At 37.6% G+C, this 225,032-nt stretch overlaps 10 protein-coding genes and 1 non-coding gene across 24 annotated transcripts; 5 read left to right on the top strand and 6 right to left on the bottom strand.

Annotated features, from left to right (window-relative positions):
• Nucleotides 1–1,997: 1,997 nt before the first annotated feature.
• Nucleotides 1,998–47,317, bottom strand: LOC132797248 (midnolin homolog). The gene is made up of 4 exons (XM_060808876.1): nucleotides 45,607–47,317; nucleotides 26,520–26,607; nucleotides 7,741–9,813; nucleotides 1,998–5,926 (listed from the first exon to the last, which is right to left on the bottom strand). The coding sequence occupies exons 1-4, from the start codon at nucleotides 46,098–46,100 to the stop codon at nucleotides 5,126–5,128; spliced, it is 3,456 nt and encodes a 1,151-aa protein (XP_060664859.1). The 5' UTR covers nucleotides 46,101–47,317; the 3' UTR covers nucleotides 1,998–5,125.
• An 810-nt stretch (nucleotides 47,318–48,127) lies between these two features.
• On the top strand, nucleotides 48,128–49,341 carry LOC132797250 (large ribosomal subunit protein P2). Its single transcript, XM_060808879.1, has 3 exons — nucleotides 48,128–48,275; nucleotides 48,467–48,906; nucleotides 49,134–49,341. Exon 2 carries the CDS (start codon nucleotides 48,468–48,470, stop codon nucleotides 48,810–48,812), a length of 345 nt encoding a protein of 114 aa, XP_060664862.1. The 5' UTR covers nucleotides 48,128–48,275; nucleotide 48,467; the 3' UTR covers nucleotides 48,813–48,906; nucleotides 49,134–49,341.
• Nucleotides 48,964–49,045, top strand: LOC132797462 (small nucleolar RNA Me28S-Am982). The gene has a single exon (XR_009633666.1). It is a non-coding gene; the product is annotated as a small nucleolar RNA Me28S-Am982 (small nucleolar RNA).
• A 1,040-nt stretch (nucleotides 49,342–50,381) lies between the features above and the next one.
• Nucleotides 50,382–51,708, bottom strand: LOC132797249 (uncharacterized). The gene has a single exon (XM_060808877.1). It carries the CDS (start codon nucleotides 51,602–51,604, stop codon nucleotides 50,489–50,491), a length of 1,116 nt encoding a protein of 371 aa, XP_060664860.1. The 5' UTR covers nucleotides 51,605–51,708; the 3' UTR covers nucleotides 50,382–50,488.
• Nucleotides 51,709–52,731: 1,023 nt separating this feature from the next.
• Nucleotides 52,732–62,372, bottom strand: LOC132795768 (longitudinals lacking protein, isoforms H/M/V). 3 transcript variants are annotated; one of them, XM_060806648.1, is made up of 2 exons: nucleotides 61,849–62,372; nucleotides 52,732–57,391 (listed from the first exon to the last, which is right to left on the bottom strand). In XM_060806648.1, exon 2 carries the CDS (start codon nucleotides 57,207–57,209, stop codon nucleotides 55,404–55,406), a length of 1,806 nt encoding a protein of 601 aa, XP_060662631.1. In that variant the 5' UTR covers nucleotides 57,210–57,391; nucleotides 61,849–62,372; the 3' UTR covers nucleotides 52,732–55,403. The 3 variants fall into 3 exon arrangements, with proteins under 3 accessions (XP_060662631.1, XP_060662632.1, XP_060662633.1); XM_060806649.1 differs by lacking the exon at nucleotides 61,849–62,372 and adding an exon at nucleotides 58,174–58,536; XM_060806650.1 differs by lacking the exon at nucleotides 61,849–62,372 and adding an exon at nucleotides 57,969–58,066.
• An 802-nt stretch (nucleotides 62,373–63,174) lies between these two features.
• On the top strand, nucleotides 63,175–79,030 carry LOC132797230 (clathrin heavy chain). Its single transcript, XM_060808834.1, has 8 exons — nucleotides 63,175–63,291; nucleotides 64,670–65,121; nucleotides 70,695–70,902; nucleotides 70,972–75,273; nucleotides 75,350–75,516; nucleotides 77,232–77,318; nucleotides 77,378–78,046; nucleotides 78,337–79,030. The coding sequence occupies exons 2-7, from the start codon at nucleotides 65,080–65,082 to the stop codon at nucleotides 77,618–77,620; spliced, it is 5,049 nt and encodes a 1,682-aa protein (XP_060664817.1). The 5' UTR covers nucleotides 63,175–63,291; nucleotides 64,670–65,079; the 3' UTR covers nucleotides 77,621–78,046; nucleotides 78,337–79,030.
• Nucleotides 79,031–81,109: 2,079 nt separating this feature from the next.
• LOC132797327 (rho GTPase-activating protein Graf) lies at nucleotides 81,110–159,802 on the top strand. 3 transcript variants are annotated; one of them, XM_060809019.1, is made up of 13 exons: nucleotides 81,110–81,329; nucleotides 82,811–83,471; nucleotides 138,520–138,677; nucleotides 138,754–138,927; nucleotides 153,219–153,434; nucleotides 153,514–153,585; nucleotides 153,680–153,731; nucleotides 154,613–154,926; nucleotides 154,993–155,323; nucleotides 155,382–155,487; nucleotides 155,546–157,090; nucleotides 157,664–157,743; nucleotides 157,813–159,802. In XM_060809019.1, exons 2-13 carry the CDS (start codon nucleotides 83,294–83,296, stop codon nucleotides 157,911–157,913), a joined length of 3,327 nt encoding a protein of 1,108 aa, XP_060665002.1. In that variant the 5' UTR covers nucleotides 81,110–81,329; nucleotides 82,811–83,293; the 3' UTR covers nucleotides 157,914–159,802. The 3 variants fall into 3 exon arrangements, with proteins under 3 accessions (XP_060665002.1, XP_060665000.1, XP_060665001.1); XM_060809017.1 differs by having other exon boundaries at nucleotides 82,549–83,471; XM_060809018.1 differs by lacking the exon at nucleotides 81,110–81,329 and having other exon boundaries at nucleotides 82,821–83,471; nucleotides 154,640–154,926.
• A 954-nt stretch (nucleotides 159,803–160,756) lies between these two features.
• On the top strand, nucleotides 160,757–166,331 carry LOC132797329 (retinoblastoma family protein). Its single transcript, XM_060809021.1, has 9 exons — nucleotides 160,757–161,469; nucleotides 161,589–161,728; nucleotides 161,809–161,997; nucleotides 162,069–162,408; nucleotides 162,488–162,825; nucleotides 162,914–163,637; nucleotides 164,661–164,870; nucleotides 164,937–165,095; nucleotides 165,159–166,331. The coding sequence occupies exons 1-9, from the start codon at nucleotides 161,275–161,277 to the stop codon at nucleotides 165,279–165,281; spliced, it is 2,418 nt and encodes an 805-aa protein (XP_060665004.1). The 5' UTR covers nucleotides 160,757–161,274; the 3' UTR covers nucleotides 165,282–166,331.
• Nucleotides 166,332–167,661: 1,330 nt separating this feature from the next.
• On the bottom strand, nucleotides 167,662–171,335 carry LOC132795792 (HEAT repeat-containing protein 6). The gene has a single exon (XM_060806690.1). It carries the CDS (start codon nucleotides 171,225–171,227, stop codon nucleotides 167,763–167,765), a length of 3,465 nt encoding a protein of 1,154 aa, XP_060662673.1. The 5' UTR covers nucleotides 171,228–171,335; the 3' UTR covers nucleotides 167,662–167,762.
• Nucleotides 171,336–172,670: 1,335 nt separating this feature from the next.
• On the bottom strand, nucleotides 172,671–176,807 carry LOC132796790 (monocyte to macrophage differentiation factor). Of its 2 annotated transcripts, XM_060808084.1 has the most exons (6): nucleotides 176,646–176,807; nucleotides 174,381–174,589; nucleotides 174,134–174,324; nucleotides 173,828–174,047; nucleotides 173,471–173,763; nucleotides 172,671–173,318 (listed from the first exon to the last, which is right to left on the bottom strand). In XM_060808084.1, exons 2-5 carry the CDS (start codon nucleotides 174,549–174,551, stop codon nucleotides 173,476–173,478), a joined length of 870 nt encoding a protein of 289 aa, XP_060664067.1. In that variant the 5' UTR covers nucleotides 174,552–174,589; nucleotides 176,646–176,807; the 3' UTR covers nucleotides 172,671–173,318; nucleotides 173,471–173,475. The 2 variants fall into 2 exon arrangements, with proteins under 2 accessions (XP_060664067.1, XP_060664066.1); XM_060808083.1 differs by lacking the exon at nucleotides 176,646–176,807 and adding an exon at nucleotides 175,804–176,243 and having other exon boundaries at nucleotides 172,671–173,763.
• An 8,488-nt stretch (nucleotides 176,808–185,295) lies between these two features.
• Nucleotides 185,296–217,652, bottom strand: LOC132796788 (insulin-like growth factor 2 mRNA-binding protein 1). Of its 9 annotated transcripts, none has more exons than XM_060808077.1 (8): nucleotides 217,412–217,652; nucleotides 216,093–216,241; nucleotides 206,284–207,431; nucleotides 191,256–191,429; nucleotides 190,231–190,605; nucleotides 189,455–190,163; nucleotides 188,548–188,703; nucleotides 185,296–188,470 (listed from the first exon to the last, which is right to left on the bottom strand). In XM_060808077.1, exons 3-8 carry the CDS (start codon nucleotides 206,394–206,396, stop codon nucleotides 188,060–188,062), a joined length of 1,938 nt encoding a protein of 645 aa, XP_060664060.1. In that variant the 5' UTR covers nucleotides 206,397–207,431; nucleotides 216,093–216,241; nucleotides 217,412–217,652; the 3' UTR covers nucleotides 185,296–188,059. The 9 variants fall into 9 exon arrangements, with proteins under 9 accessions (XP_060664060.1, XP_060664061.1, XP_060664059.1 ...); XM_060808078.1 differs by having other exon boundaries at nucleotides 216,093–216,236; XM_060808076.1 differs by lacking the exon at nucleotides 217,412–217,652 and adding an exon at nucleotides 216,297–216,734 and having other exon boundaries at nucleotides 216,093–216,236.
• Between the last annotated feature and the right edge of the window lie 7,380 nt (nucleotides 217,653–225,032).

Genomic DNA, 225,032 nt, shown 5'->3' with positions numbered 1-225,032 from the left:
ACAAAAATTATCCTAGCTCAGCCAAATCCTGTCGCATTTTGACCGGACCGGTTGCATTCGATTCGTGGGATCGAAATCTACCGATTGGCATTAAAAAAATATGGGGTCATCTAAGAATCCAACACTTATAATTTTTCAGTCCGTGGGACGTAGGAAGATGAACAATATTGCAAATTACAGGATAACTCGAGAGCCACAAGGACGATTGGAATGTCCTTTGGCATGATGATAGGCCTTACTAAGATGCATTGTTTGACATAGAATTTGCAAGGATCCGACAGGATATGGCTGAGATAAACACTATTTTCTGTATATAAAAAGGACCTTTTATTTCGGCTCCTGTAAGGATTTTCGTCCTCGGACTTTTACCAATCAGCTTATATTGAATAGAGCTACCTTTGTGCCAAAGGACATCCGAATCGTCCTTGAAATGGCGGAGTTACTGCGGAAAATATGAATTTTTGGCAATTTTTGCATGGTACCCCCTTGCAAAAATTTTCGATAATTCTTTTTGGTTTTATCCTGCAAATCCTTGAATGTCCAACGATATTTTGGACATGTGAGAGCACAAAAATATAGGTCTTTTCAAAATCCGCTCAGATCCTGCCGATCCTTTAACAAAAACAAGCTTTAACTCGGCCATTTCTTTCAGCTTTTGTTCAAGAATTATTGCGTTCGGTTTGTAAAGTTGAATTTCATTGATTGGTGGTTATCTTAAAGATGCATATCTCAGTCGAATGATTGAATGAAATAACATACTTTTCAGCTGCCACCCATAAATATAATTTGTGGAACGTATTTGGAATAATAAAATGCAGTATACTTTCAAGTCTGAAAAAGTTGACAACAAAAGACCATTGTATTTTGTGTTTTGAATTAATGTTTATTGATGAATAGTTTTATTTGCATTGTTTGTTTTCTTTGGGGTTTTGCCTACTATTTTTTGAATGCCATTTGCCATTTTAGTTTTTACATGCAACCGAAGGACATTCTTTCATTTCGGCAATTATTTATGTCATCTTCTTTTTTATTTCCATTTTATTTTGGGTTTTTTTTTTTACACACAACAATCAAAATTCTATGCATTTTCGGCATTTTTTGGTTTACGTCAAAAAATGTATATTTTCATTTTGTTGAATATTCATAAAATTATGCAGCTAATTGAGTTGTATATATATATATATATGTGATTTTTGTTTATGGGGCATCGGTTTTGTGTTTTACATGAAATATAGATTGTGCATCAAGTGCCTACACTGACTGCTGTCTAGCATTGCACCAACATAACTTGCATGCTTTCGGGCTCGAACTGAAAATACAATTTCATGAATATTATTGCAAAATGTTCTTTGTTCGATTTCATTTGATGGCGATTGCTTCGAAATGTTTTTGCAGAGTTCAGAACACGCCAGGTTTGGAGTGTTTTTTTTTTTTTTATTTCAATGATGTATTTCAAGTATCTGATAGTGCATCAAATACTCTTGTGTGTTTTTTGTTATCGGTTCTTACATAAATACGCTTAGCTCTAAACAATATTTATTTATAATTATAAATATTCGCCTCGTCAATCAATTTTCAATCAACCAAATCAAAAAATCGCTGCAATTGTCGCTAATAGATCTGAATGCGTTTCATTGTCAGTTTTGGGATTACACTGTGGATAATTTGTATGTGTGTGTGTATATTTATGTGTATATCATATTCAGAATATATGTATAGAGCATGCATTTCCATTTCCGACTATATTATGTATGTATATGCCTCATAAAATTTTGCTAAGTTCCCAAATCTTGGCGAACCCCACTTAAATCTATTATTATTTTAGTATTTTATTATTTTTCATTTTCCATTTTCCATTTCTTCTTTTTTTACAATTTGCAAATTTCGTGGGTAAACTGGAAAAAATTGTATGTGTATTATTATATTATCTGTGACTATTCCAACATACACAATCTCATCTATTTCACACAATTATAAAAAAAAAACATATTCGTGTCGTAGAATTTGGTGAAACTGTTGCGAAAGTGAAATTCGAAACAGTCAACATTCTAATTCTTATTTTCATCAATATTATTTGTTGTTGTTTTTTTTATTTGTTGTTTGTAGCTTGGCCAAGTTGCTTGTTCAAGGGCATCTAATAATTTCGCTAATAATTTAGTGTTTTGTCAATTGTCAAGTTTTTTTTTGTTTTTGTTAAATTTGTATACTTAAATTTGTCAAATCTTTACATCGATTTCGATTGCGATTTCGATTTCAACGAAAAAGACTCCAAAATATCTCAATTCAAAAAATATGCATTGTTCTTCGTTATATACTTAATTTGTTTTTGGGCATTAATAAATTTCAACTATTAAAAATAAATGCAAACAATTTAATTTAATTTAAATATAATTAATTTCGATACGTTTGTTTGTTTTAGGTTTTTCTTTTTCCTTTTTTTTCGAGTGTAAATTTCAATTTGTTTTCATTTCGTATTCAGCAAATGTTGCGCATATGTGTTGGGAGAGGGTTTTCTTTTTGTTTTGTTTGTTTGTTTGTTTTGCAAAAATTGAGAAATTTAGTGTGTAAATATTTGAACTATATAGTAGTAAGTATATATATGTATATATGTATGTACGTATAATAATATAAATATCATTTGTGGTTTGTTTTTGTACTTTGTTAGAAATTCACGCAGATATGCTGAGAAATTATCCAACCGAGTCCTTGTCGCCTCTTTTAAACAAACCGCCCAATTGAGGAAACAAAATGCCAATCCAATTACCATTTACCCAAAAGCAATCAATCAATCAATCAATGAATCAATCAGCCCCAGCCTAACTATAGCCAATACTTTTGCACATCTCTATCTTATCGAATCGATTATCGATAGTCTTCTTATGGAACTTAAATGTATTTTTGTAACATTTTCTTAATCGTTTTTTGTTTTTCGTTTTTTTTTGTTTGTTCGTAATCCCGAAGAAAAATAAATAATAACTTTATATAAATTGCACATGATTTTTGTTGTTTGTTTGTTTTTGTTGTTAACTTACAATCTATAATAATAGTATGTATATTGTATGTATATGAGAATAACTAGGACCATGGATCATACTATCGGAGCTGTAATAATTGGTCAAGTTGTCGCCTTACGTGAGTATATTCGAGTGTGTGTGTGTGTGTGTTAAGATATTTTTTACAATGCTAAGTATTTGCAATTGGCACATAATTACCAACAAAGTCGAATCGAAAGAGATAAGAACACGTACAGATATCATTTCTTTACATTTCATGTTGTTGTTGTTCTAGTTGTAGTTTATTGCACAGACGATCGTGCGGTTAACAGCGCCTTAACAGCGCCTTAACAGTGCATTAACAGTGGCGAGAAGAAAACAAAAATGAAAAATGCAGCTTTTTTTTAACTAAACCATTAACTAAGTATTTGTTGGTGTTTTTTTTTATTGAAATCAAAACCAAGATAATTGCAAGCAATCAAATTAAATCAACATAATCGTAATGATAAAAATGTTAACTTTTAACTAAAGAACTAATTGCATTTTGTTGTTTCTAGTTGTTGTTGTTGTTGTTATTACAAATATTCATACTTAATTCATTAGATTATTTAAAAAAAAAAATTTTGGGTGAGAACACAAAGAGAACGAATTAAATGTTTATACGAGCGCTTTTCGCAGCTTAGAATTAATTTAATAGTGCGTTGAATTTCAGCCTAATTACGGCTTAAAACAAATTAAAAAAAAAAACACTCTGTATATAGAATAATTATTACAAATATTATGAATAAAGAAACACAATGTTGGTGATGGATGTTTTACAACTATAATTACAATTACAATAATTACGATCAATAGTAATAATAATAGTAGTTAAAGTAGTAGTAATTAGGTGTAATGACCACAAATAAAATATGTATATATATAAGAAAAAAAAAACGTTAGGCAAAAACAAATATATGTATATAAAAAGAGACGACGATTTTCTATTAAGGCAAATTAGAGGTTAACAGCGCGCAACGCTGCTCAAAAAAGAGTTAACATAACATAAAGCTGCTAAAGGTTGCAATTCAATTTCAATTTCCATTTCAATTTCAATGCAATCGACGCCAGTGCGCATGTGTGTGTGTGTGTGTGTGTGTGTTGGATGTGTGTGTGTGTCTAAATTTAAACTCTACTTCGCTAAACTTTTCTTCTTGCTTACAATCTTAATTCTTTCCTTCGATTTCTTCTTTCAATTGTTCATCATATTTTCATATTCAATTTCATCGCCGGTTTTTGGCTTACATAAAAATTACATGCGAAAAAAAATATTCATTAATTTATATATATATATAATGCTATTATAGTATTGGGTTACATCTTCTTTCATTTTGTTCAGCTTAAAATTAGCAATTAGCAGTTTTGCATAGAAATATTTTTGTTTTCTTTTCTTTTATAATGTAATATTTATAGTATTTTTTGCATTATTTGTTTTGTTTCATTGTTTTGTTTTTTTTTTTTTTTTTTTTTTTTGTTGTTTTCTTTTGTTTTCACTTGATTCCATCTTGGGGCTCTGCCTCGATTTTGTTGTGGCTGCCACAAAACAAAGAAAGTACAATAATAATAATAATAATAATTATGATAAGTAGTATAAGTAGTTAAAAAAAAATCAATTTCACTAAATTAAGTTTAGAAACATGAAATAATCTGACCACACAGTGGGGGAAAGGGGAAAGGAGGAGGAGGAGGAGGGGGTAGAGCTTAGCCGGCTGATTATTGTTGTGAATTGTGTTAATTATTGTTGTTGTTGTTGTTGCTTAAAATTAATTTAACAGCTCAACGGTTCTCGCTTTCTACCTCACGCTCGCTCTGTCTCTCTTTTTCTCCCCCGCACCCCCTTCGATCCTTCACTTATCTCTCCTTTAGCTCCACGCTGTTGTTTCAAACAATGCTGGGCGGAGGGAGGGATGGGGGGTTGCACACTGTGGGCGTGGCAGTTGCATGTTAAGTGGAAGCAAACAATTCGCATACAAAATATTTGTTAGAAGAAATACAAAATATATAAACAGATTTGTTGTTGTGGTTGCTGTTGTTGTTGTTGTTGTAGTAAATGCTGTCGATAGAAATGAGTGGGCGGAGGGGGGGCGTGACGCTTAGGCAGCTGTATCGACCTCCTCGACAATGTGGTTGGGCGACACTTCGCTGGGTGGTGCGGTGGTTGTTGTTGTGGTTGCTGTCGCTGTGGCTGCCGCTGTTGCTGCTGCTGCAGTCGTTGTTGCTGTTGCTGTTGTGGCTGCTGCTGCCGTGGCTGCGGCTGCTGCTGCTGTTGCAGTTGCTGCTGCAGCAGAGTTGTTGCTGCTGCTGCTACTGCTGTTGCTGCTTGTCGCCGTCGTCGTTGTTGTTGCCTTGACGCTGACTGCATTGAATTGCGGCGTCGCTGCTGCTGCAGTTGCAGTTGCAGCTGTTGCTGCCGCCTCGGGCGCAGTTGCATCGCCAGCTGCTGCTGCTGCCGTTGCATATGGCGAGCTCTTGAGCTTGCGTGCCTCACGCTTCTGCTTACGCTGTTGCATGACCAGACGCAGCTGGTCGAGCTTTGACTTTGTCTTCAGATTCGCCATCTCTGCCACACACTTCTGGCACATGTCGCCACCGTTGTTGCTGCTGTTGCTGTTGTTGCTACCATCGCTGCTGCGATAGCGGCACATGCAACCGTTGTTGGTGGCCAGCGTTGAGCTGGCATTGTTGCTTGCATCTGTGCAGCACTTGGATGCTGTCGCTGCCGTCGCCCCCTTTCCATTGCTAGCTGTTTGCGTGTAGTGTCCGTTGCATTCACCGTAGACGCAGCTTCCTCCGCCAGCGGCGGACAATGCTGCTGCTGCCGCTGCCTGTTGTTGTTGCTGCTGCTGCTGGGCGCGACTGTTGCACTTGGCACAGTTGTGGTGCTTGCTCGAGTACTGCAGCGACAGAGAGAGAGAGAGAAAGAAAAGAGATGTGTGTGTGAAAGAGAGTCTTAAAGAGCAACTTGAGTAACAAACAAACGGGGAAGAAACACCTGAAGTAGGATCAAGGTGAGAAGGTATTAGGAAAGGAAATCTGTTAAAAGTATGGCAACAATTAAGCAAGACAAAAGAGATCCTCAAAAGTAGAAACATGCAATATGTAAATGGGGAGCAAGATGAAGTTGGAGTGAGGTAAACGACACGTCAAAGGAGAAAGGTGTTCCTTAAGCAAAATGTAGTAAGGAACTAAGGTAGTAAGGGGTAAGGTAACAAGGTATTATGGTAGTAAGGTTCTAGGGTACTAAGAGGCTAAGTTACTAATGTACTAAGGTACTAAGAATCTAAGGTACTACGTAGTAAGATAGTGATGCAGTGAGGTAGTAAGGTAGTGAGGTACTAAGAGACTAAGGTACTAATGTACTAAGGAACTAAGGTACTACCCAGAAAGATAGTAAAGTACTGTGGTAGTAAGGTAGTAGGTGGTAGTATGGTAGTAAGGTAGAAAGGTACTAAGGGACCAAGAGACTAAAGTACTAAAGAACTAAGGTACTAAGGAACTAAGGTACTAAGGATCTAAGGTACTACGTAGTAAGGTAGTGAGGTAGTGAGGCAGTGAGGTAGTAAGGTAGTGAGGTACTAAGAGACTAAGGTACTCATTTTCTAAGGAACTAAGGTACTACCCAGAAAGACAGTAAAGTACTGTGATATTAAGGTAGTAGGTGGTTAGGTAGCGTGGTAGTATGGTAGAAAGGTACTAAGGAGCCAAAAGGCTAAGGTACTAAGGAACTAAGGTCCTACGTAGTAAGGTAGTAAGGTAGTAAGTAAGTAGTAAGGCGGTAATACATTTCTGTATAAAGGTAGAAAGATAGTGAAGTACTAAGGTAGTAGTAAAGTACTAAGGTCGTAAGGTTCTAATGGTAGTGAGGTACTAGAGTAGTAAGTATAAGGATACTAAGGTACTAAGTACTGTAGTAAGATATTAAGGAATTGAGGTTAGAAAGTAGTAAGATAGTAAGATACTAAAGTGGTAAGGAAGTAAGGTAGTAAGGAAGTAAGGTGGGAAGCAAGGTAGTAATGTAGTAAGTTACTAAGGTAGTAAAATTGTGAGGTACTAATAAGGGTAGGGTACCTAAAGCAGAAAGGTACTAAGGTAGTCAGAGTGTGAAATACTAAGGTAGTGAGATAATAGTGTAGTAAGGCACTAATGCCGTAAGGTACTATGGCAGTGTAGTACTAAAGTACTAAGTATACTACTATGAGTAGAAGGGTGTTCAGGTACTAAGGTAGTGAGGTAAGAAAGTAGTAAGGTAGGAAGATACCAAAGCAGTAAGACAGTGCGGTAGTAAAGTAGTAAGTAGTTGAGTATTAAGGTAGTAAGGTAGAAAAGTGATAGGGTAGCAAAGTACTAAATTAGTAAGTAAAATACTAAAGTAGTGAGGTAGTAGTGCAGTAAGGTACCAAGATGCTAAGGTAGCAAGGAAGGTAGTAAAGTACTAATGTACTGAACAAGTAAGACACTATGGCAATTAAACTAGGCGAAAAGTACTAAGAACGCAAGTCAGCAAGTAAGAAGGCAGGAAAACTTAAAACATAGAAGAACGGAAGACTGGAAGCAAGAAAAGAAGTATAGCAAGAAACATGGAAAAATTAGAGAACATATAATAGAAACAATAGCAAAAGCGGGAAGAGTAAGAAAAATGGGTAGCTAGCAACGATCTTTTTTCTAATAACTTGGCCCCTCGATTTGGGATTGCAATTGTTAAACTTACCAGCTTGTTGCGTGATGTGTGATGCATGCCACCAGCAGCTGCAGCTGACGATGCGCCCGCTGCCAAGGCAGCGAGGCCATTTCTGCTGCTGTTCGTCGAGGAATTCGCAGAGCTGCTCGACGAGTTGGAGACGCTGTTGCTACTGCTGCTGCTGCCGCTGCTCGACGAACCCGGCGCCTCGAAGCTGATGCGTGCACCGCGACTGTATTGCGGTGTGGCACTCAACAGATCGTTGAGTATGTGAATGACCGTGGAAATGTCGCGCTTGGGACGTCCAAAGCGATCCTGCAACGCGGGATTCAGAGTGCCCGAGAAGGTGCCCGAATAGATGCCCTTGCCGTGGTTCTTCATCGACTCAATCACGGCGCCAGAGCTGCTCTTGCGGGGCGCATCGTCGCCACCCGAGCTAGAGCCAACGCTGCCAGCGTTGCCGGCACCAACACCGACGCTGCCGCCGCCGGATAAATCGATCTTGTTGGTGAATACCTCCTTGGAGAGTTTGCGCAACGTTTGCGTTAAATTGCGTGACGCTTCGGCCAGCGTGCGTGTATCGGAGACAGCCAGAGAACCGGCATCATCCAGTTCCGACGACGACGACGAGGAGGATGAAGACGTTGACGTTGCGGAGGAGCTGCTTGTGTTTGAGGTGGAAGTGGTGGCGACTGATGTCAACTCTTGTGGCTTCCGAGCAGCAGCTGCAGCGGCGGCAGCGGCTGCAGCAGCAGCAGCTGCATGATGATAGTGATGGTGATGATGATGATGGTGGTGATGATGGCGATGCTTCGAGCGTGTCACCGTGATCGGGTTGTTGACCGTCTTGTGCAGCGAGCTGCTCCCCATCGACGACGACGACGACGACAAGTTCGAGGCGCGCGTCAAGACGCCCGAGTTATTGGCGAGTGGCGCCACAGTGTTGCTTGATGTTGGTGGCGTTGATGTGGCTGTTGCTGATGTTGTCGCTGGCGTCGAGTTGAGCAGTCGCTTGCAGAGGCATGAGGTAAGCTTGGCCGCAATCGGATCCTGTTGGCAGCTGCCACCGCTGCTGTTGCAACTGTTGCTGTGGTTTGTTGGCGCTGCTGCTGCGGCAGCTGTGGAGGAACTAGCTGTCGATGTTGTTGTTGCTGCTGCTGCTGTTGACCCATTTGCTGCTGCTGCTGTTGCTGTGCCCATGTGCAAGTTCTTGATGGCCGTCGTTTTGATGGGACTCGATACGAGATTCGAGAGCGATTTGATTGGGGACTGCTCCAACAGTGATTTAACGCCACCAACTGCAGGTGTCCCACTTGCGGCTGTCATTGCTGTTGCTGTTGTGGCTGCTGTTGTTGTTGTGCTGGCAGCTGCTGCAGCTGCGGCGGCGGCAGCGGCTGCGGCAGCAGCGGCACGGGGAGCCTGCGTCAACGCAATGCTCTTCACAATGTTTTGGAGGCTCTCGTAGTCGCGTTTGCTGAGGAACGAGCTCAGATCGGAGCTCTTGATGGCATGTCCATGGCCATGGCTACGACTCGAACTGGAGGAGCCAGAAGAGTTGGAGGAGCTAGAGCTGGAGCTGTTGCGTGTGGCGCTGCCAGAGCTGCCGGCGGCCACAGCCGAGGCGTTGTGGTGATGATGATGATGATGGTGGTGATGACTGTGACTGTGCTGCAAACTCGGATGCTGTTGGCTGTGCACATGTCCGTTGCCCAGACGCAACGATGATCCACTCGACGATGACGACGACGACGACGATCCGCGATGACTCGATGAGGAGCGTGTGCGCATGTGGGAGCCTGATGGCGCAACAGCAGACGCTGAGGCGGCGGAGGCAGAGGCGGAGGAGATGGAAGAGGCGCTGACATTAGTCAGGCTCGAGCACGCGTTGCCACTTGTGGCAGCCGGCGGCAGGGCAGCGGTGGCAGCTGCAGCTGTGCCGCCACCGGCGGGATTCACGGTGCTCAACTGCAGCTGGATGAGCATCATGTGATCGCCGAGACGCATGCTCAGATTGAGCGGCGTCTTACCGCTGAGGAAGTCGTTCACCTGCGAATCGTTGAGCGATTCCAACGCTTGCATCACCGTGTTCTCTGGTCGCTGGGCCTGCGAAGGAATAAGAGAGAAAGGAATGCGGTTAGATAGGGGAATTAATAACTAACAAGAGATCAATGTTATAGGTTAATAGAGAGCTCCCTTCTTTTTCGCTCTCTCACTTTTTCTCCTACCCTCTAAGAGAGAAAAGAATGTTATTAAATAGGAGAACTACTAGTGAGCAAGATATCAATGTAATAGGATAATCTGTAATATGGTTTAAGATTATTCATATTCTATTTCTCCCTCTCTCGCTACCACAAGTCACCTCATCTTATGCTTCAGACATCTTTCATCTATCTTCCCAACTATTTAGGTTTGCTTTGTTCATTCCCTACTCAGCTTATTCCCTGTTTTCCCCGCGCACTTTTCCCGGATACAATCCCTCCCCCTAGCTACCCCACTAGCCCCCTCGACCCAGTCTACAACTAATAACAAAAAAAAAAACCCGCCCAACGCCCAACCCAGCGATTTGTTGTCGGTACGTGATTCAATGCGTCGCCTTTGTGTTGTGATAAAAAAGCAGCTACTGTGGCGCAGCAGCAGCAGCAGTAGAGCCGCAACAATGTGGAAATTACGTCAGATGCAATTACTATCCAAAACAATGTACAGAGATAAAAGATAGTCAGCAAGACACGAGACAACAAAAGGGGGAAAACTAAAGCTACAGATATTGAACAGAAGAAAGTTGAGTGGGGCGAAGAATGTAGAGAAAAGTGTGTGGATAATAAAGAGTAAAGAGAAGGGTTTGGAGAGGAGAGGAGACAGTGGAGAGAAGAAAGTGGAGAGGAGAGAATGTAGAGAAGAAAGTGGAGAGAAGAGAGTGGAGACGTCAACAAAGGGTATATTATAGATAGTAGAGTGTGATAAGTGGAGAGATTTGAGTCGATAAGGATTGTAGAGAAGATGGTGAAGATCAGAGAATGTGCAGAGAAAAGTAGAATGTGAAAAGGAGAAAATCGGGAAAAGAGTATGAAGAAAAACAATGAAGGGAAAATAGTGCGGAGAAGAGAGTGGAGAGAAGCATTTGGAGAGATGTACTCGAAAGAAAATTAAAAATGAAGAGTGATTAATAGAGCGACAAAAGTGCAAATAAACTAAAAAAAAAAAATTTTTTTAAGATATCAAGAAGAGAGTGGAGAAAACATAATAGTGAAGTGATGTCTCCGAAAATCTGTTACAAACACTTGCATAAAGTGGTGCTACCCCCTTTGCGATTACACACACAGGGTATCGGAAGCAAACAATAACTGCCACTGAAGCTCGAATTGTATTTTAAAGGTCTGGGTTAATTAATCATTTTCATTGCAAGACGCGCACAAAGACGCAACTGCTCAATCGCTCTCCCTCGCTCCCTCTTCCGCACTCTCTCTCTCTCTCTCTCTCTCTGTCCCTCTCTTCCTTACACCCGTTTCCCCCCTGAGTGCCATGCAAGTGTTAATTTTTATTGCCCGCTGACACACTGACCCAATAATATTTTTCAAATTTTTCAGCGAGTTTATGCAACACAACAACAAAAGAGGGCGGGGGGACAGCAGGTGTCGCTTTCCCTTTGAGCCCGCTGGGGACAGAGGTGAGTGAGGAGAGATGAGAGGGGGGCGGGCGGTGTCAAACGTTATGCAACATGCCCCGACTCTTCTTCTTCTCCGTCGTCGTCGTCGACGTCGTTTTCTTTCTTTGCCTAGCAACAAATTCGTTTTCTTGTTTTGTTAATTTAACTTGGCTCTGAGGCCTATTGCTTGTCGTCTTTGTTGTGTTGTGTCTTCAATGTTGTCTGCGTTGCTGTTGCTGTCTTGTTGTTATTGTTGTTGCTGTTGTTGTTGTTGTTGTTAAGTGTACCAAGGTCAACTGACGTCGCTGCGATTTGTCGCCAGCGGCGCACGCAAATTACGTCATGCCACACTGCGTCAACTTCAGAGTCGAAATCGAAAATTTTTAATTTAAACGCAACAACAACGATGACAACAGCTGCTTCAACAACAACAACAACAATAACAGAAATGAAAACAAAGGCGGCCAATTCAGTAATTTATTAGCTGTGTGCAAAAAAATATTGTTTGGCTTTCGGCTTTAGTTGCATCTCTCTGTCTCTCTCTCGCCACTTGATCATCTGCTACTCTATCGTCTCTCGCTTCGCTTCCTTCTCACCTTCTCACCTTCTACTCTTCTCTCTACACACCATCTCAATTTTGTTAGTTGCTAACAGCATTTCTTCAGCTCTCTCTCCCTCTCTCCTTCACCTCCAACTAAACACGCGTGTTGTCTCGCTCGCACCGACACCGGTTTACAACGGAAAAGCCGCTGCGCGTCCCACTGAGCTCGTTACGCGTTTACAATAGCAACAACTGCAAACTGTTGCGATGGTGAAGAAGAAGCAGAACAGCAACAACAACAATAACTGCTAAACTTATTGCTAACAAAGTGCGAAACCGCAATGTCACGCTCTCTCTTTCTTTCTTTCTTTCATTTATTCTTCTCTTCTAAACTAATTCGTCTACACTTCATTTTAGTTCTTCAAAGCATCTTGAGATGTGTTTCCTTATCGACAAAACAAGCTGAGATATCATCTCAAACTTTACTCTTATATAATCAGCTCTTTATTTATAATTGCTCTACACTCTTTTCTACATATCTTTGCTCTCTCTCTCTCTCCCCTCGATATATGCATTATAGACTGCTAGTCAAAAAGGTCACAATATCGCTGTTAAGGTTAAGGCTGTGATTCATGAACAGCATGTTTTCATATGATAATTATCCATGATGTTGAATAGTGGTGTTGGAGACAAAAGATTAGATACGTTAGCGTAATCAGATACCAGATATTACTACCTACCTACATAGTTGCATATATTATTCGTATCTATAAGAAACTCTCCAGCGACAGTTTGACATTAATTGCAGCTAATTTAATGATTTCACAAACAGTGATAATTGCAATTGTTTTGTATTTTTTCACTATAAACGATTTATGCAAAACGGCATTTCATAAATAATTGCATTAGTAGATTTACACACACACAAAGACAATTTTAATGCATATTCAAATTGTTGTCACAGTTTGAAGCACAGTTGTGGAACCACTGCAAGTAGTTTAAGTAGTGCGTTCGCTTTACAAAGGCGGCGCCACTTCACGAAACGAAAAATCATATAACAAAGCACGACAAAAGTGTGTGCCCAATGTGCATATGAATGTGTGTATATGTGTGTGCGTGTGTTGACCATGAAAATATTATTTTTTATTGCGTAGCTTTTAAACAGTTTTGAAGCTAACACACACACACAGCACACACTTCAAGTCAGTGCACAACAACTAACGTTTTGTTGCGATCGTCGTCGTCAGTTGTGTTGAGCAAATTGAATTGGTACCACAAAACTGATAACAATACTCTCAGTTCCCCTCCCCACCCCTTTTAGGCTAGCGAGCCACCCACTCTTTAACTTATTAGTTGGCACTTTATAGTGCAAAAACAACAACAACAAGAACAACAACAGCGAAAAAAGGGGCAAGCACAACAAAGAAGAAGGCAGCTGGCGCCATCGATCGTCAGTCGCAGTGTTTTGTTTGCCTTCGTTATCTAAGCAGCGACGTCGCTGCCGCTGCTGGCGTCGCTGCTGTATCTCTCTCTCTCTCTGTTGCTTTTGTGGTGGACTGCCGTTAGCTTTGCACTTGCTCAAACATGCCAGCCACAGTTTGAGCAGCACTGGCCTGCCGGTAATGTGTGCTCGAATGCGTAACCGGTTTACTACTTGGCTTTGGCTTGGCGGCTTGTGTTGGCTTTCCACTCAGCCAAGTCAAGTCAAGTCAAGTCAGTCAGTCAATTGGCTTGGTGTCGTAGAAATGATTGTAATTATAAATTATAATTGCAATTGCAACATGCGCGGCATGTGCCGCATGCGGCAAGCGGTTGTCTCTTGTTGCATGTGAGGGGGGAAAAAACGCTATTTACAGCTGTTTCATTTCCAAGTGTTTCACGCAGCTCAATGCATCGGTTTATAGCTTTTGTGCTAGCAGGTTTCAGCTGCACATCTTTTTGTTCAATTTTATTATAATCCCGTTTCAAATTCCATCAAATATCAATTCTAAGTCTATTGGCTTAGCTGTGTTTCATGTTTCACTTCCATTTCGTACCAGTTTCTTTTGTTTCTGTTTTTCATGTTCAGTTCTATTTGCATCCCATTTCATTCCCATTTTGTTTCAGACTGCGAGTCCAAATAAAGTATATCAAATCTAAATACTATCATGTTTCACTTCCATTTCGTACCAGTTTCATGTTCAATTCTATTTGCATCCCATTTCATTCCCATTTTGTTTCAGGCTGCGAGTCCAAATAAAGTATATCAAATCTAAATCTTTTCATGTTTCACTTCCATTTCGTACCAGTTTCATGTTCAATTCTATTTGCATCCCATTTCATTCCCATTTTGTTTCAAGCTGAGAGTCTAAATAAAGTATATCAATTCTAAGTCTATTTATGTTTCATTTTCATTTCGTACCAATTTCATATGTTTCTGTTCTATTTAAATTTTATTTGCATTGCGTTTAATTTCCATTTCGTCTCCTTGCAAGAAAGCAAGTGTTAATTCTAAATCTAAGCAATTGGCTTGGCTGTGTGTCATGTTCCACTTCCATTTCGTATCACTTAGTCATCTCATTATCAACGGAGAGTAAACAAAAAATCACAGCAATTTGCTAGATAACTGTTTTGCATTAAAATGCAGCCCTTGAACGGAATTTCCAGTCGAAGGGGAATTTTTTTGTTGCTTATTTTTATTATTATTATTTTGTTTTTTTTTTTTGTACGAAAATAACTAAAACCTGCTTGGCGATTCGCTTAAAGTTTAAACAATAGCGCCGTGTCATTATATCGAACTTAAGTGCATAAGTACGACGTAACTTACAAAGGAAACTAGACTGGAAATAACTGCGCATTTGGCAAAGCCGAATAAGAAATGCTCTTCAGGTTAAATCATACAAATTTGCAACAAAACAAAAGCTAGAATATAATCAAGAAATTATGCAATTAAGTTAACTGAAAATGTTTTTTCATTTCTATTTCAAATTATAATTTATATTAATAAGTTGGACTCTAACTTTTGTAAAAAGAATTCTTTTATATGATTCTGATTTCTAATCAGAATAATGTATTTTATGATTTCATTAGCAATACAAAAAGTGCTCAAAATTCCATATTCAATTCTGTTACTCATGCCAAGAGCAATTAAACTGAAAAAAATAAAACTAATAATAGCAATTTGTAAAAGGCACAAGCCAAACACAAGTGACTTTGTCACATTCGAATTCAAGCGAAAAAGATACAACGACTAATCATAAACAAATATATATAAAGTGAAGTTATAGATTGCTGATTCATTTCGTTTGAAAGTGTGTATTCGACAACACTTAGCCAATGAACAAAAAAAGTAAAAGAGGTATGCAAATAGATTGCAAAAATAGATTTCAAAGTTCCAACACCAATAATGTTATCATCATCGATATTGTAAAGAATTTCTTGTGCTACCTTCAAGTGAAGAAAGTTCTTGCAGATAAAGCGTAATAAATATAATCAGTTGATGTCAAGTATTTTATGAGTCATGCGCTAAAAAATATCTCGTATAGAATTCCCAGTTATTTAACATAATATAAGTGTCGAAATGCGCGTGTTTAGTTAAGATTAGTTAAGCCAAAGCAATTTCCATTCATAAATGACAAAGTATTGCAGAAATCTAAAGTTGCAGTTAGTTATCTAGTAAAGCAACTCCCAAAGCAACCCCGTCATAATAATTATCAATGGAAGTCTCAAAGTATTTCTCATGCTATTTCACACACGAATGCTATAAAAAGAAACGTGTTTTATTTCCCTTTACACTCTATATAGTAGACGCAGTCAACCTCTATCGAGTAAACCCCCACACTCTATTCCATTCCATTCCATTCTATGAGTATAAAGTGAAGTAAGCTGCAGTGATAAACCGGATTCACGGAAATTGTTGGAACGTTGCGTTTCCGTTGCGGCGCATGCCATCATCTTCATCAAGTAGTTAACTTTGTTGACAACGAAGAGACCGAGAGACTGAGAGAGCGAGAGAGAGAGACAGTCAAGTGTGAGCGAGAGAGCAAGTTGTTCTTGTCGTGATGTTGATGATGATGATGTTCAGATGCTGAGTGTTTGTGTGTGGCCACCTCAAGCATTGATAACGTAAACGTATTGCGCAATTCAGCAAGCGTCAAGCTGACAAAAGTCATCAAGACATCAAGTTGTCAACCTGTCAATTTGTCATATTTCGCCGATAAGCATCAATTCACACATAAAGAATTCCGCTCAGGTAGCTGCAACAAGAATATACCCTACAACCTGCACTGGAAAAAAAAGACAAAATTCCAAGATCAAGAATATTCGTCTTAAAAATTGAGTTCTTGAAATCTTGAATCTAGAAATTTTGTTTTTCTTTTTTTTGAGAATTTGTTTCTTGAAGTGGTCTGAAAACAATTTCATAAAACTCAGTACATTAGTTTAAGAAACGCTAAAATAAAACCAAAAATTCTAAATTTTAGGTTTGAAAAATTCTGTAATCTGTTGAAAGATATCAAGATTTGAGTGTTTTCATAGCTCAGTTAGTCGTTCTCAATTGTACTCTAAGAAAGGAGATCCCGAGTTCAAATGCTTCTCGAATCGATGATAAATAATTCGTAAGAAAAGTGATCAACATAAAACTGAATGCTCAATCAAAAACTACAACATAATAAATAAGTAGTATACAAAAAAAAAACAATCTAATATAATATAATATATATAATATAATATAATATATTTGTGATCTTCTAATAAGATTTTTGGCTTATAAACTATAAGATTTCTTTTTTCCTATTAATAAGAATTTGGTGGTTATATTAAATGTTTCTTGAAATCAATATGTGTTTTCTAACATTAGGATTTTTAGGTTCTTGACGAACTTTTCAGACCAAAAGTCTTGATTTTAAAACTTCATTTTTTTTGTTGTGTAGTCTTAACACGATTTTTTTTTTAAATTTTAAGAATTTCAGGATTTTTTTTCTTCTTATTAAAAAGAACTTGGGGTTTACGTTAAATGTTCTTGAGATCAAGCTGTGATTTTGAACATTAGGATTCTAATTTTCACTAAGATCAAAATCTTGACTTTAGAACTTGTTTTTTCCTGAGTAGTAACATTTATCTATTTCTATTTCACGATTTTTGCTGCAATTTGTAGAATTTCAAGATTTTGTTCTTCTTATTAAATGTTCTTGAAATCTAAATTGGTTTTCTAACATAGGGATTTTAATTTTCGCTGTCTCAGTAGCCTTAACATTTATGTATTTCTATTTCACGATTTTTGCTGAAATGTTGAGAATTTCAAGCAGTTAATCCATTTTATATCTATAGCTGAAAAGAATCTGTTGTTGATGTCAATATTGTCATCGACTGCTCATCAGTTGTCGCTGTCGCCTCTAGGGTATTTTGCAACAAAGAACTAGCTTGGCCATTAACCTGTTTTGGATCTCTTGTCTTGAATAGCGTTTTTTTTTTTGTATTGGTTATAAAGCGGACTTCCTTGGCGCTTTCTTCATATGCCAATATTGTGTGTTTTTATAGTATTTTCTGCTGAAATGTGTTGTTGCGCTTTTTGGCCAACATACAAAGGACACATAAATTCGATTGGCCACACCTACGACCGACGTCGTCGTCGTCGTCGTCGTCGTTGTTGCTGTTGCCACTGCGTTGGTTTTTTGGCTTTTTATGAGTGCCGTTCGTCGACTGTTGACTGCTTGGTTGTTGCTGCTTGCTGCTTTGTCTGCAGTTGTATCTCTTTCTCTCTCCATCTCTGTCTCTCTGGAGCATCGTCATCACTTTCCTTCTGCAGCGCGCTCTCATCATTGTCATAATTATTATTATTATTATCATCATCATTGCTTGTGTGCTGATCATTGTCAAAAATTTGCCCTTTGTCTCAGCAGCAGCTGCTTTTGTCGTTGTTTTCCTTTTACTCCTTCTCTTCTTTTGTGAGATACAAAAATATAATTTGCATAAATCTATGCGTATTCCCACACACGCATAAATTACGCATACGCACAGTGCAACAGCAACAGGCAACAGGCAAAAGCAAAAGTAATTAATTTGACAAGCGATGCCAGCGCATCATTTAAAACACATAAATAATAAATGTGCATAAAAAGAGAGCAGAGGCGAAGGGGTAGCGAAACAGAGACAAAACACTTGCTTCAGTCGGTCATGGTGCATGCCACCAGCAATTTAAAGACAACACAACACACACCCCCTTTGATTGTTGCTTGATTGCACTTCAACAATATGCCAAAAATAAAATGCAAAATGCAAGATTCAAAACGAAATTGAAATTGAAATGATGATGACAAAACAAAGAACGAAGAACGAAGAAGCAAACGTTGTTCACACAGCGGGTGCGAAATTTCCATGCGGTCAAGTGAACTTGCTGAATCACCTGTTGTTTCAGGTGTTTCATTCCACACGTTTCACCTGTTATTCTTACTATTAATAGTGCTTCATTCAATTTGTTACTAACAGAAACAGTTGAAAATACAGTGGTAATAGAAAATATTCCACTAGTTCCAATTCCAATTGTTCTGTATTCCAATTCCATTTCGTTTCGTTGCACAGCCAACCACTACACTATAGTGTTCCATTCCATTCGATACTATCCGAAACAGTTGAAAATTCATTGGTAATAAAAATTACACCACTAGTTCCAATTCCACTTCGTTTCTTTGCACATCCAACCACTACACTAGTGTTCCATTCCATTCGATACTATCCAAAACACTTGAAATTTATTGGTAGTAGTAAATACTCCATTGGTTCCAATTCCATTTGTACCTTGTTCCAATTCCATTTCGTTTCTTTGCGCACCCAACCATTCCATTCCATTCGATACTATCCGAAACAGTTGAAAATTCATTGGTAGTAAATACTCCACTAGTTTCAATTCCAATCGTTCCGCGTTCCAATTCCATTTCGTTTCTTTGCTCACCCAACCACTACACTAGTCATCTAGTCATCAAAAAAGTCTACTATATCACGCCCACATCTCATCAAAACATGCCACCACAATATGACAAATATCTCGCCAACAATGCCATGTCGAGCGTTGCCAAAGTGTTTGCTTAAGCGTCTCGACTGCATTCACAATAAACTCTACAAAATATGATTATTTTTAATAGCGGCTGAAACAATTTTTTGACATTTTTTGGCCGCCGCCTCAGTCATCGTCATCGTCGTCGTCGTTGTCGGCGACATTTAAGTTGACAAGCAGAATGACTCGGAGACTGAGCATCTTGAGAGATAAAATTGGAACAATATGTAAATATATATCGCAGCAAACAAATTGAATATTTGTGTGTGTGTGTGTGTGTATGCAAATGGAATGAAATGAAATGGAATAGAATTGAATTAAGTGGATTGCGAGTGTATAAGTTGTGTTGTGTATTTATAAGACAAAAGAGTCATAAACACTTTTACTTTTTGCTTAGGCAACGATAACCACAAAAGCTGTCAGAATGCGAGAGAGCGGGATCAGAGATGCTTATGATGATGATGATGCTGACCCACAGCGGTCACCTTGTCATCGTTGTCGTTGTGTGTAATTACTCAGTTTGTCAATAAATCAAGTCAAGTTGTCAACCTGTCAGTTGTTAACACACATTTCAGTCGGTGGAAAACCGAGAGCGGAACGATGGAATCGGCACCTGTCCAATTTTTGCAAGCAGGCGGCAGCTACCGAAATCATTTCATTCCTTATTGGAGTAGCCGCAACATGGCGCTAATTAGGAGCAACAACATGACAGCCCCAAAAAAAATTACAAAGTGACTCAGCAGCAGTCGCACTTCAACCCCACTCGAAACAGTCAAATCGAAACAGAGAGAACACAACTCAGATCAGAACAGATCAACGATCACAGATGATGATCATCATACAACAAAACAAAAAGTGAATGTTCACATTAGGACAACGCACAGGTAAACGTAATGAGAAGCGAAAAGAAGAGCAGCAAAAAAGTTCTCTCCACACCCAAAAAACACAATGAATAAAGCGATCGGATTCTGACAGTCAACAAAACGAATATAATATCTTATAATAATATGCTAAAATAAAGTCAAAAATATATCATATAATAATTTGTTAAAGTAAAGTATTTTCTTTTACAATACAATTTTATTCCTTATATTTTTATTACCACAGAACACACGACATAAATGTGTGTAACAAAATAATCAACAAAATTCCTGTCGACTTCTCACCTTTCTGCAACATTGGCAATTGGCACCTGACATTGAACTCTCCTTCTCATTCTTCTTCTTCTCCCCCCACTCTCTGATGCATTATTCAATTATTTAATTGTTCAATACTCTACATATCGAATGACAACCTTAACTCATAATATTTTCTGATCTCCTGCTTTGCAGCAGAGTATTTTGTGTATCGCATATTTTATATACACAAAATTCTTGGTAATTGTTTTCAAATTTTTACATATTGCACAAAAGACGCAAATTGTTAATTGGCTATTTAAACATTTGTGCAAATGTGTGTATGCATCTCGTTTACGTATTTTTTTGTTGAGTCTCTCATTTTTTTTTGCATTTAATGATTAATGAGGAGACAAAGACAAAGAGATGCTTAATAGTAACAGATAGAGAAAAATGCAGGTGAACATCATTTAGGAAATTAGGAGATGAAGTTTAAGCTGAATTTTCGCAGGAATTAAAAAAAATAATGCATGAAAATTGAACCAGTTACTATCTAAGATATTGATCGTAGTTCAATAAAGAAATCGCTTAAGGTTAAGAGTAGGAAAGATGTAGAATGAATAGCAATAGCTCTTCACTATAATTTATGGTAAGAAGAACCCAGTCAAAGGAAAACTAAGGAAATTCCTATTGAAATGGTGTTAAAAAGCTTAAAGTAAAAGCAAAGGAAACTGTAATGAAAGGTATTGCATAAAGAAACCCCTTAAATTCAGAAAACAAAGTAAAAGCAAGACAAAGATAAAGTCAGTGTTGGAAATTTAATGAAGATGTAATGAAAAGATATTGAAAAGGAAATCGAAATCATAAGTAAACAATTATGCTACAAGGCATTAAAAACTAACCCAACTGAATAATACTCACAATAAAGATAAATCTATAAATCTAAATTCAGAAATCAAGTTAAAACGAAGACATAGACAGACGGAAACGTAATGAAGGGTAATGAATAGGTAATAAAAATGTATTCCAAAGTTAATCGAAAGCTTAAATGAAGAATTATGATACAATGGATTAAAAACTAAGCTAGCTGAATAATAATAAAAATAAAAAATAAAGAAAAGTCTACGAATCTAAATTCAGAAATCAAGTTAGAAGCAAGACAAAGATATAGACAGTGCTGGTAATGTAAGGAAAGGTAATGAAGAGTAAATGAAAATGTATTCCAAAACTAATCGAAATGACAAAATTAAGCTAGAAGACATTTGAAACTAACCCAGCTGAATAATCAAGAAAATAAAGAATAAAGCAAAACCTATGAATACAATTTCAGAAACAAAGTTGGATGTTAACTACCTGCAAGATAAAGATATAGTGAGATATAGTCAAGTGCTGGAAATATAGGACAGCAAGCAAACCCGAATTCTAAAGATTCTTGCGCTAATCTTTGTGGAGAATACAAAGAGAATTGTTTCGTAGTTGTTCGTTGTCGTTGTCGTTGTTTTGTTTTATCAACGCAAATTTGCAAATTGTTATTTTAACATTTTTGTCAGGGGCACAGCACATTTAACGGCAATTGAGTGAGTTGTTGTTGTCATGGTTGTTGTTCTTGTTGTTGCTGTTAATGTTATTGGTATTACTGTTCTTGTTGTTGTTGTTATTGTTGTGACAACAAAAAAGCTTTTGTTTGGTGATTCGAACAGCAGCCAGAAGCCAAATGCAAATAAAGACGAAAAACGTTTGAACCAAATAAAAACAATAATAATAATTATTACTGCACATTGTTGTCGTTGTTGTTGTTGCTGTTCTTCTTTGCTTTGCGTTGTTTTTATGGATTTTCGTGCACGCCAAAATATTTCTTTGTTCGCCTCACGAAAATTGCATGAAATTTTATACAACCAAGCAACACACACCTAAAACTGAACGCGAGAGAGAGAGAAAACGAGAGAGGGAGCGTGAGAGAGAGAGGCGGCAACATTGTTGCTGCATCGCAAAAACAGGCAAAACATGCCACACACAGTTGCAACTGGAGCTGCCAAACTTGTATACGAGCATGTGGAACGTTTGGAATTGGAACAGCTTTTCGAAACGCGAACGCAAAACACCAAACACACATTTTTCAACATGTTCAGCAAAAAAAAAAATTCCAATTCCCCAACAACTTTTGCGTAAATTTATTGCTCTCAACTGAACTTTAAACAAAAATTCTACTAAATTTATTGTCTTTCAGCAGTTTTTTTTTTAGTATTTATAAAGTTGCTGACTTTGGAGTTAATTTAGTATATTTGTGAAAGAGTTCAAAAGTTTTTTGTTTATTATTCATTAAGTTGCTGATTTTGGTATTTGAGTTCGGAAGATTATTTAGTATTTATCAAGCGGCTGACTTTTATATTTTTTTGTTATTTAGTCAGTTTAGTATATTTGTGAAAAAGTTCTGAAGTTTTTTTTTGTAGAATTCTTAGTTTCTGACTTTAGCATTTTTTTAACCAAATTTAGTATATTTGTGAAAACGTTCAAAAGTTTTTGAGTATTTATCAAGTTGGTATTTGTTTCGAGGACAAATTAGTATATTTTTGCAAGAATCAAGAAGTTTCTTAATATTCTTAAATTTGCTGACTGCTTTTTTTGTATAGTATGTAGTATATTTAGTATATTTGTGAAATATATCAGAAGTTATTTAGTATTATTAAAATATTGCTTGTAGTATATTCGGTATATTTGTGTATATTGTGTATTGATATACATTTTCTAGAATTTGCTGATTTTGGTATTTTTGTAGCAAATTTAGTAAATTTGTGAGATTATTCTTAGTATTTCTGTAGCAAAATTAGTATGTTTGTGCAAAAATTATGAAGTTGTTTACAAATATTTTTAAAGTTACTAACTTTGGTATTTTGTGTAGCCCATTTAGTATATTTGTCAAAGATATATTTATACCCAAATATAAATAAAAACAATTTATTTTTGTTGTTAAGCACATTTTTGACTCGAAGCTCAACGCAACGAAATTGAAATGCAGAAAAGACGCTCGATCAAAGTGCTGATCCTATCAATGATCATATTTGGAGCAAAGTCAAATTGCTTGACGAATCATTTCGCAACAAGTGTCCCTCACTTGTATTGTGTTGTGTTGTGTTGTGTCTAGACTCTCATGAGACGGCACGTTGAACCAATTTCAGATTCACAAGAAAACTGTCAACGCGACACATGAAGCATAAATGTTTAACAAAAAAACAGTTGAAAAACGACAGCAAAAAAAAAGTGTAGAAAAAAAAACAATAAGAAAGAGTAGAAATAACAGAGACAAGAAAAAAACAGAGAAGACAAAACATGTCTCGAAGAAATAGACAGCAAAAAATAAAACGAAACAGATCATGAGATATGGGGCAAATATTGATAAAACTCAGAAAGACAGAGACAGAGACAGAGGTGGCAACAACAGCAACAACAAATTGTGTCAACAGATAATGTGGCTAATAGCAAATGAACAATGCGGGGCGTGGCAACTTGTTGCGCATCTCTAACGCCGCTTCATCATCATCATCCAGTTTGTTGCGGGGCACATGTTGCAATGTTGCTAGCTGCCACACACACACACACACACAACGGTAAATGAAAACGGTGCGCGGCAACCAAAAGTGGAGCACAAAGCGCTAAAAAGAACGGCAAAATGGGAAAGAGGCCAATGGCAATAGCAACAGCAACAGCAGCAAAAGTCGATGGAAAATGCAAACAACGTTTGCCACAAAATGTGGCAGATACAACATACATATAATAGTGTTGCACATTACACAACACAACAGCACAGCACAGCACAGCAATAAACAGTTCTATGCACATTTAAATCGCCAATTAAATGCGCCTAATTACGCTTCATATTTTGTGCAATTACTCAGCCAATTAAATGGCAAATTTCAAAATTACTAAATAAATACATTTATCACATTTTGCATTGCTTACCTACATACTATATATTATTTTCATATTTTCAAATGCTGCTCATTAATGAAATTGCAAAGTTAAACAGCAATTCTGTATAGATTAAAATATATTGTGGGGAAAAGGATTTGTTGCAAAAGTTGCTGAAAATTTACTAATTGGAAAATTGCAAAATTAATAAACATCAACTTTTTGATATACATATTTTCAATTGCAATCGGGTTTAAGTTGATTTGGCTGATAATATAGTATATTTTTGGACTCTATAGTATATTTTGAAAGTACATTTTTAGAATATTTTATATTTGATTGAAAATTTCAATTGAAATCCGGTTTTAGTTGAATCTGTTATATTTTGTGCAAATAAATATAGTATATTTGAGTATCATTTGGTATATTCTTTAGTATATTTTAAGAATAAGCTAGCAAGTATCTCACAATCGAGCCTGAAGCTTTCTTACTTGTTGTTTATAGTTTTCAATTTTAGTAATAAAAGATTTTCTTCAAAAATAGCTAAAATTAACTGACTTAATTTTACATAAAATATATTTTCATATATTTTGAAAAGTTTCTATTGCGATTTGCTTACTATAAAATGAGGTTAAGCTACGTTGCAATTCATGAATAAACTACACAACGGGCTAAAGTTAATCATCAATTGAATATCGATTAAAAATCACTACAGATTTTTGAGAAAGATTTTACATTTTACTGGGCAAAGGTTTTCTTCAAAAATTACTGAAATTAAGTGGCTGACAAATTTCCAATTTACATAAAATATATTTTCATATTGGCTTACAATAAAATAAGGTTAGTCTTATTAATGAATTACCCAAAAGTGCGATTAATTTTTAGCAGTAATTGAATATCGATTGAAAATCTCTAGAGATCTTAGAGACTTGTTTAAATAGTTGCTGAAATTAAATTGTTGCTAAACTTAGTCTTAACTTTTTCTAAGTCTAAATTCTTTTTAAGAAAAATAAATTCTATTCATTTTAGAAGACTTGAAAATAGTTGTTTCCTTTTTAAGCTACCCTCGAAGCATATCTATTATTAAAGTGACACAATCTTTGTGCTACGAATATCGAATATCGAATATCGAATATTGATTGTGATTTTGATGTTGATTTCTTTCAACTGCGATTCTGTGATTTGTCTGATTGCTGTGGTTGTTATTGTTTTTTCTTGTTGTTGTCATTAATAATCGAAGTCGTTGTGTGTTTTTGGGGCTGACAAAGTTATTTGGCATTAATTAAATTTTAATTTATTTACATATTTATTTTATTACACACACAACTTTTTTTTGTCTTGGTTTTTGGTCATTTGGCAGTGCGAGATCTGAGAAACTGAAACTTAAACTGGTTGCCTCTCATCAAGACACTCGACTCGAATCTCGAGACTCTCTTCGCCACTTGGACAGCTCCTGCTACCTATACTTCTCTCTCTTTCACTCTCTGTCCACCCTCTCTACCTCTCTCTCTCTCTCTTGCTCTGGAACTGGAAATTTAAAATGCAGGCCGCTGCGTTGTTGTTGCTATTTATTTTATTTTTTTGTTTTGGTTTTTGTGGTGCTTTTTGGCATTTAATTTATGCAACATTTTTGAACAAAAATCGAAATGAAGCCAAAATGAAATCTGTATTTTTTTTTTTTTTTGTGGCCGCCGCTTTGGCATGACAATCAATCGTTTGTCTGATCAACTAACCCATCCCTGAAACCCCTCCTCCTTCTCCTACTCCACCACCTTCTCCTCACCAAACCGTTCCTCTTTACGCTCTGTATTACTTCTACGCATCTCTCTATCTCCCTCACACTCTTGGTTGTCTTCAACTCAATTGCGAGTTTTGCATTGAAAACATTTTTATTTTTTTCGGCTTTTCGCTTTTCTCTGCTGCCTTTTGAAGGTTTCTTCAGGCGTGTGTGTGCGTACATGTGTGTGTGTGTGTGTGTGTGTGTGTGCGTATGTTTTAATGAGAAAGTTTTGGTTGGCTTGAAATTCATACGAAGACGACGACGACGACAAACGTCAAATCTAAAGGTCAAGTTTGCATTTGTATGCGGGCAACTGCAAAGGAGACGAAGCAAGAGGTGAAGCAAAGAAAAAAAAAAACCAAAATGGGGCGTAGGCAATAAATGCGCTTAGCAACGCAATGTTTGAGTGTATTTAAAATATAGAGTTGATCGATTAATCGATAGCTAAACTGAAACTTGAAACTCATCTAATCGCATTATCGATTATTAACTAAATTACTAGTACTAGCAATTGTTTAATACACAATAATATTGCATCAGCTAACCAACTATATACTATAGACAGGTTAATCGAATAATCGAAACGCAATTGAAGGGCAAGTTTTTGTGGAGAGTGTTGTTTCGCCAGCCCTGACATTGAACCCCAATGAACTGAATACAACACATGCAAATGCGTTTGCACATATCGATATATATACTATATGAAATTGTATCGTGTCAGTCAGTCAGTCACTTATATAAATGTATAACATTTATTTAATCCGCATTGCGTATGAGTTAGGGAGGCGACTTACCAATAAACCAGTTTCCACATTTGGTATTAAAATGATCTTGGAACCATCCATTAAATTGTGATCTCTCAGCGTGCCATCCTGTAGTTCTCTGTAATAAATAAATGGAAGAGAGTGACAATGATTATTAGTAAGCATATTAGACAAAGAAAATATAAATATACTTGGAATATAAATAATTTCTCTTATTAAATTTCATTGTTCACAGTAAGAAGAATCATCGATACATCAACAAAAACAAGTAAGAAAGCTACAGTCGAGTGTACTCGACTGTGAGATACTCGATACCCATTTTGAATAAAAGAAATATATTTTGCGGTATTTTTCTCAAAATATACCGATTATACTGCAAAAATACTTAAAATATATTTTGGCGTATTATTATTAAAATATACCAAATATACTAAAATACTAAGAATATACCAAATGGTGTATTTGGTATATCGAAATGGTACCGCATTCAAAATATACCATAGACGGCACAATATACCAGATTATCAGCCAAATCAACTAAGAACCCTAGTTAGTAGGCGTTTTTTCCCATACAAAAGTATTTCTTTAATAACTTCGACAATTTTTATCTGATCGCAACCAAATTTTCAGCAATCATAAATACTATAGTTATTATTGTATATACCAATAGCTAGCTTTACAATTACGTTTGTTATTCGATTTTTTTGATTTGCGGGGGCGGAAGTGGGTTTGGCAAAAATTTTAAACAAACTTGATCTGCGTGCAAACATAAAAAATGCTGTCGAAAAAAAATTATAGCTCTATCTCTTATAGTCTCTGAGATCTAGGTGTTCATACGGACAGACGGACAGACACACAGACGGACATGGCTAGATCGTCTCGGCTGTTGACGCTGATCAAGAATATATATACTTTATGGGGTCGGAGAGGCCTTCTTCTACCTGTTACATACATTTCCTGTCGGCACAAAATTATAATACCCTTCTACCCTATGGGTAGCGAGTATAAAAAATACACACACTTTGCAGAACTATAATTTATACAATAAGAGTCATCATATAGATGTCTCAAATAGACTTATTGTTCCTTTTTGGTTTTTTTTATGTTTATTTTGCTTTAATTTGAATTTAAAATAAAAACCCCAAAAATAAATCAAGTTGAAGTGAACTGAAATTCGATGCACAGCGATCAACAAAAGGCGCACGCCGCATGTTCCCGTCTTTTTATTTGTTTCTCTACTTTTTTTTATTTTGTTTTGTTTTGTGGTTATATTGTACTCGAAAGAACAACAAACAAACACTTGACTTGTTGTACAGTCATCCAACAACAACAACATTATCATCATCATCATCATCAGCAACAGAAGCAGCAGCATTTCTCGATTTTTTTGTTTATTTCAATGGGTTATGGATAATACAATTAAAAATTTGATACAATATTGTGTTTTTGTTTCTCAGCTCAACAAATAAAATGCAAGCTAAAGAAATGCCGTTAAGCCATCTGTTGTATATTACCAGCATTTTAAGCATCGACAACAGTGGCCAGAGATCTTTTGATAAGTGAAACAAAGAAAATTTTGAGAACTGAGTAGAATATGATAGCTGAAAAATATAAATGTGGAATTTTCTGTTGTTTATATCGTTATTATTAACCGATTCGCTTAATCTTCAGAAATACTTTAGCTTGCTTTAGAAAATTTCAGAAAGCAATGATTAGGTGAACCCCCTCTTAATTATATCTGCTGTTTATTGGCTCCGATCAGCACTTTGCATGCGTAATGCAATTTTTGGCGACATTTCGAAAGAAATGAAGAAAACAACGAAGCAATCGAAATTTGCACGCGCATAAAAATCAAATCGATGCGTTTTTTGCCACTTCCAACAAAAAAAAGAAAACGAAGTTGTATTCTTTATTTTATAACGCTATACATATAGCAATATATGACGTATATATACATATGTATATATATTTACATATAGAAGACAATGACTCCAATTTGCATGAAAGTTGCGAAAACGTGGATGTGGCTAAAGGAGCTGCAACTCGAGATCGGGGCATTAGCCAGAGAGGCGTGCTCTCTGTTTTGCTTTTTTTTTCCTTTTTTTCTGCAAGTCTTGCTTCACTGTTATCGATAGTTATCGCGTGAAAGCTGCGCTTATCGTTTTAATTGCATCTGCTTCTAAGAAAATATGTTTATAAAGAAATTCTTGTAGTTTTCCCATTCTCATATTCTCCCCTTTCTTCTCTTTCTCTATTTCTTCAATATCTAGTTAATTTCTTGCAGTCTCTTCTTCAGCGTACAGTTCCGAATTCTTGCGCAAGAGTTTAGCTTGCTTTATGCTACATTCTTTTCGACCCGTCGTCTCTTTTGCCTTCTTCGTCGTATAATAAACGATCAAAAGATTTGCTGATCTGTACGAAAAACACAACACAGAAATTGTAAAGCGATGACAGCAGCACAAAAACCAACCCATAAGGGAGGGGTAAGAATTAATTGGCAATTTATACGCGCAATAAGTAAAATACAAAATTTAAAAGTTCAAGCACTTTACAGGTTTAGTCCAGAACTCTTCTCTCTCTCTCTCTCTCTGTCTCGCTCTTTGCCTTCGCCAACGAAAAGGGGAGTTTCAATTTCAATTTTTCGCTTTGGCTTTGGGTTTCTTTAGTGGAATTCGATTTACTAACTTCACCTGTCTCGACTGTTAATACCCTGTAGCTGAGCATAATAGAGAAAAAAAGATAAACACACAATAGGGTATTTACTCGTTTGTCATTCCATTTGTTTCACTTATTGTTGCTCTCTTTTTGTTTTTTTTTTTTTTTGGGTTTTGGGTTAACACGAGCAACAAAAAGTCAAAAGTTAAACGCTGTTGACACTTTTTCTGTTTAATTAAAATATTTCTTGTTGTAATTTTGTTGTTGTTTTTTTTTTTGGGCATTGCATTGTGCAGGTGTTAAATGCGACAACAACAGTAACAACGTCTGCTGCTCCTGTTGCTTTATTTATTTATTTCGCTTTGTTGTTGTTTCATTTGTTGACTCAGGCAGTGAGAGCAGAAGAACAACCATTGGCAGCAACAATAATAAGTTCTACATACGAAATTGTTGCTACAATTAACAATACGCCAAGATCAACAAACAATATAAAGAACAGACTAAATTTAACGACAGACGACGGTAAATAAACAGATGAACCACTGTGCACACTGGCCGAGTGCAATAGCATGCAGTTGCCTGTGAAATTTGGCAAGATTGAAAGCAATTTCTGGTTGTGAAGGTTGGCAACGCTGCAAAGAATAAACGATTCTAAGTTTTCTTTTTGAACTTTTTTGCATTGCAGTTAAAGTAAAATTTGGCAAGAGAAAACAATATTTCATTATAAAATTGCCCATTATAAAATAAAGCAAGAGCATTCTGCGAAGTTTGGCAACGCTGCAGAGAATAAATTGTTTCTCTATAGGAATTTCATATTTTTTTTGTATGTTTTAAGTAACCATTTGATTGCCTTTTAGTATCACAAAGTACAGTTGCCTCGCCCGCAAAAAAAAATAAAAAATAAAAATAAGAGTCAATTGTTTTCGCCCTCGAAAAGTTATAGACAGTGTTGTTGTTTCCGTGCATATAGCATATAATCAATTTTTTTGGGTAAGGGAAAGCGGGTCGCTGCATTTGTTTTGGCTAGCAACGTTTGCGGCCATTAAGAGGGAGCCATAACAAGAACTTATGTATAATTAATCGACAACGAACGAATGAAAAATCGTTAAGAACACACAAGAGCTGAAAATTTTAGAGCGTTACTTTGTAATTCCCATGCAACTACACACAGTGGAAAAAATGAGGAGAAAATTAAAATATAAAATATATACAAGAAAAACAACAACAACAACACACGCACGGAGCCAGTGCAGTGTGAAGGAAGTCATAAGGGGGAGTGAAGTTGAGAGTGGGAGTGGGGGGGTGAAGATGTAAATACGAACAAAGAGGCCAACAAAAGCTGCAGTAACGACAGCGACGTCGGCAGCGAAGCGTCGCAACATAAATTACTTAACTTTATGCTGCGGCCAGACAACAAAACGAAAGGGAGGCAGCAGGCAGGCAGGCAACAGCAGCACAAGCCGCGTGTGGCACGCACACAAGCACACACACACACATAGGCAGACAGACACGAAGCGAGTAAAAGGAAAAGCGTCGCTGTTGCAGTCGACGTCAACGCCGACGTCGCCGTCACTTTGATTGCATCAGTTGACTGCTTGCTTGCTGGTTATGCTGCGGTGAGAGAGTAAACGAGCGAAAGAAAGACAGACAGAGAGAGAGAGCGTCGAGAGAGTTGCGGCGAATTGCCGTCGATGCGGTAACCCAGACAACAACAACAACGATGACGACGAAACGAAACGAAGCGAAGCCAACGAATGAACGTTAAATGACTGCATGCATGATTGATGAATTGATAAGATTTTGGTGTGTTGCTTTTTTCATTTTTTTTGCTTTTTTTTGTTACGCGCACACGAAACCAACAAACCAAAAAAAAAAAAAAAATAATAATAAAAGAAAAAAGAAGCAGCAACAATATTTGGGTCAGCCCGCAGCCGCAAGAGGCGTGGCAAACGTAACACGCACACACACACAGACACAGAAACGCGCAGAGTGTAATTTTCATTCATTGGCACTTACGTAAATTGCTTGCGGCATGTTGCACAAGCGCAAGTAGCATGTTGCCGGCAGCAAGCAGCATGGCCAGCAATAATGTCGTCACGCTACGTAACGCATAACGTAATGGACAAAAGAAAGCTGACTGCTCTGGCATAGCAACAAAAACGAACACACACTACACACATAATATACACGCACTCAATACACATACAGAGATCCACACACTCACACACATACAGCGAGCAGCAGCAGGTGCCCAAAACTCACCACGCACAGTGGCGTCGTCGGCATCGCAGCAGCGCAGCCAGCGGCAGTCTGGACTTAAAGTTACTTAAGCTTTAAAAAGCTTAAAGGCAGCATAAAATACACACACATACAGCGAGGTGTGGCGTCTGCACGTGTGCATGTGTGTGTGTGTGTGTGCTTAGGCTTTGTCTGCGGGGGTGTCTGCGTGTGCGTCGTCTTCCTCAGCACACACCTCGCGCGCTGCTTTTACGCAATAGACAGACGATGCTAACACGAACGCCGACGTCGTTGTCGTCGTCGTTGCCAGCAGCGAGGCCCAGGTCCAGGGCCCGGCGAATCGCCCAGACAGTCAGACCGCCGCGCCTCCCCCTCCACCCAACAGTCTTGCACCACCATCAGCCCGCATTTAAAGTAAAATGTACGCCAGTGGCTGTGCAACTGTCAGTCAGCTGGCGATTTATGCTGGTCGAGCAGTGCTGCTCAAACTGCGCCATGTGGAGTGTGAAGTGCACACGCACATTTTGTGAGGTTATGTGCGACAGCAAACAACAGCAGCGACAGCAGCAACATGCAGCCAACTAAATAAATTGATCTCGCCACGCTCTCTCACTCACTCTTGCTCTCTCCTTTGCTACACCTTTTCTTTTTTTTTTGTCTGTTTCTTTTTTTTCTCCCTCTCTTTTCTTTAATGGCCTTTGGCTGGGTTTTTGTTTGTTGCGCTGTTTAAACATTTTCCAGCCAAAGGCGAAGCATAAAATTCCACCACCTTGCACACAGCGTGCGAAAGAGAACATGCATACATGTGTGTGTGAGTGTGTGTGTGTGGCGTAAATTATCATGTTAAGTGCGTTGTTGCCTCGGCCACAGGACGAGGGGACAATAACTGAAGGAAGGCAGTGCATAAGCAGGATACAAGCAATTGAAAGAAGAAGCAGTAGCAATATAAGAAAATCACACACACACACACTCGTAGACGTAGACATAGGCAATAAGTGAAGCTGCCAAGTGAGAAATTCCACCACCAGCAGCAGTAAAAAGGAAGCAACCACCAAAGGCCTCTAGTCTCTGGTTTGGTTGTCGTCGTCGTCATAAAAACCGGAAAAGCATCGCCCAACACAGTTCTGCTCAAACTGTAGCACATAAAAGCCCTCTGCGTTGACGTCGTCCAAATGTCTGGCTCAACCAGTGTCGGGGTGGGGGGAGTGTGGAAGCAAGAAGGGGTGGAGACAGAGGGGGGAGGGGGCTTGCCTAACATAACTGGGGAGAGAGCAACTGACTGTCAAACTCAAGGGCAACTGTACACACAGAGCGACATTGTTATGCCTCCCCCATCTTCCCCCTCATTCTCATCCAAATCCACAAACCCACCCACAGTAAGTGAAGTGCCAGCAGATGAAGACATCAAGAGCAAGACAGAGAGATGGTAGTAAGCGTGTACGAGACAGATAGAGAGAGAGCAATGGGGACAAAGTTGCAAAAGTAGGTCTGTAAATACCAGAGATTTAGGCATTATAGTTTAAAGGTTTGCAAAACGGAGAAAGAAGAGAGTGATGAAAATAGCAATAGTGACTGCAAAACTATATAAGAGATTAAAGATAGTGCTTACTGAATATTTAAATATAAATTATATTTAAAAGACGAAAGTTTCATAAAATATATTAATCAAATTTAATGAAAAACATTGCTGAATATTCCAACTATAAATAATATTTAAAATACTATAAAAGTTTTATAGAGCATCTTAAAAAAAAGTCAAAAAATAGTTTCTCTGCAAATGTAAATAATATCTAAAACACTACAAAAATTTCATAGATATCTTCAAAAAATGTTCGAATATTAGAAAATAAATAATCTTTAAAGTTCCATTGTTAATGAAATCTTTTAAAACATCAAGTAATAGTTTTTGCTGAATACCTAAAAGGAATGTTGAAAATATCATCAGAAATCTTAGAAAGTGTAAAATAAATCCCGAAATTCTAGTTAAACGTTTCCAACATTAAAAACTTAAACTCATAAAAAATTATATTACTGCGCAGTTGTTAATCAAGCCCAAAAGACTTGTAACTACGACATTAGATCAGCAATTTAATTCCAAAAATTCATGTGATAAACATAATATTACTATAACTTTGAAACTTTAGCCACTTAAATATGAAGTCAACTCTTTGTGTATAACAAAGACAAGACTATAAAGTTAGTTGATAAGATATATGTTATATGGGAAAGACTCGTAAGACTCTGTTGATAAGCAGACAACATGATGATGGAACACATGAATTTGCTGAGCATAGTTGAGAGTCTAAGAAAGATTTCTACATATATCTTTTCACCTTTGATATTATTATAAATTATACGTTATAATTATGAATTAGGAAGAACTTCTACATTATTTTTCATTTTATAATTTTCCTTTTGATATTATTTTCTATTATACTTTACTCAACTATATTTTGAAGTACATTCAATATCTTGAATGTGGAAAGGATTTCTATATTGTTGAAGTATATCATTTCACCTTTGATATTATTATAAATTATACTTTATAAATATTCAACTATATTTTGAAGTGTGAAGGATTCTACATTATTTTTATCTTTATCATTTTCCTTTTGATATTATTTTAAATTATACTTTATGAGTACTTAACTATATTTTGTAGTCCATTTAATATCTTGAATGTGGAAAGGATTTCTATATTGTTTAAATATATCATTTAAAATTATACTTTATAAATATTCAACTATATTTTGTAGTACATTGAATATCAGGAATGTATAAACCTTCTTATATGCATCTCTTATTTCTTTCTTTTATAAAACTATCAAGTGAACCTCTATTATTATTTATCGTACGATCTGTTCTTCTGTTCCCCACAGTTTTTTTTTTCTATTTGTTCAACTCTTTTTGCAATTTGTTTTCGCATTTTCGCTTGTTTTTCTTTCTTTGCTGTTGCTGTTGTTCTGTCGTCACGCGTTCTGCGATTGCATAATGAAAAGTTGTATCATTTTCGATTCGTCCACCCCACCGCAACACCACCACCTTCTTCTACACACACACACACACACACTCACGCACACTTTCGCAGCTCGCAATCAGAAACAAAATGTACACGGAAGTGTTAAGCGCATACACATAGTTCAAAATTTGTTTTCTAATCTGGTTTTTTTTTTATTGTATATATTTTTGATATCACACACACACACACACACACACACACACACACACGCAGAAAGATAGAGAAATCTGGTTTGATTTTTGTTGGTTAATTGAATTGTGTGTTTTATGTGTATTGATATTTGTTTTTTTTTTTTTGCGTTTTTTTGTCTACTTTTCACTTTTATTTTTGGCTCTATTTATTTTGTGCTTTTCCTTCTGTTTTTTATTTATATTTTGTTTTGCTGTTGTATTTTTATCAGTGCGAAGAGCACGCGTTCACACAACAACAACAACAAAAAAAGGCAGCAAAAAATTTGCGATTAGACCAAAAGGCATGTGTTATTTTTATACACACTTTAGATTATACACATAAAACATATGTTGAATAGTGAAGAGTAAAAAGAAGAAAACGAAAACAGCAAGTCGATAATCAAATACGCTAACCGAATCCAAATTGAAAGGAATTCAAATTATAATTATTCTTTTGTATAACTAAATAACACCTACAACATTTCATTCCATCTCTATTATCACATTTGCCATTGAAAAAGTTAAGAGGAGTGCAAGCAAAATACAACTCGAGTTATTTTTGTTCAATTGTTGAAAATTGAGTTGAGAGATCTCAGTTGGCAGGAAACAATTGAGCTTAAGTAAATATTTGTCACACAAAAAGTGCGGATAGCTGCTAAAAATAGATATACTTGGGATAGCTATTAAAACTAGAACTATTTTAATATAGTATTAAAAAATATATGATTAAAAAAATTCGAAATTAAACGAAATTTCTGCTAGACTAGAGACACTCTTGAGATAGTTATTATATAGTTATTAGAACTGAGATCTTTTCCAATATAAATGTTATGCAAGTATAATCGAGATACCCATTTTTAAAAAGGGAAAACAGATCGTTTTTATTCTTAAAATATAAAAAATTAATATATTGATATATTCAAAATATACACCAAATTAATATATGTACCTCAAAAATACAAAAATATTCCAAAGGCTATAATTGGTATATTGAGACCCTACTACATTCAAAATATACCACAGAGAGCAAAATATACCAGATTGTCAGGTAAAACAACTAAAAAAAAACCCGTAGTAAGTAGGTTTTTTTTCCATAGAAAAGAATTTCTTCAATAACTTCTACAACACCAAATCAGGAATCTTAAATACTATAGTTATTATTATTAAATTCACAAAATTCGCGACTCTAGCTTTAAAATTACGTTTGTTAATCGATTATACAAACATAACAATTGCTGTCGAAAATAAATAATATCTCTATCTCGTATAGTCTTTGAGATCTATGACGGATTACGGACGGACGGACAGACGGACATAGCTATATTGTCTGACAAAGAATATATATTCTTTAAAGGTTGGATATGCCTATTATACACATTTTCTGGAAGTTATAATAATCTTCTGCCCAATGGGTAAATAAATTCGAAATTAAATAAAATTCATGCTAGACAAACATATAGATTATCTGGCAAATAGCTAAAGCTATAGCTATAGATAGCTACACCATGATAAATACTACATATCTTTTGCTATATAGATTTGTGCATTTGTATCTTTGGCAATCATTCGGCAATTGAGGCTCGTCTGTATGCTGAGCATGTGTTTTTTAGATACACACACACACACACACACACACACACACACAGAGACGCATACAGTTTGCTTTTTTGGGGCTGTCGCACACCCTTAAGTTGCTTGCTGGTGGAATTAATAATTCATACCTATTGTTAGCCATGTGGTTGGGTAGATTAGTTAAGAGTTGTTGGCCAGCAAGCCTAGCTGAGAGCCGAAAGCAGATACACACAACTCAAAAGGCTGTGCAACCCTCTTTAAAGCCCAAAGAGCTGCCCACAACCACCGCACACACACACACACAGAGACACTTCTAAACACACCCACACACACACACACACATACTCACACATATATACACACACACATTCAACCACACTCGCAGGCTTATAAAAAAAAAGGCAGCAAACTGATGCAAGGGGCCATCTTAACTGGACAGCGCGCCCTTCTGGTGGGTGGCAACCCTGGCAGAGTTGCCAGAGGCCCCCAAAAGCAAGCTTTAATAGGCAGTGTCGAAACGGCGCAGCGTTGAAATTGAAGCCGCAGCAGAGAGTGCAAGTAATTGGGGATGGGGATGGGGATGGGGTGGGATGATTGGGGGGTTGCTTTTGGGGTAGGCAAGCTTAAGCTTAAGCTTTTCACTTGGGGTTGCTTCATGCAGTCGACTGCGGCAGCGACGTCGCTGTTATCGCTGATGACTTTCATTAATTTCCGGCAGCGTTAACTTTAGCCATATGGTCAGAGAACTTTGTGCAATTGTTGCTGCCTGTCAGTTTTTGGGGATGTTGCAACTTGCAGGAGAGGAGGAGAGAAGAAAGGGAAGGGCAGGGCTGGGCAACCACCACCCTGTGTAATGAAAAAGCTCGTGGTCGAAAAGGGTTGCATAGAAAATCGATGCGAAACAGCTGAAAAAACATCAACAGCAGCAAAAGCGATTTGCATATGCCTGTTGCCCCCCCTTCCCCACCCTTCGCTTCACCTCTCTACTCGTCACACACTGACGTCGACTAGCATCCACAACAAAGACAAATTAAACAAAGAAATCAACAGAGCTGCGGGTTGCGGGGGCGGGTGCGGAGAAGGGGAGAAACAGCAGCAACAGCAACAACAGCAATAGCAGCAGCAGCCAAGCAGCAACAAACAACAATGAGAAATCACAGCAAAAGCAACTAAAAATAGCAAACACCTACGTTGCCCCCCCTTCCACCCATCACTCTATACACTCTACGCTGCCCACAGCAGAGCAGCAGCAGCAGCAGAGGCAGAGGCAGCAGCTCACCATAGCGTGTACCCACCATAGGCAGGCATGCCCTCTATACATGGCCAACAAGGCGACCACCTAACAACGAAAATAAAAGCGACAACAACAACAACAACATCGAGAGCAGCGCAGCGACGCAGACTCTGCTTCTAATTTCGAGCTATTGATTCAGCGACGCGAGCAGCGCAGCCGCCGTCGCCGTCACCATATAATCAACAACATTGACAGGCAGCACTGGCGTTGGCACTGGCACTGGGCATCACTGGCGCAGCAGCCAGCCACCGGAAGGCGTTTCGCGAAAGGGCAAACATTGAAATGCAAATAGACAGACAGCAAAAGCAATAGCAATAGCAAAAGCAACAACAACAACTACAAGAGTTGTCATTTGTGCGCGCGCACACACACAAACGCAACAAAAGCCCCACAAAGGCACACACACACACCATGCCGACGCGTATTAGAGTCGTCACAGTGTTAGTATTAGTGGAGAGCATGCGTGCATACGTAAAGAGAGCGGTACTCTCTCGCTCTCACGCTCTCTATACACAAAGCAAACACAATTGCCGGCCGGCCCCGAGACGCAGATCGGCAGCGTAATATGCATGGGCAGCTTTACTGCGAGCGAGTGTGTGTGTGTGTGTGATATGTGGTGGGGGAATGCATAGGCCTGGCCTGTGCTGCTGGCGTCGCAATCGTTGTTGCTGGATGACGTTATTGATGTCGTAAGTTAGACATTTTAGCTTTTGCATTGAGAAGGCGTTAGGCGTCGGCGTCGGCGTCGGCGTCGCCATGCAGCGCTGTTTGCTTAATTTAGCCAAAGCTAAAAACACAAAAATAATTAAGAAACAACAACAGCAATAGCAGCAAAGTAAACATACGTATGTACATGTGTATGTATATGGGCAGCAATTGAAAATTAGAAGCAGACAAACTGCTGCTGCATAGCGTGAGCGTATGCATGTGTGTATAAGTTGGTTTACCCCCTTACCTTGCGTTGCACTGGAAATTGGCGCTGAATGAACGCCCCCATGCTGCAAGCAAACGAGTAAACACACACAGACTACACTAGATAGCGAGATCGACTTGCTGTTGCTCTACACCTCTACAAAGTTAATAAGCTGCTCTCTTTCTCTCTCTGACACACACATAGAGATGCAAACAAATGCAATTAGGAAATGCGAGGCGCTAGATGGCGCCACTGCTGCTCTTTACTTTGGTCACTTCGATCATACACAACACAACACAGGGTTAAATTGTGTCAACTCTATCATATACCCTGCTTCTTATTGGACAGCATGAATGCAATTTTCAATTGAAATGAATAAGTGAATGAATGCATGAATGAACGGCATCTTTCTAAACGAGTTCACACATGCAGTTATTCCATTTGCATTTGCATTTGCATTTTAATGCTATTGCTTTTGCCTTTGCCTTTGCATTTGCATAGCATTGAGTGTCCACCATCTTGGCTTCGTTGCTCTCTCTCGTTGCCTTTACCTATGCCTTTGCTCACTGTCTCTGTCTCTCTCTCTCTCTGTCTCTCTAACGGCACTAGTCTAGTATGCAAGTGTGTGTGCACTGCTTGCACACACATTGACTTTAAGCTGTTGGCAATTGTCGTCGCGCTCTTTGTTGCCGAAAATAACAAGACCAACAACAATAAAGAGGCATTTTTGCATGTTCAATTATCTCAACACTGTAAATATTTATTGAGCATGCGATGGTGGTGGTGGGGTGCACAGGGGGAGATCTGCACAGCTTAAATATCTGTGCGCTGTGGTGCATTGACACCTATGGGAAAGAAGAGAGACGCAACCACCACGCAGATGATAAAGAAGAAGAAGAAGAAGCAGCACCAACAACAGCAGCTGTCGTCGTCTCTCTACAGATGCAAGTTTATGCGTGTGTGTCCGTGTCTGTGTCTGTGTGCGTGTGTATAAATAGATAATGTTCGATATTTGTGTGCAATTTTGGGGGCATAATTAAGGCAAACTGTCTGTCTGCATAAATGTATCTCTCTGGCATACAGAGAAACACGCAAACGTGCCATTAGCATTCGATTTGCCAACAACTACTAGCCAGATTTATTTTTGTATCAGCCATCTGTCTGTATCTGTATCTTTGGGTTTAGCTGTCGACACGCTGAGTTTTGTTAGTTTGTTGTAGTTGCTACAAAATACAGACTACACATAGACCATGGGCTATTTTTGGCCGATTTTCGGCCAAACAACACACAAAGTTGCAAAGTTTGCAACAATTTCAATTCTAACTGCAGGCTGACGCTTCCTCTTCTTCGACTTCCACTACTTTAGCTGCTTCTTCATGTTCTTCATGTCTTCTTCAGCTGGCGCCATCGCAGCCAAGGGCCAAGCGAAAAGAGTGAAGAGCGCAAGCAACAAAATGGCAGCCAAGGGCCATAAGCTTTCCCTCTCCCTCTCTCGCTCTCTCTGTCCATCGCTCTGCAGCACACTTGTGGGGCTTGGAAATTGGCCAGGCGCATAGTTAAAAAGGGCTGGCGAGGTGAAGCACAGGTTGCTACTCTCTCTCTTCATGTCTCTTAAACTTTCCCAGCTGCAACTAAACGAGTTTTGCTCTCACACTATGTCCATTCATTCAAACGACTCTCTCACAAAAATTCACCTCTCTCTCGCTTGGTTGTGCAAGCAGCGCAGCGCACAAAGGGCAAGACAACGTCGGCGTCGCATCTTGTGTAACCTGATCTCTATACACACACATACACACGCGATGCGAGTGTGAGCGAGAGCGATAGATGCAAACAATAAGCCAGAACAAAGCGCTGTCCACAATATTTCAAACAAGATCTCTGAGACACCGGCCCAAGGGGAAGGGAGGGGGGTGTGCTGCCTAATCAACTACAGCAACAACAACAACTTCGACTACAACTACAATAGCTACAACAAGTAAAAACTGCGCAGCAAAAGCAACAAATTATTTTTATTTGTTTTTTTGTGTTCTATTGTGGCGACGTAGCGAAAACACATTTCGATCAAGCACTATCGAGCACTGTTATCGTTATCGTTATCGCTATTGGATATACCTCGACATTCTTCAACTAATGAAGAAGTGTTTATATTGTACAATTGATGCACAGTTTGAATAATCTTGGTAATAAAATGTTTCAGTGTAATTAATATTTAATAAAAATTCATAGTCAAAATATTCTAAACACATTTAACAAATTTTCGATTAAATTATTATTATTAATGCTGTTTGAGAAAGAGCATTTGAATATTCGCCTTAGCCCAATAAGATATTGCTGTGCAATTGTATTTTAAGCATTATTTGATTTTTTTTGTAAATTGGAGGTGCTGTGAGTATAAATTACAAGGTCTTACACTGTGTGGGGAAAACATCAACAACAACAAAACTATCACTACACGCTTCAACAAGCAGACAGAGTAAGCAGCGTTAGACAGCGAGAGACAGAGAGAGAGAGCGAAGGGAAGCCAGCAGCGACGGAGGCTGCGATTGAGCGGCAGACCCAAGGCCCAGGGCCTCCAAGCAACGTGACAAGCCCCAAAAAAGATGAAAAAAAAAAAAACAAAAACAAAAATGAAACGAACGAACGGAGACAGAAAAACAAAACTAAACTAAAACGCGGCAAAACTCAACACGGGCCCAAAGAGAAACTCAACACACACACACACACACCCAAAGAGACACGCGAGCAGCAAAACACAACACACTGGAAACTCAACACATGCAAACAAAGTTGATGACGTTGACGTCGACGACGACGACGTCGCTGCCGCTGTCGCTTGTATTGCGTTGCGTTGCCGTTAGCGTGTTGACCGTGACGACGACGACGACGACGCTGTCAAACTTTTTGTTTTTATTTTTTTCTATTTCAAATTAAAATAGAAATAGAAACGGCAATAAAAACAAAGCAAAGCAAAAAGTGCAACTAAAATTAATACGAAAAACTGTTGATGAACGCGCTGAAAAGAGCAAGAAGAAGAAATAGAAGACGGCGAAGCAACAGAGAAAGCATAAGTAGAAGATGAGACAACATGTGTCTTGGCTTTGGGCTTCGCTTTTAGCTTATGTCATAGCTGCTAATGCCGCTCTCGCAGTCGCAGTCGCTGTCGACGTCGCTGCTTGCGTCAGCATCGCTCTCATCGCCAAGCACACCTTAAAGCCACAGCAAAGGGATTGGAGATGGGGAGGGAGGGGGTTGGTGGTGTTGGCGAGTGGTTGCCATGCTACTGATATGCGCAATAATCTAAAGAATACACACACACACACACACACACACACACACACGTTGCGATGTGTGTGATCATGAGGTGAGGGGGAGTTGGCGTAAGCACAACAACACTTCCAATTGGAAGTGATGCAAAAGCAATGCGCAGATAAGCGTCAAACAGTTTTGACAAATTAAACATAAACACAGCGAACGACGTCACTCTGGCGCCTCAGCTGACAACTTGCTCGCCTATCAAATACCCTGTACCACAAAGTCGAGCTCTCTCTTTGCGTTTTATTTGGTCACTCTTTGTTTTTCTTTAAATTAGAATAACTTAAGGAAATACAATCAACTTTAATCAACTTTAAATACATATACATAAATCAAAATACTTTAACAAATATCTCCGAATACTGTTTTTTTATTTATTTCTAATACAAATCAGTATTTTATTAATTATAAATTAAATACATCTACATCAAAGTACTTTATTAAATATTTCCGTATACGGTTTTTTTTTATTTATTTATAATACAAATCAGTATCAGTAAATTAAATCAAAATACTTTACTAAACATCTTTGTATACTGTTTTTTTTATTTCTAATACAAATCAGTATTTTATAATGAATATCCAATCCTTTATTCGTATTTTGGATCTATAATTAAATTTGTTTATCTAGCTAAAAGATGCGTCATTGCGCTATAAATAAAATTACTCATCAATCAGCAATTTCATCATGATTTATAAAATTCATTTGCAAGCAAAAGAATAAACCAATTTACTCTTCATTTTAGCAGTTTGTTCTCAAGTTCATATTAGTAAACTTGCTAAAAAGATTATAATTATATAAACTTGCAATTATCTTGCAATCTATAAAACACATTCAGTTATGCAAAGTTGTGTTTGCACTTTTTCAATTAGCTGATGTTTGTGGCTTAGCGTGTGGCATTAACACTTGGCGAGGAAAGTTGCAACTTTCAAGTTGAATGAATTTAAGGGCAGCAAACTTTCTGCACTGGACAGCTCAATATAAAAAAAAGGGAAAAGGGTTGCACAGAGAGACAACTCGAGACGCGATTGTCGAGGAGGTTTTTGTGGTTTCATGCGGGAATGGTGTCAATAGAGTTGCTTCTTCTTTCCTCCACTTTTTGTTTTTTTTTGTTGGTGGTGGTGTCTTCTGCGGTGGTTGTTGCTTCCTCAGTTTTCTACTGCGTTTTTCTTGAGCATTCTCGCCTGCGACACACGGGTGGATGTTGGCTTTTCCTCAACCCGCGAACGCAAAAACGAAAAGTAATATTCATTTATGCAAGTTGCAAACGATTTTCATTCAACTCCCAAGCTTTTTAGACCCAAGGCGGCTTGGCTGCTGGTGGTTGCTTGGCCACGTTATCAGCAACCGTGTGTGTGTGTGTGTATGTGGGGGAGGTGAGTGTGTATATGTGTGTGTGGAGTGTGGGGGGATTGGCATCTGCGGGTTAAACAACATCTGACATTTGGGTGGTCGTAGAACTTTTAGCAAACAAAGGAGAGAGCGAGCTCGGCTCTGCCGCAAACGCAGCATCATCATCAGCAGCGGCGACGCCGATAAGCGCAACAACAACAACAATAACAACATCGAGAACAACATTTTTTGATTGCAGCAGCCGCCCCAAGAACAAAGAGCAAGCAGCACAGCAAGCAGTGCAACAACAGCAACAACTACAACAAAAATCTGCACATGGCGCAACACAGAACACAAAACAAAGCGCAGCCAACTTCAAGTGCAAAGGAGTGTACATGAGTGTGTGAATGACATTGCTGTTGTTGTTGTTCTTGTTGTTGTTGCTGTCACAAAACAGATGCAGAAAAAAGAGGAAACCGAATCCGAAACAACAACAACATCACGAGCAGCAGCAGCAGCAGCAAAGAGCATGCAAAATTCTTATCAGTCAAGTTTCGACTTGGTTCTGTTTTTTTATTTCTTCTTTGCTTTGCTCTCAGCTTCTTCCTCTTCTTTGGGCAAAGTGAAAGGCACGTCCCTGGAGCAGCAGCAACAACAAAGCAAATCCCACTGTCGCTGCCTCAGTCAACTGCGCTGCTTAGTACAGTTGGTCAAGCAGTGCAAAGAGTTGACGAGGCGAATGCACGCAGCAACAAAAAACACAAAAACCAAAAAAACAACAACACAATATTCACTTTAGTATGCACAGGGAAACCCTTCAACTGCATTTTCATTTTCCTCGCTGCAAAAATAAAACAAAAAAAACGACACCATGTGAGTGTGTTTCTCTGTGTGTTGTTTACTGTTAACCTGCAACACACACACACAAGCGCACTCTCTCAGAAACTGTTTGTGTGTGTGTGAGAGAGGGAGAGAGAGCGCGTGCAAAGGGCTAAATGAAGCCAAGCCAAGCCAGGCATTTTTTTTTGCTCTTTTGCTTTTTCTTTTACTTCTACTGCTACTTCATTATTTGCTTTGTGTTCATGTGTGTGTGTGTGTATTGCGCTCTCGCTCAGCCGCTTTTGTTTGTTTGCTGCTGCTGCACCGGCAATGCAACTAGTTGTATGTCGTCGCCAACGTCGCCCCGAGCAGCGCTGCCCGCTGCTTGTTGTTTTTTTTTTTTTTGCACGTTATAAAATGACATCAAAATAATGCTGTTCTTTTTCAGTTTTTGCTTTGATTTTTATTTTTTTGCATTTTGTGTTTTATATCCTGCTTACCTATTTTATTTTTTTGGAGGTTATCTTTGCAATAAACGAGAGCAAAGCATAGTGACAACATTAAAGCGCACACACTCACACACACAAACACACATGCAAGTAGCTGGCAACAAAGCCGCGTATAACAACAAAGGCAAAACGATAACATAAAACGATAATCAAAAGCATTTAACTAAACAAAGCTCTAAACGAAAAAAGCACAATAAATGCCACACATACACACAAACACATACGCATAGCAAGCGTGTGTGTGTGTGTGTGTTTTCAGTGCTGTAGATCGAGACACGTTTGAAATCTAGCAATTAGCATTAATCGAATGTTATCGAGTGCGTGCAAACTTTGCCTTTGGACCGCCATATTGTCTCTCTCTGTCTCTCTCCTTCAACTAGAGAGCACGTGTATTTTTCCCACTGACGCAATTGTTGCATATGCTAATCAGTTAACACTTGCCCCGCCCCCCTCCCTCCTCTAACCGGGCTCCTAAAGCATTTATCGCAAATCGGTGCAAACCATGTGAAAATGTGAAGCGACAAAATCAAAGGTTGTGTGTTGCATCACTTCGACGTTTGTGGTGGGCTGGTCACTCTAGTTGAGCAGTGTAATCAGCGGAAGCAATTAATACGGTCACTCTAATTGTTAAGTGCAACAGCAAACAGTTTCAATTGCGATGATCGCTCTAATTGCCAAACCAACAAACAAACTCACTCACAGCTAGCAAAAGTCATTAATACGGTCACTCTAATTATGGACAGCCTAAGAGAAGTCTCATTTTCTATTTTAATAGTTTTACCATCAATGAAGAACAGCGACTAGGCATTTAACAATGAATGTTTTGTAATTTTCTTATTGTTTTGTCAATAAATCCCACGATTACTTTTAATCCTAAGTTGGTCACTCTAAAATTTTTTTTGAATTTTCCAATTGTTTTGTTTATTAAAGTTTTTACTTATTTGGTCATCACATCAATATTCTTATTTGTTTGTGAATGTATAAAATTTACTGATTGCGAATTCTAGGAAATTAAATTCCATCCATTTTCTTGATTCCCTATTTTCTTTTATTCTAATTGAATTGAAATTATGAAATTATTTACTCTACTCCATTTCCTTTTCTTCCTCTAAAATACACTGTGCAAGCAGTGTACATGGTTGCAAGCAGTGCAATAAGCATATAGACTGCTTCTTGATCCTTGTTTTGCTTCTCCTATTGTTTCTTTTCTTATTCTTTTTTCTTCGATTCTTTGTAGTCTTGCTTATTGAATTATTTTCGAATAAAATGTTTTGTTTACTCACTTCTCACGATGCAGCAAACAAATGCGATCCTTGGCCACTTTCAGCTTCTTGGCGATGATCTTCTTCAGACTCTCAACAGTGATGTGCGGCTCAACGCTGACACCGAAGCTGCCGCCGGTTGTTGTGTTGATATTGAGGTTAATCATCGTGCTGTTGCTGTTGTTGTTGTTGTTCGCTGTGCCCAGCACAACGGTTGTGGAACTGTTGTTGTTAAGCAGCGCACTTGTTGTGGCCGCCACTCCAAAACGTTGCAAGATATTGGGCCGAGCATTGTTGTTGCTGCTGCCGCTGTTGCAGTTGTTGTTGTTGCCACCATTTGTGGCACTTGCAGCACTATTGTTGGTGTTGCCATTGGCAGTGGTGTTGTTGTTGCTGCTGCCATTGCCAGTTGTTGTTGTTGTAGTGCTGGTGTTGCTGCCACACCCAGTGGCAGCATTTGTTGCTGTTGTTGCCTCATTGTCGGCCGCAGCATTCGTTGTTGACTTATCCATCATTTGCAATAATTCCGTAGAGTATCCAGTAGTCGTATGTATTTATTTTTCGTTTAAATTTTAAGGTTGATTTGAATTTGACACAGAAAAAAAATATCACACGCTCTCAGCACATGAAAAAAATGCGTTTGAAAAATCGCGTAACGTTCGAACGCGTTGCAGCGACTGCGACTGCGACGTTAGCGGCGACTGCGGCGTTTGGTTCAATCGATTTTGTATACACACCACACCTTGTGCACACACAAACAGACTCAGCACATATGGCAATCAAATACACACGCACACGCACCGAATAAGCAGCGCTGCTTCTTAGAAGTTTTTGTCTACGCTGCTGCTGCTGCCAAAGTTCGACACACGCAAAGTCAGTCAGTCAGTCAGTCGAGACAGATACGACGACGACGCTGGCGCTGACGGTGACGCTGACGTCGACGATGGTGGATGATGATGTTAGTGGGGGGTGTGCGTGTTGGGGGTGGGGGGAGCACGGAGAGAGAGTAAAGTGCCGAACGCAATAACCGAACCGAAGCGCAACGAGCCGACGACGCGTGGTAGGTTTGCTTGCTTCTTTTATTTGTACGTTTTCTTCGTCTTCGCTTCGATTGCGAAACAGTTTACAGTTTCACACGCACTGCTTGATATTTATGCTCGCGCTCTCTCGCTCTCGCTCACTCCTTTCTGATCGCAAGTAACTGCTGCTTCGCCGTTTTCTTCTTGGTTATGTTTGGTGTGCCCCGACACTGTTGCTCCGCTTTTATTTGATTTGATGCTGCTGCTGCTTTGCCCAGGTACGCATGTATTATTGTTGTTGTATTTGTGTGTATTGATCTTAGGATTTTGGTTGTTTTTTATGCGTTTGTGCACGCAACACGCGGCAACAAAAAAAATTGATATAATAAAGTCCAAAAACAATTTCGGTTATTTATTTATGAATTTTGTTGTTTGTACTTGTTACACACACGCGCGAACACACACACACACACAGTTTGATGTTTGGTGGTGGACGAAGAGTCAAATTGTAAGCGGCAAAGACGTTGGTGACGACGACGACGACGACGGTGGCAGCGGCCAAACAAAAGTGTAAAAAAAAGAGTACCCAACACACACAGCAAAGCAAAGGCAGGCGACAACGCACACAACAGTTACAAATCTCAAAAATATCGCGCACCCGAGCGTCACACACGTCCGCCTCGTCCGGCTTTGGTTTTGCTTCTGACCTAGCGACAGACAGCGTGACCGCAAGTGGCGTTTCTCAAAATATACGTAATATGCTCTTTGAAGTACTCATAATATACTAAATATTCAAGCATAGTAATCTTTGGCCTGGCAACACTTCGCTAGGTGTTGAACAATTGTTGAAAAATCGCGTGTAAACAGGCGCATTTTTTTAAAATGGTTTTTACAAAGCGTCTTCAGTCGAAGGACTTTGCATCTAAAACTACCTTTATTTATTATTATTACTTATTTCAATAATTTCTTAGTACGAACACTTATTAATTAATGCGAAAGTGACTTAACTTCATTTAGATATTAGTAATTAAAACCGGTTTCAAAAACAACTTCATTTTATTTAATACATTTGATGAAATCAATATGAATGAAATTTTTTTGTATTATAATATGTAAAATAATAAAAAAAAAACACTATTCCATCTGCGTAGAGGCGTGATGAATTTGGATGTCAGCATCCAGATACCACAAGCAATATAAACTAATATTAAAGAATCGCAAAGATAGACAATTTTGATATATTAAAATTAATAAACTAATTTGTTCATACAAATGAAGACTACATTAATAGTTGTGTAATAAGCACTTTTATTATTTGTCAGTATTTTAATACCAAATACTATTGGAGGCACCATTGACTTCACATAGCGAATACCTACGATTTGAAAACGCGCGCTACAAACACAACAGAATCTGTGCGTTAACACAACAGCCGTGGAACAGTTTTGCTTAGTGTTGATAGCAGTCGCGTGAAAAATACAACACTGCGACTAAAGCGCCATCTACTTCAAACCACAGGGTTGCATGCGAGTCAACTGTCATTTTTGACACGCGGAAGTGACTTGCCTGTGTCAAAGCCGAGCAGCGTTCTTTTCGTTTAAAGGTCTCCTAGGCGAAAGTTGTGTTTTTCTGTGCATATTCACGTTTCGTGTCAAAAACTAAAGACTTAAAGTAAGTGTTTACCCGCAAAAAATATAATAAATTGTGCAGCAAATTAATGTGATATTATTGTGCAAGAAATTGAATGAAAAGCTACAGCGATGCCAATAATATTTGCAGATTATTGCTTGGCACGAACAACTTGTGAAGAATTGTTTTGATTAACTTGGTGTATTTTTTTTGTTTTGTGTTGATTATTTTAGCATGCGTTACGTGGCTGCATATCTGTTGGCTGTCCTCGGTGGACAAGAGAGCCCCGCCAATGCTGATTTGGAGAAGATCCTCAGCTCCGTCGGTATTGAGGCTGATGCCGAGCGTCTCACCCGCGTGATCAAGGAGCTCAAAGGCAAGAGCATCGATGATCTGATCAAGGAGGGTCGCGAGAAGCTCTCGTCCATGCCCGTTGGTGGCGGTGTTGCTGCTGCTGCTCCCGCTGGTGGCGCCCCAGCTGCTGCTGCCGGTGGCGACAAGAAGGAAGCCAAGAAGGAGGAGAAGAAGGAGGAATCCGAGTCTGAGGATGACGATATGGGTTTCGCTCTCTTCGAATAAGCTTCCTGCACACACAAAAGCAACAACAGAGCGTGTACTATATATATGCTAAACATATGCAGAGCAGCAACCAACATCAACAGCTAAAATCGTGGTACGTTAATAATACAAGTTCTTCTTCTCCCCCCAACAATGGAATCGATGGCAAATGTTCTTGTGATGAACCAAACTTTCACCATCTTTCGACTGAACACATTACGTTGATGCTTTACAAGTTTTCACTGATAATACCATTTGCCATCACACTTCCTCCTGTTGCATTTTGATTATCCCGCCAATCGACATTATACTAATGTATTTATCTCTTTTTCACCTTTGCAGGACAGCGGCCAGCGGAATCAACATCTTCATCTGCATTGCACAGTGGCGCCTATTGCTATGAGTTCCTGTTCAAAATTTCTTTTTTTTACCCTCCAACATTGACAAAATATACAAGAAAAAGGAAAAAACAACAAAAATGAAACATTTATTTCTATGAAATAAAAAATCTGCAGTGTTTACGCTTATATACGTAACAAAAAAAAAACAAGTGTAGTGTCTTTTTTTTTTATTTTTTTCCGTAAAACAAAAAAATATGTATTTATTTTTTTTTCTAGTTTTTCTAATAAAACTAACTGTGATTTCGTATTGAAAATGAGATTTTTAGAGGTGGAAATGGCGCAAAATTCTGATTCATTTTATTGGCTGAACAGTGTAGAAATATGACGCACGCTTTTCAATTAATCGCCACAGTGTAAACTGTGTTCAGTGCACACACACACATACAGACATTTCTATGTGTGTGTGTACTGCAGCGGAGCTTTTCCACGTGTTTTCAGCATTAGCGGCGTGTGAAAGAGATAGCTAGCTATACGCATGATATGCATTTGAATGCGTTAAGGAGCAAATGCAGCAGAAATATGGGAAAGACTTTGAAAACATCTTAAACTGATTAAGAATAATCTTGCTGTCAAAAGCGCTAAGAATCCAGCTTATCTGATGCTGCATATTGCTTGTTTTGATGACAAATAGTCAAAGCACAGATTGTTTACCTCAAGAAAGAGATAGACATAGTCGACAACAAGAACGAAAGCGAAAGAGACAGACGATCAATGATCTTTTTGTTGAATTTTGTTTTCGCCTCAACATTAAATTGAATCAAATCTGCTTGCTAATCATTAGCTCTTATTAATAAGCAATACTGTGAGAATCTATTATTATTAATTAATATTTCAATTGTTTAATTTTTTGTTAGATTAAGATTCAGAAGATCCAAGTTTCTGTGATATTTATAATAGAAATGCTGATAAGCAGGAAATTTCTGCTATTAATTTACTACCTTCAAAATAAAAGGATATTTAGTTGTAAAAACATTTGATAATGAGATAAGACTAATAAAATGTTGTCTTTGGATTTCAATCTAAGATATTTTTATTTAAGAAATAGAGATCTCAAATACTCAGGCACTGAAAAGTCGAAAGATAGGTACTTAAAACACAATATAGATTGTCTAGCAAATCATTTGGCAACAATGATAATACAACAATTGTTCAATTACGCTAAAATGTATCTCAAGAGGAAACAATGCAATTACGTAACTCTCAAGTTATCGAATACTTTCGATATGTATTATTAGCTAAACTAAACGTAGGCATTAACAATTAACAAACAGTTAACAAAACGAATTGTTTCTGAGACTAAGACTTCTTGTCGTCCTCGTCCACAATGTAATCCTCTTGCTGCTCGTACATCGTCCTCTCATCGTAATCCTGTAAAGACATCGTTGTCGCTGCCTGCGCATAATCCTCCTCCACTCGTTGATGCTTCTTGCGCTCCGGCGTCTGTTTGCGTTCACGTCTCTTGGCCAGAAACGCCTCGAACTTGTGCTGCGATGCTGCTGTTTCCGTCACGGCAATTTGACGCATCAGCTCGGTGGAGGTGGGCGGAGGCGTTGACGAAGCTGTGGTGGACTGATGTTGCTCCCAAGCCTGCTTCGATTTGCGCATTTTGCCGAGTATCTTGTCCATGATGAGACGATGATCCAGTCCAAGGACATCGTGCCGCATTTCTGGCGTCGTCGTGGTCGTTGCTGCTGCTTGGCCATAGAACTCTTGACGCGCCGTCTGCGCCACATCGTAATGGGGACTGTCCACTTGCTGCTGCGCTGCCGTCTCGTCCTCTTCCACGACGGGTTGCAAATTCAGCGTCCGCAAGATGCACTCCACTTGATTGATGTTGCTGCCACTGCGATCACGTACAAATTTAATACGCGGCACTTCGCCCATCAGACGCAGCTGCGACAATTCATGCCGCAACTGGCCGCTGCATCGTTGCAACTCCGTCTCCAGTGTGGCATCATTGCCCATCCAATAAACGTTGACGCAACTGAAGTCGCCAGTGATCTTGACGCGTGTCACCTGCAGGCCACGTCCTAGAATGTTTTCGGCTGCCTCTCCCGTGGCCAAGAGATCGGTGATGTGCGTCATAAACAGTTTGTTCAGGACGGCAATGCGACGTGTGTTTTGCTTGCTGCCGCTGCTGTTGCTCTTGCCAAACTGCGATGCCTGGAACACAACGCTGGGCGGCTGATAGCCCGTGGCGTGGGAGGAGGTGCCACCGCTGCTGTTTGCATCGTGGCTGGGATACCAACGTTTTTTGGTGCCCGAGACGCGACTGCCAAAGAGTTTGCCAAGGATTTTACTTTGGCGTGTGGCGTTCACGCTGCCGGTCGATGATTTGCTGCGTTGCCAGCTGAGTGCGGCTTGTTGCAGGGGCAGTGTCAGTGGCAGTGGCAGCAGGCGATTACGCAACATTTTGCATTTGCCACACTGTTTGTGTATTTGTTTTGTGTTTATATTATTATATTATATTTGTTATGCTTTTGCAAGAAGCAGATTCTTTGCTGGTTTGAAAATACCGAATTTTATTCGTACTTTTTAATATTTTATACCAAAGTTAGGGTCACATTGTGCTATCAATGGTGGGATGGAAATATCGATTAATTCCGAGATTTTAGTTAAATTTTGTTTTTGAATTCAATATTCCGTGCTCTCAAATAATATATTTTGTTTTGTTTTATTTACACATTTTAAATAATTTAGCACTGCTTAATAATTACGATTCGATTGCAGCGCTGTTAACAGTATTCGATAAAAATATACCAAGTTGTAGTAACAGCGCTGACCATCGAAATGTGGTTATCTGTTAAGCTGCTGTTGGCGCCAATGTTAAGAGTGCGGCAAGTGTTTGAAAATTTCAAATTTCAAAATACTGAAATAAAATGTTGTCAATTTTTATTTAAAATACCATTCGTTTAGTTTTGCATTTTATATTTTATACATAATTTTAACTGTTCTTTTTTTATTTGCATCATAACATAATTCGCGTTTGCTGGCTTATACGTGTTTTCTTTTTTTCTTTCTTATGCATTTGCTTAAATTATTATTTAATGTATACATTATATATATGTGTGTATATATATATATTTATGTAATTTAATTATAGTATGTATATAATATATATGATTTTTTACCATTTTTCAAATTTTGTGTTTGATACATAATACTTGCATTTGATTTTAATGTGTGATAACTGCTTTTTCGGAATTTGTTTTAAGTTTTTAGTAGATTTCAACGTATTTTCTTTTTTAAAGTTATTTTTTACAAGTCGCTGCCTAAAAAAAATTCTTCTGCTCTTTTGTTTGTTTTTTTTTTTGTTAATAAAAATAGATACATTTCTTTAATAGCAAGCTGCAGCACAACTTTTCTTTTTAATATTATTTTGTATTTTCTTTTCATTTCGTCGCATATCTTACAATTGGTTTTTAAAAAATATATATATGTATGTATATATTGATTTATTTATTTCGATTTGCTTGCTATGGGGCTTTGTTTTCTGTGACTATTGTAACAACGTTCGGTTTATAATAAATTACAATTCATTTGTTTTATTTGCGATTTGGTTTCTTTTGTTTTGTTTTTGTTTTTGTGTGTAAAATAAGCGTTATTCGCTTTTGTTTATTGCAATGCACTTTTTATGCTTCATTTACTTTCTCCTCCTTTCTCTGTGTTCTCTCTTTCTCTTTCTCTGTTTGTATGTGATTTGTGTTCTCTATGTATATATGGCTTACTATTTATTTATGCTCAATGTATACGAGGTATTTGTTTATTTAACTGTTTTGTTTTTTTTTTTGCTTTGAAAAAAATGTATGTTCATGTATATATATATATATATATTTCTATATATTCATGATGCAGGCTATATTTTACTGACGACTTTCCGAGAGATCATAACGAAAGTTAACTGCGCAATATCATGTTTCAAATTGAAATCCACCAAATACTTTACTTACTTACATATCTCAAATGAGGTTAGGATTTTTTCCAAAAAAAAAAAGAAAAAATTTATAGTTTATAATATATACTAAGAGTATGGCAAACATTTAATTGAGACTGAGTGTTTTTTGCTTGTATAAATTGTAAAAAAAAGAAACTACAAAAATGTATTCTTTTTTTAAATAAGTATAAAAAAAAACGTTTTGTTAAATTGCTTAAATAAATGAGTCTTAAATGTGAATATATATATATATATATTAAACGAACTTAGTTACAAATAAAAAAAAGTCTTTTCCAAGTCTTTACACAGCTTAAATGCACATTCTGAAGCTCCCAACAGCATAATTAATCATAATTCGTTTGCGAAACAAAAATTGTTTTGTGTAAATTATGAAAATGGAGACTTTCAAATCAATATCAAGATTGTGTGTGTGTGTGTGTGTATATGAGTGTCTCTCTTAAGCGCTAGTGATTGTTGTGTTCTGGTTTTCATTTTGTCGCATTTTTGTCGATTTCGTTCAGTGGTGTTCCCAATTACAAAAACGCCAAAAAAACCCAAAAAATTCGAGATAATATTACAATTTGTTAAGGTGACTAAATAAAATTTTGTTTGTTTTTACAATTGAATGAATTAATTTCTAAAATGGGAACACAACTTTTTGTTCGTTAGTAATTACAATTATGACTTTTTTTGTTCTTCTTGATGATTTGCAGACTTTGTTTAACAGTAAAATGATAAAGAGTGCGACGTAAAATATATATATAGAGTTTATTACAGGCGATTCTTTTGTGTGTTTTATTATTATTGTTATTGTACTGTCTGTTAACTGCACAAAATGTTATTTGTATGTTAAATTTTTGCTTTCTTTTATGATGTAATCAATTTAAAATACGTTTTAAATGAGCGTTATCCTCTCTCTTTCTTTTCAAGAGGAAAGGGGCTTGGGTAGGTAGGATTTTTGATGGGCACTACATGAAAAAAGCCATGTATTATAATACAAATGTAAAACTAATACTAAATCTTAGAAGCAAATACGTACAATTAGGGGAAGGTCTTTTTCTTGAGGGGCTTTGTTGTTGGAGTGGAGTGGAGTGGGCTTTTAGGTCTAAAGTTTTGCATAGAGCTGACTAAAGGCAAAACATTCAACTTACAAAATAATATATCTGTATATAATATATATATATATATACGGTTTATGTGTGTTTCCTTGATCTGTATAGCTTATAGTTGTATAGTTATTTTATTCATGTGTTTGTTTGTGTGTTTTGCGCTTCCACACGCAATTTGTTGCTTTTGAAGCATTGCAAAAGGAGACAGCGACGAACCGCATTGAAAATGTTTGCAAATGTGCTTTGAAATACATATATAGCGCATCATTTTTTAGTTTGAAACTCAAGTGACTAATTGGAAGAGCTTATTGAAAGGGGAAATTGATTAAAATTTTCTATAAACTCTGCTTTGAAAGCAACTAAAATTGCCAACGAAATTGAATACTCTAAATATTACAAAATATTTGAAATGTCTAATTGAAATGATTAATTTGCAGCGTGGCACTTGAAGCCTAACGTTAACATAGAAATAGTATGATGAAGAGATTCATTGAAATCCAAAGATCGAAAATAACATCGAAATAGAATAAAATCATTGAAGATAGTGGAAAACGCCAAGAAAAATGAAGCTGGCTTGAAATTTTAGCTTTTAAGCTTGTTTGTAATCCAGTTATGAGGCTTAAGGCTTTCAAGCTTTACATCTTGTTTCAACAACAGCTTTAAAGCTTGTTTAAAATCTAGCCTTAAAGCTGATTTTAAAACAAACCTCAAAACTAGTTTGAATGCAAGCTTTAAATCTAGTCTAAAATCAAGCTTTAAAGCAAAGTTATTTTACAATCAAGTTTTAAAGCATAAAAGCACGTTTTAAAGTACGTTTTAAAGATAACTTGTTTACAATCAAGCTTTAAAGCAAAGTTCGCTTCAAAGCACGTTTAAAAGAAATCAAGTTTAAAATCAAGCCTTAAAGCAAATGTTGGTTTACAATAAAGCTAGTTTACAATCAAGCTGTAAAGCACATTTTAAATTATGCTTAAAAGCTCGCTTCAAAGCTGGTTTACAAGAAAGCTAGTTTACAAGCTGGCTTAAAAACAAACTTAAAAGTAAGCTTAAAAGCGGCGCAAAGAATTTGTTCAACTTGTGTTGCCTCCGTGATGATTCACTCTCTCGTTTCGTTCGCTCTTGTCTCGTTTCACATATGCATTAGGTGGAAGCGAAGCCAACCTCGCGGTTAGATTATGTGCGCCTGCTGCTGCTGTTCGCTCAACTTGAAGGCGGCCGCATCGCTGAGCAAATGAAATGGCACGCCCGCCGCTGTTGCCACCTCAAGACCGGGCGGCGATGCTGCCACAGCTGCTGCCATCGCTGCTGCTGCTGCCGCCGCTGTTGGACTGCCACCAGCTGCTGCTGCTGCTGCCGCTGATGTGGCGCCACCGCCGGCTGCATTGCTTAAACGTTTCAATTGCATCACATCCAGCGGCATGTTGTGATGGAGTTGTTGTTGAGGCAAATGATGCGCTCCGGCTGTCGATAGACTGCCCAACGTGGTGGCTGCTGCCATTGTGGCTGCTGCTGCCGCTGCAGCTGCCGCCGCCGCCGCTGCTGATGACGAGTTGCCGCCCGAATTTGTGGTGGTTATGGTGCTGCCGGCATGGGAGGCGCCACGGCCACGTTTGCGCTTGGGCAGAATGCCCTTGCGGGCCATGTAGAAGCGTATGGTGGAGACGGGTATGTTGAACATGTTGCTGACCGTCTGAAAGGTTTCACCCTTCGAGACGCATTTGGCGGCCTGGGCCAACGATGCCTCCGAGCGTCGCACCCGCTTATACGATGTGTAGCCCTCGATGGAGCTGTGCAACAGCGATGATCCCGATGTGTTCGCCGATGTCTCCAGATCGGTGTCCATCGCTGACAGCGAGAGGGCATTCAGTTGCGATGAATTGTGGATGCCGGCAAAGCCGCTGCTATCGTTATCCTCATCGTGGGCGGCCACATAGTTGTGATCATCCTCGATGGTCGAGTCGAGATGATGTTGCAGCTGCAGTTGTTGCTGTTGCTGATGTTGTTGTTGCAGTTGTTGCTGCTGCTGGTGTTGTTGTTGCTGCAACAGTTGCACGCTCAGCTTGTTGTCCTCGTAGTGTTCACTGTACGCATTCCAATTGTTGCTCGCATCATCCGCTGAATCGTCTTCTGTGGGCGCATTTGAATTGTTTGACGCTGCCGCCGAGGAACCTGCATTTGTCTGTTGTTGTTGCTGCTGCTGCTGTTGTTGGTGTTGTTGCAACTGTTGTTGCTGTTGCAACAGTTGCAGCTGAAGCGCATCTTTGCCATTGGTTTGCTGTCGTTGCTGCTGCTGTTGTCGTTGCTGCTCCTTGAACAACTGTTGCTGCTGTTGCTTGGCTGTTGTGGTGCTTGTCGTCGTCGTCGATGTCGTTGAATTGGTTGCCGTATCCTCTGTCTCTGTGCTGTCCAACTGCAACTGTTGCACCGTCTGATGCTCTTGCTTGAGCGTTGTTGCCGTTATTGTTGCTGGTGCTCCTCCTCCTGCTGTGGCTGCCGCTGTTGCTGCTCCTCCTCCTGATGTTACGGATGATGTGGCGCCCGCCGTTGTCGTTGTCTCTGCCGTCGCCAGATCCTGTCGCATCTGCTGCAATTGCTTATAGTTGATGGCCGCCTCCGAGCCGTAGAGACCACGAATGCGCAACTGTTCGGCACAACGCAACAACTGTCCCAATCCCGCCTGCGTCACATTCACCTCGCCCTTGTACATGAAATCGACGAGCGCCTGAATCTCCCACAGCTTGATTTCGCTGGGCAATATGATCACCGGATGCTTGCATGGATTCTCCGCGAGTATGGCCTCAAAGTATGTGGAGCAGGCGGCCAGCACAAGGCGATGACAGTGCACCTGATGGCCCTCGCAGGCCAGCGTCACATCCACGAATCTCTGGCCGGCCAACAGCTGGGGAAACGCCGCTCCAATGCTGCCCAGGTGACTGTTCCATCTCACGCAAAACTCTTGTGTCGCGGCGCTCATTGTGAACGACGCCAAGCGAGTCGATGATCAATGATTCAATCGTTCGTTCAATCCTCGCCAGGCTGGGAAAACCAGGAAATACGAAATTGGAAATAGGATGCGTGACTCCAACCTTCAATTCGTAGTGTCAATGGAAGTCGCTGGAAGCTCGTGATGGAAGCACAAGATGGCAACTCGTCTAACTGGAAAGCAGAGAGTGTGAATATTAGTGAATGGATTTACGGAATGTTCAAGTTAATTGGGGAGTAAATGTTGAAACAAAAATGCAGTTCGTTAAATTAAATATGTATCTCTTTTTATTCACATGGCCTAAAAGAATTTATTCAAATTGTCGATCATTTAATGATTATAGAATGAATGTTTCAATTTGAATTATTTGTACATATTTTTTTATATCAAAATGGATTTCATTTGATCGAGCATCGATTCGATCATTCATCCTGTCTCAAGATCACTAAAATATTATTTTATTTACACTAACTAACACCGGAATAACTTTATTCATTTTCATGAGTATTAAATAAAACTTATTTAACTCATTTATTAACCTACTCCCATTATTCACCCAATTCTCAAAAATAAAATACTTTTTGAAACATTCACTCGATCATCAATTGGTTATTCATTCAACTCATTCACAAAAAACCCGACAAGGACATCGATCTATTAATTTGTATAATTAATTATTCAACTGCGTTATAGAAAAATGCCGTACAACAAAAAAAAATCCCTTCACACGCAAAAAAAGGGAACAATTACCACAAAAATTTCCTTTGTTGTTGTTCTTGTGATTTGTCGGCTGATTCCTTGGTTTTTGTTCCCAAATGCGAAACAACAACAAAGCGACCGCCAAATGCAAATATTGCAAATGGAGACTGACTCCAACTTTGTAATAAAGAAATGAGCTTTCACGATATTGCAATTACAATTAAAATTGATTTTCTTAAACAATAAATAAACTAACGTTTTATAGATGCTGCTGCGATTTGTATCACACTCACACACACACACATTGGCGCACATACACCGAAAATATAGTTAATAATTTGTTAACCGATAAGAGAATTTGGTTAAATATGCGAGATTCTCTTGCAACGCTTCGCTTCTTTTTTTTTGTGCAAATGTGACAGTCGCGCGTTGCGCAAAAATTTTATTTTGTACAGACTCCTGTCTGTGCTTAAAAATGTAGTTTGTGCTTCTTCCTTTTTGGTATCTCTGTTCGCTGTGCATGTGTGTGTGCCCCTCTGTGCATGTCGCTTGTCTGTGTGTCCCTGTACGTGTGTGTGTGTGTGTGTCGGTGTGCTTGCTTGTTCTTGTCTTGGGTCTTTTCGTTTTCTTATTTTTCTTATTTTTTTTGCATTAAACAAACGCCAAAAGACAAAGAATTATACTGAAAAAGTAAAGTAATAAAAATCAAGCATAACAACAACCGACGACGACGACGACGACGTCGACGACAGCAGCAACAGCAACAGCAACGACGACGACGACGACGATGGTGAAGACAGCCGAAGCGAGCCAGCCAGGAAAGCACACAGGCTGCCTGACGCTAATTGTTGTTGTTGTTGTTGCTGCTGTTGTTATTGTGCTGCTTCGGCTGCTGCGGTTAGCAGAAGCAGCAGCAGCAGTAGTCAGTGTGTTGGTGCGGGAGAGAGGAACAGAAATATGTTGCGGCTGCTGTTTGGCTGCAGAGCAGAGCAATTTTGAGCACTTTACTTTAGCATTTTGCAAAGGAAGCAGCGAGCAAAGCAGGAACAACAAAAAACAAGGGAGCATGTTACGCACACACACACAAAGCATAAAAGCAAAAGTCTTCGCGTTGTGTCTCTGTGTGTGTGTGTGTGTGAGAGAGCGAGAGCGCGCGTATGCGCAATAAGGCAAGGAAATGGAGCAAAGGAAGTTAAATAAAGCGGCATAGTGGGACGAACATAGACAAATACAAATAAATGCATAGTTATACTATATGATAAAAATTACTATTTAAATTCATGTCTTCGCATATTGAGCTATTCTTATATTTTATTTTAATGATTAATTTCCGTAATTTGTGATACACTTCCATTAATGGTCACGGTAGATTGCATAGTGGAACAAAATAGAAAAAAAAGTAAAAATAATAATTTACAATCAATTAGATCTGCAATTTTATGCGCGCTGCATAATTATTATTATTTTAATTGAATCATGGTAGCAACATAACCGGTTCAAAACGAGTTATCAAATGAACTACAACAACAAGAAATATGTTCACTGTAATTGCACCTGTTTGTTGTGCCATTTTCTACGCCGCGACAAGGGATATGAAATAGTATGCTAAACAACATAAAAATGCAGAACGCAGCAAGTCGCAGCAATCAAGAAGAAGCAGAGTGCATGGCGCAGCATGTGGCCACAAATATCCCAATTGGAAATTTGCACAACCAATAAAGCAACAAAAATTGTTCTAAGATCTTCAGCTAACATGAACTACAATTAAACAAAGTCGTTATTGTTTTCTATTACTGTTCCTTAATCCCTGTATTGTGTGAAAATTTGCAATTGTTGCAAGCCAAGTAAAAGAGCGAGCCTTCTCGACTATGGAATACCGGCTAAGCAACAGTACAAAATAGCATGTGGATCGAAATCCACTGAGCATTCGGATAAAATACCCTTCTACACCATTTGTTGTAGCGGGTATAAAAACAAACTCCTTGTTCTTGGCGGGCAAGAGCAAGAAGAGCGTGCGTTGAGCACAAAATATGAGAACAGCCCTCGTGAGTTGGTTCGCGCGCTCTTTCGCTCTCGCTGCGGCACAAGGAGACGACAAACCAAACAAGCCAACGCAATAAAAACAACAAATTTTCCAGTAAAAGGAAACAACAATAAAAAAAAAGAATTATATACACACATACATTCATACATATATTTTTGTATGCATGTGTGTGCTATTGAGAAGACGACGCCGATGCGGCAACACAAAGGAGACTGTAACACAAAAATAGCATTAAAAGCGTGAGCAAAACAACAACAATGCGCAAAAAGTTTGAAAGCAAAAACAAAAAAATAATAAATAACCGCAGAGCAGAAAACGAAGTTGTAATATTTGCAGCAGCACAATTTTAATAAATTTTTGGGGGTTGCAAAACTTGTTTTAATTTTGCCGTTTGTACAAACACGCACACACACACACACACCCATCCATACAGACATTTCTATAATTGTTCGTACATTGTTTTTGCTAAGGATTAGAAGTATCTACAAATGCCAGTTACAAATTTCAACAGTGTGACCACGGAACCGTTAAAATATACCAACCGGTTCAAATAGAAATATACTAAGGTTTAAATAAGCGGTTATATTATTGACTTCAAAACGTATTTAAAAACACAATTGAAGAAAATTTGAGTATAAAAGTAAACAATGAAATAAAAAAAAATTAAAAAATAAATGGCCTCGCCTCATTTTAATGTACAATTTGGCATCCTTTTCAGTTTCGCTTTTGTGATCTCTACACAGCTGTAAAAACAATCATCAATGGCAGCGACAGCAAACGAAAGCAAAAGCAATGCGCCATCAAAACTAGTGCAGCACACATACGCTCACTCACACACGCAAATGTATGTATGTATGTAAGTTGCTGGAACATGTGTTGTCGGCAAAAACAAATACAAAAAGCTGCCACTGCAGGAGACCAATGAAAAGTAAAACCAAAATCAAATTGTCTGGGACAAAAGCAAACTCTATCGATAACTTCTGATCTCGCATATAGCGAGCAGCTTTTAAGCGACGTTAACAAAGACGTTAAATTCAATTTTTGCAACTGTGAAATTTAGAAGCATATGTCGTTAATTAATTTTTTTGAAATTACTTATAAATTGTTAGTAATTGTGTACCATATGCAGTTAATTTAATATGTAATTGCACAGATCGATTATTTGTTTGCCAGGAACCCGATTCATGCTATTTATGCGACTGTATTTGTTGTTGCCACAAAACGAAAAGACAAAAAAAAAACAACAATAAAAAGAAGCATGCAAAAACGCTGCAGGAGACCTTAACGTGCGCGTGTGGAAAGAGAGCAATGCGACCGTTTGCGCGCGCTGTCTCACCTTCTCCCGCTCGCACTCACGTTACACTGCCGGGCTGTACTGCTGTGTGTCTGCGTTTGTTAAAGGAGCAGCGACCATGTCGAAATAACAAACAAAAAGCAGCAGCAGCAACAAAAAGGAAGCACGCACACAAACAGACAGCATGTGAGCTTGTGTGCGTATGTGTAAGCTGTGCGTGCTGTGTGGGCAAAATAAATCGCAAGAAAATAAAAAAAGAGACGAAACTAAATAAATAAGAAGCCGGGAGGACAGAAAGAGAGTGCGAGAGCGAGCGAGAGCGCGCTTCAGCAGCGTCGCGTCAGGCGAAAATTATGCATTATTTTCGCTTGTTGAAAATGAAGTTGGCAATTTTTTTTTTTTTTTTCGTTTCGTTTTGGAGACAAAGGCATCATCAATTAAACAACAAAATAAACCGACATGCACTGCAAAATATTTATGCGATTTATTTATTTGTGGCACCATCGACATTGTTTATATTTAGTTGCAAGGATGTACATACACACACATGCATACATACGTAATGGAGGCATATTTAATTACATTGTTATTACCTTGCGTCGTGTGTTGAATGCGTTGGGCGCGTGTTTCAGGTCCCCCTTCTTCACCTTCTCCTTCAAACAGACACCTTTTTCACGTTGTCCTTCCGCTCTCTTCGTTTTTATTTGATTGTTTAACAATAATCTTAGACTAAAGGCTTTACACACAAACACACACACGGACAAGGCTTACGAACACAATGTGTATTGATTTTTCGCAATGTTAATGTTTAATAAAGCCATCAGCACATATACACATTCACACACACACACACATAGGCAGCAAACAAAACTTTTTTGAATATGTTTTGTACGCGACGCGCAACGCGCGTGTTTTTTTTATTTGAAATATCAACGATTCTTTTGGAATATCGTTGAATATGCTAGGTTGTTCATTTGCATTGCCCATTAACATAAAATAATACGCCTTTTACGCGTTTACCGCGAGCACGGTTTACACATCTAAAATCGATGTTCAAATTGTGTGTTTAAATTGGATTTTTTTTAGTATAATTTACTTTGCGCACTGCCAACTTTATGCACAACTCGGCTTGACGTGCAATGTGACCACAAGTTCAATTTGAAAAAGTTCCTGTTTATGTCACAGAATATACCGAATAATACCATATTAACAATTCCTGACATGGGCTTATTTTCACAAATATGCGCACGAATAGCTCTTACTTTTTTTTTTGCCAAAAATTGCCTAGTCAAATCTAACAATTCAAACGCTCTTCTCAAACTAAAAAGTCAATGATGAGATTAAATGCGAATTGATAAACTGAATTTAAAATTATACCGGATGGTCACACTATTGTCGTGAGCGCGTTGATCCCTTCACCTTGGTGGCTGGTCTGTTAAATGAGGAGCAATAATACTCTTCTTGTTAAATATATAATTTTATAAAAAATATTGTAGTTTTCTATTAAATTATTGTACTAATACCTAAATTAAGAAGTTAGTGAATTATCAACCTACTACACGGACTAAACATAAGTAAATACTCAAGTTCTTCTCTGTTATGGCAACTAGATACATTCGATATTTGTATTGAGAACCGATACATTTTTAACAGCAAGCAACCAGTGTGCACATATCTGGTATATCTTCCATATTAATATTGTTTAATAACTGGGTATACTATTCGAAACAACTCAGAAAATATTTAACAAACTCTTGTTATTTTCCTAATACTTTTTACAAAAATAAGATATATTCATAGCTTGGATATTCAAGTGTTGCCATTCCAAGCAAAGGAGTATATTTCGGTATATGTGCAAGTTCAACTTGTGGTCACACTGCCGACGTCGTCTCATTCAATATTTTTTTTTCGATGTAATTTTTGCTCTTTCGTGTATTTTTTAACGAATAAGAATAATGTGTTAAGAGTTCAATGTGAATCGTATCGTCGTGTGTTCGTGCAGACGTGCAATTGTTTAAAACTACAGCAATAAACTGGTACGCTTCCGCCTCCCACAAAACTACAATCGAAAATTCTTAACTTTTTTGCCGTCTTTTTTGTATGGTTTTCAAATTGAAAATTACACTTTAATTGCAATAAGCAAAAAGCGCACAATGCGTATTGTCTACTAAAAACGAAACTGCAAAATACACGGCTAACTAACAAAGGGAAAGACAATAACTACAGTTATATTTTTTTTTACGCTTTTATAACAAAAGTCAAAAGTGTTTTAGTGGGCGGTGTTTTTCATGTTGAACATTTTTCTTTTTTGTTTATGTGGCATACGTGTTTAAAGCAATTGCCCAGTGCGGTTTTTTTTTTTGTTGATGGGGAGGGGGTCTTTTAAGATGAAATTTGGCACTCGAGTCATGTGTGTGTGATAGTAGTGCTGCGTGGCAAAAATCAATGCAAAAAGTGTTTTTTTCTTTCTTTTTTTTTGGTAAAATACATAAGTACAACGCAAAGCAATTTTTTCACTGCTACACGTACATATGTCATTGCAAGTGTGTGTGTGTGTTCAAGTATGAGTGTGTTGGAGCGCAACTCAACATGGCTGACAGTGTGGTGGGCTAGAGCCTATGTATGTATGATGAAGAAGCAGTGTTGACTCAAATTTATTAGTGAGGGGGGATCCAGTAAAAAAATGCAACAAATACGGATAAATTTGTAGACTAACAAAGTTTATTGTAATAAAGGCTCTGTATTAATTAATTTAGTTTCATGTGTGTGTGGTCACACTTGCACGGCGCGCATTTTGACATTTCGATATTTGACTTTGTCATGCACCAATACAATAGCACACACACCGATAGCAGCAATCTGTGGTGTGGTGTATTTCAGTTTGGAACAAACTCACCATAGGGGCTCTGTCACTGTCTCTCGCTATCGTCGTACTTATTGTTATTGTTGTTGGCTGCTGTCAGTGTTGTCGCCCGTGTCGATTCATTAATATATAGAAATCTTTTTTGTTTCTTTTTTTATTTGTTTGTATTTGCGGATTGTGAACAGTGCACAAGATGATGTGAAACATTCAAGTGACTACAAAATTGTATATAAGATAATATTAAATTAATAAAGAAAAAAAAAAAACACGAAATAAAAGTAGTTAACAAGGAAGTTTTCTGTGTGTGTATGAGAGTGTATGTGGATGTGTGACTTATGGGGGAAAAACATTAAGAGGCGGTGACGGTGGCTTTCTAGTATAATTAATAATAATAGAGGCAATGCTAGAAATATATAAATAATACACAATTTTGTTTCTTTGTATTATTTACAAAAATTATTATTTTAACCAAAAACAATACGTTAAAAAAGAAGGAAAAACAAAAACAAAATAAATACAACAACAAATTCTTGATTTTACTTTCTCTGCAGTTTTTGGTGTAAAATCTACAAGCAAAGCGCGTAACGAAAATTGCTAAATATCCGAACCGAAACAAATCTAACAAAACAGTAACCGCAACAACAACGAACCTACGATAAAAAAAACAAAAGTCGACGTAAACGTTGACGTAGAAATTAACAAAAAAAACAGTATTCGTTTATTCACTCTTCCGGTTTTACGTACGCTCTTATCAAACAACAATCAAATAAAAGTGCGTGTGTAATCCGACCAACAAGAAGCAGAAGAAGGAAAAGCAGCAGACTCCATCAGAAGAAGAAGCGGCAACAGCAGCAACAACTCCTCAACTTCAGCGAAAGAGTGAGAGAGAGAGAGAGAAAGCTTAGTTTGTGTTTGCGTGTGTGCGACAGAGTGAGAGAGTGCACCACAATAGCCAGTCAAGATGACGCAACCGCTGCCCATACGCTTTCAAGAGCATTTACAGGTGAGTTAAATGGGTGTGAAAGGGATGCACAGAATGCTGCGGAAGACGGGGGGACAATTATTTGTCTATTTAATTTGAGTGCGCGAGAACAGAACAGAAAAAAACATAAAGAAAATCCAATTCCAGTCCTCCTCATAGGCACTCTGTCAAACCAAACCACTTGTTGTTGTGCCTACCATATGGACAATGTACGCAATAAAAGAACAACAACAGCGAGAACTACAGAAATGCAGCCCATTCTTATAAGAAAACTCGCTGTGCACTGTGGGTCAAGAGTTCATGAAAAGTCGCGATTATTTGTTTCGTGTAAATCTGTTTCATTTCATTTCACACTCTAAAACTGTAAAATAAAGGATTCTTAATTTTTAATACAACAAGATCGAAATTACTTTAGAATATCTTGAACGTCTTAGTTTTTCCAATTTCGAAATATTTTTTCGTCCAAAATTAGGGGCTTTTATTTCTCACATGAAAAAATACAATTTCGTTCCCAAGTTTTTCTATTTTGACTTGTATTTATTTTAACTGAAAATGTATTGCAAAAATAAATTGACAAAAAATATGAGAAATTCTGGCATTAAATATGTGTCGTGCGGAAAATGATATTTAAACCACTGTAAGGTATGCGTAAATAACGATTCTTGGTAAAAAATTAAAAAAAAAACAAAAATGAAACTAGTCGAAACGAAGATACTCGGTTCGGTTTCGATTATTCAGGCTTACGAAAATGTCGAATGAGTCACTCGGAAACAAGCCGGCGGTAGACGCCTTCATTGCTGTCAGTATTTTTTTTCTTTTGTTTTTGTTTTTTTTTTTTTTTTGTTGTTTGCTCTCACGCTCTCTCCCCACTGTTTATCACTGTATATGAGAGTATGTGTGTTTGTTTGCTGGGTCTTGGATTTCGCTTTGGTATTTTTTTTTTGTGCGCTGATAAACAACATGTCGAACTGAAACGGCAGCAGAGTTGCTCCAATTGTCAGAAATTTGCTCTCTTTCTATCCCATACTTTGGTGCTATCTATTCATCTAGCTGTGTAATTACTGCATGCATATAAATATGCATATGTTTCGCTATGTGTGTGTGAGTGTGTGTGTTGAAAATCAAAGAGCATGCAAACGCTGCCGTCGCGGCTGCCGGTGACAAATGCCGGCTCATGCACACTTACATTCAAACAATACCCATGCACTTGCACACACACATACACCTGCACGTATTGAAGTTAACGTTTGCGTTTGTATGTGTGTGTGTGTTGCCAAACCGGTTTCACAGTAATGACGAAAGCTTTTGGGTTTTTTCCTTCTTTTTTCTTTTCTACTCGATTTTTTTGTTGTTGTGCAAAGGAAATGCAGCAATGTTTTTCTTAATGTATTCTATGCAAATTGTTTGTTATACATTTGTTTGCATACATATGTATATATGTACATATATAAATGTTTGTATGTATGCGTGATTTTGATGTGCAGCAGAGTGAGGCAGGTGGAAGTTCATTGGCTGAGCAACATGTTACGTTTATTCCCCACATCCACTCCCACTCTTACTATGCGCTGTGGTGAAATCACACGCACACACATACACAAGCTGGCGTGTATTCACCACGTTTTAGCATGTTGTAACTTAAGCTTAGCCGACTGCATGCTTTTGTTGTTGTCGCTTCGTTTTGATTGAATAAATCAAAGATGCTTCGTCTCCTTCTTTTCTTGCTTGCTTTTTATTTTAAACCGTTCTCGCTTTTTCCTCTGATTGGTGTAGGAGATGATCCACAAGCATTTACAGTTACTATGTGCGTGTACACACATACACATAAGTGAAGCTGCTACCCATATTATTATCGCCGTTCGTTGTAGTTGTCGTTGTCGCTGTCGTTGTTTTGCTCTTGCTGTTAATTTTACTTGTATCCATGTCAGCAAGTCAGTCGGCTGCAACGACGCGTTGGGGCGGTTCAAGTTTTATGAGGCGTCGCTTTATCTTATCTTTGGTCTCATTTCCACTATAGTATTTGTATGTGGGCACTAGAGAAATATTCCAGCTTGCCAATCGATATATCGAAAACAATTATTATTTTTCCTTTTATTGAAATAAAATAAAACATTTTAACATTTATTTATTTAAAAATTGAAAATTTAACTCTAAATTGTGTTTTTTTAAATTTTAAATTCAACATATTTCAATGTTCTATTTACTCTTTTTCATATTTAAAATACAACTACAAATTGTAGCTATGTACTTTCATTTATTATTATTTATTTGCTCGATCTATGTATGCGTTCTTTTTGAAGCTTTCACTTCTCCCTCACTCACAACACATTCCATCCATATGTTCAAGTTGTGAGACACCCTACTCCAAAATATGGTCCACTTAGCCGTACGGCCCAAGTGCCAAGCGGGGCGTATAGACTAAATTTGATTATGGATGGATGGATGGATGGAACACACAGTCCAACGTCTTTTATGTGTGTCGTCGACAGCGTCGTTGGACTAAGTGCGAAATGACCATATGTTAATTTGTAATTGACATAAATAAAATGTGAAAACATGAGAGAGCGAGAACGAGAAAGAGGAGAAGCATAAAATAAAATTGAAGAAAATCCCACCTTGAGTACACTTTGATACAAAAAGTTAGCCCAGTGTGTTTTTTTGTCGCCCTGCGTAAGGGCAATTTTGATCAATAATATCCCCCACTATTTGAATGCGTACAACAAATTTTGCGATGACACGCCAAAAAAAAAGTTGACAATAAATCGATAACTACTACAAATAGTACATATATCTAGGAAAACATTGCGCTCGGAGAAACGCCCCCTCAAAAGTTTTTTTTGTTCATTGATAATTGGGCGTATGTTTTTTTTTGTTTCCGAACTGAGTGATTATCGTTGTAGTAAATCAATGCAGTTGATAACTGCACGATATCTCGCTGACTTATCGCACTTATATAAAGCCTATATATTTATATAGTTTTGTATTTGTATGATGCATCGATTGTTTAGCCAAAAACCCCTTTTCCCTTTCTCTTTCTCTATGACTCTGGATATTGATGATTCATCGGTTTTTGCCTAGTAATTATATTTTACAGGCATGCCCATTTCAATAACAACACTTTCACTCACTCTTTTTAGTACACACATATACTTGAATAATTATAGAAATGTTTTCCATATTTGTTCTCTTATTTTGTATGGTTTTTTTTTTCATTCAGTGTTTTTTTTTTTATGGGGTGTATGTGCCAGGCACAGCATTTACTTAACTGATAACTGTCACATATTTCTTGCTCTCTTTTCTTATCATCCCCGGGAAGCAGAGAACTGTTAAAAAAATGAAAGAATGACAAATAGCGTCAAGTAATTTTTGACAAATTAAAAGGGAAAAGCATTTAACAATTTTATGAAATTAAATGTGTAGAAATTAAGTAAAATTTTCAAAAATTTTATGAAATTTAAACTTGATAAAGTTAGATTCAAAAAATGTTTATTATTTTTTTATGAAATATATAAGAAATAAAGTTAGATTAAAGAAAAAAATATTTAAAAATTTGTATGAAATTAAATATATAGAAATAAAGTTAAATTAAATGAAAGTTTTCTTTATTTATTTTTCGATTACTAACGAAAACGAATTGACTTCAAAATTAATGCGTAAATATGAATAAATACATAAATTGGCAAATTTATTCTACTATATTATGCATATAATACAAGTTGAACAAGCTGCAATTATTGCTCAATTTGTTCATTCATTTTTAGCTCTCTTATCGTTATCGTTGTTGCTTTCGTTGTCGTTGTCGTTGTCGCTCTTGTTGTTAATTTTAGTATAGCTTAATAATTAAATTTAAAATGGCAAAACGCCATTTTGGGCTTTTTATTTGCTGATGATGAAAAATTCCTCAAAATGTTTTTGTTGTTGTATTTATTTTTATGAACTTTTCTCTTTGTTTTCCTTCTTTGTGTTCATCAAGTGCAATGCATTGAAACAATTACAAACACACATATATGTACATTTGTATAATAGAAACACACAAGAAGAAAAAAAAAGGAATTCAAATTGAAGAGAGTGCCAAAGAGCAAGAGAGAAAGAGAGCGAGAGAGAGAGGGAGAGAATGTTTGTGCTTAATCGAATGTGAAACCTTGAACTTTTCTCATTTGTTTACCAAAAGCGATCACTCTTTGTGGGGGGAACAGACGCCTTGACAATTGCGTTTTATATTTGTTGAGGAAGATTGAGCGATGGTTGTGGGAGGGGGTGGTGAGGGAGGAGTGTAAAGTAGGGATGTTAAATTGATAATGCAACGACGCTAATCTGATCTTAAACAACTCGTCTAGACAGCCGACTAGACAACAAAAAAAGCGATCTAGAGATGTAAAGCGATCTAGAGATGTAAAATAAAAAACAATGCGGAATAAAATTGGAAAAGCATTTCAATATTTTTTTAACTGAAACAGTTTGAAAGTTAGCTTTATTTTTAAATGTTTTGTTGTATTGTTGTCAATAATTCATGCACCATAAAGTTCAGCAGATGTCTCCTGTGAACTTATGGAATTATTGTGAAAAAACTGATTAAATGGAGAAGCTTGGTAAACTCTTAAAAGTTTATTCAATGCTGAGCAAACTTCAGACTAGTTAATGAATTGAAAAACTGTTAACTCACTATTGCAATCCCACATTTAATCTCTATAATCTTGCCTTTTATTGTGAATTAATTATATGAAAACTGTTCAGTAAACCTTTTAGTTTCTTTTTATCCCCCAAACCAAAAGGTCTCGCATTTTCTGTATACGCTTTTAAACGTTGATATCTGCTAATATTAGCAGACTCTTTAAAAAACTTCAGACTTTTTCAACAATTTACTAGACTATTCCTTCCCCCAAGCCAAAGGGTCTCGTATATTACGTATACGTAACACAACTGTGATGTTAGAAGACTTTAAAGAAATGCAATCAAACTTGAGCTGTTCACCAACCTATTAGACCCTTTTTACCACACAAACCTAAGGGTCTCGCATATTACGTATACGTGACATAGCTTTGCTATAGCAGACTCTTTAAGGAAGTATTTCAAACTCTTTTCTAACTTACTAGACTCTTCTTGCCCCCCAACCGAAAGGGTCTCGTATATTACGTGGACCTTACAAAGCTTTAATACTGGCATACTCTTTAAATAGAGGACAATCAAACTCAAAAGACCTGTTCATTAACCTATTAGACTCTTTTTACACTCAAAACCAAAGGGTCTTGCATATTCTGTATACACTTCTTAGCGTTGACATCTTCTAATATAAGCAGACTCTTTCAAAAACACATTCAAACTTGAAAGACTTTTTCACCAACTTACTAGACTCTTGTCCCGCAAACTAAAGGGTCTCGCATAATTTTTACCAACGAGTTAGACTCTTTTTACCCCCAAAGCAAAGGGTCTCGTGACATAGCATAACATAACATACAAACAACACAATCAAACTTGAAAGACTTGCTGACCAACCTATTAGACTCTTTTAGCACTCAAAAGCAAAGGGTCTTGCATATTACGTATACGCAACGTAATTAATGAGGTACATTTTCTAATATGTTTGCAATTCTTGACAGCTCACAAATGTTGGCATCAATCCGAACTCGTTCTCGTTCAGCACGCTCACAATGGAGTCGGACAAGTTCATCTGTGTGCGGGAGAAGAGCAACGATACCGCCCAGGTGGTCATCATTGATATGAACGACTCATCGAATCCAACGCGACGTCCCATTTCCGCCGATTCGGCCATCATGAATCCGGCCAGCAAGGTGATTGCGCTCAAAGGTAAAAGAAAGCTTTAAAACTAAATGATAAAAGTATGCAAACTAATGGAAATTCCTTTACCTTTGACAGCGCAAAAGACGCTGCAGATCTTCAACATTGAGATGAAGTCGAAGATGAAGGCGCACACGATGAACGAGGATGTGGTGTTCTGGAAATGGATATCCCTCAATACGCTCGCTCTGGTGACCGAGACGAGCGTGTTCCATTGGTCGATGGAGGGTGATTCGATGCCACAGAAAATGTTCGATCGCCACTCATCGCTCAACGGCTGTCAGATCATCAACTATCGCTGCAATGCATCGCAACAATGGCTCCTTCTCGTTGGCATCTCGGCGCTGCCAAGTCGCGTCGCTGGCGCCATGCAACTGTATTCGGTGGAGCGTAAAGTGTCGCAAGCGATTGAGGGACATGCCGCTAGCTTTGCCACCTTCAAGATCGAGGGCAACAAGGAGCCGACGACGCTGTTCTGTTTCGCTGTGCGCACCGCCACCGGCGGCAAGTTGCACATCATTGAGGTGGGCACACCGCCAAATGGCAATCAACCGTTCCCGAAGAAGGCAGTCGATGTATTCTTTCCGCCGGAGGCTCAAAATGATTTCCCCGTGGCAATGCAAGTTTCCGCCAAGTACGATACAATCTATTTGATAACCAAATATGGATACATACATCTGTACGACATGGAGACGGCCACGTGCATCTACATGAATCGCATATCGGCCGATACGATTTTTGTGACGGCACCGCACGAGGCCAGCGGCGGCATCATTGGCGTCAATCGCAAGGGTCAGGTTCTGTCCGTAACCGTCGATGAGGAGCAAATCATCCCGTACATCAATACCGTGCTGCAAAATCCCGATTTGGCATTGCGTATGGCGGTGCGCAACAATCTCGCCGGCGCCGAGGATCTCTTTGTGCGCAAATTCAACAAACTCTTCACCGCCGGCCAATACGCCGAGGCGGCCAAAGTCGCAGCGTTGGCTCCGAAGGCCATTCTGCGCACCCCGCAAACGATTCAACGTTTCCAGCAGGTGCAAACGCCGGCGGGCTCGACGACGCCACCGTTGCTCCAATACTTTGGCATCCTTCTCGATCAGGGCAAACTGAACAAGTTCGAATCGCTCGAGTTGTGTCGTCCCGTCTTGTTGCAGGGCAAGAAGCAATTGTGCGAGAAATGGCTGAAGGAGGAGAAACTCGAGTGCAGCGAGGAGTTGGGTGATTTGGTCAAGACATCCGATTTGACGCTCGCCCTCTCGATCTATTTGCGCGCAAATGTGCCCAACAAGGTGATACAATGCTTTGCCGAGACCGGACAATTCCAGAAGATTGTGCTGTACGCCAAGAAGGTGAACTACACGCCCGATTACATTTTCCTGTTGCGCTCCGTGATGCGCAGCAATCCCGAACAGGGCGCCGGATTCGCTTCGATGCTCGTCGCCGAGGAGGAACCGCTGGCGGACATCAATCAGATTGTCGACATTTTCATGGAACACTCGATGGTGCAACAGTGCACCGCATTCCTCCTCGACGCCCTCAAGCACAATCGTCCCGCCGAGGGAGCGCTGCAGACGCGTCTGCTCGAAATGAACTTGATGTCGGCCCCACAAGTGGCGGATGCCATCTTGGGCAACGCCATGTTCACGCACTATGATCGGGCGCACATCGCTCAGCTGTGCGAGAAGGCTGGACTCTTGCAGCGTGCCCTCGAGCACTATACGGATCTGTATGACATTAAGCGGGCGGTGGTCCATACGCATATGCTCAATGCCGAGTGGTTGGTCAGTTTCTTTGGCACACTGTCGGTGGAGGATTCCCTTGAGTGTTTGAAGGCCATGTTGACGGCGAATTTGCGTCAGAATTTGCAGATTTGTGTGCAGATCGCCACCAAATATCACGAGCAATTGACCACAAAGGCGTTGATTGATTTGTTTGAGAGCTTCAAGAGCTACGACGGTTTGTTCTATTTCCTGAGCAGCATTGTCAACTTCTCCCAGGATCCCGAAGTGCATTTCAAGTACATTCAGGCCGCCTGCAAGACCAATCAAATCAAGGAGGTGGAACGCATCTGTCGCGAATCCAATTGCTATAACCCGGAGCGTGTCAAGAACTTCTTGAAGGAGGCCAAACTGACCGATCAGCTCCCCTTGATTATTGTCTGCGATCGCTTCGATTTCGTGCACGATTTAGTGCTCTATTTGTATCGCAACAATCTGCAGAAATACATTGAGATCTATGTCCAGAAGGTGAATCCATCCCGTTTGCCCGTCGTCGTTGGCGGTCTGCTCGATGTCGATTGCAGCGAGGACATTATCAAGAACCTCATCCTGGTGGTCAAGGGACAATTCTCCACAGACGAACTGGTCGAGGAGGTGGAGAAACGCAATCGCTTGAAATTGCTGCTGCCCTGGCTGGAGTCGCGTGTCCACGAGGGTTGCGTCGAACCCGCCACGCACAATGCGCTGGCCAAGATCTACATCGATTCGAACAACAATCCCGAGCGTTTCCTCAAGGAAAATCAATACTACGACAGCCGTGTTGTCGGTCGCTATTGCGAGAAGCGTGATCCCCACTTGGCGTGCGTTGCCTACGAGCGCGGTCAATGCGATCGCGAGTTGATTGCCGTCTGCAATGAGAATTCGCTGTTCAAGAGCGAGGCACGCTATCTGGTCGGACGTCGTGATGCCGAACTCTGGGCCGAGGTGCTATCGGAGGCCAATCCCTACAAGCGTCAGTTGATCGATCAGGTGGTGCAGACCGCACTCTCGGAGACTCAAGATCCCGATGACATTTCGGTCACTGTTAAGGCATTCATGACCGCCGATTTGCCCAACGAATTGATCGAGCTGCTGGAGAAGATCATCCTGGATTCGTCCGTTTTCAGTGATCATCGCAATCTACAGAATCTGCTGATCTTGACCGCCATCAAGGCGGATCGCACACGCGTCATGGACTACATTAATCGATTGGATAACTACGATGCACCGGATATTGCCAACATTGCTATCAGCAATCAGTTGTACGAAGAGGCTTTTGCCATTTTCAAGAAATTCGATGTAAACACTTCGGCCATCCAAGTGCTGATCGATCAGGTGAACAATTTGGAGCGTGCCAACGAGTTTGCCGAGCGTTGCAATGAGCCAGCCGTTTGGTCTCAGCTTGCCAAGGCGCAGCTGCAACAGGGTCTGGTCAAGGAGGCCATCGATTCGTACATCAAGGCCGATGATCCCAGCGCCTACATGGATGTCGTCGATGTTGCTAGCAAAGTGGAGTCATGGGATGATCTGGTGCGTTATCTGCAGATGGCACGCAAGAAGGCCCGCGAATCGTACATTGAGAGTGAGTTGATCTATGCGTATGCACGCACCGGACGTCTGGCCGATCTTGAGGAGTTCATCTCGGGACCGAATCATGCGGACATCCAGAAGATCGGTGATCGTTGCTTCAGCGATGGAATGTACGATGCCGCCAAGCTGTTGTACAACAATGTCAGCAATTTCGCCCGACTCGCCATCACGTTGGTCTATCTGAAGGAGTTCCAAGGCGCCGTCGATTCCGCCCGCAAGGCCAACTCGACGCGCACCTGGAAGGAAGTGTGCTTCGCCTGTGTCGATGCCGAGGAATTCCGTTTGGCGCAAATGTGTGGACTGCACATTGTGGTGCATGCCGATGAGCTCGAGGATTTGATCAATTACTATCAGAATCGTGGATACTTTGAGGAGTTGATCGCGTTGCTCGAGTCCGCCTTGGGATTGGAGCGTGCTCACATGGGCATGTTCAGTGAGCTGGCAATATTGTATTCGAAATTCAAGCCATCGAAGATGCGCGAACATTTGGAATTGTTCTGGTCGCGTGTGAATATCCCGAAAGTGTTGCGTGCCGCCGAATCGGCGCATTTGTGGTCCGAATTAGTCTTCCTCTATGACAAGTATGAGGAGTACGATAACGCGGTGCTCGCGATGATGGCACATCCCACGGAGGCATGGCGTGAGGGACACTTCAAGGACATCATCACCAAGGTGGCCAACATTGAGCTCTACTACAAGGCAATTGAATTCTATTTGGACTTTAAGCCGCTGCTCTTGAACGACATGCTGCTGGTGTTGGCTCCACGCATGGATCACACACGTGCCGTCAGCTATTTCTCAAAGACCGGCTATCTGCCGCTGGTGAAACCATATCTCCGCTCGGTGCAGTCGCTCAACAATAAGGCAATCAACGAGGCCCTCAACGGGCTGCTGATCGATGAGGAGGACTACCAGGGGCTGCGCAATTCGATCGATGGTTTCGACAACTTTGACACCATTGCGCTGGCGCAGAAGCTCGAGAAGCACGAGCTCACCGAATTCCGTCGCATTGCGGCCTATCTCTACAAGGGTGAGTTTGTTTGCCTTGCCTACTTCTTTTATTATTCAATCATTTCAAATATTAATCTTCATTCTGTTTTTGGTAGGCAACAATCGCTGGAAGCAGAGCGTTGAGCTGTGCAAAAAGGATAAACTGTACAAGGACGCCATGGAGTATGCTGCCGAGTCGGGCAAACAGGAGATTGCCGAGGAGCTCTTGGGTTGGTTCCTGGAACGCAATGCGCACGATTGCTTTGCGGCATGTCTATATCAGGTGCGTGACCATTTTGGGTAACAGATGTGGAGATTTTAATAGAAGATATGGAGACATTATTAGAAGACGTGAAGACTATAGTAGAAGATGTGATGACCTTAGAAGATGTGGAGACCTTAGAAGATGTGGAGACCTTAGACGATGTGAAGTATTTAGTAGAAGACGTGAAGCCTTTAGTAGATGTGGAGACTTTAGTAGAAGATGTGGAGACATTATTAGAAGACGTGAAGACTATAGTAGAAGATGTGATGACCTTAGAAGATGTGGAGACCTTAGAAGATGTGGAGACCTTAGACGATGTGAAGTATTTAGTAGAAGACGTGAAGCCTTTAGTAGATGTGGAGACTTTAGTAGATGTGGAGACTTTAATACAATACGTGGAAACCTTAGTAGAAGGTGTGAATATGTAAAGACTAGTAGATGTGTAAACTAAAGTAAAAGTTGTGGATATTTTAGTAGATGTGGGGACTTTAGTAGAAGACGTTAACACTACATTAGAAGATGTGAAGCCTTCAGTAGATGTGGAGACTTAAAAAGATGATGTGAAGACTTTAGTAAGAGATTTGAAGTCTTTAGTATAGGTTACGGAGACTTAAGTACAAGATGTGAAGACCTCAGTAGAGACTTTTGTAGAATATGTACCTTGCCTGAGACTGAGATTGAGTTAAATGATGTTACACTCTAGATTTTCGAGTTCACACTTTACACTTCTCGATTCGAAGCATAACAAAAAATCGTTTAATTTAGAGCTCATATTAAGTTAACTTTTTGGGCACTGCAAATTTAACATTAAAGTTAAGCAAGCTGATTTTATGTTAATTTCATAGCAATTTCATGTATATCGATTGCAAGTGCTCTATGAATTGTGGCAAAACAACATTCTATTTTGGCATTGAAAGCTTATTTTCAATGTTGTATTTTGTGATATTTTGCAAGTGTTCTCAAGGAATTGATTTGAGCTAAAATTCAATTTAAGATATACAACTAATTTAAAACAAAAAAATAATTTAAAAAGCAAAAAGACTGGATTAATGACATCTTTAAATATATACAACTTAATGGAACAAAATTAATTAGGCAGCAACTAGATTGAATGACATGTTTAAATTAAAAAGAATATTTATTAGATGAGCTCTTTTAGAAGGGTATTATATCTTTGTGAAGCAGGAAATCTATGTAAGAGACAGAATAAGTCATCTCCGACCTGATAAAGTATATATATTATTGATCATTAACTACAATATTTAAGATGCCTAAATTTTGTTGCGATCAGACAAAAATTGCAAAAGTTATTCAAGAAATACTTTTGTATGGCAAAAACGCATACTACAATCGGATCTTAGTTGCCTTGGCTGACAGCCTGATATATTTTTTACTCTATGGTATATTTCAAATGTAGTATTATATAAATATACCAAATATAGCTTTCGGTATACTTTTGGTAATATTTCTCAGAGCTTTCTTGTTGTTTTTCGTTTACTAACGCGTCTTGAGTTTCTTTTGATTTTCATAGAATATTTAGTTTCTGACCGTGATCGTGACCGCGATCGCTAGCACTGCGATTTCAAAGTTCACAACTGTATGGAGGTGCTCAAAAATATGTGTTAGATTAAAATAAGGCAGAAGTTAGTCCACTCTCTTTAGATATATTTACAACTATTAAAAATATCAACATTAAGTAAATGAAACTCACTCCGATTTGCTTTCGCTTTTAGTGCTACGATTTGCTGCGTCCCGATGTGATCCTGGAACTGGCATGGAAACACAAAATCATGGACTTTGCCATGCCCTACTTGATACAGGTATGAAAGAATGAGAAGAAGAATAGCAAAGAAGTCGATGAATTTTATTTGCTTTGCAGGTGCTGCGCGAGTACACCACGAAGGTGGATAAACTGGAGCTGAATGAGGCGCAGCGTGAGAAGGAGGATGATACTACGGAGCATAAAAACATAATACAAATGGAGCCACAGCTGATGATAACAGCTGGGCCAGCAATGGGCATACCACCACAATATGCAACAAATTATCCACCTGGCGCTGCGGCAGCGGCAGCAGCGGCTGCGGCAGCGGCAGGACGCAACATGGGCTATCCCTATATGTAGGCACACACTTCAACCAACCAACCAACTAAACAACCCAACCAACAACACATACAGAATCATACAACAATTGTAGCTGTAACAACTATAACAACAACATCAACAACAACAACAGCAGCAGCAAAACACTACAAAACAACAACAATTGAGAATGCCCACAACAACAACAATTCACTAATTCTATTTGCATGAGCGCCAAAAACAACAAATAACAACAACAGCAACAATTAAGAGAGTGCTAAATAAACGACCAACTACAACAACAACAACACTGAGAGCACGCGTAGTGAATATAATCTATATATATATATATATCTAGTTATATATTTATTTGTTGAGTCACATACAACATACACAACAACAACAACAACAACAACAACAACAACATACACACAACATTATAATGATTAATAATATAATAACAATTCGGTTAGTTTGCTTGATTTTGTTTGTCAACTTTTGAAAGTTTTTGCTCAATATTCATTTAATGCTAATGCTTAATGCCTAAAATATATATGAAACCAACAACGAATTGTAAAACCGTTTCAAAAGTTGATTTATTGAATATATATATATTAAAAGAAAAAAAAAACATAATACCAATTAATAATGCCAGCTCTTTCTAATACATGCTTTGTTTTTCGCTTTCTCCCTCTCTCTCACTCTCTCTTACTCGCTCGTTCGTTCGTTCCTAACCCAACCAACAACAACAACAACAGCTACAAAAGCAACTAAGCGAACAACAAGAACAACAACAGCGCGAACTCAACAACAGCAACAACAACAACATGAAGCAGATAAACAATATATAGAAAGCGACAACAGCAACAACAACAACAACAAAAACTAGTGTTCAACAAAAAGAGAAAGAATGGTCGTAGTTTATTATTATTATTAAAATTATTACATTTTAAGCATAAAACACAACAAGAAAACACATAAAACAAACATTTATATATATATATTTATTAATATATATATATGCATAAATATAAATACAAATTAAATAAATAAAATTTATTAATTCATCAAGAAAATCAAACGGAAGCAAGAAAACATGGAAATGTGTTTATGTTTGAGACGCAACAACAACAACAACACAAAATAAAGTAAACATTTTTTGAAATTAGCAAAAAGAAAATATATTACAAATAATTATTAAAAGAAAAAAAAAACAAAAAAACAAAAGCAGGCACAGTTAGCGTTTGAAATTGAAATTTTGTGGAACTCGTAACTTTTTGTTGTTGCCAGTTGCCAAACAACATCCACACAACATAAGCACACACACCATCCACACACACACACACACAATACACTAATTACTGCTGCTGAAAAAAAAGAAAACAAAATTTATTTAATGAAATTGTAATTGTTTGTATAAAAAAAAACGACACAAAAACAACTCACGAAACATTCTACAACTTAAAGTAAAGATTTTAACTTAAAGCAAATTATATAAAAACAAAAAATACACAAAAACAATGAAAAAATCGAGAAAAAAATAAGACGCGAGAGAAATGATAACAAAAAAAAATTGCAAATCCATTAACGTAGCACGTTAAAAAGTAATTAAAATTATTATATATAAAATATAAATGCAACGTTAATACATAATAATTTTAAATTTAGAAATTTTTTGCGTTCCACAACATACGATCCACGATCCACACACACATACTGACACTGACTAGTAAACTTTCCAATTCGCATAACGAATCAACCAGAAGACGATGATGACGAAGAAGATGATGAAGATGAAAAGAGGATGATGATAATGAAGATGATGAAATCAATTGAAGCAAAATTGAATTCGAACTATAATTATATGCTAACGGTATATAAAACATATATAGAAAATATTCAAAAACATGCCACTGCAAGCATATATCTATTATGATTATTATTATTACTATTATATTTTTTTTTGTATGTGATTTCATTTAAATTAAATTTTTTCCACTTCATACGTAAAAACTCGTTAACTCTATTAACTAATTCCTCACTCAATTACAATTGAAATCAAAAAAAGCAAATTACATTCAAAATACGTATTTTCTTCTCAACAATTTTTTTTTTGTATTTTTTTTGTTCGATCTAATAATATTTTTATTTGTATGTTTGCATGTCGAATGTATGATTTCATTTTGCTTATCGTTGCGAAGCGATGGAATAATGATTATATTAAAGAATAAATATATATATATATATAAATATATATATACTGATCATTATTGTACTATTATGATTATTATTATTCTATTATTATTGTCTATTAATATTATTTTGAGTAATTGCTATTATTATATACATATTGAAAATATACAAAATATAAATTACATTTAAAACTAGCATTTTTTCTATGGGCTGTTGAGGGGTTTTCTCATTCCGTTACTAAATGAATTTATTTTAGCATAAATTTAAATATTTTCAGAGATTGGGATGGGTTAAATGTCTTCTGACACTGTTATAATTGGCATTTTGTGCATTTAATTTTCTTTAGCAGTAAATTACGATACAACATAGGGATGAATTCCACTGTCCTTCGAAAGTTGAGTAACGGCATTTTCTCTATTTTCCGGCACAAATAGCTCAACAAGTTCCAATGAACACATTCGCTTTCTTAAGAGACGCCATCTATGGGTAGGTAGTACAATCTCGTAATATGCTAAATGTAATCGTAACAGTGCGCTAACACCGCTTGAACAGCAAACGGTTAAAATAAAAGTCGCAATACTTATAAAAGAAAAATGAAAGGCAAGCGTTGTATATTTAATAAATTTATAATATATTTCTTTCTACAGGCAAATTTTCTTAATAAAACCTGTTTATATTTATTTAAAACGACTGCAATATTGTTGGGTTTTAGTATATTTCAAATTCGTGAAGTATATTTTAAACTTTACACATGCGGTCACGCTGTTAGCAACTCTGAAATGCGGCTGTTAAGCGGCGACAGCTTCCCAAGTTCGTATCGAGATTTTGGAAAAAAAAATATACAATTTTTGTAAGGCGCTGGATAATTTAATATAAAATCTAATATTGCATAAAATATTTGCAATAAATACGAAAATATTTTACATAACCGTTGACAGCTGCATAACAGTAACATAGCAGCAATTTAACAGGAGAGCAACAGCGACAATTTGACGTCACAAATGGCGTTTATACTAAGCCGTATAACTTAATTAAGTTTTGTAATTGCAATGTTACTTATATAAAAATGTTAAAGGATAAGTAATAAGGGCTAAGGGACAACACTTTAATCGCAGCTGGATTCTCGCACAAATAAAATACAATATTTTCGTGATTGAGAAGAGCGCGGGCTTCAAATTGAAATTGTGTTTATGTGACGTCATGAAAGTGCTTTTGATGGCACGCTCAGAGCACACTGGCTTTTACATAGGTGACGATACCTTCTGCGGAGAGTCTGGACTGTTGTTATTTTTGTTGTGGGTTTTGTGTGTTGCTGTCGGTTTTGTCTTGTTGGATTTTTGCCGTGAACGGACTTCGACGTACGCGAGCGAGCGAGCGAACGACCGACGGCCGACGAGAGAATTGCATTTTGTTGTTTTTTTTTTCGTGTGTGTTTTTGGTGCCGCGGTATTGCGTTTGAAAAATATACGCGTATTTTAGTTGATCGCGCGTATCAAAATGGCAGCAGCAGCAGCAGCCGCCACAATAGCCGCCGCAGCAGCTGAAATTATGCAATGAAGTGTGTAATTTTATTGTTTCAACCATCTTTACATTTTTCTCTTTTTTTTTTTTTTTAAATTTTAACACACATGTGTGTGAACAAAAAATGAAATACAAAAAATTTAAAGTTCATGATGCGACATGAGAGAGATTGCTATGCGTGAGTGTGAGAGTGTGTGCGTGTGTACGTGCGAACGTTTATGTGTGTTTTAAATTTGCAAAAAAAAAGTAGAGTTGAAATCATAATAAAATAGAAATATAAACAACGCAAATATGCAGTGCAATCTAAGAGTGTGTGAGTGAGTGTGTGTATGTGTGATTGTGTGTATGGGAGAGTGTGTGTGCCGAACTGAACGAGCCTTTGTAGTTGATGTCGCGCAACCAGTTTTTTTTTACGTACATATTCAACAAGTTTCTGCTAAAAGCGACTGCACAGTGTGTTTGTGTGAGTGTTGAGAGTGTTTGTTGTTTGGTTGTGTGCGTGTGTGTGAGCGAAATTTGATTTTTAGCAAATGAAATTAGTTGCAGCAGCGCAAACGGAAACCAAAGTCAGCAAAAAATTGCAAAGTAGCCGCAAAAGCAGCAAAATAAAGCAGCAGCAACAACAACAATAACAATGAAAGCAGGGCAGTGGAATTTCGCAGTTTAATAATTGCAAAAATTCTTAATCGCAACGCAATGCACACAAAAAACGCTATGTTAATGTTAGCGCTTCTTCTTTAACATTTTCGTCGTCTGCTGCAGCTTCCAGCAGTGCGTGTGCGAGCGAGACAGCAAGTGAAAGAGAGCAAGGGAGAGCACAACTGCTCTTGCTCTTACGTTTGCTCTCGTTGTTATTGTTGTTTTTTTTTCTTTGCTGCTTTTGCTTTTGGCTGCTCTGCAAAAAGATTGAAAATATGCAATTGAAAAACAAAGTTAGTACAACACAAGTAATTATTTTTGTTATGTGTTTTTATATGTATTTGTGCGCTTTGCCTTTTCCAAACTGCAGTCGTTTATTAATGTTAAGTGTTATTGTTATTGTTTAATGTTTGCCTCTCATGCGATTTGCATACAATTCAAATGTGTTTGTGTGTGTTTTATTTATTTACATTTTTTTTTTGTTGGTTCATTTATAATTGTTGTTCATCAGCTTTAATACATATTGTATATATATTTATTTGCTTCATTGTTTTTAGTTGTGCAAGTTTATTAAAATGTTTTTCCCTCTTTTCCCACTATTTTGTTTGTTTTTGCAGTGCCGCATCAAATTTTTTTTTTGTTGCATTTCGTTTTCGTTTGACAACCGACAACAAATAAATAAATAATTAATGAAATAAAGTAGAATAAAATGAAATGAATAAAAAGTGCAAGTGTTTTATAAAAAAATAAATAAATTGTGCGAAATATAAATGAATAAATGCGAAAAGAAAAAAGAAGAAATCTTTTGAAAATACGCATCATTTATTTGTTATTTGCTTTTCTGATCAATTTTTGGTTTTGCTTTAAAAAAATATGAAGCAGACGCAACACAAAATTAATAATAATTACAATAATAATAACAATATTAATAATATTAATTACAATACAACAACTAATGAGCCGCAATCAGCGAATACTAATAAAAAGAAATGCAATTATAACGCAACAGCAGCAACAGCAACAACAACAACAGCAACAACAGCTACTAACAACAACTACAACAACACAACGGCAACAACTACAACAGCAACAGGAATCGCAACAACAGCTGCAGCTGCAAAAAGCAAATTGAAAAACAAACACATTTACTTTGTGCGTCGTCGCTTTCGACGCAACAGCAGCAACAATAACAACAACCAAAACAACAACAACAACAATAATAATAATATCAACAATAATAATAATCATAAAATTAAGCATAAAACAAATTTCAGCAGCGCAGCAACAACTAAAACAATACCAACAACAAATATCGCAGCAGCAACAACAACAACAACAGCAAAAAACGGGAGGAAAGCGAAAATGGGCGGCGGCAAAGATATTCGCCGCGGCCTGGAGCCATTGGAATTTGAGGAATGCATTGTCGATAGTCCCGAGTTTCGTGATAATTTGAATCGTCACGAAAAGGAATTGGATCACACTAGTCATCAGATCAAGCGCATTATCAAAGAGGTGAAAGATCTAATGAGTGCCGCTAAAGGTGAGTACACGCATCTTACTCTTACTCTGTCCCTCCCATTCACAATGCCACCCTTATAGTTCACATTGTATGCGCGCGCCTTGTCTAACATTCGTCAAAAAGGGGGCGCGCACGCATGCGTGTGAACAACAGTATACTCAACACTCTTTGTGTGTTTGTTTGAGTGTGCGTGTCACGCTGCCTGTCAAGGTCAACTGGTAAACCCAACAAATACAATTTCTAAGCAGCAGAGCAAAGCGCACACACAGAGAGAGAGAGAGTGAGCGTGCGAGAGAGCACAGAGAGCAAAGGCAAAGAGAATGAGCAAGCGCAACGGGCATAGAATTAAATGTAAGCAAAAGCAGGCAGGCAGCATTGTTCTTGTTTTTGGCTCTTGTTCTTTTCTTATTGTCGCCAAGTACAGCAGCGCAGCCATTGCACAGATGCAGTTATGTGAGTGTGTGTGTGTGTGTGTGTGTGTGTCAGTGCTTGTGCCTGTTTATATCGTTTTAGCAATCATTAGTCAAGTAGCTATTGTTATTGTTGCTGTGTTCGACAAGCAACGGCAACAGGTGCATGCAGCTGCTCACACACACACACACACACACACACATTCAAATTGTCTGCGTTGCATTCACTGTTAGATTCATTACAAGCCTTATTTTTTTTTTTGCTCAATGCAAATGCCTTTAATAAGTCGCCATTGTGACAGTCTACAGTGTGCAGTTGCAATGTTGATTATACCCTGTAAAGTAGTGCAAATTGCACTGAGGCTTGCCTAATCATGCAGCCAGTGTTTGATCAGCATCAGCCAGCTGCCTGTTTCACATTTCTAGAGATAGTTACGACTACATCGTAATCATCAATGAAATTTCATAATATGAGATTTGAAATTGTTGTATTTACAATTGATTTGACTTAATCGATAGTTGTCGATAAGAGACGTTGTAAATTTTAAACAAGATTTGTTTTATAATAAAAGTTTAATTAAAAACTAATTAATTTTTTATTGTATTTAGTTACAATTGATTTAACTTTATCGATAATTATCGATATTATATCGGATTTTTTAAATATAGTAAATATATTTGAATTGGTTTTAAACAATCGAATATATTTTTCAAATTTGGGTATTAAAAGAATTGTAAACATTTTGGAATATATTTATGTGCCTGTAGATTGAAATAAATTAAATCGTTATTCGATATTTAATCGATACGAAGGCAAATTGAATGCGACGAACAAGATAGTTTGGAAAACGTTTCGCAACGATCGCTAGCTATGGCGGCGTTTCATTAATTTATGGCCCACTGACCACACCCAAGTCAAGTTCAAGTTGATCAATGACAAGCGAACTAACTAAATGTGATCGCGCGATTCACGTACATACGTATTTAGTTATGTATGTACGTATGCGTGTGTGTGTATATCGATAGTCAGGGCGGCAATCTTATCGCCTATCAGAATCGTATGGAATTGAGACGGGGAGCGAACGTGTTCGACTCGATAGATAAGCACTTGACCATTTAGTTAACTTAACCTTGACGCGATTAATTATGTAAGCATTGTATTAAACTTGTGCACATCGCTTGTGGGACGTTGTGTGCGTGTTTTGTCAACCGATTTGGATGCAGATCGAGATTCAGTTACCGATTTGGATTTCAACTTCCATTTCAATTTCAATAAGGCAAGCAGTCTCATTGTGAGCAGGCCATAAATAGTTGCTAGAAACAAGCGTCGAAACTTGTAATTTTAATATATTAGCAAGTACAGCAACTGACTGACTGAATGACTGACTGACTGATTGACTCACTGATGTATTGATTGATGACAAGCAGGGTCAAGGTTAATACTTACTTGATTGACTAACTGAAAGGTTGACTAACTGACCGAGTGACTGACTCTCAGAGTGACTAACTTTATGATGGTCTGACTGACTAACCCTGTGATGATTGACGATTGCTTGATGACAAGAGCAGACCGAATGACTGCTTGACTGACTAACGCAAAGACTGACTTACACTCTGACTGAAAGACTGCCAGCTTGACTGACTGACCGTCTAATTGTCGATCTGTCTGACTGACTGACTGACTGATGTATTGATTGAGGGCAAGCACAGATAAGGTCAATGGTTGCGTGTGACCAAGTGAAAGACTGACTGACTCACTGAGTGACTGACGTTATGACTGCTTGACTGACTAACTCAGTGATGATTGATGATTGATTGATGACAAGCACTGACTGACTGCTTGACTGACTAACGCATAGACTGACTTACACTCTGATTGACTGAATGGCAGGTTGACTGACTGACCGTCTAATTGTCGTTCTGTCTGACTGACTGATGCATTGATTGATGGCAAGCATTGACAGCCGCAAATTGAGTGCAACAAAAGCTGTAAACAAATAAAATGTTTTTTTTCGCCCAAGGCGCGCTTTCAAAGTCAACACTCTGCTGATCGGTGGGAAGTGTCAAAAGGGGCGTTGCAGGGGCGGAGAGCAGAGAAAGAAACCGGCGAGGGAAAACAAAAAAAACTGTTCGCATCCCACATTTGTGAATGCCATTGAGCGCAGTCACCAAACCAAGCCAAAAAACCAAAAAAACCAAAGAAATATAAAAATGAAAAAACGTGTAGCGCCATCATTGTCAAAATCATAGTCCAAGTCCAAGTTTGTAATGCTCACACACTCAGCATTCAATATTCACACTCAGAGTCGAACACACTGACATTCACACATGCATTCGTTGTGCTTATTCAGTTTATTCACAGCGGTACTCGTTTCGTAGCTTTTGGGCTTTGTCAGATTCATTAGCTGCATAAGGTTTGTCACCTTTTCCATGTTTGTCACTGGCAAATAGACGGACAACTAGACACCAACTGTTTGATTGAGCCATCAAAACGACCTAAAGATACCCTGCAAAAAGTGAAGACAACTATTTGATGGTTAAGTTTTATGTTTATCAAACTAGATCGATTTGAAAGTTGAGTTTTTGATTAGAATTATTATTGGTAGTCATTTGGTAGTTATTACTACTACTAAATATACCCTGTAAATATGAATAGTTGTACGTATTTGAGTCGAATTTCGATCATCTATCGTGAATGTCTTACTAAGCTTATAGGGTATCTTTATATGTATAGTTTATAGCACATAGATAGAGGGTACAATCAAAGAATTGTACTTGTTGCTTGTTGTGTCAACACTTTGCGAAGCATTCATGTACACTCGAATCAATATAAATACGACTACGAATACGAACATAAATACGAAATTGAGTACAAAATACGAATTCGAATACAAATACTTGTTCTGAGGAGCTCTCTATCGTCTCTTTATATAGGTCAATGTGACAACAAATTTTTGATAGAGAACTAAAGCAACACCAACAACAACAACAACAACTTCTGAGTTATCAAAGTGCGCGAGGCCAGTTTCAAATGCAAATGCCCAAAAAAAAAATGCTAGTCTAAACGACCTTCAGAGTGGGACAGACCAAAAGACTTGAGCGAGAGAGTGAAAAACACAAACAATCATCTATATTATATTAAAGTCTGATTAGGTGTGGCCATTAAATCTTTAGTCGTAGTCTTAGAAATCCAGTTCTCGAAAGTGTTCTAGTTGCTTTTTTTCTCCCCGATTTGCATAAGAATCGTCTGAACAAAATTTCAGTTTCATTCCATTCATATATTTGTTTTTTTTTTTATGTATATGTATATCTTTAACGATCTCTGAAGTATGTGTATAGTATCTCATCTGGGCACATAACAAATATCTAATCTATCTTGAGCGTCGCTTTGGCATTCCTCAGCTATCTACGAATCCATGAATTATTGTTTGTCTAGCTTACACAAATTCCTATAGCTATCATCTATAGATACCGCATTTTTTCTCTTTTATCTCATGCATCTCTCTCAGCTGCAGATAAGATTTATCTTTACTTTATTTTATTTTATTTTATTTTATTTTTTTTTTGCGAGGCGCATGTTTGCCATTATTTTAACTCGTTTTTAAGTATCCAATATCCAAGGAGCAATATCAATCGATACAAAGAAAAAAAATATAAAAAAAATATCAAATATATGTATATCGAATAAATGTCAATGTGTCTGGCATACCAAAACAGAGCAGAGACATGCAGAGAAAGCAAATCGCACAACTCCAAGATACCATAGAAAAAGTGTATTTAGAGTGTTTTCATTAGTGAAACGAAATATTGTTAGATATCATCTATGCTGTATAGATTTGAGTTAATACCTTTTAGTATTTGCCAGTTTTTTCTAATATAGAATATCTCAACACTTAGAGATACTTAAAAGAAATCATTATTTAACTAATCTAATGACTTGAAGAGCATAAAAAAATACACTATATTGATTTTGGTTACTGACATTCAACATTCTTCGTTTTGCCTGTAAATTACTTATTTACAGGATATCTACTGACTTAAGAAACTATACCAAAAACTTGCTTGCTTTCTTCGTTTTGTTATCTACTCATTTTCAGGGTAAAAAGTAAAACCAAAATGAAAAATAAAATCTACTTTATATAAATTTAATTTGTTGTCTTTTCGCATTCCTTGTTTTAGATACAGAGTATCTAAAATCTGAAGGAGATAAATAAACCCCCCCCCCCCAAAAAAAAAAAAAATTCGATTCTTTATAGATTTAGTTTGCTGTTCTTCAGCATCCCTCAACAACTTATTTACAGGGTATCTAAAAACTTAAGGAGCGAAATCAAAAACCCAAAAAAAAAAACATTTTTTACGCTGACGCTGTAGCAATTCAATCTGAATGTAAACAGCATACACATATTTGCTTTTGTGTGTGTGTATGTGTGTGTGTTTGTGTGTGTGTGTGTGTGTGTGTGCTGTATGCAAAATGTTAACGGCTTTTCAGCGAGGTTGTGCATAAAATTTGATCGCCTTTGGTTGTTTGAAATGCGATCAATCTTTCGGCCAGCAACAATTCTTTGCTCCCTTTCCATGTGTCTGTGTGTGTGCGAGTGTGTGTGTATGTGTGTGTGTGTGTGTGTGTGTGTGTGTGTGTGTGTGTGTGTGCGTGTATCCGGCGTTGTTCTTGTCGAGCTGAAAAAACTAAACAACGCATCGTCTTTACGTTTGAATTTGGTATGAATCATTTTGATTTGATTTTGTTTTATTTTATTTCTCTTTGTTTTGCTTTGGTTTTTTGGCTTTCGTCTTGCGGCTGCTTGATAAATCGTTTGCCGCCGCCGCCGCCGCCGCCTCTTCCACCTTCTTCTTCCTCTTCTTCTTGTTGTTGTCGCTGTCATTCGCTTTTGCCGCATGGTCAAGAGGAAACCAGTTTTGTGTGTTTCTTCTTCTCTGTAGCTGAAACTGCGGCTTATCAGCCACATACCTCATCTCTCACCTCGCGCTCTTTCGCATAGAAGACAGGCAAGAAAGGTTGCGTGGAGAGTCGAACCGACTGTTAGATACTCATTACCTTTGTTTATGTTTGATTTGGAAAACTATGAAATTGACATTTAGATAAGAAGAGACTTTCAATGTTTTATATTATTTGTGGTCACGGTTTTGCATTTGACACTTGCCTATAATACCCTGTAAATAAGCCTTTTGTTGAGTGAAAAGAAAAGACAGGGCAAAAGATACAGAATGATCGATTAGCGGCGCGTTAGTTACTTTAGATAAGCCATTGGAGAAGTGGCGGTGCCTGTTGATTGACAGGCCCCACCTGCCCCACCACCACCATCACCAAGAGCAGCAAGAGCAGCCAGCAGCGGCCAAAAGCAACAGCGGGCCAAGAGCGGGCCATCAGCTATAGCAGAGCAGACGTACGCCTTTTGGGGCCCAGCCCCAACATCAACATACATTTCACATATCTATCAATGACGCACCCGACCGCACTCTCTCGCTCTCACTCTCTCTCTCTCTCCTTTCGTTCTCTAGTAGTTTAATGTGCCCCCATGGATACCATAAATAAATACTTATACATATCGTTTACGTAGCTAATCAGCGCATTAGGCGATTAACTAATACGAGGTTCTTTCCCCCCCTTTCCGAATTTCACTCTTCTCTATCTCTTTCGTTGGTTTCTTTCGCTGCAATTCGCTTTTGGTATTTCTGTATTGTGAGATCTGAAAACTGATTTGTCAAGTGTGGTTTGGTTTGGTTTGGTGATTTCTTCGAAACAATAACCAGAACAGTGCTACGATGATGATGACGACGACAACGATGTCAGATGAATGCCCAGTATACCATATAAATGCCTGATCAGCATTAATAAAAAAAAACCCAACTGAATGCATAAACAAATTCTTTGCTTTCAGTTCTAGATATCTTACTTTGTTGATCGAACTACAAATAGTTGATTTTTTTTTATTATTTTTTTCTTTTTTTTTTACATTTTTTGCGCTGTAAGAATTGTACGAATGTCTGTCATTATTTTAGTCATCTTTAATCTTATTTTATTTATGTTATTCACTTGACAAGTTTTTTCTACAAATTTGAAATCATATTTTGAGAGAAACTTTTAAAAAAGTTTGAGATATCTTACTTTGTTGATCGAACTACAAATAGTTCTATTTTTTTGCGCTTAAATATCAGTCATTATTTTGGACATCTTTAATCTTATTTTCTTAAGTTCTTTTTAAATTGAAAATTATGTTTTGAGTGAAACTTTAAAAAAAAAGTTGTATACAAAATGATGTTAAGTATCCTTATATACATACAAAATAAATGAAATATCTTTTATCAAAATACTTTAAACTCAATTTTTATAGAGCATCAGTTCTTCGGTTTGCTGTCAGCACTTTCTTAGCTGTCATTACTTTTATTTATTTTCTTTTTCTTTTTTAATTTTAATTTTTATTTTGGTTTTATTTTCCTGTTGTACTTATTTAGTAATTTATGCCAGATTTTTGTATTTATTTATGAAGTTTCTACCCACACCTGACATCTAGATTCTTTCTTTTTGCCCAGCTTTTTTGTGTAGTTGTTGTTGAGAAAAAAGCTTGAATTTATCATGCCTTTTGTTGTTGTTTTATTATAATAATTATTTGTGACATTGTTGTTGTTTATGTTGTTGTTGGGAGCAGAGCTATTTAAAGTGTACGACAGACACGCAAAGCGAGCGATTGTTTGCTTCGTTTGCTCTGCCGTCTGGCCTTTTCAATTGGTTAATTTTCAAGGTGCGAGTTCGACTTGTGAGTTCGAGTTCGAGTTCGAGTACCCGTTGTATTTATTCATTTATTTGTATTTAGTTTTGCTCATTGAAACATTTTCGATCTTGCCTTATTTTCGCTGTATTTTTTTTTGCCAGAAGAGTGTCAATAGAAAGTTGCTTAATGGCTATCAGCTGTTATCGATAAGTGGGATTGAGAGTGATTGCGGTTTAATGCTGAGCAAGGTTTATTTAAAAACCAAGTGCTAAATTGTTGTCCAGCGTAAAAGCTGCTGATCGATTTGTTATCGATAAATTTACAAGAAATATCGAAAATGTGGCTTATCGATTGGTTTGAACTTGAAAGCCACAATAAATTCGCTTCCCACTTATCGATATTGCGGTTTATCGATGGGTTTAAATAAAATATGTAATTTGCAATATAGTTGCTTCACTCTTATCGATCTTGCTACTTATCGATTGGTTTAAATAAAACTTGAAAGTCACAGACTTATCGATATTTCTGCTTATCGATTGGTTTCAATATAAGTTGAAGGCTGCAATAAAGCTTCTCACTTATCGATATTACGATTTATAGATTGGTTTAAATAAAACTCAAAAGTCGATTTAAACTTATCGATATTTCTGTTTATTTAATGGTTTGAATAAAACTTGCAAGGCTCAATATAGTCGCTTCACACTTGTTGATATTTCTGCTTATCGATTAGTTTGAATATCAATTGAAAGCTGCAATAAAGCTTCTCACTTATCGATATTACGATTTATCGATTAGTTGGAATACAACTCAAAAGTCGCTTCGCACTTGTTGATATTTCTGCTTATCGATTAGTTTGAATATCAATTGAAAGCTGCAATAAAGTCGCTTCAAACTTATCGATATTACGAATTATCGATTGGTTTAAATAAAACTCAAAAGTTGATTCAAACTTATCGATATTTCTGCTTATTTAATGGTTTGAATAAAACTTGCAAGGTTCAATATAGTCGCTACACACTTATCGATGTTTCGGCTTATCGATCGGTTGCAAGGCGCTGAAGAGCGGCTTCAGAAAGCACGAAAGCAACGCAAAGCCGTTGAAATTCTGCGCCAACAGCCGTAAAGCCAAGTTAAATATTTACCCAAACGATTTGATCTACATGCTCGAAAAGTATATAAATGCGAGTGTGTGTGTGTGTGTGTGTGTGTGTGTGAGTGTACATATTTAATTTTTACACTTATCGAATTTCGCACTTGCAGACTCGGGTATAACACTTGAGCTTAAAGTTTCATTCGCCTTACGGCAGCATTATTTATGATTCTGTCATAACCGAAACAGAAAGAAAACAGCGAAAACAAACTTTACTCCAATGACAGGTAGACGCAAAAGAGCTTTTTGGCTAACGAAAATTGTCGCAGTTTGTTGTTCTTTTGTTTATAACAAATATAAAACTAAGTACATATACTAAATGGCCAAGAATGTCAAGAAAAGCCAAATAATTATTGTACATAATAGAAATAGGCAAAAAAACGAAAAAAAAAACAAAATTATACACTATACTCATTTGTAGATAAGATAAATACAATCACCCAAGTGCCTAGACACCACTAAAATTGGCTAAAATGAATTCCATTGAAAGTGAAGTAAAGTTTGACCAGCAGCGAACGAAGCTCAAAGAATTCGTTGTTTCTGCGAAGCGATAAATGTATTTTTTTTGTTGCTCACTTTTGAACTTCTCCCCTACGAAGTGTTAAACTAACGATGAGATTTCAAGATTGCTCTTGTACTTAGTTCTTTCATTAAACAGTAGCAAAACTAATTTAATTAAATATAAGAATTTCTTGTAAAATATATAAAATACTAACTATATAATATAATATATTCAAAGAACGAAGTACAAGATCAAGTACATAGTTCTTTCATTAAATTAAAATACAAAAATAGAATATAAAATAAAAAACTAAATACTAACTATTTAAAGATGGCTCTCGTGCTTAATTTTTTAATAAAAGTTAAAGTTAAAAGTTAAAGTATTTCTGATAAAAATAAAAACTTTTGAAGTATGCATTTATTAGTTACATTAAAATACAAAAATATTGTATTAAATGAAATACAAAATACTAACTTTGAAGAATACTAACGTATTTAATTTTATTACTAAACATTAGTGAAAATATTTTAATTTAAAAAGTATTTACGATCACAAACAAGCATTAAAGCATTACATTATTAATTAATCAGAATACAAAAATATAAAATACTTACAAATTAAATACTAAATATAATATAAAATAATATTCAAAATACCAACTATTTAAATACTGAATACTTGAAGAACTAAGTACAAGTTAGTTCTTTCATTAAAACGTAATAAAAATATTTGTAATTAAGAAAAAATATGAATAACAAAATTAAAATACAAAGAAATATTATAAAATATCATACAAAAATACCATTTAAAAAGCATTTTAATTAAAAATAGCAAAATTATGAATAGTATTTATGATCGCAAAGAAGCCATAAAACATTGCATTATTAATGAAATTAAAATGCAAAAATTACAAATTCAAGTTTCACTCTCTTTCCCTTTGGCTAATCTTGTGTGTTAATCACACGTGTGTTAAAGCTTGGGCAATTACATAAATGTTTTAATGTCGCTTACAATTTGCAATTTGTATATATATATATATATATATATATGTATACATAAACAAATATGCATATATAATTTGTGGTCTGGGTTATGTGATCGATGGCTGTCGCAGTGTCAACCCAAGCGAAAATTGCTGACAATTATTTATTTTGTTATGTTTTGTTGTGTTTTGTTTTGTTTTAATGTGAATGACCCGACGACTTTCCCGACTCTCGACTGCGACTGCGACTGTGACGTCTCGTAAAATGTTGAAAAATGTTGAGGGAATTAAATAATAACTATGATATGATCGTGATTTTTGTTTGGCGCATTTTAGCGTTAACTTTCTATGGCAAAGAAAACGCAGACGAAACTCATTCTTAGACAGTCAAATCAAATGACTTGTATGTATATTTTTTTTTTGTTTTCGTCAAACTGGCTGCGAAAATGTGCAAAGAAAATGCAACATGGAAAATTGATTTTTCTTTCATTCGATGCGACAGTCGCTACGCATCATCATCGTCATCATCATCATCATCGAAAGCCATATTATTCAAAAAATCAATTTTACAGCGCAGCGCAAAATACAAAAGAGTGAGAGAAAAAGAAGAGAAGATTGTGAGTGTGATTGACTTGGGGATACGCTGTATACAAATTTAGTTGAAATGTAGAGAAAGAAAAAGTGTAGGAAACAAATTAGTTAAATATTCGAGTTTTAGTTAGTTCACTTTTCTCAAATGTTTACTTATTTTGCCAATTAATAATCAAAGAATTTATAATGCACTTTAAGATTGTTATCAATAAAAGTTGATAAGTCTGTTGTTAGCCACGTTTGCTGCTTTCTTTGCCGACATAAAAACAAAGCCAAAGACTCTATAAAGAAAAGAGCTAATCATAAAAATCGAGAGGAGGCGACAATAGAAACAACTTGGTTTAATGTGAAAGTGACAAATGTTTTGGAAACAGCTGGTGCGAAAGAGAGGGAAATAGAGGGGAAAATGGTGAGAGAGAGAGGGGGAAAGAGAGATGGAGAGATGAGCCTAGTCGGGGCATAGTTTAGCTTCACCTGCTACGTGATGAACGCCGCTGACGATCATAATGCTTGATAATGATCGCGATAATGAAGAAGCTGCTGCTTCTGATCATGATCGAGATCATGATCACGACAATGATGCTGTTGTTGTTGATGTTGTTGTTTTCTTTTATAGTTTTTTTGTGGCTGGCTGCTGCGTTAGTCACCAATATGCGAGCTGATGATCATCAACTGTGTGTGGAGACCCAAACAGCCTTTGGCTCATAAATATTAAAAGCCAAATAACAAGAAAACCATATGACTCCTCCACAACCGAACAATGAACAGACACAGCAACAGCACGAAAGAATGAGCAAGATGGAGAAAGACAGAAAGAGGGAGAAAGAGAGAGAGAGAAGTATAGTGAGAGAGAGAAAACAGACAATTCGAATGATAAAACCTTTAAGCGATGTCAATAACACCGAAAACCCTTTGGCTTTGGCCTTTGGCTGTGGTTTGCGGCTTTGCGCCTTGTCCTTGATGTGTTAGCCGTGCCCCATGCCCCATGCCACATGCCGCATGCCACAAGCCGCGTGGTATGCGAGCGACGCCTTAAGCCGATTTGTTGCAATTAAAACGCATAAAATATTTGTTTATTATCGGTGACCCAAACGACATTCGGGGCGTGGACAACAGTTGAGCATTAGCTCCCCACGCTACTTTACCTCTTCACCTCTGCAACTCTCCCTCCTCCCTCTCTCCCTCCCTTTTGCCACGCCCACACGTCTCATTATGATGGGTCAGTTGTTAAGATCGGTAGAACACATTGGCGAGGTTGGCTCAAGAAGTTCACCCAAAGCGAGAGTTGAACGAAAAGTTTAAACAGCAAAAAAATAAATATTTTAAGAGTTTTTTAGTATTCCAAGAATTTTGTAATACACTTAAAACAAATATTTGTGGATAGGTAATTACTATGATAATGATATTTATTATTTCATTTAATGAATCTTTCTCAATTTATTCGAGATAAGTAATCAAAAAATTTAACTAATATTGTTGGAATTTTCCTTGCCAATTTTTTAAGAGAGAGCTAATCAAAAAGTTGAAGTAATAAAAAAGAAAAAAGAAGTTGAGCATTATTATTTAAATTTTCTATTTTAGTTCCAAGGAAATGATTAGTAGAAAGATTTTTGTTATTACATTGAGTAATTCCTTCACAATCTAAAAACTAATTGAAATAATACAACTAAAAATGTTAAATTTTTTTATTTTTTTTATTAGAACGATTTTGTGCTGCAATTGATTTAAATAGACGTGTTGTTAACACTTTAAATTGGTATAAAGACTCTTATTGTTATAAGAAATATTATTATTATTGGATTTAATAATTCTTGCGATCTTTGTTAGAAATAATAGAAATAATAATGTTGTTCGAACGATTTTTATTAGTATAAAAGATTACAACAAAGTATCTTGAATGAAAATCAATCGTGATATACTCATTTGGTTTAGTGTGTGCTTGTGTTTTTTTGTGGATTGTCGTATCGACTTATTTGTTATTATTCTTTTCGTTTTCGTTTTGGTTTAGTTTACACACTTAGGCATTTAGCCGCAATTTCAATGACCTCGAGCCGCAACAGCAATTAGAGCGAGCATGTTGCAAAGTCCAATCAACTCGCCGAATAAGCCAAACAACAACCGACTAACTAACTAAGTAACTCAGTTTGTTTTCTTCAATTTGGAAAATAACAATTTAATTCAACAGTTTTGCCTCTGCTATGCGAATGATACGATGACATTTGGCCACCGACCACACAAAATGATTGTAATAGACAAAGAGAGAGACAGACAGACAGACAGACAGCTAATTATGACAAACAAAACGGATTGTGTCTGTTACAACTGTCAGTTGGTTTGTCAGTCACTTTAGTTTTAGCTGGAAAAGAAGCGAGGCAAAGGGTTAACAGCTACAGCAGACACACTCAACAACAATAACAATAACAAGAACGACAAAAACAAAAACAACAGCAACTGTTATTGCAATGCTACTATTTAACCGACTTGATAATACCCTGGACAAGTGTCATAACAGCTGGCGATATCGCTATGAAACAGCTGTTTTATTATCGATAATTGATTATTCACTAGCCGATATCCTAGACTTAACAAGAATAGAATTTAATGAATTTTGTCAGGTATGGTTTGTAAATAGGGTTTTCTACTTGTTTTTTTTTACAATTCATAGATTTTAGTTCTACATTTCTTTCAAATTCAATTTAATGAATTTTAGTGGTTTGTAAATAGGGTTGTCAACTTGTTTTTTTCTTAAGATCAGGTTAGACGTTCAAAATATATAAGAAAAATGTATGTTAATATATATATTTCATAACATTTCTTTCAAATTCAATTTAATGAATTTTAATGGTTTGAAAATAGGGTTGTCAACTTGTTTTTTTCTCAAGATTAGGTTAGACGTTAAATTCTATATATATAGTATTCTATATTTCTTTACAATTCATATATTTGAACTTGCTTAACTTAAAAAAGGCTTAAGACTTTTTATTCAGAGCTTGATATATCAAAAATTATATTTAAAGCTCAAATAAGTAAGCAGATTTTTTATATAAGTCGTTTTTTTCTAATAAATTCTTATTTTTATGCAAAAATAAAAAGTATAATGTAGAAAAAACACAGTATAACGTAGTTTTTAACAGCATACTTGGTAACTCTATTGGAAAATAGCTGCTAGAGTAGGTTAAAGATTATATTTAAAGTTCAAATAAGTAAGCAGCTATGTTTATCAGCTTAATAGTTATTTTATTTCGAATTAATTTGTATTTTTGAGTAAAAAACTACAATATAGAAAAGCACAGTATAACGTAGTTTTAACAACATAGATGGCAACTCTATACATATGACTGTCATAGTTTGTCATGCCCGCTATCGTGATTTATAGAGTAAATCTATAAAGAAAGATGCACAACAAAAAAAACATACAAAAATGTTAAAACAATTTTCTTGTAAACAGCGAACAACATTTCCGCATAAGCAACAGCAGGAGTGCGACAGAGAGAAAGAAAGAGAGAGACAGAGAGATAGAGAAGAGTGAGGAAGATAGCTAGACACATAGACACAACGTTGGAGCTGAGACAGATCTCTGGGAATTTGTGCTGACAACAACAGAAACTTTGCCATGTTGTAAGTTGTAAGTTGTAAGTTGTAAGCAACAACGAACAACAACGTTTTGTTGTGTTTGTAGAATTATTGTTGCCAGTTGTATTGTTGTTGTTATTGTTGTTGTCGTACTCTCTATTGTTATTGCGTATTGTTATTTTGGCATTAATGTTGCACATTCGTCGTGGTATTTGCCGAATTTGTGAATTACGCCCAAGCAAATTGCCTGGAGCGAAATGAAATAATTTTTATTTTCATTAAAATAATAAGTAATAATATCAAATATTTGTGTGTGTGTGAGTGTGTGTGTTTGAACAACAGATGCGTGCAGTTCGTGCCAATGAATGAATGTTTCAGCACTTGAAACTGAAACACACACAGAAATATGTATATATGAAAGAACAGAGAACAAGTGAACTGAACAAAACCGTATTGGAAAACGTATACAAAAATCATTTGTAAAAACAACAAAACATGCATTCCAAATATGCCGATAAAGGGCGCTGACGCAAATGCAATCGAAATCGAATATTCCAATTTTTATAAATAAATTACAATTTTTATTTGCCTTTTTGCTTCTTTCACTTTAATGATTATGCAAAAGCAGCTGAAAACTGCTCAAAAACTGAAAATTGTGGGCAAGCATAACACAACCAAAAAACAACACACAACAATTCATTACAACATTTTTGTACAATTGAAAAAAAAACGATATTGCAACAAATGATCTATAAACAGATTATTACCAAACTCTCGCAGACATTTTGTATACAATTTTCATCTTTCGGGGGATTCCTGCAGCAATTGAATGAAGAAGATTCAGTTAGCTTATATCAATGGAAATTGTTTAGAATTGTGTTCATTGAGATTTCGAATCTCAAAAGAAAACAAGTTACAGGCATAATCTTTTATTGCTACCTTTTCGAGTGAATTTCCCTTTTGCAGATATCATTTCATTCCATTTCCAACTGTGGGTTTTTCCCTCGACTTGAAGCGAATCAGCTGATTTCATTGAACTGTTTAGTTATTTATTATTTTGCAGCTACTTGAAAATCGTTCAATGATACTCTGGCTATTTTTGAGCGGTGTTCACAAGCTATCACAATGATTGTCATTGACGCAACGAGTTGATTATTTGATAGCCCAGCAAGCAAGTTGATAGATCCATAACGTCATAAAGATTAATATTATATTGATGAAGTGCTCAATGAAGTGATTAGTTCAATATTTTGTACTTCTATTTCTTGGTATTCATTTCAATTGCTCTGCATATCGATCTTCAATCTTTGTTGAAGGCCAAACGATAGTTTTGCACTGCATGTATTGTATTATATACAGTTTATCGATACATGCGACATCGATAACAGAGTGTTTATAATTAAATGGCTGAGTGCACAACAGTGCAAATGCAGAACGAGCTGCCTTGGCACTTGTTGAATGACGTCCAATAATAATAATAAGAAATAACATTTACTTATGTTAGAAATGCAGCGGGTATGCTCGACTAGCAGTTACGCTGTACATGACATTCGATAGTATGCAAACTGCGGTACATCGATAACAAGAAAATACTGTTTTTTTTTTCTCTTTTGCTTCCTCTGCAAAGTTTAGCATGGCTTTGGTCGGCATTTACTTTGGTGGCTCTAGGGTATAAATATAATTAGTTTTATTGCCGGTTAGCGCTAATGTTTTCACCGCCCACTGAGCAAATGTCTGGCTGACGGAGCACAAGTGTGGTGCTTGCTTTATATATATACTATACAATACATGAATGTGGCATACGCAAATGCATTTCGCCATTTCAGACTTATGGTGGTCACAGTCACTACAACTGGGCATTCAATAGTGTGCCATGCACAACTAACTGTATACAATATGGTGCTCAGAGTTCTTCAGAACTAAGTATAGAAATATGCCTTGAGTGCAGATAGAGTGACTAAGAACTCTAATCTTTGTTGTATTAGCAATTGAAATGAAATTACAGCGTAAAGTGTACGATAAGCAGATCAGCAAACATTTAATAAAAATAAGTAAAAAAAAATATAATAAAAAAAGAATAAAACATAAAATAATAGTAAAATATAATAAAAAAAAATAACAAAATATAATAAAAAAAATAACGAAATATAATAAATGTAATGTAATTACAGCGTAAATTGTACGATAAGCAGATCAGAAAACACTCATCAAAATGCGAAAAGATTTATTAAAAAAAAATTTTTAAACAAATAAATAACAAAATAAATACCAAAATAGTAAAATATAATAAAATAAAAAAAATAATAAAAAAAAATAATAAAATAAAAAAAAATAATAAAAAAAAAAAAAATAATAAAAAATAATAAAAAATAATAAAGAAATAAAAAAATAATAAAAATAAAAAAAAAAAAAAAAAAAAAAATAATAAAAAAATAATAAAATATAATAATAAAATACAATAAAGAAAATGAAAAAATAAAAAATAATAAAATATAATATAAAAAAATACCTAAATTTTGATGGATTAACATTAAAATACAAAATACATTAAATACAAAAAAATCGTAGAAAAGCTTTATTGGTAATTGAAATGAAAATTACAATAAAAATGCTTCGCTCAATGCAAAAATTAAAAAAACATCCTCGGCTGCGCCTTAGAATGTTTTTCTCGCGCTCAGAACTGACGCTGACAATACAAAGTTAAGAACAGTTAAGTAGTATTATGGTATATACTGTATTGTAAATGGTATATACTCAAGATATATTGTACACATATTTATAAGGAAAAGCATACACAGCCAGCCTCTCTTGTTTGCGTCTGCATGTGTATTTTGTCGCGTTTTTATTTACTATATCTCAGCTTGTTTTCATCACGAACTCTGCATTCACAGTGCGGCATGTGTGTGTGTGAGTGTGTGTATGCATGTGTGTGTGTCTGATAATCGCAAGTGCAGTTGCTTACACACAACACAACACAACTCAACACACACGTCACAGTCTCGCAGCATCGACGTGGGTGCGCCAACTTTACCGCTTCCCTCTTCTCTTCACTGCCTCCCAGCGCCAGCTCAGCCTTCTATGCCACGCCACACACACACACACACACGCACACGCTGACACACACACACATTTAGCCTCCCTTTGCCACAGAGTTGTACCTCAATACGTGCCATTGCACAAAATGCAAAGTTTTCACCGCTTTTTTCATAATTCTCCCCTCACCGCTCTCTCTCTCTCTCTCCCTCTCTTGTATTGTATTGTATTATTATATTTGTACTTGTTGATGTCTGCGCATTGGAATCACGGATTTATCATCATTGTGTTACTTATTAACGTGTGTGCTACTTGCTTCCTTCTCTGCCCCTCTTGGTTACACTGCAAGAAAACTGATAATCGAAAATGAAGTTAGAAGTATTTTAGTTTAAGGTGTTTCAGAAAATGTATGAGAAATTGGCTTTTATCTCTGTGCTATCTGCTTATTATCCAATCTTCTTGGACTTTGTTGTCTTATCACTCACTTACTTAACGACTTTACGACTGTAGTCAACATTGTTCCATGATGATTCACTTCTTTAGTCTGTCTTTTCTGCTACAAATAGTTATTATCCACAGCGATGTGTTTGCAATAGTTATAAATAAGCCCTTGAGGTTTTTGCAATTTATCGTCCTTTTTTGTCGCTATCTTATAGAATATCTCCATGACAGCTAAAGTTCTTTGTTTCGCAATTTGTGTCATCAATTATAGATATCACAATCTGAAAGAAGTTTATATTTAAATGCGGTTAGCGGTTACTTTATTACTCATCGACCACTTCTAGCGCTTATTATCGATAGTAATAGCTGTAATCGATGGCTGTATTTGCACAAAAGTTGTGAAAACTTTGCACTATCGCAAACTATTGATATTAATAGCTGTAATCGATGGCTGTCTTAGCACAAAAGTTGTGAAAACTTTGCAGATATTAATTTTATTATCAATCAAACACTTCTATCGTAAACTATCGATAGTAATAGCTTTTATCGATGGCTGTCTTTGCACAAAAGTTGTGAAAACTTTGCACTATCGCAAACTATCGATATTAATAGCTGTAATCGATGGCTGTCTTTGCACAAAAATTGTGAAAACTTTGCAGATATTAATTTTATTACTAATCAAACACTTCTATCGCAAACTATCGATACTAATAGCTTTTATCAATGGCTGTCTTTGCACAAAAATTGTGAAAACTTTGCAGTATCGCAAACTATCGATAGTAGTAGCTGTAATCGATGGTTGTCTTTGCACAAAAGTTGTGAAAACTTTGCACAGATATTAATTGCTAATGTCGAAAGTGAAATAAATTGAACTGCGAGCACAACAAAAAAAAAAGACTGTGTTCACTTCAACACATGAAAAATTGCACAAAACTGAAGGAAATCGTAGAAAACTCAAGAAAAACGAAAGGTGTGGAAAATGTACGGGGGAACAAAAAACAACGAAAAAGTTTGTTTAAAAAACGTTTGGAAAGTGCTGAATGAACATGAGGGAAATGCACAAGAACAACAACAACAAGAGCAACAAGAGCAACGGCACGTTCAAGCAAAAGCCGCAGGGAAATTGACGTCATTAGGGAAAATCATTGACACACACACAAACAATCACACACACATGCAAATAAAACAAAGTACATTTCCTCAAGTGCTTTAACAATTAGCACTTAATTTAAGTAACGCTGCCAATGTGAATGGTGTTTAGTTGTTAGGCAGCAGCGGCCTTCGCCTTCTCCTTCAATGGTATCAAAAAAACAAAAACAAAAAAAAAAGAACTACAAAATAATCTCATCAACAACAACAACAGGTAGCAGCAACTTATTCAATGGCCAAATATCCGTTCTATAAAAGCAACAACAATAATTAAACACAAACAATTTTGTTACACTTTTTTTTGGGATTTTTGGCTTTTGTGTTAAATTAGTGCAAAAGAAGGCAAAGTCAAATACATAAATGCTTTAAACAAACAACGCGATAACAACAAGCAAAAAAAAAACGACAAGAACAACATGAATTTTCCCTCCCCCTGCCCCATTTCTTTATATGCAGAGAGACTTATAAAAAGGCATCCAAAATAAAGCAAAACACTGAACAAAATTGAAACAAATTTTTACGTTTGTTTTTTATAGATATTTCATTTTGTTTTGTTCACGAACAAAAAATTTCCCCAACAAACGGAAAATGTGTGAAGGATAGACTAGATAAATACCCTATAATAAATAGAAAGAAAAAAAATTTTGAAGTGAAATTTAAAATGTTCAATTTTAGAATGATTTTTGAAAATATAGCACAAGTTTTAAATTATACTTAGTAGCTGTTGAATTTATATTTTTTAAGCAATCATATTCGCAAACGTTTACATTTTCTTATCAAAGCGCTTTGGCAATATACCCCTTTAGGAAGCTCGTGCTTTTTATAGGGTATGAGAACTAAGATGAGAATATCTAAACTAAATTTAAATATGCGGCTAGCAAAGCGAGCTGGCTGCATATTGCATGCATGTGTTTTGACTCAAATTTGGCGCAAAATGTGTGGCAACAACAACAAGAACAAGAGCAGCAGCAGCAGCGAGAAGAAGAACGCACGAGCTGCTGTCGTTTAACCAGCAGCCGCGTCTCCGAGTCTGCCCCAGAAGGCAACAGTAGCAGCAGCAACATCATGAAGAGCAGCAGTGTTTGCCTTTTGACCAAATGGTTTTTCACCAGACGTAAAATTCTTTGCATACCCTGTAAGATACAACTTTAGGGTATGCTACATTTGCACTGCTTTAAGCTTCTAATTTGTACAACTGTCAAATCAATCAAGCAATCACTTTTTGAACTGTTAAATTAGCTACTCTCAGTTATTATTACTTAACTATTTGTTTAACAGAGTATCTGCTAGTCGATCACAATCTTTCAGCACACCTCACACGCTACAAAAGATTTTTCCAATGTGTGCACAAAGTGTTCAGCGATATATAGATGACGATGATATGCCCAAGCAGCTTCGTTTCTTTCGCTTTTCCGCCACACATTTTCCCCGTGCTTGATTTTCGTCTTTTTAGTGTGTTTGGCGGCATTCTTTTTATCACACATTTTGGGCCAAAATACAAAAACGTACAAAATATCTGTGCATTTTGTGTTCGCTATTGTTCCACAACTTGTCAGCTCTTTTCCTCTTGGCAACCCAAAGAAAGCGAGAGAGAGAGAGGGAGAGAAAAAGGGGGGACAACGGGTACTTGATGTTTTCTCCCAGGTGGCCCCGACTATTGGGCAGAGTTGTGCTGCTGTTGTTGTTGTTGTTGTTGTTCTTAATGCTATTTTTAAGACCGAAAAACCAATTAAACAGTTTGCCACATTTATTGTTTTTCTCCTTCTCGTTTTCTTCATCTTCTCCTCTTTCGCTGCGATTAAATGCACAATATAACGATTAAAGGGTATCGTTCAAATTCTTGTACTACATGATGCTGTACATTCTGCTTTTATTGCTTTACAACATTCTGTAATCCATAAATTTAGAATGTTCAAATCGCTCGGACTTGCGCAAGTGCAAATACGAAAAGAAATTGCCAAGCTATGATTAATAGAGCAATGTTTGCCCTCAGTTGAATTGTTAGATTATATTTTCAATTGATGATTAAATAGAGAATAGTCTGCTTGAGAGACAGTGCTATCTAGCACTCAATGTTGATAAGAGCATTAACTATGGTGAACTACTGTTTAAAAGGTTCTTTTTTGTTCGCAACTATTGAAACTAACGATAGGAAGTGCTGCAAACTATCAAAGTAAAAGCTTAAATCCAAATAAAGTGAACAAGCGCTTAATACACGAAAAGTTGTTTGAAACTATCGATAGTAAGTACTGCAGACTATCGAAAATAAAGACTCCTAATTCCAAATAGAATAAACTACTATTTAAAAGATGTTTGAAGCTCGTGAAACTATTGACGAAATTCTTCAAACTATCGATAGTAATTCGTAAAACTAGCGATGAAGTGCTATAAACTGACAAATATTTTGCTTTGCATTGCGAATATAATGAAGACTCTTGAAACTATTGCAGCTATCAATAATATTAATTGCAAGATTTCTAATTTCAAATAGAATAAACTACTATATAAAAGATGTTTGAAGCTTTTGACAATATTGACAAAATTCTTCAAACTATCGATAGTAATTCATAAAACTAGCGATGAAGTGCTATTAACTATCGAATCTTTAGCTTACCATTGCAAATGCAGTAATGACTCTTAAAACGATTGCAACTATCGATAATAATAATTCTAATTCCAAATAAATTAAACTACTCTTTAAAGTTTTATTTATGGAAGCTTTTGAAACAAAATTCTTCAAACTAGTAATTCATTAAACTAGCGATGAAGTGCTATTAACTATCGAATCTTTAGCTTACCATTGCAAATATAGTGAACTATTTCAACTATTGACATACAGTTGCAAACTATCAAAAGTAATTAGTGAAACTATCGATGAAGAGTTGTAAACTATCGATAGTAATGGCTTTGCATTGAAAACTATTTTCATTTGAAACTTTTAATGCTATCGAGAGCACCTAGAACATTTGGAAACAAAACGTCAGATGTGCCCCTAGCATAAGACCTAATAATAACAAATAGTTGCTATGATTTTTAATACTGCTACATTTGGTTCGCTGAGCACAGCAACAACACGATAACGCCGACAACAACAGCAACAACAGCTGGAAGAACGATCACAAAAGATTGCCCTAGTTTGGGCATGACGCTGATGTCACGGCATTAGACAAAAATGCCCATGACTTTTATTGTATAAAAATAGAGATTATTAAATATGCGCACGACGACGCGAGGGAGAGACAAGAACACAACGCAGCACACAAACATAAACACTCAAAAACACTCACTTGAATACTCGCAATTTGTGAAGAAAAAAAAAAGTGAGAGTTACCCGATGCAGTTGAAATAATCTAACCGGATGATTAATGTGTGTCTTTAATCTTGGAGATTGAAATGGAACTGTATTAGGTAAATCCTTGGCTAGCAATTGCATGGGCGTATATCACTTTGGTCAGCTCTATATATATATCTATGTGTATGTGTGTGTCACATTCAATCTTGGCCAAATAAAGCCAAAACTCAATCAACTAACCACAAATCGAGTTTGCAAAGAGAAAAGATACAATACATTTTTGGATTTTCATCTTTATTTTCGTTTTCTCAGTCTTCTGTTTGTCGCTCACATTTGTGATAATGTCATCGTTTCGGCCACGTTTGGTCTGGCCAACACAAAATTGTTAACTATTAACCTACTAACTGCTTAGCATAAGCCAAAGGCAAACATATCACAACACTATGCGTCTTTTGTTGTGGGTTGAAATTCTATAAATATCATATGTATATGATAACCAAGATGATAATATGGGAATTTATGAGCGCAAGCAAAAAAGTATTTTTATGTTTATATTTTTATTATAGCTATTTCTTACAATCATAAACTAAATTTAATTTCAAACAATTAAATTCTAGTATATTTCGTATATTTAGTATATTCAGTATTTCAGTATATTTGTTTAGTATGAGGCAAAACCACCATTCAATAAACTGAATTTCAATTGAATCTACTGAATTCAAGTTTATTTAGTATTTTAGTATATTTATTTAGTATAGTTTAATAAACGAAATTTTTTATTGAAGCAACTGAATGTTAGTATATTTAGTATTCTAGTATATTTATTTAGTGCGAAACAAGACTAACGTTTAATAATCGGAAATTCTCCTGAATAAACTGAATTTTAGTAGTAGTATATTAGTATTTCAGTTTATTTAGTATTTCAGTATATTTAGTATTTTAGTATATTTAACATTTCAGTATATTTAATATTTCAGTATATTTAGTATTTCAGTATATATATTTAGCATGAAGCAAAATCACCATATAAAAAAACTAAATTTCTATTGAAACTACTAAATTTTGGTATATTCAGTATACTTATTTAGTATCTAGTATTTAGTAGTGTATGAAGCAAGATCACAAGCTGCGCCCATTGCATTGAAAACAGTTTCAATCTCAGTTTCAGTCGGTTTCAAGTCAGTCTAGGAAGTCGTAAATCTTGTGCCTTTGCGATTCGATCAGCTCTTCAGCTGCTGCATACGAAATTCAGACAGAAAAGTGCATAAAACCCAAATAACAATTGTGGTGAAATCTAGTTAACAAGACGCGACACGTTTTTCGGGAGGTGGGGGGGAGCATCAACAACCTTCGACCAAAATAATTGCAAATGAAATTGAAAAAGTAAAAGTGCTAAGCAAACATACACATACAGAGTCAGTCAACAGTTGTCGAAGAGGGGGAAATGGAAATCCATTCAAGAAGAAAATCAGTGGCAATTTAGCATTCAAAGCGGGCCTTAAGGTTCGTTTCACAGTTGCATTCATGTGCAAATTAACTTTCAATTAGTTACAACAACAACAACAACCACAACAAGCGAAACTATAACAGAATTTTGTATGAGCCGCGTCGTTGCCGTTGGGCATACCAACAAAAACCAAAAAAAACGAAAAAAAATCGGAATAAATCGAAGTAAAAATACAAAACAAAAAACCTCACTTAACCACACCAAACGAAACGAAACGAAACCTCAACCTGCTACTGCGCTCTCCCCCAGTTGCAGAATACAAAAAAAATCGAGAAAAAAAAAGCAATACCCAAACAACGTTCAACTGCTGCACGACAAGTGCGCCAAGTGGCAAGTCCAACTCGCAGTCGCAGTTGAAGTCGAACTGGAAGTCGGAGTTGAAGCAAAGCAACGAAAAAAACACAAAAAAAAAAACACCCGAAGCGATTGTGAATATTGCGCCAAATTTGGGTCATTTTCAAAGGTTGATCGAGCGGCAGCGTCGTCAATTGACTACAACAACAACAACAGCAACTAAAAACAACAAGTACACGGAATTTCTATACACGAATTCATGAATGCTCTTTGTAGATTGAAAACCATTTTTTGGGTGTTCAAGGCTTATAAAATCTTGGTTGTAAGGCTTATATCTTATATAACTCTTAGTGATCTTTGAGTCCTTTTACTATGAATGTGAAATTTCTTTTCTTTACCATGTTAAAGAATTGAAAATTGTTAAACAACAAATTTTGGATCCGTATATTTAACATGTTAAAGAATTACGAGATGGGAATCCTCGGATATCACAAAGTTTAATGAGTTAGGAATTTATTATAATCAATGTCCTTATCATGTTGCAGATCTTAAGCTTGTTAAAAAAGAAATTTAAGAGTCTTATGAATGAATGTTAATGTTAGGAGTTCACTGAGTCCTTTTACTATGAATCAAACACTTATTATAATCCATCTAGTTAGTATGTTGAAGATCTGAAGATTGTTCATTAAGAAACTTGAGAGTTTTCGAAGTTGTATTAGAACGCATCATGAATTTATTAAATTCAATGTATTGCCTATGTTGATAAATATTGCTCAAAAAAGAAACATTTAAGTCCTCTGACTTCAATCTCCTATGTATTAAATACACATTATAATTGATCTAACTATACTGATTATTACTAAAAGAAATCCCAGTAATTCTCTACTTCCTTTCACTGCGAATTCAGCACTTATTATAATCAAACTATTTACTATGTTGAATAACTGAATATTTGCCATAAAATAGTGACTGTAACGAGTTCCTAATTAATGTTGATTTCAGCAACTTTCCTGCCAATTATCGTAGCGTAGTTTTATAGCGCACATTAGTATTAGTATTTGTTTGCTTAGCCGTTAATTGGTAATATTTCGCTAAAAACAATTATCGATATGCATCATACGAAAATGATAGACTAAACAAGCTGTAACTTGGCTTTACGATTGCTGTTGCTTGATTATAGTATTGTAAACGCCTCATATTTCCATTAATTTGCCGCTAATACCACTTGAAAGACGATAAATATTTGGAAATTGTATATGAGAGTAATATAATATGAGAGATTTGTTGTAAGCCAAGTTGATTAAGAAGTTATTATAACCTGTTTAGCAAGTGTAACAAACACGACAAAACCGAAGCAACAACAACAACAAAAAAAAGCTGAAAGAAAAACGGCTGAAAATCAACAGCGCGACTCGACGACGTTGCAAACAATTGTAAGTTGTTATTGTTGTTTGTTGGGTTGTGAGTCATTCGAATGTTACCAAGTGAGAAAAAGAGTAAAGACAGAGAGAGAGAGTGATCTAGAGAGAGAGAGAGAGACCATGAAAATAGCCATCGATCGATGACAATGAACGCGCCATAAATTTGTAATTTCTTACTTTCTTTTGATCGGTTTCTGACTCGATCTTCGCCCCCTTCCAGTATTTCTTTTCTCTCTCTCTCTCTCTGGTAATTTCGCTGCCGTTTCATTCCGCTTCGTTCCGCAGTTGAAAGCGGGGCGTTTTCTTGTTGTTTTGTTTTCGCTTGCTCCTCTATCTTTTGGGAGTTTTTATTTTATATTTGTTGGATTGTTTGGTTGGTGGACAATGCGATAAGACTCGCTAGATAAGTAAATACTACATACTTGTAAATATATATTTATGACTCTGACTCTGACCCTGAAGCCATGGCAGACATATTGTGCATATCGTCATGCTTACTAATTTCTTTTCGTTTTCAATTTTTCGAATTTTTGCTACATTCTATAAACGCCGCTCGATTTCTATATAGAGGGGGCCACACAATATCAGCAGTTAGCACTTGGCAATTATTTGTATAACATCCGGTGACACAACACACTCAAACTCACACACTCGCACGCGCACACACATATAAGGCATATCAATTGTATTTTATTTTATATAAATTTTTGCGATTATCAACAGACCAAAAAAAAAACATACAAAAAAAAAAAGAAACAACATAAAACAATGCAAATGACAATATAAAATTGAGAGAGCAAACAATAAAAAAACACGATGAATTGCTGCAGTATAAATACTCTAACTGATTTAGATTTAGTATTTTTTTATACCGCATTGAATTATAATGTATTTCTTTACTATAATTATTCTAATTTACCTAAAAATCAAATACAGCTCAACTTGAATCTGAGTCATTTAATGTATCTTACAAAATTCATCATCAAATTGAAATACCTTCCCCCTTCAAGAGTATAACAAATTTGTCTGGCTTGAACAAAAAAAAAAAGTGCTATGAGTATTATGTGTATAAAAACGGCTTTGTCAAGGTCGTTGTGTTTAGGATTATCTGCCAGAAAGAGCAAGAAAGTTCGTTAGAACGTAGAGAGAGGAAGAGAGAGAGAGAGAGAGAGAGCGGAGCAAACAGCAAACGGGATTATATTGACAAATTAACGCTCATTGAGTCATGCTTAAAGTCACTAAATTTGTCGCTTGAACGAGTTGAACACAAACACTCACAAATTAAGTAAAGCACGACAAATTGACAAATTTTAATAGCATTTCCGTAAGAATCGCCCAAAATGTCGCCTAAACTTGAATTGAATTGAGATTTTTTTTATGTATTAGCTAATTTTGTATATTTTCCATTCGCTATTGCATTAATTGTTTCCTTTTGTTAATGAAACTTTCAGAAATTTTAGCTACTGCACTTTCTGTATTTTTTTTTTTGTTAAATCGGTTCAGAACTTTCTCTACAATGATTCTTAAAAAAAAATATAGTTGTCCATGATAAGTTGTTTTTCCAAACTATGCCATTCATTAACAACTATGACTAGTGAATTATTCTGTGTCAATTGAAATGAGAAAATTCCCAGCTGGCAGTTGACAATGACCACAAATTTATTTCCATCGCTGCATGATTTTTTAATTCAATACTTTACTAAACTGTTTTTTCTTCTTTTTCTTGCAGGTAAGCAATAAAACTTTTACTATGCTAAAGACTAGACTAACTGTGAGTAAATAAATTGAAGGGGAAACATCTTTTTTTTTTTTTGTGTTTATTGTGGTTACAAAGTGAATCTCTATACGATAAATCGCCGACTCTTCTCCATATTTATTTTGTCTTCAGGTTTGTCAGCTTCTCTTCCAACAGTATTTCATCTGTAACTGTTGCAATTATTGTTTAGTGCCTTTGATGTTGGTTGTTTATTTGTTTCTTCCTGACATTTGACTGACTTTTGTTATTGAGACTTTTGGGTTGCAACAGCAATAACAACAACAACATCAGCAATAACAAGTAATTAGCATGCCACATGTCCGCCCCAGCTCACTGAGTATCTCAGTGTGTGTGTGTGTGTGTGTGTGTGTGTGTGTGTATGTCTATTTGTGTATTTTGTATCTTGTATCTATTGCTGCGCCAAATGGTACTACAAAAGATCAACAGGTTGTCAGTCAAGTGCCAGCCATAGCTCCGCTCTGTCTCAGCTTATTTTCTTGTTTTAGACCGCGCTATCTCTTTCTCTATCGCTCTCTTGCTCGCTCTTTGTTTGCCGTCTCTTTCGGCTATGGTTGTCTGCTTGCTGAATTACAGCTTTTAATTAACTCAAAGTTTAATTGCATAAACAAAATGCTGCTATTTATAATAGTACCAAAATCGCGCAGTTTTGCTCTAGGCGAACATAGATGAACGACTAGTAGCTACCCTGTTAATGTTAGAATGGCTTGGTTTAAGCTAAACTGAATAATAAACAAATAATAATGCCAATAAATAAGATAGAAAAATAATGAAAATAAATCAAAAAAAAAAGTTAAATCATAAAATGAAATTAAATAAGGAAATAAATAAAAAAGGGGAAGTAAACTAAATGAAATTGAACGAAATGAAATGAAACTAATTTAAACGAAATTAAGTGAACGAAGAAAATGAAGCGAAATGAAATGAAACAAGCAAAGAATGGAAGAGATATGAATAGAAAAGAAAACGAATGTAAAATATAAAATAAGTAAAATAATAAATAATCAAAATAAAATAAAAATATATAAAAAAAGTTAAATAAAATAAAGAAAATATAAAATGAAATGAAATGAAATAAGAAAGGAAAATAGAAAAAAGGTAAAATAATGAGAATAATAAATAGAATAAATAAAATAAAAAATAATATATTTAAATCAAGTTTGAAAAATAAAAATAGTAAAATATAAAATTAATTGAATTAAAGAAGAAAACTAATAAAAAGTGAAAAAGTGAAATAAAAAAAGAATAAGATTGTAAATAAAAGAAATAAAATAAAACAAAATTATTTGTAAAGTAGCCATAAATAAAGTTCCCTCAGTAAATGACTTTCTATTACACAGTGCACACACAATGAATACCCTTTTAGTATACCCTATAAAGCAGATATGACAACTCTTTCTCCTTGTCGTCGCTTTGTTGACTTTATCAGCGCTTCGCAGTGCGTGCAAGTTGTGACTGTTTGTTAGTGTTGTTCTTATTTGTTTGTTTGTTTATTTATCTGCGTAATGCGACGCGCTGTCGTAACAGAGACAGAAACAGAAACAGAGAAAGAAAGAGAGGGAGAGAAGCAGACGAGGGGAAATTCCGACGATCCCAATGCAATTGATTGACCAGCAAAGCGCCAGCAATCAGCAAAGTACAAAGAAGAACAGCAGAAAACGACTAAATTGTAGTGAAAAAAAGGGATTACTTGGGTGCAAAGGTTGAGGTTAAATGGTTTTGGGCGAGAGCACCGAGAGATTAGCTTATCTCTGACTTTTGTTTTTTTAACAATATTTACCCGCTGCAGGGTATCAATTAGTCGTGCCTTTTCGCTGCTCGCTGTTTGCTGCTGATAAGCCAAGGCAAATGTGAAATGTAAAATGCAAATATAAAATGCAATCGCAATCGCTGTTATGATGACTAAGCCGCCAGTGTTGAGTGCAATCTATTTATGGCAAACAACAAACAAAAAAAATATGTATACGACCCATTTGATGCGACACTAGATACCCTAAGTAAACATGAGCGAAGAGGCTAACCTACTAACTAGGCCAGCAGCTGCTGCTGCTTCTGCTGTTGTTGGAATGCGCATTGTGCCAAATGGTCAATGCACTGCCTGAGCCAGAGTCTGCCTCCCCCACACTCCTCCACCTCCCTCTCCACCCTGTTTGATAGTCACAATACAAAATGAAGCAGACATTATTGCGCGTTCTTTGCATGCAAATGAAGGCGACTGCAGACGCAGGCAAAGAGAGAGATAGAGAAAGGGAGTGAGAGAGAGTGTAAGATGTTGCAGTCGCCATGCCAATCTCCGGTTCCAGACAGCAGACATTACGAATTATAGATAGATAGATAAATATATATATATATATATCATATACATATGTGCGTCTGCTCAGTTGGAGTTATTTGCGAGCCAAGCAAAGAATTTGAGATATAAAGAGCTCAAGTTGCAGACAACAATTGCAAAAAGCCCAGCGAAATAAAGGATTTTATCTTATATTTTGAATAGCATTATATAACTGAGATTTTATAAGGCATGGCTCATCTCAATGCAATTAGGAATTGTATTCGTTTTTTCATAAAATAAGTATTAACTTCAATATGGAATTAAAACTAGTAAGAAAGCTACAGACGATTGTGCTCGACTGTGAGATACCTGAATAAAAACAAAATTGTGCAGTGTTAATTTTAAATTATACCAACTTATTATATCCACTAAAAATAAACCAAAGACTCATGTGTAACGCTACTCATTTTCAATAAAAACATTTTTAAAATATACCAAATTAATATACCTCAAATATACTAAAAAATATACCAAAGCCTCATGTATAACGCTACCCATTTTGAATAAACGCATTTTTAAAATATACCAAATTATTATACCAAAAATATACTAAAAAATATACCAAAGCCTCATGTATAACGATACCCGTTTTGAATAAAAGCATTTTTAAAATATACCAAATTAATATACATCAAATATACTAAAAAATATACCAAAGACTCTGTTCGGTATATTGATAAAGTGCTACTTAGTGCTAACAGGTGCTTAAAAATACCACAAAATATACCAAAGGCTATATTTGGTATATCGATAAAATACTATTATATTACTAACAAATTCTGTCGGAAGAAAATTATATCTCTTTTTCATATAGTCTCTGAGATCTAGGACGGACAGACAGACAATCGTCTCGATTGTTGAAGCTGATCAAGAATATATATAATTTATCGTTATATTTTTATTGGGAAATTGAATCACTTTGCCTATTTCAAGCATTGTTTTTGCATTTACATATATACTCAACTATTTCATCAGCAATACTTGCAAAATAAGTTTGCACTTCTTGGATTATGTATCTGGACTGGGAATAACCTCTGACGAGTTGTTTCGGTATTTCCGGCTGTGGCTTTGATAAAACACTACAAAGAAATCACAGTTTCTTTTCAACATTTCATTTCATGTTTATTTCTTCTTCGCTCGCATCCTTAATCTTCATCTATAAGAATTTAAGTCTTGCTCAGAATAAGTTCTTAAGAATGAAATAATGAAGTAATTTATGAACTTCTTTTTGTTGTTAAACTATAATTGGTCAACTAAAAGTTTACCTTAAAGTTGCATTGCTTAAATTCCGACATTAAATTTGAAATTTGTGGAATTTATCATTATGCATTAATTGCAAATTTAAATTCATTCTAGTTTGCAATTTTATTTAATTGCCAGACCTTCAAACAAAATTGTTTAAAATGATTGTAGCTAATTGTTAATTGTCTGTTTGGCAAGGGTATTTCAGTGCAACTTGAATAAGTATTATATATACATATATGTATTAAAATGTGTAGTGTATCAGTGGAGTTGTTGGATTTTTAAGAGTGTGTTTAACCCAGTTCGAAGTGATATTGCTGAATGAACTTTGCATTTTTATTGCTTGTGGTTTTTTTGGTTTTTGGTTTTGGAGTCGAACTTAATGCTTGCAGATGAGAAATGTTTCTTTAGCGGTTGCATTAATTGCCACACTTTCGAGTGCAGTCTCAGTGTCGCTCCCTCCAGCGGCTGTTGTTGCTGCTGCTGCAACACTTGATTTGGGTCTCTTGACTTGGCTGATTGAGTGTCTGTCTTGAGAGTGTTTTTTTTACGCAATTTCGTGTTTTTTAATTGATTTTCGCCGTTGCCAGTTGCATTTGTTTTCCTGCTTCGAAATTACCAGCTCATTTAGTCTCTCGGTTTGTGTCTATTGCGCATGTTGGTGGATGTGCAACACGCTGCGTGCAACATGTTGCAAGCAGGCACAAGGTGCCTTGGCCCGGCCGCAACATATTTGCCGGCAATTTTCGTGGCAAGGCAATTTAAAGTTCAATGTACAACAACAATTGCCAACTGCGTTTTGTGGCTTAAACCGTCTTTCTCTTCTTCTTCTTCGTCTTCGACCCGTACTATGAAATGTATCTGTATCTGCAGCTGATGTATCTTTTCTTTGTATATGTATCTCTAGCTGTGTGTCTGTGTGTGTTTGTAGCCGTTTTTATGAGCCGACGCCGAGTGTCGTGTGAGCTGCAATTGGTAATTAAAATGCAACAGCAACAACGAACAGTGAACAACGAACAATAGAAAACATTGGCCCAGGCTTGCATTTCAGTTTCCCACACGACGTCAATAAAAGGGCGGGGCACGAGACACGGGGCGGGGCGCCGGGCAGCCAAAAGGGGGGCGCAAGCAAAGTAGGCAAGTGCACTGCAAGAAACCAAATTATATTTAAGCGAGTGGTGGCAAGCAAAGCAAACAACTCTTTAGAACAGCATTTACTTTAGACAACAACATTAAAGCGTACTTAAATATGTCTTAATATGTAATATAATCGCTTATTATGCCAAATTTTGCGACATTTTTTTAAAAAAGATTTTCGATTTTTAGCATTTCTTATGAAATTTAAAGTTTCTTTTAATAGCTTGACTTGAATTCAATATTTTTTATTTTATTAAGAGGATTTCTTTATTCGATTTGAAAATTATAGTTTTCTAAATGCCTTGACTTAAATTCAATATTATTTTATTAAAATAAAGTCACTTAAAATTACAATTTAAAAATGTTCCAAATTGCAATAAGGAATTGTATTTGTTATTTCAATAAAATGATGATAATAATAAAAATTTAAAAAGTAAATGTATAAAATTCTTGTTGAAAGTTTGGATTGCTTTAATTTCAATACAATTAAAGATATTTTTGTCAAAGATAATTCATGTCAGCTCATGGTCAACTTAAAAAAAAAAAAATGGATTTTGCATTTAGAAAACATAGTTTTGACTAGTTGCTAATAAAGTGATATAATTTGTTTTCCGTATGAGGTAAGAATATATCGGATCTTGTCGGATCTTGGATCGGATCTTGTCTTGAAGGAAATGCCTAGAAAAATGAAAAGATATAGATTGCGACTAAAATTTTCTTTTATTATAACGACATGGTGAGCCATTACTACCGAAGTCGTTCTGTGGATTATTATAATATTTTTTTTTATTAATAATAATATTTATGATTATATTATATTATTAGTATTATTTTTAATATATATTTATTAAATGCAGTTGCATCGAATTTCCTGCTTTGTAAGTAGAATGCAAAAAAGATGCTCAGTGTAATCTCACGCACCCACATAATGTAATCAAAGCAGTGTGTGTGTGTGTGAGTGTGTTTGCGGTGTGCAAGTGTGTGTGTGTGTGTTTATGCTCCTCACCTCATCTGAGCAACTCGTCGTTCCCTGTTAATAGCAATTGCCATGCAAAAATGAGCAATTAATTTTGCAACTTGTCTGTCTCATTCGCTTTGTCCGCTTCTGTCTGCGTGTCTTCATCATTATGAACAGGCACAGGGACAGTCTGAGTTCGGGTGGAGTGGAGTGGAGGGGCAAAGGCGACAGCGGCTGTTATTTAGGTGGGGGACACAACAAAACAAGGGACGGTCAACGGGCTTGTGTAAACTATTCTACAAAAACCAAAAAAATGCCGAAACCTTGAGCAATGTCAAAAAAAAAAGTATAATTATGCCACAAGTTGAAGCTGAACTGCAATTTCGTTGAGATTTATAGTTAAGTTTTTAAGTTTTTTAACTAGCTTGTATTTTGTCTGTGTTTGAAGAGGAACAAAAAAAAAAACACAAAAAAACTCCCTTACTTTGCTTCACTTATCTGCTCTCAGAGACCCTCAGAAACCTGCTCGAATTTCTTAAGCAAATACGTTTTGAACCTGCTTATTCAAATACAACGAAACTCCCCTAAATAAGTAATAAAACCTGTTTGCTTATCTTATCGCCATTCAGGACAGATTTCCGATGTCAGGATAATGCCATAAAAGTTCCCAGAAACTCGATTCGTTTTATTTGTGGTTATGGCTTATCTGTTAAAGAAGTCGGATTTCTTTCAACTGATTTCTAAAAAATCGCGCAAATAATAAACACTCATTAAGAGGGGGGAAGGGAAGTTGCTTGAGTGTATGTGTTTAACAATTGCTGCAAACTAATATTTTTCGCTTTTTGTTTTGCTCTTCGCTTCTTTGTCTTCTTCCTTTTGGGCATGATTACGCTCTAATTGAGCCATAAACCTTGGGCTCTGTGTCTGTCTCGACTTCTATTCATTTTGTTCTTTCGACACTTTTCAGGAAGGCCGCAAAAGGCACAAAAGAATTGAAGAATTAAAACCCCAACAAAAACCCAACAACGAAAAGAACAAAAATCAATTTGTTAAAATGAGCACACAAAATGCAATCGAAATAATTATGATAATAAGCGCAAAAAAAAAACACTAAAAGAAACAAAATCAAAGTCGAATGTGAAAGATATATAAGAGAAACATCACAAATTAAAGCTGCAAAATCAAGATTGACGGGCTACAAGATGCTCTGTAAATTTATAGTCCAGATAATTATATTTTGCAAATAGTAAAATTCATTTGTTAGCTGAATATACTTAAAAATACGATGTTTCAGAGCTCCCTAAAATAATGTTTCACACCGGAAATGTAGCACATAAATACAACTGTTAACTATCAAGTAATGCCCAATAAATTACAAATTTTATTGCCCAGTTCTACATCAAAGTAAAAATAGCAAAAATACAAATTGGAATAGGAAAGCAATCAAGTAAAATATCAGAAGTGCTTTATATTATAATATACTATAATAATATGTTACAATAAAATATTATAATAAGAAAACAGCAGTCAAGTGTGCTCGACTGTGAGACTCATTTTCAATAAAACTATAATCTACAAATATATACCAAAAAAAATAATAAAATATATCAAAAACTATATTTGGTATATCGATAATGTACTACATGCCAAATATACAATTGAATACATAACCATAATCTACAAAAGTACCAAAAATACTGAAATGTACATAAAAATACTGAAAGACACGGAAGGTTATATTATATTTTCAATGCAACTATAATCTACTAATATATACCGAAAAAATACTAAAATATACCAAAGAATATAAGAGGTATATCGATATTGTACTGCATTCCAAATATACAATTGAATACATGACCATAATCTACAAATATACCAAAAATACTAAAATATACATAAAAAATACTCAAATACATCAAAGGGTATATTAGGTATCTACATATATTGTAGATATATGAAAATATACCAAATCGCAACCAAATAATCATAAATACTGTAATTATTGTTATATGTACCAAAAATTTGAGTATTTCATTCAACATATTATAATACTTCATATAAGATATTAAGATACTAAAGTTTCTTTACTACAATATTTTATTTGACATGTAGTAATGTTATTACTTTAAAGATTTATTTACTAAGTTTGTCAAATAAAAAAGTATAGAGGTCTTCTAGCTATTCAGGGTATAAAGAAGCAGACAAATAAAGTAGCAGTTAGACAGCTGCAGTTGCAAACAAAGATGCAGATAGAGATAGACGGTACAAGTGTGCATTAAAGACAGAGATAGCAGAGATAGAAGTGTGTGGCCAGACAGAGAGAAAAGAGGGTGAGAGAGAGAGATCGAATGACGCGTTTGGCATTAGAGCTGCTAATGATTTTAATGAGGTTTTTGGCGGTGGCGTCTCCCCGAGCTGAAAATGCGTTGAGCGATGAGATGAGATGAGATGAGATGAGATCTAATGAGCTGAGTAGTTGGAATTGAATTGAGTCGAAGTCGAGAGATGGTGATGAGACGCATCGCCAACGTCGAGACGATGAGACGACGCTACGACGTTGCCATTTGAGGCAACTACTTATGCGTGTCATGTGGCAATTTTGAATGAAAATGGCCGACTAATTGCCAAGTGAAATAGTCGTAGCAGAGACACACAGAAAAAATACAAAAAAAAAAAAAAAAAAAAAGAAAAGAAAAAGACGAAAGCCAAATGAGCAACAATAACAAAATAAACTAAAGAAGAAAGAAACTGAAAAAAAAAGTATCTGCAAGATGCGTGCAACAATATGCGATGCGATACGAGACGACACGCTGCAGCAGTCTTGGTCTGTGTGTGTGAGTGTGTGGGGCAAGAGGCCAGCAAGCTGGTCAAAGAGCGAGGCGTGGCAAAAAGGGGGGGAGGGGAAAAAGGGGAACGGGGCCAGTGCGGTCATGTGTGCAAATGTCAAAGTGTCATTGGGAGGCAGCCAAAGTTGAGCTGAGCCAACACGTTGCGGCGCGTCGCTGTTGCAGCTACAAGTAAGCAAACAAAGATGGAGTGTGCTCGACTAGAAACACCCAACATAAGTTATACGATGAGTATACTACAAATCGAGGCTAAAATTGCAGTAAAAATATATATAAATCAATAAGAAAATTAAGAAATTAATAGTCACAAATTTGGTAGAGTTATCAGAGATATCTTTAGATACATATTTAAATGGTACACTGAAAAAAAATATACCGGAAAAATCTAACTGAATTAGGCACAAAGTGGTGTCAATATTTTATCCCTGATTTTCGATGATTATATTAAAATTTGGTAATGAATATTTTATATATTCATGAATATCAAAGCCTAAATCAAAATCTAGTATATTTGGTATATTTTTGTCATTTTAATACTCAAACAGTATCAATTGAACAATTTAATGCTGAGTGTTGAATACTTGAAAATGCGTTCATAAACCAATTAATAATACAATGAATTCTGTAGGTTCAAAAATTGTTGTTGCCTAAACAAAAATCTAGTATTTTTGGTATATTTTAGTCAGTATTATTTTAACAATTTAGTAATGAATACTTATTTAAAAAACTGTTCTTAAATTACGACGAAAATACTTGACTTTTTCAATAAGTTTATTATGTTTTCTATATTCAGTTTGCCAGTAAATTAGCATACTCTTCTCAGACTATCGCTGCGCTGCCGGGTATAATAACCACGCTGAGAAAGCCGATGGGCGAATAAAAAGAGCAAGTTAATTTTATGCGACTCGCATTGTGTTCCCCCCTCTTGAATATCTTGGCTTCCCCTCGCTGCTCTCGCACCTTTTTGTTATTTTTTAGTAACATTTTTTAAGGTTTTTTTTTCGGTTTGTTATTTTGCGGCTGGCTTTTTGTTTAATATTCAAATAAGACGCTAAAAAGCAACGGTCATGCGAGTCATACAACAACAACAACAACAACAAACTACAGCAACAACAACAATTAGCCATAAACTTGTGTGTAATATTTTCACTTTTATTTGTTGTTGCTTTTGGTGCGCTTAGAAGCGTTGACAATTTTTATTGTTGTCATTTTTTCTTCATTATTTTTTTTTTATTCGCTTGTCAGTTTTTCTTTTATACATGTAGAAAATTTCACTTTTAGCCGACAGTCGCATCAGCGATTAGTTCAACAGAGACTTGAGAGTGTCTGATAAAGCTGGCAAAAGAAATTGCAAGGATTATGAAAGCAAGCAAAAGAAAGGAAAATTTGATAAAGTATTTGAACAAACAGAAAGTGGAAAAGCATTTGAAATACTACAATATTTTTTTTCGTTATTGATGTCTCTCTATAGCAACAATCTTTTTGCTATGCTGTTGATGAGTGCATCACTAGACGAAGGCAATGGATTATTGGTTATTGGATTCACATAGTGATGAACATTCCAGACTTGGGCAGACGATCAAAACTGTTTGACAAATCGCAATATGTTGGGGGATTAAGATTGAGACAATAACAATAAGAAATATATGTTTATAGTAATAGTTATAGCAGTGCTCTTTACACAGAGAAAAATGGGCATTTAAAATAAAGTTCAGTCTAAGAATTTAAAGTAAATATTTCAAACAAAATTGCTGATTAAAGATTGTAATAGAATTCATAGTTTTATATTTCTTTTTAAATAAAGGAATTTATAGTTTTTTATTGGTATTTTATTCGAAATATTTTAATCAAAATTGCCAACTAAAGTTTGAAATAAAATTCGTAGTTTCACATTTCTATTTAAATAAAAGAATTCATAGTTAAACATTTCTATATTATTCAATAGAATAGTCACACTTCATTATTAGCCGCGGTTGATGATTAATCAGCAATCCAAAACTTATATCGATAACGATTATTAAGAATAATTTAAGTATTGCATAAAATGCTTTGCAAATAAAACCAAAACGGAAATAAATTTGGTAATCGATGATTCAATAAATAAAGAGAAATAAAAATAATGTATGAACTAAATAATCATAAAAATAATTATGATTAAATAAGTGAATGCAAATAAATACAAATTAAAATAATGCACAAAGTAATGCAATGCAAATAAAAATAATGATTAAATAAGTAAATGCAAGAAATAACCTATTAAAATAGTGCAATAAAAAGAAAAATAATGATAAGTAAATGTAAAAAAAAACATATTAAAGTAGTGCATGCAAATAATAAATGAAGCAAACTAATGTTTAAATTGTAATCAGGAAATTATACATTTGTTTTTGGGTGATTCATTAAAAGTGATTGCATTTTTCTCACTGTGTATCGCACACCCATATTGGCCAAGTGAGAGTGAGAGAGAGAGAGAGAGAAAGAGAGAGAGAGAGGGGAGCAGTCGAGTTGTGTGAAACTTGCGCCGTTTCAAAGCTCGTCTCCCGCTTTTTTTTTTGTTGTTATCAGTTTGTAATCGAAAACGATTTTCCACATTGGCGCACATTTTGAGGCAGGCAACTGGCCGCTTCATTGGTTGCCAACCCAGTTGAAAGGAGGAGGAGGAGGCAGGCGAGGGTAGAGGGGCGAGACGTCTATAGCATTGGCTTTGACATTCGCCTGAAAATGAAAACGCAGCTCGAGGCGATCGACGCGACGCGACGCTTGATTTCGCTTTGCCGGTTGCAGCAGCAACAGTTGCTGTTGTTGGTGTTGTTGTTGCTGTTGCTGTGTTGCTGCTGCTTTTTTACGCAATGTGGCAATGTCAATGGCTGCTGTGCGGCAGTTGTTGCAACAGCAGTTGCAAAGTTGCGTACGTTCGTTGAACGAGCTTGGGTCAATGGCAGCAACAGTTGTTGTTGTCAATGTTGCTGCTGTGATTGTTGTTTTCGTTGTTGTTGTTGTTCGAGTTGCTGTTGCTTTGGCAACACACCGTTAGAGTCGTTGGCCATTTTGCCATGCATGACCTAATCCGCACTCCATTATTTGCCATAATTGTCATCAGTTTTATTGCAATACGCTGCTCGTGCCGCTTCATCGTCTAACCAAAGGGGGAATATATAGTATGACACATTTTAATTGAGTTGAGACAATAACCAACTGCAGAGCAGAGCAGAGTGAGGTGTGTGTGTGTGCTCGACCTACGCCCAACTGTCTAAGTGCTCGCATAATGTAAGCATATAGAAGTGCACTTCGCTTCGTCACCAGCAACAACAAACAGCCAAAGCAGACACACATTTCATCATCATCATCATCATCGTCGTCATCGTCATCGTCTTTGTCAGCAAATGAAGCATTGCTGCTGTATATATTTAATTTCTCCACTTCTTTTTACTGCTGCTTCTGCTCTTGCTTCTTCTTCTTCTGTCTCTGTCTCTGTCTAACTGTGATCTGCCTACACACTCATCTTCAACCTACAGTTCAATTCCAGTCTCTCCTCCATAACGGAAACCGGCAATATAATAATACTTACACACAACACAGTTCAAAAGCTAATAACAAACGCTGCTGTTGCTGCTGCTCTCACTGCTGCACACTGAACTCTCAATGCTCTTCTCTTACCGCAAATCGTATTTGCATATATGCAAAAGAATGAAAGAACTTTGCAATCAATTATTTACAACTTTCTCAGCCAGCTGGCAGTATTAGTCAAAAAAGTTAATATAATCATAAACATAAGAAAGTTCAGCTCGATCAGAATTGAGTTTCTCAGTCACACGTTGCGGCAAATAGTGGAGGGACTTTGACTTTTGCTAAACTAAATGCCGACTTAGAATTATTGTCTTGCACTTTCTCAACCGCATGACAGTTTAACATACAGTTTAGTTTACAGTGGCAAACAGGGTTGCCGACTTTTTCAAAGCAGAGTAAGATCTGAGAAGAACAAACAAAGAAGCAACTTCATATGCTTTTATCTATAGTAGTATATCGATGGACTAAATAATGTATGTATATTTTAGTATTTTTTCGGTATATGGTGGTATTTTATATTTTTATCATTAACATTATATACTATTGTGTCTGGTATCAAGAGTAGTATATCAATACTCCAAAAATATACCAATTTTTGTATTTTTCCAATATATGGTATATTTTCATTATCAACTTTATATACTATTGTGTCTGGTATCTAGAGTAGTATATCGATACTACAAATAAAGATTTTGGTATATTTTAGTATTTTCCCAATATATGGTATATTTTCATTATCTACTTACTATTGTGTCTGTTGTCTAGATTAGTATATCGATACATTATACGGTATATTTTAGTCTTTTTTCGGTATATGGTATATTTTATATTTTTATCACACAGTTGAGAATACTCGACTTGCGCAACCTAAAAATTGATGATATTTTTCTAAAAATGGAAGAACTAAAGTTGAGTTTTTTTTTTAAATAGTTTTGTAAATGTTTTTTACTATTGGCAGTACAAAATTAAGATCTTTTATTCATATTTGTAATGTTTTCATTTTATTTATATTTATAATGTACTTCATTTTTGTAATTTATGTTTGTCGAACTCTAAAAAGTGGAAAACATAAAACTGTTTTGAACAGTAAGGTTAGCAATCTTGGTGACTTTCGATTGTCACCAAGATTGCTAACCTTACTGTTCAAAACAGTTTTATGTTTTCCACTTTTTAGAGTTCGACAAACATAAATTACAAAAATGAAGTACATTATAAATATAAATAAAATGATGAGAAATTTCTATTGTTATTGTCAATTGAGTCTGTTTAGTTCTTTCTGATTCAATAATGTTATCATCATGCCCAATCCTGAAGCATAGAGTATACAATAGGTGCCTTTGCCTTTGCCTGTGCCTTTGGTTGCTGTCAGCAGTTGACAGTCAGTTGACAGCAGCGCTGAATGACTTCTCGCTCTAGCTCCCTATGGAGCTTACCTTTAGCTCTCTTTCTCGCTCATTTTCTGTGTGTCACTCTGGGCTGTCAGTAAGTCTGACACTGATGACGAGATGCCGGCAAACGGAACAGAAAGTGGATCAGCAACAACAGCAAAGAAGTCTCAAGGGAGGAGGCAAGCGGCTTCTTGCTACTTGCTACTTGCTGCTTTCTGCTTGCCACTTGCCTTGGGTGCATGGCAATTACAAAAATTAAGTAGCCGCCAAGTCGAGCAATGTATTTATCCGGAACCAATAAATAACACGTATACGCCCCATCTACATACGTATAAAACTACGCACAGCACAGCACATTATATAGAGATCATCATATAGATATCGATATAGATATATGTATATATACTTGTACATTTCGCTGTGCCACTTTGCCGCTTGATTCAATACGATTCGATTCGGTTACCAATCAAGCTAAAGCATGCTGCTCCACATTTTCTTTCTTTTTATTGTAATTGCTATTGATATTAACAAATTTATACAGTATATATTACGCTATGACGTCACACGCATGTGCTATCTCTATCTTACATAATAACCATATCATAATTCCCATTAGCAAGTCCCCAAAAACCAAAAGCGAAAAACGAAAAAAATTACTCAGTTATAGTTGCTAATGATTTATGCGTCTAATCAAAGAAATTTGATTTTTATTTCATATGTTCTTTGATCTTTTTTTTTTGCCACGAAACGTTTAGCCCAGCTACACAATATAATGTTATATATATTAATATAGCTGCTGCTCTTGAGCACTATGGGGGGGATATTGAAATGGTTTTTGGAAATCGATTTGATAGTATATGAAATGTTATTTCATTTGTGCAAACATATTACTCAAAATAAGCTAAATTTGTGATTGCAATATATCAATAGAAAATAAACATAAATGGAGTGTTGTAAATGTCGTATTTAATGCTGGTTTTATAAGCAAACATTACAAAATGTGGCAAAACAGTGCGGTGTGATCATAATAATATACCAAATTAATATACCGAAGGTTATACTTGGTATATCGATATACCATTCTATGTAAAATATGCCAAATTATCAGCTGCAAGCAATACAGTGCGGTATTATTCAAAAAAATATACCGAATTTATATACCAAAGATTATATTTGGTATATCAACATACTGCTACACTCAAAATATACCACAGAGTGCACAGAAAAATGTACAATCCCAACATACCGAAACAATACCAAAAATATAGCAAGAGCTATATTTGGTATATCAATATACTACTATATTGAAAATATACCATAGAGTGCCAAATATACCAACCGAAACTTTGAGAACTTTGAAAAATTTACAATCCCAACATACTGAAACAATACCAAAAGTTATATTTGGTATATCGATATACTACTACATTCAAAATATACCATAGAGTACAAAATATACCAACCGAGCTTGAAAAACTTTTATAATATAAAAATCTCGGTTAATAAGTTTACCGAATTGTGCACTTTAATCTTGTTTTATCACCTGCATAAACTTGGTAACAATTTTCGATTGCTCTTTGACCAAACTGTGCGATTCTCTAATGGCCAATTTCGAATCTCTTCGTCTCGGTATCTTTCAATTAGATCCTCAACTGCATGTTGCATAGTGCTTTCCCCACCCCCTCTCTCTGTCTCTCTCTCTCTTTCACTTTTTCTTTCGCCTTTTCGTTCTCGTTGTCGTTTCTTTTTTGGCTTGGCTTGGCCTTTGTCGGTCGCAAGTTCTTGTGGCAACAACAACAACATCGTCGTGCCGTACTTAATTACGCCTAATTAGCTATGCCTTCCCTACACTCGCCCAATAAACGAAGCATCCCCATACTATATAGTACTATATGCCTCCCCTCGAAACCCCGAACGAATTTGCTTGGCCTGGAATGGAGGTAGCCGAAACCAATTAGAGCAGAGCTTAACAATTTTCATCAATTGTAAGCGGGTTGTGTGTTCGCGGCGCTTGACGCTTAATAGGTAAATCCAATTAAAAGTTCTTAAAAAATGAGCGAGAGAAAAAAACACAGAAGCAGCAGCAACAGCAGCAGCAGCTGCAATGAAAAGTTAATTAAATTTGGCTGCACTACAAGATAGATAATGTAATGTAACACACAGCAGAGAGAGAGAGAGAGAGGGAGAGAGAAAGATTGTCTGATGAACCCGAAAAAATAATAATCAAAAAATGAGAAAAACAAAAAAAAAACAAGAATTACCGCTAATGTAAGTAGATTACAAAAGAACCGTTGATTCGTTAGTGCTCTAACTTAATAAAAAGAGGAGAACAACAAAAATATGAAATGTGAAATGTAATTAGAATTACAATTATAATTGTGTTTTTCATAACGATGATTAAATCGCCAGCAGCAGAAGTTCAACTTTGCAGATGCCGACAACAGATCTCAGGGACTTTGCTGGGGAAGAGAAAATTAGGCAACTTAAGCAGAATGATAAAGTTGATATATTGTAGAAGAAATTTAGTTAAATTGTTTAAATTTTCTCTCTTGCTGTAATAACTACTTTTAGGATTTATTTATAACTATTCCTGTTGACCTCAACAAAAAATGTTCTAGGTAAATTCCATTTTCTTCGCCTACACTTTACAAATACTGCTCTGCTGTTGTAAATAAATTCAAAAGCAAAATTTAGTTGCATTTCAGTAAATACAAAATGTTTAACATAATTACAATTACTTCTCCAATCATAATATTTTCTTTTATACTCACTCGCAGGCTTTAAAATACATAAATTGGTCCATCGCAGTAAAAATTCTCTCGCCAATTATAATATCTGTTGTAAACACTAGATCTTAACATAGTTGCATAGCAATAAATGCACAAACATTTTATAACTAATTCGTCAATTATTTGTTAAAGTTGCGGTTGACTTTGAGTGCAGAAATTAGTTGCATTTTATTAAATACATAACTTTGTTAATGAAATTAGAGTTTCCTAGTGTTGTAGGCTACAATCTACAACTAATTTTCTTAAGACTAAAGTTGCATTTTCTTAATTACTTAAATTTTTCAAGAATTTTTCAATTTCTTTTGCTAACTATTAGTGCTTTTTTTCATCTTTTCGCTTTGCAATTTGAACTCATTGATCATTGATCTATTGCGTCTGTTGCTCTATTAGCTGAAATATGTAGCTTCACATTTTTGGTTTGGGAATTTAGAGAAAAAGAGAGAGAGAAAGATAGAGCGAGAGAGCAAGTGGGCAACGACCAGAGCAGACACATTGAATTCTATCTAATTTTTGGTGTCAATTTACACGCGTCAATCAAACACACAAACACAGTAACAACAACAAACATAAATAAAAAAAAAAAAGCAAACAAACAGAAATCAAATGTAGGCTACAAATTTACAAGCGCCGTCAACACACACACACACACACACATTGGAAAAAAAAGATAGAGACAGAGAGTTGAACATATTAAATACCGGGAGCAATGACATATGGACATCATGCTGGCTCTGACACATAGTCCAACCTCCCCCTGCCCCCCACTCCACCCCCGCCTCCGTCACTTTGGAGCAGTGCCCAATACGATCTATCCATTCTATCTGTCCATTTGTCTGAACTGTCTTAACTGTCGGCTCTTTCACTCTGCGCCTAGCCAAAGAAGTGACAAGTTATTTTCGTTTATTATTTTGACATGTTGTGCACTTGTGATTTACACACACACACACACACACACACACACACACATACATATGTACATATGTGTATGTAGAGATGCCGGCAAACGGAATCTAAAGATAGTCTTCGCTTGGCCGAAACATTCAAGCGAAATATCTTAAACAGAAGTTCAATGAAACTTTACAATTGTTGTTGTTGTTCTTTTTTTGTTGCTGTTGCTGTCACATTTTATAGTTGTTGTTTGCTGGAGAGTGTGGGCTTTTAAAATCGAGGCGTGTGCTTAGAATTATGAGTACTTCGCAGCCATAAAGTGCGCTTTGCAATTGTTGTGCGAGTATTCAAAAAACAGCACTCAAAGCAAACGCTTCTCACACTGTGAGAGAGTGTGCTTCACAAATATTTGATTGGATTTACAATGTCAAGTGGATTTAGTTGCGGTTGCAGCACAACCCCAAAAATAAATGGAAATTCAATGCACAAGAAGCAAAATGCATCATTTAACTGCTTTAGTTCAGCTCAACTTAAATAAAATAAGTAAGAAGAAGAGATACTCATTTTAAATAAAAGCAAATTAATTTGGTATGGTCTTAAAATATACCAAATATACCATAGTTGGTATATCGATGAACTAAATTGTAAATTTTGAATTCTTAAAAAAATACCAAATGATATACCATAAATATACTGAAATATACTGAATGTCACTTTTGGTATATCGATGAATATTCTATATTTTATGTAAAAGCAGCCCATTGCAATATTAATCTTCAAATATACCAAATAATATGCCACAAAAAGTGAAATATACCGAAGGGCATATTTGGTATATCAATCAACTACTTTCTAAATTTTGAATAACAGCAAACGCGTACCATATTATTATTAAAATATACCGAATATACCACAAAATACTATAATATACCCGATACATATATCGATTGAGTATTATATTCGAAATATACTATTGAGGTTAAAATATACCATGTTATCAGCCAAAGCAGTTAAGATCCGATTAAAGTAGGCACAAACGTTGATTCAATCATAATAAAAATTGCTATGCCATTTCATAATTCAAGCGTGTGAAGCGATTTTTGCAATCTTTAATATCAAGTTCATTAGTATCGATATCATATAATTTTTTTTTTTTGCAGTTTTTCCCCTATATCATTCACGCGAAATCATTTGAATAATTTCTTGGCCAATTTGAATTGACGTGCAGCGAGAAAAAAAAGGTTTCGATAAACAAGGATTTTTTCGCTTGCTCTTGCTGCGTCTTCAGCTCAATTTCTACAATTCTTTTTTGCTGCGTTGCTTTTGCTTTTTTTTTTTTTGCTACGTCCATTCAACAACAAAAATTTCAGGTTAATTTCTGCTTTTTCTGTTGCTGTTGTTGTTGCTGTTGCTGTTGTTGATGCTGTGTTCAGCTCGTTGCGCTGCGCGTGTTGTGCATTTTTCATAATCACTTTGGCAGCACCGGCAACGCCCCTTTTTTGCATTAAGGTACCGCTAAAGTTATTGTGTTGCTTGCTGCTCGCATTCTGACACCCTGCAGTCGAACAGCTTTCCGATAGGGATAACAGACTGCAAGGGAATCCTTTTCGATAATGAAAATATATATATTGGACAAGTATAGCACAGCAATGCTTAAAAATATTATTTTATACTACCAAGTATTACCCAAATATGAAGTGATTGTCCAATAAAATACTTTAAAGCTTAGTAAACTTGGTATAAGTAAATATGCTCAATAAATTAATATCTATCACAAATTTGCTAAAAAAAAAAATAATAATAACTAGATATTTATTCATTTAAAATATTTGCACAAACAAATTTGATATCCTTCGGAGGAATTTATCCACAAATTAATTTTCTCTTCTTTTCATTATTTGCTTGCAAAAATAGTCCTCAATGCAATAGTTTGAAGCTTCGTCATCTTCGCTAATATTCCTAAATTAATTTGTATTTCGACTGGACTGCATATTCTATTTATTTATTTACATGTTAATTATTATACAACATAATATAATAACTAAAAGAAGGGAGTGCTAGCAACTAAGGCCATCGACTCTGCATATTCTAAAACATTAAAAATGTATAAGATTTACTATAATAGATGCAGGGTAAATCTATTTAACCTAAACCTAAACAATAATGTATTAAATGAAAAGAATTTTGATCAGTATTATGCTTATAAAGTGAAAGTTTATCAACGTTTCTATGAGCAAATATTTTTAATGAATTAGTAACTAGATTCTGAACTCTTTTTGGATTCTATATAGCAATCGTAGTTTTCAATAAGTCAAATAAAAAATGAGATAAATGCAGCGAAAAAATATATAGCAAAAAGTTTACGTTCAACATAATTAATGAATATTGATACAATAAAATATAAATTGAAAAGAAATGAATCGAGTAGCATTTAGTTATTAATATACTCCTTGCAGGGTATCAACTAGTCGTATACGTAACATATTCTGCGCTTTATGCTTTTTTTTTAGGGTTCGCTCTCTTATTTTCTTCTTTTATGACGTTGTTGTTGTTGTTGCATGATGCATTGTGTGCAACACGAATGCGAGTGTGTATGTGTATGCGTGTGTGTGTGTGTGTGTGTGTGTGTTAGTGTGCATTCCATAAAACGCCGCGTGGCGCGTTTGACAAATGACAATGACGGTTGACGTTGGACTTGGCTGACGTTGCAGAAAGTTGGGCTTAGCCCGAGGGCGGGTTGCACTTTCGCAACGACTACGCAGCAACAGCAACAGCTGAAGCAGCAGCAACAGCAGCAGCAGAGGCTGGCTAACGGTTTATCAGACGACGTCGACATAGACGGCGACGACGACGACGCAGCGATGCGTTAAGCAGCCGCAAATAACAACAACAACACAACAAAATAAACCTAAAGGAGCCGAGAAAGCAAAGCAAAAAAAAAACCAAAAAAAAACAAGTAAAGCAAAGAAATGAAAATCAACAACAAATAAGCAAAGTGCGCGTAATGCACAGTAAAAAAGGGTAAAGAAGGAGGAAGAGAGGAGAAAAGAGGCAAGCGGTAACTTCAACTACACAACTTCAACTTCAAACTCAACTCAAACATCAACTTCAGCTTCAGATTCAGCTTCAACTTGAGCTTCAGCTTTGAAAGCTGTGCGCCACTTGACTAATACAATTAGCTCGACTACACACACAAACACACATACAGGTGTGTGTCTAATTGGCCAACACACACACACACACACACGCACACTCGACAGCGACAGTCAACAGCATGGGATGATTAATCAGTTTCATAACGCTAAGTGCAAACTATAATCAAATGTGCAACACAATCACAATCACAGTCGCAAAGGCAATTAAATTACATTTAAATATACCCTAGAAATACAAGCTAAACGGGTAGCTAGGCTAGATCTTTTTTTGTATTTTGGGTCTACTCTGTGGGAGATTGTTAGATTTCGTTGAAATATTGGTTTAAACTTGAATTTTGATGCATGCATTACTCGCTTAACAGCAACTTTTCACTTAGTGGCAACAAATTTTCTTACATAACAATGCATATAGCATAAAAAACTTAATATAAACGCGTGGCACAAACAACATTTTATACACTCGTAACTCATTTAATGGCGACTTTTCCCTTAGCGGCACCATTGCATTTAGTGGCAAATTCACTTTGCTGCAAATTTGCTTACATAAATCATGGCATAACATAAACAAAGAATTGTAAGTTCACTTCTTTTCTCGTGCTAGTCGAGGCAGTTAAGCGAGGTATTAATCAGGGGATTGTGCATGTTTGCTTTTGTCAACTTTATGCTCCATCATTAATGAACAGACATAAAAAACATGAAACTGAGGAAGCATTTATGGGGGCAGCGTATAAATAAAGAAATATATATTTTATTGTAGTTTCACTTAATTACTTTAAACTTGGTTTGGCAAGCATTTAAAAAAATAATAAAAATAAATTAAGCAATTAATATGTTTATAAATACATTGTCAACAAAATGTAAAGTAATTGCTATTAATTTCTTAAAGAGTTATTTATATAGCAATTAATACGAAAAATTTCTTACTTAGTCCATGCCAACAAAGGGTAATTGATATCAAATCACAAACTTTAGTTATTTAGATAGTAGTTACCTAAAAAGTACCAAAAAAAATACTAAACTATACCATACGCTATATTTGGTATATCAATGTAGTATTATATTCCAAAAACAAACTGTTATTTAAAAAATACCAAAAACAAAAATACTAAACTCTACCATAAGTTGTATTTGGTATATGAATGTAGGTTTGCATTCCAAAAAACAAACTATTACTTAAAAATAACAAAAAAATACTAAACTATACCATAAGTTGTATTTAGAATATGAATGTAGTATTGCATTCCAAAAACAAACTGTTACTTAAAAAATACTAAACTACATCATAAGTTGGATTTTGTTTATCAATGTAGTATTACATTCCAAAAACAAACTGTAACTCAAAAAATACCGAAAAAATACTAAACTATAGCATACGCTGTATTTGGTATATCAATGTAGTATTATATTCCAAAAACATACTGTTACTTAAAAATACCAAAAAAAAAACGTACTAAACTATACCATAAGTTGTATTTGGTATATGAATGTAGTATTATATTATATTTCAAAATCAAACTATTACTTAAAAATAACAACAAAAAAATACTAAACTATACCGTAAGTTGTATTTGGTATATGAATGTAGTATTGCATTCCAAAAACAAACTGCAAAGGAACTTTTACTATACCTAATAGCTTTGAATTTGAACTTCTAGTTCGTGGTCCTAAGGACTTGCATTTTATATGCTATAAACAGGCAAACCTTGACTTCAGCATTGTCACTAGCCATAATGTCAGCCTTTTGCATTGAGGAAGGACAATAAAAAAGCGGGGAAAATGCGGCAGACAACATCAACTTAGTTAATGCATTGGTGCATTCCAACTGAAGTTGGAGCTGAAGCTAAAGTTGTTTGGCCTAATTAGACAGCAGTCTAGCTCCTCGTCATAGCTAATCGCCATTTACTTGCCAAGTGTCCCATCAAATGGGTCGTATGCGTAATATTTCCAGGAATAGCTTCGCAATTGCATTTAGCTTTAGCAGAGTCTGACATCAATAATACCCTGTAATCAAGCAGTGTCGTAAAAAAGCAAAGAGTAATTTGCCAATGGGCGATAACGAGAATGCAATATAATGCTGGTAACGATGATACCCTGTAATACGACGATGAGGAGTATCGATTGCGTAAACATTCTGTTAATTAGTTGTTTTGTTACATCAGCTATAAATGGTTAATTAAATATTATTGTTGATATGCGAGCGAATCGATAACAATTACGTTGATTGTTGCTGTCGCTGTTGTTGTTGTTGTTGTTGTGATAGCTCGCCAAGCTAATCGATTGCAATATATGATTACGATTACTAAATATATACGAATGCGCGATTACAAATACGACTCTTATTACGATCGGACTTTCTCCCAAAGAGAATCTCAACTGACCAGAAATACAAAAGTGTGTGTATGTGTGTGTGTGTGTAATAAATGCGCTGAAATTAATGGGCAGAGGCAATAAATGCATAAAACAAAACAAAAAAACGAGGAAGAAGGAAATAAAGGAATATATATTTTTTAATTTCTTTCAACTTTGATTTTCTTTTATTATTATTATTGGGGAAACACTCAAAGAAACTCGTATACAACAAAAAAAAAGAAATAAAATAAATTTGTAATTTTGTTATTGATTTATCCATTTTACAAATCATTTTGTAATCACAATTATAGCGAATCGTTCAGAGGGTAACAAATTGCATTTCGTTTAGATGGGCGTGTTGTTTAAATAAATAATAATTTCACTGTATGATTTGCGTAATTTAAACCGAAATTATGCAATTAATCAGAGCCAGAACCTGGCAACAGCCAAGCTCAGTTCAGTTGAACGCGATCCACGAATCATCCATCCATGTCCAACGTTGTCTGATGTCATAAAACTTCCATAAACGAAGCGAACAGAGCCACAGTCAGAAGCGTGCATCAAAAAAAAGTAAAAGAAGAGAGAGAGAGAGAGAGAGAAAAGAGCGAGCCAGCAAAACAAAAAACCCGCCAACAAAAATATATAAGCAAAATGTAGGCCAAAATAAGAGAAATGACCTTAGCCATGTCGAAAGATTTGTACCATGCCAAAAAAAGCAAGCAGAAACAACAACAACAACAACAGCTGCACATAATAATAACAACAAATAACAGACACAACGCCAACACCAATGCGCCAGCTGCGCATGCGCGCCGACAGCGACGTTGACTGAGACTGCGACTGCGACTGCGACTGCGACAGCAACTGATTTCTTCGACGAGTTCTTGGCAACCTTTGCATGCCCTATAAAAGCCTGTCAATATGGGGTAGATGCAAGTTTAATAATGTTTTTGTGGACTATGAAATTTATTTTCCTTTATTTTATTTGAAGTCGATTACTTTTGAAGCCTAAAATTTAGTTAATAACTTTACAGAATCGTATAGTTAGAATAGTTAGAATATTAAATTAAAGACTATAAATCTCTCTAAAAAAAATTAAATTAAAGTTTATGATTTTACTACTACTATTTTAATATATGAATTACGAAACTGTTTCTTGAATAACGTTTGCTTAAGGTAAAAAATGTTTCAAAACTTATATACATATGTATTTACTTTAGTAGTCTTCTAATGTACTGAAACTTAAATTGCGATATGTTTAGTTTGTGTTTGAAGAAAATATTATCGTTAAATTTTGAAATTCTGAAGTAGAACCTAAAAACCCACTTTAAGCATCAGTTATTTTATACAAAAAAAATATATATAAAAGTGATGCTATTCTTAATTTCGTAGCTGCACTTTTGATTTTTAAAGATTATTTTAATTTTGCGCTTATTTTTTTTCATTATTTTCTTAAGAAAATAGAATATGAAATGTTCTTTATCTAGCTTATATATTTTATATTTATTTATTTTGTGCTTTACATTTCTAAAAGTTATGATATGAAATATGAAATTTCGATTTATTTGTTAATTCATGCTTTATTTTCATTTAAAACTTAAGATACAAAGTTCGTTATTTATATTATTATTTTTCATTATTAAATACATTTCCTATTTAAACTATTTTAGTTACTTTGTGAGCAAATCTTAAAACAGTCAAAGCTAAAATATTTTGAAAATCTAGCATTTACGTGTTTAAAATAATTAGAAAAAAAAAATTCATTTTTCTACTCATTATTTCAAGTGTGTTTTGCACATATTTCACAAATACATTTATCGTAACTGCATCTATATATCGTAGTATAGTATAATGCCTTACTATATAAGCAGACAGTTACATCGAGTTTAAGTTGTTCGTAAGCAGATTAGCTCGTAGCTAAAAGCAAATTGATGGCATGAGAAGCGTTGAGATAAGCTGACAACTTGACAACTTTGTTGTTAGTACACGATGCGACGACAATTTGACAACTAAATATATATATCTGCCTCGACAGATCTGTCACGACTAGATGCTATATATAGTATATATTTCTCACTACCCCCAATTAAGCACGAATTCAACTTTTAAGTAACATTTCAACTGCTATTGATTTAACTATTAATCGTTTTAGTAAAGTGAAATGGAAAATAGAAATAAATTTGTTTTATATACCCAATTTAAGGCACACAGGGTATTACAAAGTCGTGCATTCTAGTTGTCCAAACCTAACTTATTTTATTTGATTTCTTTTGCTTGGCAAAAGAATCTTTGCGTTGTTTTTTTACTGAGTTTTTTCTTCTTCTTTGGGATGCTGTCGTTGCGTATGCTAAAATCTGGATTCCAACTTAAGGCTGGAAGTAAATATATGTGGGCTGTGTGTAAGTGTGTAAGTGTGTGAGTGTGTGTGTGTCTGACCTAATTTAAAAGTCAGAGCTTGAGTTGGAGTTAGAGTTGTGGAGTCTGAGTCTGAGTTCTGAGCTTCTCTGGAATTCAACGCGCCGAAGAGAAAGACGAAAAGAAAGAGCAGAAAAGAGAAGCGAAATAATCAATTAAGTAATCTTTTAGAAACATTGCAACAATTTCGACAATTAAAAGTATTCATAACATTGATTATATATCAACCAGAAAAAAGAATGCCTCTAAAAAGTTCAACATGAAGTATTTTTACATGCTTATAAAATCGAATCGAATCGAATCGAATTGAATCGAATAGCCACTTAGCATACGCATGTCAAATGAATAATTAACGTATCATCAAATGGTTTTGACTTACGAAATTCGTTACCAACGAATTAGTATCCACAAATGTATTGTATATAGTATATGGGATTCTGAGTAATCGCTAACAAATGTAAAAGTATCATTTCGAAAATGCGCTGACGCATTTAAGCGCAAATATTTTGAGAGTCATGCCAACGATTATACATAGTTAATAGATCGATCGGTGAATTTGGCAGCCAGTCAGTAATCAATCTGATCAAAAATTTTCTTGGAAGCGAGGAATGTAATTAATTGGATTTTTCTTCTTCGACTTCGCTATAAATTTAGCATTAATCTGCTTAATTAATTTCTCCATCATCTGCCTTTCTATCAATAGACAAACTATGTATTTGGAATAGTCAGTCTTACCTAATGTTTATCTCATAACTCTCCGCTCTATTTGCACTTTCCAAACTGTCATCGCTACCTTTCTAGTTAAATACTAGATGTTTGCCATAAAAGTCAAGTCTATCTATCTATATATGTATATATATATATATATATATTTATGTGTCTAAAAAGCATGACAATCGCAACGCTTCACTGAGCGAAGCACAACAACAAAAATTAGAGAGCTGCCAACAACAGTTGTTTAAATACAACATGTAATTGTTGTTGCCGTTCTATTATTGTTGTTACTTTTTTGCGGTTAACAATGAAATGTGCATATTTACAGTTGTAATTTGCAACGACCTTGAATTGATTTACACGATAATGCAATGCCATTGGTTGTACTTGCGATACCGATGCCGATAACGATTACGATTACGATAAAAGAGCGGGAGATCAACAATAACAACAATCGTTTAAAATGATAATCGCTATGAAAACATAATCTAATATATTCAATGTTTATAAATAATGCATGAAGAATCTCCAAAACAATACAAATTCGAAATCGTTTTTGCTTTTGGCTTTTTTTTTTTTTGTTTTTGTTATTATCGTAAATGTTCCGAGCGATAAAACTTTCACCTACAAATCGGCCACAAAATGAATTGGTATAAGAAAGTTTAGAAGTTTTCAAAAGCCAGCGATAGATTTATAGATAAAAGACACGAAAGAAGAGTAAAGCAAAGCAGCATATGGTGTAAAGAAGCAAAAGGGGGAACAAAAAACAAAAACAAGGCACAAAACAAAAACCAGCAGCTATTCTGAGCTTTGCAGCCCACTCATTTTGGTTTATGGCTTATTAAACTTTTTTTTTTTATGCTTTTAATCAAAAGACAAGCTATTAAAAAATTGGTATGCTCGTCAAATCGCTGAGACCTGAGACATAACATTGCTGGATTTATGGATTAGTGTTTGTGTGTGGCTTATCAACGCGTTTAATGACCCATTCAAGTAGCTGCCTCTTCCGATAATAAAACTTTGTTCAACTCTGTGTGATAAGCACAATCCTGTATAACGATCAGCTTCATTTGCGAAAGAGGATAAGAAGTGATCATGCATGAAAAGCAAAAGCAAAAAACCAAAAATATCACAATTATTAAGATGGGAAAGAGAAAAGCGCTAAACGCAGCGATGCTGCGAGTAATTAGAGAAAGTGAAAGTCGATAGCAAATAATCAACAGGAATATGATAATGATGCAGCGGAGGAACAGCAGAAGGAAGGTGTTATTAAGGCACAACGCAATTCACATACATAAAACAAACAAAGAAAGCTGAAAAGTGCGAAAAATTTCCTTATTGGAATGTTGGGGAAAGAGGCGAAGTTAATGAGACAGTAAAATAGTTAATTCTTAGAAGTAATAATAGAAAATAATATGTACACTTTATTGACACTTTTTCTTATGTTAAAGTATTTTGTTTTGCTCTATTGCAACTTTATTTTATTTGAACGTATTTAGTTTTATTTTATCTATTTTTGATGACTAGAAACTTTGTTGTATTTTTTTTTTATGATTAAAACTTTTGCATTTATGATAATAATAATATAGATATGTGCAAATAGACGTGCTTTAAATTAAAAGAAAAAAGTAAAACAGAATAAATTAATATGATATAAGAATTTTGAAAGAAATCAAGTAAGAAAGCTACAGTCAAGTGTGCTCGACTGTGAGATACCCTTTACCCATTTTGAATAAAAGCAAAACAGGACGGTATTAGTTTAAAAATATACCAAATAATATACCACAAAAGACTAACATACCAAATGTCATATATAGTAGTATATCGATGCAGTACTATATTCAAAATATACCATAGAGGTTGAAAGAAATTCCTAATTGCCAGCCAAAACTAAGATCCGCTTGCAGTATTTTTTGAGTATCTACAATTTTTAACCTCGATGGCATTTATATTCTCAGCAATCATAAATACCAAAGTTATACTTGTTTAGATAAAAATACTCTTATTTTAAAATTACGCTTGTTATTCGATTTTTGTCAATTTGCGGGGGCGGGAGTGGGCGTGGAAAAAATTTTAAACAAACTCGATATGCTTGCGAACATAACAAATGCTGATGAGAAAATTATAGCTCTATTTCTTATAGTCTCTGAGATCTAGGTGTTCATACGGTCAGACGGACAGACAGTCAGACAGACGGACATGGCTATATCGTCTCGTCTGTTAACGCTGCTCAAGAATATATATACCTTATAGGGTCGGAGATGCCTCCTTCTGCAATGTTATAATACTCTTCTACGTTTAGCCGGTATAAAAAGTGTAGAGACTAAATTCGCTTTAATAAGATAAATATCATATAAGAATAAAGCATTTATCCATTATAATTTGCCCCCGAAATGCACTCACACTTATCGTTCATCTTTCCTATTTTGTTTGCAGTACTTTCCACACGCATGAAACAGTTGGCCATTCTGCTAAATGATTTCAACTTTGAGTGCATTGGCACCGCACAAACCGACGACGAGAACGTCATCTGTGAGAGCTTAAAGCGCTTCGGTGCCATCATTGGCACTATTGAAGATGAACGCGAAAAAATGGTAAGCAATCAGCTCAGCTCTATTTATAAAGATATAAACTAAAGTATAATCATGTATTTTTTGTATTTCCCTTTAGCTTACGCTTGCCGATAAGCATATTATTGAATCGCTGGAGGACTTTCGCAAGAAACAAATCGGTGGCGTTAAGGAGAATAAAAAGAAGTTTGATAAAAAGACAGAGAAATTCTGTCAATCGCAGGAGCGTTTCCTCAATATGTCAACCAAAAAGCCAGAGAATACGATACAAGAGGTGAGTGCAATAAGAAATTCGAACAAATATTTACACGGAAAAAGAAAAGCGCAGGAAATCATACAGGAAGAAAAGCGGCAAGCAAAATCATTGAACTTTACTCGTAAATCTTCTGCAAATTTCATCATACTCTGAACAACAACAACAACAGCAAAAATACTTCCAGACAAATTGCAATCAAATGGCGCTCAAACTTTTCTTTTTGCCAAAAATTGCTATTGAAGTTGTGCCAAAAATAATAAAAACCAACCAACCCTGCTCCCTTTTCCCTTCTCCCTTCTCCCTTGTTCGTTGTTCGTTGTTCGTCTGGGATTTGCAGCCAGTCACGACTGCAGTACACGCCCAAAAAAGAACCTCAAGCCATCAGAGGACAAGCCAAGGATTCACTTGCCCTGAGTAGTTTTTCCTTTTGCTGGCATTTTTCATTGCGAGCCACAAATAGAGCGGGAGAGAGAGCGGGAGAGATAGAGTGGGAGGGAAATGTCGACAAAGTTCCATGACCTACGTTAAACTGCATCAATATTAAGCAGCAGTTTGGCTGCACATACAGTAAACACTCGCTAGCAGCAACAATAGAAAATTTCGGCAGTTTTGTACAAACTAAGCTAAGTCTTTTTAATTCACTTCCAACTTCTTTCGAATATTTCTTAACATATTTCATAATATATTTTCCTATTCTTTTTCAATTCGAAGAAGGTAAAACATTTTAATTTCTTGTTTATGGCATTTTATTTTAGTTCAATTCATTGTTTTTCTTGTTTTTTTAAATTGTAAAATGTTTTACAACGTAAGAGTACTTTACTCAATTTTAATCTGAAGATATTCAAACAATTTTTATTTCATATTCACCTATTGCTTATAACATTTGCATTTTAGTTAGAACTGAACACTGTGGAATAATTCTTAAAATATTCGAAATAATTTACAGCAGAAATACTAAAATATACCAATAGTCATATTTAGTATATCTATAAAGTACTACATTCAAAATATACCATACTGTCAAAATATACTAAATTGTCAGACAAAGACCCGATTGCATTAAGCGTAATTTGGCATACAGAAAGTATTTCTTAAATAACTTGAACAATTTTTATCCGATGGCAATCAGGAATTATAAATACTATAGAGATTATTCGCGTCTTCGCTTGTTATGCGATTTTTGTCAATTTGTGGATATCGGGTATACAAATTATATTCAATTGAATTAAAATTTGCTTGCTCCAATGTATTGTCATTTGATTCAGAGTTGAATTCGTATAAATCGTTTAATTCTTTCTCATATTTTTGAAGTATGTATTTGCTTATTCATATTTAATATAACTTATACACTTTAAATCTAAAGTTATTAAATCAAGCAACATATGTTATTTAAGGCTTGCTTAAATTGGTCTTAGTAAATACTCTAAATTATAAATCTAGTTACCAAAGCAATTTTCTGCACTAAAGTATCAACTTGTAATGTTCGTCTGTAAGCAGGCTTCACTGTGCCTGGGCACACATAACTGCATACGTATACACAATGTGTGGCATGCAAGCGTTGCATTTGCAGCTATTTACTCAATTCCCTGACTCCTGCTCCTGCTCCTGCTCCGACTCCTTCTGGGCTGCCCAAAGCTGCACGCTTCGTTTGCTAGCCAACTTTAACTGGCACAGCACATAATCTCCTCTCTCTCTCTCTCTCTCTCTCGCTCTCTCGATGTGTGTGTGTGTGTGGGTGTGTCTGTGTTTGTTTATAGTTGCAAGTGTATGGAAGTGTGTGTGTGCTTGCCACACAAGCTACATGCATAATAAAAAAGTTTTCCGTACTCCTTTTTTTTCGGCATCCCTGACCTGTGTGCCTTATCGTCAATGAATTGCAGTTAGCATTCCATGACTACGACACGAGTCCAAGCCCAAACCCAAGCCCAAAACACACAGACCAGGCCTAGACCAGGTCAGGCCAGGCATGCGCGCACCGAGCCGCCATTTTGTGGCCAACACGTTTCCGGTCATGCATTTTAAAGTTGTGCATAAATACACTTGGCATAGTAAGCCAAACGAGCAGAAGCGACGAGCGTGCTCGACTCCCAAATGCGCTGCAAAACTTCATTAAATATGCACTTGCAGTTACAGTTGCTGTTTGCAAAGAGAAATCTATGCTTACAGTGGAAACTTCATTAAAATCGAGATTTTAGTGTAATTCCAAAAACTTGGTTCATAAGACATTTAAAAAAAATAGAATTTCCAATGAAACTTTTTCACGAATACTTTAAAGTCAATTGAATAAAAATCTATACTAAAACAAGCGGGAAAATTAAAATCAAATTAAAAATGATTCTATTTAAATATCACTTATTTAAATGTCTGTTTAATAAATATAATTTCCAAAACGATTCCAAAAGAGGACAAATCAATAATACAAAATTGAATTAATATCAAAATATTTTCTTCATTCAAAAATTCTTCAAATTAAATATCAATTATTTAAATGTCTCTCGATTTCCATAAACATTTTTCTAATAATACTGGAAAATCAACGCTAAAAGAGGAAGAATAGAGGAGGAGGATGAAGATTCTTCGGTCATTCAAAATGATTTAAAATTAAACTCTGTTATTTAACGCAGTTCAAAAAATAGAATTTTCAAATGAAATTTTTCATTACCACTTTAAAGATAAACAAACAAAAATCTAGACAAAAAATTACAGAATTATTACAAGATAAACTTCACTCCTAAAAAAATATGATTTCCAAAAGAAAGTCTACGATTAAAGTAAATAAAATCTAGATTCTTTGGTAATTCACAAGGATTCCAATTAAAAATCAAGTATTTAAGGTATTTAAAAAAAAATCAAATTTTAAAAATAAATAAACTTTCAAATTTAAACAATCAGAAATCTAAGCCAAAAATTGAAAAATTCTTCCTTGGAAATATCAACTACCAAAAGAAAATTTGCCAGTAACTCATCAAAGTCAAACAAACGAAGATTTCTATGCTATAAAAGTAAAATGAAGATGCTTTAATCAAACAAAACTGGTTCACATTAAAAGTGAATTATTGAAATATCTCGAAGATATTTTCGAAATGCATACGAAATGCCCTTCAAAAGTATTTACTATGCTCTCTACTCTTTGCAATTCAGAATGCAATGCTGATAAGTCTGAGTCTGCTGTGAGAGATGCATTTGCAAATTGAGGTTGAGTTTACACTGGTCAATCTGACAATTTGACCCCAAATCAATAATTTTTCGGGGAAGGCGGTCAATAAACTGCAACGTTTTGTGCATTTCGCATTTCCCCATTTTTTCATTTTCTCGCTCTCTCTCTCTCTCTCTCTCTCGCCTCGTGTGACGCAAATGCTTTTGAACTTTGTTAAGTAAACACGGGTTAGCTTGTCTGTGGAAATGCGGCCAGTGTAAACAGGCGTTGCTGCTGCTGCCTCCCCATTGAGAACCGTAAACTAATGATGCATGATTGAGAACGGGAGAACAGAGAGAGAGAGAGAGAAGGAAGCCAAAGCCAAAGCCAAAACTGACGAACTTAGCTAGTTTTTCGCTCTAATTGCATATAAATGTAATTGCCGTACAATTGGCACGCGTTCTTGGAAAAAATAGTCAAATGCAGATGCACAGATAAAGATATAAAGATGCGAAAGATACAAAGATACAAAGATACACAGACACAGATTGTGAGTAAAAACATGGAATTAGGTCGATTTTTTTTTTTTTGAGACGTTCGCTGATGAATATGATGATGATTATGGGTTATTAATGGGGCGCAGAGTCTATCATTAGAATCAATGAACTCGCTCGGTGCTGACGAAGATGCTGACTTGTTGTTGTTGTTGTTGTTGTTCTTGTTGTTTACCCAACAAAGTGACCCTGGCACAAGGCGTGCTATGCAAATTGTGCTCGTAATTGTGCGTCCATGTGTGTGTTCTAATTGTAATTGTGCTAGTAATTGAAATTGCTGGCTTTTAAAGGCAACACAAAAACACAAGACTTTGCATTTCCTGTCTCACAAAATGATCGAAAAAGGACACAATTAGTTAAGCAAGCATCCTCATTGCTCACTTGATGTCTAATTGATGGCATGTAATGCCAATAAATCGATTTGATGGCATCGCAGTCAAGTTATTTGGTCACCCAACTCTCCTCCATTGACCAGCACAGTGTCACATTATTAATAATGCAACTAACTGACTGATTGCCACTTTGAGTGTGTGTGTGCGCGTTTCTATACGTATCTGTGTATGTGTGTGTGTGTGGTCATTAAGCATTTATAAGCCTTCCGTTGTAAAAACGGGTCAAGCCACAAATTGAAATCAATCAAATGTCTTTTTCCGGCTACTCAATTGCCCACAGCAGCAGCGGTAGAAAAAGTAAAAGAAGCAGACACTTCACTCTTCACCCCAGATGAAGTTTGCAGTAACTACACTGCAAGAAATTTATTTCCAAATTTTGGAAAGTTGTTTTTTTTTTTTTAATTTTCATTTATATTTTATACGAGTTTGTCAGGAATTTGATAACGAATTCACTTTTTAATTGAAAACAATTATAAAATAAGTTTATTGGAAAAGTATTAATCACTAAATTTTATTTAAACCACAAAAAGCACAAATAATTTATATAATTTTGTTGTTGAAAATACATATGAAATTTGATTTTTATAATAACACATAAAAATAAGTATCATTTATTGAATTTAATTTAAATAATAATAAAACACAAATAATTCTTATAGTTCAAGTTTTTTTTTTCAATATCAAAAATATTTATTAAATTTGATTTTTATAATAACAATTAAAAATAAAAATTGAAGCTCATACTTAAAAATTAAATTTGCGTTTTATAATAACAATTAAATATACAAATTAAAGCTAACTTTTTCACATTCATTTGATATTCGTAATAAAAATCGAAAAGACAAATTTTACTTGATTTTTACAAATTCAATTTGATTATCGTAATAAAAATTAAACTTCATTTTATTGGAATAATGAGAAGTTAAGTGTTATAAAAGAACGAGTTTAACAGAAAGAAGAGAAAACAAGTAAGAATGAGTGTGCTCGACTGTTTAATACCCGCTACCCATTTTGAATAAAAGCAAAAAAAGTACGGTATTATTCATAACTACTAACTAATAAACCTCAGAAATACTTAAATATAACGAAGGGCAGTATATAGATAAAATTGTAATACTTATCTACCCTATGTGTAGCGGGTATAAGGAATCCGTGAAAAATAAAATCAAGCTCAAAATGAATTGACTCAGTTTATTAGAAATGTTGAGTCATTATTTCAATCGTAAATACTAGATGAGTTTATCTATTAAATAATTCTTATTATAGGCAATTTTTGTATTTTTTTTTTATTTCTGAGTGCTTTCTTAGTTTCTCAGTCTCACCTTTAATTATAATAATAATTATTTATTAATAAAAGTTATTTATTTCTTTCGTATTACCAATTCAATTTTGTTTTTTACTGATGTATGCTGGCACAGATAAATTTATTTTCAAATTCATTCATTTTTTTCGCTCAGTGTATCTCGTATTATCTCCCACTCGCGCGCTCTCTCTCTCTCTCTTTCGCTTCATCTCTCTCTCTCGCAGTCTCCGCAGTTTCGCTCGTCACTCGTGTGTGCTGCAATGTGCGGCAGGCAGCAGCTGTATTATTGATTTTTCTTGCGTTTGGCATGCGTGTCACGTAGCTTCCGCCCCCTCACTCCCACCCCCTCTCTGCCACTCTTCTCCGCCATGCACCTGTGTGTGTGTGTGTGTGCTTTGTTGCCATCCTCCTCGTGGTGTGTTGTGTATCCTGGCGCACACTCTGTGTGTGTGTGTGTGTGTGTGTGTGTTGGCGGTTTCCATGCCGGCCGGCTGACTGGCCGACCAACCGCCTCCCCTGTCTGCCTCCCCCCGCGCAGACTGCCTCTCCCCCTCCCCCAAAAAACATGCTGCATAAGCACCACAATTTGTTATCAGTCACGCGTCGTTTTCGTTGTCGTTGTCGTTGTCGGTTTCCCGTTGCAACACGCTCTCCTCCCCTCCTCCCTGCTCCCGCTACATCTACTACTACACTCACATTGTTTTGCCTTTAAGCTTCAAATATTTTTCTTCCTTTTGCTTCACTCGTTTTGTCGATTTTTTGTCCCCGCCGTCTGCTAATGCGCTTTCCCAGCAGCACGGTTCAACATGTTAAGCCTATTAGAAGCCACCGGCTGAGCCAGACTCCCAGCTCTCTATCTCTCTCTCTCTCTCTCTCTCTCTCTCTCTCTCTCTCTCTCTCTCTCTCTCTCTCTCTCTCGCAAAAGGCTTAAACAGTTATGGGCTTTGGGCATTTCGCCTTGCACTTTTCCCCTCTGCTCTCTTCTGCTTCTGCTTACACTTTTGCACACTAAAAATGCTTTGGGGCGGCAGCGAGATAAAAGCTTCAAAACTTGCTGCAAAAAAGGAAATGTTGTTACCATGATAAACTGTAGTTTCTAGTTTGCAAAACGAAAAAGAATAAGAAAAAAAAACATTCTTTATACACATCTTTTTTATTATTATCATTCAACGAAGGTAATTGAGCAACGCAGCTTAAATCCTAGGGCAAAAACCTTTTCAACACTTGATTAAGTCTAGCGCACAAAAGCAATGAAGAATAGGAAATATTATACAAAAGGAAGTCACACAATAATTGCATTAAGTTTCAAGATGCTTTTCATTTTAATTGGACATAATAGCATTTTAGTTTAAAGATGAGTCTAATACTAATTCAAGATTGTAGTATTTGAGTTTGAAAATTTTTTTTAATACTAATTCAGGATTATAGTATTTTAGTCTAAAGATGATTTTATATACTAATTCAGGATTATAGTATTTTAGTTTAAAGATAATTTTAATACCAATTAAAGAGTATAGTGTGGTAGTTAATAAAACAACACGAATTGTAGCTTAGCGTCCGATTTATTCTGCTGCGCGATCAAGACTGACCGCATAGCTTAATTATGTATAACATAGAATGTGAAAAGAGAGAAATGATAAAGAGAGCCAATATCGAGAGAGAGTTCGGATAGCCGAGAGAGCATCGTGTTAATGCATATGTGTGTATGTATGTGTAGGTACACGTCCTACTACAATAGTATATTAGTTTAAAGATGATTTTAATACTAATTCAGGATTATAGTATTTTAGTTTAAAAATTATTTTCGTAGTAATTCAAAATTATAGTAATTTAGTTTGAAAATGATTTTTATACTAATTGAAGATTATAGTATATTAGTGTAAAGATGATTTTAATACTAATTCAAGATTATAGTATGTTAGTTTGAAGATAATTTTCATAGTAATTCAAAGTTAAAGTATTTTAGTTTGAGAATGATTTTTATACTATTTGAAGATTATAGCATTTTAGTTTAAATATGATTTTAATACTAATTCAAGATTATTGTATTTTAGTTTGAAAACTTTTTTAATACTAATTCAAGATTCTAGTATTCTAGTTTAAAGATGATTTTCATAGTAAATTAAGGTTATAGTATTTTAGTTTGAGAATGATTTTTATACTAATTGAAGATTATAGTATTTTAGTACAAAGATGACTTTCATAGTAACTATAACAATATTTTAGTTAAGGTTAAGGTCATAATAATGCTAGTCTATAACGAATTTCATAATAGCATCATTTGTCGAAAAATTAACCCTATATATCCATAATAATCAGACAGAACTGGATTTTATTTGTGGTTAGCAAATAAATGCACACATTTATGGAGAGCATTTAATAACAACTTTCTTCTAAGTGTTTGACCATCGAATTAGTGAAAATATTCTTTAACTGAAGTATAACAAATGTTGATAACTTTCTTAAAGAAATGTTTTACTATTAAACTAAATTTAGCTACATTTGTTGTTCAACGTTGTTAAAGCAATGTTTGAGCATTAAATCAAGTCTTGCTCTGTTTTCAACTTTCTTAAAGCAATGTTTTAATATTAAATCGTGAATTTTTCAACAAGTTCCAACACATTTTTATATATACTCTATAGTGTTTACTTATATTCATTACCATCTGAATGAACTACTCTAATCTCTGTAGATGATTGGCTAAGCTTTCAAGCGCAATTGACTTTCAGCGAGGCAAAAGGATAATTGCTTGACTGCAGCTTTAAGTCGTTTTGCAGCATCAATCTTTCCCCTTGGGTGGCCGTAAGTTCTTGTCATCTCCCCGTCTCTTTCCCCCTTTTCCCCCTCTTACTTACTCGTTAAGGTAATGCGCTTTATGGGTGTGCGAGTGTGTGTTTGTGTGTGCGTGTGTTGCTGCCTTATCAAATTTACTGTTGCAGTTTTCTTCTTGTCTGCTCTGTCGGCTTTTGTGTTTCGAGGGTGTGAAAAGGCGTCCCCAAAGTGTCAGCTGGGTTGTCGTGAAGGGGGGAGGAGGGATGTAGTAGTCGAAAGGGGGTTGCTCTTGCTTTATTTGCAAAAGTATCATTTTCTTAAGCTGCTGCAAGGTGTTGCAAGCACTGAGGGATGCCAACATTTTCCTTGGCAATTTCCGTTTTGTTTTCCTGCCGTTGTTTTTTTCGTTCGTTTTGTTCGTCTCGTTTTCTATTCTTTGCCTGCGCCAAATTAAAATGGAAATTGATGGCAAAACGAGCTGAAGAAGAAGCTCAAGAAGACGTGGCAAAAAAAAAAGAGGACTACCTACCTTTTGTGGCAGGCATTCATCCAGCCCGTCAGTCAGTCAGGGATGGAGAGAGGAAGGCAGGAAGGGGGATAGAAAGGCAAACACCCACACGACATTGGCACGCGTTGGCCGTTGGCTAATTTTAACACACGACGCGTTCAGCAGGAAAGAAGGCATGAAGGATGCAGGACAAACAGCGGGGGGGGGTGTAAATGTGAACAGCAGCATCTCATGTACATATCTGTCTCTCCAACTGTAACGGCATCTATGTATCTATAGTATTAGCTATATTTAGTTACAAGACCGGCAACACGGCAAATACAACAACAACAACAACAACGCCGATTTCGATGCCGGCCGCCAAAATGTGGGCAGCAAATAAAAGTGCGGCCCACGCAAAATGCCAAAAACGATGCGTTTCCACTGAGTGGGCAAATGCGGGGGGCCGTTAACTGGAAGGGGTCAAAGGTAGCGCAGCTGTGACGCTGCTCACAAAATCACACACACACACACACACACACAAAGCTTTCTTCCACACAGCAAACCGGGTGGCAACCCTGCAAAAGGGAGCTGAGCTTTTAATGCTGTGCTAGGGCAAAGTAAATAACTATCGACTGGCAAAAATTCAATTCTTAAACAAAATTCTTAGAATTTTCATTTGAATTAAGCCACGAGTTTTTAAATACAATTTCAAAAATGATTCAATTTTGCAAAAATAAAATAAGTGTATGTTAATAAATAACATAGAAAATAATAATTATTTTATTAAAAAAAAAGTTCATAAGTTCATGCATTATTTACTTACAGATAGTTATAATTTCTTTAAAATGTTTAAAGGTATAAATTTAATTTTGAAATTTTGTTCAACTCTGCAGAATTTAAAATTGATCACAACTTTTTTTTTGTTAGGCTTTGATATTCACATTTCATATATGTATATAGCGTTAAACTTTTCCAAAAAGATTTATTTACAAATATATCTTTTGAATTGAATTGAACTTTTCAAAAAAAAAGATTTATTTACAAATATATAAAGTTCATACAATTATTTAAAATTAAATTGTAATGCAAAGATCTGAAAGAATATTAAAACTATGATATTAATGCTCAGTTACGTATCCCGATCAATTTGAATGCTATCGATAGCTGCAGTTAATCGATAGTGTTGTTCATTACACGATGTGGCAACACTGGCGAGCTGCATGAGGAAGAGAACGCGCGTTAGGAGCGAAAGCTCGATGTGCTAGTTTAAAAGCGCTTAAAAGTAGGCTATGTTTTTTTCTGTTGTATTCTGCAGCTGATGCGCACCTCTGTGTATGTGTGTGTGTAAGCTTCTGCGCGTGCCTTTGTGTGTGTGTGATGGTTGCTGTTTGTTATTGTTGACACAAACGACCCTTAAATGTCGTTTGTTGCAGTTACTACAACTTGTGGCAACAACAAGAGTGCTGTGTGTGTGTAGCATGTAATTTGCCACTTTTATCAAGTACTGCCACACACAAACAAACATAAGTCTGCTTTGTGGATGGCTCAATACGATTGATTGGTTTAGAGCTCGCATTGGTCGTGACATGGCATAGATATGTAGATAATACCCCCAGTTATTATATATAGGATAAGGATACAGGATAAGCTCGCATATGCAGTAATTGCCTAGTAACTGAAGCACACAGCTGTAACTATAATTGTGTGTAGTTCAGTTCGTTCCAGCTTGAGCTCTAGCTGCAGACGTAGACGAAGCTGCTTTACAACATCCCCTATGGCAAACGCTCGGCGACCCATTTGCATCTCTTTATTGTTATTTCCGCCTGCGATACGCCACAGGCGATACACGAGTCCCAAATATCCTGCCCACAAAAGTAGGCCACACAAATTGTGTTAACTCTGTCAACTTCTTAAATTACGCGCATTCCAAAAACTGCATAAGAAACTTGTACATATTGTGTTTGAAAAAAAAAAAAGAAACAATTTATTCAAGCTTCGTAAAAATATGATATTAACAATCTTTTGCTTTTGCAATTCATTTTATTACTCCATTTGTCATAAAATGTTTAGTTAACTGATCAAAATCTTCCAACAAATTGTCAGTTAACCAATCGTTAAGGAATTATAGTTTTACCTGAGTAAAAATACGAAATTATTGATGTAATCGCCATTAATTTGATTAGCTAATTATTTGCCATTACATTCAGTTAACTGAGGAATCAACTAATCATTTTATTATTGGAGTTATAGATTAGTAAAAAGGAAAAAAAAATACTAATATCAAGGAAATTAATACCATCCTTTATTTTTGCTAATATTTTTCTGATTGTCAGTAGCTCACAATCTTTAACTACTATTGCAGAGGATGTTTCATCTGAAAAATTGTTTTTTACTTCAAACAATACAAAATATGATTTGTATTGCAAATTTATTTAATTTGCTATTTATGTATTTTGTTGTCTATACTAATTACGATTGTGTTGTTGTCATTGCTAGTATGTATAATTGACTTTAAATTCAAATGTGCTGATAGTAAATACTTTGACATGCCGATTCAATTGTGAAATTCATGCGAACCAGGTGAGAAGTGCGTAAGTGCCGCTTGGGTTAAATCAAGTGTAGAGTATTGCGAGGCACAAGCACAAGGAAGCTAGGAAAAGCGCAGGCGCTCTCCCACGCACTTGAGGACACAGCTGCCGCTGTTGCTATAATAGGAGCTGTAGCTGCTGGTGTAGGTGTTGCTGCTGTTGCTGCTGCTGCTGTTGCTGGTGCTGCTCTTGGAGTTGCTGCTGTCGTTTCAGTTACGTCGTGGCCTTTTTTGGCAACCAAATGCGAAGCAATAGCAACAACAACAACAACAACAGCAACATTTGCGCAGCATTTTAATATGCGCGTCGCGCACTCAGCTGCCACTCTATGTGTGTGTGTGTGTGTGTGTGCGTATGCGTGTGCGTGTGTGTAGCAAATGGCAAGAGTGCGTGGAAAACAACTAAAAACTAAATCAAATCGACACGCAGCAGCAGCAGCTAAAGCAAATATTTTCCAAACAGCTCCACAAACTACAAACAAAACAAAATAAAATTTGACAAAAATTTCGCCATTAACTGAAAGCCGAAAAATGAAATGTGCAATATGAATATTAAAAGTGCCGCCTAAAAGTAGGCAATGCAAAAGAAATTGAGTGCGGCCTGAAATTTTGTTGTTGGTGTTGCGTGCGTGTTTCGTCTTCGCTTTTGCTTTCGTCTTCGCCTCGCGTCGCGACGCGAACTCATCACCTGTTCTCAGTGCTGCTTCTTCTTCTTCTTGTTATTACTGTTGTTGTTGTTGCTGTTGCTGTTGCCGTTGTTTTTGTTATTGTCGTGTTTGCTTGGTGCTCTATGTGTTTGTGGTTAGTTTGTGTGCTAAATGTTTGCACTCCACATGAATTGAAAGTTTTTCAGCGTGTGTGTGTTTATTCGATTAATTAATCAAATTAAAACTGTGTGTGTGCACAAATAATATTCAATGCAACAATATTTGACTACTCTTACACTGTTGCAATTCTCCAATTAAAGTTGCAAGTTTTCGCTTCAACTTTGTTCAACTCTTGCTGCAGACAGTTCATGCAAAATTAATTGAAACACAGCACAATATAGCATAGAAAATGCAGTGCGCTGCTGCGGTTTGCATTTGTGGTAAGTGCACCCCTGTGGCTTCTTCCCCCCGTCCCCGTCCCTGTCCCCTTCACTGCTCTCCACTCTCCCTTCTTTTGTGATAACGTTGCCAAGCCCGGACCAAGCTTCTTTCAAATTGCTTATCACACTGCTATTCATGTGTGTACGTCTCTGTGTGTGTGTGTGTGTGTGTGCTGCAACTAACAGGTGTTTTGTGTGCAACTCACACACGCTCACACACATACGCACACACACACTTGTATGCAAAAACTTGACCTTCTGCAACAGCTCCAGAATGTAGGCTATGACAGTGGCAAGTAAGAAGCAAATTGCAACAAACTGTGGCCAATGCCACAAATCTGTGCTACCGCAAATATAAATTGTTTTACCTTGTACATTTTGCATTCGACATTTTCCGAGAAAATCTCGATGATTTCCACAAAACCATTTGCATACTTTTGCCACATTCGTAGCAATTTCCATGGAAATGCTTCGAATTTGAATGCTAAAATTGAATTGGCATTTACAGAGTTTACAGTATGAAGTTTACACAATAAATATCTCAATGGAAATTCAACTGCAATTATGCTCTGCTCACAGATTGCAGGTCAAATATCAAAGTTCAATCGCATTCGAAATTTTGCGCACTCCACGTACAACATACGTCATAAGTATGTGTGCGAGAGTTGTCACAGCATGGATGTGAAATATGTGAAATATGTGTGGAGTTATTTTTAAACACATTTACTACAAGTTTGTGGAAGTTTCGCAAGTTTGTGAAAGAATATCAGTTACATTTTCTATAGAACAAATTAAGTATGCAAGCAAGGAACAAATATTTACCGCATTTCAAATTTATAAAACAAAGTTTCCCACAAAACACTCAAAAAAATACTAAATAAATGCAGCCTTTATAAATTAAGAATAAATAAATAATAATAATCAATAAATACTCATATTATACCGATAAAGTGCAGTTTCTATTGTGGAAAATGTAATTAAAAATTGCACAAATAAATAGAAAGCAAATGCACTTTAAAGAACAAAATAAAAATACTAAGCAATTGAAATCTTCATAAATTAAAAGAAAAACACTTTAAAATAGAATACTACCGTTGACTCAATATACTGAAATAATACCGTTAAATTGCAATCTGCGTTGTGCAAAATTGAAAACAAAAATGCACAAACGAATAAAAAGAAATGCACTTCAAAGAATAAAACATATTCGAAATACTTATAAATTGCAGTCTTTTAAATAACTTATAAAAAATACTTTAATACTGCCTGAATATACCAAATTAATAAAAAAAAAAAAAGTTCTAAGAATTGCTGTGAAAATCTTTCACATGAATTTTGTATTATTATATTTTATTAATATACATTTCTGATTAAGTTATAGTAACTAAAGTCAGCTAAATTACAGAGTTGACAAAAATCAAATCAATTCAAGTGAATTTGGGCAATTACTAAAGTTTACTGGCGACCCTCGCCAAGTCGCCAGACGCCAAAAATATGTATGCAGATAAATCAAAAGGAAGCTGCAAATGCTAAATGTCATTTGATACGTGACAATGCGGCGCAAATTTCCACAGCATACTTTTCGGGGCAGAAGAAAGAGAGACGTCCAGCATTTGTTATTGTTGCCTGTAAACCGAATTTAGCCAACAACGAGTGTGTGTGTGTGCGTGTGTGTGTGGGTGTGAGAGGTAGAGTGTGTGCGTAGGCGTAATTAAAAGGTATTCACACTCAAACACTCAAGCGACCAAAGGTCAAAGGTGCAATCGCTTCAAATTGTTGTCTGCCACATCGCCGATTCGACTTTGCTTTATTTGCTGCCTCCTCCCTCCTTGATGATGATGTTGTTTCCGCTTTCCACTTGCCACTTGCCACTTGCCACCGCTTACCGCTTTTCCGATTTACGCCTTTTCCGATTTACCGATTTCGCCGATTTACCGAATTTTCCACTCACACATTCGCATTCGCATTCTCATTCACTTCACTTGCAGGCCGATGCCAGTTTGGGCATGCACGAGCGTGAGTACATACAGGAATCACTGAGCTATGTGCTGCGCATTCAGGAAGTGCAGGAACGCATCAAATTTGAATTTGTCGAAATACTGCTGGCCTTCATATCCGGCTGGCTGGTCTTCTATCACACCGCCCACGAGCAGGCCGAGGATCATCGCGACTATCTGCAGGATCTGAGGCACAAGGTGCAAAAGGTAAGCCCACAACAACAAATCAATCTTCCCCTTTTTGTTTACATCTTTCTAATTTCTTGCCACATTTTTTTTTGCGTAGACTCGCGAAAATTTCGAGGAGGCTCGCGAAAAGGTCACCGAACTGAAAACCAAGTACATGGAAAAGCGCACGGTAAAAATAATTCCCATCGTCAACACACTTTGACAACTTTTCCCGCTACTTTTTGTTTAACTCGTTTTCTTTTTCTCCATTTTCCATTTCACAGAAGTCCGAAGAGATTTTCACCAAACGCGGTTATCTGTTTTTGATGGAAAAGAGTAAGTTTCGCTTTTGAAGTTGAATTTGTTTTTGCTTTAACTGCTTTTGTCACTTTGTTTGGTTGTTATTGTTAACAACGGCGAGGATTTAACGACGAGTTGGCAAAGAGAGAAAGCACTTAATAACAGTTCCATAAAAAAGAATTTAAAAAGAAAAGAATTTCAAATTAAAATTATTTAAAGCTACAACATTAAAACGTGCTAATATACTAAATCTTACATTTAGTATTTCCCTTTTATTGCCAACTTGCTGTTGAACGCCAGCTAAAGTAAAGATTACAAAATGTTTGTCTGAACTACACCAAGCTTAACCTTAATCTAACAATAAATGTTTTGCTCTTTCCTCCCCGCCACCCCCCAAAAAAAAACAAAAAAAAAACACCTTCCTTGCTGCGAACCACGAAACAACACAAAAAACAAACCCCATCTTCAATCCTAAAATCCTATCCTAACTATTCTGCATAATTTGTACAATTTTCCGCACTAACAAAACTTGGCACAATTCTTGTTGGGTCCTAACACTTACTTATATATATTGTGTGTATTTTTGTTTCTTCCTTTTGATTTATTATATATCTCTCTCTCTTTATACCTTTAAACCTATTTCTATCAATTCTACCATTCCCCACTCCGATAAAAACAAAACAAAACCCAACTGAACTACGTATTTTGTGGGCCGATCTCTCTACTCTCTCTGTGTGTGTGTGTGTGTGTGTGCGCTTTTTGGTGTCGAACTGCAAAACTGTGACTCTGCAACAACCAAAAAACCAAAACCCAACAAAAAAACAATCACACGTCAATCATCACTTCAACACACACAACAACAACCACAACAACAACAACATGAAAACAAAAACCAAAAAACAACTGAAACTCTCTAGGTTCCCTTCTGAAAATCTCACTTCTAGAGCCTTTCAAAGCAACATGGACAAAATACTATTGCACATTCAAGAAACAGAAGCGCGAATTCACAATGCTTCAGTTCAATCAGATGAATCACAGCTTCACACGGCCCGAGGCCCGTGAGGACGAGAAGTTGACACTGTTCTCGTGCCAGCGACGGGCCTCCGAGTTTGAGAAGCGTTTCTGCTTTGATCTAACATTCAAGGAGAAACCCGGCATTGTCTACACGTTTCAGGCGCTTAGCGAAAAGGATCATCGCTCCTGGCTAAGCGCCATGGATGGCACGGAGCCGGTAAGCCCCATTAACTTCACGTCAATCAATCATTCAATCAATCTAATAACTATCGATCTTTTACAGACCTATCTGGCACCTGGCAAGATGAAGGCGAGCGAAGCGTATCAATTAGATGAGACTGGCTTCATGTTTGTGCGTCGCTGCATTCAGGTGCTGGAGGGACGCGGTCTCGAGGACGAGGGCATTTATCGCAAGAGTGGCGTTGGCACCAAAATCAACAAACTCCTCGCGCTCGGCATGGAGCGCAAAGAGACGGAGGATGTGTTCACCGATGACAAGTATCGGGATCTCATGGAGAGCAACACAATTGCCAGTGCCCTCAAAATGTATTTACGTAATCTAAACGAGCCGCTGATGACATATCACTATCACAGCGGCTTCATCGAGGCAGCCAGTAAGTCACAATCAATCAGTCAATCAATCATTGTTCATAATAATACTTATTATTACAGAAAAAGAGAGCCTCAATCAGCGCGTGAATGAGGTGCACAAGCTGGTCTATAAGCTGCCGCAGCCCAACTTTGAAATGCTGGACATGGTCATCAGGCATTTAACTGAGTGAGTCAATCAATCAATCAATCAGTACTTTAACTAATAACTCCTCTTTGATTGACAGAGTCTCGCGCAAGTACGAGAAGAACAAGATGTCTGTGTTCAATCTGGGCGTGGTATTCGGTCCAACGCTGCTGCGTCCGCTGGAGGAGACCGTGGCCGCCATACTGGACATCAAGTTCAACAACATTGTCATCAACATACTCATCGAGAACTATGAGCGCATCTTCAAGAACGATCCAAGCAGCGCTGTCAGCGCCTCCTCGCTACCCACAACAGCGGGAAATCTGCACACCAGCAGCACCAGTCCGCCCACTCGCATGCCACGCGCCTCCCAGGTGGGCAAAGCGGCATCCACAGGCGGTGGCGGTGGAGGAGGTGGTGTCCTCAGTGCTTCACTTTCCACGGGCGGCGGTGGGAGCGTGGGACGCAGCTCGATGTATTCGCCGCAGCAGAAAGTGTATCGCGTGGTCACCAAATCCAATTACACGGAGCCCACAATGTCGTCCAGCTTGCAGAATATTCCAAATGGCATGATCTATGCCCATGGCCCGGCCAGTGCGAGCAGCAGCACGCCACCTGGCGGCGGCGGCGGCGGTGTAACAAACACCACCAATGGCGGCGGTGCCACAAATGGTGCACCACGATCCGCACAGCAAATGGGCAGCATGAAGAACCTGCATGCGATGACCCAGAGCGACATCAGCGGACGACGCAGCGGGACAGATGCGGCCGCCGCTGTCTATGGCATTCTAGGCGCTGGCGCTGGGGCCAATAATACGAATGGTGGCAGCGGTGGCGGTGGAGGAGGAGGAGGCAACACCACGAACGCAGCGCTTCAGGCGCATCATGCCACACCGGCGACGGCGACGAGTCGACATGTGGCCGCTGACTATCTGATGGCCACCGCCACGCCGGTGGCACAGTCCGCCTCGAGTAGTCACATCTATACGAATGCGGGCAGCAATCGGCACAGCCTGAACAACGTCTCCCCGCCCACGGCCGCCATGCGCAAGGAGCGACTGCTGCAGAACTCGGGCAGCAGCAGCGCCATTGTCAGCGGTCCGCAGCAGCATCCGCCGGTGCAGCGCAGTCACTTTGGCTACGGCCAGTCGAAGCATTATTCACCTGTGGCCGCCGCCTCCACGTCTAGCTCTAATGAGAGTGTCTGCGATTCGTTGTCCTCCAACAATGGCTTAGGCGGCGGCGGTGGAGGAGGAGGAGGAGGTGGAGGTGGCGGAGGTGTTGCTGCTGGTGGAAATGGTGCCAGTGGTGGCCACTTGACCTCAAGTGGCGGCAACGGAGGCGGAGGTGGCGGTGGCGGTGGCGGTGGCAGCAATGCGAATGTAACGCGTCTGCTGAATGCGCGCAGCTCGATTGATTATCCGCCCATCACATCGCAAACATCGTCGCTATCGACGCTGCTGGGCTCCACGTGCGACGACATTGTGACGGCGACGGCGGCGCCATCGATGATCGGCGGCGCCGGTGGCATGGGCAGCCTCAGTGGCAGCGGCTCCACCAACGAGAGCGCCGACTATGCGCCAACCAAAATGCATCGCAATCGCGACATCATCCAAATCAAGCGCGATCTCAACGCGGGCACAGCGTAAGTTAAAGAGAAAACTGATTGAGGCTGATTGAGTGATTGACCGTATGATTGACAGAACTTAAGGCTAATGAACGATGGATTGAAACTCTTTAATTAAATTAAGTGTATGATTGAAAGAACTTACGAACGATTGATTCAAACACTAATGAAATTGTCTGTATGATTGAAAGACTCCATGTGTAAACTATTGATTGAAACCTTACAAACTCTATCGTTGAAAGGCTTAATGATTGAATGTGTATATGTATTATAGACGAATTGATTGCTGATTTAAATATGGTAACTAATTAATTAAAACAAAGAAATAAACTTCTTAGTCTTAGTAAGTGATAATAATTAGCAGTCTTGTCAATCAGTCAATCATTTTCAATTAATTGACTGAACAATTGAGTGATTGCTTTAATAAATATGCTAAGTAATTAGTTGAAAATAGAGTAAACTTATTAGTTTTAGTAATTGATAATACATAATTAGCAGTCTTGTCAATCAGTCAATCATTTTTAGCGCAGCCAACTTAACTACAGCGTTAACATAACCTATAACTTCTATATTTTCTTCTATGTTTTACAGGCGAGTGAGAACTTTATACGCGTGCATGGGTGAAAGCGAGGGCGAGCTATCCTTTGAGCCAAATCAGATCATAACGAACGGTAAGTGATTCAAATATCTCTTAATTATCCAATTAACTAAAATTTACTTTACTTTTTTGTTGTTTGCAGTTCGCTTTTCACATGAGCCTGGCTGGCTGCAGGGAACGCTGAACGGGAAGACGGGACTTATACCGGAGAATTACGTGGAGCATTTGAAGCCATACCACTAAATACCATATATATTCCCCACTTTATACCCTTCTTATCCCCTCTCTTACTCTTTGTAATATTCCCCGTAGTCGTTTCTTCCTGTCGAGCGCGTTTAGTACTGTAAGCATATTAGCCTAGGGCGCTAGGTATAGTTCCAAAATCGAAAGAATTCGAACAAGAAGAAGAATACGGAAACTGTGTAAAATTGTATAAAAGTGAAAAAGCTGAAAGAGCAGAAGCAAGAGAACGCAACAAGTAGAAAGAAGAAGAAAGCAAGAGCAACATGGCTAATACTTGAAATGGGTATCTAGTTATGGATAGATATGAAGATATATATGATATATATGTATATATAAAGATATACATATATTCTATTCTATTATTATATATTATTATATTAAATTTAACGCTAACTAGTAAGCATTAATGTGAAGTGTTAAGTCTAAGCCATAAAAGCCACCAGTTTACTTTAGTATGTACTGCAACCACACAAGAACAACTACAACAAAAACAACAACAACAATTCAAATCAAATTATGGAAATATAACAACAACAACAACAACTAGCAGAAGGGGAGCACACAGGATATGGAACACCCTGTATGTGTGTGCATCTTCCTCTCTCTCCCACACCGACCACGCCCACGCCAACGCCACCCAGCTCCGCAAACAACATTTTTAGTTAGTTTTCAAACATGGAATGAAGAAATTGTTAAACAAAATCATGCAATGAGAAATGGGAAGGAAGGAAAGAAGAAGAAGACGCATAGAGAAAATGGCGACATCGCGGAGAGAGATTAAAGTAAACAATATACACAACTATAAACTATATAAATATATATATAAACTATATATTTACTTACTATACTTATACTATATATACATGCATATATATATATATATATATATATATATATATATACACTGAGAAGAAAAAAAAGAAAGAAGGAAAGAAAGAAAGGAACCCAAGTAAAACGGCAAAAGTTAATTAATTTATTGTTGTACGCTTGTATTTGTTGCTTAATTATAAACAAACAATTTTTTTTTTATTTGTATACCTTTTAAATGTATATAATATAAATAATTAATGGAAAACAACATACACACACACATACACAAAACACACACACACATTGAATTGTACATTGATACACACACACATACACACAGGCGTGCTTTGAGCAACATTTTGAACACTACAGAAGAAATAAATCCATTTTGTAAAGTAAACCTACAACAACAAACACACACACACATTTACAATTTAAATGTAAATCAAAAAAAAGCATATGCATTTACAATTTTTGTAAACAAATAAAACAACTAAATATGAGCGAGAAAAACAATTTTAAATTCAACATTTCAATTGGTTTTGTACCGCAGCAAACAAAATACCATAAACTATATATTTTATATAGCAAAAATACGCCTAAATACATACTATACTATATATGAACTACCCATATTTACCTATACATACATATATGTATATAGCACACATAGACATACATACATTCATACGTATGTATGTACAAATACATATATACATGAGTGTGTAAGCAGTACTCCTAAAGTCGTCCATTTATAAGCAATCCACACACATTCCACTTGCTTCTTACCATCCACAAGAACAACAACTACTACTATGTCTACTAAACTAATACTACAAGAACTGCAAGCATCTACATGTGTGTGTGTGTACATGACATGTATAGAGTTAGCATATTAAATGGAACCTTCCCAATGCACAGGTTAAAGCTACTATCGGAAGCTTCAAGCAAAACTAACCATATCAAAAAAGCACAACGACGGCCCGCAGCATTATGAAAACCCACCAGAAAACAAAAAAAAACACAAAACAAAGTAAAGCAAAATAGTAATAAATATCAAAATACACTGCATACATACATATTTGACAAAGGATATAAACTAGGCATTCCATTGAACACATACAGAGACTATATACATACATACTTACAAACATATACAAACAGACACACACAGGTTTATTTTGACAAAAATATTTTTGTTAACATGTTGCCAAAAATGAATGAACAACCTGCAAAACAAATTAATAATAATAATAATGATATAATAAAAGCATATTTATAAAACTACATTACTGCATATGCAATTCATATGTACAACAAACATATGTACATATGAATTTGAATTGATTTATGTGGTGGAGAAATATGGAGCTCTTTTCAAAAGCTGTTTTATTGGCGGGATCTGATTACTAGCTAAATTTCTTAAATAAGCGTTTAAACGCCGTAAAGTATACCAATGTACGAAAATGTTTCCAAAACTGGTCGAAATGGCGCTATATTTTCGAAATACCAAATAAAATACTACTAGTATTTTCAGTAATTTCCCCGGAAAAAGTACACTACCCTGTTCATGGTCTCACCGTTTTGCTTCTACTATTTCAAAATGTAATTCGTTGAAAAACTGTAAATGTTACATTATGTTCGGCCTGCAAATATGAAAAAATAATGATGTTTACAAATGTTTCTTCTCTTTCAAGCTGGTAAACGCCAGTCAGCAGTAACATGACTTGCACTCATTGTTTTATCGACCGACAGCTGTTCGCATCAGAGCTGCCGCCATTTGCAGTGCACAGCTGTCGCTATGACAAATAGAACGTTGCCAGATGTGGCGACAGCATGCCGCCCACTAAAATGCATATTTTCCAATATATATGCAAATTGTGTTTTATCAAATAAAGCATATTAAAATTTGGCATGCAAAATTGTTATTGCAATTTGTTGTGCAATTTAATGGGCATAACATTTGGCGCCAAAATAAATTTCCCCGCACTTGACAAACGTGAAACGGTGTGGCAACACCGTAACTTCCCGCCTTTTTATCAGTGGAAAGACACAAGAAACACAATTAATTAAAACGTCGCAGTGGCTGCCATGCATGCTTCTTTCCTGTGAAACAACAACACAAGCGTTTAGTGCAAATTAGCAAAAATAGTAAAATAAAAAACGCAGTTAAGTGCAGAAATTAAGAATAATTGAGCAAAAAATTGCGCTGTGCACAAGTGAAAAGTTCAGTTGTCGTCGACGTTTCGCCTTGTTTCTCATCGTCGCCGTCGCCACCGTCGTCGTCGTTGTTGTTGTTGTTGTTGCTGTAATCGCGCGCTCATTCGTCGAGCTGCTGCTACAAAAACCGCGGCCGCGCCCGCCGCCGCCGCTGCTGCTGACAGCGGCAACAAAAAAAAGAAAAAAAATACACCACAAAATTCTAGCCAAAATAATATAGTGAATACGTTGCATCTTCTTCTTCGTCGTCGTCGCCGTCGTGTTGTTGCTGCACTCATTGCATTTTGCATACAAGACAAACAAAAACCACACACACACACACACAGGCACAATGAGCAACGATGTGCAGCAGGAGCAAGAGCTGGGCGCTGAGGTGGTAACAAGCGCCAGCAACTCCATCGACGATGCCCACGAGAGTATGCGCAGCAAATTTGAGAATCTATGCCGTGATCTCAACATGGATCGCCAGACCGAGGACGAGGCCTTCAAAATGCTCAACGAAGTGCTGCAGCACTATTCGCTGGAGGTGCGTACGTAATATACACACACACACACACGTATATAGATGTACATTAATAGAGATGCACATGTGCGTGTGTCTGTGTGTGAGTGCATTGCCTAATTTTAAATGACTTTGTTTCACAGGGCGAGATCTTGCATTGGTTCTGCTGTGCTCTCTTCGCTGCCTGCCGTCAGTCGACCACGCCCACTGTGGGCGGCCAGGACGCCGTGGTCATGGGCAACTGTGTGCCATTGAACAACCTGCTGCGCAGCTGTCAAATGAGGCAAGTAATCTATGAATTAATATACCACATTTAGTTGTACTACAACTTTTCTTCGTTGTTCGTTCTTCGTTGTTGTACAGCATCTATGAGTTCAAGAACAAGATCAAACTGTGGTGCGACATGGCGAATCTGCCGCAGGATTTCATACAGCAAATCAAGGAGCTGGAGCGCAAATTTAGCATCACATTCACGCTCTACAAGAAGTACAGAGTCATCTACGAGCAGGTCTTTCACTGTCCGCCCAACGAGAAGAAGCACTCGAAGTACAGGTGCATTTTTTATACTTTGTAACTTATTGCACATACAGAATCACATTCTCCCTTCTCTTTTGTGTGAACAGCTTGAAGTGCTCGTATATTAAGCTGGATGACATTTGTTGGCGTCTGTTTCTGTGCGCCAAGAATCAGAAGCCAACAACGACGCTCGATTTGGTCACATCATACAATCTGATGATGTGCTGCATTGATCTCATCTTTGCCAATGTGCTGGCCGAGAAACGCACCGATCTCATCAATCCCAAGTTTGAGGGGCTGCCACCCAACTGGAATTCACCCGATTTTGACGAATCCCAGGCACGCCAGCACTGCATACTCAAGTACTTCTGCGAGATGACCGACGAGGCCAAGGCCATGAAGGCCACCGTCTTTAGCAAGATAATGCACAGCTTCTTCCAGACCAACGTAAGCATAATGAAGCAAAGAATATTCACTTGATTTCAAAGTAAAACTAATACGCTTCTTCTCTTTTCCGTTTGTTCAGACTGTGTTTGGCAAGAAGGACACGCTGCTGGGTTTGGTGGCCAACGAGAACTTTGAGCGCAATCTCAAATCGCTGAACTTTAGCTACGAGCAATACGTGCTAAGTGTTGGCGAATTCGATGAGCGCATTTTGGCCGCCTATCCCTTGGAGGCGGGCGAGCATAGTAATCTAAATGAGCAGGCATTGCGTCCGCCCGTTACGCCATTGACACGCAAACAGGACTTGCCCGCCCAGCCGGTGATGTTGGAGCAGAAATTCGAGCCGGTCGCCAATGCGACCAACAATGTGAAAAAGCTGAGCGCCATCAGTCGCATCACTGAACCGACTGACTTTGTCAAGTAAGTTCTCAGATAATCAAAGAAATTCGAAAGTGTTCTTTAGGCTAATACACTTTTTCTCTTTGTGTTTTTGTCTTGGAATTTGCAGAAAAGCTGGCGAGGAGGCGATCAGCAAGATGCTGCACATTGTCGGCCAAAAGGAGCAGGCTTTTTTGGCCGCATATCCGATGCGCAGCGAGGCCGAGAATCGCTTTCGTTTGGCCAAATCGATGTACTTCTATCTGATGGATCACATATTGCGCGCCGAGATCAAGCAGAAGCCAGAGATTATGCACAAGATCTCATTGGACATCTTCAATGTGACATTGCTGGCGTGCTGCGTCGAACTGGTGCTCGAGGCCTACAACACCGAGGAGCTGAAGTTTCCCTGGATTCTGAACTGTTTCAGTATTAACGCCTTTCAATTTACCAAAATCATTGAGATTGTGGTGCGCCATGGCAGCCACGAGGGCTGGCTAACGCGCAGCCTGGTCAAGCATCTCAATTCGATTGAGGAGACCTGCCTCGAGCGTTTGGCGTGGCAACGTCCCTCGCCCGCCTGGGAGATCTTTGGCAATCCGGCGACACCGCTGCCCACCTGCAACGAGGTGAACAGGGACAAGGCGGCGGGACCATTGCAGATCTTTTTGCGCAAGGTCTATCTGCTGGGCTGGCTGCGCATCTCGAAGCTCTGTCATGAGCTCAACCTGACCGAGAGGAAGCCCGACAAGATCTGGACCATATTCGAGCATTCGATCACCCACAAGACTCACCTAATGCAGGATCGTCATCTCGACCAACTCATCATGTGTGCAATATATATTTATATTAGAGTGAGTACATATACATGTATCTGTATTATATAATCCCCCCACGCACGCACTATCGTGCAAAACTATCGCTACATCTCACTCTCACTAGTGCTGACTCACTCATTCTCATTATGCACTGCTTGCTGCACTGCTTGAACTATTCGAAATCAATGCATTTATTCCCATTCGCATTTCATCTATTGACTTTTAACTAGTTTGTTACTTTGCTATAAATTGATTTCTTGCAAACTAGCTTGTTCATAAATTTTAATATACTTACTCTGATTTATTCTAGATAGTATGCAATTTTTCATAACATTTAAAAGATCATTCATTTTCTATATTATATGCCAAAGATAATTCATCATCTATCAGAACGTTGGCCTAAAATTTACCTGATTTATATAGCACTATTCTAGGTGTCTTTGCACTCTTTCTTCATTAATGCAAAGTGCAGCAATTACTTAAAAGTATATTAAAATGTATATAAAAAGAGAAACATACTTTCATCAGCGATTTGTGATTCATTGCAATTACATTTCTTTTGCTGTTCAGCAGCCTTTTTTTCATTTTCTTTTTGTGATTGCTCAGCAATCTCGTCTGGAGACAGCGACAAAACATTATGTGCATTTTGCTTAATCATCGCTAAAGTAGGCGTGACATGTAAAATGACAGTTTGGAAAAGTTTGTTTAAGCAAACTTAACAACTTTGTAGTTTTTATAGACAGTGACTTTTATTAGAAATAAGAGAAGTCACTCATTTTAAGTATATGTCATCATATTTTTAAGAACTCATTTGCATTTTAAACATATCTGTAACTGTTGCACTATATGAAGTGCAATCTGAAGTGCATGATAGATTCATTTTGTTAACGAAACATTTTATTTATGTTACAAATATTTAAACTTTAGATTCAAAACATTTTACTTTTGTATGTTAGTTAACCTTTGCAACTTTGTATTTTCTAGAGAGTTCTACAAGATATATTTCTAACTATTATATTTGAAATTGTAATTATAATTTTGATTTGTTTTGCATGGCAGGTTACGAAAATGCTGGAGCCCAAATTCAGTGACATTATGCGCGCCTATCGCAATCAGCCGCAGGCGGTCAATAGTGTCTATCGTGAGGTGCTGATCCGGACCAGCGAGGGCGGCGAGCCCGAATGGAAGGATATTATACATTTTTACAATTATACTTATGTGCCCGAGATGACCAAGTTCTGCATCAAATATCTGGACGAGAAAGCGGACGTAAGTCACGAACCGAATAAATGCAAATTTGTAAATCAAATTTAAATTGTTTTTTTTGTTTTGCAGAATGTGAATCTGCTGCTATCGCCGCATCCGATTGAGCGCACCGTGCTGCCGAAGAAGGTGACCAACAATCATTCGCTCTTCGTCACAAATATGCCCAAGAGCGAGAAGCAACATTCGCCCGACGAGATGGTCTACATCATCAACTGTAGTCCAGCCAAGGTAAGACACTCTCCACACTCGAAATGTTCTTCTAAGCTTAATATGCGGCTTTCATCTTTGCAGCAATTGGAGACTATGAACAAAATAGCAGCTACAGGCAAGCGCATGCTGTGCTTTGGCGACGATACCCATTTGAGTGTTGCTGAGCCCAAGCGAGCCTTGCGCGATCTCCAGTCACAACGCTGAATGCCACAATAGCACAACAGCAACGCAGCAGCAACAACAATAACAACAACAACAAAACTAGACAAAATACATTACATACAAATTAGGTCAGAAGAAAGGAAAAAGGATGAAGTAGGCGAAGTGGATCGGTTCGGATCGAATAGGAGATGAGCATGCAAGCATGGGGCTGATGGGGGAAAAGACTCAACGGGGGGGCGAGCGACGAGGGGTGGGCAAATGATATGATTAGATAGTGCAATGAGACCTCGCACCTGTCTGCTGAACAACGTCAGGCGACACCGTGCGGATGGATGCGCGGAAAAAAGGCACACAAAAACAAACTAATGTGGCAAATGCAACGACGATGACGAAGACGACGACGACGCGACGGCGGCACATGCAATCTTATATTTTTATGGACAGCGGCGAGCGCTTACATTTTACTTATTGTTTAACTCTCTTTTGTTTTATTAGTATCCCTATTTTTTTTAATTTTTTTTTTGTAATAACTTTTACTATGCCATTTTAATTTTACTAGAACTGCAACAACAACTAATAACCAACAAACAAACAATAACAAGTAGATGTCGATTAACCCTTTCTGGAACGCAATATTTTTTATACAAGCATATTTTTAAATTGCAACTCCATGCATAATTGATTATAAACAAAGCATACATATTATCCATGTGTGTGTCTCGAAACCCCTTACTAAAACCTAGCGTATAGCATTGATTTGAAAACATTTGTTTGCTCGAGAAGCAAACAACAAACCAAGAAAAAGAACGGAGAAAAAAATGACACGTAAAATACGCGCACAACTTTCACATGACAACAAATGCGATGAAAGTTGATCCCCAACAAAATCAACAAAAACAAATATAAACAAAATCACAATCAGCTTAGTCGTAAGCCAGCAATAACAAACAAGCAAACATAAAAAAAAACACAAAAAACAAAACAAAAAAACACTAACAACAACAATTAGAACAAGTAGTAGAGCCAACTATACAATTGTATAAATAGTTTATGCCTCTAATAAACAAAATTCTATAAACAATTTTAGCATAATTCAAGGTCTATAACTTGAACATGTTTTCAGAATTTAATTTAGCCTTAGAAAAACAAACAAACAAATAGTTCCAAGATGATCGAGGAGCGGAAAAAGTGATTTCTCTGGACACCAAAAGCTGGACTTCAACCTCTTCTGTGTCTGCTCCTTTTTGGATTTCTATCTTTAATAATAATAATAATATGATTGTACATACTTTGTAACCTTGATAATATGTTTTATAACTAGTTTAATTATATTCAATAACAAAAGTAACGCCTTTGTTGCTTTTTAGTGCAACGAATGCGTTGCTTTATTTTCAATTTCGTCAATGATTGCTGTTTATACACTATTAATATATCTATTATTCTATCTACTTTAATTTATATAAATAATATACATTAATAAATAATATCAACATTTTATATTTGGCCTATTTTCGTCAAAGGACATCTTTATTATAGCCATAACTCGGCAGGATCTGAAGAGATTTCGAAAGGATCTGCATTTTTGTATTCACACGTGTTAAAACTATCGATTGCCATTCAAGGATTTGCAGGATCAAACAAACAAAATTATCGAAAATTTCTACAAGGGGGTACCACATAAAAATAGTCAAAAATTCATGATTTCCACTGTAACTCCGTCATTTCAAGGACGACTCGGATGTCCTTTGGCACAAGGATAACTCTATTCAATACAAACAAATTGACAAACTAAAAAGGACGAAAATCCTTACAGGACCCAAGATAAAAGGACCTTTTTGTATACAGAAAAATGCATATATCTCAGCCATATCCGGTCGGATCCTTGCAAATCCTGTGTCAAACGATGAGTCTTGGGAAGGCCTATCATCATGCCAAAGGACATTTAAATTGTCCTTGTGGTTCTCGAGTTATCCTGGAATTTGAGATTCTGGCTCGTTTCTTTTGGTCCTCGGACTGAAAAATTACAAGTGTTGGCTTCTTAGATAACCCCATATTTTTTAATGCCAATCGATAGAATTCACTTTCACGAATCGAATGCAACGAGTCCTGTCAAAATGCGTAAGGATATGGCCGAGCTAGGACGATTTTTCTGATTCTTAAATGGTACAGCAGGGAGCTGCAAATAATTTTTTGTAGCATACTTTTAGGATGCAGCAAACTAAATACTAGTTATCGCAACATACCATAGATGGCGCTATCAAGTGACTTTCTGTACATCTGCTTGCTGTTGATTTCTGTTCGCCTGGTATTTCACTGGCTGACTGGGAACTTTTTATCATCCGCAGCTGTTTTTTTTTTGTATTGTGAATACAATAAAATTAAAACAAAAGTTTCTGTTAAATTGTAATAGTATTTATTAATATAAATATTTAAAGCACAAAGTGCATTTAGTGAGTTACAAAATTGCATTCGTATGACAAAAGTAAAGGCCATAAACTGGTGAGGATTAAATGCGATCGGGGGCTAACTCTCGAGACGCAGTGCAGCAACGAGGAATGTGAGTGCGTTGCGCTGTTCCCCAGTCAGCGCATTGGCAGCAAAGCGCTGCTGCAGCATGGATCCGCAATTGAAGAGCGCCGTCGCCTGCTCGGGCAGAATGCGATAGGCGACACGTCGCCAGGTGCCACTGATTGCTTCCAACTGGGATTCCATGGCCTGGCGACAGGTGAGCAGATCGTCGGGCCGAGCACGCGCCAACATATGCGCCATGGCCAGGCACAGCTGCTGCTGCAGTCCATCCCGATGATTGTACTCGACGAATGTGTCCAGTGCATTGGATCGCTCGGTGGCCGCCACTAGAGCGGCCCACATGCCGGCATAGTGTTGGCCAAAGTCCGCACGATGCTCGATCTGCAGGAGAACAGCGGTGGCATTGATGCGCACCTTGAAGTTGGCATGCTGCACAATCAGCTGGCCGAGCGTGGTGAAGAGTGTGCCCGCCAAGCTGCCACTCGAGGCGAACAGCGAACGATTGCGCACCAGATTGCCCAGCGCATAGCAGGCATTCCACTTGACCTTGGCGCTGCCGGCAGCGCGCACACAATCCAGCAGCTTGCTCATGGCGCGCAGCATCAGCTCGTGCTCGGCGCTGGGCAGCAGCCGGAGCAGATTGCCGAGCGCACGCACCGCATTGGCACGCACCTTATCGTGATCGCTGCACGCGGCGACGGCGGCCTCGATCAGCCGCATGAGCAGCGACTGCGAGATGTGCTCCTCCTGCTCCAGTTGAGCGTGGTCCTCCTCCTCCTCCTCCTCCTCCTGCTTTTCCTTCTTCTGCTGTGCGGTCTCCTGCTGCTGCTCAATCTCTTGCTCCTCCTCCGCCTCCACTTCCTGCAGTTCTATGTCCAGCTCCACTTCCTCCTCCAGCTGCTGTTGCTGCCTCTGCTGCTTTGCCTTCTCCGCCTGCCGTTGCTTCTCCTCCTGCCGCTTCTTCGCCTCCAAGCTGGGCGCCACAAGCGCATCGCTGATGTTGCCCAGCGCCCAGGCCGCCTTTATGCGCACCGCCAGCTGCGGATCACCAATCAGCCGCAGCGCCAGCTCCGCCGCATGCTCCACAAACACCAGATCCGCCCGCAACGTTGGCTGCAGCACATAGACAGCCAAAGCACGCAGCGCCGCTGCACGCACCAAAGGATCCGCGGCATCGTCGCTGCTGCAGCCGAGCAGAAAGGCGAGCAGCGCGTTGCGTTGTGGCTGCGGCAGACGCTCGAAGCTCCAGACGCCCATGTTGGACAGCGCATCGCAGAGGGCGCACTTCAGGGTGGCGCTGCTCGCGGCCAAGTAGGCCACATAGATGGACTGCAGCAGGCGCTGCCAGAAGAGTAGATGTTGCTGCAGCTGCCGCTGTTCCTCCTCCGTCTGCTGTTGCTCCTGCGCCTGGCGCGCCATCTGAAAGCCGACGGCGTCCAGGCAACGTGCCCCATACAGACGCACATCCAGCGAGGGATCCGCAAGAGCGGCGCTCAGCACGGCGGCGAGACGGCCGAGATGATCGCGCAGCAGAGCAAAATGTGTGGCCATCGCCAGGATGACCTGCAGACACTCGAGACGCAGAGGCGCCGCGCTGCCCGGACAGTCTAGATAGCGGAGCACCAGTCGCAGTAGCCACGAGTTGCGCGGTATGCTCGGCTGTGTCGCTGGATTGGGCAGCTGCTCCTGTTCCTCTTGCTCCTCCTCCGCCTCCTCCTCGGAATCGCAGAGCTGTTCAAATTCAGGCGCAGCTCGAACGTTGTGGCGTTGTCTCTCCACGACTGCTTTGCGTTCACTTAACGGCAAACCGACGGCGCAGGCAATCTCCTGGGTCAACCGTGTGGTGGCCACCAGCATCTCCATGACGAGCAGTGCCGATACCTTCACGCCAGTGTCCATGTGCCGTGCCAGCTTCTTCACATGCGGCACAAACTCGTACACGAAACCCATTTGCAGCTGATCGAAGGGCGTCGCCTGGACCAACACCGCCAAACACTTGAGGCACTGCGTCAACACTGGCGGTGCAAACTCTCGCTGCAGTATGCCCGTCAATTGGCCATAGGCAGCGAGCACGCTGCTCGCCAAGCTCAAGGCGAACGGCGTATAATTGCTGGGCGCTGTCGTATCGTTTGCCTGGCTGAGGAACGGCTTGGAGCCGTAGTAAAGCTGCGCGGCCAGCTGCAGGGCCAAGGCACGACAACGCACATTGCCATCGTTGGCGCCCAGCTGCAGCAGATGATCCGCATCGCCGGCGCTGTTGCTGGGAAACAACGCATGCCAATATCCATAGAGCAGACGTCGTGGCAGCTGTTTGGTCACCGCACCCAGCAGCTGGAGCGCCGCCAAGCGCAGCTTCACCTGGCACTGACGCTGCTGCTTCACGCCCGCCGACTGCGCGCCGGCAGCGTTATCTGAATTGGAATTGGAGTCACCATTGCTGGCCGCTGTTGAGCCCTGCAGCAGCAACTGCTGCAGTCGCTCCTCCTGCGCTCCGCTCGTGGTGGGTTGCACTGGTTCCGTTCGCTGCTTGGCCAGCGAGCGCATCTTGCGCGACTTCACACGCCGTCCGGCAGCAGCGTTGCTCTGACTGCTCGCCGCCTGCAACTCGTCCGCATCCTGGCCATAGGCAGCCAACGATTGCTGCGCCGGCTGCACACGATGTGGCAGCTGCAATGTCGCTGACGTATCCAAGCGACGCATGTAGCTCAGTGCCAGACCCAGCAGCTCCGGTGCCTGCTGCTGCGCATACTCCGCATGCAGTGCGGCAATCTTCTGCAGCACCAGCAGCGAATGGGCCACGAGTAGCGTCTGTTGCTCCTGCAGTCCGGCAGTTGACAATTGGCTCGCCTGCAGCAGCCAGCTGCCTGCGTAGTGTGCATGCAGCAGTGTGCTGGCCAGCTGACTGCACAGCTGCAACTCCGCCGGCTGCAGTTCCGTTAATGCGCCCAGCATGGCATCCTGGCAGAGCAGCAGCAGCAACGCTGCCTCCATGCTGCTGGGCAGCGGTATGGCAGCCAATTGTGGCAGCTGAGCACGCGCTACGCCCACTGGCAGCGCATCCAGCAGTGGCAGTAGACAACGCAACGTCTCCACGTCGTTGGTGTTTTGTTGTGTCAGCCGCTGCAGCAGCCAGTCACGCAGCGATTGCGTCTCATCGCCCAACAGCTGCCGGCGACTGTGGAGTAGCTCATGCAACCACTGCAGCCACAGGTTAAGCAGCTGCAATGACTCACCATCGGCATTAGCACTCTTCTGCCCTTCCCCGGCGACTTCCGTTAACAGCTGCGTCAGCTGCGCTGCTCGTTGAATGCCATATGGCGGCGTGGGCGTCTGGCTGTCGATGTCGCGCAGAAATTGCAGCTGGCGCTCATGATGCACTTGGTCCGCTGGTCGAGCGCTGCGCAGTCGCGTATTTACTGTCTGTAATAGCGCCTCATAGGCTCGCCTCTCCTTGTCCATATGATGAACACACTTTTTTCTTTGATCAAATTTACTTTTCTTAACGCGGTTTCATTCAACACCAGTGCAGTGTCAGCGTGTGACCACTATCAATTATACTCTTAAATGCCAAAGAATATACCCAAATATACCGCAATATTTGCTTCGCTGTTAATAATTTGCTTGTCGATAAATGCAACAGTCAGTGAATAAACAAAATTATCATAGCTAGGCTACTTAAACATAAAATTTAGTTTATTTTAAACAAATATTGATTAGAATGCAAGTAATTACTTTCAATAATCGTCGCTGTTAATTGTTATCGGTGATAACATTTTGCTTACAGCATCACGGCTAAAATCATTTCACAACACTGAACTTAAGCAGTTTCCGCATTCGTTGTGGCGCGATTTTCAAAATCAACACAAGCTGCATGGTATTGAATACATCGTAGGAATATGGAGTTTCTTTATTAAGTTTGCAACAAAACTTTTAGTAAAACTAAGTATTGTATATAGCAAGATAGTTGGTAAAAATGAATATATATTCTTTGTATAGATTCTTTAAGGTATAACATTGTTTAAGTAGCTGCCGTTACCCGACATTAACTGCAGTTCTAGAAGCAAGTTAATAGAGTCAATAATATCATCAGTCCAATAATTAAGTAGTATATTTTCCGCAAATGTTAAGAAAAACAGTTTAAACCGGGTTACGTCAGCTAATAGGATGTCAATTAAATATTCATCAACATAACCATATGAAATATGTTTTATATAGAGAAATAGTTGATCATTTCATATGCCTATATATATATTTTTGTATAATTTCTGCTCAGCACAAATTCATTGTATAATCATTCATCCATATCGTAATCTCGCGAAGCAGCCGTCCAATAAATTCTGTATACAAATGAAAGGGTTTTTTTTTTGTTTTGTTTCGTGTTTGTTTTTTCCATCACGAACCAAAGCAATTTGTTAGATCGTATAACATTCATAATCATCGTCATTATCATCATTAGGTCTGCATAATTAATTCCTGAGCATTTGCACAATTAGTAAAGTAACAACTTGCATCGAACATATTCTTGGCTCGTGATTACTTCTACAATTATACATTAATAAAGTATTCATATTTATATATCTATAACTAGGTGTATATAATGTTCATTTAGGCGGGCTTCTAGTGTTTGGAAAGGCGTCGAATTACACATCATTACATTTTCTTTTTACACGCTTTTACTCGTTTTTTTCATTGTACAATTTATCGAAAGTCTTAGGAAAAAACACATTGCCAAATGTGAGCACGTCATAAGTATTATAAAACTATTACACTATTAAGTAAACTATCGTAATATACAAATATATATATATATACGGTTGGCTTTGGATCAGCATGAATAACTATATCCATATACCAAATCCAAGTATATGAGCTGAGAATTAATGATTTCCTATTTGTTTTCTGTTTTTGGTTTTTGAATCTTTGGCAAGACCGCAGATATTGATCACAAGAAATGTTTATGTCTAATTATTAAAGTCTCCAAATAATCTTTCCTTAAGTTGAGAAAACATTTAATAAAAGTCCAAAGTCTTTTTTGTATACATTTTGAGACTTTTGTTTAGAATTCTACATTGCATTTTATTTTTGTGGAATACAGACTTTTGCTGACTTTTTTTGTAACTCTTTTGAGAAAGACCAGAAGAAATCGTTTAAAATATTTTGGAAAAGTTATTAGACTTTTTCTCGACATCTTAAAAAGAAAGATTACAAAAAAAAGTAAAGACTTTGGACTAATATTATTACAAAAGTTCTATAGCTACCACTACCCTTGGCTTACAAACTAACAAATTGTCTAATAAACTACAACTAGTTGGTAGATAAATCCGTTTTCTGAATAACTCAAACAACATATACAATATATATGGTACATATATAGAAATAAATTCGATAAATGAAATACACTATATTCTACTTGCATTTGTTCTTTACAAAATTTGGCTAATCTTGGAGTAGTAGTGACGTCTCCTCATCATCATCATCGTCATCGTCATCGTCGTGGGTGGTAAGGAAGGAATACAATTCTGACATACGTTGGCTGACTCGAAATATGCTCTAAAATCAATATTTGTGGGTGGAGATGGTGGTGGTGGTTTTAACCGTAGTTAAGTACACAATAACGACAACGTCAAAAGAAAAAAAACAGAAGAACAAACCGGAAATTTGTTCCGAGTTTGAGTTGGGAGAGTCACAACGACGAGCTATACTTAGACTAGTTTGTGTAATTGCTGCTGGCGTCACTGGGATATAGGTTAACGAGAATCGCATAGTAATGACAGCCGGCTGCGAGCACCACGAACAGATGCCAAATGGCATGGGCCATGGGAATGAGGCCGTCTGACTTGAAGAACACGATGCCCAAAATGTAGAAGGCTCCGCCGTATTTCAACTGGATCATGCCATTGAAATCGTGTCCGGTGAACATCACCACAAGCGCCGGTCCCAATCCCATTACTATATAAAAGAATGTCTCCAGGCACTTGTAACGCTCATGATAAAGCTGAAGCAGAATGAGATGGAACAAGTTGAAAGCATGATGATGAATATGAATTGCAATTATTTACCTGCTGATAGGCAATGCCAATGGCAGCCATCAACCAAATGATCCATTCCATGCAAAAGAGTATGGCCGAATGATTCGTATTCTCGAGCGTCAGCCAGGGAAAATACGAGCCGGCAATAAAGACATAGATCATGGCGCGATCGCAGCGATGCAAGACATTCTTCAGGCCCTGATAAGTGTGCCAGCCAAATGCCGGCCAAGTCTTGTATTGCTTGGGCGGTCTACCAAAAAGAAGAAAGAAAGAAATAAAGAAATGCAAATATAATTAATGAAAAAGTCTATAAAATAGACTTGCTGCGTGACTTACTTGTGCTCGGCACAGTAGCAGGAGCAGTGAAAGAATGTGGAGATGGTGAAGAGCATACAGAGCGCAGTGCCATAAACCCAAGAGACCAGATACTGGCCAGCGCTATTGGAGCGTTCAAACAGCTTGATAACCGCAAACACAGCGGGCACTATCCAAATGCCATGCGTAATCACATTCGCCAGCTGTTCGATCTATATATACGAAGTGAATTATGTTTACTTTCTGTCGAAATGTGAGGAACACTCACCTCTGTTGGTTGATAGGCACAGCCCGGCTTGGCTTTTGCATTCTTCCATTGAATGTTGCGCAGCTGATGCTTGAGCTTGATGTTCGACTGTATGATGGAGGTCCACACATGCCGGAACAGATGATCCAGGAATGAGTATCGATTTTGTATGTCCTGCACCAAGGTGTTCATCGTATCAGGCGGCAGCGGCGGCCTCCGCACAAGCGAAACTGTTTAACGGGAATGGACTCGCATTAAATATGCATACTGTGTGATCAATCGATTCCAATCGGCTCGATTCGATTGATTGCTTCAATAAACAAGCCAACGAGAGCAGCTACCTAGTCAACCGTTGATTAAGTAGCTGTCCAAACAGAACCCGAAAACACGAGAACACGACAACCCGAACCCGAACCCGTCCGAACCTGAACCTGAACCCTGAATCCAAAACTCGTTGCCCCATTTACGATGAGCAACAAATTGTTTATTGGGCCTGCTGTTTCTCATTTTTATCACTCTTGATTACTTTGATTGGCCGCCTTATCAGCCAAAAGCGCGGGGCGCGCTGTCAATGCGAATCCGGATTAGTTTAGACATTATGTTAGATTGCGTATACGCCGCGTAGTCCGCTGCCCGTGCTGAACACTGTGTTTAGTCAGTCTACGCTTTTGCTACCTCTCGTCTGTCTCTAATCTAAGCACTTAATTGATTTGTTTACAAGTGGTTATATATATAAGCATTGCTATATATAAATACCATCGAAATCATATGGTCGATCGGTTCTTTTGAGTCGCTACCAAAAGTGCGATTAGAGTATTGTGGGTCTAAAGCTGATTAACTAATCTAAAGCAGATTATAGTTTCGGTAGATGCATATTTTCCCCCGGTTCTCCTCAGTTTTTATTTAATGCAGCATTTAGACTTTGTTTTTGCTTATCATTCTGCACTGCTTTACGTGTAAAATAGTTCAACTAATCGCAAGCAGTACAAGGCGGTAAGCAAGCAGTATTTGCAAAGCAGTGCATCATAAGCAGCCACAACACTGCAGCATCTCAATGCACTTTTGAATCTCAAGTTGAGCTCATCCTGCACATTTGTGAACATAACAGGGTAGTTTTTTTTTAATAAATTTGCAATTCAGTCGTACAATGACTTTCTTTCAGTCGAGTCTACTTTCCACAATCTTCACAGTCTATAGCAATTTTGATATGCATTCTTGAGAAACACACACACATACGTATGAATACGAGCATGCAAGCAATAAGCATGCAATCAGCATTGTTGTTATTGTTGTTGCTGTCTTTGGTTATCAAGCCAACTAGCGCGACTTAATAAAGGCACAAAGTCCAATCGCAGCTAAATGCCTGCAAGCCATGTATCGAGAGTTCAGATTAAATGCACACACATACACATACACACACACACACACACATAGCATCACTCACAAAGGCGCCGCTTGGTCCAAGGTCAGTCGCTTGTCAGTGGCAGTGGCCTCCCATTTAGAATAGTGTTAGACAACAACAGCAGCAGCAACAACAACTCTCGGTACTAGCGTGGGCATCACTGGTTGTTCTGCTTCTTCCTCTTTCCCCTTCCTGCTGTTGACGACGTTGTTTTGCACTGCTGTCTGCTGTCTTTTGTGTATGTGTTGTTGTACACTTGTAACACAACACACACTGTTAATTCAGAGCTGCACTTGTCTGAGCTGCTCAGTTCGACAAGCAGTCTATGAATTATGCATGCTCACACACCCACAAATATTTCTGTGTGTGTCTGTCTCTGTGTCTATGTACACTTGTGTAGTGGCTGTTTGCTTATTGACCGGCTGCGCCTGCCTAACATCTGCCACCGAAATGCCACCCACCCCCAAATTGAAATTCATTTCTTTAACAAGCATGCTAATCTCTATATAAATAGACAGCGCACGTTGTTATTGTTGTTGTTGTTGTTGCTGTTGCTGCAGACAACAAAGGTGGAGCAAAGACGCGGCGAGACGACACAAAATACGTCACCATTGTTTACATGACAACGCTTGATGATAGCTCTTAATTCAATTTGTTTAGCGGCGTCCGCAATATTTGTTATGCCTTCACACACACCCACACATGTATCGAGTTACATCTACACACACCCGCACACAAACACAATCACACGAGAACGCTTCCTTCCGCATTTTACACTTGTACTTGTGAGCACTTGCTGTTGCCTTCATATATATGTAACAATCATCATTTAGGAAGCGCGCGCAATTATAATCGGAATTACAAGTTGAATGCATTGAGCTTACTGTATGTTGGCGATGTTACGGACAGCGCTATTTGTTGAGCCTTCCGAGCTCGGTACGTTATGCTGCGACTGTCGTTCTTGCTGTTTTGCTTGCCGTAAATACATTTATGCTTTTATGCTTTCTCCTCGACGCGACTAAGAGAGGCTATCGATGATGGCGAAGCACTTCGATAACGATTTAATCAGTGCTCAATATCGTCAATTAACATTACAACTCAACATCACAAGTACATTACATTACCGATAGTTCAACTATTGCTATCGCATTGTACAGTTGTAACGACCGAAATTCAATTGATTATGTTACACTGAATTGAAACAATTAACTTTGAAATTTGTTGTAATTTAATATCGTAAGCAGCATTATCCTTGCGCCTAAATTCGCAACACACTTGTGTGAGTCAAATGTTAACAGTTTTCACAATTCCCATACTAATTTCCCAAAAGGGAAATGTTACAAATACACTTTTGTGCTGCTGTTAAGATTAACATTACAATGTTATTATATAACACTATTTATCGATAGCACAGCGATGAGCTTTGCAGTGCCGTTTTATCCCATCCCAAGTTGCGCGCTATATTTAAAGACAAGTTTATACGAAAAATCATTTATTGAGTAAATTTCTTTTCGATTTTATTTTCATTTTTTTCACATGTTCACAAAAATTGTAGTTGGGTTTTTTTTTTTTGGTTTTTTAAACATCTTGTAGCTGCGTTTTTTGTTACTAGCAGATGTTGGGTTAATCAATTTTGAATTTATGCACGAGTTTTTTTTCTTTTCTCTTGTTGCATTTTAATTTTGTGTGTAAGCGTGTTGAATTGTTTGTGTTCTAATTACTTTTTTGTTTTGTGTATTGTATTCATGTTGATTTTGTTAGTTTTTCACATTTTGCGCTAGCGTTTAACATTCAATTACACCGAAAAGGAGAAAATTTAGCATACATTAGTTACCATATAGGACTGACTGACCATTTATTTGTAGTATGCTTTATTTTTATTGTTTGTTTAGGTGCAGGTCTTGCAAATAAATTATTACATTTTTTGGGCTTGTGAATATTTGATTTGTTTTTGTTTTTTTTTCATACTTGTTTTCGTTTTTTGTTTTAAAGTATTTTTTTTTATTTATTAAATTCTTAGTTTGCTTTGAATCTAAACTATGACACAACTGACACCGAGAAAGCTTCCATATGGATTTTAATTTAATTTCTTTGCTTATTTTTTTTTAGTAATTCATTTTTTTTTGGTTTCATTAAATTTTTAATGGCAGAAAGTACAAAACATACACTGAGTTGCTTGATATAGTAGTAGGTATGTGTGTGTGTGTATGTTTGTATAGGAATATACCGTTGTATGTAGTAGTAGTATGTGTGTGTGTTTGTTTGTATGGAGAAGTGTCCATATAAGATCTGATTCTGATTCTGCATTGGGATTTGCATCTGAAACTGGATCTGCGCTTTTGTTTTTCGTTTTTTTGCTTTTTGTTTTTTGTTCACGTTCACAATTAAAACAATTATATATGTATGTATGTATTTAAATATGACATTTTCTCATAAAGTTTTCATTATTATTATTCGTATTTATAATTTCTCATTTCATTCTTTGTATAGGAAACAACAAAAATGGACGCAAAATTATTGTTATTTGTTAGTTAATATATGTAGTATGTATGTATGTATGTAGTATGCATGTAGTAGTATGTTTAAATCTTCATTTTTTTGCATTAGTTTGCATTTGTTTTTTATTTTTATCGTTTATTTAACTATATAGGAATATGCAAAACGTACACTTAATATAATTAGTATTGTTACTAGTATATAAATGCAGCTCTAAAACTGGTTTTATGCCATCTTTTTTTTTGTTATTTACTTCAATTCGATTTTCTTTGGTTTTTCCCATTTAGTTTTCTTCATCTTCATCTTACTGTCTGTCGCCCATTCAAATACATTTAATAACATTTCTATAGAAATATTCAAAGCTGAGGTAGTTAATTCATTTAATTTTTTTTCGTTTTTTCTTTTTTTGGTTTTTAGTGTTTTTAATCATATTTTAGTTAGTTATCGTATGTATCGTATATATGTAGTATGTATGTATGTATGTCTTCTATATAAATGTACTCGTACTTACACGCATTTTTCTTTAAGTGTATTTGATTCTAATGTCATTATTTTCATCTATGTTTTTGGGTTAAATTCAAGTTTTGCTTTGATTTGATTTGAATTCCTTTTTTTGGGCTCGTGGGATAGTTTGGTTCCTATACTATATATAGTACATATAGGAGATACATACAAATCATGCAACATTTTTTATTGGCCTTGGTTTTTATTTGATTTTCTTCTTCATTTTTTTTTCAATACGTTGGCATCATTTGGAGTTTTGATTGCTTGTTCGTTCTTTTAAGTGTCGCAACCGAAGCGAAATGGATTTTGGATTGCATCGAAAAATAAAAACAAACTGAGCTGCTGAACCACAAATCAACCAAAAAAACAAACGGGGGGAAAAAGAAATAATAATAAGAAATCAGAAATCAATACCAATTGAAATAATAAGAACAAATTTGTTGTTTTGTTTTTGTTTTTTTTTTTTTGTTTTTTTAATAAAATTTTACTGTTTTTTTTGTATGTTTATAATATTTATAGATATTTAGCGCTGTAATGTAGATACAATGTACAATGTAGAGGACAATTTTTAGTCGTCCAGTCCACATTAGCATGTAGAATATTATTATTATTTACTTGTATGTAGATTAATTAATGAACTTAACATTTACATGTAGACGACGACGACGCAAAAAAAAACGTTAAACTACAGAATAGGTACTTTAAAAATAATTAAAGTAAATAAAAATATATATTGTAAGTGTTACTCGCATTATTATAATTATCAATATTATTATCATTATCATGGTTTTTTTATGCAACTTCTTTTTGTGTTTTGTTTTTGTTTGTTGTTATCATATTAAATTATAGATTTCTCTCATCGATTCAATATGTATTATATATATATATAAATGATTTCCTACGTTGCTCGCCATTTAAAATGCTTTTTCCTCTGATGTGCTGTGTGTGTGTGTGTGTGTGTGTGTGTGTGCGGGGGGTGTGTTTAATTAAGGGGTAGGTGAAGGGGGGTGAACGGGTCCAATAAACGATTTTAATTATAAACTACTATCACACAGGCAAATCGTTTATTGGAAGTTGTTTTGTTTGTTTTTTCAACGGTTTTTTAAGGGTTGTTTTTTCTTTGGGGTGGGCGGGGGATGGGGTGGAATGGGGAGGGGTGTATGTGGTGTGTGTGTATCGAAATGGCGTTGGCATCAAATGAACTTTGCAATTTAAGGAATCAAACCAAATTTAAATTATTGAAATATTTTTATGCATAAAGTATCGAATCATAATTAACATATCGTATATGGGGGAGGCGATGATAGTGTGTGTGTATTTTGTTTTTGTGTGTGAAGAATGAATGTATTTTTTTGGTTTTTTTTTTGTATTTTATTTTTGTTTTTTTTGATTTCTTCAAATGCAATAAACATAACGGTAACTAAATATATGTTGTAGCTCAGTCTCCAGTTGATTACCGTATGAATTTATTACAATTCGAAAAAAACATATATATATATATAAATGTTTATATACGTAATAATTATTAATTTAAATACAGTATTATATATTGTTTCGAATGAAAAAGAAAAATTAAAAAAAAAAGAAAGAAATGCAAAATATACATACAAAAAAATGTGTAAAGGCAAAACTGATGTTATTTGTTTTGTTTCATTTTCATGGAGTGTTTCAATTCCATTTCGTTTCGTTGCACACGGTCTTACTGTTATTGTGAATCTCTCGTATCGTAAAATAATTTATTCGCATTTGTTTAGCCAATTATTTATACTTTTGTTTTGTTTGTTTTTGGTTTTTTTTTCTTGTAATTTGCTGAAATGTTGGATTTTTGTTGCAATACACATATACTTATATAGGGGGACATGCGAGAGTATGTGTAGATGTATGTGTGTGTGTGTGTGTTTACTATAATCGCATATTTGCATGTATGTATGTTGTATGTTGTATGGGCATTTTTTTGCTTGCTTTTGATTTTTTTTTTAAATTTTTTTTTTTTGTAATTTTCTTTTTAGTACATGTAAACTCTTAGGGCTGACAATATAGATTTCAGTTATCGGGTTTTTCGTATTTTCTTTCATTTTCATTTTGTTTTGTATGCGCTTAAATGCTAAAAATATATATTTGTATGTATATTTAATTCATACCATTTGAATAGTTTTCTCATTGTTGTTGTTGTTTGTTGTAATTGTTATTGTTGTTGTTTTGTTTCTTTTATTGTGTTGTTGTTGTTGTTGCTTAGACAACAGTTTCTTTATTTTTTTTCGTGACATGCATGTTTCATGCCATGTTTCATGTATTTCATGTTTCAATTTCATTTTAGTACAGTTGTGTCGTATCCGAGGAGTTTTGTTTTAACTGTTATTCTGTTCTGTTCTGTTCGGTTCGGTTCGGTTCTGTTCTGCTTTAGGTTAACTGATCTGATCTAATCTGTTCTAATCTGTTGCTCTATAACATTGACCTATATCTCTCTATGTCCGGTTATTTTTATATATTTTTATTTTTATTTTTGTTTTTGTTCTTGTTTTTATTTCATTTCCATTTCATTCCATTTGATGTGCTGCTGCTGCTGTTTCTGCTTCTGCTTCTGCTCTTTGCTGAACTGACTTGATTGTTTGCGTCCAAATTTTCTTCATATTTTGTTAAAAAAAAAAAAGAAAAAGTATTAAAACTGAACCCCCATTTATTTTATTTTTTATTTTCAATTTTCATCTTGACTTTTTACTTGCGTTTTCTTGACTTTCCGGCGCGCTGATTAAGAGTTTTCTTTTGAATACCTTTTGTTCACATATTTTTCCACCTCATATTCAATTTTTGTATTTTTGTTTTTTTGGTATTAAGTGAGGTGACGGCTTTGCTTAATTGTCTGGGCTATTTGTCTGCTGTTGATTTGCTCGGCTTTTTCAACTTGCTCGGCGTGTCGTTAAGCCTACGTTTAAAACTCGCTTTATATCGTTATCGTTATCGTATTATTGTGATCATCGTTAACTATCGCTAACCATCGTATAAAAAGTGTTTCAACTGTTTCCCTCGTTTTTTTCCTTCCCCCAACTTTTACACTCGCCTTAACAATTGAACAATTCAAAACAATTTCATTTGTTTCGCCTTCTCTTTTTTAATTTTTGTATTTTTATGAAAATCCCTAAATTCTTTGTTTTTGTTTTTTTTTTTTTTGTTTTTTTTTCTCACTTTATATAATCGAAGACACACAAAAAAAAACCGAAAACAAAAAGAAAAATAAATATTGATTTGTACTCACGATGTTTGTACCGCTAAAAACGTTATGTAAATATGTAAATATATGTATATAAAAAAATATGCCCTTTTAAAAAGTATACTCCTCCCTCCCATACCTCTCTCTCTATCTACCTCTCTCTCTCTCTCTCTCTTTGCCTTTCTGCAACGTTTCTCCCTTCGTTCGCCTTTCTCTTATAATTTTCGCCTTTATCATATTTGTTTTTCATTTCTTAAAAATTTCTTTGTTTTAAATCGATTATTTTTATCTTTCAAAGAGTATAAATTTTCATTATTTTTATAGGTTTACGTTAAGAAATTATATGAAAAAAATTTATATATATATATGAATAAATTAAATAGTAATTTGTAATAGCAAAGCAATTGTTGTAGTTCTTGTTCTTGTTGTTGTTGTTGTGGTAGTTGTTGTTGTTGTTGTTCTAGTTTTTGCTGTCAAATCAAATGTCAAAGTACTTTGAGGTCTGGTGTGTGTGTGTGTGTGTGTGTTTGGGTGTGTGTGTGTGTGTATGTATATCCAAAGCATTTTTATAAAATTAAAATAAATTTTTTTTTTTAAGTTTTTGTCATTTTTTTTTTGTTGTTTTGTTTTTGTTTTGTTTTAGTAATAGTTTAAATAGTTGTTAAATTTTAAAACGAGTTTATCACACCTTAAACGTTATCAGTACTTGGCACAACTTACAACACAAAAAAGTACTTTTAGAAAAATTAAATTTTAACTTTGCTTCGCTTTCGCTCACGTTCGTTCCTTGCTTCTTCTTGCTGTCCTTCATTCCATGTTTTGTTTGTGTGCAAAATTAAAAACCCGATCGTCCTCTGTCGTTGTCTCTGTCTCTGTGTGTGTTCGTGAATGTGTGTGTGTGTGTGTGTAGTTCAAATAATGGCCAAAAATATACATAGATATGGAGAAGGTTGGGTAAATGATAGAAGAATGCAATTTGAATCAAGTTCAGAATTGATAAGCCATGTTCCTGAGCTATCGATAACTGCCTGTCAATCTGCCTATCGATTGTGGCCGATCGTTGCCACCTGGTTCAGAGTTGTCCCCCCTCACATCCTTCCGTCTGCCTCAACATCAACCTCAAGTTAAAATTTAATTTTCTTCTACCCTTTCTTTTTCTCTTTTATCCACATTTGCTGCTCCGGCTTCTTCGCCTGCTTCTCTCCCTTTCTTCTTTATTTCTGTCGCTCCGCCTGCGTTTCAATAACGATATAAGAATATACAAGAATCTTAAATTAAAAAAAAAAAATTTTCTTTCTCATTTAATTCGTATGCTTTTTTCATTTTGGGCAAATGATGAAGAGATTTTGAGTGCCAGCAGTTCTTCATGAAGAACTCCCAGCAGATTTAATAGAGATTGACCGAGACAGACTGAAGACAACAAATCTGAAATTTTTGGAGAACATTTTTGAAGGATCGAGATTTTCTTTTTTCCTATTCACCAAAGCAAATAATCTTACGTACTTTGAGCAATTAAACAAAGAAAAAAAAAAAAACTAAGGAATAGTCAATCCCTCAATGTGCTGACAAAAGATGAATGAAAATTGTCGTTGTTCAATCTTCTTCTTTTGCCACACGGACATTCGGACATGCTTGCTGATAATAATGATAATACACCTTCGACTCTATGTAGTAGTAGACCAACGAAGAACAATCACAAAGACAATCTTTGAAACATATCTTCCATATTATTATATCATAATTACTCAATCACACGCATCGCCAGAGATCGTAACTCTCACTTTCGCTGTCTCTCTCTCTATCTCTCTCTGTCTCTGGGATTAGTATAATCTTATACTTATATATAATCAACATAAAATAGCCTCTAAATACTAAAAAATAATTTCTTTGCTGCTCTCTCGTTCTACCTCGCTATCACTATCTCTATCTATCTCTCGCTGTCGTTTTCAACGCGCACGCTCTTCACTCACTGTGGTCTCTTTTTCTCGTTCTCATTCTCTTTCTCTATCTCTTTCTTTTTTTTCCTTTTTGTCTTCATCGTTTCGTTTATGATTATTATTTATGTATAATATATATTCCTTAATAGTTTGTTTTGGTAAACCCCCCTTAAACAGAGCAATTTAGTTAGTTAACTCAACCACGCTGCTCCTCGCTCTCTTTCTCTCTCACTCTATTCTTGCCTTCTACTTTTTACTTTCTCTTGCTTCAGCATTTGGAATTTTATGCAAAATAAAAACAATGCAAGTTCAAAAACATTGCCAATGTTTTTGCTAGATTACATTTTTGGAATTTTTTATAAAAATTCGTTTTACTCTTTTTTTTTGTTTTGTTTTGTTTGTGTCGATTTTTGTTTGGATTTTTTTTTTTCATTTCGTATATATATATAAATAAAATGCTTAGGCATCGTCACCAAGAAGCATGCATCCATATCATCGTATCATCGTATCATCATCATCGTATAGTATAGGTCATTTAATAGGTCTGTCTATATAGTATATATATATGTATATATATATATAAGGTATATGCTCTTTGTATTGACAACTTTGGACATTTGTTTTCCTCTCCCTCTTTTGTTTTGTATTAAATGATTAAAAATTATATACATATATAATATATATATACACATATGTATATATAGAATATGTATGCATTTATGTTTGAGGAACAAAAAAAGAAAACATCGTTTATCATATGTATAACAATAACAACAAGTTACGCTTTTTGGAATTTCCAACACATATACACATACACATATATCATATATATAAATATTGTATATATATACACACATATACATATATATGCCCCTATATACTATACACCTCTCCTGGCTTACATACACATAATATATATAGGAAATACCAAAACTTTAACAATTTCTCTCTTCAGCTTGCGATGTGAGTTCTTCTTCTTCTTCTGGCTGTTCTGGTTCTTCTTCTTGTTGTTGTCTGTTTCTGGGTCGAGTCTGTTGTTGTTGTTGTTGTTTGTTGTTGATGGAACTGTTTACCCTTTATATATATATTATATATATATTCTGTTATACCTGCGCGTCCGATCTTCACTTTGTGTGCTATGCTTTTCTCGCTTGATTTATTGATATGCCTTTTTTAGTTGTAGTTGTTGTTCCTAGTTCATTTTTGTTGTAGTTGCTGTGTTTTTGTAGTAGTTGTTGTTGTTGTTGTTTTTAGTATGTTGTCCTTCAGGTTGTTTACATTTTGTTTTTCTTTTCTTTTCTTTTACTTAAAAACTATCATAATTATCATTATGATTCTTTTTTATTTTTATGAATTTCCTTCTTCATTTAGTTGTAGATTTTGTATTCATTTGTTTTTCTTTTTGTTTTATGTTGTTTCGCTTTAGCTCACACTTTACATATTCGTTAGGTTTTAACATTTGTTTTTTGTTTTCTTTTCTTTTTTTTTTAGTTTTGTTTTGTTGGTTTTGTCATAGAAGATAATGCACTTACATTGAGGTATTTTAATTACTTGTTCAATCTTCATCAATAGATCTTTTACACATGTGTTTATCGTATCGTAGTATCGTATTGTTTGTATGTCATCAAAATATCTTTGTCCTAAACTGCCCTAAAAAAGCCTATCTTCATTTTTTGTTCTCTTGTTCTGCTGTTCTTTCTGAATTGGATTGTTTTTGATTTTGTTTTTGTTTTCTACCCGAAAGTTCAAATTTGCTTTTTATTTGCATTTTGCATTTTTTTTTGTGGCCGAAATGTTGATTTTTTATGGTTGTGGTATAACAGTTGCAAGTGTTATACGAACTGTACTATTTCTACGACTAACTAAAGTAAGGCAAAAAAGAAACAAAAAAGCAAAATAATTAAATGTATGCATGTATTGTATATAACTCTATAATCGTATGTAATATGTATGTATGTATTTATAAAACAAACAAAATAAATGTGTTATAATTATTAAAAAAAAAAAATTAACTCTTCACGTTAAACTCTATATATATATTGGTAACAAAATTGGGCTATTGTCTTGGTATTGATTGGTTTTGTTGTTGCTTGTTTGATTGTTTGTTGCTCCGATTCAGTTACTTCAGTTTCGCTATGGATATATGTATATAAAAAAACTGTTATACACTAGTTGAGAAACTAAGTAAGGTAGTTGAGTGTGTTGTGTAGTGTGTAGTGTAGTGGTGTGTGTGTGTGTGTATATAGTAGTGAATTATAACAGTTTCGTTTTGCCTATATGTAACACTTGTCGCTCGCTTTGACTCGTTATATAAAAAAATTAACATTTCAGCACCGTTATTTTTGTTTTCGTTTCAAGGCAAACACATTACAATGCTCTCTCTCTCTCTCTTTCTCTCTCTTCATTCCTTCTCTATCTCTCTCTCTCTCTCTCTCTGACTTTCTACTACTCAAACAATATAACAATTCTTCTTCTCGCAGGAAATCTCAATTCTCGAAAACTATTATACAGCTCTGTACACTTAAGATTGCTTGATTGGCATTAGGTTTGAGAGACACAACTTAACTAGGAATATATATTGTATATATATACTCGGGGTGTTTGTTTATGTGTGTGTATGTGAGAGTCGAGTACTGTTATACGGTTATAAAAAACTGCTTCTTCTTACCGAGTACAGCATACACATAATATATATATACGTAAACTCCCTATTTTGTTTTTGTTTCGACCTTCTAAATTTGTATTCCTTCTTATGTGTTTTATGTAAGATTATTTTCATTATGATTTTGTTTGTTTTTAAGTTTTTGTTTACACTTGTTGTGTTGTTGGTTTAGTTTTTAGTAATTGTTGTTGTCGAGGTGGGCTGTAATTTGACACCTGCTTAAAATTTCGCTTCGTTTCGTTTCTTTGTTTAGTTTTGTAGTTGTTGTTGTTGAACACACGACAAAATATAATAGATAATATGATAGATAGATTGTAGTTGTAGATAGTAGTAATAGTAGTAGTAGTAGAGTAATAATTCTAATTATATAAACAAAACATACAGTGTTTTTTTCTTTCTTTCTTTTCAGTTGTCCTCCTCTCATCTTTTTCTTTCTCTTTTTTTCATTTCGTTTCCAAAATTTGTTCCATATTATAACAAACAAAAAATTAAAAGAAACATAAAAAACACACACACAAACCAACGGATTGGTTGTTGCTTTTCATTTCGCTTTTTCCACTTTGTTGTTGTTGTTGTTGATGTTGCTGTGTTTTGTTGTTGTTGTTGTTATTCTTTCTTTCTTTCTTTTCACTTAATGTACGCTTACTAAAAGAGTTTTAATAAAAAAAAAATAAAATTCATAAAAAATTTAATTTTATATTTCTATATATAAAAAACGAATTTTCTGCATTTTACGGCTTAATTTTTGTATTTGTTTTTTGTAGATTTTTGTATATTTTTTTTGTTGTTGTTGTTTGTTGTTTTCATATTTTCCTTTCATTTTGTAGTGTTTTGATGTTTTCCAAATATTTGTTGTTGTTGTTGTTGCTGCAATGGCTGCTCTACAGCTTCAAAATTTGTTGTTGTTGTGGTTTTTCAGTTACTCTTCGTTCGTTTTCTGCCGGCATTCTTGCAGTTTTCCTCAACTCTAGCTGAATAAATAAACAGGGTTGCATGTGTGCGTGTGTGTGTGTTGGTGTGTGTCTGTGTTTGTGTTGATAGTTGATAGTTGTGTGGATCAAACGCTAACGCCAAGCCAGACTCCTCTCAGTTATGCGCAACTGTCATACGGCAATAGTTAAACTGTTATACACATGCTGTTGCTTGTTGTTTTTGTTGTTGTGTTGACACTGCAGACTTAGAGGAAGCATCTTGGTTGCTGCTGTTGTTGTTGATATTGTTGTTGTTGTTGTTGAAAGAGATGAATGCAAAAAATGAAATTGGCTTGACATATCCGAATGTGAGTTGACATTGAATTAGTTGTAGCTATTGCAACTGTTATAATTATTATTATTATTGTTTTAATTATTGTAAATATTGTTGTTGTTGTTGTTGTTATTGTAGTAGTTGTTGCTGCTGCTGTTGTAGTTATAGTTGTTGTTGTTGTTGGGTTGCTCCATCTGCTTGGCCCACTCCCCCTCTAACCCCGGCAACAGTTGCTGCTGCTGCTGCTTACTGCTGTGAGCTCGCCAGCTGCTGCTGTGCGGCTGCTGGCGCGGCATTGCCGGGAGGTGGCGATGGCTGCTGCGGTTGCTGCTGCTGCTGCAATTGATGTGAAGACGCTGTCGACGACGCCTGCTGCTGCTGATGATGCGCAGGTGGCGCCGACGACGACGCCGCCGACGATTGATGATGCGATTGCAGCGGCAGCGGCTGCTGCTGCGACGGCGACTGTTGCTGTTGTTGTTGTGGCTGTTGTTGCTGTTGCTGCTGCTGCTGTTGAGTCCCACTTGGTGAGGCACCGGCTAAGGTCTGTTGTTGTTGTTGCTGTTGCAATTGTTGTTCTTTGGCAGCTTTCTGTTTTTTGGTCACTGGAGGTGGATTCGTCGATAGCATCATGGCGCGAATTCGACGCTGTGCGGACTGAAAAGTGAGAGTTAAATCAATTAGTAGTGATGATGATATTAAAATAAATCAAAGTAGAGCTCTTAACAACTCACCTGAACGCTGTAGAATGCTCCAATGATGTGTACAGGTGTTTCCTCATCGCCGCCAGAAGGTGGCGCCAGCGCATGCTCTGGCAGCTTAATGACGCTACCCGTGACACGTTGCAGCTCACGCACATTTTGACCGCCCTTGCCAATAATGCGTCCAACCTAAGGGGAGACAAATGTGAAGGCGAATCAGTAAAGATTGTCGATTCGAATCGATAGCATTCGTTGTAACATCGATAGTAATTGAGATAGTATTAGCGAGTGCTTAAGATAGTATCGATAATAATTGATATATTACCAATAGTAATTCAGACAGTTTTCGTGATATTATCGATATTATTAGCGAAAGTGTTCGCGAGTGTATCAATAGTAATTGATATAGTATAAGCGATACAATCGATAGTATTTGAGATGTATTCACGATAGTAAAAAATATAAACGATACAATCGATAGTAAGTGATAGTATTAGTGAACGTATCGGTAGTAATTCAGATAGTATTAGCGATAGTATTCATGATATTATCGAAAGTGATTGGGATAGTATAAGCTTTAGTATCGATAACAATTGAGATGAGTATAGTATCAATAGAAATATATATAGTATTCGTGATAGTACCAATAGTGATTGAGATAGTATATTCAATATTACCGATAAAGATTAGGATAGTAAAAGCTCTAGTTATCGGTGGTAAGTGAGATAGTATCAATAGAAATGAAGATAGTATTCGTGATAGTATCGATAGTAATTAATATTGTATAAGCGATACAATCGATATAGTACTAGATATAGTATCAGCAATAATATCGTTTGTAATTGTAAATTAACAACTTCTTCAGCTTTCTCAATTTCGAGTAGCAGCATTACTTGCATAAGCAAGAGTATGAAGTATAAAGTTGAAGAGTTCTACACACCTGAGAGCTGGCAACAAGAAGCTCGACAGTTAGGCGAACATCATCGGTGCCGCACATGAAGCCCTCCTCGCGCATCTTTTCGAATATCATGTATTGCGCCTTCCACTGACCCTCCGGTGTCCCAACAATCGTCACCTTGCGCTCCGTTTGTTGGTCCAGCGGCTTGTCGGCATCGAGGGGCGCAATTTTGAGGGATGCACTCGAGAAACGCATAATGCTGCGTATGTGGGAGCCCTTGGTGCCAATGATGGCGCCAACAGCGTTATTCGGTATATAGAGATAAGTGGTCTCCTGCATGTCGTTGGGGAACGCCGGCGGCACCACACTGGCCGGTGTCTTGGACATGGCAAAGCCTTGACACGAGGGGAACGGCATGCTCGTGTTGAAGACCATGCCATTGCCCGGTGTCGACATCATTGCCATGGGATGCAGGCCGGGGAACATGAGGCTCTGTGGAGCCATGGCCTGCAGATCGTTTTCATAGCTTTGGCGCAGTTTGGTACTGATTTGGTTTTCCGCTCTCGACATGTTCTCAATCAATCCCTTCACCGTGATGATGCGCTCCAGATTGTAGCTGTTGATGTCGTTGATCGAGCTAACGGTGATCTTTGTGTCCGTGTCCTGCATGATGCGTTTAATAGTGTTGCCGCTCTTGCCGATAATGCGACCAATCAGATTATTATGGGCAAGGATCTTCAAGCAGATCTCACTGAAAGAAAGACACGCCAAAAATTAATATCATAACGAATCGCATCACATTCCAAACTAACTCTTACCCCTTATTCGTGGAGAGCGCCTCCTGTTGCATCACCTCCAAGATGCGCTTGCAGGCATTGGTGCAGTTCTCCGGATTTCCATAGATCGTGATGGACTTCTCGAGGGAGCCAACGTTCTCCTTGCGATGCACATCGACACGGGCGCGACTCTGTTGTGTAATGGTGCGAATGGTGGTGCCCTGACGTCCAATGATCGCACCAACCATCTCGCTCTGTACGAGAATGCGCAGCGGGAAGTCCGCCTGGCGTCCGGGTCCCGGCATTCCCGGATACGGATTGCGCTGATTGCGTTGGCTGCGACGTTGATTCTTATCCAATTGCTCCGCATGCAGTTTACTGCCCTCAAATTCGACGCCGTTCAAACCACCAGCAGCTCTATACGAATAATTACGGAATAATACATTGATGATATTATATCGAATGATTTATCGATTTATCGAACAAATATACATTGTACATGTGTGTAGGTGTGTGTGTGTGTGTGCAAGTTGATCGAGAAGGAGGAGAGAGATATGTATAAAGAGAGCCAGAGAGAGGTAGAGAGAGAGAGCACATTGAGATCGGTGGTTTCAGACATTGTTACACAACAACAAGCAGAAATAAATCGTGTATATAGTTTTCTTTTTTTTTTGTATTTTTGGGTGGATTAGGGTTGTCGCTGTCTCGAAACAAACGCCCTAAAATTAAATATTAAAGTCAACACACAAGCCCCGACCACAGAGTCCCGCCCTCTCCCATTTCCCCCACTCAACAACAAAGTCAAGTCATACACACGGAGAGAGAGCGAAGAGAGAGAGTGAAAGAATGCTGGAAAAGCAGCGATAGTCAAAACTATCGATAGTTTTCTAGTCATAATAAATGATTTATATATATATATATATTTATATATCGTATATATATTCGCACTTGACACTAAATCTTTCGAGCTAATTTTTCGTTGTTCGCAAATCTAGTGTCAAGTGTTGTTATCGAGTGTGATCGATAGTAATCGATATAATTGGTTGGTTTTGTTTGGTTGTATATACCTTTGCGCCTGCTCAGGATTTTCGAATGTTATATGTACTGTTTGAGTATTTTGATCCTTACTAGAAATAGCCTCACATTGTTTGACGATGCCATAGGGCTTCAGTAGCGGTTCGATGTCTTCGAAACGTGTTTGCAGCGGTATGCCGCTTATTAAGATTTTGGATGTCGTAACACTGTGAAGAAAATAGCGTAAAAACACACACGAAAAACAAAACAAAACAAAAGAAAAAAAAAAACACAGACAAAAGAGAAATGAACAACAGCAACAAAAAAAATAACACAAAACAGAGAAAGAAAAAAAAACATTGAAAAGTGAAAGAAACGGAAATAAAAATGAAATAATAAATTATACGAAAGTGAAATAATAATAATTATGATAAAAAATAAAAGAAATGAAATAAGGAGTAAACAAGAGCAGTATGTCAGTAAAGAGAGAGACTCAACAGCGCAACTAACATCTATGAAGTGACCATCTATGAGTGACAGAGATAGCGTGATATATGAGAGCGAGCGAGAGCAACCGCAAGGATGCTTTTACAGCAAATATTTGTTGTTTATTTAATAGGAGGCAGGAGTTTAAATGACAATGCAACGGTACTTTCCAGAGCGAGACTACATGTATGAATATTAAGAGATGGAGAAAGAGAGAATAAGAGTGAGAGCCAGAGAGATAGAGAGTGAGAGTAAGAGCAGTATTTACTTTAATTGTTATGACATTTGAAATTCGAATATGTATTTCCCTTTACGGTGTTGCCAGACATTTAAACTAACCCTAAACCCCCAGCTTAGAGTTGCCAACTGCGCTACAAAATGCACAGTTAAGTTGGCTGCGCATCCCCAGGGACCGCAAAAGAGGAGAGAAATATGAATACCCCCTTGTTGATGTTGTTGTTGTTGATGATAAGTGCGCTTGTTTCTTATTGTTTGCGAGTAACCCACAATTTGGGAAAACTATTTGTGATTAGGAGAACAAATAAGCTAAAGAGAAAGCACTAGATTTACAGTAATGATGCATAACTAAACGCTAACTACAAAGGTGCTAACTAGACTATCGGAACGATCCAACCGAAATGCGTGGAAGGGGAAAAGAGTTTTGTCTGATAACATCCTGTTGCCATAACGGGGAAACAGCAGCAACAACAACAAACGCGTTTTTGGCGAACTGCAAAAGCAGACGACGAAGCAGAAGCAACAGCAGAAGCAGACATAGCATACATAAGCAAAAGATGTGTGCAAAATGTTGAAGCTGCCGCTTTTGCCACGCCGTCGACTGGAATGTTGCACATTTAATATCGTGTTTATTTTTCTTGGAAGTAATTTCACTCCAGTCGCCGCCAAGCTAAAGCCAACGCCAAAGACGTCGTCGACGACAAAACAAGAACAAACTCGCATACAAAAAAAAAAAACAGAAACATAGCGAAACTGGGAGAGAGACAGAAAGAGAGAGAGAGAGTAGAGTAGGTGTTGACTAGACAGCCAGAGGCTGCGGCGAGCAAAGTCAAACCGAAGTTTTAATACCCTTTAATTGCTTAACAACACAATTACAGCTTAATTAAGTTGAAAGCACGACTCAAAGCTTTTATCGGCAAGTTTTTAATGAATGAAAGCGAGCAGCGCATAAGAAAGACGGCACAACAAGACAGTAATGAGCAACAGTGAGAGAAGCAAGAAACAACAACAGTTGCCGGTGCGCCAACTCCTTCAGCAGCCGCATTCCATCTTCATTTTGCTCTCTTGATGCGCTGCTCTCTTCACTCTCTTTTAGTGTTCGGCGATTGTTGTTGCAGTTTATGCCATATTTGTTTGCGTCCGAGTCTGGGTTTATTATACACACACACACATGCATACATATAGACGCGTATAGCACATGTACATAATATGCACACATACATATGTAAGTATGTATGCATGTTGTATGTTTGTAGTGTTTTTGCTCATTTTTCCAGGAATTGAAGTCGAAACGACAACGTAGCAAAGTATTTGCTGCCGCTGCTCTTTTGGTTTTTATCGACTTGGTGGTTTGTGAGATTTTTAAATTTGAGTAGCCGCCGCAACAAAGCTTTGGGCGCATGTTGTTGCTTCTGTGCTTCTTCTCATTCTTCTTGCTCTGCTTATCTTGCATTTTTGTGGGCAAGATGAGAGCAAAGATTTAGAGTAGCCACATGTGAGAATGTGAAATGCCTCCCAAACTGTTTGCGCACAGTTGCAAAAGCACTGCGCATGCGTCACACACATGAAATACACTTACAAGCACACATATCTTGTACATACATATTTATGTATTGAGCGGGGTGTGCTCGTTGTTGTCCAGCCTCACAATGTGCAAATGTCAAGTGATGCTGCAGTTCGTTGACGTCTCGCCTACTGCACCAATAAGCATTCGCACTATGTATATACAAATGTACATACATATGTATACAATGTAGATACTACGCGCTCTGGCTCTCTCGTTCTCCTAACGCGTACAAGAGAGAGAGAGAGCTTATGGTAGTGTGAGTAGAAGAGCGCACCAAGCAAGCAGCGACATTTTGTATGTTTGTATTTCATTTGACATGTGACTGACGCTGGCGCCTGTCTCACAGCTCTACTAAGCAAATGACCTCTGCTTTGGCACACGCACACGCACACTTACATTCTCGCACACATACAGAGACACCTGAGCGTCTGTCTGTTGTTGTTATCAATGCACACGCTGCGCGTCCATGTGAATGTGTACATTTGTATGTGTACGCAATCAATATACTACATGCGCACGACAGCGACGTCGCCGTCGCCGTCTGTGCTGCTTTTGTGTTTTCTTTTAAATGAACACACACATAACTTTATCGCATAAAGCGAAGCATGTAAAAAGGCGGCGACACACACATACATATGTATGTATGTATGTTTGAACATGCACTCGCAAGTGAACGATGCAACATGTGCATATGTGTGTGTGCGTGAGCCGCTTTGTTTGCTTGTTTCCTTTTTGTTGTTTTTGAAATTTTTATGAATGAAAAAGTCAGAAATCTGTTGCTGCGTCGTCGTCGTCTGCTGCTGTTGATGTTGTTTTTGTTATGGCTGCATTTGTTTTCGTTTTTTTTTCTTTTCGTCTTGTTTTTCTTGTGTTGTGTTGTATTGGCTGCAATTTCTTGCACACATACATATACACATACAGACCAGTGAGGTCATGACGCATACTTGTGCGTGTGTCAGCAGAGGAGTGTGTGGAGTGACATGGAGTGTAGTGAAGTGGAATGGAATGAAGTGAAGTGAAGTGGAGTGAGTGCGTGTGTGTGGGTTTTTGTACGTTCTATTTCCATAGCATTCCACAAGTTGCTTTGGGCGTCTCACAACCATGTCGCTGTCGACTGCAAGCTTTTTTTTCTGCATTCTGTCGCCATCTACGTTTCGTTTGTAGTTGTTTATTTGCAGCGCTTATCTATTGCCCACGTTCCACCATCCCACCACTGCTTTGGCCAACCAGTAGAAGAATTTGTCTCTCTGTGTGTGTGTGTGTGAATGCTTATGCATAGAAACTTGTTTCAATAGCGCATTTGTTGCTGCTGTTGATTTGACCTAAATTGGCCGGCAAAAAGAATTTGCACAAACACACACGCATACACACGCATACACACACACACATACATATATATATATATTTAACCCCCTCTTCTACCCCTCCTTCAACTTATACAAAATAGGTCGCATTTGTTGTTGTTGGTGGCGCAGAAGAATTGAATTGGTGGGCGTGGCTATATTGACAACACAAGCCATAGTAATGAGAAAGCAATGTGTGCAAACAACGAACGAAAAAACAATGAAAATGCACGCATTTCAAATTCAATTGTTATCGATAACAGCAAAACGATAAATCACACACCACTCGCCGATCAACGATGGTAAGCTTAGCATAGGTTTAAATCACATCGTCGAGATATAAATACATACATACATACATACATATGTTGTGTTTGTGCGCATATCGATGGGTGGATTGATTAACTGAGAGTGAATGAAGTTATTTATTACGTACAATATTTGTGCGATATGTTATGGTATTTACCAACACTGACGACACACACACACACACGCATGTATCGCATTGTCTTCTTGCAGGACAAGGCAAGGCGTGAGTAGAGTGACGATGTAGGGTAGGAGTGTGGAGAGTGGAGTCGAGGAGAGACCGAGATAACAAAATAAAAATAATAAACACACAAAACAAAAACTCACCGCTCAATGTAAAAACGTGGAATTTTCGTATTTTGTTGTTGCTGTTGTTGTTGTTGCAGATGGTGATTGTAATAATGGTGATTATTATTGTTGATATTTATTCTGTTGCTATTGTTGTTGTGGTGATGGTTGTTGGGTAATTGATAATTACTACTGGTGTGCATTTTTAGTTTGTTTTTATTTGCACTAAGTTTGTGTTTTTTGTTGTTGTTGCTGCTGCTGTTGTTTTTCGTATATTTGTTTAATTGCGTTTGTGTGTGTGTGTGTGTGTGTGCAAAACACTTCAAATGAATAAAAAGGCAAAAAAGCGCTCTCACTTTTGCTATTTGTTGTTGTTGCCAAGTACTAATAAAAACCAAAGAGACCCATTCAGAGAGAGAGCAATTCACTCACACACATACAAATATGACGAACGGGAGTGAGAGAGAAGGCGAACGACACAAGAGAGCGGGTGCACGTTAAGTAGAACTACAAATACAATTTGATACGTCGCCGTCATGACGTCGACTCGCTGCTGCTGCTGCTGCTCACCGAGCAGCGCCGTTAGCTTACACACATGCATACGCAAACGCATACTCATACACACACCCGCAGTCACCCGCAGGCAGTGTTGCCAATTCCGCTTTTTTCCCCCTTTTGAATGTGGTTTGTTTAATTTTTTTTGCTGATGATCGATTGCGAGAGAAATTTGGAAACTGCGATAAGAGCAAGTTTTATTTGTGATGTTTATGCAAATAAAATTTTAACGATTTCTGCCGATCTTATCGGTTTATCAAATGCTTGGCTTAATTTCCGTCAAAATCAGCTTTTTCACTTGCCAAAAGTTGGCAACACTGTCGGTTATGTCGGTAATCACACGCAGCAAAAAAAAATCAGAAAAGGCAACAAAAAATGTAACAGAATTTGTGAACTGATATGATTATGATTTTATTTCATTTGTTCGTAGTTCATTCGTTTGCTGTTCGTTCGATGTGGTTGTTGTTGTGTGATCTTTTAGCGCTGTTTGCTGTTTTCCTGCTGCTTCTTTTTTTTTTAGTCACGCGTATGGGCTTTGATTCGCATTTGCTGTAGTTATGGGGGAGAACGAGAGGTAAAGTGTATGCATACACACACACACACACACACACACACATTGAAAACTTGGCGCTGACTCACACGCACACAAAGGCCGCGCAATTGCTGCATGCATGTGCAGCTAATAAAAGAAAATTATCGATATCAGCAAACAAACATGGCACGATAGGCCACGTTTTTCACGTATGTTTGAAATTAGTAAAATTTGATTAAACTATTTCCAGTTGGCACACGTATGCATGTGTGCGAGTTTGTGTATGTGGGATATGTGTCTGACTAATTAGCAAGAAACGCAGTTTCTCATATACACACATACACACATGCACTTGCACATATGCTGGTATGATACCGCTCTCCCCCCTTTCTAACCCGACACCAAGAATGTCACACAAAAATTTGGCTGCCCAAAGAGAGAGAGCGCGCGAGAACTTGCAATGCCAGTGCAGAGCAGCTCTGTCTCTGTGGCTATACAGATCAACTCAACAATTGTATACACTCCTCTCGCTCGCACGCACACGCACACAGACTCCACGACAGCGATTAACGAACTACACAAGTCAGAGTGAAGCAAAGTAGGTCAGTTTACTTGCTGCTGCTGCTGCTTGTTGCTTTTTTTTTTTGGGGCTGGGCGCAACTAGTCTAAAGAAAGCCAAGCCTGTCTGTCTATGTATGTGTGTATATCCTGCTTAAATTGATTTTTATTGTCATGCGTTGCCGTTGGCTTGATTCAAGCGCATTTTATTTCAATAATTGTCAACGTCGCAGTCGCTGCAATTGTTCCAGGGAGGCAAAAAAGAAAAAAAAAAGCTATCACACACACACGTACGCACACTATGACGCCGGTACAACAACATGCATTTGTAAGTCACATTTAGTTGATTTGCCTCTCACTCACACACACACACACACACACTCACTAACATATGCCCCGCTGTGTCTGTGTGTCTACTTAGATAATGGAAACATTGAAACTACGCAAAACTATGAGCAAAAAAAAAACCATGAAGAAGTACTCTTTCTTTTAGGGCTTTCCAACACTCATCACTCACTTTTTACACAGTTGTGTCGTGTTGTTGTTGATGTTCTTACTACTCTAATGTGAATATCACTTGAAGCTTTAAGCTAATTTCACAAAGAACGCAGCACAATTTTGTTGTTTTCTTAATATTTCTTTAAATTTATATTTTATTTTTGTGCGCCCACGACGGCCAGCGACCGAATGACTATTAGAAAAAAAAACAAAAAGAAAAAAATAAAACCACTGACACACACACAAACACAGGCGCACACAAACACACACACGCACTGACGACACCAACACCAACAAGACAGCAGCGGCAGGCGTAAAATATTTTATAATTTTTGCTGTTGCTTTGCGCCGTTGAATTATTATTTGTTGTTGTTGTTGTTGTTGTCGCTGTATTTGTTTCTATTGCTGTTGTTGTTGTTGTACCAACTACGTCGCGTATCTCGGAAAAAGACGACCGCAAAATGCAAAGAGCATTTAACTACTGAAACTAAAACAGAAACGGCAAAGAGAGCAAGGCGCAAAGCAAGCAAAGCAACGTCGCCGAATGGACAAAGCGACGACGACGACAGACACAACGGGACCGGGAGCAGGCACAGGGACGGAGTGGGACGGTGGAGCACACAGACGGTCGCTCGCTCGGTCGCGAAGTTAAAGCAAAAACGCAAGTGCCAGTCAAGCAGTGCTGCACAATTCGCCTTTTTCCCGTCAAATCTCGCCTTTTTTTGATGATCGCTATGTTGAGGGCACGACAATTGCTTATATTGATGTCTTTATGTTTAGTTACACTGTTGCCAGTGTTTATCTAAAGTTTAATTATTAAATATGTTTAATATAAATTCTTAAGATTTTTTGTTATTTTAAGCAGCTAAAAGTTGGCAGCACTGTGCGTTGGAGCACCGTTGTCGGAGAGAATGCGAGTGAGCAAAAGAGTGAGAAAAAGAGCGAGAGAGGGAGCCAGCCGGCTACGCGGCTGCAAAGCGACAATAAATGCCAAAGTCGTCGTCGTTACTGTTGTTGTTTATGAAGCAAAAGCAACGCAAAGGCACAAATACACACACATGCACACATGCATGTACATGATTAGCACGCAACACTTGTGAAAAAAGCGAAAACGAGGCAGCAACACAGCAGCGGCAGAGCAGCAAGTAGGAGAAGTGCCAATATGCGTTACGTTCAAGTTGTCTTCGGTGTTGCCAGATGGATGACGGCAACAGTTGGCAGCCGTCTGGCAACACTTGCCCTACGACAAGTGTGAGCGCTACATTTTTGAAATTCGTAATCCAATTAAACTACAAAACATACATTCGTATGTAAGTATGTAGTGTTGTATTTCTTGCATACGAAAATGAATGAAGCAGAAATTGACGCGGGCTTGACAACTCTGTTGATGGCTGTCAAGTGTAGCGCGACAAAAGCTCCAAAGAGAAACAACAATAGCATCGACGCTGGCGCGCCGTCGCCTCTCTGGCTCTTACGCACTGCTCCCCACAGCGTGCGCTGTTCTCTTTTCAAATTGTTGCGCTTTTTTCTCACACGCACAGGCACAAGTATACACAATACATATGCAGATCTCCCGCAAGTCAACTGCAAGTTTTTCTTGTTGTTGTTGTTACTTCCCACCCTGCTCTTTAAAAAGTGCAACAACTCGCTCTTTCTCTCTCTCTCTCTCGCTCAGTTTTTCTCAGCGATTACGTCACGCATTCGCATTGCATGCGTGCGCTAAGACGTGTATGATTGTGTGTGTGTGTGTGTAAGCGAGAGAGAGCATATGCATGAGCAGTCAGAGGCCTCGTCTCAACTATTTGTTATTTCCGGTCATTTATTGTTTTATTTTTGTTTTGTTTACGCGCGCTGCCGACGTCGACGTCAACGTGGCTGCCGCAAACATTTGAAGCAGTCGCTGCTACGCTGCTGGCGCCGGCTAATTTCTTCTTATTGCGTGCGTATGTATGCGATTGCTATATAGTATATGTACATATGTATATATATACATATTTATTTATGTACATATACATATGTATATATGTATGTGTGTGTGTGACCGCAAAAACCGGGCAAAAATAAAAAATGCTACAACTAAGTAAATAAAAGAAAAGCGGTAAAAACAGTTGTAAGCAGGCTGTCGGCAACCGCTGCTTAAGGTTAATAAAAAATTTCGACTTCATTTCGGTAGTTCAATGGCCTCAATAAAAAAAAAAAGTAGCAACAGTCGCTGCTCGCGACGTCGGCGTCGTTGTCGCTGCTTACAGCCAGCCGGCCGGCTTGATCGTAAATTGCTGATAACGCGCAGCAGCTGGCAGCGCAGTCGCCGTCGTCGTCGCTGTTGCCGCACGTGTGCTTTCGTCAAAGAAAAAGCTCCACTTTGTCATAGAAGAAGAAACAACAACAACAACAATAGAGCGAGCAGTGTTGCCGTGTTGCCTGCATAAAATGTGAAATTGCAAGTGTGTGTTCGCTCTCTCTCTCTCGCTCTCCTGCGCTCTCTTACGGTCTTGTTGATCTCTCAGCAATGCAGCTGTCGCCGCGCAGCAGCGAAATGAAAGAAGGAAGCGCACACACAACACACAACAATGACCCCCCTCCCACCACCGAAAAAAAGCCAAAAATGAAAGAGGGTGAGAGTGAGGGTGAGAGGCATAAAATACAGTTGTTTTATGCACACACACAACCCTTTCTTTCTTTCGTTTGAGTGAAATGCTTTCTTCCCTTATCAGGCCATGGCGATGGCGATGGCAATGGTCAAAAAGTGGCCGCTACCTGTGCGTGTCGAGCACACAAGGACCAAAAGGACCAAGCATCAAAAGAGGGGTTGCGAATTGTCAAAAAAAAAAAAAAAAAAAAATTGCAGCTGCTGTTAACGCGCTGCAAGGAGGAAGAAAGTGTTCGACGTCGTCGTCGTCGTCGATGTCGTTCGCTCAACCGGTGAAATAACGGTTGACGCGTTTCGCAGAAGAAAGTCGAAAAGTCGCGGTTGCGGTACTTTGCTATTTCTGCACTTTTATTCTACGCTGATAATTCTTATGCGATCATCATCATGATCATCATCGCTGCACGTGTCGCGACAGTTGGTCGACAAGCGCGCCAAATAGTAAAAAAAAAAAACAAATGGTGCGATCAAGGGGAGAAAGAAAAAGACAAATGCTGTCAAGTTGGGGCTTAAAATGCAATTGAACAGTTATGGCAAAAGCGTCAAGAAGAGCTTTTGCTTCATTTAGAGCTTCACGACGAGCTTTTGCTTCATTTATGAACTCAAAGACAATATTCCATCTCAGTCCCTAACAAAATATTTAAAAGCGCATTAAAGCACCTCAATTTGTGCTAGAGCATCACTACATCGATGACATATCGAGAACCACAGCTTAGTGGAGCTTTTGCTGTACATTCGCAATGTGAACATTATGCATAATGCTAGTCGAACGCCCCTTCTCTCTCTTTCTCGCTTGCTTCTCGTGTTCCTTTAGTTTTTGGCCATGAGATTTTGAAATTTCAACTGAGCTGAGAGAGCACACAGCTCAGTTCGTTCCCTTTCCATCTCTTTAGCTCTATGTATCTGCCTCTCGCTCCCTCTTTGACAGCATTCTTGAAAAACTAAGCCAGCAGTAACACGAATCTCATCATCATCGTTGTGCCACAACCTCTGTGTATGTGTTTGTGTGTGTTTGTGTTTGTTGTGTGTCGTTGAATTCTTGGAAATTTCTAATGAACACAAACACAAAAAGGAGCACACAAAAATGTAGAGAACAAAAACAAAAAGAAAAAAAAAAAAAAAAAAAAAAAAAAAAAAAAACGAAACCGAAATAATGTGGATCAAACGCACGCTAAATGAGTACAAACAAGCGGAACGTGAGAAGAGAAGCCCATGAGAAGCGAGTAAGGTACACACAACTCACACACACACACACACATACAGAATGGATTTCTTAGATAGATGGTGGATGGATGAGGGCAGCGGAACGCTGCGGGGAGAGCACGCCGCTTGCATGGATACATAGAAGAGCGTTTTAGATGTAGTGTTAAGCTTTCCAGCAGGAAGCGCTTTAAGCTGATGCTTAAAGAGCAGCTTTTTAGTGGGCTCTAATTTTAAACAGCTTTTAGAGCTTAGATGGAGCTTTGGATCTAAATCACATTTATGATGATGTTAGAAATAGATTTTAGAGGAAGCTATAGATCTAAATCACCTTCAGCTTTTAGAGCTTAAATGGAGCTTTAGATCTAAATCACATTTATGATGATATTAGAAATAGATTTTAGAGGAAGCTTTAGATCCAAATAGATTTTAAGTTGTAAGCTTTGAGACGCTATCATAATTTGAATCTAATATGAAGAAACAGCTTTTAAGATAGCTTTAGAGCAACGCCACTTAAAAAAGCTGTAAACTCTTAAGGAAGTTAAGCTCGTCAGATTACAATCTATTTACAGCTTTAGGCATTCGCTGAAGCAGCTTAGGAAATGAAGAAGTCTCACGTTTTGGCGGGAATTGAAATTAGCGAGCTTAAAGCTTTAATAGTCGATCGATCGAGAGTTAGGGCAGGGCAGGGCAGTGCAAGCTTTGCTTTTGCTCTGGTTTTACCTGCTTCAGCTGCTCACCCGCCTGGCCTAGAGCCGAGGCTCTACCTGACTTTGCTCTTCACTGCTGCTGCTGCTGACGGAATTTGCATCCTGTGTTTGGAGGAAGCCCAGCAAAACCCGAAAACTCGTCGTCCTTCTGTTCTTCCGCCTGCGCCGCCAGCCACGCCCCCGCCAACGCCTGCGCCCCTCCCTCACGTGATCAAAAAAAGTTTTGCCCTTGGCGTGAGCTTCCTTTTTTTTCTGTTTTCTTTTTTTGTGTGCTTTGCTGCGATTTCATTCAAATGTCGCATTTGATTTAGCGAAATATTGTTGTTGTTGTTGTTGTTGTTGTTTTTACAATAAAAGTCTAAACGAGTTTGAAGCACGGGGGAAGAAGCTGTGTTGTGTGTCGCTCTCAATGGAGCATAGTAGAAACACTCTTCGCACAAGGTCAGCGCTGAGTACAAGGCACAGCTGCGACGACAACGATGCGTATGCGTGATGTACGCACAACAAACCCCACACACAACAAACAGCTGCCCAACTAATTTGACTGTCAATCAAACGAAGCGAGAGGAAAGGAGAGGAGAGGAGAGGAGAGGGGAGGAAAGAAAAGCAGAAAGTAGGTTGATAATCGATGGGAATCAAATAGAGGAAGGCGCTCTGTGCAAAGGATTAGAGATAAAAAGATACACACAACTAGTTGTGACTGGCAAAAAGACAAGCAGAAGGAGCAGAAGCAAGGACTTGGGTAGAGCCAGCGGCGATTAGGGCCTTAGAAACAGAGCAGCAAGAACTCTTCTCTCTCTGTCTCTCACTCTCTTGGCTGCGCGACAAATTGGGCAAAGGACACTTCAGAAGGAAGGAGCAGGAGCTTGTGTGTGATCCGAGAAGCGCGAGAGAACAGCAGCAACAAATCCTTTTGCGTATAATTAAAAAATACAAAAACGCACACGGAAATGTGAGAAACTCGTTTGTTGCGCACAGCCACAAGGAAATCGAGGGAAAACAGCTCTCTAAGTATCTAAGGCTGCCACCAGACGAAACCTGAAACACACACACACACACACACTGTGTGTAGATCACTCGCTTAGGTCGAACTCTTTTCTAAGCATCTTCCTCCCGATGCTGCCGCGGCATGTTTTCTTTGCCGGATTAAACGAATGCTACAGAAAAAGATTTCACATTTCAGATTTCAATTTGTGCCTTAGACTCGTTCCACACAGTCACAGCCTCAGCCACAGCATCAGCCACATCCTCGGCATCGTCTTCGTCTCAGGTTGTGAGATTCCTTTGGCTGCTTTGCGTTTCCTTTTTTTTTCTCTCATTTTTTTTTCTTCTAGAAATTAGTAAAGTATTTTTTGTTGTCCCCCTTGTTTTGTGCTCTCTGCTCCCCCCTCTACGCTCTGACGGCGCCGGCGTCGCGACTGCAACGTCAACGTCAACGTCGACTGCGACGCTTAGCCGTTGTTGCAACAAGCGGCTTAACACGGTTTCATAGCGCGTTTCCTCTTCTACCTCACAAAGTTTGCTTGCTACCTGAGCCAAAGCTCAACATGTTTGTTTGTTGGGGCAGCACAAAAGCTCATTGGTGAACTTTGAAAGCTGCTTGCGAAACTGAAAAGATCAATTCAGTGATATTGCGAAGCACTGAGACTTAAATCCTTAGAACTAATATAAAATAACTTTAGTTCGTTCTACTCAATAAACAAGAACTTTAGAGAACTTTAGTTATACTTCCTAAGCAGGAGAATTGAATCAAATAGGGGGAATATACATAGATAAAAAGATATATAAACAAAAGACTTCAATCATAAATCCCTAACAAAGTACAACTTTAGTTTTAATCCCTAAGCAGGAGATTCAACTCGAATTAAGTAGAAGAAGAACTAGAATTAGAGATAAACAGATACATAAATAGAAGACTTCAATGTTATATACCTAACATAGGATAACTTTAGTTTTACTCCCTAAGCAGTAGACTCGACTCGACTCGACTTATATAAGATAATGAATAAGTGATAGAACCTTACTAATTCAAAGCGAATCTTACTGATATAAGAGGTCCGAAGTTTTTTACTACTCTCTAAGCAATAAGACTCAAATCCATATACCTTAAGTCAGCTATAAAACCCTACTAATCAAGGAGGATTTCAGATTGATTCGCTCTTAAAGTATTAGACTTAAATCCTAACCATTACTAACCTTACTTTAGATGCATCTACTCCTTACGGTTGGGACTCAAATCCTTATTCCTTAAATTAGATATAGTTTCATACTAATGTTGGATTGTTATACTCTCAAAGCATCAGACTTAAAGTCCTATGTAGCTTAGGTCTAGAACGGTATTTGAATCCTTAGAACTTTACTAATATAGAGAGGAGAGCCTCAGCTAACTGGGAGGGCCTTAACTAGCTAGGAGGGTCTTAGCTAACTAGGAGAGCTTTAGTTAGGTTTACCCACTCCCTTAACATGAGTTTTAGAAGCTATAGAAACTTTTGGCCAAAGCCATAACTGCGATTTCCTTTCAGAGTTGTTGGGCAACAGTGACATGATACGATCTCGCGTCTCTCATCTTCTAAAGAGGCAGCAGGCTGGCAACTAGGGCTAGGGACTGAGTCCTGAGTCACACGCAGTGTTGTGTTGCGTGCGGCAGCCAAGTATATCAATTTTGTTGGGGTTGCGCCTACCCAAGCAGGCCAACCCTCCTCTGGCAATGCCAAGGAAAAGGCGCTCACTAGGTAGGAACTCGAGAGGCACAGGTAAGGCTGGTTGCAGTTCTATTTTTTTCCTCTTTTTCTTTGGTAGTAGTAGCTGGTAGTTTGCTAGCTGTGACAATGATAATAACTTGGCCCCCTTCTCTCTAAATTTGTTGGCTGTGATCTCAGTGTTTACTTACACCACTTGAGCTTAACTCGAGCGGCGAGTTGATGAGGGTCATGAAAGAATGTCGTCAGTGAGTTGGGTTAACGCTTTTCTAGCTAGCAGCTCCTCAGGTCTCTGAAAGCGTTTTTTTTTTGGTTTCTTCCTTTTGAAAACCAACGGCAGCTTCTGCTGTGATATGCCCAATTTATCACAGGAAATTAGCTGCTATTTAGCAGCGTTGTAGGTTTGCCAAAAATACAAAAAAAAAATAAAGAAAAAGAATGAAAAAAAAGGGTTTCGGGTGGAATAGGGTTGCGGGAGATAGATATACATCCATCTCCCATCTCCTCTGAAGTCTCTGAAGGAGAGGCGAGGTGAGGCGGGTGTGCGAGGAGGCAAGCTTCTTGTTATTTGGCGTGATAATTTGTGCAATTGTGGATTGCAGATACACAACCCAACCCTACTACTACACTATACCGATCGAACCCCCTTCTTCTCTGTTCTATTCTGTTCGGTTCGGTTTTTTTTCTTGCTTCTTTTCTTTTTGTGGGATGAAAAAGGGTCGATAAGGAGACCGCGTGAGCTTAGTTTTTCTGATCTCGTTTAGGCGAAGGTTAGGCTGAAAACTAGCATTGTCAGCACGTGAATAGGGCGTATCGAAAATGCTAAAATGCTATAGCGCCATTTTGAAAGATTTCGTCTCAGGCAATTCAACTAATTGACCACCTTGGGGGCGGCCACAACATGATTTGCCAGTTCAAGTTTTGAACTCTCGTTCTACATGAGAATACAATTAGTTAAAGCTAGACTAGGCGTTGTACAACAACCTTCAATTAATCAACAATTAATCAGGTTTAACAAATAATGCGCATATAAATCGAGTAAAGCATATTTGCAGGGACAATTTCTAGGAATCTCTCTTGAATTTGTTTTGGGGGACACTTCAGAATAAATGCTACAAAGCACTAACAACAACTACAGCAACTACATTAAAGGGGGGTTGAGTCTGGGAGGGTGGAAAAAAAAGAGGCGCTACGAGAGTAAACTACATTTATATCGAGATAGGAGGAGACGACACATTTTATGCATGGAAATAATGATGAATCGAGCTAATTACAAAGGGGAAATTTTTTGTTTTTGGTTTTTTGGGTTGCGTTTCTTTTCTCGATATTATGATGTAAGTTGTTTCATTTTTCTTTGTATGTCTGAGAGGATAATACTATATACATCGTATGTATATAGGTATATATGCATATGAGGATAAAGATCAATTAAAGGGAAAGTTGGTTGATAAATACCTTGAGGTGCCAGCACCTTCCAATTGCTGCCGGTCTAATGGCGGATCGAAGATTTGCTCGCGATCCTCTTTTGATAATTCCAAATCGGCGAATTGATCCAGTTCGGAAGCCATCTTTCGAAATATAACTGTACCTTCTTCTTCTGCTTGTTGTATTAGCTTTTGTAGCTTTTGTGCTTTTCCTTGTGAGCTTTTAGCTTGTGTGTGTCTTCTTTGCTGTTGCTGTTGCTTTTGTTGTGGCGCGTATTTTAAAACTTTTTCGATCAACTTTTTGTTTGCTTGCAATTTTGGCTTTGTTTCACTTTCGTCTTTTGCTTGTTGTTGTTGTTGTTGTTACTTTGAGAGGGGGCAGGGGGAGCACAATTTGTAGATATATATATATATATGTATATATATAAATTTAACTTTTCTTTACGGTAAGTTCGTGCAAAAAAAATAGATGCTTTCTTCTATATATATATATCATATATATCGTGTATTTATCAATAATAACAATTTCGCTTGCGGTCTTTTTTCTTCTTTTTCTTTTTCTTTGCTACTCTCTTCTACTTCGTTAACTTTCAACAAATTTGAAATTGAATTGGAAATGGAAATCGAATCAAAACACTTTTGGGCGACACACACACTTTAGAATTTTGAGCGAGGTTTTTTTTTCCGCAGATTTTCCTGTCGTTGTTGTTGTTGTTGATGATATTTTCGGGGCGTGGAATGTTTAAAAAAAAATTGAATTTTTTGTTACAGGACGTTGTTTGATGTGCTTTTCTATTTTCGATACTTTTTTCATTCGCTCAATTTGCGCTTTGAGTCATGTCCTTTCACCTTTCACGTTTTCGCGTCGTTACCGAGAAAATATCGTATGAAATGTAAAACCAAAAAAAAAAAACGAATTTTGTGCAATTGATGAATTGATTATTGTTGATGTTGTTGTTGTTGTTGAATTTGTTGCATTGCTTTGTTGGTTTTTCTTTTTCTTTTATTTTCGTGGTGTTGGGTGTTGATTATTTTTTGTTGCCCGCGCGCGCGTTTTCAAAAACGTTTTTTCCGTTGAATTTCGAGAGAAAAAAAATGAGTTGTTGCTGTGTGGCACGATGCGATGCGAAATGAAAAATGCGGTAAATGTGTCAAATTTGGCCCAAAAAGGATGAAAACCTGCAAAACACAAGAAGAAAAAATACATATGAGCAGGCGTTTTCAATGTTTGCTAAAGAGAGATAGAAAGAGTTAAACGCACACACACACACACACAAACACACAGTCAAGTATGTAAAGTATGGGAGCATCCCATTGGGACCACCCCAAACACATTGTTAGGCGCCATTTGCAGTCGGCGTCAGCAGCAACAGCTGTTGCTGCAGCGATCGCCGGCCGGCGACATGTTGCTAAGCAAAACATACAAGCGACAACAACAGCAAAAGCAAAAGAAAATAAGCTCTCTTCGTTTTGTTGTTGAGTGGGCGCGCGCACGCTGCTTTGGCATTAGAAGAGATTAATAATGCGTAGCGAGTGTGAAGAGAGAGAGAGAGAGCGCGGACAGTGGGCTCCAACAACTCAAGAGAGTGGGAGAGCGCATGCTTTGTTCTTGTTGTTGCTGTTGCTGCTGCTGCTGCGCTGCTGCCATCGTCGTCGTCATGTTGACTTTGATCTTGGCCTGTGCGTTCGTCTGTGTGTGTGTGTGCGTTGGTGTTGCTTTTTCGGCAATTGTTTTTGTTGTTGTTGTTTTTTTGTTTGCGGTGTGGTGAATAAAGTAGGCGAAAAAAGGCACACACAATACAAAAAAAAAAAAAACTATATAGTATATTCATTTCGCAAAAGCGGCCCAAAAATGGAGAAAATTCTCAATGCTGCCAACTTGTTGTAGTTGTTGTTGCTCTCTTGTTGCTTGATAATTTATTATTTTTGTTTGTTGTTAAGCATATGTTTCGCTCTTTAGCATTGTCTTCTGTATGCTGATGCGTATGTGTGCGTGTAAACGTGCGTTTGTGTGTGTGTTTGCAGTTGTTGTCGCTGCTTATGCTTTTTTTGTGTGTTGTGTTGTGTTGTTGTAAATTCGGTGCGCAGATGATGTCAGAGTGCCTTTTAAATTTTTGTTTTTGCGCGCGTGTGTTGTTTTTGTTATTGTCTTTGTTTTTTGCGTGCGTTTTTGCTAACTTTGCTGCTGCTTTCAATTGTTAATTATGTAAAACAAGAAAATGTTCAATGTTGCAACCATGAATGATGTCTTGCACAAAGAAAATGCTGCACACACACACATACACATAAAGTTGCGGGGCGGCAAACACGCACACGCACACACGCACACAAGTCAAGAAAATATGCCACGAAAAAAAAGAGATGACAAAAAAAAACACAGCGGCGACGACATTCAAAAAGCAAAAGCTGTTGTGCCAATTCACCCCCCTCCCCTTGCCGACCCTTGCACGCTTTCGCTCTCTCTTCACTCCACCCACCAACGCTCCACCCCCCTCCACCGATCACTCACTAGAGCAGCGCAACACAGCGACAACTAGTCACAAACTGCGCTGTTTTTGTTCTTGTTGTAGTTTTGTAGCTGTTATTGTTGTTGTTGCTGTTGCTAATTATTTGACGACGTCGATTAAACGCAATACGAACAAAAACAACAACAACAAGTTGCTCCTCCTTTCATTCAGTTCAGTTCATTTCGTTTTTCTACATTTGAATTATACATTTTTGGCAATTGTAAAAACATCGCAGCTACCGTACGTACAATGCATGTGTGTGTGTCTATGTGTGTGCGTGCGTTTGTATGAGTGTGTTTGTGTGTGTGTTATTGGCTTTGAATGATTTCGCTTGTCTATTTTATGTTCGGTTTTGTGGGGGATTTCATTTGATTTTTTCCTTTTCTTTTGCTTGTATTTTTTTTTTTTTTTTGTTGGCGCGCTCTTTTTGCTTTTGTATTCTTTGCTTTTCGTTCGATGATTTCTTTGCTTACGTTTTTTTTTCTTAGTTTTTTTTTTTTGGGAACGAACGAACGTATGAAGAAAGAAGTAATAACAACAGATCAAGATCACTTTTGTGGTGCTTTGTTTTTGGCAGAGAAAAAAACGAAAAAAAAAATAACAAAACTATTTACGAACAAACACAACAAGAGAGTCGAAATAAACAAGAGCAACAACAAACAGTTGAAGAAACGAGACGAGACGACGAAGACGACGGGACACGTTTTTGTTATTTGTTTTTAGTGCATATATTGAACTTTTCGTTTGAGTTGTATTTTTTGTGTGTTTTGTGCTTTTTGCCGAAAATCTTTTGCCAATAATAAAAATTTGCTTTTATTTTTATGATTGCTTTTTTTTTTTTTTTGTGTGTGTGGCGACCTTCTTGCTGCTGCGGCGTTCCAAATACAAATGACGGAACCAAATTGTGTTTCCAAATACAAAAATGAACGAAGTGCATGAGGTATTCTCGCGACGTTGGCAGCGACAGAGCGTCAAAGGCTGGCAGCGTCAGCGGCAGCGCAGAGCAGAGACGAGCATGTGATGGCCAGAGAGGGAGAGAGACAGAGAGAGTGAAAGAGAGAGCGAGAGCGAAGCGGAGTGCGTAACATTTATCACTTAACAGTTCCACTCAACGTACGTTTTTTTTTTCATCCATTTTTCGGGGGCCGCCAACGCTCTGCTCGTTTGCCTTAGCCGAAATTCCTATACACACAAACGCAAACGCAAGCACAAGCACACACACACACACGCGCACGACAGGCAGCGACAGCAGCAGCAGAAGCAGCGGCAGAGGCAGCGACAGCATGGAGCGCGACCGCAGCTAAAAGCGAAAGACAAGCACAATACAAAAGCAATGTGCGATGTTTTCATGTATTGCCCCTCTCTGTCTCGCTCTCACGATACGTTAGTGTACGTCTGTGTGTGTGTGTGTGTCTTTTGCCGAAAATTTTTAATGAGTGTGAGTGGAATAAGAAATGAGCGCCGCCAAAATATAAAAAAAAAACAAGCACACACATAACGAGTGACTTCTTAAGATTTCAATTGAGCGCAGCGCAAAAGCTTTGGCTTTATATGTATGTATTTGCGCTCTTTGCTGATAAAAGCAACGATTACACTCAACTACATTTTGGCAATACGTGTTGGTGTTGGTATTGTTGTTGTTCTTGTGCTAAGATCGCGCAGTTTAGTGTTTAGCTCAAAACTCGAAAGCGACTCAAATGAGTTGAGCGAGAGTGAGCGAAAGAGAAACAACGAAGGGGCGCAGTTTGGCAAATGGCAAGGGGAGCTTTGGCTACACTCAAAGGCCGACTTGTGTGTGTGTGTGTGTGAGTTTGAGAGCAGATGCCAGGATAATGCCGCAGTCGCTGTTGCTGTTGTTGCTCAGCGTCGCAGTCGCTGTCGACGCTGGCGTTGCCAAAAAATTGAAAGCGACTGCGACGACGACGACGACGGCGGCGCTTAAGCGTTAAAAGGAAGAAGGAAGCAGCACAAAGGAAGTGAACTGCGGAGCTTGCCGTGGGCTTTGAGCGAAGGCAAACAGAAGCGAAACTCACACACACACACACACACACACATACACACATGTTTGGAGATACTCCACATACAAGCATAACTATATAAGAACCTAAAAAACAAACACATACGAAAATACATTGTAGTTTAGTTACCTAAGTACACATGGGCCGCATTTGACTAGCAGATACCCTATAAACATTTCCAAACAGCACAATTAAACAGCTAACAATGAGTTATTATAAAAAAAAGACAAACTTGAAGGCGCCAAATTTTAAAGCTTTTTAAGCAAAATAATGAATTTACTTCTATGTATGCAGTTATCACTGGATGAAATGATTATGAATATATTAAAAAAGCTTTTTTGAAGTGTTGCTAAGGCAAATATTTGCAATAAATGTATTAATAACGAATATTCAGGCTCATCCTTACAAGTGAATAAGAAATTCAGTTGCTATAAATGAAGCGTATAAAGAATAAGAATCTGTTTAATCTATTTTCAAATATAACTTCATTTCAGATTCTTCAAATTGCATAACAAAGGAAGATAACTACTAAAGTAGAGTGTGAAATTTAAGCTTTTGATTTCTAGCTTCGAAATCTGTGTAAATATTTAACTATAAATTGACCAGTTTCAAAGATTTAACATTTTTTAGCATTCATATAAAAGAAAGCGTTGGTTGAAATGGTTTCTAGGTGAAAAAAAATCAATAAGTTGCTAGATTTGAATTCAATGCAATTTTGCAGCATTTGAAGCTGTCAACTCGACGTAACCTCAATAAAGGCGACACCTAACCTATAAAAAAAAAAACGCGAAGCACGTGTGTGTATTTAATTTGATTGTTGCCGTTGATGAAGTGCAATAGCGTCCTGTGGCTTAGCCATATGCTGCAAGTTCGTGTTCGTGTTCGTGGCAAAAAACAAGCTAGACAAGCAAAGCAAGCCATCAATATGTCAAAGCGAAGCTCTAATTGCATGCCAAAGCGAGTGGGAGTGGTGAGGGGAAGGGGGAGGGGAAGACAGCTGTCAGCTTTTGCGGTGAGAATCAAAACAACACTTGAAGAGCGCGTGCGAAATGCACGAAAGAAGAAGAATAAAAGGCACACTTGTTGCGCTCACTGCAACTGCAATCGCTTGCTGTCTCGCTCGCACTCGCTGGCCCAGGTGGCCAAGGCATGCGAAGGGGACAACAAAGAAAGGCGAGTGAGAGAGCAACGCACGCGTCGCAATCAAAACAAAATCAGATTGGCCAGGGGAGAGCGGGGTAACTGCAAGGGTTGCTGTTCTTGTTGTTGTTGTTGTTAGTACGATTGCAATTGCAGTTGTTGAAGGTGACATTAATTGACGTTTAATGACGTCAACAGACGAGTGGCGAGACGAGGCGAGGCGAAGCAAGACATGGCGAAGGGTGGTTGCGACTCTGCGATTGCAAGTGCGAGCGAGAGCGAGAGAGTGCGAAGCTTTTGGACAAGCCAATTAAAGTGGAAAAGCTTTGCATGCCTTTTTATTGCGCCACACACAAAAAGTGCATCCTTTTTGTGCTTCTCGTTGTTGTTGTTGCTGCTGTATCAAAATAGGGCACGCATCCGGCCGCAAGGGGGTGAAAGGTTAAAGTCACAGTCACACACTGCCACATGGGGTTGCAACATGCTGCAAGCAAGCAATCAAGCAGTGCGTGCAACGCTGCTGCAGCAGCCAAAGTGGCAGGGTCAAGGGGTTAGAGGTCATCACAACAACACTGGAGGGTGCTTTGTGGGCGTGCAACACTTTTCAATTTGCATGCCAATGAGCGTTGAGTTCACAGCGAGAGCGCCCCTTCGCTTCTCTCTCTTCTCGCTTGTTGCACCAACTGCAGCCCAAAAAGGGTTAGTACTAAGTCTGTATGTGTGTGTGTCTGTGTTAGTGTGGTAGCACAACAAGTGCAACACAAAAATGGCGCGCGCAGCAACAGCAACTGCAACGACAACAGCAACCCTGCAAAGTATGCAATAAAACGCACACACAACCTGACCCCACTCTCACTCCCACTCCCGCCTAGCCACACAAAACACAACAACTGCGTTTGTCCGAGTGAGAGCGAGCGAGAGTGCACAAGAGAGCCGACAATAGGCCTTTGCCGTTTCAATTGGATGCTTGCAAATGCAAATGTATGTGTGTGTGTGTGTGTGGCTGAGCAGTGCAATGCAAAGTGCACTGAGAGCGGTAGGCAAAATGGCGACGGCGACGGTGACGGCGACAACAAAACAGCAGCAATTAGCATAGATACAGATCAGTGTGGTGAAAGCACAAGGGGGGTGAGGGGATTGTCTTGATATGTAGCAATAAACAGGTGATGCTAAGGCTGATGCAACATTAAGTTAGCTGCTGGCCATTTAAGAGAGTGACAATTTGAACAGCCTTTTGCTGGCTGCGGATTGGAAAATGGCAGCGTCGACACTAATGAATGCTTCTACGATAAAGCGACAACTGTTGGAAGATGTCAATCAGATCAACAGGCGAGCCGTAAAGTAAGTAATTGAGGCGTGCAAGTGGCGCCATCTAGCAACAGAAGTAAAGCACAGGTTGGCGCAATCTAATGGCAGCATAGCAAAAAAGAACATAAGCACAAGATAAAAGCTTAGCACAATAGATCTGACGACCTTTCAAAAGAGCATTAGCAAAAGAGAGGCTTGTCGGCATATGTAAGTATGTGTGGGGGTGTGAAGTGCAGTCTGCACTATTATTGAGAAAGAGAGCAGCTGTCAAGATGGCGCCAGCAGCAGAAGTAAAGCACAGCTTAGAGCAATAGATAGGAGAGCATTACCATAAAAAAAGAGAGGCTTGCTGAAATAAGTGCGTGTGGAGTGTGAAGTGCAGTCTGCACTATTATTCAGAAAGAGAGCAGCTGTCAAGATAGCGCCAGCAGCTGAAGTAAAGCACAGCTTGGTGCAATCTGATGGCAGCATAGTAAAATCAAACATAAGCACAAGACAAAAGCTTAGCACAATAGATCTGACGGCCTTTGAAAAGAGCATTAGCAAAAGAGGGTGAGCGTGACAGTGTGAAGTGCTGTCTAGCACTAAGTCTAAATGCACACAATTGTGGCGCTGAGAGCGGATGGCAAGATGGCGCCAGCAGCAGAAGTAAAGCACAGCTTAGAACAATAGATTAGAGAGCATTACCATAAAGGAAAGAGAGGCTTGCTGGAATAAGTGCGTGTGGGGGTGTAAAGTGCAGTCTGCACTATTATTGAGAAAGAGAGCAGCTGCCAAGATGGCGGCAGCTGCAGCAGCACTAGTAAAATAGGCAAGCAAAGCTTCAAAGCAATAGATCAGCAGACAGTTAGTGCGCGAGTGAGCGAGAGCGAGAGCGGAGTGAATTGCGTGCGTTGTGTGAATTATTGAAAACGTTGTCGCGCCGCGAGTTATGTGTGTGAGAAGCAGCAACAAACAAACAATTAAAGACAACAAAATGGCAAAAAAAAAGAAGACGCTTGTTTCAAGCAGATGCCGATTAAACCCGTGTGTGTCTATTGTGCGTGTGTGTGGCGTGTGAATAAAAGGGGACACAAGCCGCCAGCAGGACGAGAATGAGAACGAGGAGGAAGAGGAAGGGGCCAAAGGCCGGGAAGCAGAAACAGGACCAGTTGGCAACCCGCCACAAAGCTGGCAGCAAAGCAGCGACGACGGCAGCAGAAAACAGGACATTAAACAATTGAAAACGAAATGGCATGAAGAAAGCAAACAGCAAACGGCAAAGACGAAGCACACACACACTCACACATATGTTCAGGCGCAGATACACAGACAGCACACACACACATACGCGAGGCAGACAAGTAATTCAATAAGCGCAAACGGGCCACAGCCAAGGCGAACAGGAGATGGAGATGTGGAAGAGGGAAGGGGAAGGGGAAGCTGATAGAACTAGTATGTACCATATTATATAATTTAACTGTGCGAGCGAGAGGCAAAGAGAACGCGCGCCGCAGACACAGCGAGTGAGAGGGAGAGGGAAAGAGAGAGAGGATGGCTCTAAGCTTATTACGGGAGCATGCAAAGGACGCGGAACGAACGCGTCGCGCTCAAGGACAACGAGCGTTTCCAAAAAAGTTTTCGTATTTAATTTTTTCTGTTTTTTTTTTTCTACTTATTGTTGTTGTTGTTGTTGCGGTACAGTTACGCTGCCAGCTGCAACTTTGGCTAAGCTTTTTTCTGCTTCTTGGTTTTTTTTCGCCACTGATCTCATTAGTTCAGCTATGGGGGGGAGGAGGGAAAGGGGGCAGCGAGGGAGCCGAAGTGTGTCTGCAGTCAGCTCATTTCCGCGTCTGTGGAATGCGTTGCCCCAAGCGCAACGTAATCTAATTTTACGCTCCCTCACTCTTGCTCTCTCTCTCTCTCTCTTTCTCACTTGTCCTATCACTCACTCTCTCTCTCGCACTTGCACTCGCACTTACTCTCACTTTTCTTGGCGTCTTCCACAGATTTTGCGGCTGTTGAACTTTCGAATTGATTTGAAAACATTTTGCGCGCTTTTCGTTGCGCCCCCTGCGATGCCCCCCGACGAAGCTGAGGTGGCGAGGAGCGAAGAGAGCGTGCCACACTCTTGAGAATGCATTAAATTTAGCCATGCCACAGACAGAAACACAGACACAGCACTAATGTGGATTACACAGACGATATTTCTTTGCAGCTTCTTTCATTCATGCCACACGTTAGCTGCCCCAGCCCCTGCCCCTGCCCCCTCCTCTACCCCCACCCATTTGCCCCGTCGACATTTAAAATAGACGCCATTCCCGCCGATTCGAAAATAGGCAATGCTGCAACACAATGTTGCAAGCACTGTGGCATGTGGCATGTGGCAGTGAGACTGAGACTATAAGCTTGAATAACATTGCAAGTTCCATTTTGGACTTTTCAAGTCTGAAGTAGACTGTTTGATACCCGGTATCGTTAGCTTAAGAGAGGGTATGTTCATTTGGTGGCCAAAAGAGGGGAAATCTCAAGTCCAACTCTGATAAATAGCTTATCAAGCATGAGAGCAGAGTTCTGAGGGGAAATGTAATGCCAGAGGCAATAAAAAGCACATAGGCAATTTATTTGAATGCAGATGAAAACCATGACATCAATTGGATACAGAGAAAAACGCAAACTATGCGAAAATGAGCTTTATACTTATCAAGTATAGAAAGCTCTGCATAACTAAAAAGACTGATCAATCAATAGCAAAGAATCCCAATCGAAAGAAACCCTTTATAATGCTAAAAGTTGTTCATTAATCACTTAATCAAACGATTGATTGCAAAAGTTTGCCACTTCTAACTGAACTGTAATTGCCTATGAAGCGTGTTACATATACTTACAGATTCGTTGCAAGTTGAGTGATTGACTGCAGATGATTGATGGCGAATGGATTTGTCTATTTGCGTTCAATAATTGCAGACTCCAGTTGGATCCCAGATGAGCTTATCGATGTCAGTGTCGGTGTCGGTGATGTGATTGAAGATCTGTGCTGAAAATGATTGAGCGATGAGTTGTTGATTGATGCCAGCAGCTCACGCTCCCACTTTCACGCGCTCTCTCTCTCTCTCCCCTCCCTCACGCTCTTTTTTGTTCAGTCTCTCTTTCTTTCTATGTCTCTCTCTCTGTCTCTGTCTCATTCAGTTTGAAGATGTGTCTCTGGCTTGATTGATGCGTTTGATTGATCGGGACACTATAGATTTTTTGCATCGGTTGCTTGCGGCTTGATCGAAATTCGTATGTCGGCTATAGAGTTCATCGAGTGCATGTGAATTGGGGAATTTAAATGAAGTGCCAAAAGGAAAACGAAAATTATAAATAAGGGAAAATAATTGGAAATGGTATTTGAAATAGTTTTGTGGAAAACGACAAAAAAATGTATGTATGTGAGAGTTTTGTGCTGAGAATTGCTCGGACTTTGTTGTGTGTGTTTTTTTTTTTCAAATACGTTTTTGGATTTTTATGTTGGCAAGAAATTTTTTTTGTTTTGTTTGTTTGTTGTGGTTGTTGTTGTGGTAGAAACAATTGAAACTGACAATCGGACGACTAAAAATCCGAAACGAGCAAAACCAACAAAAAAAAGGCCGTCCAGTGTTGTAAAGTGTCGTTGAACATCGAGAAGCGGAGCAAAGCAGGCGCCTTTAATTTGATTGATTTTCGAGGCGCCAAACACAAACGCCGAAAAAAGGGGGAAGAAAACATGAAAAATGAGGAGGAAAACTGTTTGGGAAATTCGTTTTCATTTCGATTTTTTTTTTTTGTGGCGAACTTATCGATTTTCTTCTTTTGGTTTTTTGCGTAGGTGACAAAAAAAAGAAAACACAGACGAAGAGGAGTCAGCAGCAGAGAGCGATAGAGAGAGAGAGAGAGCGGGCACAGTGCGTGAGAGCGGGCGAGCGAGTGGGAGAGAGAAGGAGAGAGTGAGCGAGCGATGCTGGGCTGTGGGCGAGAGCGAGACAGCAGGCAGCTGCGTGTTGTGCGTAAGGCGGCGGCGTCGCTGCCAGCGTCGACGCCAGCAGCGACAGCGGACAAACAGAGGAAGAAGGAGAAAAGAGTGAGGGAGAAGTGTAGCAAGAGCGATAGAGAGAGAGAGGGAGAGAGCGGAGAAGGTGAGGCGCAAAGGAAACTGGAAAATATTTGGAATTTTCGCTGTTTTGCTTACAATTTTAGAAATACATGTATCCAAAGTGTGCGTTGCGCGTTATCGCTGTTATCGGCGTTATCGGTCGCTGTTATCGGTTTGCTATTCCTTGCTTTTCTTTCTTTCTTTTTTTTTGCACTGTATGTATCGATGTGTGTTTGTTTTTGCTTTTCTTTTCTTTTCGTTTCCCACCAGACACAATAAAAAACAACAAAATTGCACCGAGTCGCGAGTTCGGTAGCTTTTTTTTTTATTTCGTATTTTCCTTTGCGCGTTTGCTTTGGCTTTTCTTTTGCTTTTGCTTCGGGTTTTCCTTCTATTCTTTTTCCTTTTTTTTTTGTATTTTTTGTTGGTTCTGAATACGGATGCGAGAGCTGAACTGAGAGACGAACGAACGAACGAACGCGCAGCACGGCGACGAGTAAACTGGCAACGGCGGCGGACGCTGAAAACGTTTCAATGAAAATTTCTGTGGAAAATCCACACGCAGCCGGCGGTTGTTGGCGTCGACGCCGACGCCGACGTCGGCAGAGACGCCTTTGCCTTTTTCCTATCCACAAAAGCAGTGAAAGTAATAGTTTTGTTCTTCTTCTTCTACTTCTTCTTGTTGTTGTTTTTGCGGCGGCGTCAAACCAAAATGGCTGACGCGCGTTTGCATGTGTGTCTGCGCGTGTGTGTGTGTGTGTGTGTGTGTGTGTGTGAGTACGGCGTCTATCCGGCAATTTATCCGCCGTTGTGTCGCGCAATCGAAGTTCAAGTCGAAGAGCAGCCGTTGTTCTGCTTCTGCTCTTCTGCTTCTTCCACTTCTTCCTAGTCTCTCTCTCTCTTTCCCTATTCCTATTCCTATTTCTATTCCTATTCCTATTCCACTCCCACTCGAAACTCCCGCTACTTCTGCTCACTGCACTGCTTCTGCTTCTGCTTCTGCTTCGGCTTCTGTTTCTGCTTTTTCTAACTGTTCTCGCTTAGGCACACGCACAGTGCCCGCCAACTGTTTTCGCATACCCAACACTCTAATGAAATATGTTATCTTCTGAATTTCCTTAACTCCACATTCGAAATACATTCTTCTCTTTATTTGAAATATACAATATTTTATTATCGTTTTTATGAGCTATTGAATTGCGTTTTGTTTTCAAGTTTATTTTTTGGATGTTTAACACACTCCAATCATTTTACTTGAGCCACTCATTATATAATTTGTACTGTCTTATAAACGAAAGGCTTTTCAATTGAATTATATAATTTGTCTTATCTAATAATTTGTATTATCAATTGAATGTGATTTTTGATTATTTACAACTAATAATTATAATTGAAGGGACTTAAGAACCTTGGTTTTTCATATAATAACTCTTGGGTATTAGAGAAATAAATGATTATTTTATAAATGTGATTTTTATATTGACAATTTTCTTAAGTTCTTCACAACATTTGTAAGAGTCGTTTTTATTTTAGCATTTTTGGAATTCTTAATACCAATAATATCTATCAATCTTTAACATATGTTGGTTGATAAATCAACTAAAACATTAGTTACAAAAATAGGTAAAAGGATGGTCGATAAACTAATTGCTTTTGGTATTACATATTCAAAAAACTTATTTATTATATGTATGTAATTTTGTTATCTCTTAATGTAATAAAAGTTAAATCTGTAAGCTATGTTAATTGTAATTGTAAATTAATTTAATATTGTAGCTGTATATAAATAAAAATATATAGTAATATGTTTGTAATTAAGTTATAAATGTATTCCATTTATATTTAAGTAGCTTATAATTAAATTCAATTAATAGAAAGCAAATTATTACTACTATAATTGATTGCAATTTTCCAATTATCATTTCATTTTCATTTAAATATTTAAAAAGTGCATTGGTATTTTATAACTGGCTAATTGATATTTAAAGTAACTGAATTGAAAAGTGAAGTGCGCATACTGACAGTGGACACTGTGTCGACCTGTGTGCTGGCTCCTCCATTGAAGAAGAAACGTTCCAAACGGATAACCGAATATTTTCCATGTGAATGGTTTGCGGCATTTGCCCACAACGACGGCGACGGCGACGCTGACTGCGCAGTTGACATTGACGTCGCGACGCAGCAATTTACACGACGAACAGAGAGACAGAGAGAGAGAGAGGAAGAAGAAGATGAAGAAGGGCATGCAGTGTTGTAGATGAGAGGATGAGGGTGAGGGTGAGAGAAGCAAGCGAACGCGTGAAAAGCGAATTTTCATTTCATGTTTTGTCACGAAGCGAATGGAGAAGAACAGCAAAGGAAAAAGGAAAAAAACCCAAAATCAACGGAAAATGCGAGGAAAACTCACGTTGGCATTGACAACAAGGGTGGCTAAGTCGACTTCGACGTCGCTGTCGCCGTCGCTGTCGCCGTCGCAGTCGCAGTCAACGTCAGCAGCAGCTGTAGGCAGCAGCAACGCTCTCTGAGCGTAGAAAAGACGGAAAATTCAGCTGCCTACGTCTGTATGTGTGTGTGTTTGAGTTTTCCTTTGGTGTTTTGTTGCCTTTTCCTGGCTTCGACGCCGCTGACTGTTGAGTTTTCTCAATTTGCTTCACACACACAGACACACAGACACAGAGACACAGAGAATCCACAATGATTTGAAGCAATACTCTAACCTCAGACCGAGGGTCAATCGAAATGCCAGCTCGATTAAAGGCCACACTTCGGATAAGAAAAGAGATTGGAAAAAGCAAACTCTACATTCGAAATTCAATTCTATACAAACATAGAAATATGTGCGATGGTCGAAAATGAAATGAATTTACTATAAGACTAGATAAAAAGAGAGATAATAATAAGGCATGAAGAAGCTGATAACACTTCTTATAAGAAAAGATAATACAAACTGCATCTTTAAAAAAAACATTTCAAGATCGAAGAAAAGTTAAATGAATAAGTTGTATTTTTGAAATCATAAGTAAAGATAAAGATTAAATCTATATGTTCTGTATTAATGGCAACTTAAAAAAAAGGACATAAAAAAGATAAAAGTGGAATTAATTCTATAAAAATTTCTCACTCAATAATTGAATGCAAATATAATCTGTAAATAAATAAATAAATATGATAGAGAAGAAATTGCATTGATAAAAACAGTATGAATATTTGAAAGTATAAGAAAAGTTAAGGATTAATCTATATTTTAAGAATTCATTGAAAATATCAAAAACTGACAAATAAAAAAGGAGAAATTAATTCCATATTCCAAGCTTACTCAATAAAGTAGTGCAATATAATCAGAAAGAATATGAAAGAGAAGTTGTATGGATAAAAACAATATGTATGTTTGAAAGTATAAATAAAGATAAAGATTAAATCTATATTTTAAGAATTCATTGCCACATAAAAAACTGACAAAAACAAAAAATAAAGGAGAAATTAATTCTATATAAATTGCCTACTCAATAAATTAGTGCAATATAATCAGAGTTTTAAATAAAAGATGGAATATGAAAGAGAAGTTGTATTGAAAGTATAAATAAAGATAAAGATCAAATCTTTATGCCATTTATTTAGCTAAAAAATATATTATTCTATATAAATTTCTTACTCAAAACTTGTTATGCAAATGTAATCAGAGTTTTAAATAAGAGATTAAATAAGATAGTGAAGGAGATGCATTAGTGAAACAAATATTTCTTGGATGTCATGAAGAAAAGTTGAAAAACTTAAAAATAAGTATTTTATGCAAAAAGTCTTTACAGTTATTTGATTTTACTCGTCAAATAATGGTATTTTTTATTAAATAGTTTTTGATGTTCCAATATATTATTTGATCGTATAAGGACATCAAGTGTTCGGTGCGCTGAAAATGTTGAGCTATTTCGATACTCGAGAATTTACATTTACCTGTGCTCAGCTTCCACAGCTGTGGCAATTTCTCAATGTGCCAGCTGCAGTAGCTTTTGCTTTTACTTTTTCTTTGGCTTTGGCTTTCGATTTAGCTTTGCGCTTTGGCGTTGTGACTGACATTTCATTTGCCTGACTAACGGTAAATGGCAGCCATATTGTAGCCGACGAATGCGAATTAGCTTATCAGCCTTGCATTCGTCGCGTCTTCTTCATCTTCTTCTTCTAGTTGCTCTGGCGGTCAGTTGAGTGCGTTTTTAATTGAGTTACTCAGCCATATGCTTAAGATTTTATCTGACAATCAACAGAAGCTGCCAAAGCTTGCAAGCTTTAACAATAGCAAACACTTTTAGCCGAGCTTAAGCTCGTCTTTGTTCAGGGTTTAGTCGAGTAAATATAGAATCAATATGAAGCAAACGGAATTTTGTGTTGTTACTTGAAAATATTGATTGCACAATTTAAATGAATTTGTAAAGAAAATGTAGATAATTGCAAAATTGTAATTCATTAAAGTAATACACTGAAAGTAAAGATCAAATTCTAAAATCAAGAACATTCGCCTTAAATATTGAATTCTTGAAATAAGACCACTTTAAGAATGAATTCTTAAAATGCCAAATTTTCAAAATAAGACAACAAAAATTCAGATTTTGTTTAAACAATTTGGGTTAAATATAACATTATACTTTATTTGATCTTATAATAAAATTTGTTGGGTTAAATATAAAATAATATTTCATTTGATCTTTTTTGGGTTAAAACTACAAAAAATTGGGTCTTATATTAAATGTTCTTGAAATCAAGATGTGTTTTCTGACATTAAGACTTTCATGTTCTTAGTATTAAGTCCAAAATCTAGACTTCAAAACCTTTTTTTTCTGTCTAATAATTTACTTTCTGAATATTCAATCTTTTATTTAATTTAATTCTAGGCTTAGTTCTAAATTGTTGATAGACTAGTTAATCTAGCAACAGTTTAGAATTCTTCAATTTGTATTGTTTTTTTATTTTAATGCTTTTAAACAGAGCTAATATTTCGCCTAATACTTAAATTGAAATAGTTTATTTTACTGCACTTTGAAGTTATCCTAATTTTTGATTAAAATACCTTTTCCACCGAATTCATGTTTCTGATTAGATGTTAAGGTTAAGGTTATTTCCTTACAGTTCTGCTTGGATTGCACTGCCTCAGCTTCTGTCCCTCTCCCTCTTGCTGTCTCTGTCTCTGTCTCTCCCTCTACTTCTACTCTTATTTCTAGCTTGCTACTTTAGCGCTTTGCCTTTTACTTTCTCTGCTTAACTACGTTGTCTATGACCTTGCAACGGTTTCGACTTCGTCTTTGCTGTTTTCGGCAGCTTCCTTTGATTTCTGTTTTCCCATTGTGAAGGCCTTGCAACGCACCCTGTCGAAAACGTGCTAGACGCAATTCAGGGATTGAGAACGCGTCCCGTTTTTGGAAATTTCGGTAGTTTTTCAACCCCAGTGAAAAGCGCTTGGCAAATTCTGTATGCATGTATGTATGTGTGTGTGTCTGATGATGGGGGAAACTAGGAAACGTTGATGCGTTGCGTATGCGAGGAATGCCACAGCCGGCGCTTTACCCTGACTAAGGTCCTAGGACAGCAGGACAACAGGACAACCCACAACGGAATCAGACGTGCAACACGAAGCAAGGCAACGCAACATCCACCCCCGAGGGAGGAAGGCAGTGCGTAGTTGGCTTGGCTTGGCTGTTGGCTGTTGGCGATTAGCACTGCGTATCCTTGGATCGTCAAGCTACCTAAGTGCGCTCTACCTTCGTTCCCACCTCCCCGGCTAGTCTAGCCACCACTCCACCACCACCACCACCACCAACAACACAGCCGAGTGCTTTGAGTGTCCCGCGTCACGCGTTCTGTATTTTTTTGCCTTTCCTTTTCTTTTTTGTTAGCTGCTGCCTGTTGCCATCTCGCTTGCGCAGGATCAGCGTCAAATGATAAACGGGTAACGTTTCGGGCACACCGAACTCTTCCCTTACCCTACCCACCCCTCTGAACTCTTCCCTTCCCAACTGTGCAGCGTTTTCCCTGCTCAGCTCGACTCTGCTTTAGTTTGCGGCGAACGTATTGTGTTGTGCGAGCCTTTGCTTTCGCTTTTTATTATTATTATTTCATTAGATTGCAACCCTCGTCGTCTCGTTGTAACAGCGACTGTGCGTGCTCTTTGTCCCGTATCTGGTATCCCGTTGTCCTGCGTCCTGCGTCCTGTGTTCTGTGTCCCGTGCCAAGCATAGAGAGAGAGAGCGAGAGCGAGAGAGAGAGAAGTGCGTAAAAAATGTTTGCCAACATTTTTCACCGAATTTCAACTTGCCATCCACTTCCATTACCAACGACAGACGCACTCGCTCAACAGCCTCCCTTCCTCTGGCATTGTGCAGCCTCCTCATCGGTAATGTCGCTAGCAGACGCTGACGTCATGGATGCTCAATTGATGCTATTGCAGGAAAGGCATCAGGACGGTTGCAACTAACAAATAGGGGAGAAAGAATGGCGAGAAAGGAGAGGGAACGGAAACAGGCATTTCGAAGGTATCGGATTAAATAATCCTAATCCAGCTCTAGTCTACACTTAAACTCTACTTTCTCTGTTTTCTATCTTTAAATGTTTCTCTCAGATACAAGTCAATTTTCTTTTTATCTCTCCCTTACTCCCGCTTTATCTTTTTATCTTTCTTTCTGGATTTTTATGTCTCACTTTCCTATTGCTGAGGAAGAATGGAGAGAAAGTATGGGGAACGGAAACAAGCATTTAGGAGGAGCAAAGTCGAAGGGATCGGATTAGTTAAGCTATTCCTTTTTTTTAGATCATCCGAATCCAACTCTAATCTACACTCAAATCCAACTCCTAACTTTCTCTTAGTTGGAAATCTATTTTCTTTCCATCTCCCCCTCCCAACTCTTTATCACGTTTTTTTCAGGTTTTTATTTCTCACTTTCTTTTCGGACGCAACTTTTGTCTCCCTCTTGCTCTTCCTCAAGCAGAGGGAGAAAAGTTCATTTGTCAGCCTCACTAACTGTCTTCAGCTGTTATCGCTATCGCTGGCGTTATCGATTAACGGTGATCGTCTGTGACCTGAATGCGTTTTTAATTCCCTTAACTGGAATTCAAGTTATGAGTTTGCTGTTGCTTTCGGGCTGATTGGATGATGCTAATCTCATGCAACAGACGCCAGGACGCCACGACTCCGCCACAACACTCTGACACCACAGATGACAGCGAAGAGACAGAGACAGAGACAGAGAGAGAGAAAGAGAGATAGAGCGAGGGGGATCCTGTTAGATGCAACCGAAAGCCGAAAGGGTTAGCGAGACAAGCGTGTGGCATGCAACACAGTCGTCGTGTCAAATGCAAAGTTATCCAGAGATGGCGCAAGTGGGTGAGCGAGAGAGAGAGAGATAAAGAAAGGGAGAAGGAGAAGGACTGCACGTTTACTTATCAGGTTGAGGATCAAGAGGATCGTTTCCACTGACGTCAGCTGCACCTGCAACGCGAACGTCGCACGAGCCACAACACTCCACATGGAGGGGAGTTGAGGAGGGACCGAAGAGGGGAGCAGAGCGGAGGGCAAACCCTTGAGCTGTTAACGGTTAACGGTAACGCGGCTCATTTTCAACTGTTATTTGTTTTCGGGTCACTTTTATGAGGCGACGAAACGAGGAAAACGAGCAGCAAAAAGGAGAGCGACGACGCGAAGGGGAAGGGAAAGGAGGAGCAAAAGGTGAAGAGG

This window comes from Drosophila nasuta, chromosome X (genome assembly GCF_023558535.2).
Source record: "Drosophila nasuta strain 15112-1781.00 chromosome X, ASM2355853v1, whole genome shotgun sequence".
Classification (NCBI taxonomy): Eukaryota; Metazoa; Arthropoda; class Insecta; order Diptera; family Drosophilidae; genus Drosophila; species Drosophila nasuta.
This window is presented reverse-complemented; position numbering and strand designations above follow the sequence as displayed.

Bases quoted from the DNA above. Each gene is read 5' to 3' on its own strand.
- LOC132797329 (XM_060809021.1), top strand. From the start codon at position 161,275: ATGAGCAACGATGTGCAGCAGGAGCAAGAGCTGGGCGCTGAGGTGGTA. The intron at 162,826-162,913 runs GTAAGTTCTCAG...TGGAATTTGCAG, and splicing joins GAACCGACTGACTTTGTCAA to AAAAGCTGGCGAGGAGGCGA. The intron at 165,096-165,158 runs GTAAGACACTCT...TCATCTTTGCAG, and splicing joins TCAACTGTAGTCCAGCCAAG to CAATTGGAGACTATGAACAA.
- LOC132797327 (XM_060809017.1), top strand. From the start codon at position 82,805: ATGAAGCAGACGCAACACAAAATTAATAATAATTACAATAATAATAAC. The intron at 138,928-153,218 runs GTGAGTGCAATA...CTTCACTTGCAG, and splicing joins CAGAGAATACGATACAAGAG to GCCGATGCCAGTTTGGGCAT. The intron at 157,091-157,663 runs GTAAGTTAAAGA...TATGTTTTACAG, and splicing joins GATCTCAACGCGGGCACAGC to GCGAGTGAGAACTTTATACG.
- LOC132795792 (XM_060806690.1), bottom strand. From the start codon at position 171,227: ATGGACAAGGAGAGGCGAGCCTATGAGGCGCTATTACAGACAGTAAAT.
- LOC132797249 (XM_060808877.1), bottom strand. From the start codon at position 51,604: ATGTTGCGTAATCGCCTGCTGCCACTGCCACTGACACTGCCCCTGCAA.
- LOC132797230 (XM_060808834.1), top strand. From the start codon at position 65,080: ATGACGCAACCGCTGCCCATACGCTTTCAAGAGCATTTACAG. The intron at 70,903-70,971 runs GTAAAAGAAAGC...TACCTTTGACAG, and splicing joins CAAGGTGATTGCGCTCAAAG to CGCAAAAGACGCTGCAGATC. The intron at 77,319-77,377 runs GTATGAAAGAAT...TTTGCTTTGCAG, and splicing joins CCATGCCCTACTTGATACAG to GTGCTGCGCGAGTACACCAC.
- LOC132796788 (XM_060808073.1), bottom strand. From the start codon at position 195,632: ATGCACACCAGTAGTAATTATCAATTACCCAACAACCATCACCACAAC. The intron at 190,606-191,255 runs GTATATACAACC...TTATTCGTATAG, and splicing joins AATCCTGAGCAGGCGCAAAG to AGCTGCTGGTGGTTTGAACG. The intron at 188,471-188,547 runs GTGAGTTGTTAA...CTCACTTTTCAG, and splicing joins GAGCATTCTACAGCGTTCAG to TCCGCACAGCGTCGAATTCG.
- LOC132796790 (XM_060808084.1), bottom strand. From the start codon at position 174,551: ATGAACACCTTGGTGCAGGACATACAAAATCGATACTCATTCCTGGAT. The intron at 174,325-174,380 runs GTGAGTGTTCCT...TCGTATATATAG, and splicing joins GTGCCTATCAACCAACAGAG to ATCGAACAGCTGGCGAATGT. The intron at 174,048-174,133 runs GTAAGTCACGCA...TCTTTTTGGTAG, and splicing joins TGCTACTGTGCCGAGCACAA to ACCGCCCAAGCAATACAAGA.
- LOC132797250 (XM_060808879.1), top strand. From the start codon at position 48,468: ATGCGTTACGTGGCTGCATATCTGTTGGCTGTCCTCGGTGGACAAGAG.
- LOC132797248 (XM_060808876.1), bottom strand. From the start codon at position 46,100: ATGATGGATAAGTCAACAACGAATGCTGCGGCCGACAATGAGGCAACA. The intron at 26,608-45,606 runs GTGAGTAAACAA...TATTTATTACAG, and splicing joins TGTTTGCTGCATCGTGAGAA to AGAACTACAGGATGGCACGC. The intron at 9,814-26,519 runs GTAAGTCGCCTC...ATTCCTTCGCAG, and splicing joins ATGTGGAAACTGGTTTATTG to GCCCAGCGACCAGAGAACAC.
- LOC132795768 (XM_060806648.1), bottom strand. From the start codon at position 57,209: ATGAGCGCCGCGACACAAGAGTTTTGCGTGAGATGGAACAGTCACCTG.